Consider the following 288,358-nt stretch of genomic DNA (forward strand, 5'->3'; position numbering starts at 1 on the left):
AGTATTCCTCCCTTTGTCCTCTTGTCTCCCATTTCCTTGCTGATATGCTCCCCTGCTCTTACTGCCCTCCCATCTTTCCTCTGCTGTCTCTTTCCTCCTCTTCTCACCATTCCCCTTTTCTCTCTTCTCCATACCCTGTCCCCCTACCTGCACCCTCAGAGGGTGTCTCAGACCCTTCATTCCTTTTCCACATCTCCTAGAGTTACCATGTGTGGGGAGCATCAAATACTTGGATTTCATTTGCAGCCCGTCACCCCAAGCATCTGATGCCAAAGCAAACGTCTGGTTAAAGAGCTGGGCTAGCTTTGGAGTGGTGAGTGCTAACAGACTACACCATGGGTTAAGAGCTGCTGAATGTTTGATTTCGGCTTGTCAGCAGCATCTAGGACACCTCTGCCCTCCCCAGTCCACCATGCCTTCCCCCTTTATTACTTAAGCCACATGGAGAGGGCAGGTTCTTACCTTCCAGCCTGGGGACAGGGAGAGCTGCCAGCTTCTCTTCCTGTGGTCTGGGCTTTTACAGGGTACCTTTGATTAATTGTTTGATAAAAAGCTATTTTGTCCAGATATTGTTGCCAATGTTTTTCTGATTCTTTTTCCTGCTTAGTAGAAAAACTGGTCAGAAGGGAAAATAACATTTTACATACATTCTTCACTCCTTTTGTCAGGCATACTCAGTTTTTCAGACCACTTCTATTATCAAGATTATTACCGAAAATAGATGAATTATCTGATAATCACAGCAGGGTTTCTAGGATTTTTAACTATACAAAACATCTCTCAATTTCCCCCTACAGTACTATTTCACAGGCTGATCAGAAAGCAGGGTCTGGTCTTCAGACTGTTTTTTCTTAATTAGCCTGAGATTCAGACAAATAAAATCAATGAGCTGAAGTCTGACACACTGATTTATTTTCAGGAGCAAGGTCTCACTTTGTAATATTGTTTGAGGAGACTGTGTAGTCCTCCTCAGTTTTATTTGCTGAGTTCCAGACAGAGGTCATATAAAAATAGTCACATGTACAAAAAGATGTATTTTCTTCACCCCGTTATTCTTCATTACACACATCCTTGAACCATCCTTTTTCTCCTTTATATTTACACCAGTCTACTGTTTGTGTATTTTTATCAACTCTCCTAATAGTTTTGTAGCCCTGCTCCCATGACTAACTCCCCTGATCTTTGTGGCAGGGAGGAGTGGTAGAGATTGCAAGTGTGTGTCCACTGGCAGCCTGACAGATGAAACAATCCCCACGCAAGACTCCACTTTCAGCTGGCTCCTCGCATTACCTGGCAGCAAACTGGCCAGCTCTGAGAGGTTGCTCAGCATATGAGAAACTCTGCCGTGGCAGCCCCAAATGGTCTCAGGCGGGATTCATCTGCCCCCACCTTCCCTCCTGCTCCCAGTTCAGCTGTTTTACAGCTAACTAATTTTACAACTGTCTTGCACTGATTGCATGGATGCAATTGCATACTGACTGTCAGGGAGCTCATCTGGCTGAAAACTAATGTGAAAAAAGGACACTGGTGCAAAGGTGAGGGAGAAAGGCAAAGTGCCCGGCAGCATAAGCTGGGGAAGAATGTGTGCTGGCCAGAGGGCCTTGGCGTCTGCTTAAAGCCACATGATGGCAGGGTGCCCTCCTTTTGTGAGAAAAGTTCCAGTACCAGCCCATGTCGATGGGACATTTTTCCCCATTTACTGACTTCTGAAGTGAAAGGAGAATGGCACTTTCCACAGTAGGATATGTAATTACTCTTTAGTTTCATGATAGGCGTAGGTCAAGTAAACACTGACTGCTCACGCTACAGGAACAGATCTTTGAGACGAGGTCCACACAGAGGCTGCACAGCTGTTTTTTCCTTGGAGCAACTGTTCTGCATTGATCTTGGTCTATAGAAGCAGCTATCTACCTGTTTAGAGAGAGGATTTTAGGACTTTCCATTCACTTGTAGCAGGACAACCCTAGCAACAGTGCATCTGACCTGCATGTTCCTATCAAAAAAATTGTCTTGGACAAAATACGGCACCACTGCTCTCCACGTCTCAATAGAAGGGGGACTTTCTTCAAACAGTGAATGAGATCTGTCTCAGTTTTGGCAGAATGGTCTGTTGTGGCTAAGGAAAGAGGTCAGGCCGCCGAAAGTCCCCATTTCTGCAGCTTATATAACAACTACTAAAAACACTAGTTTAATTTCTAATGGCTCACTTTGAGCACATATCGAGCCCATTAATAATACAAGGATGTCCAAGAAAAACTGGGAGAAAAGCATTAGGAAAAAAACCCCTACAACCTCCCAAGGAATCTAATCATGATAGGGTGAGAAAAGAATGTGGCTGTGGATTGATGGATGATGTGCAGATATTTTTTTGTTAGAGACTTATGAAACAAGTAGAAAGTCCAGATGTTTCAGAGACACTAAATAGTTCAATATTTCTGAAATGGGTGTTGTCAAGGGAGAGTTAACACTGAGATGCCCAAATAGGATGTCTTCCACTTGGCTTTTTTAGTTGGTCTAGCTGAGTTTTCTTCTGTAAAGAAAAGCATTTTGAGCTTCAGTAGAACAACTCTCTTCAGTTTACTTCAACTAACCACATGAGGTTGCCAGTTGTTACAGAATTAAATCTGAGTGTAGGACCTGATTGCTGTGCCATATGACTGGGGGAGCAGTGCAAACAGGGTGATTGTGGGCTGGCGTAACCTTCAGTCCAGTTTTATCTGAACTGCACAAACCTGGAGACTGGACATTTCACTCAAAGGCATTGAAATTGCTCTATACTCACACATTTCTAACTGAAAAGATCACTATATTTTTTTTTTTTCCTCAGCTTTTTCGAGATTTGCACCTAGTCAATTCAGCTTGGAAACTAGATGTTGTTCTGCACTTTTACCATCCCCATCTTCTGTTTTCCATTGTCAATAGCTTTGTTGCTCTTTCTATTGTTACACAACTTCAGCCTAGAAGAAGCTCTAGAAGATCACTCCCCCAGCGTCTGCTTTAAGTACCTTAGTGAGCAGCTTAAAAGACAAGCTAAAAAAAAATTCCTTTAATTTGTGATTGTTCTCTGCTAATACTTAAATCAATAACAGTTCTTGAACACTGTCACAACATCTAAGTCAGCCACAGCTTTGCAATAGATTTGCCCTGATATTTTATTTTGGTGAATTTTCAAAGGAAGATCAAATCTTTTTTCCAGGCTTTGCTCCAGTCAACCCAGTGGCTTCCCTAGTAGCAGCACACCTGGCAGAGTCTTCTGTAGTCTGCAGAAAGTTTTCTCCACCACTGCTGGGGCTTGGCTGCTGGTTCACTGTTCCTCTCGGCAGGCTCTCCTTGAGCGATGGTCTTACCTCTTGGCGCCAGGATTTTCATCTGCAGTCTCTGGGCTGTCCTTCCGCCAGCTCTGCAGGGAAGGAGGAACAACTCTGCCTTCCAAAAAGTACTCTGTGTCCTTCACAGATGTTCATAAGGATCTTTTTAAAACTTTCTACCACCTAATCTCTGGTAACTTCTTTTGTTCTTGATCTGATGGGTATTGGGTATTTTCACCTTTTGTCCTTTCTGGAAGAAATTATTACAATTTTTACAAACTTAAAATATAGGAAAAAATAAAATAAAATATTACAATTATTACAAACTTTCATAACCTTCCATCATCACTGCACTAGTGAAAGCTCTCCCAATGGCTTGGAAGATGCATATATATGTTCCTTCCCTTGAAAAAAGAAGTGAGCTATTCTCTGTTCCTTCTTCCATCACTTTGCAGGCTTTCTGCTCTTGCGGCTGGTGCTTTACCAGCACCCACCTCTAGAGGCTGTTCCCTCAGTTTACTACAGCATTTTCCCTACCCACGTTCACATCCCAAGCAATCACAATTGCTTAAGGTAAAGACATTGTATACCGCAAGTCTGATGAGCCAACACTTTCCCCCTAGTAACTGCCTTTCTCCAAAGAATCTTAAGTCATTTATGAACACAAAGCAACCCATTTTCACCCCAGCTGAGGTAGACATGGCAGGTTTTGTTGCTTCTTGTCCTCTCTACAGGGAAAATATGCTCAGGAATAGAATTTAATTTAAATTTAGGATTTCTACCTATTTTACAAAATCTTACAATATTTTCTGATGGCAATTCTGAAAAAAAAAAAATTCTATCGTATATAACATTTTCCTTGGACCTGAGGGGCAGTGTATGCATGTGTATAGGTGCATGTGCATAAAGACAGACACACGCCTCTTTCTTTGTATACAGAAAATGTTATTCCTCAGCACCTGAGAGCACCCAGAGCATTAGTAATATAGAGAGTAGAACAAAGAAAAATACGTAGTCTCTAAGTGTGACCAGTGTATGCAAGATGTAATCATTGTTGGGACCACTAAAATTGCATGACCAGCAATGATTTATTAGTAGTGGAGAATCCAGGGAAATACTCCCCTCTACGTTATTGTTTCTCTGGCTCTAAGCATTCAATAAATTCCCAGCTTAAGCCAGGGAATTTATTTTCTCGTCTTCTCTATATTTGTCTGTGGTTTGCATTATCATTCACTGTATTTGGACATAGCATTACTTTTCTTGATCTGCAGATTTGAAAGCTTTTGTGACTCCCCCTTTGACCCCCCTCCCTTTTAGGCATTTCACAGATAAATCAGTAACTAGCACCTACATAATGAATTGCACTCTTTTTTGGTCTTATGTAATAGTTATATACTTTTTAAATAAGAAGGGCAGAGTAACACAAATGATCTAACAACTTATTGTGTTGAAAGGCTTGAAACGTGTCATTTTCATGTTTACGCTGCACAATTTCTCCCTTTCTTTTAGAAAATATGTAAAAGTATAATGGAAAATTTACCATTGTGGTAGCTTAATGGTAGATCAGAAAAATATCTTAAAAAAGAAATCTCTATTATTTCTTCTGAAAAACTACCACACTCCTGCCACCAGTTAGTCTTGGCTGTGAATTTGCTGAAGATATTACCAAATGCAGTGACAGTTGGGGAATCTGCTGATTGCCACTGTAAGAAGAAAAGGGGCCAGATTCAGCTTTCAGAGACTCCATCCACACAGGTAACCACTGGTGTTTCAAGGTGACCCTTTGCGGAGTTCCTGCTACTCGAGAGAAAAAGAGATGTGCCCCACTATCGCTGTAACACCAATTAAGGAAAAGAAACAGCACACAAAGTGAAATTTCCAAAACTCAGTAAATTTGTGTTTCACTGCTAAAGACAAAAAATAAAGACATCCCAGTGTATGCTGCGTCTAGAGATAGGTAGTTTTTGCTACCAAAGGAGGAAGAAGCAGAAAAGTTCTCCCAGACCATGGGTCTGGGATGGGCCACCTAAAATATCAGACAAAGATATATCATTTGAGCCAAGAAATCATTAATTGGGCCTTCTGGTTTTGTTTTTAATTTTCAGCCACGCTGGTCTGGGCATTCTTGGCTTTGTAGCCATGACAAGGCTGGTGCTTGACTCTTACTCTTTTTTTTGCTAAGACGCTAGACAAGTTCATCTTTTGAAAATTAGCACATGTGACTAAATACACAATGATAAAAGCACTTATATTATTTCCATAAATTCCCCAGACAGACATTTGAATGCAAATTGAGCAGAAAGAAGCCCTGTTTAAATGAATTAACAAGGAAAGGCAGCAGGGGGATGTGGGGCAGAAACAGGACTGAATACAGACAGAGTAGATACAACCTCTTAAAAATAGTGTTGGTTCGTATTCAATATAACTGAAGAAAGCATTTTTAACACCATTATTTAGGGTCAGAGCCCTCTTCAGTTTGTTTATCCAGCCTGAGTGCACTGATATAGTTAAGATAGTGAAACATGCTTCATCTATTTCAATACTGCAAACCAGGGACTGCCTGTTATGTGTTGGCTTTCTTTCCTTTTGTCTCCATGAACAAAAGGAACAGCAATCTCTTAATTGAAATGATAACAGCATAAAATTGAAATGATACAGCACAAAAATTGTGTAATATGTTTAGAATCTACAGCAAATATATCTCCTTTCGATGACACTCTGTGATTGCTGCTCCAGTGTGTGCACGCTGTAGAAGATAGAAGATTTACAATAAAGCTACACTTATTCAGTCAACCAGTTTATTTTAGCTTGAAAACTGCGAGATAAGATAAAAGTTTATAAAACTTCAGTGAGGTAGATTATTTAGATTAGGTTTCTCTGAGAAACGGATACACTGTTTAATGCAAACATTACTTCTCAGTACTGTTCCTCTACATTGCTGTAGTGGAAACTGAGGCTATGGCACTGGTGCTAATTCCAGGGTCTGAAGATGAAGAGCAAGGGAAGAGGGTAGGGCATAAATACACTTCTTGCCATAAACCCACTACTAAAGAAACCAGATGGAGCCTGCAGCTTCGCCTGGGTATATTAGAATCATAGATTCTTCTATAGCAAGAAGTGTATTTCATAGAATCATAGTTCTATGAAATACACTTCTTGCCATAAACCCACTACTAAAGAAACCAGATGGAGTCTGCAGGTTCACCTGGCTATATTAGTCATCCCAAAGCACCGCATTGGAAAGGATTAGGACAGGAAAATAACGTGGATGCAAATTAATCTTGTATGAAGTAGTATGGATAAAACAACTCCAGAAGGAAACCAGAAAGAAACTAGGCATATCCTCTCACCACATGTTCCTAAATCAAGCATCTGCTGCAATATATCTGTATGCAGTCCTTTCAGATCATGAAGACCAGTAGGTAGATACAGACCTAATGAAAAACCAAGTACGGGTTGCAAGAAGTGGCACTGGTGATTCACTGTGTGGTATTACCAGTGCTCAATTGCTATTCAGCTCTGGTGAGTCAGGGATAACTGTACAGATGGATCTATCATATCCAGAAGAGATATAAAATTATGGCACATCTTATTTGTAAATATTTTTCCATTTAAAAATAAGTTACTTAATCTTAAATAACTTACTTTTAAAGAAAATTTTAATCCCTGACACTATTTTTCCACTAAAACTGTAAATAAATTTAACATAGTTCAAAATACTTGAGGCTGAAATAGACACATGAACCCTTTTGATTTAAACAGAATCAGTTTGAACTTTGAGAACCACAGTACACAGTTCCGTAACTTAGCTTATATGAAAATCTGAACTTCATATTGCCTGAAAATTAGAAACTAATTGATTTGAATTAAAGAAATTAATAATACATTTAAATAACAACATGAACTGTCCATAAACCTGAGATAGTTGGTAGTATAATTTAATCCAATAGCGAGGGTTTGAAATACATAATAGAACAGAATCTAAATTGTGAACAGATATCTTTTCTTTGTGGCTGACTGGGTTTGAGTTCACATTGTTCAAAAGATACATATGAATGTTTAGCTACAGCTGAAAGAAATGAACTATATCCAATACATCCTTTCTTGTATAGAACACATCAAAAAGACAAAGCCAAAATCTATGAACTGCTTAGACAAAAGACTCTTCAAAATTAGTCTTTCATGAAAGCCATCATTCAATCATCTTCTTAATATGAGCCAAGATGTAAGTATACAATTCCTGTATCAGGTGAAATTACACTATTGTACAAACATTGCCTCCATAAAACCATAGTACTGTAATGCAAAACTTAGCTTTTATCCTAAAGGACTCTGACAAAACTAAAAGCCAAGCCATGCTGGGACACCACCTTGTCTCCTCTGAAACAGCTGCAGAAGATAGTTCTAACTGTTCGCAAGGTACAACATGACTACATGCCAGTTGTGATTAATGAAATCAAGCCCCTTGTTACCAGATAAATTTGGTTGGTTTACCAAAGAGAAATTGCCTTGGGAAGCTTAACATGAAAGGATTACAACCTTGCTTTGCTGGTCTCATCTTTGGAAGGCCTTAGCTGCATAGGGAAAGCACTACTGTGAGAGCCTACGTTCACACACCAGCTCTGCTTCAGAGTTCAGAGTTCAGATGATCTTCAAGTCAAAATCACTCTGCATTTGATCTCCCTTTCTGCAAAATGGAAGGAAAGAAGTCCTCATTTTTCTAGAGGACGTTGTGAGGCTTAATTCTGTGAGCTTGTAAAGCTATTTGGATAACAAAGGAGAAGAGCCATAGGAGAATAATGATGATAAGTCAGGATATTCCAACACCACGAAACTATGGTATTGATTAAATATTGATGTGAGGAGGAGAAGTAATAGAAATACATTAAATACCATTACATTGCACAAAACATCTTCCCTAGAGAGCTAACAGCTAGTACTGCCCAGACAGACATTCAAGGGCACTCCATAAAACCTAGATAAAAATGGGGAAATATTGACACAGCTTCATCTGTTTTAGCTGTTGTTCTGTCTGGATGGCAAGATCATTTTGCTACAGGTCATGTAGCAGCCATCCTCTAAGAACATGCATACTTCAAACTGTTATATATACCTGTAAACAATTGTTCATGTGATGATGGCTTGAACGCCAGCAGCATGACTGGTCTTGGCTCCTATCAGACAGGCAGTGGAGATTCTGTGGAAGGCTCCAGACATAACTGGCTGCCTTGAAAGTCAACACTACTTCCTTAATATTCTCAACACTAAGTTGTATGTTGAATTCTAAAAACTCCCCTTTTTCCCAGAAAGATTTCAATTGCTTAAGGGGAGACAGAATCTGAGATAAATAGACAATTAAGAAAATATTTCCCAGAATTATTTGGAGATGTTGCCTGGCAATGGTCTGATCAGAGCTACTGGCATTATGCCATGTTGTTAAAGCAGCTAAACTGTGATGTTATCCAGCCTTTGTGCTGAACTGTGCCACAGATGCCACCTTCTACTAAGAAGATGCTGCCTGCAGCCACCCAGAAGTCACTGTTCAAGGCATTCCCGGGCCTCATAGCTACTAGGGCTGTACAAAAAGGAGGTATGGTCCTTTGGATGTTAGGGCCTTTTTTAGGGTCTTGAAGATCAAGAAATGAAGCAGAAAATTAATGGAAGTTTACTGGGTTTCTATGTTTTTAGCTGAATAGGTAAGATGAGGATCAATGTCCTGAACTAGTCAAAGTTTCTCGGTAGGCACTAGACCTCAGAGAACTGCATGATGGCCTTGAGATGAAAAAAAAAGTAAACCTACCTGCCCTGGGCAAAGGAGGCAAGCAGAGTGATCTGGCCAGCCAGAGAGAAGAAATTCACCTCTTCTACCTGAGTTCAAGACCCAAGCCCAGCACACCATGACCAAGGTTCAGGGGGTCGTTTTGCAAGTGCTGGAACAAGATACTAATTCTCTGTTTCTGAAATAAGTTTGTCCTAAGTGAGGGAAGGTGATACCCATCATCCCCTCTAGTCAGTTTGCATAGATTTGCCAAGTTCACCCTGCACTCAGTCACTGCTGTGGAAATGCTCCCTTACTCCAAATCTTTCTGCTCTGTCTTTTCATCCATTGAAGACTTTTCTCCCCTGGAGACTCATTCCGTGGTGTGTAATGCTGCAGACATGAAAGGAATTCACAGATGGAGGGGAAAAGATATAATCCCGATGTTTTGTGAGACCACCAGCCCCATGGTCCCTATAGCTCTGAAAAACAAGAGCTGTAAATCCCCATAAAATGGTTGATCAACTGCTTTAGCATGAAGGTGGGCCAGTTATGCCCTAATTTTGACATTGGGGATAACTGCAGGAGGACAGGGAATTTCACTGAGAATGAAATCCAGGTCATGTGTTGTTTGGAAAGATATGTTACAAAGGCAGATAAAGAAATGAGGATAGATGACAAAGTTTCAAAATAAAGTTAATTATAAGTAAGTATATCTGACACTAAAGTAATTCTGATAACAGGAGCTCACATTTACATCCTCTGAAACATCAATGTAATATTTTTTATTGTTTTCCAACACACCATTTTCTTTGAGTGCAATTTTGAGTATGCACATCAATTTTCCCCACGGCACTCTTCAGTCAAGTTACTTGGGTAATATTTTTCTCTGTGAATTTCCTACACCTTTTAGTTCAAGAAACTGAATCTGATATACTGTGGCGTTAATGTAACTACAGAATAGAGACATGCAGATCAGACACTGCTCAGGAAGAGCAGGTAATTTCCACAGATGAAGAAAAACCCCAGAAATTCTAAAGGAGAAATAAATATTGTAACATTTTATGTATTCCAGCTATAACGTCCCATAAATGAAAGAGCTACTTTATAAAATGCATGTAGAGAAGATTTTTCCTTTGTTCTGTAACTGTAGATAAGGCGAAACCTTCCTCATAGGAAACTATAAAATGGGGAAAAAATGATGGTGTTTACCTTAGCATATGGAGGCCTACATATCTCAGCACAGTGGTGGTATCCAACATGCTTATCTGCGCTCCCACTTGACTCTACATCTGTCTAGCTACCCAGGAGAACGATGCATCTGGAAAGGTTGAATTGGCCAAGGGAGTTTACATGTATTTTGCAATGTTATTGAGAAAACTTACTGGAGAGAGCTCAACATGGTTTTTTTCTTGTATCTCTTTGCATTAAATAAAAACATATTTTATGTTATTTGAACACCCTGAGATCTGTGTTTTTTTCACTAAGAACATAGAAACATATTTGGAAGTGTTTGCTTTTGAGAACCTTGTATGCAAGGTGAATGCTTGAGAGGACTTAACGTGAGCGTTAGTACTGAGCAACAGATGTAGACGAAAAGAAAAAACAGGTTACTGATGGAACAGATTAGAGCAGAAAATGCTTTTTGAACAAGTTCGTACAGTTGCAATCCAAAAATTAGCATCTTTGCTATTTATGGGAGTAATCTGTGGTATCCTGTGACAGAATGCATAGGAATGGTTCAAAGCTGCATTTGGGAAGGTTCAGACTGGATACTAGGAAACATTTCTTTACCAAGAGGGTGGTCAAACACTGGAACAGGCTTCCTAGAGAGGTGGTCGATGCCCCAAGCCTGTCAACGTTTAAGAGGCATTTGGACAATGTCCTTAATAACATGCTTTAGCTTTTGGTCAGCCCTGAGGTGGTTAGGCAGTTGGACTAGATGATCATTGTACATGCCTTCCAACTGAACTATACTATTCTATTCCATATATGAAAAAAATCCTTATCAGGGCAAAATTAGCAATGAATAAAGCAAGTAAAAATTTTTAAAATATTGGTTTAAAAGAAGAGAAAAGTATTTCTGTATTCTTTAAAGATCAAATACTCTAAGGAAAAATAGTCACAAACATCACAATTTCAGAAGCCTGAGCTATTTTCTTTATTATTAGGTAACTAACACATGCAGTGATCAGAAGTAAAGGTTTGATTATTTGTTTTAAAAATCAGCAAAAATATGGCATTACAGAAATTTGATTACTTGCATTGTGACTAAGGCAAGTCAGTGATGTCCTCCAAATCTTAATACCTCTAGTTTAATAACTGTGAGAACTGAATAGATCTTTGTAAATCAATGAGTCCACCAGGATTTCTAGAGCAGGATGTTTTACCTGCCAAGTGTTTTCTCTTCATTGCCTGGAAGAGGAGAGTTAGCTTTCCTGCCTCATTATCCTTTCAATTGTTTTCTCAAATTTAAATAGCATAGTGCAAAAAAGGAAATTATTTCTTCTGTGGCTATGGAGGAAGATACCCAAGTAAAAAGCTGGTAATCCTGTACCTGAATGCCCAGATGGTAAGTTCTGTATCATTGATTTAACTGTGGAAGTAAATGATTATTTCTGGATCAATCTTGAACCATGACTGAAAGGCAGAACAGTTGTCATGGTTAAGTAGATACTCAGCAACAGCCATGACTCTGGTAGCTCATACTCTAACCAGTTATTCTTTTACAGTTAAAACAGGTCTGATATTGAAACACAGAGAACTCTTCAGAATAGTTAAGGAGATGATCCGACATGACCTGCATGCTCTAATTTAGGATGTCTGCTACACTTGTTACTGTTAAAGACTTTTAAAGTGTAATGTGTACCTTCAAGCAGTCAGGCTTTTGCCAGTTTAACTTCAATGAACAATACAACATACCTTTATCATTTTTGATATCCCAGAGATGTAAATGTTAAGTCAGGAAAGCAACTTGGTTCTCACCCTATAATATAGCTGAAAATGCTGACCCATGAAGATATGCCACTTCAGAATATTCTTCCACTTATAAAAACAACTGTAAAACCATTTTTTTTTCTTAAAAAAGGGAAACAGACTGCATTTTTTTCCATCTATATGAATTCAGAGCATCTCATTCAGCACCAAATGACATTAAATAAAGTACAACAGCATCCTTCCGTATTTAAACAGTGTGTTCCAGGGCCGTGTCAGTGAGGACAACCTAATGATCCAAAGGTTCATTTGCAAGTAATGTATTTTGCAGATACACTATTAAGCTACTAGTGATATCAGAAAAATTAATTTACACAACAATTACTCACGACCAGGCTTGCTGGGCTGAAAGTAGTCTAAACCTAATAAAGAGGTCAGTTTTCAGCATTTAAACCAGATCATAAACTTTCCTAAACTTGATTGCTCGAAGAGGCAAAACTTCTAGTTTCCATAATAACCAGCAGTTTCTCTTTTAAAAAGGCAGCTGTGGAATACCCAAACTACTTAGAAGCTTCTCTCTACATCTCTGGGTGGAAGGCGGCCAGCACAAAGGTTATAGGCTATATCTTTACATGCCAGTAAAGGCATGAGCCCCATAGCCACCAGAAAATCCCACATTCTGGTGTACTCGAGCACTTCACAGAAGGTAATGCAACCCCAAAGCCCTGTATCTATGTCGAAAGCAGCAGCAAAACAGCATCATATCCATGGAGAAGCTCAGAGAGTCAAGGAAGCGAGGTCCAGAGATAGGACTAAAGTTAATTCGTTGTTCCCATCCGTGATTCCCCCCTTTACCAACGCTCACTCTTGAAGTCAAAGGGCTGTATTGCTTCAGGATGCTGGTGAGCATGGACTTCCCAGGAATTGTAATGCTGTAGGTGACAACGTGTGCGCGCTGAGCCTATCGTCATGTCCCGGGAAGGGGCCTTGTGCTCATGGTTTCTTCACGTCACTGGTCTTCACGGGGACACACCTTATTTAGCAGTGACTTGGGGCATGAAACTCAGTCCCGGGGAAAAAAAATCAATAAATTTCCTAAGTATTTGATAGCATTTTTGTGAGCGGGAAACACCCTCCACCTGTCCCTAGAAACACAAGGGGAACCTTGTGTAAAGAAACAACTGCGGTGGGAAACTGGGACGTTGCAAATGGCTTCCCATGCCCCAAAGCCAACTCTGTCGCCAGTCGAACAGGCTGTGAAACCTACTGCCCGCCCTGCCTTGCTCTTCTGAACTACGGAGATCTGCAGTGGCGACCTGACGCCCTTCCCGGGATGCGACGCGCGGCGCGGCCCCGCTGCAGCCCCTCGGGAGGCCAGGTCGCCAGCTCCAAGGGGGTCACCGCCGTGCTCAGACAGGGAGGTGCGCGGGCTCCTGAGGCCCGCTGGTACGCCCCGCAGCACAGGGCGTTACGCGGGGGCACCTCTCCGAGAGAAGCGGTGGGGAGGTCGGAGCGGCGGCGGGGGAAAGGCCTTGCCCGGGGGAGGGGAGGCCTTCCACATGTCTCCTCCGGCCGACGGAGGCCCGGGCTTTGATCTGCCCGGGATGACAGTGCGCCAAACTGTCTCTCATTCAAATGAATCTGCCAGACAGTTGGGAGACATTCCTCAAAGGGTCACCAGCAAAGGGCTGCAAAGGAGGGTGGCTCCGGCCCATGCTCCTTTGTAATGTCTCCTCACCGCCTCATCTGTCTGCCGAGCAGGCCTGCTGTGATTTCCCCCCTCACCCAGGCTCAATTTGTATGCAAATCCTCCCTCATTTGTTCTTGCTCCCTTCAGAAAGGACAAATTTAGTATAATAACTGTAATTGCTTTAATAACATGAAAAAACCGACACCTTTATGGGACCAACAATCAAAGACTGAAATTGTAACACAGCATGACAGGTGTGGAGGCATGCCACCATTACCGATTTTCCCATTTCAGTATTTCTTTCACCGTCTTGAAAAGTGCTTATCTCAGTAAGGCAGGCATGGGTGGCTTGGGGCTGCTGGGCTCCACACAGTCCCTAACTAGCTAGGCAGGGCTCCCACGGTAGAGGGACGTCGCACGTGAGCAGGGGGCTCTGCCGGGACAGCGGCTGCTGGGCATTTGAACCCCTCTCCGCAGGAAGATGTGTGTCGGCACGACCTGGCGAGGTAGAGCAGCTATCAATATCCCCTCAAACTGGTGTCTCCCCTCAGTTTTGTGGCAGACATATTAAAATATCTTCTGGTCTGCAGGTCATAGGTTCAGATAGATGGCTATCCCTGCTTCCCGTCAGAGGGACGGAGGTCTCAGTGCCATTTGCAATGGTGGCCCGTATCTCCAAGTACGCTGGGCTAACCTTCTGCACCCCTCTTGCTGAACTGGTCAATGTCTGCTCTTGGCAGCTTTTTCTGGTTTAATTCCGAGACTAGCAAATGAGAATCCAGTTTCAGCATCAGTCAGCTGGACCAGGACAGGCTTGATCTTGGCTTTTAGTTATACTCAAACCCATTGACTAACAGTTACATGTTCTAGCTACTATTTGCATTGTAACCTGTCATTTTAATCATAAAACAGAACCTCAGAGCTAGTCCTCCTGTAACAGCCCCCACTTTACTAAAAGATAAACCCATCATCAAAGATCAGTTATTGCATGAACCAGAGTTTCCATCCAAAATATGCAAATATGGAAATGCAAAAGATGGTGAGAAATGGGTCTTCACACACACTCCGGTGGAGAGAGGCCACAATGCTGTGTCTCATCTGGACATTACTGGGAATGAACTGATCCTTTTGAGTGCAAGGAGACCTCCAGACCTGCCTCAACAACCACCCCGAGGGCACACTTGCATGATGCAGGAGAGAGATGTGTAAACAGGTGTGAACACTGAGGGTTTTTTTTTAAAACTTACATGCAGGCAGGAATTAAAAGCATCAGATCAGTAACTGGAAATACTGATTAGTAGCGACCACCTCCTTGAGGCCTTAATCAGGTTAGATGTGAAGTGGCTCTCACAGATGAAGTGCTTGAGAACATGCTAATCACCAGTATCCAGGTAGTATAAAATGCCAAACTTGAAAGAAGAAACAGTTTCTCTTCCATTTGATTTCATCCAAACCTAAATGCAAAACTGCCTGCTGAATCTCTCACACGCAACCAGAACAAGATTCACCATCCCAAAGCAGTTTTATGGAAGGTTTCTCCTCAGCATTGAGAATGAAAAAAAAAAAAACAAGTAAGAGATTTTTTGTCTACAAACACTGTATGCGTTTTCTTTAATGTCTAGGTCACCAATACATTTACATATGAAACCACCACACAATATTTGACCTTGATATTAAAATTCTTCAGAGATCAAAAGCACTAAAAATAGGCAAGATATTTATATAGCCTGTAATAGTAGACTCCTGTATTACTGGCACCTCTCAGTGGAGACAGGCCTGAAACGAAACCTCAGGTCTGCACATCATACCAAGAAAAGAAAACAAATAAACAAAAAGCTAAAGTTCTGTCTCAGATCTCAGAGGGTTACCAGGAATGTTCCTGGTTCTGCTAAAGACTTTGGTGCTTGAGTGTTTGGTACTCTTCTTGCTACAGAAAAAAAGAAAAGAAAAAAAGCCCTCTTTAGTCTGGAAGTGAGCACTAAAGTCAGCTTGCCATGTGAATGAAATGAGAGAATCCTGAGGAACAAAATCTCAGCAACATACTGCTATCTTTGGGTAAACATTTGTTTGCAATATCTTTTTAAAATAATACTGTCGACTTCAGTGATTGACGATTTCACCCCATTTATCACTGACAACTAGAATTATTTTTTCAGCTGTGGATCATGTTAATTGTGGAAGCTAATAGGGAGGAATGTGAGGTAAATGGTCTCAATACCTTTAGTATATGTGATGACTTTACCAGACTTGCAGTACTGTATTTACTGTAACCAAAAGGTCATGCTCTATATTTTAAAGGTAAACAGTGAACTCTTCTGCATCAGTCACACTCCTGCAAATCATGCACAAAAATATTTTTAGAAAAGGCAATTAGCATTTTTTTTTTTTAAATTAACCTTAGTTTCAGATACTTGAAGAAAAGTTTTCAACTTTAACTGACACACACGTGTAAACCAGAGAGGATTACAACCATCTCATTGGCAAAGCAATTTAGTAAAGATGGACTAAGGCTGTTATAATTTGTGTTATTGACAATGAGCCCTCATTTCTTTCCTGTAGCAAGGTAAATATTGAGGTAATGATGAGATTGCATTGTTCATTCCACTATTAAATAAAAAAATAAATTTCCCAGATACTGCAGTTTAGCTGGTGTTAATTTTAAATGGTGCAACCCCATTCACCTCTTGAATCTCTAGGTCTTACAAAGACACTGCACATGGGAACGCTGTAATAAAATAACTCTGATGTAGTTGTGCAAATAGACATTGTTGTTATAAGCATTAAAAATACACAATTTTGATACTGGCAGAAATGGGGTCTTCGAAAGGTATACAATAATACTGTAATTTGGGTGCATAAGCTTCTCTGAGGATATGCTACTGAACATGGTAGCACACAAAGCCTACTATGAGATGTACATGAAGCTTTTGTTTCAAAAAAACAGCAAGATGTGTATTAGTGGAAAATGGGTATATGCTTTCAAGTAAATGAGATAAGGTGACACAGGACAGAAAATGCTGTTTTAGCATGTGCTAACAGAACGCAGAATGGATTCATTTATATAGAAGAAATTTTTAGAGTGCCAAGCTTAACACACAGCAGGAATTGTTGCTTTAAAGGGACTGTGTCAAAGCTGACAGGCCCAAAATGTAACCTACCATAAAATTAAACTTTTTACGAAATGCCCTTTTGATCTTGAAATATCTATCAACCTTCAAATCCATGACTGTCACATTGTTAAAATACCAAATACTTTGCAGCGTGATTGGCCATTAAACTTGGTTTGGTTTTGCAACATGTATATGCAAATCATGATTGTGCTCTCTCCTCCACACTATCTTTGGGACTATGCATTTAAACAGTACCAGATCTTTTGTTTGGGATTTCCATGATTTAGCATTTCAGTTAGCAGTAATTTATAACGAAGCTATAATATAAGGCTTCTGTACTCTAATGGTAAATGTCTCCTTAGAAAGGGGGCAGTTCTTCTTACATGGAAGTTGCCAAACCACAAAAGGATTTATTTTTGTCTTGTTTTACTTAATAAATGCAAATACTTTCCAGTGCACACTGTAATGCAATAAATTATAGTTACATGGCATAGTAATAAAAATGAACAACAGCATTTCGTTATTTCAAGGTGACAGGTAAAAAGGAAGTACTGTGATTGCTGCTTTTATTTTTTGTCAGTTTTAGCTCACAATCTAATAGTGAGAATTGAGAAAATTAATTATGAATGGCTTTCCTTATATTGCACAAGCATAATAGGTACAATTCATGCCTCTTACTTATTAGCATGTAGGCAGGTTCTCAAATACATGTATAGATTTTTCATGTGTGAGGAAACGTTTCTGTGCTTAGAAACTAACTATACAACAGCTTTTCATTACAAATATGGTCTTTTCCAAAACCAGGCTATTTTCAGGCAATGAGTCCCTCGATTCCTATAATAGTAGTATGGCTGGACATGGATTATGTCATTCCTCCTCTTCACACCCTCAATGCTTTATTTTCCGTAATCATCCCAAACCAGCACAGGACCTTTTGCTAAACACTTTTGTTGGGTTTACTGTAAGCCTGACAACCAGATGATTAAAATACCTCTCTTCTGTTCTCCCCACCTTATTGCCACAGATAACTGCAGCTGCACAGACTACTGTTAGGACCAATATTCACACTTGAATATTGGCCTTTTCTAGACAGTTTCCATGATTAAAAAATTAAGGCATATTTAAGACATCATAAATGAAAGTGCTGATGAACACACCTGATGCGCAAACATACACTCAACGAACAAGGCTGTCCTGAATATATTCCATCAAAACCTACCAGAATACCACATATTACATTTTCCTATGAAATATGGTGAATGAGCAAGCAATATATACAGCATACTTTGGCTTCTCTAAATATAGCTGTGATAAAAGCTAAAGTACATTATAAGCAGCTAGCATTAAGCATGAAAGTCTCAGAACTAGTTAAATTAGACCTGATCTTCAGTCCAACCCACACAACGAAGTTAGTTCACTCATGAGGGCTGAGGATTGAGAAGGGTAACGACCTTTTTCAGTCTCTTCACCTAACAGAATTCAGCAGCCCTACTTGATTTCAGGGGTCCTTTTCAACTGCAGATACTGAAAAAGGTATGGTTTTGTTTTCACGTAGGATATGGGACTCTCTCTCATCCTTGTGTTAACCTAGGCCCTGGATGACTAACCCTACAGCTGACAAACAGATGTTTTTATTTGTTTGAACTATTAGGTCAAAGGGCTAATGAGCTAATGAAAATTCTTTCAAGAGCTATCAAATGAGGCATGATTAGCAGATTTTCAGTTCCTATTTATATGAAAAAAAAGAATTAAAAAAATATTCTGAGTTTACAAATCTTTCATTTCCATCCTAGTCTTGGTAATGGACAGGCTTAAAAATAGTAAACTGAAAAAAGCATACCTCAGTAGCTGAATCAGCAACTCCCGTCTGGCTCAGCAGAGCTGTACTTCCACCAGCTGTTACAACTTGTGTTGTGAGAGTCTCTTCTACTCAAACGGTGTTTGATAGGATAACATTGAGTTGTCTCAGCAAGCTTTTGTTTTTTCCAAAGCCTCTTCCTTTGCTCAACTTCTGTAGCTTTTTTTTGCTATATGTACTTTGCCATGTCACTTTATTTAAAAATAATTTCTCGTCATATAAACATGTCCCTCAGTTTAACGTTATGGAATAATTGTATAAAGATTATTCCAGCCTCTGTTCCACCAATAACCTTGCAATATCTTTCGGATATATTTCCAGAGTAAAAACATCTTGCTGTGGAAATAAATCAGCCAATTTTTGGAAGTTTCTATTTTATAGATATATGTGTGTCAATGTGTAGCTATGTATAATTTAGCGATGATTATACAGTAATACTGGTTTTCATCTAGGAGTCAATAATTTATCTTGAAGATTCCAAATCAAGGTAATACGCCATACTCCCAAACTGGCTACTACTCAAGAAATCCAAACTTAGCAACTCAACTCTATACAGTGTTTATTTTCTTCTTTTTTTTTTTTTTTTGATAGTGGAAATCATGTATAAATCACAAACAGTACAAGTTCCTCATGTCAGCAGTTGTCCACTTGAATGGGTCAACTTCTGTGTATAGACACTGCATTTTTAGTATAAAGTCAAGATAATATGGCAGTTAACTAATACTTTCAACTACAGTAAAGATACAAACTTTTGTAATATAAATTAATTGCCATTACAAAAAGGCAACTGTATTAACTAATATGGTACAAAAATCTGCAACTTCTATAAATATAATGAAATGCAAGAAGTTAAATGAAATAATACATCACAGATTTTTGTACAGCGCATTTGAAGAGGCAAGCTAAGATACACATGGAGCATTATACAGCAAGAAAGAATATCAAAACCCACTAAGATTTAACTTTTTTCCATACAAATGCTAGAAGTACAAGTACAGGACACAACATGGAAGCAGTAAGATTAGCAGCTCAGAGCTGGTAGACAAAGAGGTCTTACTGACAAGTTGTAAAGCACTGGGCAGCAGACAGAAGCTTGTCAAAACCAGCTGTTGTTGGATACTGATTGATAATGTTTTCATTCTGACGGTTGAGACACTGCAGACAGCCACAGGTCTGCGAAGAAGCCCAATATGGGCACATACACATACGCACACATACACACGCAAAGTAATTTAACAGATGGCTAAAGAACATTAAAGCACAGTATCTTTTTTAAAAAGACAATGTTCACTCCTTAATGAACTTGCATGTAAAATACTACCTAGTGCCCAAGTCTATTTCACCTAAATGATGAACACATGTGAAAAGATTTAAAAAAAAAAAAAGAAATGATTGAGATTGGTCATCTGAGTAAAAACCGCATGGTGCTTACATATTCTACCATAGACAGAGCACTCAACACTTTAGACAAGGAAGTGAGATGTGAGCTGCTATGAACATGTTTAATTCCGCCATAAAAAGGTGAAGGTGTTTATAGACATTAAAAAGGTACACATCCATCAAGTCCATCCACCACACAAAACCACAGAAGAACTACATTCGAAGTAAAGTTAAGCGTTGGTCTTAGCCTTAAGCAGTTACGAGGTATTGTTTCAACCTGTAGTGAGGAATGATCACTGTACTAGTAAGAAAAAGCATATTCAAAATCATTCTGAAAAAAAAAAATCACTGCTCCTCTGCAGTTGGTATTTTCCTAAACAGAAAGCATTATGCATCAAAAGGTCCTAGTCTAAGTGGCCACTGGCATATGCCAAAGCCATGTTCTCATCGAGTACTTGGGCCTCTTGCATGTTAGTCATGTAGCACCTTCCAACAGTGCATAGCTCGGACATCATGACCAAAATGTAACTTGGAAACTCTAAAGGTTTTGGACCAGACTCACTGATGGTACAAATAAGTATGGTTTTAAGAATGCAATACAGTTGGGCTTATTTTCATTTGCTGTACCTTGCAAATGGGGAAAAACAGTAAAAAAAAAATTTCTCTCATCTTCTAACTAATGGTCAATGAAAAAGCAGTAAAAGCTTTGAATCCCTCTTTTTGCCTCCCCAAACTGCCTGCCTTCTCTGGGAAATACTTCTCACTCCTCCCCACCACTTCTTATTTGTCATTGCCCCAAAACAGGACAGAAATCTGGGGACCTTGTGGAAATCTGGGGACTCTGTAGCCTCTAAGCTCACGTCAGCTAAGAGAGAGTTTGGAACCGTAAATCCACTTCCTCTTTAAATCCAGGGAAAGCAGCCTCCTTAACCCACACAAGAGAAACTGATGGGCAGCTGGGTCCTGTCTAGAACTGAACCAACTTAGTGCTCCTCTCTGTGTTTTAAAATGAACAGTTCCAGTTCTTGGGTATTTCCAAGAGTATTAAGCATGAGGTGATTGACCTGGCAGGAAAGAGAATAAAAACAAAGCAAGAAGAGATGCCCTTCAGGCTTTCTGCCTATTCTATCACAAAATTAAACAAGGAGCTTACCAGTTTTCCCAGCTTCTTTCTGGTAATAGGAAGCAAGTTAAAACAGTGATCATCAGACCATGCATTTGGGCAGAAATAACTCTGAGGGAGCAATGCAAGACATCCATGGAAATTGAAAAGTAAACAAAAAACCTATTAAAAACATTTTGTTTAACAAAGAGTATATTTGCAAGTAATAAAGAAATGGCTTTTATAAGCCTTTAAAAGCTGATCCTTGCTATTTTCTTATTCCCAAATAAACTAGTGAAAAACTACAATAAACTTCAAACTTAAAAAATAAATGCTCAGAGTGGAAAGGTACGCTGCTTAAAGCCCTGAAAAAAGGAGTTACAAGTTTCAAAACACAAGCAGAATCGATGAGGAACCACTGACACGTCACTACAGTTTGTATTTGCAGACACTCATGCACAAGGGTAGCTGAATGCACAAGGCACAACATTCAAGGTGTGCACCAGTGCTGTGACTGATCTGCACATACCCAGTTGTGACTGACTTAATGGTGAACCAGTGACCTGGCATGTTTCTTTAACGGACAAATCGGTTTATAAGGTTTAAAAAAAAAAAAATCAACAAAAGGCAGCCAAAAAACTGCAGACCTGCAATGGGGAAAACTTGGAAAAAGAAAATATGCACTGTGTTACTGGAACCAAATGGGATTTTTCCAAATGTATTACAAATGTTGTTTCCAATGAATACTTTTTTGTCTTCTAAGTAACATCTAGCCCAGAGGAAGTTTGCAAGAACAAGTTATAGTCTCTTGAAAAGAGAAGCTTATAGTACAAACACTGGAAGGCCCTTAATTATGGTATAGATGCCTTGGCAATGTTATGATAACAGTAGTACTCTATGAGTGATTGATAAAGGAAGCAATCCTTATTTAAAATCAGTCACACTTCTAACTAGTAATAAAGCCTCCACAGCTGCATTAACAGACATTTGCTTTGCTTCTCTCACGGAAAACTACTTTCAATGAAAATTATTACTTTATCCAACTTTTGTATATTTTCTAAAAATACTGTTACTTAGACCACCTGTTTATGTCTCCTATTTTTCCTAAATACTGTTATCCGCACACATCTGTTTGCCAATTTACCTTTCAGGAAACTTCCAGCAAAATAACGGTTCTGCCTTTGACAAGGTTATGCTGTGACTTCAGAAGAGGAATCAACTAACTTGTCGTCCACTTAGTAAAACTTCACGACTAACCTTTGCATTAACATGAAACCGCTTGCCTTTAAGGTATCCTATTAAGGTTCTCAGTGGCTCTGCTTTCCATACTGCGGGGTCAGTAAACAAGCTAATACAAATTAGTCTCTCAAATCCTTAAGACATTAGTAATTTTTTAAAAACCAAGGTAGCAGGTAGAATTCGTCCTTTACAGACATGTTATTTTTGTGCGTGTAAAACTGCCCATCAAGGATGACTGCAACACAAGAAAGCAACATGCAGTGTGCAGAAATAGTGGTAAACAAAGAGGAACTCCTATTTCAGTAGTGTAGACAACTTTACTGGAAATAGTTGTGTACCTGATTCACAGAATATTTATTTCAACAAAAGGACATTCTGCACTAACTGTGTATGAACAACATATCACAGCACAGTCTTGATATCACATCATAATTAAGCTGTGAGCAGAATGCGCAGGTACAATGATGCCTGGAGAACCACTCTTCCCTCTTGTGTTTCACATTCTTGAAGGGTCGAAGTCTCTCTCTTCTAGCAAGTTTATTAGAAGGGAGAAGCTGTCTTTTACTGCCTCCATATCATCCAAAGAGCAGGGCTTAAGAATCCAGCGCTTTCCACGTGCAAGTGGCTCAAGTTCAAAATATTTTTTTATCTATTAAGAAAAAAGAAAGGAGACCAATGCATTAATAATATAATGACAACTCTCTGCCTCTCATCTAAAAAACCAAACCAAAAAACCCATGTACAAAGATCAGGATACTCATTTTTAGAATCTTACCCACAGCTGTTCTTATAATACAGGTTATATGATGTGACCTGAAAGTGTTTTCTTTAGGGGTGAGTGACCTGCTTGGAAGCTACCATTCTACCCATATATTTAACAGCATGGGAGGTCTGGGGAAGAATTATACGGACTTAAGGCAAAGAGCAAAGCACACAAAACAAGCGTTCAAAAACATAGCCAAAACAGGAAAAGTAACTAAGAAATTTTAGGTTATGTTTGTATTTTAATGTTAAAATGGTATGTTTCACTCTTATTGGTAAACACTTAAGATGTAGAATTTGTCACCAAACTACTCTTAACTACACAACTGTCAAAAATGTACAAATCCTAAACATTCTAAACAATGGTGAGCTATAGCAGAGGATTTCTTAATGACCTTCAGAACACTAGAAAAATAAAAATTCTTCCAAAACCAGCTAGATTTTCTAAAATCAAACATAGAAGACTAGCACACTAATGTGATTAGGACAGTAGTAAGTATTATGCGTAAGACATGATGGTTTTCTACAATCATCTTAGTTCAAAATCCAGCACATTCCAGCAGACTTCAGCTGCTTACTAACAATAATAATGCCTATAAAGAAGGAAACCTTTTAATTAAACTAATTCCATTTTACTTCTGCAGCAACAAGGCATAAGAACACAATGTAATACAGAATTGCAAGTTTTAAGGTGATTATAAGCCTTGACAAAAAAACTGAGGAAGATGCAGTTTCTTGGAAAGACCAATCATCAGTGATGCTAATTACACCGTCAAGGCAGAACCACAGACCCACAGAAAGACTGAGAAAGAAAAGATTATAATTTAGTAGTATACTCCAATCACTTTTTGAAATAGCAAGTACAATATCAAAACATTTTTTAAGCCTCTTAGGAGAAGACAGCAGTCAGCAGGTTATTTTGGTCCACCGATTATTGTTTTCATCAAAATTTTAGTCTTTGATAGTATTTGATCCAATACTATTTCACCCAAAAGTCTACTCAGGCTTGACTTGTCAAAATAGCCACTTAGTTTTTAAATCCAAAATTATATCCATCAGTACTTGCTATTGTCAACATACCAACAGAAATATTTAGTCCTGACTTAGTTTGCACAATCTTGTTCCTTGCAATTATTGCCAAATACTCTTAATTTTCTTTTATCACAGACTGCACCACAAATATGCACAACAACAGGAACAGTTACTTGTATTGTGGTAGGCAGTAGAGACCCTAGACAGGCAACTGGAGCCACACCGTGTAAGGCTCCATGTACAGAGGGAATAAGAAAAGAAAGAAAGAAAGAAAGAAAAAAAAAGGCTTCCAAAGCTCAAACAAGCTGCAACATCTCTATGCAGCTCTTGTGGTGTTTATACAACAGTTTTGTTTATCTAATAATGTATTCTAATAGAAGAAACATAGTTGTATCAACTCGCATAAATCAGAATTCAACTGTGACAATGTGGCAGGAAAGTTTTCTTATTTTTTAGAAAGGAATTTTAAGCAGAGTGTTTAGTAACAAATATCAGAAAAAAATGGTGGTTTTGACATTGGAACTTCTGTTTCCCTAGCTCAGATACAGGTGAAAACTTTTAAAAATCTATTTCCAATGAAGCAGAATTGTATCAATAACAACCTGCAAACATTTGAAAATGAGCACTGTACTTGACATTCACTTCCCCTCAAACAAATTTCAGAAAACGTACAAGCTGAAATAAACAGGACTTCAATAACCAGCATTTTAATATCAGCGTACCTACTTTTTAGCATTGCTATCTCAGTGCCATATTAGTATCTGGTATGTTAGCATGGTTATATGTGATCAGAACCTAAATACTAATCTCTGTAAGGGATATTTTGTAATGCCTCCGGTAGCTGAAGTGACACCAAATTGAATTTACCCCCATTAACATACTAAATTAATGGCACCGATCATAGTACTTGGAGAAGCAGGGTGAGAAAGCTCTCTTGCCTGTTTCAGCAACAGCCTCCTTGACTGCTAAATAAGGGGAGGAACTAAAAGCTGCACAGAGGCATAACAAAGCAAGGTGTCAGTGCAGCTAGCTGATAGAGCAGACTGCTGGTGTTAAGCTGACAAATATGGCTGAGGAATTTGAGATGTTTCAGACCCACAAGCCAGAGGATGTCCACCACACCCCCTCTACTGGAAGACTATTGCCATCAGCCCCTTGAGCTCACTGAAGTCTGTCTGCAATCTTATTTACATAGCCTCTTGAATTAAGGCTATACCACATGAAGAAATGATTAGGAAAAGGTCATTACATTGTAAGGAGAGTACTTGGGTTTAAAAGCAGTAAATATCTAGAAACACATACATAAGGAAATGATGTCAGTAAGCAGACTAGCACTGAGTCTTGTGCGTTTGTGGGCAAATACGACATTGCTTACCAAGGTAGCCTCTAGCGAAGAAAAACACAATGACTTTAAGCTATATTTCAGTGACTGCAGATACCAAGATAGAATTTCTATTTCAGTAGTAAAACAGCATGAACTGATTTACTGAAACAAATTTTGCAGATAAATTATTTATTTGGATGCCCAACATTGATTAAAATTTATTTTTCCTATTTCTAGGTGTGTAATCAAAATGTAACAAAATTCAGCAATGTGCTGTCATCATTTTCCACAGCTAAGGAACGGTTCAGAGTATCTGTGTTAGTAGGCCCTAGATGAATGCTGAAATTTAAGTGATAGTTAAGCAGTGGCTTTTGAAATGGGAAGTTCTGATAACAGCATGAAAGCACAACTGCTTATATTCACATAAGTAACAGATATTTTGTTCGTAGCTATAGAGAAAATAAAATTTGCTAGATGATTTGTCTCTAATCCAAATACAGAAAAATAATACTAACTGGCTTACAAATAATAAATAACTAAACCAGAAGTAGCACAGAGTGATTTTCCATAACTCAAGGGATACTCTGTGGTATGTTACTATATTTCCTTGTTCAAACTTCACACCACAACAGAGTTCGGTAAAGCCCAGAGCTTTGCAAGTGGGCTCTACAACTTTGAAACTTCCAGAAAGAAGTTTGCAAACACAAATATTTTCCAATTTACTGTAACTTCTCCCTCCTTTAACTCAGAAGATGTCATTCAGTTCTAAAAATAGGGTTTTTTAGACTTAAAAAGGAACCCTTTTTTATATGCAAGAGATGAAACAACTACATGAAAATAGACCGACACAACCAGATGCCCAACACTGTGTATACAGTTGAGTTTTCCACTGGAATGCTCTCAGCTCTCCATTTGCTTTCATTTCTCTTGTTGCTTTCTGCCCCGATGACCATCATTCACACTTGTTCCCTACCCAATTTCCTAAGAGGATGCACACTTATGACCAAAATACCCAAAGGAAGCTGAAATTCTCTGAATACTTACTCACCTAGGTAGTTCTTGCATAATCAGACGATCAGCTTTAACTATTTTACAGCTCCCTTCAATCACACTAGCACAAAAGGGGTGAGTTCCTAAGAGAAGCTCTTTTTGTTGTCCCCTCTTGCATAAATGGTGAAAAGCTTTCTGCCTGTTCATGGATGCCAAAGCAACATATAAAGAATCAAACATGCTTCAGAAGCCTGACACTTTAGATGTGCATTTACATACTGACTTTGCATTTTGACATGCTTACTTTGGGATTGCCACATTTTAAAGATATAACCTTAGAAGAAAATACAATCAATTAAATCCACATAATTTTAAGACTTATTTGCTACTATTTTACAGGATCGCACTGTGAGTCTTGACTCCACATGGGGGGCTTGTTTTATAGAGAAACTGACATTGTATTTATGCCACATTCTGAAGTCAATAAAATCTAACAATACACGTTTGAAATTATTCCCACTCTTCCCACACTCTACCTTCTAACTCCTATTCTACTAGCACAATACACTAAGCATATGGTTATCAAATGTTGCTTAACCTATGTGCTAGAAAAGCCAAGACACAATAAAAGGACTGGTGCCCAGAACCTCAGCTGGTGTAAATTAGCATAGCAGCATGGAACTGATATTACTAAATTGATATACATAAGCTGAGTAACCAGGCCCTGCTGAAAGCTTTTATATGTTCTATTACTGAACCTCATCTAGCCAGTTCACAACATGAACATAAGACGTACAGGAAAACTTAGACACTGTATACATGAATACAGAGTCATTTCTATTACTCAACATGAAAAAAAGCTGATTGAAAGTATTATTTTTCATTTGAATTCAAAATTTTAATACCAAATTTCACCAACACGAAAAGGCTTCCAACCCACTGGGATTAATCTGTTGTAAATAAATACAAAATTAATGTAGTCACTTACATTACCAGTCTGTATTTGGAGAATTTATTGAGAAAATATTTTTTCATCCATTGCTGTTTTACTGAACAATTGTATGGGGAAAAAAAATTGTAACAGCACATATATATTATATCTAAGCAAAGGCTGCACAGTCATGTCAGTGTCCCTACTAGCCTAAATTTTTCAAAGACTTTTACAGGAGCACGTACTACTGCAAGAGGGTGACTGGTGGAGGTATGAATTAAACTAAAATTACCTAATTTGCTGAATCCATGTATTAACCACAAGAAATAGTTTATTCATCTATTCCAAATCTGCATGGACAAGAAATGCAGTAATAATAGGACCCTGGGGTTCCCCATATTGACATTGGGAAAGTTTCACTGAGCTGTGATGCTGAGTTTACCTTTTCAGAAATCACAAAAATTTGCTTTTTGGAGCAACTGTTTAAAAGATGCAGGAGAGAGAGGCAGTTTTGATTGTCAAGCCCATGAACAACAGACAAGCTGCCTGTAACAGTGACCAAAGCATGTGCAAATTCAGTATCTTTGGAGAAGAGAAAAAGCCAAAAGTCCATCACATAGCATTAAGTTTTAAAAAGGGAAACTACATAAAATGAGTAACTTAAAGAAAATTAACTGTGCAGCTAAAAAGGTAAAATGCCTGCAGGTGGCATAGGACAAAAACACCATAATTATAGGCTCAGAGTATATTTATACTGCTACAGAAGACTTGAAAAGAAACTTGAAAAGAAACAAAAAAAAACTTTCAACAGTTGCAATAAGGAGAAGGATGGTATTAGAGGCAAAAGAAGTCATGTCTAAAAAAGGAAAACAGGAAACAGAAGAAAGGAAATTCTAGCAAATTAAATAAAACCACAAATGTTGACCTACTAACCATGGAGAGGAACCCATTGCTTAAATCACCACTGATGCTAAAAAGTAAATTGAAATCCACTCTAGTTTATGTTGGTGTGCTGGACTGCAAATTGCACAGCCTCCTGAGCTGCTACACATGCTTTTCTGCTGGTCCTGTTCTGAGTATAGTGATTTATAAGAGTGGGTGGAATGGATCAGTAGCCACTTCATCTTAAATCAACTAGCTCAATCCGCTGTTGTACAGGAGTTAACACTTTCATGCTTTTCCCTAAAAATCTGCTAGAAACCTCTTTATCTGACGCCCCACTCAGCTAAAAAGGACCTCTTGTCTGACCAGAACAGCTGCTCTAACGTGCAAAACTGTCAGCAGAAGTTTCATAACATTTATTCTTCTGACAGAGCCACTTCATATCCCCCTGAAAAGATACTTTACGTGTGCCTGCTCATATGCTTCTTCATAACAGTGACCTCATCCATGCCTAGAGGGATCCTTGTAATGGATAAGCACTCCTCCTAAAACACCTATACCTCATATTTATTGAGTCCATATGGAATAACTGTTATGCAACAGGGAGGGGAATGAAAGTGCCTCAGCTGATGGGAAGGGACGGTGATACGCTGTGGTCTGGAGCAACCTATGCACAGGGCTATTCCCAGGAATGCCAGCTGGGGTTAAACAACACCATTAGCCATAGAAATGCTCTTAAATTCTAGTTCTTTGAGGCTAGATGTTTCACTGCCAGCTGACTTTAATGTGCCACCGAATCCAAAGTCTGTATGTACAACATTAAAAATTTGCAATGAATCAATTAAGTACATACTATGATAATCAGAATTATGTAACTGAGCTGCTTTTTTTTTTTTTAAATACTACCAGCTGAAGTAAAACCAAAAGAAAACCCTAGACTGTCTTCTTCAGCATTTCTGTGTGATGGCAGGGTAGGCAATTTCTCTAGACAAGATTTCAAAACCATCAGAAGCCTTTTTGTACAACTCCTTACAGGTAGTGGTGAATGCTTTACAAATTAGTATTTCTACTTTGTACAGCTTTCCAATCTTTTTCTTTTTTTTTTTTTTAAATTGTGCTTTTTACAAAAGATTACCGGAAACACTTCCCGCTGAGCTTTGTACTTAGCTTTGTAGTAGACCTGGCCAATATTTTTGGCTCATAAGTCTTTACAAAGAGGAATACAGTCACTTATGCACATATTCCACAAAATAATTTACACAGTGCTTTGTGGAATGGATACACTTTTCCATCCGTTACCTGCAGTGGCCACAAGACACTACACTTTTCAGATTGCAAGTGATTGCTGAAATAAATGTATTTTAAAGAAGATACCTAACTGTTCTGAATGAAGAAATAGGATGCTTGGCAAAGCAGCATAGACACACCATTCCAAACAGAGAGCACACAGTACTGCCAAATGCAAGTGTGAGACAAGAAAAAGCGGAGTGAGCTAGAGAGCTGGAAGATGAATACAGAGGGGTGGTACTGTAAAATATAAAATATTGCATCATCTACCAGGATGGAGAGAGTGGAAGATTTTTTAAATGGATAAGTACTTTTTTTATACAGCTACACAGGGTCATGGTATAATGGGTCTGGGACAAGTAAGACAGATGAGAGTGAGACAGAAAACTGCTGAGGGTGCAAAAGTACTACTGAGATTTGCATGTATGTGGATGGAAGCAAAGACAAGCTTTGAGGAGCTACTAGCATCTATCAGCTCTTTTCATGCAAGTCTTTACCACACAACAATGTATGACAGCGTATTAGATTTCTTTGGTTACATTCTGTTAATTTGTTCAAAAGAAATAGTAAGAATCGGGTAGCTGCCAAAAATATACACCTGTACTTTGCCCTCCGTATCTCATTCACCCGGCATATTCTGTAAGCATGTGCTTTTCCTACAGCTGGAAGACAGAGAGATAACATGAGAACAGCAGCAGCATATCTATATAGAGAAAACCAGACTTCCAGATGAAAATTTATACAACCAGTGCTGGGCTAGACAAATAAGACAAGGGCTCACAATATCCAACCCCAGTGTGAGCAAAACAGCATCCCTTCTTGAGTGACAAATGAAACAACAAGAACAGAGAAGAAAGCATTGTACAAAAATGTGTGCAATGAAAGCACTGTAAAACATTTTCCTTTAATATCTATAGCTTTAATTTTTTGATTTATTCCCAATAATTAACCAGAAGTGGAAATGAGACATCAGATTTAATACAATACGACTACAACTAACCCTTTAAGTTACGGCTCCTATTGCTTCCTCCCTTACTCACTGTGTTTTCTGAAGTATGTTGGGTTGCAACAGATACTGTTGGACAGCTACATACTTAAAGTGTTAGAATATAAAATCCTAAAGAGTAATGCTGAAAATTAGCTGTGGTTAAAGCCAGCTATTTGGAGGACATCTAAAAATCAGTGTTTTTTTCCCCCACATACTACATAGACACAAAAATGCCAATTTACTGCACATAAGGACAATTTTCTATATAAGTGTATTCTTTGCATATCCAAAGATATTCTTAAGATATACCAAAAATAACTGATTAAATTTAAGATCAATTTAAACTTAGGCTAATTTGTTTAAATTACTATTATTGCCCTAATCTGTTAAAAAAAAAAAAAGGAGCATATCCAAAGATAATATTGCAAGAAACCTACTAAAAGTTTTTACTATACTCATCTCCTCTCTACCTTCTCTCACTCAGGTTTGCTTTTTTGTTACATCTTCAGTTAAATAACTTAAGGAATACAAATAACTAGCAGAAACTCAACACTCAAGACCTTTAAGCAGATATCTTTCATAGCCTTGCAGAATTTTCATAGCATTTTTTTTTTTTTAAATAGACTGCAGATACTCATGGTTTACTTCAGAATACAATACTAACAACAGAGTACGTGATTTCAGCAGCAAAATATGCTAGCTTTAACTACAGATTGTGGTTTCAACTAGTAACAAAACCTGAGACACAGGTATACAAGTGCTGAGTTTTTACCTGCCCACCCCCCCCAAGTTTACCTGTGATGTTGAATGTCAAAATAACCTTTAGAATAATGAGAAGTCCAAAGATCAATCCTTATTATGACATCCCTTCTGCAAATGGCATGTTTTCCGTTCGGCTAACAGTTAAACAGTATTTTCTGGAGAGGTGCATATGTGATGATTCATCTGCATTTGCCTGAACATGTGTATAAATCTAGCACTTGAATGAATAACATCTGTATACCGTGCCCATGTCTGCAAAGCACCAAAACACTGTATAGACATGTATTCTTGTATCAACAGCAAAGAACAGGACTGCTAAGGGCTTTGTGGTTGGTTCCCCACATTTGCACTGCTGAAACCATTCCAAGCCAACAGCCAGTATGAACCCAAATCAAAAACCATTCATTCAGCAGTAGCTGCGGTTCTGTGAGATGCATGCTCTCATGCACAGAAGATCAGACAGCAGTCGTGCCTATTTCACTTGTTCCGTACCAGATACAGAGCAGAGTGTATAAATGTAGGATGGTTTCAATCTCCCCTCGGGTCCTTTGCTGATGGGAGTATTATTAGTTATGTAAGTCCACACAGAGGCAATGGAACCTAGAACTAACTGCAGTTAACCATTTCAGGTTCAAAAGCAGAAACTGTGAAATAAATCAATTCTGGAAAAAGTTAACATACAATATTTCTGAAGCAAAAAGTGTTCTCAAAGACCCTGCCTCTGCCAGCTTCAGTTACTAGCTGCCATGGGCTCTGTGACCTCCTCCAGTTCCTCCCGCACCAGGGATTTCTCTGGGAGCTGTTTCTGAGGATTTCCTCCTTGCCCTACGGTTAGGGAAGGCAAATCTGTGCTTTGGGTTTTCTAGGTCCAGGCCTCTGGAAGCACCAATGCTTCCAAACTCACAGCAAGCCACCGCTTTACACTAGTATTCCAGACAGCTCAGAATCACATCCATTTATTGACATTTAATAACTTTCCACCCCTTCATAGTCTGTGACTAGGACCTTGCTTGAGTAAGGCCCCTCACAGCTTCCAGATTCCTTCATAAAGCACAAGAATACCAAGAGGAAAATTACACAGCTCTGTGGAGACACAGTCTGTACAGACACAGCCCTGTACACAGGGGTATAGAGAACACCCATGTGCAAAACCAGGTTGCCACTAACTCTAAAATGATAGGAAATGCATGAACAATCATAGATACAGAAAAAAGGGAGCACTTTACACTGAGAGAGGGTGTTTAAAACAGGTAATTGAACTATTTCCAATATTGGTAAGCACTATTAGTGAACTAATGCAAAGGTTGCCAGCAATGATGCTGGAAAAGCCAGGGATGACCAGCAGGATTTTGAGAAGATGGGTGAATACAATGAGATGCTGAAGGACTGTATGGTCCATTTGACTCTTGAACTTAAAGGTAATAGGCTAGAATCTCTCTTTTTCCAAGCTCCAGCATTATTCCTTCCATCACCGTAGATTGCAGCAGGAAGTTCTACCTGTCTGAAAAGTCTTTGAGTAAAAAGGTACCATGGGAAGGGACAAGCAAAACAGTAATGAATATTCCTCACTTACCACATCAAGATACCACTTGCCCTACATTATCCTGACCCACACTTCAAGGAAAAACATGAAATAATAGGCAGTATATCAGGAGTTGCATATACATAAAAGAAGAAAGATCCACTGATATCTCAGGCAGGTTATCAACCTTTACATAAAAAACCCCATACTCAAAGAAACCACACTCCTCTCCAAAGAACGCCTGAATTCTAGGGCAGACAGACAGCATCTACAAAATTTATGGCCTCCTTGAAGGAGGGCTACTGATAATAATACTGAAGATGCTTAAAACAGGATCTGTAATAAAGCTGTTGTTACTTTGATGAAGTGAATTAAGGCTTGCCTTTGTACACCTACGACTGTGGAGTGCCTTTACAATGTCACTGAAAAGCCAGATTATTTCTGAAGAAAAGCACCTGAAGGCAGGAGGATTATGTCCTGGTGATGCCCCAGTTCTCATGATTGTACCAATGAAAAACAACGCATTTGTCATGTGATTCCAGCAGAAAGGGAGACTGTCTTCTGCAAGCTGACAGGCAGCTCCTTCCCTCTAACTGAATCTGACTCGCAGGTTCACCAACAGGTCCTAAAGTTACACCTGGGGTAAGCTTCTCACTGGAAAGGAAATTGTATATAGGAATATATAGCTGACATTATTTTTTTAAGAGGATGAGAAGATTAATATCAGTTGACTAAAATATCTTAATGCAACAGATTTTTCTAAGCACTCTCCACTCACAGAGTAACCTACCTATTCAAAATTGTGGTCTAATGAAGGTATAATTGTCTCTTGAAATTTTGGGGTTCTGGTGCTCAACCTGAGTCTTAATTCTGCACATTGAGTTTTCTTTGCATTAGAAATCACCATATGATCAGTTTGGTGACCACTAGTGACAAGCTGAAAGGCTATAATAGTGTCTATCACTACCTTTTGAGAACATAGTTGAAATTTGCACCATTTTACCATTTCTTGATAATGAACTATTAAATTTGACTACAGCTAAAAAGACATTAACTAAGTACTCCATACCAGGCCAGGAAAGGTTCTGTATATTGAAGTTAACGAGTCTAAGTCCCAAACTCACATGTAAGAAAGAACCAATTATCCTGTCTGAAACACAGGCTTGTAAAACTCTCAATTACTTGTAAAACGGTCTGCTACACACGAGTAAGATGTTGTTTAAATGACTTGTTTGACTAGATGCATTCACCATGAAATTGATTCTTTTAAAGCACTATTTTTAAACTTGATAAAAGTTAACTGCATGAACTGAAAATGGGTAAAAAACCTGGCATTATAAAGCGTAGGTTTCAGTATGAGTTTAGTATTTTATGAGGTCGAGGGTTACTTAAATGAGAAACTCATCAAGAACAAACAGTCATTTGTAGGGCAGTAATTGAAAGGTTTAATACGATTAAACTGTTCTGCCATTTCTACGCAAAGATGTATGGTATAGGACCTAGTATTATTCCTGCACAGTCTGTGCAGCTGCAAAGTAGTACAAAGATAATAAAACAATAAACAGAACATCTTTTAACCCTAAGCACCGAAAATAAATGAGTTGCTATTTTCCTATAGTCTGAAAGTAGCACTATATTGGGGTTTTACACCTGACACTTCCAATTAGATTTAGTATCATTATTTTGTTCTGCCTTTTAGGCAGCAGGTGGCATGAGAAGGGGTTAACTAGGCAGAGGGTACTGCATGTTCCTCATTCTCCAGCTTAGGGACTCAGTTTTCAACTTTACAGTGGTCCAGATTTCAAAGAAAAAGAAGAAACAATTGCAAGGAGGTCATGGAGTTGAATATATATAAAAAAGCCCAAAGCTAACAGTACTTCTTCAATAACATTTTAGATTTGAATGTTTAGCATGTTCCTATAAATACGGACAGATAGACCATGCCAGGGTTACTGAACAGACTAGAATTTGCAATGTAATGTTTTATGTTTGCTTCCATAACTAGAAATGGTTCTATTGGTTTATAATGAATCAGTGTACTAATGGTACGTTGCTAATAATTCCCAGATGCTTTACTGACTTCAACCAAAAATAGTCTAATTGGTAACAGCTAAAATTTGAAATCTTACTAATGGAACATTTCCAATTGTCCTCTCAAAAAAGAAATTACCTTATTACAAAAAACAATAGGGTTTTTTTTAAAATCAATACAACAAATAAAGTGTTTTATACATTGATCCAGAAAAGCTGGAAAAGATACTGTGCTGCCTACTGCAAAACTGTTTTGGGGAAGAATCAAGTTCTCAGACTTCGAATAAAGAAGTATTTGCACATTGTACAGCAGTTTACTCAACATCCAGTGAAGAGTGCCACCAGCCACGCTGTTTTATAAGCCCAGCTGTAGACAGATTAATAGAAAGGACAGTGTCGTCATCATGTCAGTCAGACCACAGGCAGTGCAGCAGGAATTGGAGAGGGGAAGTAGAGAGAGGTGTGAAGAGATCAACCACATAAAATGGCTTTAGATGACTTACAAGCAATAAAACAGCCTGCTTCTAAAGATGTCTAATCCATCACAGCAGAAATGACATCATATTAAAAGAAAAAAATTCCAGCCCAGCTGGTAGTGTATCAGCTTGATGTCTGCCAACTAGAAAGCACAAATCTGCAAATGGACTTGACGGTGCTTGAAGCAGAGTATACTGAAAAGCGGACAATGCTCAGAAAAATCAAGATGAAACAGTGACATTTGTCTCAGGAAACAAAAAATGGTTCATTTGTCCCTTGATAAGAGTTAAAATGTATTAACAGGATCTATCATTAAAAGTAAGGTATAAATGCAATGAACTGGGTTTAGATTAAAGACAAATGCAAACAATACCACTAGATCCTATAAAAAAATCCACTGGCTGGTGGTCTGATTGGATCTTCAGCTACTCTTGGGGAGGGGAGAGAGCAGTTCTGCTTATTTTATACAAAACACATGCAACACCGTAATGATTCTAGGAGGATTTGTATATTCCATTTTTTTATTAAAGGTTAACATATGTGAATTTTATGAATTTTACTGTGTTAGTTAAAACACCAAGTTGCTTCCCTTTTAGCCTTGTTTGTATTTATGGATACAGTATATGTATCCAAAAAACCAATGAAACTATATTTGAAGTTATATTGTTCTACTAATATAGCCTGTACACTCACAAGTCATTTATAAACCAATTCTTATTTCTGTGAACACACTCAGCCATTTACTTGGCACAATGAATTTTCTAACCTGAAGGGTAAACATAAACAGTTCGATTATTTGCTTTTCAGTATGCACAGTGTATGATTGATCAGCTAAGTCATTTGGTTTTCCTTCTTCACTGGATGACATTTTAATGCATGGCAGTAACAGATAACCCAATAAACACCACTTGTGTTAGTGCACAAATACCCTGGATGACATGCAACTTCTTATTCTCTATCTTCCTTTCATTACTAACAGAGATGACAGTAAGTTTATTATCAGTTATGTAATTTACTCATGCTTGATACAACAGTATAAGAAAGATACAGGACTGCACTTTAGCTATCAACTACATATTAGTCTACATGCAAGAACATCTCAATTCGTATCATATAAAAAAGTAAAGTGACATTATCATTAAAACAGCTGCACAAAAATGCCCAGCTGAAGCAAGAGGAGCAATACAATGTCTTGTTAATGTCATATCCAATACTGTTTTGCCTCATTAAGCACTCCCAACATCTTGATGGGCTATAGAGAAGTAAAAACACTTGGTCAAGTAGGTTTTTTTCATGAACAGTTCATCTACCTATTACCAGTCCCAATCTGTGGAGATACATACACATCCAGTGCAACAGAAACCCATTTTACAGAAAGAAAAAAAAAAAAAAAAAAGATCTATGGTCTTATACTTTGATATTGGCACATACTTATGGACTGTACATTTTTACCACTGCAAGTTAGACTTAAGTTCATTTGTAGTCACACACCTGTGCAAACTGAACAATATATACAAGTGAATGATTGACTGCATGGAAAAGTGAGGAGAAGGGAGAGAAAGCAAAACAGGATTTTTCTGTTGGAAATAACAACATAACAGGCACAATTCAAAAAGCTTTTAGATTCCTTTTTGTAAGTATTCTTTGTGAGGGAATAGTACTATTTAATTTAATTACTCATTGCCCATTCAAACATATTTTAAAGCTATTTCTTTATACTGGTAGAAACAGCTACTGTTCAGACCTCTCCATAGTGCACTGAGCTTGGCTGCATGCTACTAACCTCACAACAGGTGCCCTTCCAAATCAGAGGGGAGAGTAGAGGGCAACAACACCTCTCCCAGCTAATAGCGGTTTGTGGGATTTATTTATTTTATTTTATTTATTTATTTTAAAAACACTACAGATTGCAAGACGGCGTGATACCACAGTGATGTAGACCATGCCTCTGTCTGATACAGGTAAATCTGGAACATTTCGAATCCTAGTTTGTACTTAAAGCTGAGGATATTCAGAAGCAGAAAACTGTGAGGAGAAAAAATCAGTAGAGGGACATCAAACAGAAGGAAAAAAAAAATCCCTTTCTGTACAATTGCTATCATTAATATATTTTAGGACCATGATCTAGGCCACCTTCCTGCAGAAGAAAGTTTGTGCAAAGAAGTGGAGGTCAAACCTACAGTGACACAGTTCACTGAATGACCAAATAGAGGTCCACATTTCCTTTATGGCTGCTGGCACTGGTTTTGGCCTAGAAGCCTCTAATGAACAGAGCGCTCTGATCCCTTCTGGAGTCATTCATATGTGATTAAGATCCAACTATACACACTTTGATCCACTGAGCTACAGAAGGATTGGATGTTTCCTGAAGGAGTCATTTCAGGTGAAAGGGGAGGAGAAGAAAAGAAGGAGGGCATTTTTCCTGATCAGGTCAATCTTACTGAGACAGCACTCTTCTCACATCTGATGTGCACTGTACTCTCTTAAGAATTTTGAAGCTTTGGAAAGATGACAGATGACTGAGGTATGGAAAAGAGGAGTGAACTGTGGTATCAGTGTCTCAAGTACAAAGAATCAATTTATCTTTTTGAAGATGGAATAAGATTCATTTTCAAGGGAAGGAAATTGAATTAGCTGTTGCAAGCCATATTGCAACAAAGAAGGACATACAAGCGGATAATCATTACAGCAAATTGGATAGCATCCTTCATAGATATGCTTGAAGAGCTTGCAGTACCATAGTCAAAAAATACATGCTTCCTCACTCTGATGTAGCTGAAAACAGCAGGAGATGTATGGGTAGGTATATAAAAAAAAAATCTCAGAGAATGAACACCTGGTTCCTTGAAAGTAATCTTTCTATCTTGACACCAATATACTTCACATAACCCAAGAGAATTAAAGGCCTGTTTGAAGTTAGAAGAGCATGTACATGACACACCATTTGGAGGAGTATTTACTTTTTTCAACAGACATAAGTATTAAGCGCAGGTGATGGATTCAGATCTGCAGGAATGAACGGAGGCTGGAATGTCTAGACGACCAGGAAAGCATAACACAGGTGTGACAACTCTGCTCGACTATCACATTCCAACGTTTTCAGTATAAACTAAGTAACTTCCATCATCTGTTGATATAAAAGCAGAAGAGGGAAAACATATTTGGCTTTGTCTACTACAAATGTCTACTAATAATTTACTTTGGAAGCTAACTCCCCTTTTCATATTTGGGTTGGATGCTTCCAAGTCCACCTGGGGATGGCTCAGCTCTCTCACTACCCAGTACCACAGTTTTCAGTTCAGAAAACACTTTAAAATCTCTGTCACTGGTTTAGCCAGATTGCTCATACTTGAATGCTTTTTATGTGGCTGTCCTACCAGACAGCAGGTGATTTTTTGCTCAAGAGAAAATCTTTGTATTTGACATTTAGACTGTAACTTCTTGAATCCCTTGCCAATGTATGTGTACTATGATTCCTCATGTGCAAATCAAGCAAAACACACTACCTTTCCTCAGATGATTTGAACAACAACGTAGAGCTGCACTGACAGCCAACTACCAACAGCAGGAAAGTCAAGGTGAAAGCAAAGGGAATCAATAAGGTGGTAACCACAAAACTAAAATCTATTGTATTTGCAGTAAAAGGGGGGTTGCAACCATTCTTGTACCATAAAAGATACTACCACCCTCTATAAACTACTCATTTTTATAATGCTATAATGTCAGATGTATATTAAATAGATCTTGAACTACTGTGTTTCTGTACACAAGTAAGGCAATTAAAAGCTATCTACTCCTTAAAGCAGTACCGCAGAAAAAATACATGGAACAAGCACTTTGCATCTGTGTTAATTCACTGTCGATAAGGAGGTTTCCTCCAATTCTAAAAACCACAGTTCACAGGAAAAAGCTTTGGAAAGCTCACCTGCAGCTTACGCTTAAGGACTATATGGCACATGATTTCGGTACAGTTTACCTGTTTGAAGTTAAAGTTACTGAAAGGGAAGTTTTATTTTCCCTGTCACGTATCTGCAGTGTAAAATGTTCAGCAGACAGCTTATCAGTAAAATCGTCTTCAATAATTAATATTTGATTATTCCTGTCCTAATTTCATCTGCTTCGCAAAATATAATTCATCAACTAAAAAGGTATTAGAGCACATTTGCTATTACAAATCCATGAAATGGAGACAAGTTAACGAATCCATTAGACTAGTACAAATACAATTTTTGGAACTATAGAACTGTAGACGAGAAATCGGTCCCTTTGGAAAACTAACAGTGGGTCAGTCCCCAGGACTCTCCCATGACATTTACAAAGTTGCAGTTCATTAATATTACTGCTAAGAGCAGAACCTGGTCTGACAGACCAAAACAACTTATTAACCCTATTTACAATTAATGAGAAAGGCATAGGTTTTAATGGCAAGTAAGCAGTTAGGCCAGCTGCTGGTTACTGCCACCCTGCAACTGGATGTGGTGACACCTGTGCTTTTTAAACTCGCCCTACAGCCATATACAGCTGAGATGTTTGACAGCACTAGTGTGACTGCTCTTCTTCACCTTTAGGAGTGCTCCACTTTCCAGAGTTGTCTGTACTGCAAGAGTGCCCCACATGTAATTGTGTGATAATTAATTTTCAATTATTTTGTTATATTCTGGGTGTTGGAAAGTCTGCTTTGTTCTGTTCCAGTGACCAAGAAACTGATTTTTTGACATTAGCTTTCTAATAAAAAATTGCAATATCTCAAAGGTTGTTGCTACAGATTATGATAATTAAATTGTATGCAGAGTATTGGTGTATTGCAGCTGTACAGTTATGCCCAGCTTCTTGATCAGGCTTTCCCAGAAAGCCCTGTCACTTCCTTCCTCATTTAAGTACAAAGTCAAAATCATAGCAAACTTTTGACTGAGCTTGTCTAAAATACATGTGCAGGGTAGAGCTTTTACTTGGGTAGCTGCCAGCCCACCTTTGGCTCCCAGTAACAACGAAATATCCAGCTGCAGCTAGGACGAAGAATGAGAATTTGGCATATCTGTAACAGTCAAACAGGAAAAAGTTTACTCCAGGCTCCAAGGGTAAAGGATCGCCGCCTTTGCGTTGACTGGCCAGCTGGAAAAAGGGGGGCAAATTTTCTTTGTGTTCACTGGCCATGAGCTCAGTCTGCTTCATTTGCTATTCAAACTTCACTGTAGCAGTAGAATTGTCCATGTGAGTCACGGACAAAGGCAAATGCTGCAGGACTGAAGCCCTCCACAAATGCATGGTGACTAGAGCTCCAGCTGTGGGCATACATTGAAATTAAGTCAAGTTTGGCCAGCAGAAATGGAAGTAAAAAGAGCTAAGGGGACTACACAGTTAGGGTTTTTTTTAATATTTTCTCTCTTCCCTAATTCAGCTCAAAAGAGTGCCCAGGAAGGTAGGAACAGGTGAAAAAATGGTGAAGGAGAGAGGCAACAGGCAGCAAAAGAAAGACATGCTCCATTAGGAATGTGTCAAGACAGAGGGAAAGACGCAGAACTCCAAGCAGAAAGTTCAGATTGTGATTATTTTCAGATTAGTTTTGTTTACTGGAAACTGCAAGAGGCTGATACAAGGCATTATTGTATGAGAACTCCACTTTCCATTACAGCTACTTGTTTATTTCCAGTGTTTCCCATTCTTTTCAGAAGTCAGCTGAAAGCTCCCATTTCATAAAGCCCATATTTTGTAACACAATCCAGAGGTTAAAGCAAAATTGTATCTTGCAAATGGTACTGAGGTGTTAATACCATACTACTCCCTGTCTTTCAGACCCACCTTAATCTGAAAAAGCTTCAACATGAGCAGAGCTTGTATGATTCATGCTCATTCAAGAACGCCACTACCAACTGCAAATCACTTTATTATTCATGCTAGTTCAACAGTACCACTACCAACTGCAAATCATCATCACGACATCCCCTGAAATCATGGCTAATAAAACAATATGGTAACATTTACCATCCTCATACCCAGTTACAGGATCTACTATTCAGCTAACAGAATACCTAGAATTAGAGAGAAGGAAAAACATTCAAAACATGTCTTCAATAAAATTAAAATCTTGGAATTTGTTTCTTTTTTGTAACCACATAACCCATGAGCATTATGAGTTCAGCAAATTTGGTTTATTTACTGCTATATTGCTTTCTTTCATTTTAAGGCCATGTCTACTTAGGACATTACTTACGCAGGTATAAATAAGCTCTAGATTGATACATATTATGATAGGGACACCAGTTCTCTTTCTCAAAAAGAACTGTTGGATTCTAGGTGGCTTTTGTGCAAGAATAGCATCTGATGTTAGAGATATTAATGAAGGAAATGCCATATATCCCTGTGAGCTAAGTTATTATTATTTTCCCAGTTTTACAGATGGAAAGCTGGAAGTCAAGATTAAAATCCTCAAACTGGCAAGTTATTTCATCAAGTGTTTGATTACCAGTTGTGAGCAGTCCCACTCAGGTGAGTAAATACTTCACTTGTGACTTGCAAGCAATTTTTTCCAATTCTTCCCACCCACCCCCATCCCAAGTATGTTGGAATAAGTTCAGCCAGGTAATGGCTAGCCAGAAGAAAAACAACACTTCTTTTTAGGAACTGACACCAGCTCAGACTTGTTCTTTTCTGAGTCTGTGCCTTGGAGAAGTTCAGGAAACTTGTCATTTCTACACAGAAACTGTCTGTGCACTTACAAATAGGCTCTGGCAGCACCTGGATCTGGCACATCTTGTGACCCCCAGAAAGGGAATGAGACAGGTGAGCTGGTGAGGAGCTGTGACATGTCTCTGGGTTTTCTTAGGTCCTTGCCCTTTTGGAAAACATGGGGAATTATTAGTGCTTATCATCTAGCTATTCGGTAAATTCCTTATAAAGGAGCAAATACATCCAGGCGCTCAGTCAGTTAACTAGCCAAAAGGTAAGGCAGGTAAAAGCCAGGCAGGTAAAAAGAGAAAAAGGTGTAGAAGGCTGGTTTGCCCTGAAGACAAAGATAACTGGCTTTCTTCAGATCAAATATTGGGAAGCAGTAAATTACAATAATTTGGAATTATGGAAAATTTAGAATTTTTTGACTAATCTCATTCCCAGTATATATTAGTATAATGAATTATACACTGTAAATACAGTAATCTTTCTTATCCACATCTCTCAATTTTTTCACATCACTGTGATATGACCATATAAAGTGCTAATTTTCCCTTCCAGATAGGTTTGAATATGCAAATTCAAGGCGTTTAAAACAGAGTAAGACCATGACCAAGTAAGACCAAAACAATGACGTTTTGTTGGCAAATATATCTCTTATTCTTATGGGTAAATTTACATATAAAGAACTGCAGTATGTTGAACAAATTTTGTCCCATTGCCCCACATTTACAGCTGTAATAAGAGTCCCAGTGCTATGTATTTGCCACACATACAGCTGTTCAAAAGACAGCTGAGAATTCTGCTTGGCATGGAGCCAAGAAGACAAGATACTAAAGCCTATTAACAGTGCATCATGACTTTGAATTGAAGAATCCTGTGGAACCATAAACTGTCTAGAAAGAAAATGAGAAAAATAATAAAATTTGATCAGAGGGTTAATATATTTTTATTAGTGCCTGGCAGCAGACTAGTAATAGACCATTTAAACGTGTGCAGCAATATAACTGACTTGTGTCGGATGCATAGTGGTGAAAAAGTCTGCAGACAGTAGAGTATTTATAGCTAATAAAAAAAAAAAAAAGAACCTGACTAGACTTAGCATAGATTTTATCTGTATTTCTCAAGCTGATATTCTCTGGAATGTGGAGATTCTCTAAAGGAATCAAAACATTACAGAATGCTTCCAGGCTATCAGTGACAGTAATTACATAGCAAGCACTGCTGGGAAACTAGAATTCCCACTTTAAAATCCCAAACTATCTAAAAAGCTCAAAACGCAACTCTCCCCCCACCAAACTCTGTTTAAACAAGGTAAAAGTAGCTGTTCCATGCACAGAAAACTTGCCCAGTCCAGAATACGAATGCTGCAAGCTAGAGCTATGTCTCTGTCAGTGGCTGCAAAAAGTAGTATTTCGAAGTATGTCTGGCCCATTAGTCAAGAATTTTATAGCAAGTCTCAAGGAATAAAATTACTACTTTTTTCACAATAGATTATAAAATGAGTATAAAGTATTTTGTAAGGTAGATTTTATATTTCCTCAAACACTTAAGTCCTGAGAAGCCAGATTTTATGGTTGTAGAAAGTCTCGTATTTAAATACCAAAAAGACTTTCTTTAAAAATCCAAGGACATTTAAGAAGTTCCAGGCTCTTTTTCTGGCTTTACCATTTGTTTTCTGTGACACTACAAAGCTAATATTAACTCATTTTAGCTACTAACACATTTGAGAAGTTTGTGGATGAAGAGTTTACGAACACAACTGAAGATTCTCCAAGTAATACAAACAGAAAGTCAGAAAATTAGCTGAGTATGGAAATGGTAGGTTTTTGTTGTCCTCCTCCCCTGCCAAAATGGTCTTGCTGTTTACTTGTTAAGATATTTATACATATTTATACAGAATTTAAAGATAGAAAGGAAAAACATCAAAGAAAAAGGAAAAAATAAACATGGCCTGTTTATCCCTCTTCATTCCTTCCCCTCTCCCCCTCAATCAAGTGTCTTTCCTGTGCTTACCTTGTTCTGATCTTTCAAATCCACCCAACTGGACAAGAACCATCTGCTGCAGCACCACAGCCCACAAGGCCAGGAATAGCATGGAGAACCATAGCATCACTTAGCCCACAGCCTGTTTTCTCACGACTGCTGGAAACGTGTCCAAGAGCCAGGTCATACTGCCTTCCATCTCCCACAGAACAGATTGCAGTGACTCAGGATCCTTCTGGGTCAGAAGAAGTCCTCTGGGCCAACCTGACGCTGCTGTACACAGAACTAATTCACCCCTCTTAGGGCCACTCTGCTAAGCCTATTTTCAAATCATTTAAATGTGTTCTGGCAGCAGTTATCACAAATAAGTGCCTTTTAGCAGCAGACTGAAGTGAAACTTTGGGACATTCAATGAGAACAGATGTGCAATTCAGTTTAACACTGGACAACTCATTTTTGTTAACATGTTTTTTTTAAATGATGCTTCATCAAACTACACCAAATGCTATAGCGCTATCACGTAAACACATTTTCTTTGCATTTCTTGAGGACCTCTTAGAAGAAAACCTGGAGTCCTAACACCTAGCTGTGCTAAAGCAATGGTTGTTTTAGTGATTTGATTAATCTGTTCTAGGTCAGTAAAGCATGCACACATTTATGTGAGTTGATTTCACAAACAGACTATAAAAACGATACAGAGAAGGAGTGAGGTTATTGCCAGAGAGAGAACATCTTTCAATAATAAAAATTAATAAACTCCACAGCAGAAGAACTCAGATGGAATTACAACCTATGCTTTCTTTTTGTTTCCTGCTTACTATGTAGTAGAACTTATTTTGACAATTAAACCATAGAATCACAGAATCACAGAATGCTTTGGGTTGGAAGGGACCTTTAGAGGTCATCCAGCCCAACCCCCCTGCAGTGAGCAGGGACAGCTTTAACCAGATCAGGGTGCTCAGAGCCCCGTCCAACCTGACCTGGAATGTTGCCAGGGATGGGGCCCCCACTGCCTCTCTGGGCAACCTGTTCCAGTGCTTCACCACCCTCAGCGTAAAAAATTTCTTCCTTATATTCAGTCTAAATCTATTCTTCTTTAGTTTAAATCCATTATTCCTTGTCCTGTCACAACAGGCCTTGCTAAAAAGATTGTCCCCATCCTTCCTGTAGGCCCCCTTTGAGTACTGGAAGGCCACAATAAGGTCTCCCTGCAGCCTTCTCCCTTCTCTTCTCCAGGCTGAACAACCCCAACTCTCTCAGCCTGGCCTCACAGGAGAGGTGCTCCAGCCCTCGGATCATTTTTGTGGCCCTCTTCTGGACCCACTCCAACAGGTCCATGTCCTCTTGTGCTGAAGGCCCCAGAGCTGGACGCAGTGCTCCAGGTGGGGTCTCACCAGAGCAGAGTAGAGGGGCAGAATCACCTCCCTCGACCTGCTGGCCACGCTGCTTTTGATGCAGCCCAGGATACGGTTGGCTTTCTGGGCTGTGAGCACACATTGCTGTCTCATGTCCAGCTTTTCATCCACCAGTACCCCCAAGTCCTTCTCTGCAGGGCTGCTCTCAATCCCCTCATCCCCCAGCCTGTATTGATACTGGTGGTTGCCCCGTCCCAGGTGCAGGACCTTGCACTCAGCCTTGTTGAACCTTGTGGCCCCACTTCTCAAGTCTGTCCAGGTCCCTTTGGATGACATCTCGTCCTTCTGGCATGTCAACTGCACCACTCAGCTTGGTGTCGTCTGCAAACTTGCTGCACTCAATCCCACTGTCTCTGTCATTGATGAAGATGTTAAACAGTACTGGTCGCAGTATGGACCCCTGAGGGACAGCACTCATCACTGATCTCCATCTGGACATTGAGCCATTGACCACAACCCTCTGGATGTGACCATCCAGCCAATTCCTTATCCCCCGAACAGTCCACCCATCAAATCCATATCTCCCCAATTTAGAGAGAAGGATGTTGTGCCGGGACCGTGTCGAAGGCTTTACAGAAGTCCAGATAGATGACATCCATTGCTTTTCCTTTGTCCACTGATGCAGTTACTCCTTCATAGAAAGCCACTAGGTTGGTCAGGCAGGACTTGCCCTTGGTGAATCCGTGCTGGCTGTCTCGAATCCCCTCCCTGTCTTCCATGTGCTTGAGTACAGCTTCTAGGAGGATCTGTTCCATGATCTTCCCAGGCACAGAGGTGAGGCTGACAGGTCGGTAGTTCCTAGGGTCCTCCTTTCTTCCCTTTTTAAAAATGGGCACAACATTCCCCTTCTTCCAGCCACCAGGGACTTCACCTGACTGCCACAACTTTTCAAACATTATGGAGAGTGGCTTGGCAACTACATCAGCCAATTCCCTCAGGACTCTGGGATGCATCTCATCAGGTCCCACAGACTTATGTATGTTCAGGTTCCTCAGGTGGTCACGAACCTGAACTTCTCTTAGAGTTGGAGGGACTTTGCTCCCCGAGTCCCCACCTTGCGGTCCATCCGTTCAAGAGGTGTGGGAAGAGAGGCTGCCAGTGAAGACAGAGGCAAAGAAATTGTTGAGTACCTCAGCCTTCTCCTCATCCACTGTTGCCAGTTTGCCAGTCATGTTAATCAGGGGGTACACTTTCTTTGACCTTCCTTTTCCTGTGGATGTACCTGTAGAAGCCCTTCTATTATTCCTTACGTCCCTTGCCAAGTTCAGCTCCAGCTTCGCCTTGGCCTTCCTGACCCCCTCCCTACACAATTGGGCAGTGTCCCTGTACTCTTCCCAGGACACCTGTCCCTGCTTCCACTGCCTGTGCAAGTTCCCTCTTACTCTTTAGTTTGACCAGCATGTCTTGACTCAGCCATGCTGGTCTCTTCCCTTCCTTGCCTGATTTCTTACACTTGGGGACCAAGAGCTCTTGCGCTGTATGGAAGGTGTCCTTAAAGGTCTGCCAGCTTTATTCCGTTCCCCTGTCCCTGAGGACCATTTCCCAGGGGGTCCTTCTGACTAACTCCTTGACGAGCTGGAAGTTTGCTTTTCTAAAATTTTGGGTCCTGACTGTAGTCCTCGCTTTTCCATGTCCCATCATAGTAAGAAAGATGTTTATATACTGAGCTTCCCTTATATTCTCCTCATCCTCTTCCAACACACACACACAAGATGACAGAAATCAACCAAACTGCAAAAAAGCCCAAACAATTCCTCAAATATTTTCAAAGTCATTTTCCTGAAAAAGATCCAGGTACCACCTGAAGTCAACAGTGGGACTTTCCTACTGGTATTTTATAGAGAAGCAACTGAGATATGAAATCTTCATACATAAAGACAGCTATAGTAAGGAAGTTAAATAGCATTGCCTTTCTTTGGTGTTACTCTTCATGTTCTTTACATATTAAGTATGTATCTTAATATGCATTAAGAGCATCTGATATAAGGCAATACCATGACTACCTAATTAGTATAAAAAAACATTGCCTTTTTTTCCAACTAATAATATGACCAATAGTTCTGTTAAAACTTTTGTACTATACTAAACCAAGTTGGAGATACATGATCTGAAATACAAGAACAGTGAAATGCCTTGTTTCGCTACTTTAAAAAAGTATTTTAAAAGCCAGTATAAAATTCTGGAACATCACAGCAAGGCAGCACAACCAAGTTTATTTCAATACAATATCACCATTAACGATAACTCAAGAATCAGAAAAAGGAGACAAGGGAAAAACTAAGGAAACTATTTCCCCGAGCATTTGTGATGTCTGCTAAAGGACAGAAGGAAGGTGACTGGTAGCATCAATATAAGCAATAAATAAGAGTCTGGGAAGTCACTGTGCTCTGTATACCTCCATTGCAAACTGTAAATTACTTTCAGTGGTGCTTTTTTACTCTTGAAAGGGGTTCCAGCAGTTCCAAACACAGAAGTACTTACAAAAACCACTCACAGCTTTGCTGGCTGCTAGTCAGAGTTTTTTGCTGTTGACAGGTGTTTCCTTAATAGCTATAAGCAATATAGCAAAGTTGATTTGTAGACTAAAAAAAGATGAAGACTTGAAGCATTACTAGCTGACCTGAACACAAATGTCAGGAAATAAGGGAAAAGCTCTTCATTTGGGACAAGTGAGGCGAAAAGCATAGTGGAGGTCATACGTCAGACAACAATGCTCTTTTTCCAGCCCAGAGATCTGTGGTCCTTTAACAGTACAAGGTACCTGGCTCTTTAATGACAGTAGCCTTCTCGTTTCAAAGGTAAAAATGGCACTAATGACAACAGAAGTTTAATGTCTGTGCTTACAAACCAACTACATACCATGGGTCACAAAGTAAGAAACTCAGGCAATGGGCTACAAGCCAGAAGGAAGTGCTACTGATCTGTGTGCTGCAGCTGGTGGCTATTCCTGCTTCCCCTACTGGAGAATCAGGATGAGACCTTGTCTGTAACAGGACTACTAATGGGTGCAGAAAAGGAGAGCGCAGCACAGGCAGCAGACTGAAAACAGACAGCTACTGTGCTACCCAACCAATTATTTCTGTGTATTGGCTTTCTGTATCTATAGCCACGTATGTCAAGCTCAGAGGAGCTTATTTTCTGTTTTGAAGGCCCTGATGCTCCAAAGCAAAGACTCTGAAAATGACTGCTGAGTCTCAGTAACTACCATAAATTCTGTGGCAATGAAGGAAGAATTGTTCATACAGACCATGTCCTCCCCTGCTCCCTCTGAGGGCAACTACAAGTTCAACTGCAACCATTCACATGGGAAGCTCTGCCAGGTTATGCTTGCTTACAAACTGCTCATGCAACAGCAATATGACTGAGTGCAAAAGCTCCCAACTGAGAATAAAGAGCTCTTAGATGAAGAGACAGAAATGTCAACCTGAAGGGACTGGGCTTTTTCTGATGGGAATATCCCCATGGAAAGTCTCCCAAATCTCATATGTAAGACCACATCTTTTTTAACTAAGAGTTCAGGAGGCTCATGTAAATTATTTGCACAGAAAAAACACAGATAAACATCCATAGAAACTGCATGAAAAGAGTATCAGTTGCGAATGAACAAATCAACTATCTTAAAAAACTGAGCTACAGAAATAAAGGCCAACATTCTTTACTTATACCAAACTCTAGACATTCATTTTCTCATTTGTCAAAGTTCTTAGCATTTTATAGCACTTTCCAGATGCAAACAAAGTGCCTACTGATTCTTTGATTGACAATATTTAACACAGAAAAGTTTTCTCAAGTTGGGTATTGAGAAAAGAGAATTGGGAGAACACACAATAAGGAACCACTCAAAAATGCTAGGTTTCACTGATTATTGGGCAGTAGACAAAAATTCTGTAACAAAGGCACTCAGATAGAGAAGCATTCAATTACTTCAACCATATACTTCTTTGTGCATTGCCTTGCACATCCTCCCAAACCGATCCTATTCCTTTCCCCAAGGATCACCAGCAGAGACCACGATTAAGTAAAATACTAAGTAAAATTCCCATATTCATAAGGTTTTTAAGCACATGCTGAACTTCAAGTTTTTAAACTGTCCCAGTAGTAGTAGAGACATTCAAGAGCTTTAAGGACCAGAGATGGGACGCTTATCATCTCTAAAAAGTCCTTGTTCAAGAGCTTTGCTGAATCAAGGCTTAAACACTGAGAAGTATTACTAACAGCTGATCCCCAAAAGAATACTTGCTGAATCTTCCTCTTTCCCCTTACCACAGAAGTATCTGTATGTACTTCAGCTGCCTGATGGCCCATTTTTGGCTCTCCACACTTGGTACTAAGCTCTGTGAAGAACATCTTTCACAAAGAAACTGCAGAGGAAGCTACAGAAGAAAGGTGACGTCCGGGAATGTCAAGAGCACAATATCACATGACTGATATTAATATTTCACCAATATGGAATGCCAAAAATAATCAGGGATTAATTTAGATCCCTAACGCAGATTTGAATGCTGACCTGAGCACTGGCCAGTTTTCAGAGGTGTTGAGAACTTGCAAAGCTCAAGGTTTCAGAACTTCAACATCACTGAAACATTAAGCCATTTGTTGAAGTACCTAAACATAAATTATGTAACATAATTTTAGGCTGGACCGACTTGCTTTAAAGTGTTGCTGGTGAGAAAATTAAAACTAGTCACTACTTTATCCCAATGAAATGACCAGTGGAAGCACCCAAAACTATGTGGTGACTTTCTGTTTTATAGCAGTACGCAGGCCCAGCATTGTAGCTACCTGAAACCAGATTTCAGTAGCTAGAAAGCCACTGTCAAAAAGTATTCTCTACAGCTAGTTTTCAGCATGGGAAGAGGAAAAAAAAGTACTGTGATTCTTTGTTGTACACAATTTTGAATCATTTTTTCCTCTCTCAATTGAGGTTTTTTGGGAATATGATTGTAAATCATTCAGGCAAAGAAAACACTTCCATAGATGGCCAAATTACCCCACAGCTGAAATGCATCCACACAAAAACTAAAAATAAAACAGAATTATGCATCCAACTAACGTGTTATCTATTACAAAGAGCAAAAAGAATGCAGCTCACACTGAACACAAACCATAGCGTGCTTAAAAGGGAGACCACACCATCCTACATGCTACCAACTGATAATGTAAGAACAACAATTACAACTGAAAAAAATGATTATACAAAACCCGCTTAGACACAGGTCCATGCAGGACTTGAGTGTAACTGGTCACCGCCATTTGCTGTTGATGCAAAAGATTAGCAGAGAAACAGACACCTACAGAGAGAAATGTGCCTGAAGCATAAGCCTCTCTCCCACATACAACTAAGATCCTATCTCACATATTCCTGGAAGCCATGCACACAGGGCAGAACCTTAGTACAGGTTCTAAAACGGCAAATGAACTCTTTCTCAAAATAATTCATTGAACAATCAGAAGCCAGAGAAGTCATTTCTATGGAAGAGAAAAACTATTCTCAATGTGGCAGTAGTGACCACTGAAAACCATCCACCAACAATCATCTATGCCTGACACAGTATCAGGATGATTCTGTCATCAGATGAAATTGCAGCAGGATGAAAGGGTATACAGAGGTGAGAATATTTCCCCCTTAAAACCAATATTAATGTAGCTACTGTATGCATGTTCTCAGATATTTTTCCATACTTTTATCTATATATTAAAAAACCCAACCCTATCACTTTAGGAAGGAGAGCATTTTTCTTCTTCATACACAAATGCACATCTACATAAAAACAGCTTCTCATGGAGCTAAGAGGGAAAATTCTCTCCCTCTTACAATTCCCTTTTTCACCCCCAAATGTCACACTATCCATAATACCAACTTACACGTATGTACAGAGGAATAAATGACTTCATATACTGTTGTATCAGAAGACACCTGGAATGTTTGTAATATTCCTAATAAATTGCCCGTTTTAGGATAGCCCACATACTTGAACATTTGCTTCACTTCCATCTGCCAAAAAATGTAATACGATGAGTGTTTGGTGCCTAACATTATTTCTTGATTCTTATTTGGAACTGGAATTACTAAACAGTTTATTAGGAGAAAATGCAGTTTAAAACATAACTTATGGAGAGAAGCAACTAATTCAGTGTTTTTCACCACATCTGTTTGCTCTTACACAAGCCATACACAATATGTCACAAATGGACAAAGCTCACTGAAGGAAAATTAGACATCTAAAACCAAATATGACCATATCAGACTGATCTAGTTAAATGAGAGTGCAAGTTGTAAGTTTTCTTCCCCGGCTAATATTCTCAGTGTCTACGTTTCCCTCAGTGAAACTATCTACCTACTCATGAATATGGGTCCTTTAAAGGGAGTGTATTTCCCCCCCACAAAGTACAACCAAACTCTGAAACTCACTGCCACAGAATGCTACAGATGCCAGAAGTATAAATACATTCACCAATTAATTTAGAAATTCATTGAAGAAGCATTCTTTTAGGTGGAAATGTGTGAATGCAACCTGCACAGTTAAGGAATCCCTCAAGAGCACTGGAAACTGGGAGAGGATAATGGGTGAAGCATCACTGTATACCTCACATGTTCCTACATGGGTACAGTGGGAGTCCGAGCCAGCCATGGTCAGAAAGGGGAAAAATGAGCCTTTGGCGTGACCCAGTGCAGCAGCTCTTACACTATTCATGTGAGCAGTCTTTCTAGTCTTGCAGTTCCAAATTAAAGCTTTTATCTGAAACACAATCTACTTTATGCCATTTTAACTTGTGCATCATACATATATCATATATGTCAACTGAAACGTAATGCTAATCAGAGCGACTGAACTGACAGAACTGTCTAGTGAAGCCAATGTACAGATGACTACATGAACCTCACTGTGACTCTGTATAGTCATGCTTCACCACTAGCAACTCCGTACACCTGTGTTGCTCACCTATGGACAATACCTATATTAACATAGTGTAGGAATACAAATAAGGTGTGGGGAAAATGAAATAAGGATTAATGCAAATTAGTAAGAATGGCACAAAACTAAGAAAGTTGCTCTCAATTTTGATTGATAAAAAAGACTTAAAATATACCTCCCAATTAAATGTAAAACACATTACATTGTCTTGCAAATCAAACCACCCATATTGTACATATATTCATAAAATGTGTTAATCACCTTCAAAACAATTATTTAGAATAATTTTAAAAATCCTTTCAATAATCAGAAGTCATCTTTGCCACAATGCAAGTCCATGATAAGATGCTTCTATAAATACACCTCCCCCTGCCCCGCCCCCCACTTTCTGAATACAGGAAGTGATGATGAAGTATCCGAGAAGATCATAGGAAGTCTTTGGATGTGGCAACACACAAAAACTCTCAGTCCAAGAGCAAAACACCCTGGAATATGGGCAATTCCTGTTAGTCTACTGCATCAGACAACAGCTCCCATAAACAAGAAAATACAACTAAAACTTCCTATGTAGTATTGGAATATAAATTAAGAACAACCCTTATAAAATAAAATCAGATTCAAAAACCCCAATTATTTCTGAACAAGATTATGCTAGATGGTAGGAGGGGAGTACAGTTTTGATTAACAATGTAATTCTTTTAAAAGAGCAAAAACTTAACCAAACCAACACCACACAGCAAATGCTTCTGCAGGGCTAAACTCCTCTCATGCTCTAACGTAAGAAAGGACAAACATCAGTATATCAAACCAGAGCTGAGAATAAAATTTGTGACTTCGGTTTTCAAAATTTTAAGAGGACAAATAAGGTAAAACCTGAAAGAATGGAATGGCACTAAAGGTCTGTTGTCTTCTTTTTAAACAAGGGAGTAAGCCAGCTACATGATGTCATGAAATAAAAACTAAAGAGAGATTAAAAATCATTAGTGAAAGTATTAATCCATGGAAGCCAACTACAGATTTCTACCAACACAAATTCAGTATAAAAATTCCAAAAGCACTGGGAGGCTAAAAGATCAAGAAGTATAAAAATCACTATGCCTCAGGGGAAGACTGCAAGGTTGAGCCAAAAGAAGTGATACTGTGATAGGGTGCAGTTCATTTATGTGTGCTTTTCCAGGGAAGGAGGAAACATTCCTCAGGTATAAAACACTAGTAATTTGGCTGCTACATGATTAGCGTGGCAGCTTCTAGGTTTCTATCACATACCATTCTGCCTTGTATTATTAACATTACTTTGGTTAAAAACAATAGTACTATGTGCTTTAACCTTGTACTCTGGATAGCTGCCTGTTGGACTTGACTTTCAGAGGCTTTCCGAGTGCAGGATATTCAGCATAGTGTGAAAGGCCATAAATAGTTTAAACATCAAAGCTACCAAAAGATATCCACAGCTGAGCTACAAACCAAAGTGGAGGAACTCATGCACGCAACACAGCCTTGGCAGCCAGCAAAGTTCAGACCTCCCAAACTTCCTGGTTGTTTTTCCTCTTGCTTTGGGTATATAAAAAATGGAAAACAAAATAAATGTTTCAAATTTACAGACTGCTATTAGGTTTCTTAGCACTCAGCCCTGAGTCAGTAATACGAAGATTATTTTCACATGATGGATAACAGAAGTAAACTGAATTTATGTAAAGCATTATGTAAGAATCCAGACTAAATCTTATCTTGTTTTCACCAACAAGCTTGGGAATCAACCAGATTATAAACATTAAGGTATATATAAAAAAAAGCCATGTGATTTTACTTAGGAACTCAGGAAGGAGTAAGTGTGGGCCAAAAGGCTCTCTTTGCAGGAGGTATCATCACAAGACCGAAGCACAGCATTGCTCATCATGTTCCTTGACCATATGTCCCCTGGGTTCTAGTTTTTTTCTACTTTTGGTTGGTGCATAGACGTAAAAACTTAAGGAGACTAAAAATCTGTGGCTGATAGAAATGTTCAGGGTTAGTGAGGGTGGCACAGGGGCAAGTATTGATGGATCTCTGATATTACTGAATTTTTTGTACATTAATCGTATGCACTGACATAAGGAAACAAAAAGTCCCATTACATTCCAAAAGTAAGAGCAACCAGGAATGTGTGTCCTTTCTCTTGCACAGAAGTGTTTCTATTTTGGGATGACTTAAAACAGAATACGCATTGACCAAAATATTAGCTCCAGTAGACTAAGTGGCTGAACAAAACTCCTGTTCTTATCATACAGTCTTAAAATGCTGTTAAGAATCCATATCTTTTCCCTCACATGTTTCCATCTTTTTAACCTATCCCCATGATTTCCATGTGGCTTTTTCAGCACAGCTTCACATCACAGATTTTGTGAATTACAAGCATTTTTTCCCTCCAGAATGACTTTTCGGAATCACACCATGAACTGATACCTGCACACAGCCAGATCCTATTATACTACAAAATACATCTTTTAATTAAAAAAACTCAGTTAGGAGTAATTAGAAATTATTACTGTGACTTTTGAGGAGCACCCTTCAGGACACAGAATTAGTGAGCACTCCATATTTTAGAAGACTGGTTATTAGTTCTGTTCTAAGCTTTGCTGTGCCACTGTGAAGTGTTTTGGATGAGTTAATTTTGCTTGGTTATCCTATTCCCACCAAAGGCAAATAGAAACTGTATTTCCCTGTCTGTAACATGTAGGTAACACCTGTTCCTACCTTTCAGAAGTAGGAATTACTTACATTCATCAAATTATTTGAAAACTCAAAGCCTTATAAACAAACTTGTTATTAGAACTTGTGAAGAACACACCTTTGCCAAAAATGGTATGGTATAATAAAAACCTAAATGTATAATCTTCAGCTAAACAGAATAGCTTTTCACATACTGGAAGGACACAGTGGCAGGTTTCAGCAATGTTCTTTCTAAAGCCTTTGTATCACCATGAAGCATATGGCTAAGAACCAATGCAATGAGATCAGACTGAAGTTCATTGAGTTACACAGTGATCTCATTTATCTTTGTTTTTGGAAGGCAAGGTTAGGTAGGCTATATTTTCACATTAACATCTGCAGAGCGTTCAAAAATCCTGGCATGGGCAATGACATGTAAGTTCCAGGTCCTGGTCCTGTGATTTATCCTCCTCCAGTACACATAAATTAGTGTGTGTAGATGGAATCCTTTCACTTCAACTAAAGTATAAAATGTAAAATAATTTTAGCTGACAGATATTTTTTCTTCACCTGTTTTTTAAAATTAATTTACAAGTAATGGTGATTTTATTCAGCATTAAACCCATACATATATATATCCATAGACATACTCCACTCATCTATTTGGCAGAAATTAAGACAGGAAACAGCTGAATAGGAACTATAGTGCATTTGCTTATTACATCTCTGTGTTCAACAGGCAAACCTATACCTAATAATAAATACTGAATGAGAATAGAATGAGTGCATGTGTAGATGGTGGGTTTGATCACAAAGCACATAGGCTTTACTGAAGCTCACAGTTATGTGCTTTCATTCCTCAGTTCCTTCTATATATGGGTAGGATCTGACCTTTTCTTCAGACTGGCTAGCACTGTTCAAGTTTGCCTGGTCAAATAATTTCACTGCAGCCTTTTGAACAGATGAAACTATAGTGGAAACTATTCATAAGTATACATAACTTGCAATGACTTTTGTTCAATTATATTCTTAATGCAATGGGCTTAATATTCAAACTGGGAAGAATAAAAGTTTGAAAGAACACATTTGTCAAAAACTGAACTTTACCATGGTGTTCCATGCAATCCAGGGAAATAAGAGACAGCATATTATTCCACCGTATTTCCCAGCAGAGTTAAACATCAAAATACCTTCCCTGCAGTTTATACAAAGGCCAGACACAGAGGCAAATGCACAAAGTATGACATTAGCCATAGCTATTAATGGAATAAATGCAGCAGTCAAAGACCCTCTGAAGATAAAAGCATCACTCTCTCCCATCTCTGGAACTTTGCCCAAATCACAGTCATATTTTTGTATTTGTCAGCTTTTTTCCCCTGTAATCAAAGGGTTTCCTTCATAACAGTAAATAAAAATTAAGTTTTCCTTCTGTGCTTCAAAGTAAAACAGTTTCAGTAACGATGCACACAGTACTGTGTGCATCTTTCTAAGGAAAGATTTACTGCTGCAATTTCAATTTAAAAATTTGTATTGCTTCAGGGTTAAAAACACTGGGACATGTAATCATGCAGAAATCAATTTCTTACAAGCAAATTGGTTGCTTTTTCTAGTATCTAGCTGTATGTTTGAGAAGGGTCATATCTACTAATTAATACTTAAAGAGGTTTTATAATGTAAACATATGTGGAGTAAATATAAGTCTTGCATAATCGACAGCAAGTTAAAAACTTCAACTTAGAATGCTAACTAGACTTGGCCTTAAAATCCTTTCTGCAGGAGAAGTAACTGAGCTAGAACGGACAGTTATGTCAATCACTGATTTGACAGAATGACAGTTACATCAGTTATGACAATTTCTGGTCTTACAGACAATCCACAGAGTGTCTGTACAAATCTCAGCTATTATTGTTTGAACTAGAACCAAGCTTTAAGCAAGATATCTGGTCTAGTTTTAACAATTGCAGAAGCTTCGACATAGGAACAAGTCACTGCAGAACAAAGAGTTTCTATACATCAGAGCATCATGCTGACCATTTGTGCATTTACCCTGGCCCATGACAAATTCAAGATAGTTTACATCCTCTGAGAACTAAGCTCATTCAAATTACTTCGTGTTTGCTGAAGTCTAAGAGGGCATGGACTATGACCATGAATAAGCTGACGTGTAGCAAGTTCATATTCCATTGCAACTGTTCTTTTTTTTTCTCCCCAAGCACTTACTGGAGTATGGGAAACTGTTTCTGTATTTAAATCCCTCATCATCACATTGAAGATCCCCTTCTATTCAAAATCTTCCATGTATTTACTTACAGATGACAGTAATTTCTGAATGTTTTATTTCATTAAGTAAGAGACATAGCTTCTTATCTTAACTAATAGCAAGTGATTTTGCTGTATCTCAAATCAGATACTCTAACACTTGACTCTGAAAAGCTGGCTCAAGATCTATTAGCAAGTATTTGGACCTATGAAGACAATGCTTTCTTTAGCTGAATTAGGAATGGCAGTTACAGTCTTTGGTATTCAAAGTAAGCCTTGCTGTCATCATTGCCCAAGGAAGTCTGCTGTCTTAAGGCAAAGCTGAAGCACCAGAAAGAAGACAGAAATGCCAATGTTACAAACCTCATCTCATTTTGTCTGTGCCACATTTCATCTTACTGTGACTGCACATCAAGTGAAATAATATGCTTAAGTGGTATTCTTCATTTTCTAACTAACCTCTCTGTTAAAAGAAAAAAGGGGGAAAAAAAGTGTTGCTGGCATATAGTAGACCTTCAAATTTCTTTTGGATTCCTTTTCCACATACTGCAACAGTGAGCTATTTTCCATCCTCCCACTCTCACCCAGAAGCAATGTCTGCTTGTCACTTAGATAGCTGCTCATGAGAGATATAAGTAGTAACAAGTTGTTGATTTCAATATTTTATTTATTGCCAAGAGTAGAAGCAATAAGCAAAATCCTATTTGAGTATGTGCAGTCAGCAGATTAAATACCACCACAAATAAGCCTGTACCCTTTAAGCATAACTTAACCACACCTTACAGCTCTTCTGCTTTATGCTGCAAGCCTTTACGTAATGAATAGCTAACGAAGCTACAATTTCTCTACACTGGCCTGGATATCTAGATCACTTGACATAATACAGTTGAACTGTTTCTTGTTTGCTACATCTACAATTCTTTTTATAATTAGCAAATTTGGAGTATACTTGGTGATACACTGACTGAGGCTATTCAAGTCAGCACACAGGCATGCTTTTCTCTAGCACACACCTTTTTTGGGACCTGCAGTCTGACTCCCAGCTACAAGGGTGAAAGCACTTGGAGATCTCAGAAGACTTGCAGAACATACCCAGGTGTGTGTATACAGGACTTGGAGGACACGTATTATGGATTCTGAAAGGACTTACCCACTGTTACACACCTCTTTCAATGCCAGAGCTCCTGTGAGGGAAGTGCAATGTCAACTATCCTCCTAAGCTGGGCCTATTTACAGCTACAAGTAATTATTTCTTTATAATTTCTTTCCAAGTCCTAAGTGTGTTTCACCTCTAACACAGCAAAAGATTACATTTTTAAACTTCTAGTTTTTTCATGTTTTCCAAAAGTTGTATCAGGTAATACATGTTATTTTTGATCTGAACTCAAGTGACTTTTATTCGAATGTTCAAACACTTCTTCTTAGGTGTGTATTCCCATACTAATTGTACATTTTAGTAACAAGCATGAACCTCCTGAGCCAAGGTTCCATTCAACCACAGTGCTCTCCCTGCAGTTCACAACAATGCATTAAATAAAAACTGTTTTTACAGCTACCTGGACTAAAGCTAAGATCTTTATTTGCAAAATAAATATATGAGAAACCATGAATATGAGTAAATATGTATAAAAAGTTTTCAATCTATAGAAATTTTCTGCTGATCCAGTATGAAGGCAGATTCTGCATTGCTAATGGCATACAACTCTCAGTGTGGTTGTAGGAAAGAACCCCTGAAGTCCACAAAATCTCTACAAGCTCTTCTAATTCCAGGCATAAACTCAGTAAGATAAAAATAGGGGCAATGAGAAAACTGAAGTGCAATATTGATGGAACCGTGGCAGTTACTGCTCTCCTTTAAATGGAGATCTTTTTTTTTGAGCTCACCAGTTGCTCACTGCTAGAATAAACTGCCTAGACAAGTTCCAGGCCTTCAGGTGTTCCACAGGCCAAAGTCAGTATTTTAAATACCACTCCAAGAACACCACCACCATTATTAACTTATGATTTTATCATGAGTCTCACGATATTTGTTGATTTTTTTTTTCACACCCCAGTTTCCAGAGTCATGCAATGACAAGAAAAGCTCACCTGTTTTATTAAATGAAAAGGGTTGTTGGAGATAGAGCCACGTAAATAAGCAGGCTACCATGTTCCTTACCAGTTTTGGGTTATGAAGGCAGGTTAAAATACAGTTCAGTACAATGCATGTTGCAAATATCTAATCACAAGCAGACAAAAGAAGCCTGCACTAAACACTGCTCTACTCTCAGTCTCCTACAAAAATACAGATGGAAAAATGTTTTTTGGCCATTGATGCTACTTGATCATTGCCAACAGCTAGGAATCTAGCAGGATTCATAACTTATGAATACTTCACCAAATTTCCTGGTAGTTTTACTTAAACTAGAACCAGTATTTTCTTTCTTTTCTTTTGATTGAGCTTCTGCCAGCCAACTTACTTTTGTGCATCAACCAGTTCTCCAAAATACAGTGACAGACTGTTCAGACCATCTTCAAAGAAAAAAGCTTGTGTTGATAGGATTATGACAGCAACAAGCCTGTAGCTCTCTATTCCTGTTGGATTTTGATGCCAGGAGAGTTCCCCTAAGAGAAAAGAACTTCTTCAAACTTCCTGGGGGAATGTTTTGCAGGAAGGGAACATTTGAAATTAGGTTTGTCCACTGAATCAACAGTACTAGAAGTCTGTTTGAATGCTGTAACAAACACATGAAGTACAGCACAGCCAAGTAACTCTACTTTATAAATCATATCGTTTTCATTTCCTGAATTCATAACCACAGTGATGCAATAATGGAAAAACTTTTGTGTGTTTATAAGTTAGATGACCCACAATTGTTCCCTACAGTAAGCACTAGTAATTTCTGACTATTAAAATAATTGTTATATTCTATTGGTATGGTTTGCTTAACATTGTAAGCCAGTTTTCTATTTAACAAACCATATTACATTGGCAACAAGATTTCTTACCTTAGCCAACGGTATTGGATGTGATTAATTTCTAACATTCTTTTTGGAAGTCAAAATAAACATCCACTCAATTTTCTTTGTTTGCCATCTCAACGTCCTAAGCAGGCTGGCCTTCTCACAAATTCATGTTGGTTGTCCCTAATTAACTGTTTTCTTTTTAAAATGTTTGAATTACATCCAGTTAGATTCTTTCCCTTTAAACTCCCTTTCATCGAACATTAATCTCAATTGTTATATTTCATTTAAATGACAATCCCACATTATATTTTAAAATAAACTTTCAATTAAAGTAGACTGTTCAGACTTACAACAAAAGTCATTGATGTGGCAAATAATGACAGGAAAAATGAAGATACCCTTTACAAAACTTTATATACAAAGTACTGTATGATAGGATCAGATTTTAAGACACTGCCACATCTGATCAAGAAAGCTAGTATGTAAGGTTCTAGAATATTTAGAGGGATTGCTTTAGGATATTACTTGGTAATCCCTCACTGCTTCTTAAGTTACTCTCATCTCAGCATTCTTGTGCTGGGTAAAGGTAGAAAATAATTTGCTCTCTCAGCTTCTGCCATAGATGCCTCACCTATGTAATTAGCAAAACTGCTGAAAAGATACCTTGCAGATTTTCTCAAAGACAGTTCCTCTGAAGGAAAACAAACCTGTGCTTTTGTAGAATAATACACGAAGTAGCTGTGCAAGGTTGGATTCTACTCTGCACATTGCTAATATTCACGCATATGCTTCACACCTTCAACGTAGTAGCTGCTTTCCAGACACTTGAGACGGGCAGCCTGTTATCTTTCAGCTGGCAGATCAAACTAGATGTGCCATTTGAGCAAAATAACCACCGAATAGCTTGCTGGAAGTAACAACCACACTATGAGGCTCAGAGGACGAGACGCAATGAAGAAATTCTGTCTATACAATCTGCTTCACCCATTTCTTTTCATAATTAACTTTAATCTTTGCATCCTATGTCTCATACTTAATTTGCTTAATTGGCTGAAGTCTAGAATGGCCTCCAGCTGTCTAGACCATTGAACTAAGAATGCAATCCTGCACTAGCTCAAAGTACACTGCCCCAGTTTTGGCTCCCGGAGATTTATGTGAGCAGTTATTCACACTGCTTTCTAGTTTGTCTTTGTAACATACTTCCTGTTCTACTTGTTTTAATTGCCTACCTTTTATTCTATCCAAGAATTACCTGACTACCAGTGTATTTACCATAAATATACATCTGTTTTGCCAACAATTAAGGTATTTCTTGGTGTGAATCTTCCACCATTCTGTTATTTTATTCACTTATAAGGTATATTTTATGTCTTTCCATGCTATTAATTACATTATTATGTACATTTGCTCCAGTACAATGAAATATCTACAACTTTCTTTCTCTCTTCCTCTCCTGCATCGTGTTTTTTCTTTATTATGGGTGCATGACCCCATGGCATAAGAGTAGAAAACTTCTGCATGTTTCATCTTAACTTTCCCATTCACAATCTCTGCTGTAAATTTTACAACATGTTAAGTTTATTTTCTTGAGTCCGTTCTCTGTAGCACTTTAGTGAATAATCATTTAACCTCGATGTCTAAGAACCTGGTGATTTCATAATACTCACAGTCATAGATTTTGATTTTCTCAACCAAAATACAACTTATCACAGCTCCTAAATAGTTTCATGCATTCTCCTACTTTCCAACATAGAAGATACACTTGGGCTATGTACCTGTGGCTTGGTGTGTATAAGCCAACATTCTCACGGCTTCATTTCACAATTTACATCAACCAATAGTTACTTTGAAATGCCAGTCCCCAAACACTTAAAAAAGGTTCTGTGATAAGGATCTAAAGCAAATCAGTTGTCTCCCTCTCTCTCTCTTTTTCCAGCAGAAAAGAGACTTGATGCACTAAGAGACTTCATCTGTCTGACTCTATCCCTCTAGTAATTTGGCAGAGGAGATGTGCCTCCAGTATATTAAACCTCCAAGTTTCAGGAAAATGAACAAGTGTGCAGAGGACTGTAATCCCATTAATGGACCCACTCTCTAAAAGAATGCAGCCCAGATCCAAACCTCATTAGAAATTGGAGAATCCACAGAGAGATGTAACAGCATACACACTTTAACTACAGAAAAGCCCCAGATAATCCTCAGATCAACTGTAAGACTCAAGTCCATTAGAAGTCTGTACCTTATGGAACATTTCCTTCCAGGGTTTTTCTCATCTTCTCATTTTTAATGTAGCATCTACAGACTGCTCATCTGCCTTTTTGTTTCCAACTTTTTTGTCTGCTTATCTATATTGTTTAATAATTTGGAAGATTATTTTCTTGGATTTGTATATCCATGAAGTAAGTCACCTTTCTGTTTGTATCCCTTCCATTATTAAGCAGAAAAACGTCAATCAAGTTTTTAGTAAGTTTTCCTTCCGCTTGTTTTTTTCCTTTTGATGATGTCTGCCAGATCTCTTTATATCCCTTTTCCCCCAACTCCCCACAAGTTAGGACTTCTGTTATATCTACATTTTCATATTTCCCGATTATATTTACCAGATTTAAAATCTATCTTTACATGTCCCAGAAAGCCCATCATATTTTCTTCCAGATTATTCTTTCTATTCAATCCTTCCCACTCTTCCATTATCTTCATATACTGTCAACATCTTTTGGACAGCCTGTAAAGGGATTACTCACTTTCATGACACTGTTATTTCTACTTACTTAAAAGTACAAGCTTACCACATGTTAATTGTGCAATCCTCCCCCCTTCAGTTTTAGTCATCTCTTTCTTCTTTCTTGGGCCTCTGCACAGACTTATTTCCTCTTCATATTTTACATGTTCTCTTGACTAATTTTTTTCAGCTAAAAAATTCAGACATTACCAGTAAATAAAACTAACAAGACATGTCTCATGTCTGTTCAGGAAAAAAACGTTCAGCCTTAGTCCAATACCATATCCAGATATAAATTATTCTAGTGAGGTAAACAGGGTGGAGAGACTATTCTTAAAAGAAATAGTACTGCAAACACCCTGGCCCAAATAATGGAGACAAAGGTGTAAATCTAAGCACAGTTCAACTAAAATGCATAAGAAAACCCAGATAATTTATACTTGATCATTAATAACATCTGAGCATCTGTAGGAAAACTTCCAGAAGTTTTCCACTTACTTTCAGAGTGTCAGTCTTTACAAATCAGTCTTTTTACAAATCAGTTTGTAAAAAAAGTAAATAAAAATAATATAAATTAAAAAAGCAAAATCCCTACAACTGACAAAAAGACAACAGGGGACAAAGTAGTGGCATCCAAAAATCTAACCTTTGTATACAAACATCACACTTGTTCAGATTTTAGAAAAATGAAAAGGTATTTGAACTGTAAAGAATCTGAGGAGAAGAAAAACTGGGGAAAAGTTCGAAGTCTGACCATGCCAGTATTGGTAAAGTAGTCAACAAAATACAGACTACAAAACTCAACATAATTTGTTACTATGTTTTTGTGACAATTAGGAATACTGAAATAGAAGTGAAAGTAGCAGTCAGCCATGATATTTATCTCAGACTATAATGAATTATCATTTAAATTAAAACATTGCAAGAAAGAAGATACACCACTGTATCATATTAAAAAACGAATCATATATTCAATAGCGATTCTGGTATTTCATGTGCTCATTAAATACATCTGTAATAGCACAGTTCTTCCCAAGACTACTATCTTGCAAAGGAAGAGTAGGGTTTTTAAAGCTGAAGTTTCAAAGTGAACCTATAATAGTACTCCTAATTCATATCTAAACATTAAGCCATTTAATACATGGCAAATACAAAATTTGTTGCTCAATTCTAGGGAAAAAAAACCAGTGGTGGCATAGATTTATCTGGAGATTACTTAAGTGAGCAAGAAGTACAAAATGTAAGATCTGTAGTCTGCAACCCTACTACAGCACTTAAGCAATAATGGAGAAAGGAGATCTGCATTTTAAGAACACAGTTGGTGATGAGGTATGGATTTCCCAAGGTTTGAAGGGAATCAACTGGGAACAGAGAAAAGGAAGATGGAAAAACTAAAGTCAGCATACGCAAGAGGGCTCACATACTGAAAGGGCTTGCCTGCCTGTAATATCAAATCAAAAGCAGTTTCAGGACATAAAACATCACTGGCATACAAGTCCTTATAGCTCTGAATATTACTACCACACTTTGAATTTCCTTGGAATTAGGGGCTGACCCCCAGTGGCTGCTTTTCAAGATTCAAAGCTTTATTTAGTTTAGATAATTTTCATGTACTTTTTAAGGCATCCCCATCCTGTGAAAAAATTGCCAAGTATACTACTATCATCTGCGCTCTCTACCATATGGCAATACGGATCAAATCTAAACGGATAGCTGACTTTCTCCAGACACTTTTGGAGTCAGTCCTGAATGGTAACTAACTATTCCTGATTATGATGTTGAATAGAATCATAGAATCATAGAATTGTTTAGGTTGGAAAAGACCTTTAAGATCATCCAGTCCAACCATTAACCTACACTACCAAGTCCACTCTAAACCAATCAAGGGTAGACTAGACTAAACCATTTCCCGAAGTGCTACATCTGCCTGTTTTTTGAACACTTCCAGGGATGGGGACTCCACCACCTCTCTGGGCAGCCTGTTCATATTCTTGACCACCCTTTCCGTGAAGAAATTTTTCCTAATTTCCAACCTAAACCTCCCCTGGTGCAGCTTAAGCCCATTTCCTCTCGTCCTATCGCTAAGTACATGGGAGAAGAGACCAACACCCACCTCACTACAACCTCCTTTCAGGGAGTTGTAGAGAGCGATAAGGTCACCACCCCTCAGCCTCCTCTTCTCCAGGCTAAACAATCCCAGTAAGTAAATCAGAAAGAGCAAAACCTTATACCACCAAGCCTAGCATTAATAGAAAAGACAAATAGTTCAGAACTGTGCATATTCTCAGGAGCTGCAGAGTACTACATACCGGTATTTTTTTTGCCATTCAATGGGTATTTTCCAATTTAACAACCTGGCAATTACTTTAGACCTTTGTAGGCTTTACGTAAGCTGCTACTACTTGGACTCAACACAGTACCCATGTCTCTTTCTCCTGAAGCCAATTTCTATTCAAAGCAACAGTATAAACCAGAAAACAGTTCCAAATATCAAATTGGAAGAACATGATATGCATTAATTATTAGTAGAATTACTTTAGTGCCATTCAAGATAATTAATTGCTATCAGTTTGGGTTGTTTTTGAAGAGCTGAAAGTAGCGAGAAAAACAGTATGATGCATTTATTATGAACAGAAAGAACATAATCACTGCTCTCCAGTCTTTACAGGGGACTGTTTTGCCAAGTCTCTTTCTATGGCTATGAAGTGGACATGAAAAGTAGAGAATAACCCTTTAACTGCTAATACCATATCTTGATTGAAAAATATGCACATCAAAATAACTCAGGGTGGTGGGTGTAGATTTTTTTCTACAGGCAGATAATGCCTATGGCCATCATGAGAAGCTGGCATTTATATCTAAATCCTAAATTCTATGACATATGTTTTTATTTTGAGTTTTTCCCCTCCCTGATTCAAAGCACTGGCAACAGAAATTGCATCAACAGATTTTTGGCAGAGCCATAACAGATCCCACATTACAATGAAAAAAAATCCCCCCAAAACTATGTATGACATTTTCTCTTTGAAACCATTGAAAGTCCAGTGTATCAAAACACGACATATCAGACTTTCAGTATTACTGAACTGAATACACAAAAACCTTAAAATGTTGAAATGCTGACTAAGACTGCAGTCCATGGATTTAAGATTCAGAGAGATCATTAGATCACCTGATTTGACAATGTGCATTACACACACGAGGCATTTCACACGGCATTTCATGGAATCACTAGAATGACTTGTAACTCTTATCTCATGGACCCCATTCACTGAGGATTCAAAGAACTGGAGCTGAAGGACACGTGCAACACTCCTGTTTCTCAGAGGTACAATCAGATAATATCCAAAAGTAAGTGTTAGGCATAGGAAGGCTGGAAGAGACACTGCAAGGAGGATGGAAGCAAAGTAATTTAACATACTTTTGCTAACGTTAGCATCTCAAGTCACCTTATAGTACCAACACACACACAAGCCATATTTTAGGTTGCCACAGTAACAAGCACCAGATCAGAAAATTTTCACCAGATTTAGTTTTTTGTTTGAAAGAAAAAAATAATCATGTCTGTCACTAATTCCCTGGTGTATTCTCTACAGCACATAAACAGAAAGCCAGGTCAGAAAACACATTTAAAGTATTTGCTGTGTATATGGATAACCCGTACGTTTATCCCAAAGTACTTTGCCTGACCCATAAAAATGAGCTGTTTAGTTTCACAAACAAACTGCTGTTGTGTCACAAGCATAGAAAAGGGAGAGATGAGCATGTAGGGGGTCTCTTTCAGTGCACACACATCAACTAGAAAAATTTCTCAGAGCTGTAAGAAAAGCAGACTAGGACAAAAGATATATCTGAGAAAAGTGTTCTACATGTAGATGGCTCTTTCCATTAGCTGAAATGATGGCTTTGATCAGCAGCAAACTGCTGACTGAGCATCTCACTAAAAGAAAAAAAGAAAAGGTACTAGGGCCGGTGTCCACTGTTGAGCATACAATTGCTTCACTGCTGCATTTCTCAAGCTTGGTGGGAGTGTGAGGCTTTTTAGCCCATCTGATCATACGAACGCCCCAGGAGTCAAATACTAGGTACATTTCCAGGGTCACAACACTAAAAACAGAAAGATGTGAAGAACAGCATTTGTCACAGCACCTCAACTTACAGATTTACAATGCCAAGAAAAAAAACAGTCATCCTGGTTAAGTTTTAGCTTTTTTAGAATATCACAAAATTCTTAAGCCTTTCTAACACTCTCCATGCAATTTTGAACCTTTTTGTGATCCCATCAGGAGCTGTGACATCGCCTAAGCATGTTTGCACTGCGCCAAGCTGATGTGTCAATGGTGACAGAATCTAAAACGGTTCAGAAATTTTTCTTTGTGAAAAAAATACCCAAAAGCCTCTAATTCATCTATCTTTGCCTTTTTTATTCACATAAAAAAATTCAAAATTCTTGGAAGATCCCATTTCCTAATCAGCATTCAAAATAGCAATGTTGATACTCATGCAGTATTTTAACCCCAAGATTTAAGCTTGGAGCTTATCAAAATGCTGTAATAAGACTTTTGTCAGTTGTCCAGCTTGAAAATCTTCATGTCTCTGTCAGCTCTGGACATGTTTTTGTCTTCTTTCATATAGTTTAAAAAGGAAGCACTACCATACAAGGACAGATAAAAGAAGTAAAAGTTGCAAAAGAAACAGAGGTTGACTGGAGAACAGGTAATCATATTTACAAATAACACTGATAATTAGATTTTAAGAGTGCTGACTAACACATAGTTAGATACCGCTCATTTATTTGCATGTTTCAGTGCTACTTTACATCTAGTAAAGGTAAGAAACTTAAGTAGGCACAAGTTAAGTAGATACACAACACAAGTTAAGTAGATACACAAATGAGTATTGGCACTATGGCAAGATCAGTTCAGGGGTGTAAGAAGTAGGTGATCAAGCATAATTATATTTTCAGCATGCCTAATGAAGCATCTATCATGATAAAAGGATACAAAAAACCCTTACGTTGACAAAATGAATCCTGCAAAATTATAATTAGTAATAAAAACCTCTTCTGAGCAACTTTACACTTAAGGCAAAAGGATAACTGTGAAAACTTGCTTTCAATACTACATTCTTAAACCTTTAAAAAAACCTAGCAATTATGTAATATAAGCAATACTTGTACCAGTTGTATCTGAAAGTACTTTCCTGATGTAGAAAGTAATTCTCGAAATAGCTAGGTGGGTCCTTCTTCCTATACCATGCTCTCTAGATCAGATTTACTCCACTTGCAATCATGGGCTTTAATTCCAAGAATTAATTTTCTGTGCTCTCTCATGAAATACTAGCCCACTGAAGCTAAAACTTCAATCTGAGCATTACTATCAAAGGAACTGGGATAACTTAAATTCTAAAAGGTAAAAGAGGAGACATGAAGTTTAAGGTACCAGTAACTCAAACTCAGGCTGGAATTTGACAGCTTAAGTATGATCTTTTCTCGCTGTCCACCCATCAGAGAAGTTCTACCTAAGATCCTTTGCAAACTGCGTCCAGTGACTGACCTTTGGTAGCACAAATGTCAAAACGCAAGCCAGTTTTGTGTTGATACTGTAGAGTTAACAGGAAAAGCAATTGAAGAAAAAATATTTATTTTGTTACAAGGGTAAGCAGATGCAACACTAAGTACATACAAGGAATAGATCTATTGAGTAGGGTGACATTTTTACATAGTGACTTTTAAAAGTAGAACTACATTTTAAGGGCTTTTGCATATGCTTTACCTAGAGACCTCTGTGATGAAGTGCCAATATCAACTTCCCTTTCTCTTTAGTTGCCAGTTTTATTTCATTTCTTTCTTCAAATATGTGCCAACCAGTTTCAACTTGTTTAACGACATTTTTTTAAAATCAGCTGCCTTGCTGGAATGTTGACTGATGCATGTGTGGGTGTGTTTATAATACATGCAAAAAATACATTAAAGTAATATAAAGGGTCTGGTTTAAGCCTATAAAAGCAAAGAAATTAAGCATTAAGGCAAAATACTGGGGCAGACACCTCTTTACATATCATAATACCTTACAAAAACAACTACCTAACTTGCATAGAAAGTGTTAAGTGGAAGTACTCTGTTCATTTAATACAGCTGTGGTTTATATTGTTGAACTGCAAAACTACTGGAATATCGCAAGCCATATTATTCTTTAATGGAAGGAGTTATATTTGCAAAATATTTCATACCATATCAAATATCATAACATGTAATAAAATTATGCAATGCAATATATTTGATGATTATATATATTTGATTGTGTACTGAAGTGACATTCCTTCCAGCCAAATTGTTTAATGAAATGTTGATGACATAACCATAATCAAGCAAAACAATAAGATCAGGATGTCAGATTTGGATATACTATTCAAGGAACCAAAGCAGCATCCTAATCTGGAGAAGCATTAAGGTTTCCTAATGAAGTTAGCTTCAGGCACAAAAGCTTGCCTGTTTCAGGCCCAGACCTCTAAGTTGTCATAAGCAGTGATTAGAAATACCTTAAAAAATTTCAGTTGTGTTATCTGACCTTTATGTTACATTGTGACTAAAAAAAAAAATAGGATGAGAATACACCCTCACATAAACCTAATGATAGAGACAGTTCCCCAACAGCACACACCTCCACCTAACAGTAGTGACCACACTAACTGTAAATCCCTGTATTTACGATATACACTACTTTGTAGCTCCCACAGGGACAAACCATGGAGTTTGATAAAACATTAAACAACAAATATTATGGTGTTCCTTCTGAAAGCCTTTTCTGCTTAATTGGATTTATTTTTTGACAACTGATAAAAAACCAAATTCCTGTTGTTGTTATCAGGAAGAGAGTGAGAGAGAAGAGTTAATGGGAAGGTTTTGGGAAAACTTCTAAGATTTTACAGCTCTAACAGTCACTTTAGGATAACTGGATGATCAGCATCACTTTGATAAAGAGCAGCTATTTGTGTAAGTCCTGTCTTGTGTTTGGATGTGAATTCTAGTCTGCTAGCACAGTAACAAGCTGGTTTGCAAAAATAAGTGGAAACACACAAAGGTGTTTTTTTTCCCCCCTCATATAAAAAGAACTGTTCAGAAGAAACTTATTCTTCTCTTCCAGGTCTCTCTGTGCACATCTCTGCCATCTGAATATTTTCACTACCTCTGAAGCATGGTCAGATGCTTGTGATCGTCTCTAATGCCTCTGATTTTTACGCTTTTCTCCAATATTTCTTCTGCAGCAGCTGTCTGAAAGAATCAATGCAAATTCTTTTGTTGCTTTAAGCGTATTGCCCTAGCTTTCACAGGAAAAAACAAAAAAGCCACCCACAGCACCTGCCTGGTTTTGACTTTTGGACAGTCACCACTGATTTCACCTGCCTGAACTGTTTAATGATTTTCTGAGGGTGAGGAGAGCAGGAAGGTCCTGCTTTTTCTAATCATTGCTTGACTTTTCCATTATGTGAAAGGAATTAATTTGTTTAAATTAAACGTGGTAAGTAGAAAGTATCTTGCATCAAAGACATTTTAAGAGTCTCCAACTCAGTAATTCTGCTTGCCTCTGCCTGCCTCACTAAAAGAGTGAATTTGAGGGGAAATAAACGATGTTTAAGCTTGTCTAAACCTGACTGAAGACACATGGACAAAAGAAAATGGTAGTCTGTGGAATTTTTTTTTTTACTTTTCTCTTTTTGGCATTGTTTGCCTTTTCCTGTCAGTCACTCAACAGTGGATCCAAGAAGCAGTAACTTGAGATTTTACTCATGCAGTACTTCAGCAGAAGTTCCTGCCACATGGAGTTCACAGGAAGGTCTCAGGGGATGTAAACCAACTAGTAGTTGGCCCAGATTGGTCCTTCGTGTTTACATACCTTCCTTTTTGTAAAAAATAGCAAGTTCCCTCAAACAGTCTTACTGATTGCAGACACTGACATAGCAAGTTGAAAAGATAATGTGCCAACAAATGAAGTGTTAGTCATAAAAAATTGTCTACGCTTATCTGTTAGAGTAGTAACGCTCTATGGATTATTAAACACCTGAATACTCAAAAAGTCACAGCATAGCTTAAAAATAAGAGGAATTCCTACAATATTATACACCCATTCAGATTCCATGCATTCTTTGATGTCGCTTGTCTTTATCAATCCAGGGTTGATTTTTATGGGCAAACTTTGGCAGTATTTGATGACTGTGGCTGCATAAGTCTCTGCTTTGGCACAGTGGATCTTGTACCCACCCGCAGGAACAACCAACTCATCACGCACTTGCCCACAAGTACGCTCCCCAGAGAGGGATTCGCAGGTGCCCATTAACCACTGAACAAACACCAGGCCCCCAAGTTCAGCTTTGTACTCTGATGGTAGCTAACTCTTGCCCTGACTTTTGCTTGATATTTGAAATTTTCATGCTGATTTGACTACTTGAATCGCAGTTACTTGAGCGCAATGCTTTCTGCATCCTTCCAGCATGCAAGGGCACATACCCATCAGATCTAAAAGCACTCAAACAAAGCACCTTGTCATCACAGTTATAATTTAATTTGAATCAATTGCAAAGCTCCACAGAGAAACCCACCCTCTTCCAACAAAGACAGCAGACTGAAATGGTTTTAGTTCAGTCAGACATATTGCCACAGGTGTTAGAGGATAACACTGCCATTTCACAAAACAATCCTTCTTTGTTAGTTTATTGTAATTTGACAAAAATTACTTCACCATCCCAACTTAAGAATTAGTCCACTGATAATTATGTTTCTTTGACCACCAATGTGACCACTCACCAGTGCTAAGAGTAACTGAAGCCATGCTCAACCTCTGTTCTTTTGAAATACAATGTCACGTGCAGCCTGTTGTGCGTTTCTCCCAATATCAATATCTAATCCTCATCCAAATAAATACTTAGTTATGACTATTTTACTAACACTACTGTAAAGAACACAGCTATGACAAAAAAGAGATCCCAGATGCAAGAATTAAAAAGTGCATTTGATATAACAGGGAGGAAGGTTCAACATACATTCCACTCCTGATAATGTCAAGAGTTAAATTTATGTCAGAGCTATCGATATGTGAAGGTGTTAATCAAAAACAACTTTTGGTTTTTGTGTTTTAGTGCAATGAATTGAAATGAATGAATAGACATTTAAATGGTCAGCTTAGGTTTTTTAACTACAGATTTCTTCTCAAATTTACCTTTTTTGTTTGCAATAGTGTGAAATACTTATGTCAATCTCTGCTTAATACTATGTCACATAAAAATATACCTATTTAAATGATAGAATTGAAAAGGAGGGAAATAAAAATCTCAAATGATTTCACGCCATGCAGACCACTTACTTTTTCCAATTTATATGTCTGCCTTCAAAATATGTAGCTCATGTCCTAAGTCAAACAAGCAAAGCTAGATGCATTAAGACCTTATTTTACATTTAGTTCTGTGGAACTCAGAAATGAGTTCAGGGATCAGCAACTTGCCTTTTCTTGATGAATACACACCACTTCCCACTTTCTTCCATGGACATCTTATTTTGATTCTTGAAAACCAAAACCACTTTCACCTTCAGCAGAAGATATTAGGCACTCAGAATGTATTGGTTAGGTGTCTAAAGCAGTATACTTATTTTTTAATACTTTAGTCGTTGTTATTCAAACATCTTTTATCCAAGTGGCAGATACACTGAACAACACACTGGATTCTTCAGGGTCACGCAAAAAAAGAGCTGCACAATGTATCTGCTAAAAAAGGAAATATTTGGGAGGGTTGAAGGGGAAGAACCTCCAGAAAGAATAGGAGTCAACAACAGATGGTAGATAAAGGAGGAAATAATCCATAAAACCTATCTGCATAAACAAAATAAGACATACTTTTCAATGCAGAAACTTATAGCACTCTTCCTACTAGACAAAACATTGGCGTTTTAGCTGTGGTGGAAAATTAACAAAACTAAACCAAACAGAACCAGCCTGAGATCAAGGCGCTAAGCACAGCCTGGATTCAGAGCCTGGCCTGCAAGCAGCACATATTTAAAAGACAGAGCCTACTTTCTGCTGAACAACAGTATCTTGGAAACACATCCTTAGAGTCAAAATGATGAAATCTTATTAGAAAGCCTTTACCCATCTCCTTATGAAAGTGACCGATAACTCAAAAAGTTGTGGAAATATTCATGTCAGGTGATTACAAATGAAACAAGCAGAAACAAAGATGGTGTGTCTGGGGACACCTGGACCTGATGAGCCCTTTGCTGTCCTGCAGATCTGAGTAATAAGAAAAAGAAGTTCGCTAAACTCTCCTCACAGATACTACTAGTTACCTCTCTATGCTATTTCAATTCAAGAAATGAAAATAAATGATTGAACACCTAATATTTGATAATTTAGTAAATAAAAGTTTCACGATCGTCCTAAATGCAGTCTGAAAGTCCTACTCCTATTTTTCACTGACAGCGTAGCAAAGTATAAAGCTATATATTTTTAATTAAAGAAATATTCTTTGGTTTTCAAAGACAGACAATTTATTTTTGGGAAGGCTAAAAACCTAGCTCCAAATGATCAGTCCTTTATATTTTAGGTAGTGGATTAAAATAGCATCCACATAATGATATGAGTGCTTCCTTTTTAAGGAAAGTCCATTGGCTGCGGCAAAGACAGGCAACAAAATACAGGTTAGGAGGAGGAGCGTGGGAGAGAGGGTGCGTTGCAGCCTGCCTGGCTGCCGCCACAGAGACCCCCCCGGGGCCACTGCAGAGCCCCCCGGGGAAGGCAGGGGCACATGGGAAATATTACCCTTGTTGAGGTGGAAGACCAGGACATCTAGGGTAAAGCCATTACAAAAAAGAAATAAAACCGGTAAGTAACAATTATGTAGGATAACCAGCGAGCGGCAGAGTTCTCTCAACTTCCCCAGGACCAATGCAGGGTATATGCTGAACTGAAAAGGGGAAGATAAACATAGTTCAAAAGAAAAATGCATCTCTCCTCTGTTCAGCTTTCAGTTGAAGCTTGGAGGCAGGTATAGCTGGGTAACTGGGCTTGCAAGGATGGAAATGTCAGTGGCTTGCTGGTCATGCTGGTCACAATAGAGAATCATGCTCATGATATCAACTAACACATCCTGAAATAAATTACAAAACAACTAAAATACCTCTTTGAAATCAAAAGAGCCAAAGAATAGCTGATATGGTCACTAACATCAGGCAAGCATCCACACTTTCAACGACATCATACAGGAAGACCGGGAAGAGCTATCATACAAAATCTATATAAAAACAGGGCCAGATCTGGCTTGTACACCTGTATGAGAACTAAATCTGTCATCTCACAACTCCCCATCAAAACATCCAGCCTGAACTAAGACAAAGTCATGCAAGAATCAGTTTAAAAAGAACAGTCTTTCACAACTTGGAACAGAAACAAATTAAACCCACGTCACATAAGAAACAAGTGGTTCCGTAAGCAGCTCAACAAGTAGAACTTGGTCTTCTGTACACAGATTTGTGTCCTGTACTGATTCTTTGGTATCTAGCATGCGGTGAACTTGTTTTTCAGGTGCATGCTCAGAGATGTTGAAGTTGGACAAGAGTCAAAAGTTACTGCTAGTAGGGCACACAGGCAGGCACACACATGCACAAAGCACCATCACATAAGCTTTGTTTTCTTAGGAAACCATGTTTAAAAACAATTCCTCAAAGGATATTTATTTTAAAGCAAAACCTCACCTGTGACATGACAGTAATAAAGAAGGAAATACTATGTATTTTAATAATGAGAGTTCTCACCACATTCCTGTGACAAAAATCTGAAAGTCTGTTTTAGGGATCAGGAAATTTGAAGTAAAAAAACCTTGCTGTGATTTTCTAAGGCCTGAAGAATTCAACAACAGGAATAGAGGAACCATAGAATCATAGAATCATAGAATCGTTTAGGTTGGAAAAGACCTTTAAGATCATCCAGTCCAACCATTAACCTACACTACCAAGTCCACTCTAAACCAATCAAGGGTAGACTAGACTAAACCATATCCCAAAGTGCCACATCTACTTGTTTTTTGAACACTTCCAGGGATGGTGACTCCACCACCTCTCTGGGCAGCCTGTTCCAATGCTTGACTACCCTTTCCGTGAAGAAATTTTTCCTAATTTCCAGCCTAAACCTCCCCTGGCGCAGCTTGAGGCCATTTCCTCTTGTCCTATTGCTAACTACATGGGAGAAGAGCCCGACACCCACCTCACTACAACCTCCTTTCAGGTAGTTGTAGAGAGCGATAAGGTCTCCCCTCAGCCTCCTCTTCTCCAGGCTAAACAACCCCAGTTCCCTCAGCCGCTCCTCATAAGACTTGTTCTCCAGACCCTTCACCAGCTTCGTTGCCCTTCTCTGGACACGCTCCAGCACCTCAATGTCCTTCTTGTAGTGAGGGGCCCAAAACTGGACACAGTATTTGAGGTGTGGCCTCACCAGCGCCGAGTACAGGGGGACAATCACCTCCCTGCTCCTGCTGGCCACAGCATTCCTGATAGAAGCCAGGATGCTGTTGGCCTTCTTGGCCACCTGGGCACACTGCAACTGAACCGTTGAAATTCTTAACTGTTTTGGTACCCCAGAACCCAACTCTCTTAAATTAACTTATCTGAAACTCATAATCTCCTCCCTGTACTAAGTTAAAAAGGACCATACACGGGGGAAAAAAGACCCTAACAATAAATGGCTCTTCTGTACTCTCAATTGATCAATTGATTGCAATGAGCTTCTGTACAGAACCTGAGAACTTCATTATCATACTTCCTGTAATTAAATCTTTAGTCACATTGGGACATTTGGGTTCAGAGAGGAAAGCAAAATTGTATCTATGACTGAATATATTTTACTCCATAATGATCATGTCTTATTTAGTGCACAACCATAGGAAAATCAAAAACCTCACAACAGTATTGTCAGAAGCTAGAATTTCTACTTCTTTGGGTTTTTTTGTTAGTTCCAAAATTTGGAAATTTTGTTACAGGTAATTAAAAAACTGACATTGTGGGAGTCTTGGCTACAAAATTACCATTCTCAGCTGGTTTGAAAAAGTTGCTAGTTTTAGGTTTTTAGGTTTCAAAATGTAACATTTCAACTATTATTTGAATACCTTTGTTTCACCTTCAATATTAGTTTTCTGCAGAGAACATGAAAGCAATCTTTTTAATATAAACTAAAACAAAATACTGAGCTTTTCAATATCTCTACCATTAAAACTGACAGGTTCCCACAACATAGTTCAGTTTCAACACAAGTTTGTTTTTTTTTTTTTCTTTTTTAAACAAAGAACTGTTTCAACATAATAATTTGGGCGACTTTTTCAACTTTATCAAAGACCAAAGCAACCAAGTCAAGTTTCTTGACTAACCCAAGTTTCTTGACTACTATACCCCAGTATAGCAGACAAGATGGAAGAAGAAATAGTATGTAGTAGGTGCGATGTCCTAACCAAAAAGACATCTGCCAGTAGCATGTTTACAGCCACAATTAATCCAGAAGCTGCAGGCACACTATTCTTGGAGCACACAGTGACATGGTTAGGCAAGGTTCACTAGTTGTCCAATTAATCTACTAAAAAGCCTCATCAAGAAAACAGTTGACAGCAGAAAGTATTATGTTAAGACCGGTAAAATATAGATTGCCATTTATTTTAATTATTAATAATCTGAGAGATATTTGATATTGTTTAAGTTTTAGTCCATTTCTTTCTAGGTCATAAGAATCAAAAGAAGTTTGTACTAGAAACATAGATTTATTACTTTTTCATCTTAAAAATCAACCAAATGCTATCGGCAAAGATAATAGCCATTAGCCAAGAGGATGTGCCTACATAAACATAGGCAAGCTCAAGACCCTACTGTAGCAATAAGAAACTCCAATATACAGAAACAAAGATAAGGAACTATCCAGTAGTTACAATCTGAAGAGTTTGCAGGGGTAAGGAAAACAAAGACCTATACTGATTCTTAGACAGCATCACCATCCTCCTAACAGAAGGGGAGACAATCACTCATTAACAAGAGCTATAGTAACACCAACAATTTTGGTGCAGGTTTGACCATGTGGTTGTAGCTTCATTTTTTCCTGCTCCTCATGGCAAGTGTCGTTATACCAGCAATTTCTTGCAGAATGTGCTTCATACCTACAATCCGTAGAACTGAAGGCCACACCGCGAAAATGCGAGAATTCAGGTTCCTTATAAGATGCCACAATAAATGTACCACCTCAAGTATTCAGTATCTTGACCAATGCTCACCTAGCATTATTGTTCTTCTGCACTGGAAATGAGTTTCAATTATATGTTAAGAAAAGTTTATGGGCTGATTTTCTAAAGCAAGCAGCTTGCAACTTGAGACACAGCTCAGAAATGTATACTCAAGACAAAAAGGCTTAATAAAGGCCAAAGATTCAGATAAATTCCGCACTTTTGGCATAAGCATTAGGTGTATTAGAAAGTATTCACAAGGACTTCAGTCACTTTTATGCTCAAGTAAGATCAATTTGTAGTATTAAACACATCTGTCCTAGTATCTTCAGTAACTATGTTTACATAACAAGCATGCTCTGTCTGTCACAGAATATTATAAAACTACTATTACTTACTCAAGGATCTGAATTCCCCAGGAAATTATATGGGGCCAAACAGTATTATACAGTTTTTCATAAGCGTTTATGGCAGAACTTCAACTACTTTTCTGCTAATGAAGTGTCCAGATTTTTTTCTTTCCATGTTTATCTTAGAAACATTAATTTTCAGAAATTAGAAACATGTGACAATAGTAACTTCTGCATACTGCCAGAAGCTAAATGAAGTCTTCATAATGAGAAAGATTAATATTAACTTATGTCCCAGTAAATCAGCTAGATTCACAAAACAAGAAAGTTTCCACAATCAGAGTTGCAAATGCTAAAGCCTTTATCAAATAGTCATTCACAGCCCTAAGGGCCAGAGAATATCTATTCTATAAAACATTCAACACAGCATTTTTTTTGAGTGCAAAGTCTGATCAAATAGCAAGTGCTCGCTTTCTTACAAACAGGTCAATGCTACGACCTCTTCAGCTTAACCGAATAGTTTACCCACTGCAGGATGTTGGGCCCTAAGGATTTTCATACTTTGAAACACCACCAAGGTAAGGCTATTTTTGAAGAATACCATAAATAACAGTTAAGCCTTAATCCCCACATGAATAGCACTAAATAAAATTTTATTAGACCTCCTAAATTCACAGAGTAGTCACTGGCATAATTTAGGGTGTCTAGATTGACAAAGAGATTCACATTTTCACTGCATGCAAAACCCATTATATATTACATTTTAGAAACACACACCCACTATATCAGATCCACACATAATTCTACATACACGCAAATAGTGTCATGAGGATATCTGTAAGTAACGTTTTAGCAGAAGTAATAACATTCACTGTGTTCAGGCCTGCTGACTGCGCTCATCTCAGACTCCCCAGCAATGCGAAAAACTCCCCCCAAAACAGCTTTTCTGTCAGAAAATCACCTTTTCTTTCATGTCTCCAACACGAAAGAAACACAAACTACACACACACACACACAAAATTCAATGTGCAGCACGTTTAAAATCTGGTATATAGGACACCTCAGAGAACATGGGCACTACAGAGTCATCTGCATGGTTCTGAAACTCACTCCCAAGTTTTGCTGAGTCGCCTACAGACAATGCAAAAGCAAGCGTGTGTGATTACTTGTAGACAAGGGAGGCGAGGGAAAGGATTCACTACAGTTTGCCAGATTTTCTTCTGTAGAAGTTTTTTTGTTTGTTTTTTGGAGATTTGTTTATTTGGTTTTGTTTTTGAGGCCAGTGCACAGGTGCCAACTCTTTAAACATTTCTGAAAGACAATGGTCAGAAACTGGAAGCTGCTGAACTTCCAAGCGTGGCAGACTGCTGTTGAACACGGCAGTGCGCAGCTACAGAGCATCCTCCCCAGCTGGTGAGCATGCTGTGGGGCTGGGGGGCCACAGAAGGCAGCCTGGTGCTGTGCGCGGGGCAGCGACCACGCTGCCCGCAGCTGAGCTCCGTGTGAAGTTGACTGATTCCTTAACCCAGCTGTGATCACGCATCAGCTCCTTCCCCCAGCATGCCAGAGGCTTTCTCTCCCCACAATCTGCTGGCGTAACTGCTCAAGTAATTGTTTGCTTACTTATTGTTCAGTTAGAATGATCTGGGCTAGCTTCAACATCAGTAGTATCCTTTTTAAATTTTTTTAAGTCTGCAGATGGAATGGGAGTGATCCACACAGGTTATGCCACAGGTGCTAACGTGCAGCAGGGGCAGTGGTGGGGAAGTTTGGGGCAGGGAGGCAAGCAGGGTGAGCAGAGGGAGCTGGGGGTGTGGGACAAGCTCCCCCTGGGCAGCTGCAGCAGAGAGGGCCAGCAGCCAGAGACAAGGAGGAGGAGGAGGGAAGGGAAAGGCTGAAGCCCACTGGCATGTACCCACAGTGACCCAGCACCAGCAGCGCGGCTCAGGGTCTTCAGAGTTGGGCCAGGCACAGGACTGGGGTCCTCAGCAGGGCTGCCAGCGGCCAGTGGAGCAGCACCATGTCCTACAGCTGCAAGCCAGCCCCGAGCTTGCTGAATGCCGGAGCAGTCTGTGGCTGGTAACATCAAAGTACCGTTACTGTGTTAGTCCCCATCTCCAGGAGGAACCAGCAGCTAATGTCCATCATCGAGCACAAAACCACGCAATTAGCGCCTCTGTTGAGAGACACCTGGGCAGCTCAAGTGACAAACACTTTCCTGATCACTGGCTATCATACTTAATAGAGCAGTTTAAAAGTATGATCTAATATACTGTGAGATTTGGGACATAGTGTTACTATGGTTATAACCTCCTTTGCTTTCTTCCAATTGCAGGCAACAAATGAAAAATAGAGCAAGAGATCATACTGTTCACGGATATTAACTGGTCCAACTCTGGAATTCTCTTAACATAATTCTCTTTCTCCATAGTCAATGAAGGTTTATTAAAGGTTAGAAGAACATAAATGGTCCTGAGCAGACAGGCTGGGGGATAAGCTTATTTTTGCTAATTGAGATGGAAAACTTTTGAGGCCCAATTCCCACCTTAGGCTGCTTACTAGGTAACTTACCAATCTTTAAAGCTGTTACAACTAGATTTATACTACCTTGCCAGATAAAATACACAAGGAATTAACTGGAATGATCACAAATGCATTCTTCTTTTTTTTTTTTTTTTTTTTTTTTTTCAAAAAAAGCCACTTACACAGTTGCCAGAACTTTATTTAAAATAGAAAATCTACCAAGAGCTTTATATGGCCCCCATAATTGCTGTGCACCTATCTGAAACCAATCAAAACAAGTAGAAGTATATTTAGGAGTATGGTTGGGAGATATTTTAATCCATAAATAATATATCAAACTGCCTAGGGAGGATTTTAAAAGGGGGGTTGTTGACATGGGTAAGAAATTTTGCACTAGTGAATAGAAATAGTTGAAAACAATGCAATCTTCTTTGGATAATAGATCATTTTATTGTCCAGTGTAAGTATTGTAAAGAAAACCAAAGAGACTGAAATTATTGGCTCAGTTTAGAAATTATAACATTGAACAAATCAAAGTCAAAAAATAAAAGCCCAAAACAATACTGGGAGATGAGAGGTCTGGTCAGGTTTTAGACAGACTATCCAAACAGCTGGAAAAGATGTTGATTCTCTGAGGGAAATTTGTAATGTATTTGACTCATGTTTTTGTGGAGCTGCGGATTATCCTGAGGGGTTTGAAAGAAGGAACATATGCCTAGAAGTTAAGAACATTATCTGGAAAATGATAGTATTTTAGTAGTTTTCCAATATAGCCAGCAATAGAATCTAAATTTTAAAAAAAATGAAAGAAAAAGTAAAGCAAGAACTGGTGTGGTGGTCAAAATGAGAGATGACCTATTGATGAAGGCAGTTCTTCTGCTTTGTTTTCACAAAATACAAGTAGGCTTATGTTTTCAAAAACTAGGTTTTCTTTTCAAAAAATGTTTTCAGCATTAAATTAAATTTTAAAAAAGATTATCAATTCCTTCCTAATTGTCACAATTTTACATCCTTTAAAATGACAGAACAGAAATAAAATTCATCATTAATACAGCTCTTACTGGCTTGTTTCTTCAAATCACATATGTACTACACATTGTAAGTGACAGACTACCCTTAACATGTGTAATACTGTCTTCACAAGTAAATCTGGTTTATAATGATTATGACTTTACAAACTATTTATTTTTAGAGATTTGCAATATGCTTCCTCTCACCATTTTCAAGTACTTTATGAAACTGGTATTACAGAGATACTTGGTGTCTCTCTGCAATTACATCTTCTTGTCTTTGAAGCCAGCTTCATGTAATTAAAGATGGAACTGGAATGGCTCACAATGTCACTTTTCCAGACAAAGGTTGTTGTCTTCCCTTAACAAACGAAGGTGGCTGAAATTCATGAGGTGTCAAACCAAGATGACTAGTGTGCATCATCTTACTAATTACTAATTATTTACTAATTACTGAATTAGTAATAAAGGTAAATAGTCAGAAACTAGTCCAAGATACTGCTTCTTGTCCCGTTGATAAGGTTTGTGGGTTTTTACTTCTATTTCAGTGATCCAGCATTTAATATTTTTGGGGAAAAAAGTATACCAGCTACTTGCGGAAGGATCATGCAGAATTTGCAAACACCTCTTCATTGACAGGAGCCAGCGACAGACAAGCCTCTGTGAGAGGGGATGTGCCTGGTGTACCTGACCGACCGTGACGCGAGGAGGGATACGATGGGTGCTTGGGGCTCGGCGTGGGGCACCGTGCCCCAGCAGGGTCCCCAAGCACAGGGCCCTGGGGGTCACACACACCTCCGCCAGCTGTGAGGGTATCACAGCCTCGCACACCAGCGTGGCTGACAAGGAAATGAAACCATCGCCCAGACAACCATGGCTAGCCTGGCAGGAACTAGAGACAACAAGTGAGACTGTGACGTTGAGACAGCAAGCAGCACCAAGATCAAATGCATTAGGCATTATTGATATGCAAGGACTCACAATTTCACAATTCTCAGAGCGAGAAACTTGACAAATCTCAGTATGCTGGAGCAGGATGCACATTATTTCTGAGTCCGGCAAGTAATGAGTGTTCATCAAGTCACCGATCAAGCTGAAGCCAGCTTTGTACACAAGAAATTTTGATCCCTTTCTAGGGATCATGGGAAGCCTCCAGCTGCACCTCCCGAGCTGGGCTGCCAGGGGGAGGTCTGCGCCACTGCACCAGGGGCTCCTGGCACAGCTGGGATCCTCACAGGTAGATGGCAAAATCTGCTCTTCACTGGTAGAACAATACTGGTGGACTAACCAGCCATGTGGCTCAAAGACCAAAGCATCATTGCAAATACAACGGCAATACCAATTCTCAGGCAATTTTGGAAATCTGAGCATTGAACAAGGCTGTAAGAGCCCAATCCTGTTCCCAGAAAAATTTAAAAGCGTTTTTGCCATTAATTTTGTTTGGAGGACAGAGCTCTGCAGAAGAGTAATCAAGTTCAAATTGTTTGCAAGCTTAACAGTTTTAAGGCTAAATGATGAACACATTCAAACCTTCGGGGAAAAATTCTGCTTGCTCTTTTAGTCCAAAAATGACAATTAGAGTTTAAGCAGCACAGTTGAGCAGATCCAAACATCAGTTTAAAATTCAGTCCAGAATCCAGAACATAGCAGCCAACTGAGAAATATCTGGGGACATCCAGGTCAGTCCAAAGAATTTATAACACAAAACCAGCATTTACTTAATAATCATAATAAAAGTACAAAAGCATGTTAATACAAAGGCTAAAAAAGTCATCGTATTTACCAGGATATGAAATTCTGAACAAATTTTACAGCAAACCAGTCAAATTTGAGAAAGTCTGGAATTGGGTTTTCACTTCACCTTGAAAAATTACCAGTTGAGCAGCAGAATTTTAATTTTGAGTAGAAATTGAATAACAAACATGTAATGAGACACTTCTGTTAGAGTGGAAGTCCTCAATCTATTTGAAAGTCACAGTTTTCTTTTTTTCCCAACACCAAAATAAAGGAATGCAGGTTGACAAACAAAATCTTTAAAACTGAATCATTTTTCCTATGTTCTTAATTTAAATTGTATCTCAATTTTGGATCTGTTACAGAAGCAGAGCCAGTCTTTTTAAGATGGGTTTAAACTCTTATGCACAAATATTTCTCCATTTCAGTAATCAGATGGGTCTGTTTTAAGACAATAAGACGTGACAGGTAGCACATTTGCAGGAGATCAGTGAGTCCCTTGGTTGCTCTGCAAGATGCAGGTCTAAAGGCAGAGTGACATCAACCATCCGAGAAGTGCAGTAATCTGCTGGGACTAGCTGTCATGTCTCATTGTCGTTATAAAAGAAAAATGGTAAACAAGGAAGCCAGTCTGCAATTATGAATTTATGGATGTTTGTTAATGAGTATCTCAGACCTAGTCAGACAGCTCCTTTTGGAATATTTTTCAAATTTCACAGGCTGTTTCAGAATGGTCCTTCAAAACTGATTAAAAATGCCACCATCATTAGATTATATGAGAAAAAACACATTAATATGTTAACACAAATACACTCTGAAAGCCTGGGGAACACACACCCCCTGTAAGTTTCAGACATCAGCTCTTTCCAGTGGACAAGTAATCCAGGGATGAAAAAAAAGAGGAGAGGGAGAAGGGGATTTAATTCATAAAGGCACAAAAAAGAATGACCCAAGAGGACTCTAAGGACCAAATTTAATATATTTGTGGTTTAAGCCACACAGACAAAAATGAGGTATCAGAAATCATACATTGTGATTTATGCTAAAGGAATCCTTCAGAAAAATCCCCAGACAATCACACAAAAAGATAATGAGGATAAGATGATACAATTTAAATGCAGATCACCCAGACAAACACCCTCTCAGTCATTTAGTAAGTCCAGACAGATGGTTCTTGCAGCAGTTCTCTTACCCTGACTATCCTTAAGATCAGGGTAATCACTTGGACGAGCATAACATAAAGGCAAAACCCAGCAAAAAAAAAGTCTTTTTTAAAAACCTTTTTCTTAATATTAATTTAATGCTTATTAAAAAAAAAAATAGAATGCAACTAGAGCAGGAAGATATTAAGAGAAAGAGAGAAACACTGATGATTTATAATGAGCACTGGTACCAGACAAGGGGGTAGGGTTGGGATGGCAGTGGATAAGCAGTTCATAAAAGTGTCTTGGGCTACAGGTCATATACAATATAACACAATATCTTTTTTATGGGAGAGATTTACTTGCATGTCTGTTTAATCCTTTGCTGCATGCCTTGGTATACATACAATCCTTAAGAGAGACAGTACAGTGCTTTTTCATACATGGTGTTTAACAGTATCCAAGCACCACTAGTCCACAGTTGGAGTTTTATAGTTGATCAGAACGTATTTCCCCCAAATAAAACTAATTTTTCCATGATTTTTTGAACAACAAAGGCAAACATCCACTGAGCAACCTGACAAAGCCTTAAGAGCAGGCTGTCCTTCAAACAGAGGAGCAGGTCACAGAACAGCACTTACCACCATCAGCTAAGACCCAACTAAGTAAACAAGTTTTACCTGAAACCGCATTTTGTTTGAGTTATGGGGAAACCCGTTACTACTTGCCCGTTCGATACGTTTGCCTCCTTGCAGATTAACCCAGGTGCTGCACGGTGCATGATTCAAACCAATTTCAGAGCAGCATGCCAGTGAGCTCGTAGACATAAAGCCATTCTGGTCTAAGGGCACGAGAGAGGCGCAGTTTCCTCCTCTCTGTTCACTATTTCATTTTGAAAAGTCCTAAGAGGGAGGGAGAGCACGACTTTGCAGCTGCAATATATTTCTAGTCACTGGCGAACCCCCTCCCTGGGACAGCATCTCTGCTGACCCTCTATCTAACAGACCCCCTCACAGTACTCGTGCATCCACAAGCTGAGCAGAGCTCAACTGGAGAGCTGCTGTCCTGGCGCAAGCAATTGAAGTGACTCTCACAGAGCCAAAGAAGCACCGAGTGAAAATGAGTGACTGAAATTCACATAGCAGTGTTGCAAGTCTCCGCTAGGCATTATTTTACATGTTCAGGTCACCAAAGCAACCATCACTCCAGCTCAGAGTGTCGCAAAACCTTGCCACTGCCCACTGAGGAAGCAGTACTGCCCATACAGTTCAAAGACATGGGGCACAGTGTTGTTCCACATCTACTCACATTTTGACAGTTCTATGGCAACATGAAAATACTCTGATGCAAATATAAATATTTCTATGCAGTACTAATGTAAGTGACCCAAAGAGGAGACTGATTAAGTTTCAAAAATCATTTTAGTTATATAGTCACTGCAAACCCTAGTGCACAGCAAGAAAAAAATATACATATTTGGAGGATTTCATGTGTAATTGCATGAATTACGATGAAAACATATGAAGGAATGCAAACATACTAAAAATAGTGATAACATTCTTTTTAGAATTAAAAAAATAAAATTACTATGAATGATCCAAAACAGGACCAGGGATCTTATATTTATTTGTACAAGTGATTTTATTTTATCTAGATCCAAGATATCACAGCAAAATTAACAAAACGTTTGAAGGACACAAGGTTATAGTGCTTGAATGTGGCATATCCCAACTCTTACACAGCACTTGATGTAGGTGCAAGTGCCTTCCTTTTTCAAATCTCAGATATAAATGGATCCAAGTGGAATCAGATATCTTCTTGCCTAACAGCTGTAGCAGTGTATAAAGTTACCGTGGTACAGATGTTTCTACTGTCATTCCACACATACACACTCACTTGAGCAAGATAAAGCAGTTAATTGTATAAGCTCCAGTGCATTTCACTTCAAAGAAAAGGTTAGTTTAAACTGTCTTCATCAGTAGATTACACCAGTGCATTTTACTTTGCTCAGAAAATGAGGAGAAGGACCCACACTGCTGGATATGTCATTGCAGTTCAGGGCCAGTAATCAATGTTTTGTGGGGTAACTTCTGAAACAGCTTGTGGCTGTTCCACACAAAATCTGACCTGGCTCCTTTTTCATTTCGGTTGTTGCAATTATATTTTCAGGTTGAAGACAGTAAGAAAGATGGCCCGTTTTTGCTACAACAAACCCACTTTCTTCTCTTCGTACCAGGAAAGAAAGCTATGAAGATATATCTGTTATTGTCAGAAATTTAACATTTAAAGGAAAATTAATAGTACTATTCCTAAAGGAAATTATAATCATCATCCATATCAGGAGTCCTATGAGTCCAGGATTTTAGAAAAATTAAGTTAAGAGTCTGCAGTGGCTAAAGCAAAAACTTTGTTTCACAAGACATTAATATTTCTCCATTTTCTCTAGTACAGAATTATATTTTCTTGAAGTGCTGGTATATACTTTATTATAAACTTCCAGAGATATCTGCCAAGAATCATTCATATTGTGTGGGGTTTTTTGGAGAGGGGGATTGGGTTTTTTTGTGGGGGTTTGTGGGTTTTTTTAGATAGTCATCATAAATCAGGCTCTACAATAGTAAATGTATACCTAGTGGACACACTTAAGTCCTACTGGCTTGAGAAATAATATAGTTAAAGAGTTTCCAGCACTGGCGTTTTTTCCCCTTAGAACAGGCAAAATTACTGTGAATGGTTGGAGCTGTGAACTGTCTGATCTTCCTATTTAAATCAAAACCTTTATTCCTAACTTCAAGAATGATGAACAACTTGCCAAAGGCATATGACTACGGACTCGAGACAAACCTTATAGGGAAAACCTGCCTCTGCGGTCGTTGATCACTTTGACTTAATCAAGCTACAGAGAATGTTCTTGTCAGAGATGAGCATGGTCTTTGCAGACACAGAGCATCATAAGAAACAAAAGCAGAGTTACCGAATGGAAACTGTCTAGACAGTCAGCAGAAACTTGAGCATTAGCAGGAGGCATGCCTCTGAGCCATGACAAGAGAGGATTTTGCTCTTCCCCTAGAGAGACTCCTTTCTTGAGCAGAGTTCCCACCTGTGAACAAAATGCATAATCACTCCACAGCTTTCTAAGCGCTCTTGTCAGGTTGTACCTACTGTGTGAGCTCAGGCCTCGTGAGCAAGCAATCAAATCCCCATTTTGAGGACGCAGCCACAGCATTTAACTACTCATGCCACATAGCTTGGCTGCTGCTACAGCAGCGTGCACAGAGTAAAAGAGAGGGAAGCAGAGGGCTCTAGTTTCACATCCCACCTTTGCTCTTGTTTGGAATAAGGGGATGATAGCATAATGATTCCTGAATGTCCTAAAGAAGGAAATCTAACAGTGTCCTAAATTTCTCAATAACTCATTCATGCATCAGATTACTTCAACTCTAATTGTCATTTTTGTTTTATAACAAACCCGTAACTTAATAGCAGTGGAACTGCATGGAAAATAAACTAAGAATGTTGATCTTTAAAATCTTTAAGCAAGTAAGTACAATTTGATTCTGGTTTTATTTTTGTTTCTCTTTTTTTTTTTTTGTTTTATTTTTTAAAAAGGCCAGGTAGGTTTCCATGAGTATATTTCTTTTGCAAAAATTGATTCTACAGATGTTTATGAATTTAGAAAAGCGAAGCAATAGTGTTGCAAACCAGGCTTGGGAAAAATCATCATAGACTGTTTTCACCCACTACATCACAGAAACATTTTAATATTGACCCTTCACCAACTATAAACTGTAGGAAGTATCGAGTGAATTAGCTATTTCCTGCTGGTACCTGAAGTTTAAACATTTGTGCACAGAACAAGTAACCTGACAGTCAGCTGAGTCTACAAAAAATGGTTTGGGGTAGATCACTTTGGTTACAGGAACATTATTCAATCTATTAGTGTTTATGTACATTAGCTTAATATTTAAATATATTCAAGCTGGTTTCCTTTTAATCTGAAAAACTCAGCAGCTCATTACCACTGGCAGTTAAAATGATGCTAGACTCAGTGGCAGCATGCCTAACCTCAAAATCATTGAGGTTCATTGCAGCAAGCAAGCCTCTAAATCTCCACGGTGTCCAGTGGGGACAATCAGAATTGTGCTGATTGAGACAAAACTACAACAAGGATACAAAAGGGTCACCACACCTAAATAAACATTGTGGCTGAAGGCAATTTCAAACTTTCTATGTTTTGTAAACTACAGAGACTTCTTTTTCCAAGGAAAAGCAAAATGAGATTCAAGTCTTTCCATTTATTTTCTCTTCAATCATCTGGTTTTCTAGTATTTATTCTCTATGCTCTGCCAAGCAATATTATAATTTACAGAAGTTTTTGCTGATAGAAAAAAACCTGGAAGCCCTCTCCAATGCCAAGCGACAGCAGTTTAGAGAGTTTAACTGGTGAGTAATGCACTGATGAAATACCGCAATGCAAATTTTTTTCAAAATATTTAGGACTTAGAGATTACTTGCGGAAATGGTAATGTTTCCTAACAAATCAAGTGTTTCAAGAACAGACCACCCAAATGTATTATCATAAAAAGATGTCAGTTACTTAATTACATGATAGAACAACACATTTCTACTTTACTTCTCTCTCTTTTTTTTTCTTTTCTTTTCTTTTTTTTTTTCTTTTAAAGCCAAAATGTATCCTCTCTAGAGAGCAAAAGGTTTACAGCAGGAGGCGGGTTGAATTAACTTTGCTAGTAACCAACTTCCTCATGTTCCAATTATTTTGGAAATAGTTTAACTTGAACCATGATAATGTACATATAACACAAGGGAATGAAAACACTACCCCTTTTCCGCATCGGAAATGGCTTTACTGAGACCACCTACAGTGACTTAAACTGTATGTACTTCCAACTAAATTTAAAAATACTTGTATTCATTCAACGTATTTTATATGATTTCAACTTCCCCATACAGATTGGTCAAGAACTACTGTATTTCTGCAGTCTGTGCAGAAAGTGAGACATTTCTTGGGCTACTTCAAAGATTTTACAACAGACTGTGTAAATACCAGATTTCTCAGATTCTCAACCAGTCTACTTCGAGAAAACATACAACTGAACATTATTTAACCAGTAAAATGTGAACTAGAAATAATTTATGTAAAAATTAATCTGCATGATGATGTGCTATCCTTTATTTAAACCAGTCTGCTAACTCCCAGTAGTCAGCCAATCAGACCAGGTCTCCTACCTTCTAACGCAAATAAACACAGTTCTTACTAAGATTTCATAAGGCCTTCACAAATACTGCCTTAATTTACACATGTATTACTAAACCTCTCCCCATATCTTAATTGTCTTTTAAAATGAGTAAAAATATTTTTCCAAAATGTATGCAGTAATAATATATCTGAATGTTCAGAAAGGTATCTACCAGCAATATGCCTTAAACACCAGGATAGCCTAGTGAATATTAAACAGACACAGACTGTATTTTCTATTTGAGAGCAAAGTGCTGAAACAACTACTTTGTACTTCACTACCTACAAGCCATATTGTGTGTTCATCGCTGATTTACAGAATAGTAAAGTCTACTAAAGGGACTATCAGCATCTGATGAGAAAGCAATATGTATTGGCAATCCATTAGAAAAGGGTAACAAAAGGACAAAGTATTTAAACAATTGAATTTCACAGCAGATAACTTTAGTGGGTGTCATAAAATGTGCTATATCTGTAAAATCATGAACATACTGAAGGGGAACATGGAATAAAACTGGATCAGAGGTGCTCTGGCAAAGAAAGCAGGAAAAGAATAGGGATTTTGTAAAAGAATTCAGCCCTGGTCCTTCTCCTTTTCTGGGCAATTACCCTACATTTCCTTCTGGGGCTGTGACAGGATCTTTTTTTTTTCCCCCCTTTCTTTTCTTTTTGTGCTGCAGGCCTATCATTTATTTTCACATATTCAGTGGATGACTATGCACTTTTCTTGGGTGGCTGTCCCATTGGTGTACTTTTTATGTGAACCTGAATTTGAGGGGATCCTATACCTCATCTGAAACTAATCTACTGTGCAAAGAAACTTCTACTTATCTCCTCGCTGCATTAAAACTGTTTAAACGAGATGTGTCAAAGTTATTCTGTAAAAAGGGGGTGAATTCCATGTTTAATTATGCCCCATGGAGCAGGTCATAAACCTCGTGCTATCACTGACAAACTGTTTTTGATCCCTCTTGAAGAAAAGCTGCTTTGGCCCAATGACTAAACACAGAAAACAGACCTATACTAACGAAAAAAATGTTTTAGCCTTGCTTTGTAAACACCGAAAATAATCGAAGGGGAAAATGTTATTAGACGTTAATGTAGTATTGACTGGCAAACAGTTGGGTAGTATAATGGGATAGAAAACAGCTAGCAATGTGGAAGCAGAACTAGCTCAAGTTTTCACTTCTTGGGAGGTATCCCACTTGCCAGTTTCTGCAACAGAGTGACTGACTGGAAGAAGTTCCCACCCTTCCTGCGTGACAGCCCAGTGTGGCTGCACTGTAAAACGGATCATGGAGTCACCCTAGAACAAACATCTCTCTCCAAAAAGAGAGGAGGGTGCATCAAAGGATGCAGAATATCAGTTTGATTCCGTTTACAGCAAAGACATCTTCATCTTTTGCCTCCAACAGCAGTGTTAGTACAGCTATCAGGAATGCAGATTTGCAGCTTGGGAATGAGGAAAAAGTGGCCAAGGACAGAGCTGGGGAAAAAATGAAAATAATAATAAAAAAAGAACAAAATCAAGGTAGCTTATTAAATCCATTATGTAACTGAAACTTTCTCCATCAACCTTTTCAACCCAAGCATCACTGGAATTGTTTGAGAATTTTTCATACCTCACTGTAGTACATAGCTCCCAGTTGATCAGCACTGCTTCATACCTTATTTGCTGTTGACAGCCTCCCCTAAAATGTGCTTATTAAATTACTGGCTGGTTCACAAAAAAAAGTTTTGTGCAGTGAATACGACCACTTATTATCTATACTACAGTACCACATGAACATACGAACAAAAGACAGTCAGTAAGGTTGAATAAATTGGACTAAGCCTACATTTTTAAGATAACAAAGTTTAGTAACTCAAATACTGCCTATTCTGGTCATGAGGTCTACCTGCAACACATCTTCAGGTAACAATTCCACTCAACTCATATTAAAGACTTCAAATTGACGTACGTAGAAGCAGAGCTAGCATGTAGCATTAGATTTAACAGCATCCGTTCACGAGATGTTAGTCTCTAAAATCAGGCGTCTTAAAGAACAAGAATTAAGAGGAGGAAAGATGGCAGTCCAAATGCGATTATTAAAGCTTGTAGGCCAACATCTCTTTGCAGGAACTGTTTCATATTATAAAACAGACAGAGACCAAGGTCACTATATCAGTCCTTTTTCTACAAGTTGCTTGGGAGAATGTCATTGTTTTTGCTAACACTGGTGATTTGCAAGACCTTGGATCTTAAAATACTGCTTTTTGAACATTTTCTACAACAAATCCTGTGACTTGGGCTGGTACAATTTAAACACCTCCTAGGTTTTGAAGACTTTCTATAGACTTTTCAGAGGTAACAATAGCTAACACCTAATTAGGCATTTAAAAGACCTTTGCTTTTCACCTATGAGGACACAGTCATGCTGTCCCATTTTCTCTCTAGTTTCAGTGTTTTACCCACAAGTTATCCCCTGAGACATTCTGCTAATGGCAAAAAGTTATATGCTACAACACTGAGACAGAAAGACTATATGAAAAGAATAGAGAAAGAAGCGCAAAGTATTGCCAAGGGTTACCCTAAGATCTCATGCAAGCGCTACTGCCCCATGTACATCTGTGGAACAGATGGAACTTTTCACCCAAACTCAGGAGGACCTTTAACCTGAACTCAAATTGATAGCTTCAGCTAGGCTTCCCTCAGGTGGCATACCCCTTGGCCTGCAATTTGTGACAGCTAAACTGTACCACTCATGTATCTGCTATATACTACAGCGAGGCATGTAAAATCCTCAATTTAAGTGATGCATAGGTTGAAAAGGTGGAGGGAGAAAGTTTCAGTTCCGTAATGGCTTTTTACCAGGGCTCGAACCTGTGGCCTGGCAGAGCACCTGCCTTGAGCAGAAAATTTTGCCTATAATTCACTGGTAGGAATCACAGATCCCACCCAGGTTCTGCTCACGGGCATCAGGGAACCCCAAAAGGAAACAGGACCTCTGGAGCTCACTTAACACAACTTCAGGCAGGAGCCTGGAATAACACCATCACCAGGCAGGCCAGCGGTGGCTTCATCTCCGTAAATCTTGAAAACCTCCAAAGAGAGACTCCACAATCCCCCTGTCCCAGTGCAGCCATGCTCTCCTGGGGGAGATTTCCTCCCTGATGTCCAGCCTGAGCCACTCAAGCCACAACTTTTGGCTATTACTTCTTACATCATGCCACCTGACTCTACTGAGAAGAATTTGACTTCATTATCTTTCTAACTGCTTCTCAAGTAAGCAGTGATTCTGATTGTGTTTTAGCCTTTTCTTTGCCAGACTAGAGAAGCCCAGCTCCTTTGTAGCCTCTATTGGTAAGAAGGTAGCTCCTGGCTACCCAGGCAGCTTGCCACTGGACCCTCCCCACTTCCTCCACACCCCTGCTGACCTGGGGACCCCCACAACTGAAGCACAGTATCCACAGAGGAAGAGGAAGGGCACAGCAACTCTTGTGTGGCTCTGAAGAGCTGCTGCTAACACCCAGAACAAAATTTGGACAACCCGCTCATGCTGCTAATCGCTTGTGTGCAATCTGTGCACTGAAAATGTAACCAGAAAGAGAGATCCAGATGGTAGTGGCTAGAACTGAAATGTAATTAGTTCAGTCAATACAGTAGTGTATTTTTAGATCTTCCACTAGTCAAAACAAGAGATGTTGCTCAAGCAAATTTAACATTGCTTAAAAAAAAAAAAAAGAAAGAAAAAGAGAAGATTGCAAAAACTGTATGCATGTTAATTCTATAGAGACTTTTTTCTGACAACTTAGGCAAGAGCTGGAAAGTATATTTTAATTCATACAATGACTAAAAGTAAGAGCACTGCCAGAAAATATGATTTGGAACAATTCTTGGAATACAGAGGTTCATCTGTTTTGCAAAAGAAAGAATCAGAAGCACATAAGTATAAGCAGTTATTTTAAACTTGCCTATTAAGCAAGGACACCAATAGCTAACAGATGCGGTTATCTGCAAGTGATTTCAGCAAAACATACATACTACACATGACAAGACCTCCCCCCGCTTAAACCCTGATTGAAACCTGTGTCCTGGTAGAGGCATGACAATAATACAAACTGGCCTATAAAATTCAGTATTTGTCTGAGGAGTATTACACTACATATTTAATTAGTGCTGTGATAACAGTATCTTTCAGATGATTTCACAGCAAAGTTGGAATGTAAAAAAATTAATCTAGATTGCCACTTCCCAGAACTACGTAAACCACTCAGTAGAAAACTTGCTTTTGTTGGTATTTTTCAGTCTGGAATAAGAAAAACTATTCAGATACTGAAGGACCTCTTTCCTAAAAACAGACCTAAGTGTTTCCAAATACACCTCAGAATACTTGGGAAACCCAAACCTTTGCAAAGCAGTTTAAGCACCATGGCTTTGATTATCATTGACACATAACACCCATTGCAATGTTTGGGTCTGTTTTGATAAGTGCTACACAAACATATTAAGAGTGAAAACACAACAGGAAAACATCATCTGGGAGGCAAGAGAGGAAGGAGACACCAGCCAAGTAACAAATGGCCACTTCGTGTCTCTAGCTGCGTAACTGGCAAATTTCAAGAAGCTGCAGACAGGGAGCAGGGTATGAACTTCCAGAAGAAGGGCAACTAAACTGAACATTCCAATGCGCAAGACATCACAAGGAAAAGGTACTGTGAGAGGCAGTAAGGCTCATACAGGAGAGCATGCAACCTGGTGAAAAGCTAGGCGAGTGCTTTCTAATTATAAAACAATACAGTTCTTAAGTTTAAAATAAAGACCTTGACATTTCTAGTTAACAAAAAAGTGCTTTTTTTTTGGGGGGGGGGTGTTTTGTTTTTTATTTTGCTATATTTAGTGTGCCACAGGATCAACACCAGGAGAAAAAAAAACACCAAAAAAACAAACAAAAAACTCACCCCATGGCCCTAGAAAATCAGAGAAGGCAGTGAGGAACTGGGTTCTCCATTTCAAGACGTGTGTAGGGTAAGCTATGGATGTTTGGTTAGGTTTTGTGTTATGTTGCATTTCAGTGGTTAGAAAACTTCAGTGGAGTGGTGAAGAGTCCCACTGGTTCAATGCAGAATAGCAATGGTAGCCAAGATAACAGTGATAAACCGCTTTAAAATGTCTGGTGCACCACAGGAGAGTTGTGTTTCAATGACATCAAACATACATGGCAAACCAACCATTAAAATCATTAATTCAAAACACATTTGACAGTTTCCATGGGGCCAGTCTTAAGATCATATATTTTTATTTATTTAAGCATTTTTGAGACGTTACAAGCCCTTTTGTACACAGGCTGAACTATGATTGCTTTCTAAATTACTGCAAACACATTTCAACTTTTGTTTTGTTTTTTCCCCCACCTTTTGCTTTCGCTTTTTGCCTAAGCAATTTTATGAAACATTCTTCGTTTCTGCCACCTTCTACCCATATTGAGCAATCTAGGATTGTAAACCAGGGCTGAGTTTTCAGGCTGAACACAGCATATTCTCCACTCCCCTAATCCTGCAGAACCTCCTCCGCCTCACATCTGCAGGGCTGGAGCACTGCCAGTGGCAGGTCTGTTCTTCACAGCACCATTCCTTCAATGCCTGTAGGGATTTCACTGCAGAAGATAATTCTGACCATATCTTACTAAAAGTTGATGCCATTTGATGATAGTTTGATAGCCTGTGCAAATTTAATCAAGGGTCTTGCTTAATTTCTGGAAGAGCTGGCGTTCTCAGTAATAAAGAAACAAAACCCCTGATTCACACTACCATGATTACTAGCAATTTTGGTAGCTTTGCAGTTCAGACCTAAGGCTGAAGTGGCACAGGAGTAAAACCACTGTTTGCCCCCTCCTGCAAACTGGCTTTTGAAGTCACGGCTGTAACACACTGGGCAGCCAGCTTCTGAGCATAACCACAGGACAGTTTTTAGGACTAACCACCATGCACTCTCCACAGACTCTAAACTAAGTTTAAAATAATATTTGCATCAAGAGAAACTATAGCTGTAAAGAGAGCTAATTTTATGCTGGTATGGTTGGAATATTGTACCTGAACTTGCTCAGAAAGTCTGTACTTTCCTTTAATACAAAATTAGCTTTGGGTGTAACTATTATTTGTTTTTCAGCAGAACCTACAAACTATTTCTATTTGCTCGTACCTAAATGTAACAAAAAGATGTCCTCCACACCCATGAAGTTTAATTTTAGGAGCCCGAGGCTCCTGAAAAACCCAGGTGAGCCAACAGCTGGCTCCCATCTTCCTCCAACCACAAATGGAAAGGCAGTAAGTCCTAAAGAAGGAACAGCCCTAATCCTGTTACTTCTTCTCTGCATCTCTTTTCCCTTTCTTCCAGTCCACACCAAGCAACCACCTCAAACCCAGTTACATTCACTGTCTCCCTCTCAAGGGATTAGTGGCTCTTTCCTTGTTGCTGTGAGAAGGTAGTCTTCATCATCAGGAAACTTCCTTCACCGTAGCTAGTGTCAGATCTGTCTGAGATTAGTGATTTTTTGCTTGTTTGTTTTTGCAGAACTATACAAGAAGAAAGCCTATATTTTAAAACTTAAAATTCACTTGCTAAATACTGTTCGTGGTATTCATTTCTTCTGCAAGATTATCATATTCCAGGCTTTCACTGCTGCTCCATTTCTACCAGATGCTGCAAATCACTAGGGAATATTCTGATTAATATTTTTTGTCATATGACTAAGAGAAACAAACTTATTTCTTAAAAACAGTTCCCATACTTCACCTTTGCTTTTCACTTTTTGTAAATTAAATTTGGAGTATTTTTCTCAATTTGAACATTTCCTCTATTTGAAATGAAGAGTTAATGGTTCTGTAGGTATTAAAACAAAAATTTTGGCTGAACTGCTAACAACTGAATAACTGAGTGTGTATGTACACATATATATGCACAAAAAGACAACACCCTGAGGCTAAATTATCTTTTCAAGAAGATTCTCCTTTATTATTTTTATCATGGTAGAATTTACAAACCCCACTAGAGACAGGGGCCCCACTGTATGATATGCTGTACAGACATCTATTACAAGTCAGCTCCAGCCCAAGAGAGTTCACAAATCTGTATTTCTCCTATGATGTGCATAAATACAGTGTGGCTGTTCCGTTCTTCAAAACTAGCCTGGATAACACCCTTGAGAGCACAGACCATCAAGCAATGACTATACTTTGAGTTTGACTATTCACTATTCATTATTTTTTAAAAGACTAGGTAGCACTTCAGCTTAAGAACATTTTGAGGAGCACCGTATTAAAAGATGAAAGTCAAATGGACTTTGACACTTTATAAAAGCAAGCCCAACTAAAAATCAAGCAAGTTTCTAGCTGCTGAAGCAGTCAAAAGCAGTGGTTTTGCAGTGGCAAACTTTTTTCCATATGGGAAGAGGTGGGGTAAATGTTTCAGTCCAGCTTTAAATCAAAGAAATAAAACTGGCCTCTCATATTATCAAGAACAATGCCAAATAAAATAACTTGGTGGGTCTTCTCTATTTCACTCATCCCATGATGTTTCTCAGTGCTGCACATTCACAATGACAGTGGCTCATTTGACACACACACACACTCATTCATTATTTTGTTTTATTGCATTGCCTGATGTGCAGCTGTTGACTTGTACCCATCGCAATAGAAGCTGCACATAAAAAACAGCAGCTCAGCCCCAGAGCTTACAATGCATGTGTAGCAACACAAACAACAGATGGATACAGACAGTATCTAAAAAGGAGATAAAGCTGGTCAGAATATTCTCAGCACACTGGCAGATGACTGGGCTTTTCATATATATATATATATATGTAAATATATATATATATATTAAAAAAAAACAAAAAAAACCCCAACCAAACCCCCAAAACCCCAAAATATATACATGGCAAGTTTCTTTGGAGTGTAGAGGCATACACAGAGGATGAATATGCTTGTTTAAATATTAGGCGAGCAATGGAATTTATCATCATAAACGGAGTTAGATGAATACTACACTTCACATAGGCCTGCAAAGGTTCCTATTTAAACATTTCTTTTCATGAGAAGTGGAGTCATGAATAAAGAGCTCGCTTTCTTTCTTAGTATGCAATTTGATTTCACTAGGAATGCCCAAACAATCATTCCTCTTTTTTCCAAAGCGTAAAAAAATCCAAAAAACCCAATGCATCAATAGCATTTATCAATCAAATGGGTGCCATGTACTTCTAAATATTGCAGTGGCAGTGACAGGAATATAAAAAAAATAATTTTAGGAGCATATGAATAAAAAGATTCACCACAGTCCTATCGTGATGATTGTTTCCAGTGAAGTTACTCACAGATTCCCTCTGACCTGATTTCAGACTTGTATCAGTAAGCTACTGAGTAGGTAACCCTTTAAGTATGAATCCTTAAGGTAAACTGGGAACAGTATCTAATGTAAACGCAACACAACTGTTCTCAAACTACCAGTTGAACCAATGTTCACATTCTTGCCATTTCCCAACCAGAAGTGGCACGTCCTGTTAAGCCACTAAGTGCTACAGTCCAATTATTTTGGACTGTAGCCAAGTTCATGGCATCAGGGATACTAAACCATAAAATGTTTAGCATCAAAGAATGTAGATATTAAAATGATTAAACAAATTAGGGGATCAAGGCCACTGGGATCAGGGAGGAAAGGTCTGCCACCTTGCTTTTTCATCGTTATACTTCCCTCTCCCTTCTCTTTTTCACTCATCTCACTTCTCTTCCACCATCTCTCCAGAACTCAACAGGAGATCAAAGGATGCTCCACCCATTGTAAATCAAGCCAGAGGCTGCCAGCCAGGGCATGACTGCAGGGAAAGCGAACACAACTGCACTTGCATCAGCAACAGAGATTAATAATTTTTCAGAGGTACAAGTCACACGTTCACTGGTTTCACAATTACAGAAATGGCGTTGGTGGTTTAGTCACCAACAACAAGAAGGTTAAAACATATCTAACCATTCACTTTTTTTTTTTTTTAAACTTAAAGCCCGTTTTCATTGTTCTAGCAAATTACTATTTTTGAAACCCGTTAGTTCTTTTTAAATGCCTAAGTTTATATTCAGCATAATTCAGTCTAATTTCTATTAACATGTCTGCAAGTGTAACAATATCCTTATCCTTTTCAAGCTGTTTGAATGTGGGATTTTTTTTCAATGTTTTCTTTAAAAGTTTAGCTGGCTGTTTTATAATTTGTCACCTTTTGTCTTCTTTCAGCAGTATGTCATTAAGTCTTTAATTTGGCGTTTCCTGTTGTCTGCAGAGGGATATATGCTGTTTTAAATCCAAAGGACTGCAGACATAGATGGTGGGTAAAATCTGTGAACCATAAGTAAATTCTTATAAGGAACATACAAAAAAGATTGTTCTTCAGTCAGACTTAAGCCATTACTTTCTTCAAAAGAAGAAAAGACACAAGTTAAGAAAAAGGCACCGCCAAAGACCTTCTGCCCAAATGTGCATCTCCATGAAGTTTCCTGCTGAGTGCATATGAATGCACTTCGATCTGGGAAAAGGATCCAAATAGGATTTCAAACATCCAAAAATTTTAACTCAAACATTTAGGTATTTCACCATGCTGCTATTCATTCATTCACTGATTTTTTTTGTCTTAGTTTAAAGAGATGCTAAACAAAAGAAGAGCTCTACATGTATTTACATTCCAAAACTAAGCTCCCCTTACCACCCCCCTAGTCTGTCATCCCTTCATAGCTAAACAAACCGTAAAGTCTAGCCCTATGTTCTTGAAGCAAAGTCACAAACACAGTAAGAAAAAACTTTGGTCTTTCAAGAAGAAAAAGACGAAAAGCAGTTTTAATCTATTATAGCTGCCCATGTTGTTTTGACTATGAACGGCATCGCATTCAGATAATACATGCAGACTAAACTGGCGGAGGAGTGAGATCAATTTCTTTACTATTTTGGCTCTACTAAGCTTTGCTCTTTGACAATTTCCCAGTCATTAATAGCCTTGCCTCTCCTACCACTAAGACTGGATCTTATATACAAGTGATACATTTCGCAGAACTATTTTGCAAACAAAACTGGAGGATAAATATTTTACCATGTAAAAAGTAGGCAAGAACAACTGTTGGCTCTCCACAGCAGAGGGGTTTCCACAGGGGGAAGCCTGACAGACTCTGCTGCCTGCATCGCATTCGGCACGCTGCAGGGCCCTCTCGGGAGCTGCTGTGTGCTTTGGCCAGGGCAGGTCACACGCTGCAAACACCAAAAACCTGCAGGTTTTCTCCATTTCTAACGCATCAGTATTTTTCACACAGTACACAACATACAGGCTAGCGTCCATACCTTTCATAAGGAGCTGAGAATCTAACTAACACTAAAAAGCCACATGGTCCCACTGGGAAACCCTACAATGCTTTCTGTTTGTGATGAACGTTTACTGGCACATGAGTTATCTGTTGTAGAAAAGGTAGAAATACCCCATTTGAAGCAATAAAAAGCATGAGACCAGCATGGGAATGCACTACTGGATTAACAAGGAAGTTCTTTCACACAGAGAAGAATGCATTTAACCCACTTTTTTACAAGGATTCATAATGAATTATGCTATCTTCTGTCTGTGAATCATATTTTAAACCTTAGTACGGTACGTACAGTTGAAAGCTTTTAAACATTGGAGTTTTACTATAAAGCAATTTAATCTTACTGTGAACATGCAAAATTATACACTAGAATAACATATATACCTAACAAGGCCTCTTTGATGAGAGAGTGGTAAACATAACTTTTGAACCACTTACAAAAATACATTTTTTAATATTAGAAGGACCTGCTAAGATCATAGTGACACGGATGATAAATGGAATTGCATCCTGTTCACAGTTTCAGTTCTCCTGGTGAGAGACACTGCTGAGTACCACCTTCTTTTTGAGTATTAAACATGCAATAGCACTTTTCTTAGGCTGGTGCTAAATTAGACTACTGTTTCTGACCATGTTCACGACATGCATTTTGCTTTGTTACTCAGATTCAGCCTTAAAAGGCTGAAGGATCCCAGAACCTGGCTTTCCACCTGGCTTATTTGAAAAAGTTTTGGCCTCCTCTGTGCCAAAAATGCAGGAGTTTTGTAATCTTGAAAGTTGTACAGGTTGAATTGATTTCTCTGTATTCTGCTATCAAGTATGAAGTAGAAATTTATAATCAATGTTTGTATAGCATATTTAACTGGTCATGCCCAGCAGTAAGTTACATTGATATAATTTTTGAGAGCCTTCATTTGTCTCTTTATTACTTCATAAATACAGTTAAAAGGTTTTTGGAAGCTGTCATAAACTCAAAAGGAAAATTCTCCTAGAAATGGTCCAAACTGTTGCAGAGGCTTGTCTATTGTGGAAGGGATTGTGAAAATGTGGAAGTACTACAACTATTCCATCCAAACTCCCCTATGGACACTCTTACTAAAAGCTTTTCTGTGGTTTAGCTTAATCCATTTTCAAAGTGGACTAAAAAAGGCACTCTTAACATGGTCTCAGAGAGCTACTGTAGAAGAGCTATTCCTTTATAGATATTTTGGGTTATTTCTCCATGTAGACAAGCCTTAAGTGATACCTTTCTTGGCATACTTCCTAATGTTACATCATGCACCACAATGCTTCAGTCTTTTGGAAACAACTTTGTGGGTAGATCCAGGTATTCTGCATTCCAAGTCCTCTAAACTCTTCTATATGTCTCATCTACAGAAGGCCTGGTCTATATAAACAGGTTCTCATGAAGCATGTCTACATAAAATGTGAAGTCTGTCCTATTCTGAAGGTTTTCACTATTACCTTTCCTTCGTACAAGGGAATTTTCTGTCCAAATTAAAAAGAAAGTTCCCCAGCTTTTTGTGTATTTTTTGAAACAACAAACATTAAGAAACTTGCTATTTCAATCTAGGAAATGATGTGTTTAGAATCCAGAAACACTTACATAAACTTTAGGTCTTGACATTGTTCTTTTTCCTCACCTTCATAAGAGGAAATTACTGATTCTGATATAGTAGTTACATTGCTAATCCAAAACTTAACACTGTGCATTAAATCTGTTCTATGATAAGAAAACGTGCAACTGTGCAGATACATCCATCAGGAGAGAGGCATCCAATAATTTTAAGATAGAAACCAGCAAACTCCGGACTCCCAGGGGAAAACAAAACAAAACAAAATGTAATTTCACACTTTATCAAATGAAGAACTAGAGAATAGGTAAGCAAGATCTCTCCCTTTTCAAAAGCAGAAGAAATTCTGCCAGGCAGCCAATTCCAGCCAAAGTAATAGAACATATCACTAAATAACCCTCATTTGTCATGTAATACCCTGTCTTATCCTTATCTGCCAGCATTATCAACATTACATAAAAATGAGTTTATTTCCCTTAATTACAAATTTGAAACTCTTAACATGGAATTGTAATGTTTACTTGTGTTTCAAATCTATCATTGAATATATTGCCACATACATGTCAAAAAGCAACACAATCAGTGTTTCCCTTTCTCAGTAAACAAATTCAAGAGACATTGGCACGGCATTGTTATTTTGGCACATCCTAACCTAAGTTTGAGCACACAAAAAGCAGGTCTGCTGGAAATCAATTATTCAGTCTCAGAGGATGGTAACGCTAAAAAACGTAAAATCATTTATTAGAAAAATGTTCCCAACATGACAACAAATGGGGCACTGCAGAAAACAAAAACGTTCTGGACATCATCACAAGTGTTTCCATGACCTGGCTGGAGAAGATGGTCAAAGGCATGAGGAGGGGAGTCATACTCAATGACAAAATGATTGTTTTTCTGGCCTGCTGCAGTCTCCATGATTTCCGTCTGCTGTTTATTCATTCTCTCCACTTTCATCCACTCATCTACATTTTGTGAGAAGTAGACACATTTCATGCCTAGCTGTTTTACAATCTAGTTTCAGTCTCTAGCTTCCCTCATTCCACCCTGAACTCTTGAAGGCTTCTAAATTTTTCTAATGGCTGTTTTCTACACAATACGATCTGGTTGCTAAAGTGCAGTAGACTACTATAGCAGTCCTAACTCTCAGACCTGATCATTGAAGCTTTCTCTTCTGAAGGAGATATGTCAAGCATCCAGCCTGCCAGCCACATGTATTCCACCAAACCATTTCATCTGGCTTATAGGATTTTCATGAATTTGTAGATGTAAGAAAACATAAGGAACAATGCAAGAATGCAAACCCAAACTAGCCAACTGGCATGCGCTCTGTGAATGAATGAACCCATACCATACATTCATACCACCGGAAAGCCATGTCCTCTGCACTCGCCAGAACCTAGACAGAGCTCCCACGAAAACATGCAGCCACCCAGCTCTCAGGCTGCAGGGTGTGCCAGAGCCCTTCACTGGTAACGGATGGCAGTAGTGAGAACAACTGTGTGAAGTGTGACCAAGCGGATGATCTGCTCGGCCTGATGGCAGACTATGAGAGGAAGTAGAAAGGTTAAGGAGCTTCAGGGAGTCTGAGAAAGATAGACTGGTGGAACCATGCTCTGCCCTCCTGAGACAGAAACAGGAAACAGCCACCAGAAAAAACCCAAAATTGAGGGGATTGTGTACCCTTCCCCCATCAGGCTGAAGGCAGTAGCTTAAAGAAAAGAAGTGAATGGAGGCAAATTTATCCTTGGGGCGGCAGATGAACCCCCTCCTTGCCCACCCTGCCTTCCCAGGTGCCTCTGTGCAACAGGTACAAGGCTCTGGATGTGGAAGGCCAGTCAACAGATGATGTGGATGATGGCCCATCTACACCAGAGGTGTCGCCAAGGTCAGAAGGGTCCACCCCTGTATCTCCATAAGGAAGAAAAGATGGGGTTATGGTTGTAGGTGACTCCCTTCTAAGGGGAACAGAAGGTCCAATATGCTGGACCGACCTTCCTCTTAGGGAAGTCTGCTGCCTCCCTGGGGCCTGGGTTAAGGACTAGGAAACTTCCTAGCCTGGTACAGCCCTTGGACTATTACCCATTACTGCTCTTCCATGTGGGTGGTGATGAAGCTGCAACGTGTAGTCCAGGGGCTATGAAAAGAGACTTCAGGGCCTTGGGACAACTGGTAAGGGAATCTGGACCACAGGTTATTTTTTCCTCCAGTTGTGGCCAGCGACACTGGAAGAAACAGATGGGCCCAGTCTATTAATACATGGCTCCATGGCTGGTGTCACCACCACAGTTTTGGGTTTTTTGATAATGGGAGGGCCTACACGGCACCAGGCTTGCTGGCGTCAGATGGGATTGCCCTTTCTCAAAGGGGGAAGAGGGTCTTTGCTCACAAGCTAGCAGGGCTCACTGACAGAGCTTTAAACTACACTCGAAGGGGAAGGGGGATAGTATCAGCCTTGCCCATGACAAGCTGTGGGATGACACACCAAGGTTAGAGGGATGTGGTGCTAACAAGGGCCCTCAGCCTGTTGCTCTCAGGTGTGCTGGGTACACTGCAGCACACTTTAAGTCTTATGGAGGAGGGGCTCCTGAGGTAATAGGAGCCAACACAGAAACACCAGTGAAATACCTCAAAGGAATTAAGAGGTGTTCCTCTAAGGTGACATGGCTGACAGCCCAGCTGAAGTGCCTCTACACCAATGCATGGGCAACAAACAGGAGGAGCTGGAAGCCACCATACCATTACTGAAATTTAGTGGGACGAATCCCATGACTGGAGCATGGTTTATCAATGGCTACAGGCTTTTCAGAAGGGACAGGCATGGAGGGAGGGGCAGAGGAGTTGCCCTCTACATCAAGAAATGGATAGAACATGAAGAACTGTCTCTGAAGAATAGTCATGAGCAGGTTGAAAGCTTATGGGTAAGAACCAGAGACCAAGACAACAAAGGGAACCTTGTGGTTGGTGTCTACTAGAGGCTGCCCAATCAAGGGGAGCCTATCAACAAAGCCTTCTTAGTCCACCTACAGGAGGCATCACGTTCACAGGCTCTCATCCTGCTGGGGGACTTCAACCACCCCGACATCTGCTGGAAAAGTAGCACAGTGAGCTGTAGGCAATCCAGGAGACTCCTGGAGAGCATTGAGCATAACTTCTTAAACCAGGTAATAAACAGCCCTACCAGAGGGAATGTGACATTGGACCTGTTGGTCACCAACACAAGTGAGCTACTCGGGTGACATCAAGATTGGAGGCTGCCTGGACTGCAGTCTGGATCAGACTGACTGATCATGCACTGGTGGAGTTCGCAGTCCTGAGGGATAGGGGTCAGGCAAAGAGTAAAGTCAGGACCCTGAATTTTAGGAAGGCAAACTTCCAGCTCGTCAAGGAGTTAGTCAGAAGGACCCCCTGGGAAATGGTCCTCAGGGACAGGGGAACGGAATAAAGCTGGCAGACCTTTAAGGACACCTTCCATACAGCGCAAGAGCTCTTGGTCCCCAAGTGTAAGAAATCAGGCAAGGAAGGGAAGAGACCAGCATGGCTGAGTCAAGACATGCTGGTCAAACTAAAGAGTAAGAGGGAACTTGCACAGGCAGTGGAAGCAGGGACAGGTGTCCTGGGAAGAGTACAGGGACACTGCCCAATTGTGTAGGGAGGGGGTCAGGAAGGCCAAGGCGAAGCTGGAGCTGAACTTGGCAAGGGACGTAAGGAATAATAGAAGGGCTTCTACAGGTACATCCACAGGAAAAGGAAGGTCAAAGAAAGTGTACCCCCTGATTAACATGACTGGCAAACTGGCAACAGCGGATGAGGAGAAGGCTGAGGTACTCAACAACTTCTTTGCCTCTGTCTTCACTGGCAGCCTCTCTTCCCACACCTCTTGAACGGATGGACTGCAAGGTGGGGACTCGGGGAGCAAAGTCCCTCCAACTCTAAGAGAAGTTCAGGTTCGTGACCACCTGAGGAACCTGAACATACATAAGTCTGTGGGACCTGATGAGATGCATCCCAGAGTCCTGAGGGAATTGGCTGATGTAGTTGCCAAGCCACTCTCCATAATGTTTGAAAAGTTGTGGCAGTCAGGTGAAGTCCCTGGTGGCTGGAAGAAGGGGAATGTTGTGCCCATTTTTAAAAAGGGAAGAAAGGAGGACCCTAGGAACTACCGACCTGTCAGCCTCACCTCTGTGCCTGGGAAGATCATGGAACAGATCCTCCTACTCAAGCACACGGAAGACAGGGAGGGGATTCGAGACAGCCAGCACGGATTCACCAAGGGCAAGTCCTGCCTGACCAACCTAGTGGCCTTGTGTGACAGAGTGACTGCATCAGTGGACAAGGGAAAAGCAATGGATGTCATCTATCTGGACTTCTGTAAAGCCTTCGACACAGTCCCGGCACAACATCCTTCTCTCTAAATTGGGGAGATATGGATTTGATGGGTGGACTGTTCGGGGGATAAGGAATTGGCTGGATGGTCACATCCAGAGGGTTGTGGTCAATGGCTCAATGTCCAGATGGAGATCAGTGATGAGTGCTGTCCCTCAGGGGTCCATACTGCGACCAGTACTGTTTAACATCTTCATCAATGACAGAGACAGTGGGATTGAGTGCAGCAAGTTTGCAGACGACACCAAGCTGAGTGGTGCAGTTGACATGCCAGAAGGACGAGATGTCATCCAAAGGGACCTGGACAGACTTGAGAAGTGGGGCCACAAGGTTCAACAAGGCTGAGTGCAAGGTCCTGCACCTGGGACGGGGCAACCACCAGTATCAATACAGGCTGGGGGATGAGGGGATTGAGAACAGCCCTGCAGAGAAGGACTTGGGGGTACTGGTGGATGAAAAGCTGGACATGAGACAGCAATGTGCGCTCACAGCCCAGAAAGCCAACCGTATCCTGGGCTGCATCAAAAGCAGCGTGGCCAGCAGGTTGAGGGAGGTGATTCTGCCCCTCTACTCTGCTCTGGTGAGACCCCACCTGGAGCACTGCGTCCAGCTCTGGGACCCTCAGCACAAGAGGACATGGACCTGTTGGAGTGGGTCCAGAGGAGGGCCACAAAAATGATCCGAGGGCTGGAGCACCTCTCCTGTGAGGCCAGGCTGAGAGAGTTGGGGTTGTTCAGCCTGGAGAAGAGAAGGGAGAAGGCTGCGGGGAGACCTTATTGCAGCCTTTCAGTACTTAAAGGGGGCCTACAGGAAAGATGGGGACAATCTTTTTAGCAAGGCCTGTTGTGACAGGACAAGGAATAATGGATTTAAACTAAAGAAGAATAGATTTAGACTGAATATAAGGAAGAAATTTTTTACGCTGAGGGTGGTGAAGCAGTGGAACAGGTTGCCCAGAGAGGCAGTGGAGGCCCCATCCCTGGCAACATTCCAGGTCAGGTTGGACGGGGCTGTGAGCACCCTGATCTGGTTAAAGCTGTCCCTGCTCACTGCAGGGCGGGTTGGGCTAGATGACCTCTAAAGGTCCCTTCCAGCCCACAGCATTCTATGATTCTGTGATATCAGAGTCAGAAGTGGCACTGACAGGCTTATTCTTCCTCTAGCCTAAAAAACCTTTCCATGAGCCCATTGCTGCTTCTGGTCCAAGCTGGCTTGAACATTACTCCTTTGCTTTCCATATCTATTGATTGTGCATCAAACCAGCTGCCAGAATCTTGAATCTGTCTTACCATCTGAAACAAATGTAAAGCTGTTTCTCTAAAAGCAAGTCCACAGCCATTAGCAGTGAAGTCCCTTCATATGTTAACCTGACAGCTCCACACCTATTATCACTCTCTGCTCCTGAAATTTCAATAAGGTTGTAAAAGCAAGCACTCAGAAGTGAGGGAAATGTGAGGTAAGGCTGCTTACGCAGTCTGCATTTTGCCCTTTTAATTGCCATTAAGATACCAAAATAATTACACACATCAAATCCTATTTTCTGTAAAGATGCCTCATTGATTCCATGCAAGCGGGCAGCCTCTAGAGAATGAGTTCTCCATCTCTATGTGCAGGTTAGACCAAATGATTAATTTTCCTATTTTTTTTCCTATTTCCTAATTTTCCTACACTGAAATCCACAATAACCAAAAGGCAGTTGATTTCACGGGGAGCAATGCATGGTGCAACACAGGGTGAGAAACCCCTGTTTTGGGGCTTTATTCCTGGTTTAAGAGCCAGGCTTCAAAAGGCATCTTCAGAAGAAGGAGGATGCTGGAGAGGATTCACAGCACAGTAGCCTTGGGTAGGTCAGAATTCCTTCCTCAGTAACGAACAATTATGAAAGCACAGATTATTAACATCAGTCAGCAGACATGACACCTGATCTCATGCTTTTCTGATTACCTGCCCCAGGACACCTTTGTCTGGGCCAAAGGGTATTTAGAGGGAGGAAAGCAGCTGCAGCCGTAGCCACCACTATTTTATCTGCGTCCTGTCTGGAGTTTAAATTGTGTGTGTCATACTGACGCAAGACACTAAGATGGTTCAAGTGTTGTGCTAATAACGCTTAGTGATTTTGGCAGGAATCCAGGAACACATTGTACAAAGGAAAAGCTAGACAGACTATGACAATTTTCAACGGCTTGTAACTTGCTCAAGTCTCCAAAACTTGTCAAGGAGCTAGCAAAAGACTCCCTCCTACTTTCTACCTTTCTTTTGCAGGAAGGGAAGTAAATAGAAGTAGGTTGAAGAAAGTAAGTGCTTTTCAAACCAGGAAGCATTAATATTGAAAGAACTACCAAAAGTACAGCAACTTTTCACTTCCTCTGAAAAAGTCAGACATAATCTCCATGGAAAAACAACAGCAAAACTCCCTTATAATAGTCAGTTCATCAGCCTGCAAAACCCTTCTGAGTCTTCATCTTGTAAAATCTCAGGTCTACAGTTCTGATAAGACATTTGTAAAAATGCCAGAAGTTGTTTAAACATGAAGGACTTCTAATGTGAACTTGTTTTAGTGGTAGTAAATCTATCTATCAAGATAACAACTTGAACAACTAACTGTATAGAGCTCCTCATAACTCAGAAACATCATGTACAGTACTAGACATAAACAGGGCTCACCTGAGTCTTCAGGAAACTATCACTATCTCACCTTATACCATAGAGCTCTTAATTACATAAACTTTCATTACTTACCACATATACTTTTGCTAGGTATTTTAATTCAGAGACAGGAAAAAAAATCAATTTAGTTACAGAACCAATCAGCTTAATGACAGGAAATTCATTATTGCATGACAGTTTGGAACTGTTGACCAAGCCAGCAGAAAGCTAAGATTTTAAAAAAAGTGTTTTCTCTGTATAAGCTTTGAATTGACCTAGTTAGAACCTTAAACAGACCTGGAATCCTTCTGTAAACTTTTAAAGGTCTTGCCTGCAGGAATACATTTGCACAACTGATATCATCATCCCAGAGTTGTGTCTAGTCCAAGCTATAACACTGACAAACACGGGGAGTTAAGTGTTCCCAGAAAAGAAATTTGTTTAGAAGTTTCAAATGTAGGTACTTTAATGCCTGGTGAGTGAGCTTAAGCAGTTTCAGAACTCAATTCTCAAGTTGAAACTGTGACAAAGACAAAAGTTGTTCTATACTGTGCAGAAATGGGTTGTGAGAAAGGAAGCGTCAAGATAATTCAAGCTTTGGACTGATCTCCAACAGAGTCCACCAGACTATTGATCTACTGGGCTTCGACAGCTCTCCAACTTTGATATACAAAAATCCCAGGACAGAGATTGTATACAGCACAAAGCAAAAATGCAGCAGTTAATCTTAATAACAAATACTTCAAAATCTGTGTTGAGCATTTAGTTTCAGATAAGACAAAAATTTCCTCTCATGTTTCCAATTTGGCAGGACATTAAGCACAGGTAATACTCTTAACACCTGTCGTACATAACTCAGTTCTTAAAGTGGGCTCTGTTACGCACAGCAGCAGGTAAATTAGTTTGTCCTTTTTCCTTTTTTCTCCTAAGATGACCATGACTCACTCTCTCCCTAAATAAAAGGCAAAATGAAACACAGAATAGAAGCCTTAAGCATTTTCACATCTTTTCTCTATTAATTTTTCTATACAGAAACAGATGATGAAAGAAGCAGAGACCTATCCTGTGGAAAAATAGATAGTAAACAAATAATCCGGGGGGAAGAGCCTATAGTATCAAAGTTCTTCTCTGGGAGATAAATAGACCATAATATGACCACTGAATAAAGCCCATGAATTTTCAGCCACCTAAGCAGACTAAGCTTTAACTGTGTTCTTCTAATTAATCTATTTCCCAACATCCTGAATTGTACATCAACTCTTTGTATTCATTTAAAATCTGACAATTTTATTTAAAAAAAAAAAGTGTTTATAAAACATATCGTGCCTTGAAAATGAGACTCCAGCACAATAGATCTGTCTTCAGTCTCTGAATTATTCACAGACAATATCCTGTTCATCTCAATACAATTTTATTCTTACAAAAAGCAAACAATACAACTGGTTCGGGGAGGGAGAGAGGGAGCTGCATCCCATCTTGTCCTAACCAGTCCGAAGCAATTCTACATGGGAAGATTCCTCTGGATATTACTTAGACTTCCTTAATGAAATTCAGGTGTAATCCCTAAGGCTCTATAGGAAAGAGTATCTTTAGCTCAACTACAGAATATGGTATTTGCCAAAAGGGGATTAATTATGTTTAGATGTGTCTACTATGAATACCAAGAAGTCTAGAGCCACTACTTAAATACATTTCAAAATTCAGTCAACTTAAAATTCAGTAAGAAACAAAACATAAACAGTTTATAAAATGCACTGGGAAATACTCTTTAAGATTAGAAAGACTTAATTTTCATTAGTTTTAATTGTATTAAGGTCAATTATAATATGAACTCCTGCTCTTGCCCTCTTCCAACATTAATGTAACAATAGTTTTCTAAAATGACCTATAGCAAATGCCAAGCATAAACCTGTATCATCAACTCAGGAACACCAAAACAGATTCTAAAATTAAATAGCAAAATGCTTTTGTGGACCATAGAAAATACTTATGGGGAGCAAAATGTTCAATTCTACTCCCAGATTGCCACAACGCAGTCTGTGGCTTGATCCACAGAGGTTCCCCACTGGCACACAATGGGGCCCCACAAACATTCATTTGTCTCTTAATTTGCTCTCTCCCACATGCTTTTCCTGAAAAGAAAGCTTTATCCACCGATACTATTTTGGTAGGTTTTATGTTTCTTCAATAGTTCTCATGCAGTCTAAATTAGCTGCAAAGCAGAGATACAATCAAGCCCTACCTCTCTTTTCAGCAAACATGTTTCCCAGCAGCTTCAGTCTTCTGATTTTTTTTTTTTATTATTTTATTTTTTTTAATACTTTCAGCCTGTCAATCCATTCTCTCCCACCTGGGACCATAATGTACTCAGTACTCGGAGCATTCCAGTAGTCCACGGGGTCTGAGAATGCTATTTGTTGCCAGACAGAGCATGTGTGGAAGAAAAGTAAAAATATTGACTAAAGCAAAACAGATGAATAGCTCTAAATGTAAAACTGTGAATGGACATCATCCTAAAGAGCAGCCCTTACCTTCTTTTGTTTCAGGAAGATAAGGAAGATATTATATCTGTGCTGCACACTTTAGACAAATATCCTCAAAACCAGCTGATATTTCACTTTCAGATTTCTGAAATCCTGAAAATATTGAGGTATTGCAATTTGGAAGTATAACAGTCATTCTTCAGAGTGAAAGTTATCAAGCCACTGACAAAAAGTACAAATAAGACATCTATAGAATTAGTTAACACGTGTTTTTGCCATGAAAAAAGGTACATCATCTCTAAATACCAGCAATCTAGAGCTTTTCCAAGGTCACTAAATCAACTTGCTGTTTTCTTACACAGGCTCTGTAAAAGCTAACGCAAGTGTCCAAGGCCAATAACCAGCGATACACTGCCTGAGATGCTAACACTGACTGTAGTCCCATGCTGTATCCCTATCTATATCCAGATTTCAAAAGGTTTAAAATCATAGGGGACCCCCCCCCAAAGAATCAGTGCCAACAGTCCTTGATTATCTTAGCATAAACTATAAATTCTTAAACTCTTAATCTACTGACAAAATGAAAGTCTTCACTTCCTTCATCACCTTAGTACATTTATTATTCTTTTGTAAACACTTCAGATTCGATCCTCTTACCTGATTGTATGATGCATCCCCATGAATGGGGTTGGTGGTGGGAGGGCTCTCTTAAACTAATAGAGCAGAAAAAGCCTCAAATGAATAGAGCAGATCAAATACTTGCCTAGACATAGAAAATCAAATTTAACATTGAAATGTAATTTAAGCTAGCTCTGGACACAGATCCTTCAGGTAAAGCTAAACTACAAGTTATATGTTGTAATACATATTACATGTATTCAAGTCCATATTTTGAATATTTTCTGTTACACAGGCTGCTAATGTAGGGAAGTCTGACTGAAGTGGTAGTTGCTGCATGTTAAAATTTACAGTATTGTTAACATGGAGAAAAGCCTCTGTATTCCTGGGCCACCTAATTCTTCAGCTTTAACACTTGATCTTTCACCATAAACTTTTCCTTGCTATAGACCTTTGTGAAGACACATAATGACCTGTACTAATAATGGCTTTTGTGTATAATGGAGCAGCTGATCAGTTCAGAACTGAATTTGATATTAAAAACAAGGGTGATAATACAATTCAGGTTCTTTCACTTAATTAACAGGATAACATATTCCCAGGCACCCTATGATACAAACCCACACAAAAGCAAATAGGTAAGTAGTCAGTACGAAAACAAGAAAAATACAGTAGTAGCTATAACCTATGGAATTCTCTTGCCTCTCACTTATATATATTAATATACAAACTGCATTCTGTTAACAGCAGTATTTTTCCCAGCTCCTGTGTTAATTTTATAACCTAACTGTCAAGTTCTAGGAGCAGAGGCTTAATATAGATCAAAAAGCAAGACCTTGCTCAGTGTTTACCCAAACTGGAAAAAGAACTGCAAGGATGAGCAAAATGGTAGGACTTCTGTTTCAGCACCGCAACTACAGGGAGAGGCACCTGTAATGACCAATGAGGTGACCTGGTGAAGAAAATAAACCCATCCCTGCCCTCCTCCAACTAAAGGTCCAGAAATAGTTAACCTAATTCATGCACATTTGAATGTCAAATTCTTCAGGCTAACATAACACAAAAAATATATATATGTTATTCTAATTACCAAATCCTTTTAGAACTTACAAATTGGTAATAAATCAAATTGTCAAAAGTCTATTAGAACATACCACTTTTCATTTTTAAGTACGCACAGAGGAAGCTTCTGTCACCCAATTTGTGTATAAAATATGCTTTAATTTTGCATTTATTCTCACTCTGACAGCTATAGAATGTCCCAGCTTGCTGTAAAACCACCCTCAAACACTGTAGCAAAAAGGGATGGATGTATTTCCGAATTGGAAGTGTGAGACACCAACTAACTAACCCAGTCCAAGCAGTACAGCCAGTAAAAGTAATTACACAACAATGTGTAAGCATATTAAATATATTTAATAATATATACACATATAAATAATGTGTAATATATTAAATCCAAAATCAACTAGTTTTCACCGGATGACCTTCAAACTTCTAAAAGCAACCTGCCAAAGAAGAAACCTTGTACACAGAGTCTTATAGAAAGACTAAAAGAGTAAAAACATTTTTAAATTTCATTACTCCCTTACTATTATTACTCCTTATTTATTTAAAGGAGTAATGTCCTTACTCCATTACTATTTATACTGCAAGACTGGGAAGTTTTTATAGACTCTTTACATACTTTATCCAGTTCATTTTAATTACAGTATTTAAGTTTTCATTTTTGTTTTTGCTGAAGAAACCTCCCCATATTTGCCAGGACTAAACTTGGATTTTCACAAGGTGTTTTTGATGCAGGCTTGTACAGCAATAAACAAGGAGTATTTGGGATGAATTCCTGTAGCATGCCACAGTTTATTAAAACTGTGAGGAAATCAACAGGAGCAAGAGACTTGTGAAAAAGCCAGGCAAACCCGAAAATAAGAGAGATTGATGAAACCGGGCAGCTGATCTGCCCTCCCCTTGCCCAAATGGGGCATCTGGGGAATGCGGTGTCCTCCTCCTGTTATGGAGACTGTCACCTTGTCTTCTTTCCTACCTCCCCCTAGGACCCAGTACCTCATGGGCTGCATCTGGAAACACAAGCAGTGAGTAATAAAAGGTTAATGAAAAAAATCCTCCTCTTACTAAGTTTCAAAGCATCCTTTTGCCAAGGTCAATAAGAGCAACAGTCCAGGCTTTAAAAGGGACTACCCTGTTTTTCACGTTTTTAACTAAAAGCCCAGGGCAAATGTGTTTGATGGGAGAATAAAGGCAGGAAAACAAGCTGGAACAAGGTACCTCTTAGGGGATGACTGGGGGGGAAAGAAGAAAAGTTTCAAACCATCCTTAACCAAACATGTCAATAGGATATATTTGTGCAAGTTACTTAAGGGAAAAAAAAAAACAGAACAAAACAACCAAACAAACAAAAAAAAACCAACCCAAGCTGTTCTACTTGAACTTACAAGGCAAGCCTCCCACGTGCAGAGTGAGGCTTTCCAAACAGCTCTGACCACTGGCATCTCATGCTGCACCCCTCTCCTTGTCAAGGGCACCTGTGGGATTGACTCTTCTCTAACCAGCTGCCTATTACCACAACATGTACAGGAAGTTGTCTCTGATATACTGACATCAGGATCTTCAGCATAAACCGGCCAAACAATTTTAAAAGTCAGTTTCGAATAAAAGCTCGAACTAACCACAGGTAAGAGGGATGTATGTTCACAAGTGATTGTGCCCCATGGCGACAGTAGCCTGTGCATGGACTGCACAAACCTCTCGTCAATCCATTTTCTCTTACCTGGACAACTACAGCATTGTACTGTCTTTATCTGCCCATCCTGACACTACACAGTCTTCTTGTGCAGAGAACCTGCAGCCAAAATCCTACTCCTGACCAAACAAAGGCATAAAATCTAAGATCTGTCCTCTCCAGTTTTCTACAATTTTGCCCCTTATCAATTTGCAGTTATCTTCAAATAGACACAATTCTTGGCAGTAAAGATGCTGGCTGACATCTAGCATACCTTCCACAAAAAGAAAACGAAAAAAAGGGGGGGCAGGGAGGGCTGCATGTTCTGCCGGTAGTTTTTCCTGTAAGGATGATTGAAAATGATAGAGAAGAATTGTAGTTCCCCCTGGAAACACCAGACATGATCCCAGAATACTGCTGCTGGGTATTTCTGTGGAAGATCTAAAAACCTAAATGTCATCATGGTTATAGTTCCTTAAAAGCTACTGTTTCTCTGCATATTCAGAAAGGCCTGGCTGCCACTGTGCCATGTGCGGGGCAGGGCAGAGCTGTAACGTGTAGTGCCCCAGACAGGCTGTCACACATTTGGCTCTGCATACATAAAAAGAAAAAAACCACACTAGGACAACACAACAGGAAGAAAGTGAAATCCTCTAAACTGGTAATGAAAAGCAGTGAAATAATCCACTGTGACAGACCTTTCAGTACAGTTCAGGAAGTTGTATTTTAACAGCATCCAGAAACAACACATATACTGTGAAGACACATCTTTAGATGCACTGAAAGTTCTCTTTACAAGCAGTATGGGACAGAAATACAGTTATTTGACTGTGTTTTGCAGACACCTTGTAGAGATTCTCAAGATACTGTGAACATGTCATATGGTCAATTATTCTCCCTAAGTGTGATTACTACAAAACACAGATTCAGGAGTAAATATACTCTCCAGCTTGGGACATTGAAATCTATAAACTCCAGCATTTCATATAAGAGCTACTCTGGGGGAGCGGCTGTATGGACTTTTAAACTGAAATGCTCTGTTCTCAGAAGGATTGAGTCCTGAACATGGACTGTTCTAGTTCAGTTTGTCCTGGAATTTATTTAAATCAGCATGTTCTTATTCAAAGCTTTTTTTGATTTTTTTTTCTACTGACAATTTTGCTAAAGTGTGCAGGACTCTCCATTTTACACTAAGCGTTTTTAAAAGACACTTTACAACATATTTTTAAAATGCACTTTACAGTTTTTATAATGTATACAAATATATCTTAATAACTGAAATTGAGAACTGAGACCTCACCTCAATGCTGCAAAAGAAATAGTTTCAGTCACTATATAGGTTGTTCTGTTTCTGGATGCTGAAACAGACTGATCACTAAATTCCCAAAACAACAGCTGAATGCATTCATCATAATTTTAAAAGGCCTCCACCCTCATAATTATGCCAAGTGAAAAATACTTTCAAGTTGCCTGTAAAATGGGGGGGAGGCTTGAGATTATTCTAGCAGATTCTGCGTAAGCTGAGGAACTTCCCAGATGTTATATCATACTATTATATAGTATAAATTTATTTTTTTGTAATAACCCTAAAACTGCTTTTCTTATTTAAATGGTAGCCTAAACCAGTAAATATGTTGGAAAAAAGGTCAGTAACTGAGATGTTATCTTAGCAACTCTGTTGATGCCCTGGTTTCTCAGCCTAAAACAGGACAGATACTGGAACAAACTTACATACATCTAAAAGAGTATCACCATTTGTGAGGAAACAAGGGTATTAAACCAGGTATCCATACAACTTGTAGATGTACTTTTCTTGTTTGGAAAGACACTGGACTATCCAACCTACTTCATAGAGCTTGGCATAACCTAAATATACCATAACACTATGTGCCTATTTATTTAGCCATTACAAAACCTGTCTGTCTTCTCTTTGCTTTCCTGTTTCAAGCAGAACCGACTGTAGCTCAGTGACACCTTGATAATCTCTAGTAAGAAACACGTCATTTGATACAGAAGAATTTATTAATCTTTGCTTCAAGCTAAACCTCGAAGTCTGGATTTTTTAGCACGAAGTTACATTCAAAATGCTGACTTCATTTAAAGGACAGAATAATGATGTAAAGTAGAAAAAAAGCATTAGCCTGGACACATCACCGGCATCTTAAAAACTGTATGTTAAATGATTATGAAGGACAGTGCTTGACAAAGCTAATAGCTAGACTGATGTAATTTGTTTCACTGCAAGTTCATGCTGATGGCCTTAGAACTATGATTTTTAAAAAAATAATTTATATACATATGACAAATATACAACCTCATTAGAAAATCTGGTTAAATAGAAATAATAAATACATAGAAAGGAGTAATTTCTAAATAGGTATTAGGAAACTAGCATTCTCAGACACTGGAGAAGAAACTGTTATTCAGTACAATGTTTACTTCTTTAAGTTGTGGTCAAACAACTCAAAAATATTCTCCCAGTTCATCAGACAGCATGAGATGCAAAAGTGAAACAAAAAAGGATGGTTCAACTCTGACAGGGTAAGGAAGCCATCCTCTTGTTTCTCTTCTTTCCAGAGAGCTGAGGTGTCAGAGAAAACACTAGCATGACTGGAAGATATAACCCGTTCTTTTTACAGCTTAAAAACATTAAACATATGATAGCAGATCAGAGTCACATCAGCTTGCTGCAAAATATCTTCTCAGCCACAGTGACAGAATTTAGCAACCTTTGTAAAACTATCAGAATGGTACAACAAGTGTCTGCCATTAACAAAACAGAGAACAGCAGACAGTGAAATCTTTACTGCATTTCAAATTAATATGAGATTAAAGTAAAAACATGGAACTCTGACTTGGATACATTTAAAAAGTACAATCCCTTGGGAAAAATCACAATGAGATTTATTCACATTGACTAAAGTTTTTTGATTATATGGGATATCTGGCTATCATACTTAAGAGAGAAATTATGACAAAAAGGTGATGACCAAGTTTTATCATTTAATAGTAATTACTTGTAACAATTGATGAGGAAGAATTGGAGAACAGGGATATCTCTTAATATTCCCTGCAACTAATTGTTCCCAGCAACTAAGGAGAAAATTTAAACTTCCACACAAAAGACAGTTCCAACTGCCTTTTTTCCTAACCATTTTGATTGATGGAAATCTGAGTACATACTAAGACAACCAACAAATATATTCCAAAACTAAAGTACAGGGATTAACTTGTTAATTCAGAGAAAAAACATTTAGACATACATTCTATGGTACTCAGCACACCCCTTGTCATAAAGTAACATTCTCCTCTCTGTCATAATTTTGAAAGACTTCAAAATGCACACTCCAGGACTTCCCTCATTATAAAAGTTGTAGTTTTATATAATATCACAGTTACAACTGAAAAGTGTTTGGTGGAGATGCTGATAGGCATATTTATCTATTTAGCTATTTTTGTTCAAGCAAGATTTTCTGCAGATTTTCCTTTTGCTCTAGTTTTAACACTCTTTCCCCAAACAATGAATTTGGTCAGTCCAGTTCAAAATATTCTGTTAGAAAAAACCCAACAAAACCCAGACACTATCTGCCTGAAGAATGCAGAGCCAAAAATCTACTTTTAAAGAAAATATTCTCATTGGTGATGATAAGGTTTTCTGGTAACAATAAAAAGCAAGCACTTTAGGGTGGTGGAATAAACTATTGTAATTACGTATTTACCTCGCTATATTGCTCTTAATGAAAGCAGCAGAAGTTTTTCTAGTGTGATTTTACCACAGCTGCCTGGGACTGGGGAGCTGTGGCACTGAGTAGAATGCCAGCTTCAGCCAGCAGTTACCATAGATCCTCAACAACTTTTCTTTAGGAAGGCCTGTTAAGTTCGTCATGACACCTCTTCTTCCCCTTATCCCAGCCAGCTTCTTGGCTTTCCACCCCAGTTTGAAGGGAAGAGTTTTCAGTTCCCCCGCAGACCTACTGGTATTAATTTCTATCTGTACACTGAAGAAAAGGCAATAAAAATGTATTCAAACAGCTGTAGCATCATATCTTGAAAAATATGGGGTTTTGTGTCACCTTCCCAATACAAGACAACTTCTTACAATAAGATTCTAGTACTTGTCCTGCTCTAATTTCAAAGGTTGTAATTCTTGAGCTTTATACCATTTCTCTTCCACTGCCTTCAGTATCATTTGAGAGAAGAATCCCACAAAATAATGGTAGTATTCCATACCCAAGTTTCTTCCCATTGTTTAATGTCATCAATACTAATTTCAATCACTACACATATCAGAACAATCCCCTCCCTTCCTCAATATGCTTCACTAATTTATAGACAGCTGTTTCCTTCTTAGTGTACATGTACCTAAGCTGTATATATTAAGCCTTGCTACTCAATTCCTCATAAATCAGTCCCAGCATCCTCTCTAATGTGGTATCAATTTGTATGTAAGAATGCAGGCAGCTACTGTCCTGGCACTGAGAATTTTGAAAGCATCTGGGCAAGATATGCAAGGTGATCTTGAATACTGTTGCATACGATCATACTTCATTCTTGGGTAAGTCAGAGATTTTTCACTTCCTGAGTGAGATTTACTGGCAGCTATTACCAGGATTTTTTTAATCCTTTCTGAAGGCTTCAATTACATATCCCTTGTGCTAATACCTCCCAGGTTTTTTAGAATTTGCTATGGATATGTTCCCAGAAGTTCATTAGCCATTCGCTCATTCATTAGCAGCAGCAGCACTATATTTAAAAGAACCTGTTAATAAACTGCGTATCTCCTACTTACAAATTTAGAACTAAAAAACCCTGACTCTTTTGGAGAAACACACAATGACACAGGTGATGTCTACATATTTTCATATGCTATTATAAACAAGCCTTTTTCCAATACTGGATACTTCCAGGAATTTTATTCAAAACTCAAGACAACTGTTGCCATATATTAAAAGCCACAGGTATTACTAAAATACACGTTTTTAACAGGGTGAAGTGCACTTCTGTCAGTCAGATGATAACCAACTCCATGGCTGATTACTAAAACATTTCATCAGCATTTAACCCTTTAAGTCTTTGATAATTGCCAATTTTGGAAGCATTTTGTTCTTGGGAGCCAGTATTTTCACGAAGAATGAACCAATACATAGAAGCAAGCTGCAAGTAGTACAAATGACCCTGAAGTACATATGCTGTTCCTCACTCCTATATCCTCCATAAGCTGGTCATTTTCTTCCCTTGTCAGTTTATACTTCTTCCTCTCCTGGACAGCTTTCAACTATGTGACAATGAAGAAATCAAACACCAAAATAGCAGCAGCTACACATCCTCTGCATGCCAGTGTAATTTCTTCTGCCTTAAGGCAGTGTCTAGCACTGAAATCATAGCCTGTTTACTTCTAACTGGTGCTGTATTACACCAAAGACTTAACTCTTGCTTATATACCACTTGACTTGCACAAAGACCAATTTACTCACAATGGTCCCATTTAGAGTTTAGAGTCCAAGCCAGCGTTCCTTTTACAGCCAAGCCAGTGACAGTAGTTGGACAGAACCCTAGCTCTCCTGCAAAAGTACAGAGGAGCTCAAGCCTTACTGCTACTTGTATTCCTATAAATGAGAAACGTCTACGCACATTCACTCTTTTTGGTTTAGAAGCTGGTTAGAATGTTCACAAGTTTAATATTTTAAAAGAAATTCTCTTCAAGAGTTTTTAAAATTTTGTTTTTGTATCTAAAGCCTAATGTATTTGAAGCAGATCTTTCATAAGTTAATTAAAAAGTAAGTATTTGTATGAAGGGGTCTCAGAAATCGATTATTTTTATGCTCATCTGAATTGGGATGCAGGAATTCTGATAACTGTATGAGAACCAAAAGGGGAAAACTTGGACTAAAATGAGCAAATGAAAATGTAGCAATAGGTACTGTGACTTCCAAAAGAGGAAGAAAATAAAATTATTAGCTACATATATTTTATAAGACAGAATCAGGGAGTTGCGAAGACAGCAGCATTCATGCAAGAGTCATGTTGGTTAGAAGAGCAGTGCTCTATATGCACTGCTGCCTCTATAATTCAGTACACACGAGCAGTTTCACACATGCCCAGGGAGCTGTCTGTCATATAACCAAAGTTGCTAGTGACTACCAGTTGGTTCACTGTTACCAAGCATGGAAGTTTTTTAGCCAAAACAGTTCCTTTACAATAAACTTTTCAGATATATCCGTAACAGTAAGTTAAACATGTCCATGAGAATGTTCCAGGGAACTGAGGCCAAGTGGTACAAAATGACATATGTCTAGGGTGGTAAACTCCCCTAGTCTGCAAAACAGAGTGGCCTCACAGAAACTGCCTTTTGGGAATGATCCCTGGAACACCGACTACCAAACAGCGTCCAGGAATTAGCTCACTGGTTTTGGCTTTGAGTTAATCAGGATATTTTTCTGTAAAACTTTGAGTTTGGACATAGCTAAGGAAATTCAAAATGTTCCCAGGTCCACTCTGCATCTACACAGAGAGAAACTGCAACTCATCAAACCAACTTCAGCTGGCACAGGGGAAATAGTTCAATGTCATGTGAAATAAAACCAGGCAAAATTGGAGCCCAAAGCTGAGGAAACACATACTACTTTGTTACTGCAGTGAGAAGGCAGGTAAGGAATGGCAGATTAAAAACCGTTTGTATTTCTGAAGAGAGGGTCTGGTTAAAAACTTAGTTTTCCATCCACACAATGCAGAGAGGCAAAGAAATGACCCTATCCCTTTGTTCATAACCTACGTGATTATTCTACTTAACATGGTTACTGTACTCTCCCACATCACATGACATTGTTACCCGATTTTGGGGGAGTTGTCCTATCCAACCCTGTTTCCTCAGCCTTGCAAACAGGTCTCAGGAACAAGATGGGGACAAATGATGCCCGAGTCATCAGCCAGGAACACTTAGGAAATAATCATGACCTTCACACCGCAAGCTCCTAGATCTGATGAAGCCACAGCCTCAGTGAAGGGTGCATCTCACATCATGGAACAAAAAGAAACTCTCACAGCCACAGCTGACTCACATGAAGTATGTATTTCACAGAAACGCATTTTTGCTGGCTGCATTTCTCTGTCCTTCTGTGTACAGTTCAGGTATGTAACTTGGGCCATATTCCATGCCATTCCTTAAGGCTGCACTATTTTCATATATAATACAGTTTGTGACTGGGCAGAATAAAGCAGGAGTTTCCACACCTCTGCACTGTACAAGATTGTCCACTATAGTAGCAAATCCCACAGCTCCATTTTGGCAGATCTTTGTTTTGTCATTCATTATAATCTACCCCACGCAAACTAACTTCATTAACTTATATAAACTCAGTTTTCTTTAGCAAATTTTGCATGCTTGGAAGGCAAACTTCTCTAGCATTTTTCAACATCTAAAAATCTCCTACAGGGATGTCCTTTATCTGTCATAATTGATAGAAATTATAAATAGTGCACAAAAAATCATTCTAATTACCAACATTGTCTACAATTGTCCTATGCAAGTGTTTTGCTATTCCTAGCCACCTCACTGAACACTGCCTCCTAGTATTAATCAACACAAAAATATATTTTTTACAGATTACAATAAAGATTATTTTTATATAGGAATTCTGAAAATAAAACCCTAGTCTTCTATAGGTGGAAGATGAATAAACAACTTCTGTGTATTGAAGTTATCTTGAAGCAAGCACTGATTTTATGGCATATTTCCAATTCCCAGACTAAGAAAATATGCAATTCATCTTTTATTATACCTGAAAATTAGGACCAATTCCATAGCTAGAAATTGGTTCCTTTAACCTACCTTCTATCAATGAGTGTTGAGAACTTAGGTTCAAAGGTCATTTCTACACAGCAATACAATTTCCTAAATTACATCATGACATTACTCTAAATAGATTTAAAAATAAATGCTTTCAAAAATCAGAGTCCATTAAAATTGTTCTTACTCCCTAACTCTTCTGGAACAACTTTTTCCTTTGACATCTGCAGTGAATATAAAATCATGAAAAAAAGGTGAAACTCCAAGAATATCTCACGTGGCCATCCCTAATGTAACAGTGAAAGAATTCAACAAGCCTGATCAGACAGCCACTATCAAAAAGTGTTTAACTTCAGAGCTGCAAGCCTAATCTTTTGGTGTCTAGCATGCACCAATTAAGCCCCTATAAAGAAGATACAACTAGATTCACAAAAAATTTCCGTTTCAAATTACCAGGTCACAGAGAGCAAACACCACATATCATCAGGAGTTTCCAGTAAAGTTGACATACAATCTTTCCTTTTCATATTATAACACTCGGCCTTTCTCACCCTTATTAGTTTATAAGTCTTGGAAATATCTAAACCCTTTAAATTCATCAAAGCCTATAAATGTTTTCCAACACTATGTCTATTTGGGATTGAGAGTGTTGCAGTTTTCATTATAGTCTTCCTGGTCATTGAAATCTGACACCTGAAGAACAGTTTAGAGCAATTTTTTAACATTACGTTACTCATTTATAAAACTTGGAATATGTATTTTTATAGAATAAACAAATTATACAGTATAAAAAAATAACAATTAACTGAGACCTTACTTTACAAAGTATTAAACCCTACACCTAGAAGGTTAGGCTGATAAAATGGAAATATGATCAGTCTACTGATGTTGTTAGAGATTAATCTCAAATTTCATGGTGGGGAGGGGGGAAGTCAAGGGCTTTTCCAGTAACAAAGATTAACTTCCATGTTCAAAAAATGCTATTTTAATATAAATACATTATTCTAAGATTTTAATTTTTCTTTATATTAGAAAAGCTAATTTCTATATTTAAACTGTGTCCCAAGCTAATACAGGGGTGCCATTCCTCAGGTTTTGGTCTAATTATTTTAAGTTCTGTGCTGCAGTACAGCAGTAGTGAAACAGGGGTGGTGATATAATTCACACAAATTGTAAAATACCACAACAGCAGAAGTTCCTATATTAAGACCACCTTATCAGTGAGTCTTCCTTTTGCTGGGTCACAGGACTCAGTAATTAACATCAAGGCCCTGACACTGAGTAAAGCCTCAGCTTTCATCTACTTCAGATGATCCCTTCAAAGCTTCATTAGAAGATTTACTTGCACTAATTAACAGAGATCAGAGTCAATTAGCTATTTGCAGGGTGCCCATCACATCACAAGGCACCTATGTTTGCAGTGATACTGCATGACAGCAAACTAGATCAATTAATGTAACACAACACTCGTTTTCTTCCCTAAATATGCATCTCCAGATTTTGGTCACCTCTGTGCAAATATTGTCAAGGCTGCTGTCAAATCCAGCACAAGCCCAGTAACATTAAAACTCTTTACAAATAGGAATTACTGCTTTTTCTAACTGTAATGACAACTTCCAAAAAGCACCAAGAAAAATATTAATTTAAAAAAAAAACCAAACCAACTTATCAGTGTTCTTTTAACATTCCAAAACAAAGGATCAAGCTTCCTGCACAGCTACTTTTTTAACTCCAGAAGGCATTTAGGAGAAGTAAATAATAAAATAATTAATGTTTTCACACTGCAGTCAGTCTGCAATCTGTCTGTAAAATGCATCTTCATCTTGAAGCTAGGCTGGACAGCAGCAGCAAGCATGGTACCAAGCCCTGCAACCAGACCACAGAGGAGTCCCACTTCAGAATTGACCACTCTGAGTGCTGAGGCAGCATTGCCATTCACCTGCCAGTTCTGTACTTCGCAGAGCATTTGTTTCTTTGAATCCAGTGTAATCTTCTGTTCATTATTAATTCTAGGCTCAGTGACCAGTAGTAGCAAAAGTCTACACAGTGTGTATAAAGCTAATGACATTAATACGTACAGTGGCTCCATCTTTCAGTTGAGCCAGGACAGGCCTAAATTAATGTGATCTTAATTCTGCTCCATGAGACTATGCACAGAAATATAATCCCAAATTATAATATGTATTTTGTGCTAGTACATCACAATAACCATTATATAGGTATCTCCAAAATCCGGTAGACCGGAGCTTCCTTTGCCTGGACTTCAACCACACAGAGCTAAGCCATGACTTCAGACCAAGAGGAGAGTACCTGCAGTGGTGTGCTGAGTGCCAGGACATCCCAAGCTCAGAGCCACACTAACACAACTGTGTGACTCCTGGTCTGCTCAGAGTATGGTCACAGTCTTCCTGCAGCTGCCTGGAAAATACTCTGTAGACATACTTTTCATCTTTAGCTGATTCTACACATTATTTCTTATTTGATCTTATAAGATATCTATCTATCTTGATAACTTTTCTTTGGCAGGATACTGAAAACTGGTTACTGCATGAGTCTTTCAAGTGCTTTTTATTTTCTTAGCTTTACATCATATGGAAATGAAGCTAACTCACATTCTGCATTTTAAATGCCATCTTCAGTGGAGTACACTGAAATTTTCAAACACCAGAGATGTCACAAAACCACTGCTTTAACCAATGAGACTGAGTTTACAAAACTATTACTCAACATGTCATGGACATGAAAATCCCTTGTATATTTTTTTAATCAATAAAGTAAATTTAAAATTATTTTCCTGTTGATATTAATGTACATGCATATCTGAATAATTATGATAAATATTAATACTGCATTAATATAGGTACACTTACATATAAAAAATTACAAGGGAAGCAATATTGATCGTGATGCAGATTGAGTAAGGTATCAAAGGGATCTAGTCAAAGCAAATGAAGGACTACATGAGGTGGGATGCTTCCAGTCACAATAATTGCACGTAATTACTTCTGATAGGAGTAAGGTGAATTACACATACACCTTACCAAGCTCTAAACTGCCCACCACCTTCACAACTAGGGAAGGGGCAGATGACTATGTGGAGCCTGCCAGGCTGACCAAGTGCATTCCCCCTCTCCTGCAGGCAATGGCAATCCCTGTTCCAGCTCGGACAACTGATGAAACTGCATGTTTAAAAGCAGTTTGCTCTCTTGACCTGATTATGATTGTAGGTTTATTAGTCCAAAACACTTGGAAAACATTACATTCATATACAAACATTCCCATTTTTGCCTTACTAACCAAGTCTTGTTCCAGGGCTGGATCACATGTTTTTTCTCACTAATCCAGAACTGACAGTAATGCAGATCATGCCTAAACCTCTGTCCCTCCATTTCTTAGAATTAAGCTCAAAACAGGTGGACATCTCAATGAAGATTTCTGTCCTAGGAAGCAAGATTAAAGATATCCTAACTGAGAGAGATGAATAAATTAGAGGTAAATGTATTTTTAAAAGAAAAAAGATTGAGGCTAAGAAGATCAAAACTATCTTAAAAATGGAGATTTTTTTTTAAATCTAAATCCAGAAAAATAAAACTTTTCCACCCTTCAGTTTATTAAGGATTTAAAAAAAACTTAAAATATCCTATTAATTGCCTCTAAACCTGGTCGGGTCCTTCAGAAAAATGAAATCTCAAAACCCACCTTGCACAGAAGATTTTGGGCTAGGGACTATTTCTTAAATATTTGTATTTGGGTTACCTGTTTGGCTTGGTCATGCATGCACTTGTGCACCATCTCCCTTCTCATGTCTACAGAAAAGCCAAGAACCCAAGAAATCAACCCTTAAACAAGCCCAGGCTGTGTGAAGACCACCATGGTGTGGCAGAGAGGACAGTCAAAATACTTCTATTTCCAAGGCTTTGCAACTCTCCTGGATAGCAAACAGCTACATTGCTTTGTCTTGCACTTTATATTTTAATAAACACCTTCACATTTAGCTTTAAGTATATTTTATCCTATTTAATGGAAGTAACCATGATGCCACATATTGGCTATAAAACTAGACTACTTAATACTCTCAGTAAAGGTTAGTAACTTTCAGTAGTGTTTTCTTCACTGACCTTACTTCACATGTAGCTTTTACACCTTACTTTCCACAGTGATACAGATGAATCAAGAAAATGCCAATTACAAACACTTGCTTTTTACAATACTGAAGATAAAGCATTAGGTTTGCAAAGTTCTTTAGAAATCTGAAGAATTTGTAAAACATTCTCTGAATGATTCTGTGTTTAGAGTCCAACAAGTCCCTTCTCTGTACATCAGAAACATCTGCTCACTCCCTGCTTTGACACACTGCATCTCCACAAAATCAGCCAAAGCAGCAGCACTGTAGCAGGCTCATACAAAGAAAACAGCCAGAAGAAAATAGCCCAGCAACTAAGTGGAACTTCTGCTTGGGAAAGTGGTACTACTTTGGTGTTGATACTGACCTTCATTGAGCGCAAGGTATTCTTCTGCAAACAAAGACTATTCAGTAAAAATCAATGACATTAGAGTATGATAAAAAGGATGAGGGAGACCAGAAAGGACACAGGAACCCAAGTAAAGAACCACAGGATCAGAAACACCACCAGAAAAATCCTGCCTCCTGTCTTATTTACCGTCACACATATAAAACCAAATGAAAGTCAGAAGAACAGAAACAAACTATTTTAAAAGTTGGGTTTTACTGATTTCCTCTCCCTCCCAGTTCAGCTGCACTTTGAAATAAGTCAAAGAAAATACAGCAATTAAGCTAACTATAGTTTCTTGAAACATTTACTCTCGGCTTCGATCACTGGACTCAAATCCCTCAGTACGGTTCTGCAACCCATCCTTATTCTTGAAAGGGAACCTAAGCAGAGATGTTTTCTCACACCCAGACAGGTGCTGCTTCTCTTACCTTTGTTGGAGCTGGGCAGAGTAGAGGAGCCAAGCAGCTGCAGAACTGCAACAAATGCAATTGACTGACCCCTTCAGAAAACTTTTTTCCCCATCATTTTATAAAACCTGAGCCAAAGACTTGTGTATTTTTCTTCATTTGCAGAATCCTTAAAAATGGTCCTGAGAGCCTTTCTTAGAAGAGCAGATTTCCTTTATAAGTAATGTTAAGAGAAGCTAATACTATTGAAATTCAGGGGAAATTCATACTGAAAAATATATTTAATCCTACTCTAAAAACTTCTTGAATGGAACAGATTATCTTCACAAGTCTGGAACTCAATATTCAGCTTCCACCATTCATGTCTGTCATTTCTGCCTTAGTGCAGTATCTTGCTCAATTTGCCCAAACAAAGTCTGCAGTACACTACATTTTACTGAGAGGAGGATGACTCTGAGGTTTTGGGGTTAGAGAGATGGAAGAATAGGAAGCCTGTTAACTGGTCTTTCTTTTCCTGGATATTTTGATAACATTAATTTCTTCTAGGTGATCAAAGGGAAATGGGTAGTGGAATATTTTTTTTACTGTATTAAAAAAAATTACTATAGATTGCCAAATCATTAGAAATCATAGAAGCATAGAATGCTTTGGGTTGGAAGGGACCTTTAGAGGTCATCCAGCCCAACCCCCCTGCAGTGAGCAGGGACAGCTTTAACCAGATCAGGGTGCTCAGAGCCCCGTCCAACCTGACCTGGAATGTTGCCAGGGATGGGGCCTCCACTGCCTCTCTGGGCAACCTGTTCCAGTGCCTCACCACCCTCAGCATAAAAAATTTCTTCCTTATATTCAGTCTAAATCTGTTCTTCTTTAGTTTAAATCCATTATTCCTTGTCCTGTCGCAACAGGCCTTGCTAAAAAGATTCTCCCCATCCTTCCTGTAGGCCCCCTTTAAGTACTGAAAGGCTGCAATAAGGTCTCCCCGCAGCCTTCCCTTCTCCAGGCTGAACAATCCCAACTCTCTCAGCCTGGCCTCATAGGAGAGGTGCTCCAGCCCTTGGATCATTTTTGTGGCCCTCCTCTGGACCCACTCCAACAGGTCCATGTCCTTCTTGTGCTGAGGGTCCCAGAGCTGGACGCAGTGCTCCAGGTGGGGTCTCACCAGAGCAGAGTAGAGGGGCAGAATCACCTCCCTCGACCTGCTGGCCACGCTGCTTTTGATGCAGCCCAGGATACGGTTGGCTTTCTGGGCTGTGAGTGCACATTGTTGTTTCATGTCCAGCTTTTCATCCACCAGTACCCCCAAGTCCTTCTCCGCAGGGCTGTTCTCAATCCCTTCATCCCCAGCCTGTATTGATATTGGGGTTGCCCCGTCCCAGGTGCAGGACCTTGCACTTGGCCTTGTTGAACCTCATGAGGTTCACACAGGCCCAGCTCTCCAGCTTGTCCAGGTTTCTTTGGAAGACATCTCGTCCTTCTGGTGTGTCAACTCAGCTTGGTGTCGTCTGCAAACTCTCTGAGAGGAGACAGACAAATAGTTTTGCCCTTAACTGCAATTGCTATAGATCAGTACTCCTGCTCAATCTCCTTCTCCTGTTTTCCCCTTTATATTACCCAGGATGAGTAGATTAGGTGATCAGTCCTCAAGCATTCTCTTAATTCTCTAAAATTTGCTGTGCTTCTCAAGTTCCTCTCTCCTTTCCTAGCTGTCCTGTCCTCCCCTCTATGTTAAGCTGGAAAGAAGTTTCCTTCAGGATGCCATAATGTTAAACAGTCATTACTGGCATGGCAATGCGATTTCTCCTGTCATTAGCTGAGTTTCCAGTGGCTTCAAAAAATTAAAAGCAAACAAACCCCCCACAACTAACCTCCCCAAAGCACCCAAAACAACAACAACAATAACAACAAAAAACCACAAGAAACTTTCTGGCAGCATTAAGAGGATACTGCTTGGTTGAAAGCAATAGGATTTGAAAATATTGGGAAAATTAAGATTGTTAAATCTACTGTAAGCAATAACCACTGCAAATAATTAAAAAAAAAAAAATCCCAACCAAAACCAAAACACTGATTCTCAGAGATAAATAGGTCTGGGATTTCTCTGATGACTTCTGAGCTATACCCTCCTTAGTGACCCTCCCTCGCTCAGAGAAGAAAGGAGAGAAGATTAAAAACAAGATGAATCACACAGCTAGACTGAAGTGAATCTGCCCCAAAAGTTTTTGGCTCAACTATGCAACCCTGCACTGCAACCCATTAAATGCTTGGCCTGTATGCAAGAAAGAAGCACGAACTTACGATTTCTTCTCAGAGTAAATTTGTGCCCAACCACTTAAAGCATGTCTGTGTGTCACTCACTTCCTGCCACATCTTGAATAGGACGAAGATCAAGGTCTCCATATATTAAACCTCAGATTTCTTGTGTAAAGTGAGAATTCCCTAAGACCAGTATAAAGACAGACCTGAAGGCTAACACGAACGTGCACATCACAGTGAGTCAACTCATTCTTTATAAAAGCACAGATCTTTTTGGCACATGAAAATTCATGCTGGACCTACCAATCTTAGGCCTCTATTATAATCTCAATCTCCTTTACCCCTAGGTATACGAGGCCAGATTTTTCATGCGATGTTATTTGTGTATATTTCAATCCTCCATTTTTTTACTTCTCTAGAAGATGTTATTATCCAAACATCTGGATCTGTTCTTTTCTTTATAATCTAATGAGCAATATTTTATGGGCTGTATATTCATCTAGAAATATTGTATATGTCTGCAGCTACATACACTGTACTGAAGGTAAAGAGAGAAAAGGATACTGCTTATGCTCTTTATACCGATTGTGTTTTATTTTTCTCATGATGAAGAACAGGACCAGCAAAGTCTACACACATTGTAAAGGCCTGTTTAAAACTACTCACCTCATGATCTAAATGACTTGCAATAACAGATTATCTGATTAAAGGCTCCTCTAACATAAGTAGATAAATTTATCTTGCCTGCAGGCATAAATGAGAGTGCATCTGCAAAGTTACAATAATGTTTATCTATGGGCCTCTTTCACAGCTCAATAACATACACTAACGAAGCTTTTTAATAAATTCATCTGCCTTTTGTACTTCAGGGGAGGTGGGGAGAGAAGGAGAAAACACAGACATCTCCAGTTTTCGTGTAAGCCAACAATTTAAAAGGGGTCTATTGCAGTACACTTGGCTGCTGACGGAACTACTCGAGAAGCTGTCATATGGCATGCCAAGTTCTTTTAAACTCTCTGAACAGGTTTATTATTACTGCTCTACAAAGTCTGCAACAAGTCTTGGCAGACCTACCACTCAACAAGAGGAACACTAGAGCAGATGTGTTTAGCATCCAAAAGCACAGTTGCCGTTCTCCATGTACAAGTCACCTTTAATCTTTTCAACTAACCTTTCCAACTATAGTCAATCCAGGGTCTTGTCTACTTTAGCAAGATAGATAGATGGAAATGTAGTGAGAGATTTCAGTTGTCAGGCTAGCTCTCCGTTGGCCAAAACAGCTTTTCTAGTACGTTAGTTAGTCTTTTGGTAAATGTAACTGAAGACAAACTAAAATGACTAAATGCTGCTGGGCTGTAAAAGTACACTGCACAGATACACAATATTTCAGTTGATGTTCACTGTAGCACTGTCTGGAGTGTGTATATAAGCATACATGCACATATCCAGGTTAATTTTGAATGATCTTTCCTCTCCTCTCCACTCTGCCTTTTCATCTGCCTACCAGAAAACATCTGGAATGACAAAACTATCATGTTAGAAGCCGCCAAGATGTCACTGATACTGACTAAATGATCAGTGACGAGAATTTCAAAATGCCACGATCATTAATTTTCAGATGGTTTTGTAATATAATAATGTAGTAACATTTATTAAACTCTACTTTTTTTAAAAAAAGAGTTTCTGGCTCCCAGAACTGAGACAGAAACAGTTTAAGAAAGAAAATTAAAAACTAAGATTCTGAAGCAGAATTCTGCAGCAAACAATGACAGCTCTAGCAAATTCAGAACATAAGTAATCAGAGCAAAAAAGTTTTATTCATAAAAGCCATGCATGCCAGTGGCTTGTGGAGGCTGAAGGCTTCCCAGAGGTTTATAAAACTAGCTAAGATATTAGCAATGGAAAATATCGCAGTATTTCACTAAGTGCAAGCATCAATAACATATTTTAAGATTTACAGTAGCATTTTTTAAAGAGAAAAGATGTACTTTCTACCTGGAATTCTTTACAAAGATACTGTTCTCTTAGGAACTGAAGCAATCAAATAACAAAGAGTACATTTTAGTAAATTATTATAAAGCTGAGGTAAAGTACTATGCTGCATGCAGATTAATAAAGGAGTGAATTAATCCCTGAAATACCTTGCCTGAAGGAATATCACAGATGACAATGGTTTTTGGTGATGTGTGTGGTTTTGTTTAAATAAGGGGGTGAAAAAGAATTCACACCCATTAATTTACTAGGGATTAGAACAAAGAGCAAAACACCAAGTCAGTGCGAAAAAATGCGCTGAAAATTCTAAGATCATTCCTAAGTATCTAAATTTCCAGAAATTTTGATTTACATTATTGAAGAAAACTTACATTACAAGGAATAATTGTTGAAATAAGTTTGGGTTTCCTTTGAGGGAACAGAATGCATGGTGCAAATTTCTTGTCGGTTACAGAATACTGAGATTCCACAGTGCTTCCCAAGTGCAAGAAGCTGCACCTTCATCAAGAACAAAGATAGTGTCTTCAGAAAATGTGCTTCCCTGTATTTTACATGCTGTTACTTTTTCATTAGACAAGTAAACATTAAGTAACTTAAAAAATTAGGCAAGAATTCAATACTTTAGGAAGCAGCTCAATATGATGATGAGTTCCCAGAAGCAGCCAAGAACACACCAGAGACCTTTGATTTTGGTGTTTGGTTTGTTTGTTTTGAAAGGGCAGGGATCCTAGTAGAATAGCTGTAGCATGGTTTACTGAACACAGAAGTTCAAGTAGCATGGATCAATGTTAATCCATGACCAACAAGCATTTTTAACTAAGACCTTAGCAATTTCAGAAGATTTTGAACTGTTCACCAACACCCAACAAACTTCCCTGAAGAAGCCTCCCAACCCTCCCGTTTACCATCAGCATTTGCATGAGGGTACTCTGCCATACCATATCCCCATGGCCTGTATCTTTGATAACTACAGCAGTGTAACATCTCAAAACACTGAATTAGTATCTCCATTTAGATCACACGAGTTGGTCACAGAGAAAAGTTGAGATCTTATAATTTAAATAGCAAAGTTTACAAACTAGGAGCATGCTCCTACAAACCAGGGAGCATCTTTTGACCATTTCAGCAAAGATGATTTCTAACAGGATGGTAGCAAGAACTGTTTGCCACATTACTGTGTCTAGCATGGTAACCCAATTTCAGGACATAGTATAGGCATTCTACTTCTTCCCTTATACAAACCAAGATGAGTTGCTCAAATCTGGATGACTTTATGGAAATAAGCAACATACAGTTGGTGCTCTCAACAGCTTATGTACACCAATTCTCATCTTAATGATGAAGATCAGCAATTGGAAAGGTCATGACTGAGACCTCCCAGGATGATGAAGAGCTGCTAATTATGCCACAAGTTATGCAACTGCTGGGGGGGGGGAGTTCAAAAACCAAAGCAGACTGCTACAAAGACAGGCCTATGTACAACAGATAGGTATCTATATAACTGTAGGGATAAATACTTACCTGTATGCACAGGAACATCAGACAGAGCCAAGCACCCTTCTCCTCAGGGGAAACTCAGAACCATGAGACACTATGTGCATTTTGCTCTACATGACCACCACACACGTTCCTATATACCTTCAAGGTGAACACTGGGATCTGACTCAGATTGATGAGAGCCACATTATCCATGTTAATATTCTGGTAACATGGTGTCAATGGGGTGAAAGGATAAGCATACAGGAAAAAAAGCGGGAATGCTTCTATGGATCAGTGCTTCCTTTGCAAACAAAATTTTGGGATAGCACACTCCTTGGTCAGAAACTCTTTTTGTATAGGAATTTTTCCATTCAGGTCATGTAATAGTACTAATCAATAAATAACTTTCTGAGGACAGCTGAAGAACAAACACCCAGTGCAAAACATGCCATACAATGGGAGTTGTTTCTTCCAATGATGTGATGAAATATTCCAAAAGACACAAATGTCCTCCTACAACTCTTTCTGAACTTAATGCCAGGACATGTTTGGTTACTGCTTGTCAAGTTAAGTTCATCTTCTCCTTTCAACAAGCACCTCATACAAAAAAAATCCTTATTAATTAATGTTATTATTCCATAGCAACTTCCTTTACACTACCACAACAAAGATCTGTCCCATCATAACGAGATTACGTAAAATATGCATCCTCCTTAGTTGTATAACACCACCTAAAATGGTCTTTACATAAGCTTCTTTTACCAATGAATTTTTTCTGAATATGCATGCCTTTTGGACAAACAAAAATCTGAAGTTGCTTTCTTCAGTTTAAGAAAGCTGTTTTTATGGTCTTGCTGCTCCTTAACTCCTTAAAGGACTTATTAGCATTATTCAAAAGGATAGTTGATAAAGAACATTTAACTGTTTAACAATACTCAACAGACAGTTGATTATAGAAAGACATGTCAGTGCACATATGGCAGGCGGATAAATTATGCACATCTGGATTACTTTTGGCAAGAAACACAGCTAAGTGTCTAACGCCAAGTTCAGCAATCTGTCACTATCAATATGTGCATTTATTTAAAAGATGTCAAGGATTCAAAGTCATATTTTCTATTTCTTCATAAATGTTCCAGCGCTCCATGAGACGGCAAAGCAGGTGACAAAACACATTGCTTAAATTGCCAAAGGCTGTATAAACAGGGATAATTTTGAACTCGCCATGTATATAGGACTAGCCAAATTTTCGAGTCAACTCTATTCTTCATTAGTTTATACTAGTATCTAGTATATAGAGTAGGCATATAATCAAGTTCTGAATAGCCACCCTCAAAACTTAGCTGAAAATGGTTAAAACAATTTGTTAAGTTCAAAGAAAATAAAACAAAATGCAATTATCAGAAAAGTTGCAATTACAATCTCATTTGTAACAGTAATTGCTTAATTTTAGTGTTAGTTCAATGAGAAAATATGCCACCCCATATCTAACTTTCTTGGCCAAAACAAAGTAACAGATTAGTGGTAGAGAGAGGTTACACGATTTTGAAAGTCAAGCATAAAACTGAAGGCTGTGAAGTCATGCTTGCTCTTATTTTAAATTTAATACAAGTAAACAAAACAGAAAGTCCAATAGATACAGATTAGTATTTGCCACAGACACCAACAGTTATATAAAAACAAATCAGGTGATTAAAAAGCCAGAGCTATTTTTCTCAAAAAAAGAAGCGTATGACCGACAAGGCCTTTATAAATCCAGAAGTATTTAAAAAAAAAAAGAAAATCAAAATCAGATTTTGTGGCAAAAAGCCTACTTGCTTTCTTAGGCATTAAAATCATTCAACTCACACTAAACAGCGGGTGAAAGGAAAGAAGGGGAACAGTATTAACATTGCCTATCATTTTTCAGGTAAAAAAAGCTACAAAAACATGTTGCAATAATCCCAAGACTGCCCATTGCTTAAGAGAAGGTGAAAACCCCTTTGGCTGATGGTGCTGTTTCTATGCTATGAGAAATTCCATTCAGCTTTATCTGAATGATCATATTAGACTCATCCACAGTCGTCTTATGATTTGTATTTCCGAGGGGAACAAAACCTCATTCTGTCTCATTTACACTGGCTAGATGTACAGAGAGACAACATTAAGCCTGCCTAAGTAAATTTAACTCTTATATTCAAATGTTTGACTTCATTAAAAAAAAAGTTAGTTTTTGTGTGTTTTGTATGCAACAGAGTAACTCATTTTCATACTCTTACAGTATTTCAGTACATGAACTATAGAAATGTTTTGACTAACAGTTTTAAGAGAGCCTTAATTATATTCATAAGAAATGAAAATTACTTGAGATATATAATAATATATATTCCAAGTACTTAATCAAAGTTACGTTAATATTTGCCATACCAAAACAAAACAGTCTTGGAATATATTTCAGAACCTAAAACCTTAGCATGTTTTCTATAAAAGTAGTCACTATATACATTTTATTTCACACACCCACCCCGATACACACACAGAGGTAAATAACCAGCCACAACACTTTACATTTTAAAATAAGGAATTGATTCACCATCTTGCTGAACACTAGATCTGAAGCTAAGAGCAAGTTTTAACCTAGCCAAACATGAAAAAGCTGGAAGAAACCAGCAAATAGACTGCGGAATTATTTCCCTCCCTGATGGGCAATCTCTCCACTGGTAGAGGAAAAAGTATCACACTGTTGGGGCTGCTGGGAAAACAGATTTTATACCAGTCTCAGGACAAACACACTAAGCACCAGGAATTCACGTGGGTCTTCGAGAGATTCACTTAAGATGGCTTTTTGTTTGTTTGTTTTTTTCGTTCGTATTTTCCTGCTGGTTCACTTCTTAGTGGATCACAGTACCATGTTTCTCACCATTAAAAATCTACTTCTCTTGTCTCCAGTACCCCTAAAATTCTCATTCCTCTTCATGAATACTCAAAGTAAACATGTAAAATTTGGTACAAGCGTTGCCCACTACAGAAGAAGGACTTGCGAAATTCTCCTGACAGGCATGCATACAACAATATTTTAAGCAGATTATTAATTAAATTGAATTGAAAATCTCTTAAAAAGGGTAAATGCAAAGGGTTGCTTACCAGGACAAAATTCTTAAACAGCTCTGAAACGGGTAAACAAGAAGCTGAACAAAGCCACAGGTTAGGTATAATACAAATTGACAATACAGTGTACACTCTCCATTGGGCACTTGACATGAATTACTTATGTGCCAGCTAAAATGAACAGACAGGGAACTTGACAACTTTAGTTGTACTGTATTTCACTTTAAAATGCTTTCAGTGATTTGCAATCATTTATACTGTGTAACAGTGGCTTTTTTACTGTGTAAATGTGTCGACTCAATCGACTTCACCTTAGTGTCTAGATACACTACAGTGTCTTGAACATTGAACTCTCTACCAGCAGAGGGGGACCTCTAATGTGCTTTCTTTCTTTCAATGCACTCCAAAGGCAGTCTTCTAAATCTATTCTTTAGCTTCTAATGCATTCTTTATATAAACCTCATATACAGTACTAGGCAAATACTCCTACTTCCCATGGGCATTCAAGTTAGAAAACTTAAATTGGCTGATGATTCTTTTGCTTTGATCACACCATGAGACAGCATTTCTAAAGCTACTTCTAAAATTTCAACATATACCATCATGACTGTATGTTCAGGGAACTGTATACACTCAGATTTTTCTTGACCCATGTTGTAAATGACCTCTCATCGGTTTATGTAACTGATTTCACCATCACCATCGTTGGAGCTTTGCTCTTCTATCACAGAAATCAACATTTCTTCCACCTGTATTTGGGTCTCCAAGTTTTTCAAAACTACTGATTGTCATTATCATCCTAGGGCATAGACTTTTCTATATGGACATAAGCTGGAGTGCAGAAATAAGGTACTTCCACAACGTCAACTGTAGACTTGTGCAGCAAGTCCACAGCAAGGACAAGAAATGAACGTGTATTTCCCAACATCTCAATAACTGTAATGACTTCTCCCACTTCAAGTAACAGCTATTTCTCATCTTAATTTCTCTCCCCCAAAAGCTCCCCTTGGATTAAAGCAAACTGTATGTGTTATCAAATGACACAACTGGTAATTACCTTGTATGATGAAACAGAATTTTATTATGGTATATTAATTGTCACAAATACAACCTCTTTCTGCCAATAGCAACTGAAAAATTGGACAGCGGGCATTCAATGATTTTGTTGGAGAGTGATCAAGTTGGAAACTTTATATATAGACACATCTGAAAATATTTTAAATATACACAGTTTTGATTTCATTTACATTGTGAGATGTCACCCACAAAAGATGCTCTAGATTGGAGTTTATCATGAAATAGCAGCAGATACAAAAGAAGAAACACAGATCTAATGTAATTCAAGAAAAATATTGTAAACAGATTCTTCCACCTTTTTTTTTTTTTTTTAATGGAGCTATGATTAAAAGTAGCCTTAAAAACCCACCCCAGGTAAAGCTCTTTTTCAAAGGGTAAACATTTTAAGGGGTAAAACACTTTTCTCACTACAGGATGAGTGCCACGTTAAAAAAAAAAAAAAGACAGACCCAAATCCCTGGCTAACTTTGCCAAAATCTAATCTGAGTGCTTAACTGTGCCATTACATTGTGCTCAAACAAAACTTTGATCATAAATTCCTTTTCAGAGACTAAAATGAATGACAATAGGAAAGCAGGTTTCTATGGTAGGGCAGCTCTGTTAAAGCCTTCAATAACCATGTCAGCTCCCAGGGGCTTTAATTTGCTTCTGTGGTGGCCTTTGTTTTTATCTTTAAAGAATTCAGTAACTACATGACACACACATACCTAATGTTTTTCAGTATTCTTTGGTAAAATTTTAATTGCTCTCAAACACACATTTGTGAGGGGCAATGGTCACCAGAGCAGATTTGCTGAGCACCAGACAGGTGAGGCTCTGAGCTTCTGACAAGGAGTCCCAAATGCTGACCCAAATGCTGACAATTTCAATTCTTTTGGGGAGGCAAACAGGCAAGCACAGCTCTCACTTTCTGCTTTTTAGCACTCTTCCCACTCAATGCTTGGTGACATTAGCTGGCACACCCTGTCTGTAAATATTCTTTTCTCTACAGAACTCATTTCATGGGGGAAAAAAAAAGAAAGAAAAGGAATTTTCTGGGACTCTAGTTTGCTTTTCTCCTCTTCATCTCTTCTCCTGTGTTGTTTGCCTGTTAAATTTAAGATGAAATACTCATGTCTGCAAAGACAAGCAGGAGATTATTACTGCATGACAAAAACAAACCTTGTCTCTTCTAACGATAGCCTGCCAGCCCCAGAGACAGGCTACAAGAGACATGTGGCTTGGCCCTTCGAAGGCAAAACTTCAGATACTGTGTGTAAATAATAATGTATCTCCAGTGCTATGAAACACGAAAAAGCTGGTATGGCCCTGAAATATAGTACCACAGCACAGTAAAACTTTGCAGGATCCAGTACTCGGCACACAATTTAAAGGAGAAGTAGTATAGGGTTGTTGGAAGGTTTTTGCTATTGATCCATGCTTGGCATAGAAAATTATGATGATGATGAAGTTTTATTTTGGAAATTATCCTCAATGCCTCAAAGCTCATGAACAGAAAGGTTATGAAAGTGGTATCCACAACTCTTCCTCTGTAGGAACAGCAAGTATGCTACTACAAGGGTAAATATATAGAAATCCAATCTAAAATCGGAGAGGTTTTAAATAGTAAAGTGACAAACACAAACTCTTTCGGAAACACAACTATATTCAATAGCCATGAAGTAGAAATTTGCTCAACAAGAACAGACTTCAATTTTCCTCTTATCACCAGAAATTAAGACTTTCAGAGCGCTTTCAAGTAAGATAACTATAAACATCACAGTGATGAGTAATTGTTCACATCTGTCCCAGCAACAAAAGCTGCAGATAAGAAAACATTTCTCTATTTCTGAGCGCTGCACAAAGCAGCCATCTAAGCAAAGTCTGAAGATACAACAGAGAAAACTTTGACAGAGGTTGTGAGACTGATGGTCCTGATTAGATCTATTGCTGTTGTAGAGGGAGGGCAGTTGTCCAGAGTGCAGTCAGTTGAAAAATGCTAAATTTGTGGAATCCTGTGGTGTTTTGCAGGATTTCTGGCAGAGTTTTCCTGTATTTCTATAGAACTACATCAGTTTCTTGCTGAGTCTTTTGTGGAGCTCAAGCTGCAAATTCCTTTAATAGGTAGAGGATTGCCACACTTTTCAGCAGTAATACTTTATACCAATCTTCACAAAACTCCCATAAACTTGACTCCTGAAGAACCTCATCAGTCTAAATTAAGAACAAAGTAACTGATGAAGCAACAATTAAGGTCCAAAAAAGAGAACTGGGAATGGGATTTAAAGCTTTCTTTTTCATCGCTGGAAAAATCAGAATTTTATCAAAGCTTGCAACAACTCCGCTACACAAACTAGCTGAGACTACTTTTTGCCTATTAATACAAAATTAAAGAGTCATTATCTACTAGCACTTACATTCTGTATATTAACACTTATATTCTGAATATTAGCACCTACATGCTGGCTTATTAGTTCTGAAATACTTGTAAAATAGGAACAATTTTTTTTGCCCACAAGATGAACTAAAACTCTATTAAGAACATACAGTCAAGCAAAAGAAATGGAAACAACTGAAATAATCTAAACAGTAACAGAGAATTTTAATAAGAAAGTAGTGAAAGTGACTGTACATACTGAAATGAATGAAGTATGCAGAATAATTTCTTTGTATCAGATAACTAATTAGGAGATACTGTATATTATCTGTATCTTGGGTAACTCAGGAATGCCATTTCAGAACTTGACAGTGCTGTATTTATATATTTCCATTTATTACAATAAAAGAGAATCCAGACTGATATCAAATAAATCAAAACCTTTTACAAAGGGTCAAAAAAGGTTTTGAATGGCACAATGCTCAAGTGTCAGAGCAACATCACTATGTCTTTCAATTAATTTGCAGCTATTGCTGTCAAACAGGTTACAAACTCATAGGTTATGTAAGTACACTAAAAATTGTATTTTGAATATAAACACAAAGTTTAAATCCAATCTTAATTAAAAAAAAAAAATTCAGTCACACAACCTTATGAGCTTTGACACATTTTTCCAGCTTTCAACATATTTTAGTCAAATGACTAACATAGTGAGTCCCTGACTGATAATCCTAAGCAGGGCAAATCAACTTTTCCTTCACTGCATAATCACAATACCCAGACAATACATACTGTATTCTCAAGCATTTTCAGTTACTCGTTGCAGGTTCTCAGTATACTTAAGACTGTACTTTTCAGAACATGGAAGTTTAAATAGTTGTAAAGCCCGAGGACCAGAAAACTGTCCTACTAGTTTATTGCTAAACAATTTGCATAATTTCTCCAGTCAGAGAAGACAATACCATGACCCTAACAGTAACATATGTACAGTGCAGGACTCTTTATGACTGCAGTTCTTACAACTGATACCACAGTTCTCTAATTTGTGTATATCAGGGTTTATGCATATAGAAACACTGTGATGTTGGCTGAATCAGAGCTGTCTCGGAAAAGAAGAATGGAAATATTCAATTATTAGAGCGATAGCACCAGTTGGGACACCATAGTCTTATTTTCTGTTCTGTTTGTCCAAACTTTTGCATTAAGCTCTTAATTCCTGCTTCAGATTCAAACTCTCATTGGAATCACCAATAATTAGATGGCCATTAGCTCTGTGGTTGCAGCTGACAGTCTACCAGTGCTTAAACTTCTGTAAAATAAATAGCAGACTGTTTTCTTACCTCAAAGATGATAAGCAAATACATTAAGACTAACACGTTCCAATACACTACTATTTTAGTTAAAGACCTAAGTACAGAGGACAAGATGCATGAAAAGATCCAGACAGCCTTCTGCCTAAACACCATCAAGGAAGGGGCAGTGCAGTCCCAGATGTAACTCCAATTGTCCCTGTTAAGATAATTAATAACTGAGGTCTCTCTTTAATTCAGTTTTTGTGTGTCTGAGAACAAAATGGAGTGGAAAGAACAGAAATAAATTATAAATCTAAACTATGAACCATCCTGAGAAGGACAGTTTTGCAAAATATTTTGCATCCAAGCAGCTATTTCTAATCTCCCCGCAGCCATGGTTCTACCTAGGACATTAGTTAAGCTCTTTCTCTTTCATTATATCTGTTTTCTCCCTTCAATTCCTCTCTGTCTGAACTGACTTCTACAACAGTGTTGTAGGGCACAGTCTTTAGCTATGAGGTCTCCTCCCCAGCAGTGTTGGTTATGGCTGCAGACCCTAAATGACATTTTTATCAAGTGATACTTAAAATACACTACTTTTTTCGTCTTCAAATGCCTTATGTAGATTCAGACCCATGCACATCCTCATTGATAGTACACGGAAGAGTATTCAAATGACAGACCATGACTGAATCTGACTAACACAAGGAGGCTCCACGTGCCCCACTGCCAGACACAGTAGATTTTTAAATTATCTCTCAGCCAGGTTCTACCAAAAATGGAGATGTCGCTTTGCTGACCTACCCTTTGAACACACCTCACTTCCGAAGCATCCATCCCCCGGCACAGGGGTCAGGGACCTGATGATCTGCTGCCTTCTACGTGCACAAAAAACATCAGGCAAATCCTGGGGCTTACTACCCACAGGAGCAGACCCTTTAAGCTTTGACCCAATTTGGCCACTAACAGCCACCTTCCTAACTCAACCATGCTGTCAAGTACATGTCAACAAACTAACATGTAACAAAACAAAAACTTAATTCAATGTTCCTCATTTCAAAACAGGCAGTTCTTCAGTCCATAAACATTCCTTCTACACTACAAATAAGTGGAAGGTGACTAACAGGCAAAAGACTTTTTAAATGCCTGGAGAGTTTGGAGAGGGTTTGGAAGAAACTGCTGCCAGAAACTGCTGGCAAGCACACTGCCTACAACAGCCGGCAATGGGATATCCAAGCATGCATTTTTGCTTCCTTTCCCAGACCACAGTATTACCACCCCCATCTTCTTATTTATGCAGGGGAAGGGTGGCATTATTGAATTAATTTTCTTAGTTAAGCAAGATTTTTTCCTATTGCACAGAAGGAATGAATTCCAAAAGCAGAGGTAGCCAAATACATTTAAGGAGCATTTTAAGCCCATTTTACAGTTACTAAAATCTGAGCTGTCAGAGCCCATTGGCATAGCATAACACTTCATTTTTCTGCAACATATTAGGTACTGCATTCCCAGTTTAGAATATTTTTAGAGGTATATTTCTCAAACATAGCCCGGAGACACAAATAATGACTTTAAAAAAATGTTAAGAAGGCACACCCATTTTCTTTAGTAAAAGAGCACCTGCAACTACTTTTATATAATTTCGTTTTTCCTATTTTGCTAAACCTTAGTGGTTGCATCCCATCTATGACATGGACTATATCATAACCACTTCACACCATTAAGGATTTTACAGTGGATAACCTGCAGGAACTGTAGCTTAACCTACAGGAAGGTATAACGTTTTGCTGCACGTTATATATCGCAACATATAGATAAGCAGAAAAAATTTCTACATTGCTTTTTAGTACCTATATCAAAAGTTAACACCTCTGTCTTACAAGAAATGCTTTCTTAAAAGGCAATTATGAACCGGAAGGAAAAATTTCCAATAGCCTGCATTTGGCCATATCCCCACTTCTTTTGTGAGCAGTCTTCCTGAACCAAGCAACAATATTACCATCAAGAAAGATCTTAATCTTTTCTTATAATACCTGGCAAGTTTATGTAAAAACAATTTCCATGATGGCAAACTTTTTGTGGTTTTTAAAAGAATTTCCAGACATCAAGCTGCACAAACTATTCACGTCTTTAAGAAAGCCAACAAGAATATATGAAAATTTACTGTTTTCTTCAGATGGGTAAGTAGTATTTACTCTTCCACTGCCTGCAACTGGCAGTATCAGTACATTAATCTACTCTTGGATTGACTGTTGTTTATAAGCCACATTTGAAATACTGCTCCAGTGTCTTGATTCCTAAACACACACCCTCAAAAATTAGTTCAGCAAGATTACTTTAGTCTCTTCTCACTGACCAAATGCTTTGTAATAAGCAGATTGGCAGAGATGACTTAATTCAGACACTCTGAGTAACTGAATAATTAAATCAAATACAAGAGCTAATAAAGAGTGCATAGACACTGCACAGACAATGCTATTTAGGGAATGGAGAATGTCAATGAAAAGAGAATAGTAGTAAAGCTTAAGTGTGTTTTGATTCAGTATTCTGATCTGTTAAACATTTTCCCATCATTTATGCCCTAATAAGTTTCCATTGACTAACATGACCTAAAGCTACAGAGAAAGCTAGTCAAGTGCAGAGTTTGCCAGAATGTATCTCCACCAAGTTACTGCAACTAAAAATCAGTTAAAATAATCAAGAAAATGGAAATGCACCCTGGTAAAACTCTTTGAGTCTAGTAACCACTGAGCTACTTTGGACACCACACTGTTTCAAAATAAATTAATTCTATATCAAAATTCTAATAATAAGTGAATTTTACAATGTGGTAAAGACAGGAGTGATGTACTGGGAAAATCATTGAGAAATACAACACTGTATATAGAAAATGTACTTTGTTTCCGGTGTTCAGCTGTCACGTAAAATTCAGTTTATCAGGAGGTAAAACTATACCATACATTCACTGCAAACAAAAGAGGATCAAGAAAAACCAAAAATAATCTGGCACCACATATAATACATATTCCAGTACAAGTAAAAACCAGAAGTTAATGTTCAACATGATTAGCCTGACATCCTATTATCTTCTCCTCCTTTTAACCAAGAAGAGATACTCCCTTAACGTCAATGAAATTATTTGAATGATCAAGGGGAGTATAGTTCCTGAAGTCAGCTAAGAAAAGTTCTCTTAATTACGGTCAGCTGTTCTCAGACGTTTAATTTTGTATATTTACTAGTCATAATGACACATATGAAGATCAAGACAACAAACTCTGCCCACATAGTACAATCTAAAAGTTAACACAGTTGTATGCCAGTTGTGGAAAACTGATTTTTGACAGCCAGCAGGAGTAAGAATCAATTAGTGAAACTTCTGGTAGCAGACAGAAAAAAGTACCTTACCCCTAAGACCACCCATTTGTTTTATTACCTACTGCTTCAATGCACAATGATAATATAGCTAAAAGGCTGCACTTCGATTTTTACTAAACCAAGCCAGATCAGAAATAACAATGACAAGAGTTTGCTATGAGTTAAAGACAACCAATGCAACAGCTTAAAAGGATATTCTGCATGGCAGTTGTACTCTTCAAATCACGGAGGTTCAGGCCACTGCCAAATAAGTGAATGAAACAAAAGAGGAAATGTAAATTCAGAAATAGCTAGCTCCAACTTTTTCTTTTTGCAACTGCGAAGCAGCAATAAAAAATTTGCAAATATTAACCAAAGACAACAAAATATATTAGCCTGTCCCAAAGACAGGCTGTCAAGTCCAATTTAAGTGTTAGGAAGCAACATTCCTAATAGGAAATATAATTCTTCAGAACATAAAACTAATGTGGTTTTTGGTCTCCGCATTTGTAAATGTAAATTTAAGATAAATCTGTGTTCATTTCATGACTGATACCATGAAGATTAGTGATCAATGTTCACTCCAAGAGAAACAAGAAAGGATATGAGAAAAAAAAAATCATAATATCCTGCAGAAGACTCAAAATCTACATTCCTGGGCAAACGGTGCTAGAATTTTATTTTTGCATATATATGCATATGTGCATATATATGTGTGTGTGTGTTTAGTAAATACAAATAAAAATTATATATTATACAAACACACGCACACATACACTCTACAGATCTCAAAATAAGCAGCACGGGCACATAATTAAGGGGTCCCCAGGGCTCATAAAGAAAGTGCAACGACCTTGTTAGTGTTTGGCCTTTCTTTCGCACCCAGTCTCATTGTAAAACAGTCAACCATGAAAGTACTTTAAAAAGCCGGTTTTCTTTTTATATTTACAGCATGATTTTATAATGTACCTTTCATGTTTTAGAGAAGCTGGTACTTCTGTGTATCTTCTTGGCAAATTCAACATGAACCACAAACTTCCTAATTTACAACTTTCAGAAATCTGAATGCTTTTGAATACCAGGATTTTCAACTTTGCAATTTAATGACAACCCTGCCTTTGGCCTTTCCTGACCTGTTGTGAAGTAAATCAGGCACACTAATGTGGGCTAACAAGTCTTTTTCACACTGTTCGATCACCCTGCATCTTTTTTCTCCACAGACACCGCCTCTCTCCCACTCTCTGTCTAGCCATCCTCCCTCAAAGCAAACAAAATGGTCACTGTAACCCTGCATTACTGCTCATTAGATCACAGGTTAGTCAAGTGGAACTGCCCGAGGTTCCCAAAGGAGAGCTATACTTCAAAAATCTGTCCATGTCAAATGAAGAAAAAACCCCTGAGCGTGGGGTCACCCAGATCAATGATCAAAAGAGACTGAGAATAGTGGAGGGAAAAAAGAAAAAAAAAGCCCTTTTTTGTTAAAAAACAGCCTTCTGTATAATAAATCAGAATACAAAGATACTAAGCTTTTTCTTCCCTTTAACAACATTCCATTTTGGATTTAAAATGGAATACCTTGTTTTCAGAAGATTTTCTAAGAGTAAGATTATTTTTTAAGTGCTACGAGTGAGATTTCAATAAATCTCAAAATTACTTTAATAAAATTAGCAAGAGAAATAGTAATGGAAAATATTGGCGATTTTCTCTCCATCACATAAATATTTAACTATTCAAAAACATAGTTAAAATCAATTTTCATTCAATTATGACTTTAATTTAAACAAATGATGCATTCAAACTTCATGAGAAATGATACAGGTAGTATGTCCACAGAAGTAGCAGTCAGCCAAAATTACATAGTTTGAACTCTTCTGGTACATGACAGATGTGCAGGTACGCGCAACACTTGAACGTGCAGTACCATTTCTGTAGCCTCTGTTCATCTTTTAAGAACATATAGAAACTTATTGAAGACAACTAAGAAAACCACAGAAAAGTTCAAAAGAAAAAAATATTTAAAAATAAAATAACAACTTTATCTGTAAGTAATTAATTTTGATACACAGAACTGACCAAATTACTCAGTGAAGAGTACTGGCTGTTTAACAAAGTTCTGTGCACACATGTGCTTTTGAAAGTAACATTAGATAGTTTCTACTTACCCAGAATGAATGAAGTATGACAAGATTAACCCACATAATACATTTTAAAAATAACATAGATAACTCTGCTTATTCAAAATGAGTTACGTAATTTTAAAACAACAAACATACATCGTGCCACCAATGAAGACACTGCTGCAGCTAAAGGGACCCCAATGTTTCCTGCAACATTGGTGACAGCAGTTTTTCATTTACAACTCTGAAGAGCTTTATTTTTCTGCCCTAAAGAGTAACTCAAATGTCACTCTCTTACTTCCTTTATCCTCAGCCACAAGTAAAGGCATAATTAAGAAACAGTAACAAAGGTATCTAAACTGGAACAGAATATTTGGTAGTAGATTTGTAGTTAATATATGGTCTGTTGCAAAGGCATTACTGCAACAGAACAAAGCTGTAGGAAATCAAAGGAAAGAAATCCTTAAAATACTCAAATGTTTCACACAATTTCAGTAAATACTTTCTTAGTGTTTACTACCACAGTAACATAAAAAACAAAATGGTGTGATAATACATTATGAAAAAATATTTGAAAAAGTTTACAGAACAAACCTGTATTGACAGAGACACAGATGGGACAACTTAATTTTAAACAAATAATGCAACTGTAGCAAATATATAACAATATATGTAGAAATTCCAATTATCCTTCTCTATACATATGTGTGAATGAGATAACAGTTACTGTTTCATGTCAGGCTACTGTAATAGATCTTCTAAACATTTAAATTATTTTGAGAAAACATTTACGCTTATAAAAATTCCAGCATGACTAACGATATGCTGCAGTATCAACAAATCATCATTAGAATAATGTCATTATATTCAAAACTCTGCTTCTAGTCTTATGAAGATGATTGTTCCCAGATGCTAGAGAGTGGATAATTCATGTTTCTTCAGGGGTATGTCTGCATCTGCTGCTGAATCACTGCAAGAAGGAGATGGGAGAATGGTCTCCTCTTTTTGAGCCAAATGTCATTATGCACTGGACAGAAGAGGTTTCTGAAGCAATGGACACTGTTCTCAGCATACATCCCTGCAGAAGGTGGCCTCCAATGGACTGCTTTAAGAAAAAACTCAGCAGTACTCCATCCTCATCCTCCCTGAACTGTGGGGCCCTTCACCACTTCTGAACTTGCTGAATGCCTTTCCATTCTTCATTTCTGTTTCAACCCCAGATTGCTCTCTAGTCATCTCTTCTGCTTTACTGCCAGTAAAGTCTCGGGAAGGGGCAGGGAAAGAGGAGCATGAGATTTGTCACCAGTCCCCTACCATTCCTCCTGTTACTCCTTATCTCCGGATTATCCCATTTTCGAAAACTACAATGTCCTGTCCAACACTCACGCTCATAAACTGGGAATGATCTTTGATTTTTGGCTTCCCTCACACCTGCACAGCATCCGAGACTTTTCCAGAAGTATAATGGCTTGAAGGAATCCCAGGGGAAAAAAAAAAACCAAAACCTTCAGAACTGAGAATGTGTAGGAAAGGATTTAACCTCACCTTGTACTAGTAGGTCTTTCCTTCTTGGTCTTTGACAACTGCAGTGCTGTCCCAGTAACATGCACCCAGAATGCTGATGCAAAGATGATCCTTTCCCTACCCTGTCACTTGGAAACACATCATTGTTTTGTGAAGTCTCACATGTATGCCATCATCTCCACGTTCAGAGCTGCATGGCTTGTTCCCTCTCACAGGAATTTTATGCTCACCCATCTAAAGCAGTTTCAGCCTCTGATGGGCCAATGATGTTATCAATTTTCAGTTTTGCTTTCCCTCATGCTACAGCTCATACTTAAGAGAAATTCCTCTCAAGCATCTTCAGAAATGCTGAGTTTGAAAATGCACCAAAAGCATCCCATACACAAGGTGAAATCTGAGTACCTTCTACGTGATACAGGTTTAAAGAAATTCTGCATACACATGCTCCCCACAAGCTCTTTGAGATGTTGGGAATTACAGACAATATGAATCGCTGTTACTTGACAGTGTAGGTAGTGCTGATGCAGCTGAAAATTTTCTACTTTTGAGGCACATAATTGAATTCCAACTTTAAATACCTATATGAATATGAAATGGACAGATTTTCTCCTGTTCAGTTATTCTTGAACCTCCCTGGCATGACCAGTAAAGATGCTCATCATGAGCTCCCATGCAGTGTGCGTATCTAATTTGCACAGAATGGACTCAGACCACAAATTCATTTCATACACTGCATGCCTACTCTAATGTAATGAAGACTATGTGATCATAATAAACTTGAAAAACAATTTTTTTTAAATTTACTTCCATTAATATTGAGTACCAAATATAAATGATATAGAAAGAAGTTCAACAATGCAAAATTATCAGAGAGCCTCTTTCTTGGTAAATAGAAGGTTCACAATATAGTTAACTTCCTCTCAATCAATAAACTTATTTTAGCACTAAAGACATTCTGATACTTTCTCTTTGGAGGGGAAAAACAAACAAAAAAAGCATATGTCTTCATCTTTTAAAAAGCAGCACTCAAGAATTCATTCTGATAAACATAAGACAGACGTCTGAAAGGAAAACACATCCCAAATCACTTTACAATAGCAGTTCTCACAAACTTGATCCAATGCATTACTAAATACTTTTCTGTTCTTTTTCATCTGATCTTGAGACCTTTTTTATAAAAATTCTAGAGCAATTTGAAAAGCAGTTATATAGCTACTATTTTGTTCCATTTGAAATAGGTATTTATTCTGAAAGAAATACATCTTCTCCTGCTCATGCAAAATGTCTCAAATAGTAATTAAATTTTTTGAGCACTCAGGAATTCCTCCGAACAGCAGTGTCACAGACATAGCAGCCCAAAAGGATCATGATGATCTCGTAGTCAGGTTTGTATCCAACAGGCCTCAAGATTTCATTTAATTCTCCACTAAAGCCCAGCAGCTTTTGACCAAGCACAAAAGGTTTCAAAAAGAACTCCAAAACCTGTGCTCTTCTCAGCTCCACCAGTCTTTAATGAATACTGTATCAGCATTCGTAAGTATAGAAATATATATCAAAAACATTTACTAAAATACAAATACAGATTTTTGCAACAGTAACAGGGAAAAATGATTTCGCAGAATTTCCTGTCTAACCTTCCTCTACTGAGGTTCACTGTAGTTGGATAAGCAAAAAAAAGTGAGTGAGAAAGGTGGCAGGGAAAAAGGTCAAAGTCTCACTGGGTTTTAGAGTTCCACGCCACCATTCTTCTGCACCACTACCACTTCCACTCTCACCTTCCTCCCACCTCTTGTTTGTGCCTGTATCCTAACTTATCCAATTGTCTTGGTGAGCTGAGTCTGTTTGAAAATAAGACCAGGAGGGAGGAGGGGAGTAGTTAAGTCATTCTTATGCCCAAACCAGTTCATTACATGGTCACACAAACAGTCAGACTGTCACATCTGAAGGATGGGACAGGCAGGGAGGCCAGCATGCAAGCCAATACTGCTGATAAAAGAAACACTCCCAGTACACCCATCTATATACATAAAAAACCAACCATTTGCAGACACGAAAAGTGCTTTTAAAATCAAGTTGCTGATGTTGAAACTATACACAGCTATACCCTTCAAGATCTACTCCAAAACCTGCAGCTTTTTTGCAGACCTGTACTTGGCACCATGAGCTGCAAGAGCCATTCAACAGATTTACTTCTCTAAGGACAGTCTGATGTCATGAAACTGGTGTATGCAGACAGTACTTCCACTTCTGTATCTTAGCTACTCTTATTCAGCTCCCTGTACATTGTGCAACATGTGCACATTCGCAGGTGTGCTCAAGCATTTTTGTCTGTATCTTCAGGACAGTCATTCCAATTCAAAATTTCCAGGGGCACTCTTTCAACTCAGTTTGTTGCAGACTTACTTCTTTGTCAAGAGCAGGACTAGGAATTTACTACTCAGAGATATACTTTTCTTTGTTAAATGGGCCATGTACATTGGTAGACCACAGTTATTTGTAAGCTGTATTATTCACCTAAAAATTATCAACAACTCCAATTCATCGTTTGATCTAATGAAAATATATTGGGGATTTTATCTGCCATGTCTTTGTTTATTGTAAAACATAGGTGAAACAGAAATCTGAAACAGAAATCCACACAAAGAAAAAGTATGCTTACTGTTTGGATTCATGTGACCTTTTTATAAAGGGATTTTCACAAAAAGTAGAGCCATTCCAGATAGATTTATTTACAAATCCTTAAAAAGACTTTACAATTCCTTTTCAGATCATCTGAATTTCTTCTTTGCTCACCATTATTTCCTCCCATGCCAGTGACTCAAAGAGAACAAATACACCTTCTTCCAAGACCTTCAATTTCTCATTTTAATTTCTTCATATGGTCACTTGCATTTTGCAGTAACAAATATTTACTACCCAACTTGCTATTAGTATGATCATTCTAACTATGCAATGATGAAAGGAAACACTACCTGCTAAATATTTACATTGAACACAGTCTTGCAAAGGTATGAAATTGTTTTGCTCTTCACATCTAGCTAGGATGTGGATCTGCTCACAGATTATTTTTATTTAAATTGTTTATCATTTTATATTGTATTTTATTTACATTATTTTATTTTAAGATCTTTTTATATCTAAATCATCTTCCTAACAGGCCTGAAGAAATTCTTTAATCAGAACAGTAGTTCATATGAGACATATAAATAAGAACTATTTCTGCATTGTTCTAAACATGGCAAAACTAGTATTTCCTAAACATCAGTTTAATAATGTCTGCCCCTCCTGCAAATGTGTTCATAACTGAAGTCTGACAAATAACTCCTCATTCCTGCAACGGCCACAGTTGTGAAGGAAGCAGCCAATACTCAAAATAGCGGAGTCCAGCTCCAAAACAATCTACAAATATCAGGGGATACACCTTGGACGAGAAGAAGTATTTGCAGTGAGGGGATTGCAAATATTAAGGTCATTAAGGTCACTATGATCTCAAACCAGGGTAGGAATCCATATTTTGGTTATTTGCTGCAGTAATCTGAAGATAAATCATTTCAGAAACAGTTTCTTAAGGAACCAAAAATCTGCCCCCGATTTAACTTTGCTGTGGATGTTCCTCTCAAAGTACACAGATTTGCCACAGCTGGTCTTTAACAATTCAGATAGGTGAACGAATTTGACAGGCTTGACCAGCATGAGGAGGGGACAGACTGCAGAGAGCACTTCCATTTTCACTCTTGGTTCTGGGCTGGTTTTGTAGTACCTGTTGCTCGAGGCATTATCTGCTCTAAACTGTTAGCTGAGATACTGCACAGTCTCTGAAGCTAAACCTCCCCACATGCCACTGTTCAACAGAGTTTTTCAGACTGTTGGTAATGATGTCTATTACTGGTACATTGAGAGGGTTTCCCAAAAGAAACCATTTTCCCCTAACTAGCAGAAACTACAAAAGGCATGAACTATGGCAAAACTGTACGAAGACTCCAAAATAAAAGCAGTAATTACATCCTGGAATTAAGCCTGTCATATGCAGCCAACTCAGACCATAAAGCGTGAGCCAGCCCAGAAAGCACAGTTTTAGGGCACTCCAGCTCCCCAGCACCAGTAAGAGCCTCCACAGATGCTGACGAACCTGGACATTCTCCTGCAATGGTTATTTAGCTTTAAGGCACTTAAGGCATCAAGAAGACTTTGTTTATCTACAAAATTATTTCCAGACATAAACAACAGAAAAGAAACTGGCAGAGTAACAGATATTAGCCCTCACATGCCTAAGGTGGCTCTTTTCACAAGGACAGTCACCCTCTACTTTTCTGCTAGCAGAAAACCAAATTAAACACTGTCTGCGATCCAAAGCCCAAATGCCATAAAATATTCTGATATAGGTAAATACACCACAATCTGTGTAAACATGGGATCAACCTTTCACACTTGATTTTGAAAATATTGTTTGCAATTCAAAGATATTTTTAATCTTGCTCTATGGAAGAAAAAAGGAAAACGGGAAAGACTCCTCAGAGTTTCACATGCCCATCAGTACCACAATTTTAAAGTAAGATCTTGTATACAAGAGCAAAAAAACCCTTGTGATTGGCGCACTGCAATACCTTTTCACCTTTTTTTTTTTCTGACAATATTTAAAAAGATGTATCTTTTTAATATATAATCTTAAAATAGACTGAGAAGACTTTTGATTCACTGTCTACTAGTAAATCTATATTAAAAAAGTTCTAGCATTTTTTTAAAACAGGAATTTAGAACCTATGTTCAACGATTTTCCCTGGTACTACTGGTCAGCAATTTATATATATGAAAGAAATGTATTAATTGCCTGCACTTTTGGAAAACTAAAAGAAAATCCACCAAAACATTACATTCTATGACTCTTCATGTATATGAACTTAGAATAGAATAGTTCAGTTGGAAGGGACCTACAATGATCATTTAGTTCAACTGCAATCTTGAAAACAGCCTTAAATATACAAAAGAAAGAAATTCCCCAAAACCAACATGCTGCCAAGCATGTAGCTGCTTCACCACTGAACTGGCAAAGCTTCATGGTTCAACTGGGTTACCCTTTGGCCAGTCCTACACAGCTTCCAGAAGTCCTCAACAGATTCAGATGAGTGTTTGCTCAGCATAGCCTGTTCCTAAAATACACTGGCTATGGACAGCTTCCAATGCACCCTATCTGCAACTCCAAAATAATGGTCTGACCTGGGAGGAAAGCGACTCTCAGTTTGCATAGTGGTTTATATCACAGGAATCCACTGCAATACCAGCTTCCAATATTATTACACGAAGTAGCATACATTCCAAAATAAAAATCAACACGTTGGTAATCACAGTAACACTGCTGTTCCCTTGCAAAGCAATTTATAGTGTTTTTATCACCATAAATCTCCTGCAATATTTTAAACCTGTAACAGAAATCTGACTAACCAAAAACACTTGTTAACATCAAAAGCACTTTTGTGATGGAAAACCAAAAGCACACTCCAACCAAAAGCAAGATATTTGTTTAAAAAAAAATATAATTAGGTACACTGTTTTAGAAATGCACCCTGTATTTTGGAAACAGTGGCCAAACTGATATGCCACCATCTTCCCATCTGCTGAGTAACTAAATTTGTCACTTGTAACTGTTTTTATTTACTAATTCAGGAGGTTTCCAAAATGGCAGTCAGAACTGACTTGCATATGATTAATTCTTCATTATTATGTTTTTAATCTAAAATAAGATTATTTTGCAGCATACCTATTGACTCAAATACAATGTCTGAATTTCACAGCCTGGTTAATATACACAGTCTTCATTTCAGCATGGCTCAGCTGAAAACACTTAGCAGCTATCTGAAAACACTTAAAACGAGCGACTGTCACACAAACAACTTACAAATATCTTTGACATGGGAACGTGGAATAAACACTGTAGAAGTTGACACAAGAGAAATAACAGGCACAATATTTAAAATGAGATCTTTATCTATAGTTTCTAGAATGAAGTGACAAATTTACTTTCTTGATTTCATTTTAAAAAATTTAGGAAACAGCCAACTGACCACAGGAAAGAAGGATTACATTTACTGATTAGTATTTCAACTGAGCTTCTCCTGTAATTTTTCCTGATCGCTTCAGTAATATGATGTATATTCTCCAATCATGCCTGCAAAATGAATTAGGTTAAATTACATTTCATAAATTAAAGAAGTTATTTGGATATTCTTACAAACAGACATAGTTTTGAATTGAACTATTCATGACATTGCTTAATACTTACAGCATGCAGCTTCTACAGTATCATCTCTACCTAAGCAATGCATGGAGAAAACAAATTCAAATACAAAATTTTAAAAAAGTGAAGCAAATGCACTTCCCAACAATAAATATAACGAACATCTGTTGCAAAAACTGCTTGGCACTTGTACAGTTTTGTGAAGGATTTTTGTTGTACATAAATATTTTTCTACAATTCCTATTACGCACCACTCAACTCAGACATTTTCTTTAATTATACTCCAAGGGGTCCTTTCATATCCATTAAAGAAGGCAATTCTTGCCTAAAAATACATACATACATCTAAATTTCAAATGTGATTCATCTGTCTTCTGACACATAAAAAAGCAAGGAAATACCTATAATTAATGGACTTATTAGTTCTGAAAAAATGTCTAATAAAACTCTCAATGCTCAACGTATTATTTTTGTTAAATCCTTAAATATGCTTTTTTTTGAAATAAGGAATGGTCTTATGATTCAGCATTTTACTTTCATTTCACATCTCAATAATGAGGACAACAGCACAGCAAAGCCTTTAGGAAAGCAAGAAACTTCCATTTTAACATCGGCAAAACTGACTGAATAAGGCTCCCACTTGGCATCACAGAAAGCACAGGACATCACTTCTTCAAGGACAAAGTAACAACTTTGTGATATTCTCCTTAATTTTTTTTTGTTTTCCACTATTCTTAAGTAAAGCATTTCAAAGACATGCACCGAGTTCTTGATACAGGGCTTTTTTTCCTGAAGATATGCATAAGCTGTGCACATTTAACAAAATTCTTGTATTCAGCATTTCATACAGACTCAAAGTAGCAATCAAGACTTGTTCACTATGACAATACACTGAAAGACTTTTTTTTAAAGAGTATGCAGTAGAAACATACTTAAATGTTATTGTAAGCAGATAAAGACCTACTCCTCTACTGAGATATCAAGCAATTGGGAATGATGTATGAGGAGAAAATGAGGGTACTGCCAATAAAAGAGAGGAAATGCTAACTCTAAATACACAACAGATTCAGTTCAGGCCCAAAAGTCTACCCACATAGGCTCAACTGTAAAATGGACAGTTACACATACAATTTGCTGTAAAGCAAACTAACTGGTATGGTATTCAGTATTCTTATGAAATCAGACAAGGAACATTTCTTAAATGATATTTATAATCAAAATCCTCAATTAACTTTACACCAAATTTGGCCATTTTAAAAAGGAAAAAAGTAGTAAAATAAAAAATACTTAAATCATGTGAAAAAAGCACTTCTGTTGATAGAAATTATAATCTGTATTGCTCTATGAAAAATTAAAAATTACTAAAATGAAACCAGTTGTGTCTCAGGATATTGTAATTTTTAAGTGGAAGGTTTAGGAATACATGCTTTCCTTTTACATTGGACAATAAACTAGAAGAAATTAATAAATTGATATATAAAAATTGATATTACATTTCCTTTAAATATTCATTACTTCTTCTAAATCTGTTTTTAGATGAACAAGACCTAGAACTTGTAGATTATACCCCTGCATCATTTCAGTTTACCTTTTTATGTATCTTGATATACTAAATCCAAAATCCTCCCCACCCACCCCTGCTTAAGCATGGGTTCTTGGAGGAAAGGACCAACAATTTAATAAAGAGTTTTACAGTGCGTGTAACTTCCACAGTTCTCACTCATTCTCCTCCTCTCATACTAAAAACATCACCATACCCCAGTCACATTTACACTTCTCCTTAACACATAGTAACCTTAACTTTTTATCCTCTATTTCTTTTGGCTAAGAAAGGAGGCATAAACAGCAATAAAGCAGTACAGAAAGCACATACAACTATACTGTATGAATAGCAGTTATCCTACAGATCAGTAAGTTTTGAATTGAATTGAATTGGCATTCTTCAGAAAGATCATATTTTAGACAAAGAAGTGCATCTAAGAAAGCAACAAGTTTAAATACAAAGCAGGAACACAGTAAGGTGATGAAACAGTTTTCCTTCTGCTGTAATAAAAAACACCACTCATGGAACAAACAGGAGATTTCATATACAATCTTTAATAGGAAGAGTCCTTTAAATGACTTTTATGAACAGAATGACACAACCAAATTTTAACTTCTTCCTACAACTTCAGAAGATGATGCTTCTCATGAAGCATCAGTAACTTTCAGCACTTCCTCAAAGGTATGTGACATGGAAGGAATTTTTCAGAAACTGAAGAGCAAAAGGTACACTGAATAGAACAATTATGTAATTTACTATGTGATAGCTACAAATTAGACAAAGACATTACTCCTTAAAAGAAGAAAATCAGAACAAGTTAAGGAATTCAGAACAGGAATTGCAACTCTACTCTCACATCACTACATAGCAGTTCAGAAAAAAAGCTTTTACATAAAAGACAACCTATGGCTGCAATTTACTGCTTTAAGCAGTCGCAAAGAATGCAGTATGGGGTAGTGCAAGATTAAAACTAATAGCAAATAAAAAACCAAGCTAAACAAAAAAATCTCTGTCCCAGCAGCTTTTGATAAGAGTAGTTTAAAAACATCTTTTTTCCCTTAAGCAAAATATGGTGAAAGCAGGAGAACTGTTTGTATCCAAGTATTACTTGTCTGTTTTCCAGAACAACTAAGCCCGTATAGAGTGCACTGGACTAAGTTCTTAGGGGCTGGGACTGTTCTTGGTCTGCATACTTACAGCGAAGAGTAACTGAGGTCAGCCCTTAACTAGGATGTCAGGCTAGTAAGTAATACTGAGTCAGTGGTGTGCACACAGTAAATACAAATAAGCAAGATACTGCCATGTTAACATACCTCTTGTACGGAGCGAGCTGCTGGTTTGTCTTGATGATTGGCCAGTATTAAAAACGGCAAAGTACATAACTGTGGGTGCTGGAGAGCAGAATGCAGTTCATTCCTAGCAGTTTCTAGATCATCTTCAGAGGAGGCACTGTCTAATACAAATATTACCCCTTGGGATCCTTGGTAGTAACGACTCCAGTATTTCCTGATATTGTCAGCCCCTTTCAAGACAATAATAAGAACTAATTAAAATAAGAATAATTGAACAGATTTAACACTTGTATCTGAAAATAACCCTTCTACTTAGAACAATCAAAGCACTGGACTAAATTTTCTCTCCTAAATAATCATCACTGAAAGAATAAAAAGAAAAAAGCAACTGTAAATCCAACACACACACAAATGTCAAATTAACATTGTTTAAACATGGAAGGAATTTGACCCAATGCAGTTTCCATCCCCGAAAGTTTCTGCCCCATTACAGAGTACTGGCAGAACTACCATGCTTCCAGTGCCACATAGTCTAATCCTATACCTTCTCACTGAACTATCTGGGTACTAATATGTGAACCTTTGCTCATTCTTCTTTACTTAGCCCTGCAGCTCCTTGCCATAACCCATAGCTTCTGTCATGGCAGTTGCTCATTTCTGAGCATGATAAGGTCTTTCAGTTCATCTCCAAACCATCAGGCAAACACTTCATAACTGGGGAAAAAAGGTGTCAGGAAAGCCTATTAAAGTAATTAGATACTTAATGACGGGAATGGTGATACAATAGTGAGTTGAACAATGAATGAGGAGCTATAGTGAAAACATGCAAAGACATTCATTACAACTACTTTTGCTGTGTCAATGACACTAAGGATTCTGGAAGAGCCCAACAGTAGACATGAGTGACCGTACAGGCTTATGTGCCACAGTAATTTTTAGGACACAGTTCAGCAGCACTCAGCCATCTCAACAGAAGCCAAGCAATAAGGTTATCTACAGAAAGCTTTTGTCTCCCTGGAAAGCAGCATATGTTGTAACACTGGGGTAGGAAAGAAAAATTGTATTTGACAGCTGTCAAACTATCTAAACTATGATTTGGATATGGGCTATTCTTTGTATGTCTGAATCTGGCACTACACTCATGGGCACTAACGCTAGGAAGTGAACCACAGCAGCAATACTCTAGCAGAAAATTTGACATGTCTGCAAGACAGTGATTTGCAGAAATGTGCTGAAGGTATCCTTTACAGACACTTTTCTTACTTTGAGACAGGGAGAATTGAACTTTAATGTAGACACAGATACCAAGTGCTGATAATAATAAAACTCCATTTTTTAGTGAAACAAAACTACACAAAAGTTATGAGCAACATGTAGGCATAAAATGAGAATTTAGTGCAACATAATTACTATAACATTGATATGATACTTAAAATAGTCACTTAATTTATACATTGTGCAACAGAAAAGACAGCCACTAAACACAGGCGAAGAAAGAAATACCTAAAAAGGAATTTACGCCATATACTTTAGGCATCCAACTCAGAGTATTCAAATCTCACCCCAAGGAGTTAGTCTTTTCTGTACCGGCCACACTGGAACCTTAAGCACTCCATTTCTGTATTCTGCACCTAGCACAACTTCGATGGCTAACGAACGTTGTGAAGGCACACTTTTTCCTACACAAAATACTGAAGTCATACCTGAACAGGTTTTTTTCTGCAAGAGACCTAAAGAGTTAATTACTTAAAGGTAAACAGTCATAGGATTTAGTCAAGACCTTGCTTAATTTCTCTATTAATTTAACCAGACTCTAAGTAACAATGCACAAATAGGACAGGTGTTTCATTTATTTTATCATCAACTTCTGAAGATCAACATTACTTATGCAGAAGAGGGATTGCATTGAAAGCTAATTCTATGTTTCTGTGCTACTGGAATATCTACCAACTGTACGTGTAAAGAGTTTTATAGCATCTGTTAGATGTCCCAGTCTTTCCAAACAGCTGCCTATGTCAGAACCAAGTACAGCAGGTTGCCAGAGGGACCCTCTTTACACAGCCACACACAGCAGTGTCACAGGCATCTGAAGTACCACGTTACTTTAAAAACTGGTAGAGAATCATTTTCAATGAACTGAAAGGCCAACAGTATGATCAGTTTTTTGAAGGTCTTTTTTTTTTCCTCGCAACATAACATCTATCTTATTTATCACATGTCGCTGCCAGACCCCGAGTTTTATCTTTGTAAGCGTACTATTTCTAAAGAGAAAAATTGTGTGGTGAACTGCAGAGCATTTGACATCTTGTATCTAGGCACATGGAAGAAAGCAGCTCATGGATCCCTACATGATACACTGGAGCCAGAAAAGCAGTACGCTCATTTGCTGACCTTACGGTCCTGTCTTTTGTTTCAGGTTCTTCAGCTGCTCAAAGGAGCAGCTAACAAACGTTTGTCCACATCAACTGTCCCAAAAGAAACACCACCAAAGTGTAGTAGACCTCTTCTGTCCAGCCATGGCCAGTCATCATGGCACAGTTATAAGAACCAATGAATAATGTCCAGCAAAACTAGGTATTTCCTTCAGGACCTGCCATTAGAATAATGACCTGCTCTGAACTTGCTTACACTTTCAATTCTGGGGAAATCACAGCCCACGGTTTCAGACTAAAAAAATTTGCACTAAGCAGACAAGAAAAAAGACTGAGAAAGTCTGTACCTTGGGGTGCCATTTTAACTCATTTTTCTGGCAAATGCACTTGAAAAATCATTCTTGGCATCAATAAGCTATCAGCAACTGGAAATCACAATTTCTACATGACAAATAAGCTTATATTCTTTTGCCTTAACTTTTTGTATGCAGGGAGCATAACCTGCTCTCAGCTTCTTTCTCCAGAGCATTACGTAGTATGTTGTGGAGTTATCCTGGGCAGGAAACGCTGGCCTGTGAACAGTGATCCAGCTATCACACTTTACGGCATGACAAATTCAGTCTTGAAGATCAAGCAGTTGTTTTTAAAGGTGCAGTTTAGCGCAGACTACCTTATGAATTAATCTTTTAAATCTGTTCCAAAGGTTTCTAAGACAGGGAAATTCAAAGTCTGAGTTCTTCAGCAATCCCAAATTTAATGTGCATCCATTAAATACCCTCAGGCTCTCAGAGATGGCTGAGATAAAACCAGAAACTTAACTAGTACCCAAAATGTCCTATCAAACAGTAGTAACACAAGCATTTAGGTTTGTCAGCCCATTATCATGTGTTTCTCTACCAGCTTTGCAGGCACTTGGCTGTTTCATCAACCACTGCATGCCTAAACTAAGACAGAAAATAAAAAGAAACAGAAGTAACTCGGGTAAAAGTCTCCAAAACATCAGAAAAACGTAACAACAATTAACATTAGACCTAGGGAACACGCTATCTGGAAAGTTCACTAAAATGTGACATTCAGTGTAGCATTTTCTTCAGACACAGGCAAGAACCACAACTCATGCCTAGGCATACGATTTGTTTCCCTCAGCAATGAAACCACAGGAGTGGGTTGAGTCCTGTGATGTGACTAAAACATCCCATTTACAAATAAATTGCAGGGGGGACCCCACACTACAACACAAACACACTATTTGTTAGAAAAGATAGTATTCAGTAAAACATAGGCTTGAATTACTTTATAAAAGGAAAAGAAAAATACCGTCCTTTCAGAGAAACGACTGGGTGCTGTAATTAAAACCCCCAATCATTCAGCATTACTACAGGGCAGGTTTATTCAACTAATTGTTCAAAATTTTAGAAAGTTTTCATTTGTAATTTTTCAAATATCAAATAAATAAATTCCTTTTTATTATCAGCCAAAGGTATAGTGTCCGTATTAACACCATTTGGTGGCTCAGAGGCTGGTGCCATCAGTGGAACTTTGGATTTTTCGATCATGGGGAGGTTTACACGGCACCAGGCCTGCTGGCAGCTGATGGAGATCGGCTATCTCCAAAGGGCAAAAGGATTCTTGCCCATGAGTTGGCGGGACTCATTGAGAGGGCTTTAAACTAGGGCGGAAGGGGGGGGGGGGGGGGGGGGGGGATATAAACGGGCCCGCTAGTGAGGAGCCCAGGGGCAGCATGGCAACATTGGGGGTGAAATCGATAGCCCAGCTCAAGTGCATCTACACCAATACATGTAGCATGGGTAACAAACAGGAGGAGCTGGAAGCCCTTGTGCAGCAGGATGGCTATGACATAGTCACCATCACAGAAACGTGGTGGGATGACTCTCATGACTGGAGTGCTGCACTGGATGGCTATAAGCTCTTCAGAAGGGATAGGAAAGGAAGGAGAGGCGGTGGGGTGGCTCCGTATGTTAGGGAGTGTTTTGACTGTATAGAGCTCAACAGTGGTGATGACAAGGTCGAGTGCTTATGGGTAAGGATGAGGGGGAAGGCCAGCAAGGCGGATGTCCTGTTGGGAGTCTGCTATAGACCACCCAGCCAGGATGTAGAGGTAGATGAGGCGTTCTATAAGCGGCTGGCAGAAGTCTCGCAATCGCTAGCCCTTGTTCTCATGGGCGACTTCAACTTGCCAGACATCTGCTGGAAATACCATACAGCAGAGAGGCAGCAGTCTCAAAAGTTCCTAGAGCATGTCGGGGATAACTTTCTGATGCAGCTGGTAAGTGAGCCTACCAGGGGAGGTGCCTTACTTGACCTGCTGTTTACAAACAGAGAAGGGCTTGTGGGAAATGTCGAGGTCGGAGGCCGTCTCGGGCTTAGCGACCACGATATGATAAAGTTCTCAATTCTGGGTGATGCCAAGTGGAGGGGCAGCAAAACTGTTAGGACGGACTTCTGGAGGGCAGACTTTGGCCTCTTCAGGACCCTGATTGGGAAAATCCCTTGGGAGGCAGTCCTGAAAGGCAAAGGGGTCCAGGAAGGTTGGGCCTTCTTCAAGAAGGAAGACTTAAGAGCGCAAGAGCAGGCTGTCCCCGCGTGCCGTAAGACCAACCGGCGGGGAAGACAACTGGCCTGGCTGAATAGGGAGCTTCTGCGGGCACTCAGGGAAAAAAGGAGAGTCTACCGCCTTTGGAAGAAGGGGCGAGCAACTCAGGAGAAGTACAGGGATCTTGTTAGGTCCTGCAAGGAGGAAATTAGAAAGGCAAAAGCCCAGCTAGAACTCAATCTGGCCAATGTTGTAAAAGATAATAAAAAATGTTTTTACAAGTACATTAGCAATAAAAGGAGAGCCAAGGAGGATCTCCATCCTTTGCTGGATGTGGGGGGGAACATTGTCACCAAGGATGAGGAAAAGGCTGAGGTACTTAATGCCTTCTTTGCCTCTGTGTTTAACAGCCAGACCGGTCATCCCCAGTGTACTCAGGCCCCTGAGCTAGAGGATAGGGATGGGGACCAGAAAGGAGCCCTCATAGTCCAGGAGGAAGCAGTTAATAACCTGCTGTGCCACCTGGATGCTCACAAGTGTATGGGGCCAGATGGGATCCACCTGAGAGTACTGAGGGAGCTGGCAGAGGAGCTTGCCAAGCCACTTTCCATCATCTATCAGCAGTCCTGGTTAACAGGGGAGGTCCCTGATGACTGCAGGCTTGCCAATGTGATGCCCATCTAAAAGAAGGGCCAGAAGGAGGACCCAGGGAACTACAGGCCTTTCAGCCTGACCTCAGTGCCGGGAAAGATTATGGAGCGGTTCATCTTGAGTGAACTCAACAGGCAAGTGCAGGTCAACCACGGGATCAGGTCCAGCCAGCATGGGTTCATGAAAGGCAGGTCCTGCTTGACCAACCTGATCTCCTTTTATGACCTGGTGATCCGCCTGGGAGATGATGGAAAGGCTGTGGATGTCATTTACCTGGACTTCAGCAAAGCTTTTCACACAGTCTCCCACAATATTCTCCTTGGGAAGCTGGCAGCTCATGGCTTGGACGGGCGTAGTCTTCACTGGGTAAAAAACTGGTTGGGTGGCTGAGCCCAGAGAGTAGCTGTAAATGGAGTTAAGTCCAGTTGGCAGCCGGTCACGAGCGGTGTTCCCAGGGCTCTGTTTTGGGGCCAGTCTTTTTTAATATCTTTATCGATGATCTGGATGAGGGGATTGAGTGCACCCTCAGTAAGTGTGCAGATGACACCAAACTGGGTGGGAGTGTCGATCTGCTCGAGGGTAGGATGGCCCTGCAGAGGGACCTGGACAGGCTGGACCGATGGGCCAAGGCCAACTGGATGAGGTTTAACAAGGCCAAGTGCCAGGCCCTGCACTTGGGTCACAACAACCCCATGCAACGCTACAGGCTTGGGGAAGAGTGGCTGGAAAGCTGCCTGGCCGAAAAGGACTGGGATGGTGTTGGTAGATAGCCGGCTGAACATGAGCCAGCAGTGTGCCCAGGTGGCCAAGAAGGCCAACAGAATCCTGGCTTCTATCAGGAATAGTGTGGCCAGCAGGAGCAGGGAGGTGATTGTTCCCCTGTACTCGGCGCTGGTGAGGCCACACCTCGAATACTGTGTCCAGTTTTGGGCCCCTCACTACAAGAAAGACATTGAGGTGCTGGAGCGTGTTCAGAAAAGGGCAACAAGGCTGGTGAAGGGTCTGGAGCACAGGCCTTGTGAGGAGCGGCTGAGGGAACCTGTATTGTTTAGTCTGGAGAAGAGGAGGCTGAGGGGAGACCTTATCGCTCTCTACAACTCCCTGAAAGGAGGTTGTAGTGAGGTGGGTGTTGGTCTCTTCTCCCATGTACTTAGCGATAGGACGAGAGGAAATGGGCTTAAGCTGCACCAGGGGAGGTTTAGGTTGGAAATTAGGAAAAATTTCTTCACGGAAAGGGTGGTCAAGCATTGGAACAGGCTGCCCAGAGAGGTGGTGGAGTCACCATCCCTGGAAGTGTTCAAAAAACAGGTAGATGTAGCACTTCGGGACATGGTTTAGTCTAGTCTACCCTTGATTGGTTTAGAGTGAACTTGGTAGTGTAGGTTAATGGTTGGACTGGATGATCTTAAAGGTCTTTTCCAACCTAAACGATTCTATGATTCTATGATTTATTATTTGTATCAGTGCCAATAGTACCCTCTCATATGCCCCTTGGAAGCTGGGGGGAAGAGTTTGAGAGTTACCTGCAGTTTAATACACATCCAAACCACGTTGTACAATGATGCACTCCTGTAAATATTACACAAAATGCAGAACTGCAAATCTTCCTTTCAATTATGAATACTTCTGTTTACATCTTCATTCACAGCAGTTTGAGGCTACCTTCAATTCCCTCCTTTTCAGTACTTTCCAGAGAACAGAACATAGCATTACAGAAAAAAATCACTGAAAGCAATTTAAAGATGTCAATTTTGTTACTCGTCAAACTTGCAGAAGTCTCCATCGACAGCACAATGAATGTCACACAGCCCTTGCTTCAAGACAGTCTAGTCCGCACATGAAAGCTCGTTCACTTCAAAATACATCATAGCTCCGGAGAAGTTAGTCTCAAATCCAGAGAAGAACTTTCCACCAAAAGTAGTTAACCTGAGGCCATGAAAGAATGCAGGCTGCCACCAGTTTTTCTACCACTTCAAATACAACATCCGCTCACCTGAAATAAAGACACCTACCTATTTTGAAGGTTTTATAGTTGATTAAAAAATTATATAGATAATTCTTCTACTGATATTAAACAGATTGTTTCTAATTAGTAAAAAGGTGAAAGGATGCCAAGGAATATGTCAACTGCACCACAAAATCTTTTTGCATGGAAGACTGGCACATGGGTGGGGGAGTAAGAAGGAAGGAAAGGGAAAAATAAATCTCTTGTCCATTCTTGTAAAATCTTTAAATATCCCCTACCCTCCTGCCCCAAGAAAACTTCATGAAAAGAAGTTTGAAATAACTGTTTCTAAATCTACATAGGGTTCATAACTTCACTTCCCAGCACTTCTGCACAAGGAAATGTGACATGTTTTCTTAGGTAATCAGGGAGATGCCAGAAATCTTAGAAATATTAACACATTTTTAAGAGATATGGCTGCTCCTTATCTATCTTGGGCATACTCTGTTTAGATCTCCCAGCACTTAAAGAAATACAGCACAGAGATTTTTTGTTTGTTTTATTTAACACTACCTATTTTTCAACCTGTTAGCTCCTTTTTATTATAAATACGGTTATAAACCCTTTCTAAGATACCCACTTTGTACGTACATGCAATTTGTCCACACTGACAGACACATCCACACACAGATGATACAGAAGTTTCCCGTGGGTGTAATGTCAGTCACCATTCGATGCCTATTTTGTACTGCTACTGCTTATTGCTAAGCAGCAATACCAATGCTGAACAAAAACCTTCCACAAGGTTCAAAAGTCCCAGGACTTTTGCTTCCTAGGGCTTAAGACCAAGTGATTACAGCCTGCTTTCCCTAGCCTTTCAGGCAGTGCACTCCCACAATCATATATAAACCACCGCAGCAGGAAATTGGCAGGTTTTTTTCCTGAAAGAGGAATGTTTTGAGATTGCTAGATCAGCTATATTCACTGCAACAATTCAACACCAATCTGAACAAGCAGCATAAAAGAAAAAAAACCCAAAAATGTCAAGGAACAGATTTTCTGCCTTTATTTTAAATATATACAAAAATCAGAAATATATGTAAGTTTATTGTGCTTATTTTTATTTTTCTTTTCAAACTGAGGTTTACAGAAACCATCTCTGTCATCTCTGGTCTGCCTTCCAGGCTTCCCCAGTGAGATTACACTTGAAGTCAAGCCTTCAGTATTTTCCCCATTAGCTAACTTAGGTGCCATCTCCAACTTTGAATCTCCACCTACTCTGATATTTAAAACTGTTAGAACAACGTTCATGTTGCAAGCACTTGGAAGTTTTAAAAACACCGTATTTACACTGGCTTGGAGAAAGTCAGTTTGATCTACTTAGGCATGTGTATTTTACTAGCATCTTAAAATGTATTTGAAACAAAAATCTCCTGTACTGTCAGGAAAATAAAGTTCATTTTAAAAGTTCATAAAAAAAATCTTAACAACTATTTCAAAAGGAAGATAAGAAAATATGTGCCCTGAAATATGCACTAACATTTATTTAGGCCTGAACTCTGAAGCTTTAATAGTTTGCAGCAGGTGGCATACCACACTAAACTGGACTTCACCTATGACAGCCATTCTCAAAATCACCCCTGTTTCTTTTTTTTTAATTTTTTTTTTTTTTTTAAAGGCACAAACACACAGTAAGTCCTCTAGGGTTAGCCAAGAACGGTTGGCAAGAAGAAGATCATCTGCCAGTCTCCTCTCTACCCATTACCCCACCTCTGCCACAGGACTCTGTAACAGCCGGGATCTCAGAACCAGCAGCAGCACAACTCCCCAGGCTGACGACTGCTGCCAGCATCTAGCAAGGCTCAGATTTACCCTCCTCTGAACACCAGTCACACCTTTGGTAACAGTGCAGGTAATCTCAAATAAAGCTCAAAACACATCTTTCTCTATGGCACTTAAGACTAGTAGGCATATAAAGAAAGCAGCAAGTCTACCACAGCTGTGTATTTCTGTCTGTCAGGCCTTCTGCTGACTGGCTCACAAAAGTCTGAATCCACTTTATCCTTTGAAAGGATCAAGGCCTTTTCTGTCTAGAATCTAAAATAAAAACTTTTTTTTTTTTTTGTTTGGGGAGTAGTTCATAAAATGTAGGTATCATTTCTGATGCTAAACTAGGCTGTTATACCCTACCCTTTGATTCAGCCTGAAGAAAATGGAGCTGCAAGTCCAACAGGAGACAGCGGCTTTTTAGCAAACCAAAGGTCCTTCTTTTCTTTCCACAAAACATCCCATCAATAAAAGCAACCATCTCCCTGCCCCACAAAAAATGTAACTAGGAAATTTTGTGTTTTGCTTATCATACTGTACATAGCTTTGATAGGCATTGCTTGCATGGCTCCTACTTGTTTTGAATAAGATAGGCAGCGGGTTGTCTACTCAGACTGTAAAAAGCTAATTGTAGAAAAAGAACAATAAAGAACAGTGGAAAGATCACTAATGCTGAATCCCTACCACAGCTTCCTCAGGACTCATGTTAAAGAGATCCGTAAGCAGGTGTAAATGATCTCTCTTATCTATGAAATGAGGAAACTGTATGACAGAGCCTGGACTTAGGCACCATTTGAACAGCAGGCTGAGCATGATTGATAGCAAACAGATCTAACTTTAATGCTTTCGGAAGCTGAATGTCTCTGTGCAACTCACAGCTTGGACAGCTCATCAGGGTCATCTAAAAATTTCATCTGCTAAGACGTTCTGTAAACTGTTAGATGCAGCTATGTCGCATATGGCACCGCATGCACTCCACAACCAGATTTTGTAGAGGTGTCAACTGTCAACTCCATATAACAGTACGGAGTTTTTATTGCTTTGTGTTAGTTTGTCCCTGTGAAGATGACTTAGATGGGCATTTACTTCAGGGATCATTTTTTTGATGACTAACTAGATGAAATTTTAGCTGTTCTACCCAGATGTTGCTAAAAGGGTGTTCAGTACTCCCCTCTACCTCCACAGAGTGAAGGAGGAGAGTGGTTTCCCATAACTATTCAAATTTTGTATTTTAATTAATAGCTCAATATTATTTTCTCCCTCCTCCCCCATTTTTTCACAAGGCAGACACTACCTGACAACTGTTGCCATCTTCCCCAGGGGTTCATATTTTCTCTTCAACTTGGACTGCATGACAGTGTGACTCCTCCACTTACTCTCTCTTCTGCTCTTTACTTCCAAATTAAGGCAAAATACACATTTTGTTTAACCAAACCTATTTAAAGTTATTTGTTCTCAAGCCCTCACCTAGACAATTAATTTAGCTGGCCTAAGTGTGTGAATTTATGACTTTAGTCATGAAGCTTAGGAAGGAACAGCAGTGGGGAGGACATTTCTCATCTGTCCTTTCCTGGGCATGCTTAACCAACTGAAGGCTTGAACATCCCTGGTATTAACCACTCCACTCTTGCTAAGCACTTAACGTGTTTTTCTCTTAAATGAAGTTTCAAAGATGACTACACAACATGTTGATTCTCTGTGCTTGTGAAAAAGGCCTTTGGGTGGATTACAAAAACGTAACACAGGCATATGATAATATATTTTAGTACAGAAAACGGAGAATGTTACTAAACCCTGTAACATGTTGTTAGAAATTTTTAAGCTTTGTAAGAAGAAAAAGAGCTGTTCACATCCAGAACCATTCTTTCAGATTTGACCAGCCTTGGTATTTGGCACCTCACTAGTAGTTTCTAAGCCTGCATTTACAAGATAGCAAACTAAATTATAAAATAGACTTACTCTAAAAAACCAACGTTTTTTTCTGGAGTTGACCTCCAGAATGGGCCTATAATCTTGATTTAGCCCTGAATAAGTATCTACATCACAACACATACCACGACTTCACATTCTGTTTTGACAGCGTTACAACAGCAAATGACTGAATAAACACACCAAATATATGGTGGTTTCAGGCACTGTGTCTCCAGGCTGGAATTTGTTAGAACCAAAGAAAAAGCTTCCCATTGCCTTTGCACCTTCATTATCTGCTTTGAGAATAAACCTCAGTGTTCAGCATCCCAAACTTCCTTCAGCAAAACAGTTAGAACTTTCTAAACAGCAAATGTTATCATCTGCCTTTTTTTCCCAGTCTTTTCCCTCTCTCCTGTATATTCATCATACACAATTTCATCCTTACTTCCCACCAGAGATTGCTGCACCATAACAGGAAATTATCAAATCTGTAATTTCTTGCTAGAACATTACTCAGCTGAGTTGCATAAAACAGAGGGGTATTTCCAGTTATCCTGGTAAGAGTACGTTCCGAAAGAATGTGGACTGAGGCACAGTAATAATCTAAATCACAATAATCTAAATTACACACTCTATTTTATGGACTAAATTTTTTGAAAGAAAATGGTAATTTTTTTTTAATTTCTGAGGGAGCAGGAAGGTATTATTGGTATATCAAAATTGAAACTTGGAGAACAGGCAGTTCAACTTGGTCAGTAAATAAAGCAAGATCTCCTTTTCAAGTAGTTCAAGCAGGCCTATGTTTGATTTGAAAGCTATATATATTTGGGATCATATTCAAAGTTTTTAAACAAAACTTTTTACATTTATGAAATTGGATAAAAACATTGTTTTCTGGTAGGAAGGCAGCCTGGCTTAGGAAAGAAACACAAAAAAAATTACTCCAGAAATATGATTTTTTTTAAAATATTCTAGCACCATATACTTCAAAAAAAAAAAATTCTGCAAAAAGAGCACAGCAAACTTTGCTCCACGTCCCTAATCCTAAAGGCTGATGAAGAGATAATAAGACCAGGAAGAGACAAAAGAAGAGCGGCTGTTTTCTGTACACTTTGCCTAAAAATTTACAATCCCTACAGAAACGAAGAAACAAAATCTGGCTACATTAGTAGCAGAAGGCAACTAGCACAATAAAATCTAGCACCATCTTCAACCTCAAGGAAGGATACTGCTTCAACCAAACAAAGATACTACACAGACAGCATCTGTTTCACGTAACTGCTTGGCTGCTGAATATTGGAACCTTAAACAGTTTGTCTTCTGCTGTAACTTTTTAAAATATTGTCTGTTAATATGTTGCTCTATGAAGCTTTCCGTTACCCAACCCTAAAAGACAATTTTAAAACAGAGTATCAAAAATTAAAACTATCTAGAACTTCACCCTTTGAATAACACACAACAACAGACACTGACTGTTAAAAACAGATGCCTTTCTACCTTCCTCCAAGTTTCCAAGACCAAACGTCTGGACAAGACCTTCATACTACAGTAAAGAGAACTTAGATAACAGTACCGTAACAACTGAAGTAAAAAAACAGGAATAAGAACAAAAACATAGGCTTTTCTTCAACACCAGAAGCAGAAATTCCAAAACAAAATCTAGCAGTGGTTAAAAATGTAAGATGCTTTGTTTTATTTTTATACAGCAGCAAGAGAGAAATCATGCATAGTCCAGAAAGCTCAGGCTTTACTTTAATCAAACAGGAACACATCTCTCAACTAGAAGATTAAATGCTGACCACCAACTTTTGGAAGAAAAACAAACTTTTGGAAGCTTGCCTTAGCTCCCTTACCTAGGCAATGAAAAGCTATCAGAATTAGCATTTTTCTCCCATCTCTCATAGAAAAAACAGACGATATTGTTTCTAAGTACAGACCCATAGTTAGCACCCATAGTTAAAGGGAAAAGAAATAAAAAGGTGGAGTAAAAAATTCTGACAATCCTTCTGTCTTTAGGAAGAGATAAATGGGTGAAAAGAACAAATCAAATATTCTGATTACTTCAGGACATCCTGTCATGACACATCAAAGAACTCCACTGAGATAAAGTTCCTCATAACACACATACCTGCATAAAATAATAGTCATATGCTCAGAAAAGGTTAAGGAAAAGACTTGAATGAGGATATGCTATAGAATACTCAGATTCAATTCTTGATGCAAAAACTGTATTTACCTCTGCAAATTATATATTTGATAGAGATTAGGCAGCAGAATGTATAAACTGGGCTGCAAATGATTCATCCTATCTAAAAAAAAAATTCAAAAAGTGACCTAAGTGCATATTATGCAGATAACACACTCAAGCAGAACCAACACTAGCCCTGTAGAGTGGTCCCTTTACCAAAGAAAACTTCTGTGTCTTTTACAGGATATGTGCTCAAATAATAACATGTATGTTTAAATCCATGGACCAATGGTAGTAAAGAGGAAATACTATCCTTTTAATACGTGCTTATCTCAGAGCCTTCTTGAAACAGTTTCAGATAAGACAACCATCATGAAACTTGATTTGTTCAAGAACCAAGTTAACTTCTACCCCACAGCATTTGAGAGGTTTCAACCTTGCTGAAAATCTAATGACCATCCTCAAGATTCATTCTACTATATTTACATAGGTAATAAAGATGATCTCAGAAATCCCAGAATATAAAGAAGATTTATGTGCTTTTTTAATTAGAAGAACATTAGATGAAATTAGGCTCCACAAGCACTCTCATTACAAGAGTGTTTTCTTCCTTTTAACGGAGCTACCTCTTGATCACTTAAGACTCAGGGGCAGAACTGGGCAGCCAAATAGCTTACCTGTATACAGACAATTAAAAAAACCACAACTACAAAACAACCATCCCTCCAAAACTCAACAATTCCAACCACAGAATATATCTCAAACAATATAACTCATTGGAAGTGGGCTGCCTTTGCCACACTTTCAGTGGTGCAGCAAATACATTGGTTTTGCCAAATGTTCACATAGTTACCTGAGCCAGTGCTTGTAAGTAAAAGCTTACACGTACAACAGACACAAGGAACACACTTCCTTGAGCTGCCACGTGAGCCGTACTACAATTACAGTCCGGTTTGTATTTCTGTATAACTTAATCACTGCAATCCAAGAAATTGCATTAAGGAGATTCACCTTACTTATCACCTCCCGCTCCTCTTGCTTTTTACTTTTTGTTCTTTGTAGCCAGCATTTGTACAATTTTTCTCAACTTTTATCTGCTGTGGTGAAACACAGGTTTTAAATTCCAGCCACACTGATTTATCATTTTTAAACTTAAAACAACTAACAGTTTGGTATGATAAAATTTAGACAAAGCATGTTTTTATAATCAAATGAATGAATGCTATACCTCCAAGTTCTTTTACGTTCAAGATGGCATTCTGGAATGGCACCGCTTTTATACTAAAACCTAAGAACAGAAATGAAGAGTATTAGTAAGTTATTTGTTAAAGAGGTCATTTGTAATCAATTGCATACATTCAGAAAAGACTACTTTTTTTCATCCAGAACCAGGATTTTGCATGTGAAATTCTGTTTCAATATGATGTTTTAAAAATATCAGTTATAAGGGGAGCTGAATAAATCAGTATGAGCAATGAAATTTGCAATGATACTATTAAATAGCTGGCACACATAAAATTCAGCACAAAACTTCCATCCATGCCATCTACCATTTCATAAGGAGTTAGTACGGAATATACCTTTATAAAATGACCTTTTAATGCATCTGGAACTAAAGTTTAGATTTCAGACTACCAGTAATATGAAGTGATCCTTCTGCAATTTTTAGGAGACGTGGAAGACAACATGCAATTCAAATCACTGTTTTCTTACATTTAAACTTCACCAGTTTTGGTTACACCTAGAGTATTAATCCTGTCTATAAATGTTATTAAAGGAAAAGATCCTTTTACAGACCTAAATTGTATGTATTAAAACGGTTACAAGCACTAGGAGCATCTATGAATCCCATATTACTAAAAGACTTTCAAAAAGTGCGAAGTTTTCCCTTAAGTAAAAATTCAGACAACGAAGAGAAAGGGAATGTGAAAGGCTTCTAGTGAACAATCATTACACTATATACTAAATTCTGCATGTTTAGTGCATGCATACATGTAAGTGTATGTAATACTTTATATAGGAAAAATTATGTTTGCTCTTTCAGCATAAAATGTCCAGATAGACATTAAATTTATTTCTGTCTTGCACAAGCAGTTTCAACATAATTATATACCTGTGAACTGAGTAAAGTTTTGAAAAAACATGTTTCACTCCAAGTTTATTAGCTATCATTTAACAGGAACAAGAAATTTTTTCTCCCATATCAGACCAGTAAGATATTCCAGTACTCCAGCCACGGTAACTGCTAGATGCAGTACAGGAAAGTGCAAGAAAATGTGAAGGGAATAGTTATGAAATATTATTGTTGCTGTTGTCTTAAATCCTTAAACCCTTCCAAGAAAGGAGGGAAAACTGGAATGGACCTGAGTGGCATTTATGAGAAAAGCAAAAACACAGGTTACAGTCTGAAAACTGAGTGGAGAAGTTGTCATACTGTATTCTTGGATTCTCAACAATATTTTCTGATATAGCACAGATATGGCACATACGGGTAGATTTATTATAAGCCAAATAGCCTTAATATGCATTATTTTGGTTTGGATGCTGCCTAGTTTTCTCCAGAGTCCGTTTTCATTCCTCAAGCTGCCTAACTAAATAATAGTATTTTGTTGCAACTATCTAGAAACATGCAAGGAATTTAATTTTAAAGTTAATAATATTTTCATTAAATCCTTTGATAGCTCTATACTGCTATTTACATTGCCATTACTATTTCTTTCAGTGTCTAAAGTGTTAAAGAATAATTTGCACTAATTCCAGGTGAACTCTAAAGATAAAGCTCAGGAGAGAGGAAAAAAAGAAAAAAAAGAGAAAAAAAAAAGGCTGAATTACTCTACAATTTCCTTCTAACTTTTTGAGTCAGGCATTGACACCTTCTCCACATAATGAAGTGTCAGATCTCTTTAACATTCCCAATAACACCACTGTGAAGGCAATGGGTTAGTTATTTATCACAGAAAAAACCCAGTATTTTCTTATACCTGTTTTACTTCGTTTACTTACAGTTGTATTAAATAACCTTATGTCCTTGTAATTTAAACAAAGATGTACTGAAAACCAGTTAGGGTTGTTAAGGGAAAATCATAAAATTCAAGCCCATGAACCACAGCTACAATATAAAGCCATGTAACTATAAACACAAGTTACACAACACTCACTATCTGTTCCCTCAGCAAATCAACCTTTGTAAATTGTTGCAGCCACAGAAACAGATTTCTTCCATCTCTGTAACCTAATCTATCCTCTTTCTGAACTCTGCAGCCAGGTATTCCTTTTTCTCACTCCACATGTTTGTTTCTGCTTTTTCTGGTGCTGTTTTGGGATCTTTTTTTGGTTTTTCTTTTTTTTTTAATCAAAGTACTCTTTTCAGTATTAGGCATTCTGGTTCATCTGTATCAGCATGCATATTCCAATTTTTTGGTCTTAAGATACCTTTTAGCTGTGGTTGTTGTGTCTGGTTTTATGTATCTTCCCAATGCCACTAAAACTTTTTGTAAATTGATTCTCTCATCTCAATCTGTCCTTACTACATAAACAAGTCTCTTTGCTGATCTAAAAAGAAAGGATTATCATCAGAAGTAAACATTTCCATTACATTTATTCTTTTGGTTGCTAGCATATGCCACAAGGCAGTACTGACCAAGTATGAGAAGAAATAAATCCCAACTTAAGCTTCAGAGCACCACTGTCCCATTCTATTTCATAGCACATTCTCCTCTTTTCTGTCCATATAACAAGACTGCTTAAAAATCAAAAGTAAAAAGAGAAGAAAGAAACCTTCTACTGTGTCTACACTACATTGCTACTGTATGTTTCCAGTGGTTCTACTTCATTACACCACAATGTATGTTTTGACTTTCAACATATTCCAAATTGTATATTTTCATGGATATTCCCCAATGTATGACCAAACGCTGAAAAAGTAAGCAGTGGCAGCTTCAAACCAATCCATTAGGTACTTTCAAAACCAAGGTAACTAAGCTGACGTTCTCTACCACCTTTGCTATATGTTTCAAAAGTTAGCTTTGGGCAACATTACAGCACACCATGGAATAAAGGCAGCATCCTACCTGTGGTAGACACTATATTCTCTGGGCTTTCACTGCAAAGCTGTGACAGAAGACTTGTCTTCCCAGAACCAGTGAGGCCTATGCAAACCAAGTCATATTCAGGTCGTGGTGGTGGTGGTCCTTTGCAGCAAAGTGCTCTAAAACACTGCCAGGGTAGGGAAAAACAAACAAAACAAAAGCAAAAGGAAGAAGTTACATTTTTGCAAACGTTTATCCAACAAGGTTCTAAAAATAAGAGTTTATAAATTTAAAGGCATTGGAGAGAAGCGAATTATTCTTCCAGCTTACTATTTTGACAAAATCAATAATTAATAGACAGAGACTACCTCAACTAAAACAGCTTTACAAGAAAACATAAATACACGTGTTAGCTTTTCACCTAAACCTCATAAAGCTGGACTGAGGAAAGTGACATCCATTTCCTGAATAGCATGCATATACAGCAAGATAGGAACATGCCCTACTTAAGTCTGCAGTTGGGTATGCATGAGTTTGCTTTCTGTGCTAATTCCATGCAATACCTGGTATGAACATCAGAGCAGCTGCTGAGCAGTTGCTGGCCAGGCTCTACCTGTTGTCACAGGAAAGAATCAGAGAACTTTGCTCCACTGATGTGCTTCCTGGGCTTCCTTTGCAATGTGTTTTACCTTATAATATCAGCTGTTGAAGAGTACAGCTTGTAAAGAAATAAATTTTGCTGGACATACCTCTAGTCATAAATATGTAAATCTCTCACTTTCCCTGGAGAAGTATAAATTAATCACAATATAAAGGAAAAAAAATTTCTTACACAAAGTCTACTTTAGAGTTCTGCTTGCATCTCTTAAACAGTATTGCCAAAGTAGGTCAAGCTCACCCAAAAGGTCCTTTAAGCCCTTAGTAAGGTTCACCAGACCTTTCTTTAAATGTAATATGGAAAATTTTTATGTAAAAATCTAAAAACGTACCATTCTGGGAAAGCTAAGAAGTTTATATTTAAAGTATGGGTTATAATTACCTGCTGATGCCCAAGACAGATCTCCACCACCCCAATACATATAAATACCTTTTTCCCCAGTATCTGCCACCATCATATCAGAGAAATACATCTGCTATAACAAGGAAGGAAAAAGGTGTTTGTGCAATCACTCCTTTCTCATACACTCTCTCTTTACATAGTCCCAGTTCTTTTCTTCTATCTTAACCACAAGCCAATCACCGCATTGGGTAAAGAAATCCAGTCTTTACAACCTTCACTTAGTTCGCCTACATAACTACCCAGGATCTCTCATTGAGGACTACTGGAGAAGCAGAGAAACTGAACAGATGTCAGTAAGGCACTGTTGCAAATAGTGGGGTCTAGTTCTGTGAGCAAGTCATCCAAAGAAAACGTGATTATAATAAGACAGCTCACTGAATGCAGAACTTCTATTGGATTCTTTCCATATAGATGGAAAGTTATTATACGTGCTGCTGAAACAGTCTTCATTGGTTTAAAGAAGCAAAAGATAAGTTTAGGGAAAGCTATGAAATTCCTTCAACACCTTTTAAAAATGTGAAAGGAAATATTTTAGCAGTAAAAACATTTACAGTAGTAGTTAGGCTGAACAAAGGCAAAAGGTTGTAAAAATAAAAGCTTTGCCTCTACTAAAATTTGACTCAAAAATTATTTTTTTCAGGAAGGTTTGCCTTTATGTATGTGTCTGTAGCTAAACGGAGTAAACATGCCTTCTAGCTTTATTCACTGACGTCAGTTTATACTTATCTCACAGATTCTACAAAGCCACAGCAAATATTCTACTCTGGTACTTAAGTGAGAAAGGCCAATTGAGTTCACTGCACAACATAAGCTCATTCAAACAGAGTTTCCACCTAATGGATATCAGGCTGAAGGCCACATAAAATTCTTCAAAGCTCGCCAGAGCTCCCGAGGCTGTGTGTCAGGCCCTTTGCAGCCAGACTTTAAAACGGATTCAGTTTGTCCCCGTCAGTATGGCAGTTTTGGGACAACTTCTTGATGTCATATTGCAAAACATAAAGGAACAGATGAGCTGATGAAAGTCTGTGCTTCTCTCTGTCCAGACACTGTGCCAGTTCTTATGCAACCAGACACGACTCTTGTGGCCCTGATAACATGTAATAACCTGCAGTTCTGTCAAGGATAATTATTGCTCTTTGTAGAACACATATGGGGGCTCTGTGGGTGATAAAGGGGCTCCGCAGGCTGGTTTTGTGAAGTTCATTATCTCTTTAGTGCAGATTCCTTAAGTCTAGCTTAGTCTGGACAATCTTTACATGCTGTTGATTAAACATACAAGCAAAAATCCAGGTGAAATTGCATGTCCAAAGCAGAGTATGTAGACCCACCACCCACCATCCTTCACCAGTATGCAGAGTCAGGTATGAAAGTTCCTGAGATATAGCAGACACAGAACCGCAGAAGATGGGGAAATGGCTCCCTCCAGACCACTCTTGTATTTTATTTGGTATAATTCCCCTATCTTTGTTATGTTTATGGCTTTTTCCTTCTGCAAGGCTAATTTCCTTCAATAGATATTTTTGTTTGGTTGGAATGAAAACAGACTCTAAATATTCTAGCTTCAAAAAGCTGCTGAAATTCAAACTGCTGTGTATAGCACTTACCACCAGCTGACATGAGAAATTCTACAGCACGTTTTAGGGGATACTTGTAATAATGTATTTAAATTTTATAAACTTGTTTCACAATCCTCCTTACTCAAGCTCAATGAACACGTCTTCCAATGGAAATATCACTATACAAACAGTCTAATCACTGTCTTCCTGTTCTCTCAGCAACTTAAAGTTACTTGGCCCCTAACAGAGTCAGGGCTATTTAAGCATCCATGATAAGAGACTAAACCTCTATTGTCACAACTTTGGCAGCTGTATCTAGTAGCTGCACAAGATCTGTGGAGAGTAGAAAATTAAGAGGTCATTGACCATGCAAATAACATTACATCCTATATTCTGCTTTTGATTACGGACAGGAAATGCATCCTGAAATATTTTATGAAGCATGGACTAGAGCTACACCATTATTTAAGATGTTACCATGTATTACAGTGCAGTCTGAAATGCACAGAACTGCAAGAAATGTGTATTAGTAACTAAAAAAGCCATTCCTGAAATCCAAACCACAAATAGATCAAAAACGTTGAGAGAGTTGTTCAATTCACAACTAGGGCTCAGCCCTTTCCAAAACCAGCATACTTTCCACTCCATTTGGACAACCCAAAGGGCATAAGAGAAATGTGAATTAACAGCCTGGTCTTGAAACAGTTGTCAGATATGGACCTGGAAGTCTCTTTTCATTGATTCCCAAACCTGATTTGATGTATGAGCAACTGTCCAATAAAAGGCTGCCTTTTAGGTATTGTAAAACAAACTCCGAACCCAAATGAGGGCACTCAGAGGGAGCGCTGGAGAGGACAGAAAGAAAACATTTGACTACTGCAAATATAGGGTCAAGCAAAGCTCGCTGGCATAGTCCCTGAATGTTGTTTGGGGTATGTTCATGCATTTCAGCCCCACTACTAGCAACAGAAAAGGAACAACATTTTTGGGAGCCCTTTCATCCTATCAGGGTAAGACTGACCTTACTTTAAAGGGAGAGCTATGTCAAACAAAGTGTCAGTTTTCATGATTTTTAAGAACATCACACTCAAAACTCTTTATAGCCATTGGACAGGGAGAAGAAGCAGGCAAAGAGAGGCAGGCAGGGAGTCAGGAGTTAGTATTTTTTTTTTTTTTTTCCCCCCAAACCAACAAGCAGATTTTAAAGTACTTAATACAGTATCTGGAAAAAATGTATTCATTTAGCCAGTTTTGAAAAAAGGATGTATTTATCCAGGAAACTGGGAGTAATTAGTGCTGTAGTCTGCAGAAAACTGTACAATATTCAGCACCACTGTTACTTTCATTTTACTTGTATGTGTGCATGCATGCTGCATGTGTACATACAATCATATGCAAGAGCTAAAACAAGAAGTTAGCCAGTCCTACTCCTGCTTATGGATTTCTATCCCAACCAGATGATTCCAGTTTTAGGTGGATCAGCATTGGACCTGACAGTTCTAGACAGTGTCCCTTGAAAGCCCTAGGGAGATTTCTTCCAGGCAAAGCATTAAACATTGTGTCTGTAGCAGGGGTGACCAAACACTTCTGATATATGTGCCCCCCAGAGATCACAAATTGAAGCTCCAGGCAGCAAACGCCCCTGAATTACTACTCTTCCCAACACATTACACTGCCTCCAGCCATTGAGTCTGTCTTTGCCTACTCATTGTACTTCTCATTTCACTCTCCTTTTTGGGGTGAAATACTCCATTATTTCTGCTTTGTTCTGGACCCATCTCCTGTCTGTTTCTTTTGTTGCCACTATTTAATAGGGACAAACAGAAGCAAGGGATTTCATGCTTAGTTGATTAAACACACACACTCTCATGCAAAAATACACTGTTAGTGCAACTTTAATGCTAACAAACCAAGCATTCAGAGCTCTTGAAATCCGGAATTAAGGCTGAAAGCTCAACCATAACTCTGCTCCGCTCCCCCTCTTGCTTATACTTATAGATACGGTCTCCCTTTACATTTTATTTTTCAATTAAAGTATCTTTAAACTAACAGACTTCCAGTATGCAGCACACACTTGTATCTGGAGGACTGGTTAATCATCTGAAGCTGCTGATGAAAACTCAAGGAGATTATTAAAAAAAGTCAAATTTACACACAGCAGGCTCCATAGCTCTGATGTTGTATGAGATCACACGAGCACAAAGAAATCTCAAACCTTGAAGAGATAATGTAGAAGATGGGGGAAAAAAACAAGGTAGACATAACACTAAGGATAGGAAACAACTGGGAGCAGCAGCAGAATAACTGAATGCAAATAATAAACTTCTTAAGGCACCTGAATGAAATTACATACTAGGAGAGAGGGGAAAAAAGGAATATATAAATAAACTAAATTTTAACTGTATGAATACCTTAATGTTAAATTAGTACGACAGAATCTATACATTTGACTGTGTGAGCTAAAGCTGCAGACTATTCAGTTTCCATACTGCTGCACAGGTGGTTTTACCACTACAAAAAAAGGGACGAAGAGTAAAAAATACCGATTTTAAGACACAACCAGTGACATGGCTTTCATGTTTTCAAAACATCAGACTGATAAGGTTCATCTTCACCTGTATGACAACAGCAATAAGGACAAAACCTAACAGATTGCTGTTCATTTTGTGGGTACCAACAGAGATGAAGGAATACTCACATAGCCACTGCCATCCTGAAGCAATGTTCAGCACAGATGAAAATACTAAAATCATGACCAGCCACCTTCTTTGACAGCCCACAATCTCATTAAACAGTGACCACTATACTCAAGCTCCTCTGTTGCAATACAGACTAAGGATCCAGACTCCAGCAGAGGGGCCCCAGCTCCAGGCCTGCTAACCTACTGCACCACTCCCCCCCACAGGGTGAAGTAATCCTCTTGTTTAACCTGGCTAATCTTCATGAGTGCATGGTCAGCCCACTGGTTGAACCCAAAAGCACTCTTCCTCTACATGCACCTACACATCTTCAACTTTGTATCAGCCTGTGCTGCAGGAAGACAGACAAGTATATGGCAATAAAAACAGGATAATATAAAACAGGACAGAGGAAAACAAATTCTCAATTAAGTCAGGCAGTTTTGCAGAGCGGAGTCCTGGTGATGTCCTAACTTATAGGAATGTTACAGGACACTAAAACAGCAACATATTGTTTGGAGCAGGAATCTCAAATTCTTCCTTCAGACCACTAAGAAAAGAAATACATTTGGATTCATTGGTTGAAATTATTCACCAACCCCCGCCAAAAACTTCTCAGTATTTCAGAGGAGCCACACTTCTGGAGTCTCAAAAGGAGCAATCACATCTCAAATGACTTTCAACATCCCTATGTAGTCACCAGCTGAACAAGACATAAGACACAGGCTCAAGTACCAAAACCAGACAAATGACACAGCCCTATTCATTCTTGAACATATTTGACAACTTTGCTACCAGCGGAGAAGGCTTGGAGGAAACAAGGTCAAGAAGAAATAACCAGCTGACTTCTGACAAGCCAGATATGACACTGCTGTTCAGAGCATATCACTTCAAAAGACCTCAGAGTCAGGATGCATTCTTCCTTTGAGTGACAATAAAACAATCACAATGGGTTGAATCCTGTCCAAAATCCAGAACAACTTTTGGATTTCTCAAGAAAATAAAGTCTTCACTATCTCAAGGACAAAATAAAGGTTTCAACTCAGTTTTTGATGGTCAAGCTGCTGGCTGCCACATTGCACAAGGATGAAGGACAGTATCTTCGTACAGCAATTGAAGAGAAGAGATAATTTGTTTTATCTGATATCAGAGGGACTGCTCTAGGGTGAAAGCTTCACCCAGAAGTTCACGGCTTTAGGAACTGCAAAAAATTTGATAAATGCAGTCAAAAACATAACTTCCCTGGAAAAAGCTGTAAGGCAACAGAAGTCCTTTCCCTGCTATCAGCCAAAACAAAATCACAAAACCACGTATCCAAAATGGAAAATAAGCCTCTCTGACCTTAATCTCTTGCACACTCCCTGTAAATGAAGGAAGAGCAAAACCACATTATTACTCTCCACTCCATTCACACTGTGCTTGAAGGGAGCACGAAGAAAAACAGTATCAAGTTCTGGATGTACTCAAATACTCAGTGCAGTAGTATGATTTAAAAGCCTACATAAAATAAAACAGCACATGGCTATGATAAACCAATGCTGAGTAAGCAAAACAGTTAAACATATGCACAGGTGTGACTCTGAACAGAGGAAGACAATCACTCACTTCACTGCAGTGTCAAATCAAGCTCCAAGGGGGTTGTTGGACACCTCTCGGTTTCATCAAGTGTAGAATTATTGCTCAAGTTGTTTCCTTTCTGACAGTTTGCTTTCCATTTGTTTTGCTGCACAAGAGTAACTCATCTCTTTCAACCCACCAGTCCATTCACATTTAACAGCAAGAGACAAAGGCAACAAAAAAGATGAACGAAAGCCTTTGCAGTTTGTTTCACAACATAATGCAACACAACTGTACTAAAAAAGCCCAAAGAATCACTGAAAATACCAGCAAAAAAGGCAGTAGCAGCACCAGTGTGCAAAAGTTAAGGATGTGGCACATTCCGTCACTTCTAATTTCTAGTAAGGATGAAAGAGAGTGAGATATATTTATAAAAAAAAAAGCTACTGCTACTGTCCTACTCTGAAATTGCTAGGCAAATTCAAAGCACACTAGGAGAGTAAAACCCATCACCAAGGGTGAAGTGAGATTTCTGCAAGTTGCTGTAGGATTTATGTAGCAAAAATGGTTGCAAAAAAATTCAGTTAAGTTAAAACAAACACAAACAAACTGATTTGAAACATAGTTGGAAAAAGCACAAGGAATCTCAAGTACAACAAACAAGAGAAGTGTGCCCTCATGCAGATAGTCAGAAGATCTCAAGGGGGATTCCAGTGACACCAGTTGATACATCCCTGAGAAAAGTAACAAGATCTGAACTGTTCCACCCACTGTATCAGTACCATTACAGAAACAGACAAACTCCTGAAAATTTTTTCCACCCAGCTTCAGCCCACACTCTCAGAGTTGTTGGGCATCATAATCGTAACTAAAAGAAAACAGCTCCCGGGCTGTGTGCATCTCTCTGAGTATCAAAAAGCAAAGGAACCTAGAGAAACTCCAAGTGTGTTTTGAGGGAAAAAGAAGTAATATCTAATGCTTACTTAAGGCAATGTTTCCTCTGAGATTAAGCCCCAGGATATGTCTTGTTCTTTCTTATGAAAGATTTCAAAACAAACATTTACCATAAAATCTGAGGGAAAAAGAGGAGAAATCTCTAAGGACAGCAGACCAGACTATTTTCTATAAAGCCCGGTCTTACTGAACATGTCCGTAGCTGAGTAGAATAGTAAGTACAAAGAGATTGTCGGTATCAGTCAAAGTAAGAAAATCTGTACAAAAAATAGAACAGAAGGACCCATTGACAAAGGAAAAACCTAAAAGAGTTTTAGAATTATTTTGCAAAATACCATAGAGCAAAATTAAACAAAATTATGATAGTGTGATGGTACATTAAAAAGGAAAGTACAGTTTCAACTGTCACTTTTAAACCTACCTGCTCAGGGGTCCCAGCTAATAATTCTCTCTTTGCTGACAGAGTACAAGAAGCATACCACAGCAAATTTAGGTATTACCCAACCGAGAAGTTAGCAAACCAATGAACGTTTGGTTGCTCTAAAATTATCAGTAGGCAAGGGAAAGAAGACACCAGTAAAGACTGATACAAAGAAAGTTACTAAAATAGAAACAGTCTATGTAGTTAACATTTAAAATTAAGGGTAAAAAGCATTACTAGTGTACATGCTGTCTAACAAGAAGTAATGGGAGGATTTAGGTAAAAGGAGGAAATGGACAGAAGCACGAGGATAGCCAGGTTCTGCAGGCAGTGCAAGTGTTCTGGCCAAAGAATTTTTCTGCTTGGAACACTGAAGACTAGACTACCCTCTAACACTAGAAAATGGAGTAAGAATTACACCAGCATTGGCAGAGACACAAATGGGAGATCTAACAGGTGTACCTGTCCATGGTGTTATCAATCTTCAGTGCTGAATGTGAAGAATTAGATAGTTGCAAGCTATGGGCATTTCTTATTCATTAGGCTCCCTATGAACGATTTCGCTCTTACGTGCCCTTACCATTTTACTTTCCCTGTATGCTATATTTACAAAAATAAGAACCTCTAAGAGGATATCTATTTTGATCAAAAGACCTAGGGAATATGAAATATTTAGTAACATATACAGGAAGCTCTCTTCCCCTCTTATATAGCATAAGAGTTTTACTTTGCTAGCACAGCACATTACTACTGTGGGAGGAAACAGAAGACTGACCCACACAAAAACATTAATCCAAAATATACAATTAGGGGAAGGCATATGAATCTCAAGTACCATTAAAAATTCTTCAAATTTTAATCAATGAGAGCCTCTTTGAATGTGAAACAGTTTTTGCCTCAATCAAACTCTTAGTGAGTTAGGTTTGAGAAACTTCAGCCATTGAAAACATCTCATGCTCCAACACAGGCATTTTGCATTTCTCCTCTCTCCCATTGCAAGTTTGGCTTTTTTATTTTCCTGGCTATATATCTACATCTACCACTGAGTTTCTCAGCTGTCACCAATCTGTTTGCTGATGAAGACTCTATTGGCTATTTTGTTCATCTAGCACTGTAAAATCAGAACTGTCAAATTCGTCACTGCTAAGCACGCATGGATCAAGGACTACACAGCCTTTAAAATGTCTCGAAGAGAAACCCAGCAGGTGCTCTGCTTCAATGTTTGGGGAACACAACTCAATTTGAGATGGGGATTCTCAGCTGACAAGGAAGGGAATGGATCATACAGAGCAACGGGTCAACTACAGATATATATAAGTTTTTTTCATATGTTTGCACTGTTAAAAAAGCCAACAGAAACAAACAAACAAAATAAAACATAAAACCCCACATAACAACCACACTAATCTGTTCAAACAAGATTTTTTTTTTTTAATAAATATTGACCAATACCTATTCATCTGTTTGAGTTAGGTGAGGGGAAAAAAAAGGAGAAAAGGTAAAGAACACTTTGTAGATAAATTCTGGACACTCTTAGAGTTTAAGCTGGCTTTGAAAAGCCACAGCTGAATTTTAACTTTCAGGGGGGGAAATAGGAGCTGGCAAGAACCAGCGCTTTTTTTTTTTTTGTGAAAACACAAATTATTGTGGCCTTGCTCACAAAACAGCCTGCCATACATCTATGCCTACTCACACGTATGTCAGCATGCCGTCTTTGTGGTGCAGACAGCCCAAACCGAAAGTTTCCCCTGGTGAAACTACAACCATTTTTATCAGTTAAGGGGCATGAAATACTTCAAACCACAGGAAGGTATCACTGTGCCAGAATTTTTTTTGTGGGAAAGATCCGCTTTTAGTCTCAGAGCTGATGAAAACCTTTTTTCTGCTTTGCATAGGTGCAGCACCCAGGCAGCTCTAGCAAATGCACGCTTTTAAAGGGAGTAAAAGCCCTCAGCCCAAAACCTTCCTGTGCCACCCCTTTCTCAATGCTACTGCTTTCACTGACAGTGTGCTGGGTGTCTGTTTTTTCAGGTAATTATTACACAATAGTTCCATAAAAATTCTCTTAAGTTAAAAAAGCAACAGGTTGTTAGTTAAGAATATAGCTTATGTTGATGAAATATGATCATAAATCCAAGCAGAAATAAACTCAACATGCTATTCAGATAACTGCGCACAGCTCTGGGGTGCCCAGTCCCTCACGTGCTTTAATGCTCAGCTGAGAGATTTAGTACTTGTTCTAAGGAGGCTGCAGACACCTCAGTAAGAACTGACTCGCTGCTTCTTACTGGAACAAAAATGTTACCATTTATTCCAGATCAGCATAAATCTTGCCAAGCTGGGAAACTCCTCCTTTTGCTGGCTAGAGAGAAAACTTCACTGAGGACCACAGAGAATTGCTGTAATGATGAGAGTCTATCAGAGAAACATAAGCAATCTGGAGCTGGTGGCATAATTCAGAATGAGACAACGAATAAAAACAGGCTTAAGAAATAGAAGATAGCTGTCTTTCAGAGACTAAGACATATGATTAGTTGTAAAAGCAGAACACTGGCTTTAACTCAACCTTTTTGTTTAAAGTATTTTTAATTTTTTACATTCACTTCCCTAAGGACTGACAGATTATTAAAGAATTGTAATAAAGAACTGGAAGCTAGGATTTTGTAATATAAAGGTATGACAAGGAAACAACTTTTACAGTGAAACTTCAGTAACTGCCAATTACCTACATATCATTAGATCAGTATTTCTGAAGCACAAGCAATATATGGAGCATGAGAAGAAACGCATACAGTTTTTCTCATGCCACAGAGATTTTTTTCACTGAAGAGGAAGCATTCACAGCTCAAAAGTATTTCCCCATAGCAATTTATAGCAATGAAAAGATACAAGGTGGCACAGGATTTATCTACCATTTTATACAAGGATTAAGAAGTGCAGCACAGTTTGATTATGTTACTGGGTAGTAAAATTACGAGGTGTAGGATTTAAGAAGAAACTACCTGACTAAAACACGTCAAATAAAGATCACAGCAACTGAAAAAGCACCAGAAGTATTTTACTTTCCTAAGTAATAATAATACAGTCTTCTTTATTTGAAGAAATGTGTAAATGATCATGTTTCCTCACCCTTGCAAGAAATTCTTTAGGTCATCTTATCAAGTTTATTGCTACAAAAGCGTACAATCACAAATAATGCCTTAAAGAGATCAGTGCTTAATCGGGAAGAAATGGCAATCTATAAAAGCAGGGGAAGAGAGACATTTGAAGAAAAGAAGTATTTCAGAACAAATGTCTTATCATAAACATTCATAAAATTAACAGACATTAAACCTTGGTTTCCTAGTGGGCTGCACAAGATCCTTATCTCATGCCCAGGTGGAATCATCACGCACGCAGATGAACCTTCACTTGGTACATTTGCAGAGCAGAGCCAAGAACAAGGTGCTGGTGTGCTACTATGAATCAAAACACTACCTCTGCAGAGCAGCAGGAAGCAAAAACTCTGCCCCAAATCCCGCAGCCCAACAGAGTAAGAGCTGATCGTGGAGCATCAGCTCTACATACAACCTCCTTGGACTTGCACAGGTGAGGAAAAAGTAGAGGGGACCTCCTGGATAGATACTGAACCAAAGGAAATAAAAAGAAGAGGAGAACCTCCAAGATTCCAGTCACTTCCAGCTCTGCAGGTTGAGAGCAGAAAGATTAGAATCTGAAGAACGTTTTCTGCTCACATTTTCATACAAGCAGTTTATAAAGCCTATATAAATGAGAAAAATATGCTGTTTGCAGTTCTCTGGCAAGAGGCAAAATTTCTGGTGCCCAGTGCTCAAGTATGAGCCCCTATGTCTCCTGCAACAGAGGAGCTGAAGCACCTGCAAATTGTGTCAGGTCACAGTCCCCAACTGATGAATGCCAAGGAAACCAAACTAAAAAATATGGAGCAACACATAAAAAAAAGCATAAGCCTGACCATTCCTCAAGACTCTTCCAGTTAGGCAGAACGATGAAGCAGAAATTCTGCCACTATGAACCACACTGCTCAAATCTGAAAATTTGTTAACAGCTACCATTTTCCTATTGAATTTTCCAAGTTCCTTACCACAGGAAACAAAATAACCTCAGATCTTTTAAGCAATTAAATGCACTCTCTAAGCCTGGAGATACTTCAATAGAAAAGAACAGAATACCCACGCAGACAGTTCAAGATGAAAGAAAACATAAGAAATACTAGTGAACATATGCTGTCTCAAGTTCACAAATCTAAATGCATTTTTGTAAAAAACAGTGAAAGGCTTTTGATGATCATGAGGCAAACTGTGGTTTCCAAAACCACTATGCCATTGCCTAAATTTTTAAACTGACAAACTAGCAGCAAGTTGGGTTATTTTTTAACTTTATTCTTAGAAACAAACCAGAAAATTTTATTGAACCTATTTTTAAGTGTACCTAACTTCACAAAGTTGAGGATAATGTCAGCCTGAAGAGTAAAATTCAGCCAAAGAGCTGAAAAAAAAGACCTAAGAATACTAGCAGGAAAGGGAAAATCTATATTGTTATTAGCGTATTACTTCTAGTGAAATACCACTTAACTCCAATGCGATCCAAACCACAGTGCAGTGTGTAAAGCAGCAAAGACTGTAAATTTCTTACACTAAAGAGAAGTAATAATTATATGGCTTTTTTTTATTATTTTGTTCAGACTTGGAATTTGGATTTGGGACTTATTCAACCTATATGTAGTTCAAAAGAAAAGAGTCCTTCAGCATAGAAACATGGTCTAAAACAATGACTAGACGCAAATTTCAGTACTAGTTTTCTTCCTAAAGGCAACAAAAAATATGAGAATATGATTGCGATGTCCATCTAGTACAAGGAAACTAGCGTAATTTAAAGCTGTTTATTGTAAGAGGACACAACTGAGCTTAGAAGTCCCATTGTTTGACTCTTGTCCAGAAACAGAAATCAAAATGAACTATTAAGCTGTAGTCTAAACGTTTGAAGATTTTTCAGCTGGGAACATTATGCAGCCTTAAATGGTAAAAACAGTTAAGTCCTATCCCAATAAAAATCCTAGTAAAAATAATATTCTAGAAATAAGATGAAGTTCCAACAGACCATAAATTGATTTGGAAATGTTCACATTAGAAAAATCACATTGACAGCAATAAGCATAGTGTTGAATAGTATGAAACCAGGTAAATATTTTTGCACTAAGTGTACATATGAAGTCCATTGTAAAAACATTAAAACCTACTTGGACTTCCAGGCACACTGAAGTATTTCAATGACAAATGTATCACAATTCTTCTTCCTGCTGTCTACTGCTTTTCTCTCCTGCTAAGCCTTACATTCCAGCCTAATAGCAACATATTTTCTACTCCAATCAACCATACTTCTCAGTGGTATTTCCTAGAAAAATTTTTCTTCTGTGTCAAATAAACAGAGAAGAAAATCCTTCAGGGACAGCTTGATATACCACAGATTCCAGTTGAAATAATACTGAAGCAAGAAATTAAGAATTTCCTTAGTGAGCCTACCAGCACAGAAAATGGGGTAAAAGCATAGACATTTTAGCAAAATTTAACTGTATCAAGCATGTGACTTGGACTCGACTCTATAATTTTAAAGCTATGTGGATTCAGAAGGATCAGAAAAGTCAAGCTGTGTGAAAGATCAACTGCAGTAAAAATAAACTGAAAAGGTCTACACAAGCAGCATTATGGTATTGCACTATTACATGATCATGCATGTTTCATTTGGAAAAGAAAAGCAGCTCATATGTGGAATTTTAGAAGAGTGAAGTTGTTTTCATAATTTTCTGGTTAAAAATAATTTGGTGGTACCTGAATAGACAAAAAAAGTGACAAAAAAAATTACCTTGCAGGTGCCACACAGAATCTCATTAAGGATAAACAAAAACATATTCTTTCCTTGAGGAACTGCTGAACTTCTATCAACAATTAAATACTCCATTAAATCAAACTGCACATAACAAAGAACTGCGTGAATTTCCAGTGCAACTCATTTATCAGTGTTCTCATACAATTCTGTGCTGCCCACATTTTCAGGAATTAGACCTGCAAGTTTCCCCATTTTTACACATATTCAAAGAATTTAACATTATTAGACTGTCATAAATGACTTAAGATTTTTGGCAGGCCATCTGCTGTAATAGCTTTGAATTTCCCTTAAGTGCTTATTGTGGATGACTTATTTTAACAAGAATTAACACTACCTTGTGGCTCAGACGAAATCTAAACTCGTAACTCCTTTGCATCACTAACATGCCAAGTGAAGGACAATGTTATATATGTGGTATTTGCTTAAGCTAAATTAAGATGCATGACGTGTTACATATATTGGACATTCTTTTGATCTTAATTTGAAACTACTAATCCTTCTAAAGCAGAGTAAGACAGTCTCCATATGCTTGGTCTGTGTACTTTGTATCTCTGGTCAGTAGAGTAAGAACTCCCAAAAATTTAAAAAGAAATACTTTGCCAGTCACAGTAGGTTTAAAAACCAAGCAAGATCGCTAACGCTTACCATTCCACAAATTCCAACTATATTTGAAAAGTCATACCAGTCCTACTCTGCATTCCGAATTTCTGCAATATTCATTAGTTTCAGCGTAAGAACAACCATCATAAGTGGAAGACCGATTGGCTCGTAATGTTTCCTGTGTTGGTTGCACTCTAGATCTACTTTGTTACCGTAGTACATAGAAGAATTTAATCAATCTTCCGAGAAAGAATCTCAGCAACTAGAGCTATTTCAGTGGCTTATTAGCTCCTTATTAAAAACAGACTTCATCACTGATATCTTAGGACAGTGAAAACAAAAACCAGATTGCATGGATTTGTTTTTAAAGAATCTGATGTCACCATTTTTGCTGTTATAAATTGATACTGAAAACAAACATTGGCAAAGAAAGCATATGTCCTATATTTTCTTGATTCCTCTATTGCCCATGCATAGGAAAAAATACTGCTCTAACTAACACTGCAGAATCCTCCCCTTCCAATACAGACAAGAGATGAGAAGATTTCAAAAATGAATGAACAAAATCTTTTATTTTCTGCTCTGTCACAGGGAGCAATCTATTTACACTTTTCAAACCATGTTTTCCCCTCAGAAAACTCTGACATACTGATCCTTCAGTTTTCAACCATTTTACACTGTTTATCACGTGGCAGAAATGTCAGCCATACCCTTTAGCATTTCGTACTCATTGACTTGGGTATTCTCCACGTCGTGAGTGAACAGGCACACAGCTTTGCCTATTCTCAACACATGGAACTTGGGACATGCAGCAGGGTGGAAAAGTTTCACTCAGAAACCTGACCACCTACAAGTTTTAGAGATGTTCAACACCGTGATGGTCAAGTCTCCTGTAGTATTTCTGTGGCTTTTCACACATGATCTAGCAATTATACTTTTCTCTTTATCAGCTGAACCAATATTCAAGTAATTTCTTATTACAGAATTTTTAATTCATTAGTCTGTAGGAACAGATTTTAGAACACTGCAGCAACTTCCAATTGTTTTTTCTGTAGTTTTATATAGCCTAATAACACAGGAAATTGTGCCTTGTTCACTTCAGTCAATGCTTCCATCCAAACACCCAAAGAAAAGTGTTTCAATACTGAAAAGCTGCTATTCCCCTGTTGTGCTTATCCTACAGTCACATCATGCCACATTAAGCCATACTGCGTGGTAAAGGCCAAGTTTTCATTTTGAGTGTCAACACATGCTACATTTACATGGGGCCCATCAAAACCAACGTATGAAGAAGAAGAGAACCTTACCTATGGTGTAGCCTCATTCCTTCAGCAAGGTTTGCTTGTTTGTTGTTTGGGGGGAAATAAGATATTTTTAATTTTGCAATTGCCAATTGTAGACACTGGTAGGCTATGGCTTCCAAATCAGACTACTGAAAGGACTGCCACACCCTGAAAAGCGGAGGAGGGATTTGGTTTGTTTGTTTATTGGGAACTATTTGTAGTACTCCTGGATGTTTACATAGTAACAGTAGTTAAAAACTCTTGCCATCTTTGGCTGTCCAGGAGACTGCACCCCTTCTCCAGGAATGTGGATTCAAGCATAGTTATCCATGTATTCATCACCCCTAGGCTGAGTATCACCAAGCACTACACCCCAGGGATGAGGTGTTTCAACTAAATCAACAGGCAGCCTGCCCTGCGAGGCGGCATGTGGAGATTGCTCACCCGCATTGGGCTGCCTGCTGGTCTGTTACCAGATTCTTTCCAAGATCTGGTGCTTGATTTCATGCTAATGAGTGGGAGTGGATCCATTTCCCCATGAATTTCTGTGATGATGGCAGTCAAGAGATCATCAGCATGGGCCAGATCAGGGGAGGGAGGCTCATTTCCACAGCAGCTGACTTCAGCAGCTAAATACTTGTGTTGGTGTCTCAACCGCAAAACAATTATTAGTTCAGCAAAATTTCCTTTGCGATAGCATTGTGATTATAGGAATAGTTTCAATGCCTACAAAGAGAAAAATGGAAAGCACCATCTCAGAGCACTATATGGAGTTTCAGCAGGCACTCGTATCGCATTACCATGTATTTTGAGCATGTATGCCTGCAACATTTTTGTCTGAACAAAAAATGGCATTTAAGAAGTTGCATGGAAAGCTTATAAAAAATGCAACAAGTGCTGCTTTACATAGAAGTAAGAGCAGGGAGAGGCCAAAAAAACCATGACAGATTTCTTTTACCCATTCTGTTGTTTGCCGGTTGGAAAGTAGTTAATACAACAGAAGTAAAATAAGTAAGTAGATAAATCAAGGCAGAGACCACTCTACAGTTTAGATTCCCCATGTCTTTCCTGTTTCAGCTACTCCTAGTTTTCTGCTCTATTGAAGAGGCTACTCGCTTCAGTGAACAGTACTTTTTGTTAGTCAAGTCTTGTATTAAAAAATATTTTGTGGCCTTGATGCTACATTTTTAATACTGGCTATTCATATGCAGTTCTGCACATCAAGAATGCTATTGTCTCTCTGCAAAGAGATAACTACCTAAGGCACAGGCTTTAGAAAGCAATCATTGTAGATCCTGTGCAATACAGCAAAAGCTCCAGTGCATCCAGACCAGGCAGAGGAAGAGAACGTAACATTGTCCCTTTTCAAAACTGGGGTTTTACTGATTTAAAAATAAAACAAGTAATATACCTTACACAGCCACAGTAGGCCCTAGACAGCTCGAGTGACAGTGTGGAGCAACACACACACAAGTGATACTTAAGCCCTTCTAGATAATGCATAAAAAGAAAGCAAATGTGAATTAAGAAGTGGATTCTTATTACTCCAGTACATTACATATATGCATGATGCAAGTTAGCCTAACTTAACTCAGTGAATCTTCACACACAGATTAGCGCTTACTTACCTAAACTGTTTTAAAATCAATTTTAATTAAGCTGCAACTTGTGCATAGAGTAGACTGTAGCTCAGAATATACTTACCATCAAAAAGCCATAAGGAAACAAAAGAGAAATGTATGAACAGAGCTTGAAAACACCACTTACCTACTTGAAAGTCATTAAAGAAAAATCTACCTGGAGAGCAAAAAGAATTAAGACACCTGTTTTCATACACCTGATTGTTTTAACATGAATTTCAGGCTGCCCTGCTATGTGAAAATAGTAGCATATTAACATGTTGCTGTCTTCTGATTCTGTTGGCTTTCCAGTGATTCTGTTGATGCCCTAAGCTTCCTATGTGAATTTAAGATCAGTCTCTCAACTCCAAGCCCTAAATGCAAGAGCATATTAAAAAAAAAAAAAAATCCATTTCCCTTTGTTACTTACAAAGCCACTCTGATTTCCCGCTTTCAGAACAGGCATTTGTTAATGCAAATGCATCAGGCATCACATTTTTTCCGTATGTTTCAGACGACAATATTGCCAAAAGTACAAATTTCTGTTTGTTCAAATTTATTTTGTACTTATACTGCATGTGGTATACCGAATGTGCCAACTCTCAAAAATCACACTGCAGTCTGAGTTGCACCCTCTGCTAAAAGAAATTGAACTTATAAAATCTAACAAGACCACAGCAGTACAAACACAGAATAATCTTCAAGACAATCAAAAGCAATTAAGATATCCAGATAAATGTCCTGTGAACTTTCTGAAGGGATACTTGTAGCTGTAAATGGAGTGACGACAAGAAACAATGGACAAATTGAAGCCCAAGAAGTTTAGACTGGATGTAAGAAAATACTTCTTCCCCACAGGAACAGTCCAGCAGTGCCCAGACTGGCTCTGTAGTCCATATCTTTGATGGTTTCTTCCACTTGGTTTTCAAGAGCAGAACTAAGCTGAATAAAGCCTTGAGCAACCTCGTCAGACCTCAGTCTGACCCTGCTTTGACCACAAGGTTGGAATACAGACCTTCCGAGATCCCTTCCAACCTCAACTGTCCTGTGAAAGCAACACAAAGTTTACAGAGCTCTTCTCTGATCTTTCATCCACACAGGTCTTAGGTGACAACATTTTCCAACAAATACAGTTTGTAAGTTGACAGTGCCCTTAGAAAGCTACCATCACTGGGGAGGGCCCTCAAAAAAGCTTGAACAGCTTATTAATTTTAATAGACTTCTGCAGACTGCTCACTCCAATGCACGCATGTTAATTCACTGCCAGTTTTGCCCAGGTGCTCAAACCCAAGCACCCACATCAGCTTAGTCACAGGGTGAGCAGCCAGCCACTTCCCAAGTTACTCACTCTTTACCCGTGAAAACACCTCTAGAGGTGTATCACAACAGGGTTGGGTTTTTTGGGGTTTTTTTCTCTGTTTTTATGATAAGGGGGGGAAGAGAACCGTCTCCCATGTTAACTGGAAAGGAATCGTCAAGCACCTCCTGCGCTTCTGGGAATGCTGTGGGACAGCTCTGAAGGGCTGCCAGAGCTATTCAGTATCCTCATTTGCACGGTCGGCAGGTTGCCAGACTGAGTTAAAACAATACCTGAGGTCTAGTTTATATTCCCAGCTGGGCCAGCCAGCTGGGATTTAAAACACTGGTTTGGGTGTGAGGGCGGTGTGCGTTCAACAAGGGAGTTAGGCCATGGCTGTAAAGGACTTCTTTTCTGATGCAAGGTCAGCTCAAGCAGCTCCACTCCCCCCCTCACCCTGTTTTCCTGGAGGTCTGAAAGGGTGCAGGCAGCGAGAGGCAGGAACTTGAGGCTGCACTGCAGCTGGGGTGTGGGTGATGGACGTGGTGGCCCAGCCAGCACCCAGCGGGCGCAGTGTCCCGGCTCCGCTGTCATGGCAGGCAAGCTGCAGGTACCACTAACACCTCTGGGCTGACAGGGACAGGCTGATGTCAATTTATTCTTAAAAAACAGGCCCCTCTCTCAGCTGCTCACTTGCTTTTCACCACTTACGCCACTCCTCTGCCCCCATGCCTCGCACACCAGTTGCCACAGCCTGTTACCTCCCTGCTCCCACCTCTCCCTCCTCATTTTCAGAGGAAAGGGGAGATGGCAGCACCTTCTTTCCTGGTTAATCACCTGTCAACAAAATCTCCTTCGAAAAAATAAAATGACAGTGACTTCCCCAAGTGCAAGCCCAACAAAAAGTCCTAAGTGTCGCTGCTTGCGCATCTCCAGAGTTAGGTAACACCAGTGGGCCAGCTCTTTCCAGAGGGACATTATGGGAGGGAGCACCTCTGGCCAGTCCGACGGCAGTACCCAGCATTGCCAACCAGCAGCTCCTAAGCTTTCCTTCTCTACTCCAGCCGCGTGCTCATGGAGCAGACTTGTCTTCCTCTATGGCACCAGGGGTCTTTGCCTCTCAGAGTTGACAGTGTATGTTTGTAATACACCAACCACCGGCACCCATGTGAGTTCAGGCAACACAACACATCATCCTGCTGCTTAGGAGGTTGTAGTGAGGTGGGTGTTGGTCTCTTCTCCCAAGTAGCTAGCGATAGGACGAGAGGAAATGGGCTCAAGCTGCACCAGGGGAGGTTTAGGCTGCAAATTAGGAAAAATTTCTTCACGGAAAGGGTGGTCAAGCTTTGGAACAGGCTGCCCAGAGAGGTGGTGGAGTCACCATCCCTGGAGGTGTTCAAAAAACAGGTAGATGGGGCACTTCAGGACATGGTTTAGTCTAGTCTACCCTTGATTGGCTTAGAGTGGACTTGGTAGTGTAGGTTAATGGTTGGACTGGATGATCTTAAAGGTCTTTTCCAACCTAGACGATTCTATGATTCTATGATAACCTGGCCAGGTCCAATATTTTGTTATTAGTCCCTCTGTTACTTTTTGTAAGTTCAGGCTGCCCCAAAAGTGGGACTTTGGGGGTGGGAGGGAACCAAAACATGAAAAAAAAAAATACAGTGTGCACCTTTTAGCCCATCTCTGATAAATTCACTTCCAATAAGCAACAAAGTTATGTTCAAATCAGTAAGCCACATTCATTAAAGTGAGCAATGCTTATACAAATACTCTATTGTCTTGCTGTAGAGGTAATGATTCTTGAAAATTTAAACTGTACATGTAAAAATCTTTTAGTTGATTGAGACAAGTTAAGACAATGTGAAGTAAGATTTCATCCCAAGTTGTCACCATATCAAAATAAAACCAGAAGTACTTTTAAAGAAAAATCTCAATTCTTAAACTTCAAAGAAAAATATCCCATCTAAAGCCTCCAAGGCTGGGTAAGATTTTCTAATGCACCATGAGCAAGGAATAAAAAGTAACCAAGCATAACTTCAGAATCGGGGCGGGGGGGGAAACCACCTGTATTTATTGTATGCAGCTACATGTTTCACCATCCAGTTAAAACCACAATAAAACAATAGTGAAGTTAAAATGCTGACTCAATTGTTTAAATGCTGTATTAGTATTCGTTAATTTTAAGTTAATATTGAAAATTAACTGGTTAATTAAAATATCTCAATGCAACATATGCTTATTTTGATAGAATTGAGCACAGAAAAAAAAAATCAAAACCAGGAATGTTTCTCTTGTTCTACTTAAAGACAATTAGAAAATGATGTTGCCACTGAGACATGGAAAGATACAACATGGAGACAAAGTTCAACAAACTATTAATCCCAGTAGCCATAGATAATAACCCTAAGAAAGAAAGAAAGAAAAAAAAAAAAAAGGAAAAAAAAGAAAATAGAACAGCTCTATGCCTTCCCTGCATAAAGGAAAAGAATTGTTACTCTGCTGTTAAAGATTTGTTTCTGATATCTTATATTCTTTTCACTAAAGAACTCGCACAGAGGAAAGTTGTGTAACAGTCAAACACGTTCAGAACACATAAAACACAGAAATCTACCCAATAAACAAAGATTACACCATCACAATCTCTGACCATGGATTTGAGAAGAATAAACTAGCTGCTTTTTCCAAGATTCAGTGGTACACTGCTGCTGTGTAGCAGGGAGGTTGTCAGCCCCCAAAACAGCGCACAGGGAGCACACGCATATTTTGCGGGAATAGTGAACTGCCTGCTGGAGAACCAGCTCTGATTTCCTGGAGCTGATTCTTGACAATTAGTATTTACGTATTTACTTTTTTGTTGTTGTTACATATTTACCAGATATATTTACTTTCTTCCAATGTCACAAAGCTCCTTCAAGCAAGAAAAATAGCAAGAGCAGATGATAAAGCTGTCTATAAAATGGCTTTGTATTTAATCCAATTCTTGTTCTTATTCATGATCAGTAATAATTATTCCTAGCAAACAGAGGAGAGACTTTCCAAGGCACACACCACAGACAGCCTTGCAAATTAATTCAAGTATTTTGTAAAATTGTTTCATCGTTAAATGGTAGCATTCCCCAAATATACAGTTTACTATAACATCTGGATCCTTTCATCATCCCATTACTCCCTTTGCTATTCTTGAAATATCCTTTTAACAGGAAAACATTTTCAAAACATGCTCTGGCATGTTCAAGCCCAAAGCTCGCCACTGCAATTCAGCTATTTGAAATTTACACCACCTCTTGTTTCCACCATCAAATGTATCAGCATGTCCAGCTTAATTTAAAATTTCCCCAACAGTCCTGCTTAGCATTCCCACTGCAACACAAATTACTGATGTCCTAAAAAAAAATAAATAAATAAACCCCCCCCCCCCCCAACAAAAAACTGAAAAGATACCTCAAACCCCACGACATTTGGCTTATTTTAAACATGCTCTCCTCAAAATCGTCTCTCCCCTGGTCCACTGTCAGTGGTTCTTACATTGCATAGTAGCTATGACCCCTACATTTGAGGTGGCACGATCAAAGGAGCCCTGGCCAGACTTGGAAAAACATTTCCACTGAGAATGGACATACTGCCTGTCAAAAGGTTATTCCCACTGCGTACAGGGAGCAGCTCATATTACTCCAGTGTAACATGAAAGTGCAAAATCTAGCCGTAGTAATCCACATACATGTTTTTCTTTCCAAAAAGGGCATATGGGAGACACTGACTGGAACAGAACATCCGTATTATCATTTGAAGGGAGGGGATGGACGGGTGAGGGAAAGCTTCCCTCATCAATCCAGCTGTAGGAATCAGCCTCTTAAAAAAACTACTCTTAAAAATTCTGCCTCTTACCATAGCAGTAACTTCTCTTCAGTTGCTTTCCTCCCCGTTAGTTAAAAATTTATATATGCAAATATACATCTACATGTAGATAATTGCACACATACACACGATCAGACTTTACACTCTGCGGAAGACAAAATAACTTTGGAGGCGTAAATCTTAATGTCAATGACAGGAAGGCTTTGGAGAACCATTACCATAAATCTGACAAACGCTAATTTGATGGGTGGCTGTATCTGTCTGCTGCAAGACCAGTCTAGACAGTCTATTGAGAAATCCTAAAACACAACTGTTTGTTCCCTGTAACACCATCTGGATATGGCAATAAGAGCCGACCCAGTGCCATTCACACATGGATCAAAGCACATGCTAATGCCATCATGAAGTCATACACATAAAAAATTCAATCTGAGAACTCTATGCAATTTTCCTAAGTCCTCACTGAAGAAACCTCAGACTTAGCACAACTCAAGCTAAGTGCATGAAGAGGCGGAGAGGGTGGAAAAAAAGAAGAGAATATTTAATGAGCTTGGCCTTCCCGAGGAATGTTAGGCCACCCATTGTATTGGAAAAGGCTCATGTCACACTTCAGTCATGGCACCCATCAGGGTGCCCCTTTACAAAAATTGATCCGGAGGTTTTTGTAATTACCTGTTTGAAACAGAAAGAGTGCCCAGCAATACAAGAAGGTTTCTGAGGTGTAAATCTTGCATTTTCTTATTTAAGACAGAGCTGGCAGAATTTGTAATATTGCAGACAATATTGAAAACCCCTCTCTCATTAAACTGCACCATGGCACTAGATCAAAGCACCAAGGGCCCCCTATTGAACTTCTCTAAATATTACAAACATAAGAGCAAGTCTGGCTATGCAGAAACTAAAAGTAAAGACAATTTTTTTTCTGCCTCCAAAAAACAAAACATGGCTTCCCATGGTACAGCTTAAAAAGGTAGAAAAAGTACTATATAGCCATACTGCAAACTTTAAATTGACACAGCTTCATCCACTCAAAAAAAAAAAAAAAAAGGAAAAAAAACACCTCTCAAAGATTACTGGGGGTTTTTTTCTGCACAGCTCACTTCCAACAGTTTCTGGGTTGCTTTTTAAACTAGTGCCCTTCAAGAGGTCTTGTAATTTTTATTTAATGTAATAATGCATTATGTAACAAATTCAACAATCTTCGTAAGACATTTAGCTTTTTCAAAATCCACCAATTTTTTTTCTGTGACATATCTGCTAATACTAAGCTTCCAACAATTATATTGTTCCCAGCCTTTTGACCATTGAGACTGTATTTCCCATTTAACTCTGTTTTCTTTTTATGATGTAAAAGTTTACAAGCAGTCTTTAGTCTTTCCAGAAAAACTATAGTGTGAAGCCAGTTTGCTGGTACTGAAGATGTATGAAGACAGAAAGCAAAGGCAGGTTTTAACATCCATTTTGATACAAGCTCCATCTTCTAAAATTGACATCCTATCACTTAAGTCTTTTTCTCTAATCTTTTGAAAGCAATCTAAATACTCATACAGAGGTATTTCATATAGAAAACATTTGTGCGAGACTACAGTGCTAGCTGCTTAAATATTTTTCTTTGTAAATTAAGCAGTGACAAGTGGCAAAACTTACTTCTGCCATCATGAGCAGTTCAATGCAAGTTAAATAACCACTAAAACTGCATTTTGAACTTTTATAATCTGATGCTAGCAATTTCCTGATTCCCGAAAAACAGAACTAGCATGTTAACAATAATGGCCTGTCATAAAATACTGCATCCCTAATATAATGTTTCATAAAATTACTGTAGAAAAATAAACCCCTTAGTTCCTTTACAGAACCTGCAAAATCCTGTAAATCTGCACACAAACACACAAAAATCACTGGAACTAAGCTTCCAAACACAAATAATTTAATAAAACTCTCAGTCTAACTTGAAAAAATATATACTTGTGAAAGTACAGTTAGGAAGTTACAACAGCAATACTGTGGGGCATCACTGAAATACAACTGTAAAAAAAAAAAGTACTCTCTACACTCGTTATGATCTTCTAATTCAGTACTTCCATGGAGATTTACAATTGTCTTAAAATTTAAATATCTAAGTTCTGTATATGTTTTTTAATAAAAACTTCAGAAGAGAAACAAGTTCAGACCATTATGGAGATGAAATATTCTGAGGAACTTTCTGCTAACATGCCATCAGAAGGGCCACTTCTAATAACATTTTTTTTTTAGTGATATAGATTAAATACAATTACATCTTTTTTTCTAGAAGATTAACATTCTAACCAAAAAAAAAAAAGGGGGGGAGGGGGGACGGACAACAGGACAGACGACAGAGAAAACTTATTTTTGCAATCAGATGACTCCTTAGGACAAGAAAAAGTGATCAAGTAGTCCTTCTGTTCAAAGTGTGCTCATGGATAAACAGAAAAAAAATCTCCACAAAGATTTCCGGTACTAGAAAAGCCACGAGAGATTGGCCCTGACTGAAGACTCAAAAGACTGATAAACTATGAGTCATCAAGTTTTCAAGCTGCAGAGATGTTTCATTACGGGGAAGTGGGAGATTTACAGGAATGAACTGTGCATCACGAACCAACAGTTGTTTCTGAGGAAAGTAATTCTCCTTGAGGAAAAAAGTTAGGAGCATACATATCGCAGTGACTTCTCATTACATTTGCAATGGCACTAATGGCGTCATACTAGCATTAGGCTCTTTTATGTCTGAATCACGTACAAAATAGATAACCGAAGAATACATATGCACTTAGTATCTATTTATAAATAAATACCCACAACCTCCTGTCCCCTCCAAATTTGTACATGGATAATTGCCTTCAGAGAGCTAACCTAACTCTAGACAGAACAATATTTAACCTAACTATTAATATTTCAGCAGCAGACATGTAGTGAAGGACATGTTAGGCAGGATTTAAAATTTCTGATAATGCCCCTTCAAGTACTGGAGCAGGGCAGCACTGCCATCTACTGTTCACTGCCCCAGCAGAAGCCTTTCACACACCTCTGAAAAGTCTCCTCTTGGCTTAAAACTCACCACCTTCTCCTAAGCACCAGACAGAGCAGAATCAAAGACTGAACCGTGAGAAGCCATTCTCAAGGAAGACACCTGCAGCAGTAAACTCCTCCAGTAATTCTACAGTTCTACATAATATAAAATAAAAGGCCTTTTTTTTTTTTTTAATTAAATGTCTAAGAAGCACAGAAGTGCAACGCAAAGCATTGCACACTGCCGGTGCTCCCCGCAGCGGCACTGGCGCTCAGGTCACTGGGCAGCTGTGCAGTGCCCTCTTCTGCTCTCCCACCAATGCAGCTGTACCCCCTCGTGAACGCTGACACAGCCCCTTCGCCATTTTTCAGTCCTTTTCAGAGTATGGACATAAATAAATCTGTTTGCATCCTGAGAAGCTATCAATTTTCACACAAACATCACAAGGCTACACAAATTATATTCCCAGCGTTGTAAGCACATCAATCACTAATTTTTCAAATTTTAGCATAGCAAATTTAATTCTACCAAATGCTATAAACTCAAATCATACCTCCATTTAAAACAAAGCTTGCAGATAAACCATGCACTAGCTAATAAAAAAGTATTTCATTCAGCTGCTTAAAAGAGTTGCCAGGAAGTTACTGACATGTCCAATTCGTTTCAATCACAATCTTGATACGATGAAGAATTTACTAAAAAACATGCACAAGGATTTATTTGTGCCACTGACTTTCTCACCAAAAGAAAATAAGTTTGTCTAGTAAGTTTTAAGGGTTATACCTGAGAATTCCACACCAAAAGTTTTCTTCCAATTAACAAATTTGGATCCCCTAGAAACTGAAACACGTAATTAAAAGAAAAGAGATGATGGATTTTGTTAATGGAACATGTCTCATACTGTATAATCATAATGATGAAACTACTGAAACTTAATCTGTAAATATGCTGAAGATAAATTGAATCATTCCATTATGAAAAACAAAAAAGTAATGTTTTGCAGGGTACAAATAGCCATGTAACCAATCATAAGGCAAGTGCCATGTAATTAAAGTACGTAGTTATTCATGCCTCACAGATTACATGGCAGTAAAAGCAGGTTACCTGTTACCATATTGAGTAATTCGGAGTTGATGGTGACAGTTGGCAGATGTCGAAGATAACTTTAAAAAGGTGAGAATAATTGTGAATTCTGTAATTACAATATTGTGAAGTTACACAGAGGGTTTTGGTTTGCTGATGCTTTGTGGTGTCTTGGGGTTTTGGTTTTGCTAGACAGATTCTATCAAAATGTCAATGACATTTCAGAAACCACAGATGCAGTCTGCCCCTATAGATCTGCAGAGATGTTACAGGTATGGTGGTCCTGGAACTTCTTAAACAAAACAATCCATTATCCAAACATAACCAAGACATCAACATTTAATTTTGCATTGTTTCACAGAGCCAAAGATCACCTGAAGATTTTGCCCTCTAGCCTTAATCTATTTTTGCTGTGTAGCTTCTCTTGCATATTTCTCTTTCAGTGATACCTTTAAGATCTAAAAAACTCTCCCAAAAGACCTCTGCAGTCACTCTATCCCTCTTTCTTGTTAAACAGTTCTTCAGAGAATGTTGAAATACACTTGTTCTGCAGAACCCACAAAAGCAAGTCACAGCCTTCTCTCTCTTTTCTATACCTGGTAGACAAAAACAAATACAGATTAACTGGAAAGCTAAAAAGAGTCAATTTTCATACCGTTCTGATCAGAAAATACTGACCACATTGATCATCCTCTCTGTCCAACAGATCTGGGAGCAGATTTTAACCTGCAAGCTGCTAGACTATCAAATTCAACCTGGAGGATCCACTGGGAACACAAAGAAATTAATTTTCAGATGTCAGATGTGATATATACAAATGATTACCTTTTTCTTACAGGCTACACTCTCTTTTTTACTCAAAGTCACCAGTCAGCAAGAGACAAAGGCAAACTCTATCTGTAAAGAGATACTTTTTAAACCTTGATTTTAGAAAAGCAAAAATTGTGAACTGAAATCTAGATGATGCTTCTCTTGGTACTTCCCCCTTTTTATATCTGAAGAAAGATGATCGGCTTTGCACCTACCCTAAGCCACCTAAGAATCAGAAACCTAAGAATGAATTACTTCTCAGCCAGTAAAAAGAAACAGGCACATCCAAAAGCAAGACTCTTCCCACTCTAAAATAAACATCCATGGTCACAGGTCTACTTCTTCTATGTTTAGATTTAGGAAGAATAAATCCCACCTGTAGTAAAGAAATAGGTATCAACAGGATGCTCATATTGAAAATTAGTTAGGCTATTTCATTTTTCTTAGGCAAAATATATTAATTAATCTGTAGCAACCCAATTAAAATCTTCTCTCTTCATTAACAGGGTATCAGTTGTCCCCTCAACACAAGATGATTTCTGACTGGGAATTAGTACTGAAAAAAAATTATATAAGTTGCAAAAGAACAGAAGGAGAAATGAGTAACTAGAATTGTTAAACAGTTTTTAAAGTGTCCTCTTCTGGTGAAAAAAAAATTCCAATATTAGATGGAAATTGTAGGATTGCTAACAGTACCAAAGAAAAGCAAAAGTTTAATACATACACCTGTCTGAGAAAAAGCAAACAACATTCTTATGATGATGATGAAATAGTTTCCATTCCAACAGTAATTCAAGATGATGTTAAAACAGCAGCTATTAATTGGACACTTCTACATCAGCAAAGCTGGATAACTTGGATACAAGTGTGCTGAAAGAGATGGCATAGGTACTGGCTGGACTGGTAATGCTGGTCATTATTGTCATTAAGGTTTGAAAAACTGGAACTGGAGAAGTTCACAAGAACAGAAAGAAGTGTTATGTCAATATTTACAAAAGATGTATTGGATGCCCTAAATAATTATAGACCTGTCAGCCTGAAGTAGATTTTGTGAAGAAAAGTAATTTTTATGGAGTGAAATAGCTGATAAGAGATTTGATTATGAACAATTAAATCACACAATGTATGCCAATCAACAGGTCTACAGACAATAGACTTACTGAGTTTAAACTGAGTTTAAAAAAGTATGTCTTTATGTAATATTCTTAGTCTTCTGAAATACACTCAGTTTGGCACTGTAGGACATTTTGCTTAATCCATTAGAACAATCCAGTATCAACAAAGCACTTTTAAAACTGTGTAAGTTTATTTCATTTATGGGCTCCAGGATATACCTGTAAACATGGAGCTGTCATCGAGTGATGCATTTCTAGTGCGATACCATGGGACCTGCCCACACTGTCTGACATTTAACAGTACCCATCCCAAAGTTGCCCAAGATCATCAACAACAGAGAAAGAATACTGATAAATAATGAAAAAGACAGCTTGCCGATATATTACTAGGTGTCTAGTAGCACAGCAATATAATTTGGAATAGACGTTCCTTGAACAAATCTACAGAAGATAATCCTGTTTCAAGTTACTGGATGTGCATTGGGTTGCTTGGAGGGAAGGTTGCAGAAAGCGAATCACAGGCCATGTTGACTATTCTGAGCACAGGAAATGGGTAACAAGAAACCCTAGGGTGCACACATTTCCATCTAGAAACAAAAAAGACGATGGTATTTTCTGCCCTGGAAAATAATGCCTCTGAAAATGCTTCTGGGCATGGTAGCTAGATTTTTACAGGGCATCTGTAAGGATCAGTTATAGCCTCAAAGGACTGATGTCTGTTTTGGAGATTAGGGAATTACCAAGTTGGAAAAGAAAGGTTTTATGATGTCTGTAGTTGACACAAGAGTAACTCCCATTGCACTGCTGTTATCTGTCCTGACGTCCCCAAAGAAGAGTGTTCAAACACATGGAAAAACAGAATCAAAGAGGTCAGGGAAGAGTCATTAGAATGAGTGAAAGATTAGAAAAAATTCTCTGATAAATCAGAGCTTGAGGAACTTGTAATATTTGCCTTATGAAAAAAAAAGCAAAGAAAATCTTTCTTAAAACATGCAAAAGAGGATCAAAAATGCAGCAGGCATTCATTAAAGGAGAGGCAGTTAAACACTAGAACATCTTACCCAGACTGTGGTGGATTTTCTACTACTGCAAATATTCAATTCATAATTAGATACTTTGACCCTCACTCCAAAAAGGTGTTTTAGTTTAGAGGATATCTATACCCTTTATTATGAATAAAGACAAGGTAATCACAACAATAACTTCTGGCTTTACATCTACTCATTTATACTGCATAACCAACCGTGGCTTTACTAAAACAGGGAGAAGGCAGTGCATGTCCTCACAATGAGTATTTCTGTGCTTGGTTTCACAAGTGCCATTGTGTGCTGTGCAACGTGTTGCAGTGCTGGCAGAAGCCTGTATTATGCTGAAGCATCCCAGACATAGAGATCAACTCACACTCAGAAGTAACTCTGACAGGGAAATACAGAGTTCACTAAGTTAAAACTGCTATAGGCTGAATTTGGCTTATTGCATTTAAGGCAGTTCAGACAGAGCAAACTGCACAAAGTAAACATAATTCCCCATTTATAGCATAGCAGCCCAGTATTTTCAACAGAGAGAAATATCTCTTTCAGGACATGGATGTATGTCATGCCCAAGAGGAAAGGCAAACCTTTCCGTGGAGGTGATGGGATCTCCTGTGGAACCAAGCAGCAGAAAAAGCTTCCTGCTTACCTAGCCTGTCACAGGGACTGCAAAACATGCAGAAGCAGAAATCACTTCTGCAAGAGAAAGAAGAAAAGAAAAGAGGCAGAGGCGGAACAGGAACACCCGTCTGTCATTTTCTCTTTCCCTCCCTGCTCCAGCCATGAAGCCAGCAGCAGGGGCTGGTTAAGGAAAGGCAGGAGACCTGCAGGTATTTAAGTGAGATGGTTGCTATTCCTGCTACCACTTAGAAGGCCACAGCACATTCCTTTGTTCCTGCAGCTGAACACAAGCAAGGAAGCATTTTGGTCATCCACTCCCATGTGCCAAATGGAGTAAACGTGATGAACAGAAAATTACTGCCTACCAAGAGATAGACCATACTGGCTTCAGTGTACTTCATCTGGCTGTCCACTTCAGAAAGCTTTTTAGAAACATTAAATTCTTGTTCCATGTTTGGTGCATCTCACCGCATTCCATAGAAAACGCATCCAGATTTCTGTGGAAGAGATTCAGCTTTGCTTGCAGGCATCACTCCAGAGAACCTCAGACCCAAGACCTAAGACGTGCTGTTCACCTCTCTTACACCAAATAGCAAAAAGCTCTCCAGGCTAACTTATGCTGCTGGTCACATCTGTAATCCCTATGATTTTTAAGAGATGTGCCCAACTCTGACTGGAGTTCAGTGAACGGTTCTGCGAGTGCCCAGAAAGGCACAGAACCTCAACAGTATTTTAGTCAATGAAGCAAACAGAACCAGCTCCTAACACACAGGGAGCAGACAGTTTGTCTTAAACAGTAGTAACTTTTATCTACTCCATTTGGAGAAGTAATAAACTGTAATTTTTTCATTTAGATGCAAAACCAGTCTATGTGTGCAGGCAAAAAGGTCTGCAAAGTCTGCACTAACTCAAGAACTGAAATGGTGTCTGTAGATGACCATTACCGGGTAGCAGATTAGACAGCTTTTATTTAAACCAATGCAGTAGAAAGAATTCACCTTAAGCGCGGTAAGCTTGAAAGGAAGGACAGTCACCAAATTGTCATTCAGAAACAAGATCAGTTCCTGCTGAAACCACACTTCCTTTTCCCAGCTGGGAACTTATTATAGGGAAACCTCACAATGAAGAAAACATTTCAGAGAAGAGTGTGTATACACACCCATACTGGCACAGATTACCAATTGTTAGGCTAGTGAAGGCAAGCATATTTCTCTAAAGCAATCCCTTCTCCTCTCAGGAGATAAATCTTATGCAAACAATACTTGCTAGTAATGAAAACATAACTTGTCAACAGCTTTCTAGTTTGTTATGCTATTTAATACCAAGTTTGTACCAAGCATGGTGTGGGAATCAAAGGAAAAAATACTAAAAAATGCACAAAGTCATTTGTAAAGTTATTCAGGTCAAACTCAGAACAGTTGAGTTAGAAAAGCTTGGAATGATTCTGAACTACAGGAGGCTGTAAGACTCTTGGAGATGTTCTCATGAGCAAAAGAGGCATAAACAAAAGAGGGTCTGAAATATGAGATAAATCTGAGGTTAAACTGAGCCAACGTAGATAAAAACAAAACAAAATAAAAAACTAAAAACATACTCTACCAGGCACGAAGGTCTCAGCAAGCCACAACACCAATGTTGTCAGCCCTCTCCATGTAGCAAAATGAAAAAGATGGGGCTAAATGGACAATACATTATTCTAAGAAAATTCCCCCTGAAAATTCAGTTTACATTTAATAACTTGCATATAAAAATTGTATAAACCGTTGTTTTTCCATAACAAAGCTTAAATGAACACATAAATGAAGCAATTTATCATCAAGTTGAAATTAAGTTGTTATATTTGAGATGGCAGTTTGCAGACAGAAGACATATGCTCCTACCTTGCACAGTTTCATTTCACTATTTAGGGATTATTTAACACACATTAACACCACAGAAAGTTCTTCGGTTCTCATGTGTAGCAAACAATTCCTATCTGGAGTATGGCATTCATCACTTACTAATCTGAAAAGACCAAGACTGATTCATGATCTGGAAGAACCCAAATAGTAATGTCCAGCAGTATGATAAAGGACATCTGAGAACAAAAACATTTTCCTTACAAAATTTGTGCCTTGACAACTGATAATATAGGTCTCCTAGACACAACCGTCCAGTTCAAGACAAGGCTTCTCCTTTGAGTGTGAAACCAAAATGACAGAAAAAAAAGCTTATGAAAATTTCTCAGCAATTTATACTGAACCAGGTGATGCAAAGTTGGCACTGGAATGCTGCCTTGGTTAACATCCTGATATGGTCCAGATGCTTCTAGGTCTAACATCAACAGTGCATCAACTTCACATGAACAAGGAAAAAGCCTTTAACATGCAGACAAGACTTATTTGGAAAACACCAGAAGTACAAGAGCATTCATGGAAGCCTCATGAAGACTGACCCACTTTCATACAAGAGTAATAGTACAGTTTTAACAGAATCTTCTGAATATTGAGTATTGTATGAGGAAAAGGCTTCTGTTGTTATGAGTTATAGCAGTTAAATAAAGGTTATGAGAAAAACGCAGGGCCAGGATGGATAAAGAAGAGATTACTCAGTCAGCCAACAAGGCATGAAAGAACAGCAAGATCTGAAACATCACGAACTTGTAAGAGAAGCAAAACCAACGCTTCCCCTTTTGCTAGCAGCATAGCTTACATAAGCAATACAGGAATCATGTGAGCAGAAAGGTAACTCTATTAACAAAAGTGATTGGTTTTCTGGACTTAAATCTTTAGATCAGTTTAGCTCTAGCATCAAAATTTCACTGAGTTACAGTATTACACCTTCAACATTTTACTTTTCCTCTGGTTTTGGGACAATCAGCAACCAAAAGGAGCTAGAAAAAACAGATGATAAAGCAACAGGTGGGAACAACCCAGAAGATCAAGAAGGTACAAAGGAATAAGGCTTGTGGAAATGCAACTTGATGTTGGTAAGTCAAGCCTTCACTCAGCAGCTGAATGAATTCTTTAGGCCTCCACTGGAGGTAATTTTATAATCTCTCTGAATAAGTCTCCAGACTTCACTATTCCCTTTCATAGAAACTGACAGATTTGTATTAATAAACATTTTTTCAGTACATTGTCCATTTGGAGCAGAACAAATATGAACAGAACACCCTTGATCACCTTCCTTTGTATTAGCTGTTCTTTTACTACTTTCTACAAAAACCTGAAAACTAGCTTTACCATGCATTACCTTCTATAAATCTGGAGAACAATACTGCTGTCAAAAGGGTAGGGTCACCCATTTCTGTGTCCCTTCCCAGCTGCATATTCTTGCCCCTTACATGCCACCAGCCCTTGGTGCTAACCGGACCCCTCAAATGAGACCATTCAGTTCACTGAACTCTCAGAAAACTAACGTAAGGGTGAAAAAAATAAGCCAGTTTGCTAAACTGGCAGAAAACTAAACAGGTCCAGGAGACTACAACCGCCATGACACACTTTATTCCCCATGCCAAAGCAAGGGGAGAAGGGGGTCATAAATCTCGGCGCAAGGCTCCCTTTTCAGCAGCCAACTGGTTCTTGCAGCTCAGCTGTCCCATGAAGCCTCATTCTAACCATTCCTTCATTTTACAGGTTTGAACATTTATCTAGAAAAGAATTTGAAAATATCATGTGACAGCTATCCATAACATTATGAAATAGGTAGGTGTTTCAGTGAACCAACAAGGTCTCCAGGCTCTATCTCAGAACTGCCCAGATACTTCTTCTAATTCTCACTCCCTCGAGTCTGAAAACTTACTGTTGAACAATGAAGTATTAACTAAAGAGTTAAGTACTCTTGTTTTTCATTTGCATTTTGTTTTTTCAGATAAAACCCATTCTCTTTCTCATTTGGAGCCACTGCTGGATTTCAGTGCTGGCCTAACTTGTTTGTTTGCATCCTGAGGTTTCCTCTAGGCTCTGTTTGTTCTCAACTATATCTGGAATCTTTCTTCTGTGTAGTCCTTGGCACTTATCAGCACTACGTCTTCATAAGCTTTGCAATACAAGAACTAAGGTGAGACAATTCAGAATCTGCCCCCCCCCCAACACCCCCCAAGGACACAAGTCTAACCAGAAGGGATTTACATTGTTTTTTTCAAACCAGACAAATCTATCTTCCTGGCGTGTCTTTTTCCAGCGTGCCTAATAGCTTAGTCAAGATAATGGAAATGGCAGAAAGGCAAACTGAAGAGTAAAGGTGTCATAGCCAAATTCTCCTCGCCTCAAAAATCCTGCACCTATTTCAAAGAACTAGCTATGTAAAAGCAACCCTGCCTTGAAAAGTCACAGTGACAACTTGATCTTTCTCTTCTGTAAGTACTCTAGAACTGGACGACAAAAGAGGGATAAGGTTCCTTCTCCAAGGAAAACTGTACAATGGATTCAGCAATGAAGCAGTTGTGAAAACAGTAAGAAGCATCAATTACTTCAGTAAGCTAAAAAAGTGTCGTCTTTAAAACAAAACAAAGGTTTTTCCCCACAAACACAAATATAATTAGCCAGCAAAAACAGTCATAAGATACTACAGAAGCCGGTAACTGACAGGAATCAAAGAGGTTCTAGCCATTCACACAGCAGCAAGCACACTCAGAGAGCTGCAACGCTAGGAATAAAACAGACAGATTCTAAGAAAAACAAAACGTTTAAAACCAACATTTAACCATTAGGCATTGCATAAAATCCTCATAAACATGCAGATTATTCCACATGCTCACTATGGGAGATTTTATGTTTTTACTGAATGTTGGAGACAATGCTCCCAGCTGGATCACAGGTACAAAGTTTGACAGTTTTTATGTTCTTCCATACAAATGCTACAGGGAGTAAAAGCTCTACTATGCATTACTGAAATGCCACAGGCTGTTTGCTTCTATAAAAATCAAATTAAAAAGAAAACAAACATGACAAAACTAAGGCAAACCATATAGAGCCTAACAGCTATACAGATTTGCAAGGGAACAGGAAACAGACCACTGCAGACCCTCCCTAGTATTTGTCTTCCTCTCTTTTCTCCCCAGTTTAGGCAAGGGTGAAGATTGCTGTGGGTTGTCACCCTCCCAACAGAGCAGCAGCACTGCAGCAGCTGCCTCTCCCTTGGCTTCCCACAGGACAGGAGCCTAGCAATGTTGTGGGCCGCAGGCAGAATGGTTGCTACCGCCACGTCTCTCAGATGCCAGGCTGAGGCACCCACACCCCCAAAACTTCCACTGCACAGAAAGTGCCTAGTTTCCATGAAGTGCTACACTGAACCACTTCACATGCCTCAAGTGAACTGCTCCAAGCTAGCTCTCACTTTCTGCAACGTTGACTGCCACCACTGAGCTACCCTCAGCCTCGCAGGCTCTCTGTACTCTTCTACACAGTTTCTGGCCATCCCTGTTCTCCTTCACTTACAGGTGCTCTTGCTTCCTGTCCTGGTTTCAGCTGGGATAGAGTTCATTTTCTTCCTAGTAGCTGGCATAGTGCTATGTTTTGGATTTAGGATGAGAATAATGCTGATAACACACTGATGTTTTTAGTTGTTGCTAAGCGGCGTTTATGCTAATCAAGGACTTTTCAGCTTCCCATGCTCTGCCAGGTGCACAAGAAGCTGGAAGGGGTCACAGCCACAACAGCTGACCCAAACTGGCCAAAGGGCTATTCCATACCATATGGCATCATGCTCAGTATATAAACTGGGGGGAGTGGGCTTGGGGGCAGCAATCGCTGCTTGGGAACTGGCTGGGTATCGGTCAGCAGGTGGTGAGCAATTGCATTGTGCATCACTTGTTTTGCATATTCTTGTATCATTACTGTTATAATTTTCTCTTCCTCTGCTGTCCTATTAAACTGCCTTTATCTCAACGCACGAGTTTTACTTTTTTTCCAGATTCTCTCCCCCATCCCACTGGGGCAGGGGGAGGGTGAGCAATCGGCTGTGTGGTGCTTAGTTGCCCACTGGGGTTAAACCACGACACTTTCAAGCTTTATTCCCTGCTCCCTCCAGCTTCCTGTACCTCAGACCACACCGTCTCCCTGCAGTTGCTCTAGATGCTCACAAGTCACTTGGCTATCAGGTTGCCCTGTATTGTACTGAAGGCATAAGAACACTAGGGAAAAGTGGGAAGAAAACCCAAACAACCAAAAGCAGCTGTCTGTCCTCTATCTGCCCCAGCTTCAAAGTTCACCTTCCTAAACTTGTCCCGGTCTTCTCTGCACACTAGAACTTCTTCGTCATGCCCTCCCCACCAGTAGGGATCTAAAATCTGTTCACCCCCAGTAGGAACGAGGGATCCACGTCTTACACTACAGCTTGAAATTAAGTTTGCAAGCAGTGTTTTCGTAACAACGTGGCATGCCAGGTGTTCACTGCAAGACCAACCCTCCTCTAACTACAACTCCGAACGCTCTCCAGCAGCAGGCTAGCCGCACCTGGGCTACAGACACGTAACCCCGTGTTTTACAGGAACAGAAAGCAGCCTTATGGTAAAGTAAGAAACAGCGACAACGTGAAGGCGCTGAGCAAGAGGGTGAATTGTATTCATGAGGTAAGGAACAGCGGGCTTCTCCTCCCCGCGCTCTTTCGCCGGGCCGGCGCGGCGCTGCAGACAGCGCGCGGGCAGGCAGGCAGCGCCGCGAGGCCCGCGGGCGCCCCCCTGCGGAGCGCTGCGGAACGGCGCCGCCGCCAGCCGCGGGCAGGGCCCGGGGGCGGCACCGCGCCCGCCACGCGCTCCGGGGGGGCCGGCAGCGCTCCCAGCGCACCCCCCCCCCCCCCCGCACGGCCCCCGCGCACCGCCGCGCCCCCCGCCGAAAAGGCCGGGGGCTGAACGGGGCAGCCGCACGTACTCTCGTCCTTCTGCCTCGTCTCTCGGGCTCCCCCCTGCAGTGCCGGAGCAGGCTGAGAAGCCCCGGCCGAGCTGCCAAAAGAACGCGGCGAAGTGGTTACTCGCAGCAAAGACAGAGTAAGAGGATGGATTTGGGAGAGATCAGGCGGGGGGGGCGCCACACACCACAGGAATTCAGGTTCAGAAGAAAAATCCTTTGCTTGTGTTTGAAGGGGTTTTGGTTGCGTTTTTGGTTGGGTTTGGGGTTTTGTTGTTGTTGTTCTTGTTGTTTTTTGTTGTTGTTTTTGTGGTTTTGGTTTTTTTAAAAAATAGACTTTAAAAAAAAATCCCTGGAAATACATTAACTTGGTAAGACTTGTGAACTGCAATCTCAGTGGTCCGCTACCAAAATGCAACCGACTTGCTGGAAGACTGAGAGCTGGTGTTTAGACAAAAGCTGCTTAGGAGACTCACCTGCTGCATTCTCTCTACACCTCTGCTGGAGTGCGTTTGCCAGCATAGAACTTTTTAATCTGCAAAATAACAGTTTGCTAAGTAGGTTCTTAAGTAATTTTCTAATGGTGTCGTCTCCTAGCTATTCCTAACAGAACAGATCTGTAACTCAAAGCCACATCCGTAACACAGGGAACACTGAAGTCAACTGCAGAAATTCAGTTTAACCCAGTGGGGTGTTCAGGAGATTCAAGACAATCATACAAACCTATACACTATACATACCAGAGGAAGCACTTTGCACTCTATTAACACAGAAGGGAAGTGCGCAAGTTTTACTAACATCTTCTAAAAATTCTTACCTGGTCTCTTGGGTCTAACCTGTCACCATCACAAACCAGCAAAATTAAAGACGCAAACTAAAGATTTCCTCCCAAGAAGTGAAAGAAGTCTGAATGATCCACTAACAACCTTGGCTTTCACTTACTTAAACCCAACAATGAGGTATCGTAAGTATCTGAACCAGCTGCACACCTTAGTCACGTTCAGGTATGTTCTTTAAATTTATAGCAGTACTGAGGGAATATAAGAAGTGTTCAGAAAATAAAACAAAAACGTGGGTGTTTTAGAAGACCTTACTTTAAGTTTGCCTCTTTGCTGTGCTTTAGCTTCTTCTGCCGAGTTACAACTTTAAGATGCTTAATCCCTTTCCCCTTCAGAAAAACTGCTGTCCTCACTACTGCGCCAAAAAGATCACCCACAGACTGTCCATGAGAAGAATTTCCAGCAGTGTGTGAGAACAGAGTCAGGGACTATGTGAGAGGCCGTTACCCACAGAAGGGCTGCTCCCAAAGATGGTGCTGGCGGATCTCAATGGTGACCAAGATGGAGGAGGTCCCAAACAAGTGCAAAAATGCCAATGTCATGCCATCTTCAAAAAAAAAGCCAGAACTGTCCAGGGAACTACAGGCTGATCAGTCTTATTTTGGTCCCTGGGAAAATCACAGAGAGGAAAAACATTACAGTCTGCTTAGATGGACAACTTGGATGGGTAAAAATTGGTTGGATGATTGGCTTAGAGGTAGCAGTTAATGGCTCGTACTCTACCTGGACCGCAGTAACAAAGTAGAGAACCACAGGGGCCCAACCTGTGACCTGTCCTGCTTCACAAGTTTATCAGTGACCTGGGAGGAGTCACTCTTGTCAAGTTTGCAGATTACACCAAACTGGGGGGAAACAGCCGATGCGCTGGAGAGTGGGGCTGCCATCCAGAGGGACCTGTGCAGGGTGGAGGAAAAGGGCCTTGCACAGTTCAGCACAGAGGAATGCCAAGCCCTCCCCCTGGGAAGTCAGAGCCTCAGGCAGTGGTCCAAGCTAGACACTGCTTGCCAGGGCAGCAGCTCTGCAGGAAAAGTCCTTGGGGCCCTGGGGGACAGCAAGCTGCACAGGAGCCACCCCGGGGAGCTGGCAGCAGCAAAGGCCAGCAGCATCCAGCGCTATAGTAGCACAGGCACAACCAGGAGATGTAGTGAAGTGATGATCCCCCTTGACTCAGCACTCCTTAGACCACACCTACATAAGATACCAAGTCCTCTGGTTTGGGCTCCCCAGCTCAGGACACTGCCAAACTGGAGTGAGCCCAGCAGAGGCCCAGCAGGATGCCCAGGTGCTGTAGCTCCGGCCCAGCAAGGGGATGGGACTGCTTCAGCCTGGAGAAGGGAAGGCTTTGGGGGCACCTCAAAGCAGCCTTCTCCTGCCTACAGGCAGGTCACTGACAAGACAGGGCCAGGCTCTGTCATGGTGGCTGGATGAGAGACAACGGCCACAAGCTGAAACAAGGCACATTCAGACTGGAGATAAAGGGAAACCTTAAAGGGAAACCTTTCTCCCTATGGGGACAGTGGTGCAGGGTGCCCAGAAGCGCTGTGCGGTGTCTGTTCTTGGAGGTTTTCAAGACAGACTATATAAAGCCCTGAGCCACACAGTCTGACCTCCTCGCTGACTCTGCTTTGAGCAGGAAATCAGACTAGAAACCACCAAGATTTCCTCAAACCTTAACTGACACTGTCCAAGTGCTGTCAAGCTTCAATGCAAAACTGAAAGTCTAATGAGCTCTTTAACCTTTCATTTACATTAATCTTACCTGTTAATTTAATAGGTGACCAGAATCCTACAACAAATCCAATCTGTAAGCTGGCAGCATCTTTGCAAAGCCACTGACATGGAAGAAAAACACAGAAAAGTTTGAAAAACCTACTAATTTGGATCCACAGCCTGCATGGTATCATCTTACACTCTTTTGGAGACTGGGGAGGAGGGGCCTTCGTAGGTACCATCACACTACCTGTTACATACGCTCATCAGAAGTTCAAAGAGAATTGCATGACCCTTCAAGCAGGTAATACAGTAACAACAAAACAAAGTCACATGTGCCAGAGCTCAGTGCTGCTCCACCTGTAGTCAGTAAGAAACACAAATTCAAGAAAATCAGTACTGGACACAAAACATACAGGTTTTTTTGGACCTAAGCCTAAATTCATTCTTTTAAATACATGGCCAAAAAAAACCCCAAACAGTTCCATAGATCACAGAACTTACCACAGGCAGAGTATAAATGAGAAGACCTGCATTCACCTATATCAAAGAAAACAGGAAGCAGATGTGCTGCTGACATGCAGAGTGATTAACAGAGCCCCTGTGTTAGCAAACAAAATTGCCAATGCAGCGGCAAGAGGTATATCACAACTCTTAAAAAACAACGCAGGACATGTGAGAGCTTCCTCAAACTACCCAACTCATTAGCAGAATCCCAATGTTTGCTTTTAAAAAGGTCTGCTGTGTGTAGTCCTCATGCCAGGGATTACTGAACTTCAGCAACAGAGGACTTGATTCTTGTATAAGTAAACTTGTTAAAACTTGGTAGGGTGTACAAAGTTCTTTGGATGAGAAGTGGCGTATGAAACAGCTGTTAATCCTCCAATCTCCTTAGGAGGGAGGAAAGGTTCAGAGAGAGTGCAGTGAGCTAACAAGGATGCTCTACAGCAGTCAGACAAGGGGATGTGAGAAACAGTTAATAGTTTCTGAGATCGCTGTAAGTTTCAGGATTCTCGTATTTTAAAGAACAAGTGGAAGGGACTGCATAAATACCAACCCTTAAGAGTAACTCTTAAAACCCCAACCTAACATTTCAATAACAGGCAAATCCTCAACACTTTGAGGAAGGCTCACAAAGAGGAATGACTACCACACAACCAGTTTAATTACTGATAACTAAAAGAAGCTTTTTTAGGTTTACCAGTTATTGGGCATTATATTCCCAACCCACACTAGAAACTGTTATACAGATTCCCAATGTTTGGAACAGTCACTGTCTCGTCTGGTCATTGACCTCAAGACTGCAGTGCCCAACGTCCAGAAGCAAGACAACAGTAACTGATCGGCCCCACTTGCGACTCATCATCTTGAGCTCCATCCACACTAAGGTACAGTATCTAACCCACATCTACCACAGCCTGGGCAAAAACAGATGTTACTTGGAAAATGAGAACTACTAGGGGAGGAAACGACAAAGAAAATTTAGCATTTGACCTTCCTGTTCTTCACTTAGACAGACTCTATCTACACATGAATTTAAAATTCTGCTCAACTAAATTAGTAACTACATATAAATACATTGCAAGAAGGCAACATGTTAAGACCCAGCAGAAAGGCTATCTTCTTCCGTAGTTGCACAAAGTGTACACACTTTTCTGTTTTTCCTGTTGTACTATCAGCTATATGGCCTATACTAAAAGATCCTAAAAGCTACCCTCTGTAGAAAGTTTTCTTTTGCCAATGGAAAAATTGTCACAGATATGCAAGCAACTGGAAGAAGCGGCGGGGGGGGGGCGGGGAGGGGGGAGAGATTTGTACAAATATGTACACACATGTACATGATCATTCCTACAAATCAGTCTATTACATATGCTTTCTAGATCTACTTATCTATTTTTCCCTTCCCTTACTCTATTTTTCTTCCTTTTCTGTCTTCTTTGCTAGTTACAGTAAGTCTTCAGGCACTCAAACGAAGAACTCCATCTGTGCATGTGGTAAAACAGCTTTACATATGGCAATACTGGAACATTACAAGTCTTAAGGTACTCCACATTGTTAATAAAAATCCTAAAAATCTTTTTACATTCCCCCTGGGGAAATGCCAAGATGAACAGAAGCATGAGAGGATGGCTACTGGTTGAAGGAAACCTCCATTTCTGCTCTTCCTTCCTCCTACCCATTCCCTTTCCCTCATTCTGTGCCTCCTCCCTCCTGCAGCACAGAAGCAGTAGATCAGACAACTATCTACTGTATTTTATTATCTACTGACAATTATATATTCTATGTTCAGTCTTAATTTACCACTCTCCTGCAGCTGCAAGATTGTATCAGGCAGAAACCTTTTGACTGGCTGGGCTACCACAACCTTTAGGGCACACCCCAGCATGTGCTGGCTACCAACACATGCTGGGGACTGTGAGACCTCATTTCAGGATGTCAGGTCATGGTGATCAAATCCAGTTCTACTCTGGAAATGAGTAAAAATCCATGTGTATAACCCGCCTCTTTCCAAGCCCAGCTTTTCCACTACACTAAGACAGTGGGAAAATGAGAATCTTCCATGCTCTTTCCTGTTACACATTCTATTTTACTTTCTGTTCCCCAGAAATTTCACCATAATGGATTTTTTTTAATTCTCTCAGAAGATGGATATGTGTATTTCAAAATGCAAAATCACAAATCACTTACACAGCACCAACATTTGCACACAAATCCTGGGCTGAGTAAATGAGCACAGTCAGTGAATAAGATTTAAAAATGGTTTGCTGTCACACCACTGCATTTTAGCAATATGTCATTATTTGGATCAATGTGTGCATTTCTGGCCTTTGCTGAACTCTCTGCACACCACACTATGCCGGATGGTGCCAGAGGACTAGCTGGTGTCATAAACACTAACTTCAGATTTGAAGTGACAATGATAATGATAATTTGTAATGATAACTTGTCCTTCATAAGTCTTTTGACAGTGAAGACAATGGCAGTGCAACAATCCTTGACTCACACAGGACAAATCGCAGCAAATTCGTCTGTCATGCAAATCTGTGGACTCTGCAACATCATTTGTTGCAGAAATTTGAACAGGGCAAGGGATTTTTTCATTAGAAGCAGAAGACTACCTGCTTGGTAAACATAATTCTACCACTGCTTCTGCCACAGAGTGGCTCTGTTAGAACACTTACACGTCTCAGACAGATGCTATTTTAGATACCCAAGATGAGACACTGGAGTGTGATTTAGAGAAGAACTAGTGACTGCTACAGTCAACATTATAGATGGCATGTTCTACGAGGCTGAGAATTCTGAAAAAAAAATGAATTCTGTAGGAAACAAATTAGTATGAGTCTGAAACTGGACATTAAGTTATTACACAGTTTAGACTCCAGCTACTCTATGCTTTGTTACATAACTGAAGAAATTCTACAACCTCACAGACATATGATTAAATAAACTTCAGCATTTATGAAGTACCCAGACATAGTAGCCATGACTGCCACAGAAAAATCCATAAAAACATAGTCAAGGTGGATTTGCAGAAAGCTTTCTACAAAACTCTTCAAACACTTACAAAAACCAAGTTGTCATGAGAGAAAAAGAAAAGCCTTGTACGGACAAGTAACTATTGGTTAAATAGCAGGAAACAGAGGGTAAGAGTAGATGATCAATTCCTGCAATGGAGGGAGGACACTTGCAAAATTTCTCAAGGATCTATGATGAATCTGCTGTGGCAAAGGTGAGCAGTGAGCAACATCCAGTTATTCAAAACAGTACAGAGTAAAGATTCATGGAGGAGACTGTGAGGCTGAATGGATAGCAGAATGGCAGGCAACATTCAACAAATAAAGTTATCTACATGGAGGGTGAAAAAAATGCAGTCCTAATAAGCTGATGGGGTCTAAGCTGATCATTATATTACTCAGGAATGAGATTTGGGGTTATGATAGCAGCAGTTTGGTCCTTGATAGTTCTCAAAAAAAGGAAAAAAGAATGAAGTGTTAGAAGTAAGGACAGGAACACCATCAAGCCATTGTATAAATCTATGTTTCAATCTAACCATGTTTACCTAACACTGTATTTTTTTATTCCCCTTATCTCAAAAAGGGTAACAGAACTGGAAAAGGTTCCTAAAAGGACAGAAAGGATGATCAAAATATGGAATAGCTTTTCCTTTAAGAAGCAGTCTAAAGCAATCTTAGGTTTTCCATTCTGGAAAAGAGAATTTTGGAGAGGTCCAACAAATTTATCAAGTTTTAAGTAGGTTCTAGAAGGTGATGGTACCAAGTAACTGCACTCTGTCTCTTCCAGTACAAAGATTAAAAGCCACTGAGTTAAGCTCATTGGAGATAGTTTCAAAAGGACAAGAGGTGGTTTGTCATGTAACCGGTAGTTCACCTGAAGAACCACCAGCTCATTGAGTGCTATAGATTCTGCCTGACTTCACGAAGAAACTGGACATATTCAGAGATTAAAATCTATTGATGTTAATAAGGACATAAACCACAACTAACTACGAAATAGCCTGCGCTTAAAAGAGTTGGAAACTTGTAAGATATCAGGTAACAGTAGTACATACACTTTTCCTGTTCTTACTCCTCCACAGGCATTTGTTTATGGCTATTGTAAAACATGTTGCTGGTCAAGAGACGTGTCTGGACTAACCCGATATGGTCATTTGTGTGTTCTAATTCTACCTTCACAAAATTGTTCAAATAGCAGAAAAGAACATGAGGCAACAACACCTAACTTTGTTTTTCTCCACAATTGTTAACAGCAGCTAATTAAATTACCACCACCCATCCTGTGCAATGAATGACTCATGGGTCCTATGGGGAAAGGAAGAGGGAAAACAAAGCAATGTAAGTAATTAAAGACTACACCAAAACATACATGAAACACAGAAGACAAATTAGGCAGCATTAACTTGCTTGTACATTTCCCAATCTATGATAGATTGGCTTTGCCACCAGACAGTTTTAACATCTCCTGTGTACGGCTCCCGTTTCTAAAACGGCATAGGTAAGTTTCCAATGGTCTGAAAGAGTTTGATATAAGGGTCTTCCGATGGACAATGCCACTCACAGGTCAGAATAATGGAATGGAATATGTGAAGAATCTTATCTACTTCCCTGGAAAGAGACAACTGCATAAACTATCAAAGACAGTGCTTTAAGCTAAACCAGCTGACCTTGTACTCCAGCAGATATGGGAGCACTCAAACTATATTCTAGCAGCTGAGCACCCATACCTCTGTCTATCCATTCCAGGCAGATCAAAGTTGCATATGACTACAGCTACAGATATTATTGAACAAGAAGAAACCTGATGTCAGCACATTGACATGGAAGTGTCCCGGTACCGATGACAGAACATCACACACACCTCTGCCAGTTACAAAGATACTGCTGTAAAAGTTACTCTGTATTTTCTGCACTGGATCACAACCAGAAAGTGATGGCCGATTCGGTGTTAAAACTGGGCTGAGTTTACTAATAGATGCATCTGTCAAAGGCAAGATTATTATTTTTTTTAATCCCGGGTTGTTTCCTAAGACAGAACCTTCAGAACAGAGCAGAAAATGCTAAACAGGGCTGACTAAGTATACATAACTACAACTTCACAAGAGCTGATTGTTTTTAGGGACAGACATTTAGGGATTCTGTTTTAGGAGGAAGAGCAAAACACCGATTTCCATGTAAGTTTCTATGCCTCATGGTGGCTGCTAAGAGAAGATGTACACAGGAGAGTTGAAGTATATATGTACAGACTATGAAATAACGTTTGTAGGCTATATTGTGAAAACCTGAGGTTTATGTCTTCTCTAAAAATGTCTGCTGTTCAGTGCAAATATGATTTAAATACCCATATATATGTTTAATCCTTCAAATACTATGAAATTCTTAACTCCAGAACCATCTTGTAGCATAATGTTCCACTACATACTACGAAAAAATGTGCAACATTTATTAAAAGGAAAAAAAAAAAAACCTGAAATGTAATGTCTCCCTGTTTTTTGAAAAAGATAATCCAGGAGCATCTGATTTATCACCTCCACAAAAATTATTCATTTTCCTCTTTAATGTCACTATTCTAAGAAAAGAGTCCCAAATTCTGCAGTGGCCTCTGAAATCAGATATTCAGAGAGATTTAATAATAGTCAGGATTTTGTATTTAAAGACAGTTGGAGGTATTTTATTTCCACAGCATTTTTAGAGGAGAGATGGGAAAAGACCTCTGTCATGCTTTAGGTAAAGGAACAACAGTTATTTATCGAACTGCATCACTACCACATTTTTGGCATCCATGTTTGCTTTTTGCTAAGAAAAGAATGGGCTAGTAAGCTTTACCCAGTGTCAGCAGTCTGCTTTCCTGAATTATCATAATTTTGTCACTTCTCAGTTTGCATGTCAAGCTAAATTCCTTGAAATACTTTGCTGAGTTACACACAAAGACATACGCACACACACAACCCCATAGTTCTGGCTTTCACATGTAGTTATTTCATTCAGTGTGCATTCATGCTGCACCAGTCATTTATTTCAAATTTACTAAACCACAAAGCATTTAATTTCTGAGTGGGTACAGATTTCTCCTTAGCTAATCAGTTTGCTTTTTAACTGTAACATACCCAATTTCTGGGTTTCATTAAACTTTCTGCATTGAACTGGTATCCAGGAAATCTCTTTGTGTACAGTTTACACAACTAAATTGATTTACAACTAAATTGGTTTACATACCAAGACTATGTCAGACCATGGTTTTATAATGCTCAATGTCATCTACAAGAGCCCACTTCCTGTACTGAATTACAGCTTTCAAATACCATATTGATATCATAACTTATGCCAGTCTGTTCAACTTCTGTGTACCTACTCATTTAGTATCTGATGAAAGACAAAATAGCATTTTAATATTAATTTTTATGCCCAGAGTCTGTCAGTCAACAGATTCAACAATATCAAGCAAGATTTAAAACACACATAATTCATAATAGCTACTGAAGTACTTATATTATCCAGGGAACAATTATCTACCTTGCTGGCAACAGCTCAGCCACTTCAGGACAAGGGAGTGAACTTTTACACCTACACCCAGAAATTGCAGCTATTTCTTATTCTCCTGACCCAGAAGAAACAAGCTGCTACTGACTGTTAAAGGTAAGCTAACTAACCATTGGTAATGTAAGCTGTCACTACACAGTGCTGGGGAACAGAGAGGACTATTTGAAGACAGACACATACAAAAGACCAATTGAGTCTGCAATTTTTTTTTATTTTTTTTTTTAGAAACACCAGTGTAAGTTTTAGGAGAACAAGTAATCTTTGCTTCTTTTAAATTGTCCATGAATTTCTGGAAAAGGCTTGGAGACATTAGGAAAAAGAAACTAACAACACATTTAATAGCTGAACGTCCACTTGACAACTAAGGGCAGAGAAGGACCACACATTCTCCCAGTATCCAAACCCACATTCCTGGAAGGGAGAAGGCAATCGACCATTTCTCACACAGGAAATCAGTAGTTTATAATCACTCTCCCAAATTTAGCAGGACTTTTCTGAGTAATTTTACATGAAACCACACACACTGTCAGTGGCAATCTCTTCTGAGTTTTAATAGGCAAAGACTACTTTGCAACCGTAACGTGCCAAGCCATCAGTCAACATCTGCATGGTACAGAAGCATGCAATCTGCATAGAATAGCTCTGTAGGATTGGGGTTTGTGACCAGTCACGCAGCACACACAGTGAGCAGCAAGACAACCGAAGCAGACAGTGATTTAACAATACATGGTATGAAACAGTCAAATTAGCAACACACCAGCATTAGCCAAAATAATGACCGGAGCTCAGGCAGAAAAACGGATCATGTTCAGCTGAGTAATTTGCTTACAACAAGTATCATCACTGCTTCTGGTACTAATTTTCCAAACAAAGTGCAATTATGCCACAGCTAAAAGATGGAAATGATCACCAGAGTATTCAATGCATTAACCTGTATGGCACTAATTTTACTCAAATATTACTATAAAACTGAGACTTCAACAGCACTAAATTACCTCAGCCTTCAGCAGACTCGATCAAATGCCACAAACTGAGAATGCCAGCATGAGGGCATCATCAATGCCCAAACTCCGCATTTAGGGCATGGACAGGTAAAATACACTGCCTAGTGGGCAAACCGCCTCCCAACATACTGGAAATGAAAGAAGCAATACACCCTGGACAGTGTGACCTCAGAAGAAACATCTTCTTGATCTCAGATCTACCAGTCCAGTTGACTCCAGTCATGTGAACCAGAGACCAGGCAAGCATCTAAGAACATTGAGACCACTGTCCACCATTCCCCAAGTTCCTTCCAATGCTTCAGAAAAGGCTACAATAAAGCTAACCAATTGCGCAGCACAAGAATAAGCATCTTCCCCAAATCCCACAAATGACTGGATAAACTGCTGAAACACAACCCCCCCCCTTTTTTTTTAAATATAAAGCTACAATCATCAGATTTCATGGAAATTTTCTCTGAGGGTACATGTTACCAGCTTCTGAGAACCACAACACTTAATTTAGGGAAAGTTTTTACTCACTATAAATTGAAGAAAACCTAACAACAGTGCACATTTGACAAGCTGTGAATAAGGGCTTACAGAAACTTCAGAAAGGGGCATGAGAGGTATTCAGCACAATTTAAGTATTAGGTAGAAAACACCTTTGGTAAACACAAGATTAAGCATTGTGCTGACTCTTCCCACTTTCAGTGGGAACACAGTACTAGATAGGATCACTGTTGAGTCACTAATTTCCATCTTCCACAAGAGCAGACATCCACATAAAGATCTGAGATGGACTATCTCAAACAGTCTCGAACATTCGCTTTGTCCTGTTCTCCCATTCCCTGCACACACCATGAGCTGCAAGTCACCCCCCAGCTCCCCACAGTTGATTCAAGATTGCCAGTATAAAAATTCTGAAGCCAGAAAACCAACATTTCTCCAGAAAATAAAAAGAAGAAATTGCCAATGTTTTAAGCTTGCCAACACCAGAACATGTCTCTGAGGAACAACTTCCTTCTCAGTCAGGAAATGTGGTAGAAAAAAAACCAGATAATAGCTAAAAAAGCCACAGAGAACTTATAGCAGTCAGTAGCTTACAGAAGAGAGGCCTCATAACTCAGGGCTTAGACAAGCAACTGGCATAAAAGGAGGACAATTTAAAAAAGAAAAGAAAAAAAAAGGGGGGGGGGGGAACAGAAGGAACCTTCATATCAATTGCTAACATATTGCAGACCCTGTACTTGAGGCAGTAAACATTACATTTGTAACAATTAAAGAAAAAGAAACCACCATAGACAAGGCAAAGGAAGGAGGAGTGCACATCGCATGCATACACCTCTTGGGTCTCAGACCCACCCCCACAAAATCCCCTGTATATACACAATAGAGGTGCAGCAAATGCAGAATGATTTTGATCCACAGACAAAAACAGCTTACCTGGAGTGTCACAAAAGACCTTCCATTTAGACACCGTTCAAGAAATAGAAGGCTGAAACATATTATGTCATCAAAGCAAGAGACTTGAGTGAAGCAGAAGCTGACTTGCAAAAAGAAACACATAAATCACTAACACCAAGCAATGCAAAGTAGAAGGCAAAGCACAAAGCCCTCACCCGCACTGACAGAAAAGGTGATCCTGGCTCCCCTCAACAATTCAGATATTCATTTGAAAGAGGTAGGCGTTATAAACTAGTCCTGACTAGATGGAGAAACTACTTCTGCTGAGACAAGATGGTCCATGGGAGAAGGAATTAGACAGGAAATTAGCAAACCTATATGGTTAGCCAAGCATAGTATTGCTGTGAGAACAATCTCAAATTTAACCAGGAAAGGCAAATGGGTGGAAAAAGAAACATTTCAGAGAAAAGCTAGCTAACTTTACAGAGTAAGAGACTACAAAGCTGATGGAAGAATACAAAACAATAAACATATACAAAGCCTGTTGTGTGGTAACACCACTCAGAGTGAGAAACAACTTGACACAAACTGTTCTGACCAAAAAAACCCCAAACAAACAAAAATCCCAAGCGCAAATTCACACCCAGTGTGTTTTAAGTCTGAAGACACTCCAGTGATTCAAAACTAGCCTGTCTGAACAAGAGGTAATAACATACTATCAACAAGATTGACAAGCATTTCTTTCCTGCCTTCATACAAAGGTATTTCCCAACTCCCCTATGGCAGCCAATCTCAGGTTTTACTATTTCGTTCAGGCTTCATCAATCATGATTTACCCTCAAGGTAGGACAGACTCTCCAAGATAAAGATTAAACAGAGTCAAGCATATAGGCAGAATTAGAACTGGTTTCACATTCTGCCACTGCCCTTAAATCTGTTTATGGTACCTTCAAAAAGCATTTCCCTGTTGCTATGTAGAATGTGCATGTCAGCAAGAGAGATTGGCTATATGGAACTGACCACAGGAAAGCTACGGAGCAGGTACATTTAAACAAAACAAATAGTTTTAAAGTGATAAAGTGGTATTTCTTACAATAGATGGGCATGCAATTTTGTGGGGACAATGTTCAGTAGACTTGTGTTCACCTGCAGAACAGGAATGCTCTAAAAACACAGTTGTTTTATTAACATGGTATGTACAAGAAGTCTCTACTCTAGTACTTGATTACCTTCTTGCTCAACCGTTCTGAATATTTTGTGAAGACTTAAGAAAAATCTTAACAGGTTGTTTTTTGGGTTTTGGTTTTTTTTTTTAAATGGTATGAGTTAATCTTAAGCACTGTCCGGAAACTAATGAAAAAACTCTTTCTAAAAGGAAACTACACTTCTCAACATACAAGAAGCTGTGTGTGAGAAAGCTCCACCAAAATAAGTTTGTATTGAATTATTATTTATATCTACATCCTGTTTAGCCATTTAGGAAAAAAAAAGTTTAGTTCATGTTTTGTAGACCCCTTTGTGTAAAGCTTTAAAAAGGCTTCTGCTAAAAGAGGGAGGGCCCCGGTACTTATATCCTCCAATTCACACTGTGTAGCAACTCAGAACCTTCAACCTGGATTTCCCCAACAAAAATAAAGCCATCCTTATCGTTTCCTTATGAAGCAGTTGGTTTTAAGCTTTAAACAAAGAAATATAAGGGGGATGTTGAACTATAGAAAAAAATAGTCATGTTACTGTTTATAGGTCCACGTAACTTCATCAAAATATTTTCACTGAAACAAAAACAAGCTTTGCCAGAGAAGGCTATGTTCGTCAAGCGATAGCTCCGCACAATTGATTTCCTACAGCTTTCCATGTGTTCATAAGATTCATAAACTTTGAAAGAGGTAGTACTGTGCACAGAGACTAAGGACCCTTTTCTGGCTTAATTACAGGAGCACTGCACTGAAATATAATTGAGGTTTGCTTGCACTTTGGACACCTACTTGAAGTGGCAGGCTACCTCAAGAAGTTATTGCTTACATTGAGGTGCTCTTCATCTTCAAACTAGTTATGCAAGGACGGCACACACTCTTCACACTATCTTACAAGGATGTTCCAGCATACACATGCATGGTGTCTCACAACCATGTATTAGTCTTTTAGAGCCTGAAGCAAACTTAATTACCTAAGTTAGTCTTCAGTGAAAATACATGCTTCCCCTTTACATGTACATTTCTGAAAGCAAGTGCAGTTGGGTTCCTGTCAAAGACAAAATAGAGAAAGTCCAGCCAAAGCAGAGCAGGAGATGAAAAGTACAAGTGCAATGCCCTCATGGTGCAGAATGAGCACAGAAGACAACAGCCAGCATTTAAATAAGTTAACCAGCACTGAAGTTAACCAGCACTGAAGTTAACCAGCACTGAAGTTAACCAGCACTGAAGTTAACCAGCACTGAAGTTAACCAGCAGTAGTGCAGATTTACTCTTATTTCCTGAAACTTGAGGACATAAACTATTAAAGCTGACCACTTATTTCATACCACATTCTCAGAACCCCAGATAAAGAGCCAAAATGAGTCCGAAGCATTTTTACGGCAGAGAAGGTACTCCAGATACAGTCATCAAATACAAACTAGCATAGGACCTCTCTGGCCCCATACATAATTGCTTTCTATTTCATTTACTAGTATTGTCTGACCAAGTAGAAGGTCATACGCTAGAATAATCCTATATTTCACCACAAGAAATACGATTTGAAGTACAACTCATACACTATATTTCTGTAAGAGAAGACCAAAACAAGCCTTACCTACCAGAGCAGAGGGAAGAAAAAAAAAAGTGCCAGTTCTGAAAAACACACCAAGCCCAACCAACCCTCAGAAATACTGAATAACAACTGTTAAGTCCTCATCACGCAGAGAATGTTTCTTTCTATTATCTCAATGTCATGATCATTGTAAAGTGTATTTTATTTTATTAAACCACCATTCTGAAGTACGCATTCTGCTTTCAGGCTTTTGAAAAAAACTTGCGTATGAGGCCGAGTTCTAAAACTATAACGTTTTCTTTCACATTTACAGAGGTACTTTAAGAAAAAAACTGCCTATAGCCATCTGCTCAAATTATTAGATAATTGCCTCATGTGACATCACACAAAAGCAGCAGACTCTTGCATACTTGGGCTTTATTTTAAGTAAAGATGCCAGTCAAAGTTAAATACTATACTAATATATACTAATAAATATATAACAATACAATCTTTCTCTGTTTTAATTCTACAGTACAGGAAGTAGCCCAAACCCAAATTATTTACCAGTGTTGCTCAAAAAAATGCCAATAGAAATTTATTGTTTGGAAATTACTTTCCATTCATGTGGTTTGCATTTTTCTGGGTTTGGTTTCACCCTATTTCAAGCATTCATTCCACACTTCCACTGAGGGTAGGAGGGGGAAGCATTTTTTTCTTCTCCCTAAACAAACTTGCTGCTTCTCCTCTTTGCTCTTGAACTTCATTCCACTTCTGGTTGTTTGTTGGGATCTGTTTTAAACAAGGGAATTAACATTAACTTTCCTGCAAAATGCAGCACTCAAACATTAATTTCACCACATAAAACAGTTTGGAACTGCTGCTCAGAGACTGTATACAGGCATTTCAAAGTCAGGAGATTCTAAAATCAGCTGCACAGTCTCTTCTCTTAAACATACTGAACCAGCTGAATTTGACATAGCTCAGCTTTGCCATTTTGACAGTGGCAGCACCAAAAATCACATTCTTTGATAAGTATTGCTATTTGCTCCTTCAGCTCACAGAGGCAATCCAAAATTGGTGAGGGAGATCAAGAAACTGTCCTCCAAGAAAAATTACTAAACTTCTAATAGATTTTTACATTTGTTATTCAAATGCAGTTGATAAGTAGAACCACATCATTAAACTACAAATTAAGAGAAAACCTAGAAAACTGATAACAATTTTGTAATCTAATGTTACAGTAACATAACATTATGTTATGAAAGATAGCAAGAACTGCCTGAAGATCAAGTAAGATCTGGAGCATGACCTCTAAAGTTAATGCAAGATTTTTCATTAGAAAACCATTTATTTTTGCATATACCCATGATACGTAGCTGAAAATTTTCCTATCAAAGTCAGAATCTGCATATGACATCAACTTCATAGTTTCCACCAAGATCAACAAAAAGATGCTTAACTTCTAAGTATCCCAGAGCTACCTGCTTCACACATGTTAAAATACCCATTTTATTCGCTGGTTTATTTAACTCACTGGTTTACCTAACAACCTTTTTGACTGCCACCCCTCAACTTTATATTAGAGAACACTGTTACTGAAAGCTGAAGCCAAGCATAATTTGGAATTTTGAGGGCGATCTAACTCAACTTATCCTTCAAAATATGCAGCTACTTGTTCTTCAAGAAAAATCTGTCTTTTGGAAATACTCATGTTTTCACAATATTTTTGGCATTCTGATGGTGGTATCTGTTCCTTAGTGCACATTCTATAGTTTCTGAAGGCATATGAAAATTTAAAGTAGCCACTATAGTTCATTTATTACACGACCATGAATCAGACAGAGAAGATACAGAATTTATTATTAATTATGTACCTAGATTAATATAAACATTTTTTTTTCCCCAACTGGAATGTGGATTTCTAAAAGCTACGAGAAACTACTGAAGCAAGTGCCTTTTGGATAAACTCCAAAGCAAACAAACGTGACAGAAGAGAAACTTTCTAGACTGCACATTAGTCTAAACAGAAACTTGCAAATAACAATCAGGAGAAACGTGGCCACCTTAATCAGTTTGAAATCTGTACTTTGTTTACTCCTTCAAATGCAGTAAGGCAATAAACCATTTAATTCATTTTATATCAAGTAAGAACATCTGAACAAACACCCATCATTTAGATTTACAGTTTAATCACACATTAATGCTTATACATAAAGAGTTAATTAACCTCACCCTCTCTAATTTAAGCAGCAAAACATACTCTCACTGAAAGCCCTACAGGTCTCACCTCTTTCTAAAATTTTAACCAAACAGGAATCAGTCCTACTAGACTATAAATCGAACCAGATAGATTGTCCTGAATCAATTGACAAGAGCCCTAGTGCTAACAGCCACTTGCTGGCCTTTGGTGGCATGCAAGCAGAACATGAACCAAACATACAATTTGTTCAAATTTACCAGGTTTTAGCTGTAGACAGAAACAGCATTACATTCCATAAAAATCGCATATATTGACTTAACCCTATAAACAGATTTCCAGGTTTTAAATAGCAACTTCCTTACTCTTAAATCAGAAATTGAATGACCTCTCTCTAAAAAATCATAGCAAACAGCTGCCCTGAAGTTAATTGGTCTGTAAGCAATACAAGAAGTTAAGGCCTGAAGTCTAATTCCATAGCAATTCAAGTTCCCTGTTAACCAAGTACCATCCAACAATGGAAGCACTTGCAATGCTTTTTCATTCAAAGTATACTATCCTTCAGGGGAGAGAATCTTGTCACTATAAAAATTGCATCTTCCGAACCGCTATAGAAGAGGTGCTGAGGCACAACTGCTAAGTCTCTTAAGAAAGAGGAAAGAAAAAAATGTTGAATCTGTTTCATGGTTTCACCCACTCTTCTAGGAACATCCAGGTATATTTCTGTTGTTTCTGTTGTCCAGTAAAATCAAGTGCTAACATTGTGAAGCATATCTTCTAAGAGTCTTTCAGGTATCATTGACAGAAGAGTGCCTACCCAGTAAATGATCCTCATCAAGCAATTTAGTATGGTCAGCAGGAAAACAATAAGCTACTTCTGACCCCTGTTTTATTTAAGTACATAAGGCAAAAGAACAAAGGGGAGCTACATAGCAGCACCTCTGAATTGTAACCTGCCACACAAACAACTCCTCGCTCTGCTTGTAACTTCAGGGTTCTGTACACAACGACCCACCTGTTAACTTACAGAAAGCTGAAAAAGTATGTGACAACCAATTTTCAAACAAGAAAGGAAGAGACCTTTCTCCCTGTTTACTATGTGGAAGATAAAGAAGAGCTTAAACCGTAGCAAGAGAGATTAACAGGAGATTTAGGTTAGATGTTAGAAAAAGTGTGTAGAAGAGTATGGCTAGTTGAGCTCAGGAAGAGACTGCTAGAGGAAATTACAGAATCTGGTGGGGTTTTTTAAAGAACCAGTCTGGTTTGGCCATAGCTCATCCAGCTTCTGAGCCAGGGATCACTTAGATGACTCTCACTCCTTTCAGCCCTATTTGTTATGATTCCATCATGTGAACCTGAAAAACAGAATCATTTGAGCATCAAGGCAGACTGTTTCTGAGGCTTCTTATACTTTACCAATCCATGCCATGAAATCTTGCATCAGCAACACATTAATCCATTAATTCATCTGTCTATAAAGCACTTCTCTCAATTAAGCCCCTCTTCAGAAAGGAGGCATTTCAGCCCTGACAAACCCAAAACAGCCATTGAAAAGACTTTTACAGAAAGACCTTCTTCAGTATCCCAAATAACTCTTGCAAAGCTCCACCAAGAATCAAAGCTTGCCCTTCAAATAAGGAATCTTTTCAGTACAAAACACAGACATAACCGTCAGAAAGTAACTGAAGTCAGTTTAAGAGCTAAGGAATACAGCAGTGCCCAGTGCCTAAACACCACCACATAGGCCTGCAATAGCTCAACATAGCAAGCATATAATAGTAAAAATTTATATATGACTTTTATAAATAAATAAAAGTTTTGGCACCACATTTGCTCTGCACTCTCTCTTTTCAGTTCTCCACTGAATACTTTTTCCTTATTAAGAGCAGAAGACCTTCCTTGCAGCAGTTACTACAGTAAACAGCCAATACACCCACTGAAATATAACACAAGTTTTTTTAACAAAAATATTCTAGCAATGAGGGGAACAGGAAATCAAAAATAGGAAATCCTGAGCCCTGGTCACATACAATATCACAGTTAGCATCTATGGAAAAAAATTGTTACTTAATTAGAACCGGATGCCAAGAGAAAAAAAGATGTCAGCTTACCTGGTGCACCTATCTCACCTCAAGAAACCTTGAAAAGAAAGCTTGAAAGAGGTCAGAAAGGGGACAAGAGTAGTGACAACATGAAACCAAATGTTATTCTTTGCAATATTATTCAAGAAAAAGAGCAAATTGCCAACATCTTCCTTCCTCAGGAAAGAGCTTCCTATACTACAGAATTTTAAAAGGGAAAATCCCTAACTCATACAAAACAAGCCTGTCTCTTCTCAATCCCAGGCTAAAATTCACAAATTTGCAATCGCAATGTATTTTTTCTAATTATGTTCTAATTTCAACAGTAAAAGAGCAGAAAACTAATGTCAGAATTCAAATGCCCAGACATCAATCACACAGGCACCGTGATTCGAAACTACAAGTTCTTGTCTAGAGCTTGCTGTGGAATATCAGTAAATTGTTTGCGTATCAGTAAATTGTTTGCATTTTACACCTCAGTTTACCCTGCAGGACAAAAAAATTAGGTTGTGTCTCATCAGGAAGTTTGAAAGTTGAGCCACTAGCTGCAAGATTCGGGAATACAAGCAGGTAGAATAACAAAGGCATCATGAAGAAGAGTTCCACAGGCATTTCCAAATACATTCAGATTTCATGCTTACTAAGAGCTTTATTCATATTCTCCATCTGAAGCTGATTTACCATCCACTAGATTATTATTAGAGGGGTGATAGCTTATATAAGATTAATGCACATTACATTACAGGCTCAGCAGAACACACCTAAAACCTCAGTTTCTTTTATTGTGGTTTTCTTGCTCATTATCCAATAGTCCTAGAGTCTCCCATTTCCACTGGATCAACATAGCTCATTCCACAGCAACTTTGTTTTAATATACATTTTGACCTTCTTATTCATGGGATACTTGGATTTAGAACTCCCTTTTATGACCCCCATGTCATTCTTGCCTGCAAGGCTGAGGTCCGGAATTTGGATTTCTCATGCTACTATAGCCTCTGCTTTTTAATCTGGTATGCCAAAGTGTGTCTTTCCACACTTGAGCCCTTTCAGAGTTACCTTCTTGTTCAAAGTCAAGTGAGATGTTACAGTGAAAAGCATTTTAGAACCCTTGAAACCAAGAGTTAATTCCCTCTAACGTCCAACATCACCCAATCTGCTCTTGTGAGCTTCTCTCAGTAGATTCATTGTCTTCCATAGCCAGTAAATTCAAGCAGAGAAAAAACAACATACAATTCTTATAAGGAGCAAGGCACAAGCATCTGAAACACAAACCTTTATGTCAATAATCAAAAGTCTTTGTCAAGATTTACTCTACAGGCTTGTTCCACTTTCCTGTCATCATTCCGGGATCTTCTGTCTATAAGGATTCAGCTTCACAACAAATTCCACCTTGTTCTGCACAGGTAGACAAAGAAGTGCACGTGGCACAGAACTTGCATGGTTTTCACACACACTGCTGTGTTTGATACATTCTCTATCTGCCTGTAGTCTGCTTGTCACAGTGGAGACTACGGTAGGAATCGAACAGAGTATCAGCCTCTGTTGGGCCTCTAGGTACAACCCTATACAGAGGGGTTACTACTTAGGAGTATACAATCCAGAGAAATGCACTGGAATGTCTTCCATGTAATCCAAGATGACAACAAAATTAAGTAAGCAGATCTTCAAGAGAACACTAACACAAAGCAGGCCTGGCTAAGAAACAAAATCTCCCATGTTTTGGATATGCATGCAGTTTTAGAACCAGGGAACAAATAATCATCTTCCGTAAGTTGAAGTGAATGTTCTCTGACTAGACTACAGTGTGAACAATGGTTAAAAACCTTGTTATTAATGGAATTTGAGGGAAAGAGATTTTACCGTACAATTTACCTCAAAATGTTTCATCTGCACATACACCTTTCCACCACTACTCACCCCAAAAAACAACTGGAGAATTTAGAACACTGTGCTAAAACTGAGGAAATTAATAAAGCAACACTAAGAAGTCTGAGGTACGAGGAAAGTGAGTTGTACAGACCAAAAGGATTGTTTTTGTCAGTGGCAAGAACTCTGATCTAACAGAGAAGGCCAGGATGAAGTAGAATGACATCAGAGAGGTGAAAAAAACCAGAAACATGACGCATAAGGGACCATTGAACAGGATGGGGGTGTAGAAAATAGATAAAATAATGAATAAATGAACTGTGGGATGCAAGAGAAAAGACAGTGACAAACATCAGCAGATTACACTGAGGTAAATCCATTAAAAAAAACTTAAACGTGCAGAACCACACCCCCGGCTGACGTTCATGAGTTTTGAGGAGGCGAAGAATGAGTTACACGTTTCCCAAACCAGGCAACCAACACAATGCCACAGAATGGTCAGAGATTAATAAGAGTATTTGGCTTCAACCTCGTGCTAGCTGGAACTGCTGCAAATGAAGCAGAAGAGCTGCAAGACTGCACAGAGGTGATTTCATTTGTAACTCACTGTACAAAGTAGAGGATGCAATTGCACACATGCACATAGAGCAGTGCATGCAACTTTTAGCATAATCATAGGGCAATCTTTCACCACAATTTAGAATTGCCCAGCCAGACTTCAGGAATCCTTGCAAATTAACTTGCTTTTTTTGCAAACCTCATGGCTATGCACAGTCCCAACCTCTGGACTACAGAATGTGCAAGAAAAAATTCAGTTTCACTGAAGAGCCATTTCCAGTCTATTTGCCCCCTCAATAATTCAAGTGATACAGCTAACTGCTGGATTTGTACACTTGTCACTTAGTAATTCAACATGCCCCACTGCTACCTTTCTGAGTCCACAGTCACAGGGCAGCTCAAATTTCAAGCATGTGATATTTTTCATAGGAGACTGTCAGGCAGGATTTTAAATACCTTTGCTTTGCAATGTACTGACAACTTACAATCTATTACTCATTTAAAATAATTAATTTTTATTTTTATAACTAAAGAGGCTACTCTGCAAACTGTATGAAAAAAGGATGCTCAGCAGATGCCATCAGGAAAATTCCATGCTCACACAATCACCCCTTGCATCACCTGAACTTACAGGAGTAGTTTATCTTTCATGTGGACCAGCCACTGAAGGTAAAACTTGACATTTTGCCAGTACACTACACAACTGTTTTCTGGAAAGACAGCAACATTGAAGATCAGGAATCCTGACTTTCAAAGAGAAGATGCAAAACAGTGTTTATGTACAGGACAACTAACCACACAGGTTTGATGAATACAAACTGAACAGCAAGTTGGCTGAACAGAAAAGATTTGAGACTCTTGTAATGAGGATCTGGGCTTTTTTCCTAGTCCTCCCTAAAGTTAATGATCTGTGGAACAGCACTGCTGTTCTCTAGAACAGGAATCAGCCATGGACAGCAGAAACTAGTCAGAAGGAACACAACCCAAGTTCATAATGTCCCCACTTCAGGACAAAGCTCTATTCCAGCCTGCAAGTTTGTCAAACAGACATTTCATTCTGACAAAAATTAACAGGCCAATTTGGCAAACCATACCTTTCCCAGTGAAATCAATTACTACTTGTCAGAGGTTGTCGAAGAGCTGTAAGTACAGTGTACATCAGTTCATAACTCAGGGAAGCAATGCAGTCACAGCAACACTGGTCAGACCAAGCTGCTGAGCTCTTTGATTAGGTAATGTGAGCTCTGGCCACAAGGAGAGGCTGCTCAGCAATTCAGGTACAGTTTTATGAACTCCGTGGACAGAAAAGGTAGTAAATTGTATTCTGATCGTCACTCCTGGCGCAGCTTTGATGATTTCCCACTTCACCTGCCTTTACTTTCCCCAATTGGGGGGAAACAAAAAAAAAGTCACAATTCTTTATTTCAGAAAACTAGAAGGGAATGTCTCATAGCTCACAGCAAAAAAAATCCACAGTATATCTAACATTCACATGCACAGAACACAGGCACCAGAACATTCTGCCTCTCTTTCTCCTGTTTAGGTTGGTAGCAATGCACAGCACAGCCAGCATAGTTCAAGCAGCTTGACTACAGATTTGCAACAACAAAGTGGACATACTCCCAAACACAAGTCACTGTCAAGACTCTGGTGATAGCAAGCACCTTTTATTTAAGGCTAGAAGTTGAAAATATTTATACCTTTCCTTTCCAGCAGTCTACCCACAGAATATCAAGAGTGTGAATGGCATTGTCCACATTTCCCAAAGGGTAGCACATAAAAGGATTTTTTCCTGCCGTCCTTTTGTGTCTTTGTTTTGCTGCTCATGTCAAGGACACGACATGGGAAAGGGAGGAGTAGACAGGATATGCTATATGAGCTCTGTTATTACTTTAACGTTGCATTTTCCAATGGGAAACCACGTTGGGGAGGGGAAGAGTCTCACAGGAAGCTTTCCGTACTGTAAGTCACAGGCTGACTCCTGAATCTTTCCAAACATGCTCCCATGATTACCTCCTATTCCATGACTACCTTTAGTTACCACCTCAGTTGGTTTCTCTTAAGAGCTTCCCCTCTACCACTTCATGAATAAATGCTTTTTCTGCTTTGTTCTAATGTCAGAAAAATTCCTTAGCACACCAGCTGTTTCCAGTCAAACCATTTCAGGACATGAATTTATCATTATAAACAAAGACAAACGTAAGTTAATCCAAAGTAAACCAGAGAACTAAAAGCACATTTGCATGATTTACTATACTTACCATATATAAACTATAGTAAGCACCACTGTATAAATGCATCATTTATTTCCACATCTCACTGCACAAATTCAAGCCAAGAGGCTACTAATACCAAAATATCCAGTAGTCATCATTTTCATGAAGAAGATGCCAACATTGATGCAATGCTGCTGGAGTCCATCACTTTTGCCATACGCAGCATCTAAGAAGCAGAAAGTTCTACAGAGGGCTGTTATCCTTATTGTTTTGTTTTTAAATGAGTGTTTTCTAATTGTTTCTCTGTTGATGCCATATTCTGCAACCAAGGAAAACAGTTACCTTCTAGTTCCCTGAAAAGGGAAAATGAACATTTTCCAGTATTTTTCCTTCTAATGCAGACCAGCAAAGGACCACGCTTCCACTAAGTCTCCTCAGTTTTTCTACATGGTTCTTACCACTGCAGAGGCTTCTGTCCTTGTTTTGTTACCCAAACCAACAAGCAATAGGAAAATTACTTTTTGTTTATTCCTGGAGTCACATTTAGGGGGTAGGAACAGGAAAGAACACCTTACCACCCCTGTTCAAAAAAGCTTACATTTATATACAAACAGTAGAGAACAAAAAAAAGTCTCAAAGCCAAGTACAGAGTATCAGAGAACCTTCCAGAGAAGATCTGTAGGCATACAATCATGCACACTGTTTCTGAGGTGGAGTCCTAAATATCTATAAAGGCAGCAAACATCCCGTCATAAAAACTGTCTTACGAGACAACAAATTTTGCATTATTTTTCCTCTGAAGGTCATGTAGGTTGAACTCTCCATCATTACTTTATTAGGATTTTTACCTGGTTAAGAAAATTAAATCAGAAGCAGAAAGGAAGTTAACAATAATATAATGATAAGCTTTGCTAGAAGCTGTCATATGCTTACAATCTCCATAGTTATGCAGATTCAAGAAGTCATTTATCAGCCTGTTCCCACACTTCCAACTGACATATCTGTCTCAGACACTGGTATGATGGAAGAAACAGAAACATGCATCCGAGAAGACTGGTACTTCTGCCAGAAGGTACTAGCTGTGTAAAACACACAGGGGAAATGGAGTTTTATTTTGGTTGGCTGATGGGTTTTTTTAATGCCAAAACTTTTCATTAAGTTTATGATAATGTTTTCATTTTAGGATACACATCTTTCAGCTTCAGATCCTTACAAATATCTATACAGTTTTTACATTAACCACCTATGCTTTTCTATTCCCCCCTTCAAGGGTGTATATACTTCTAAATAATCTCATCTGGTTTAATCCCCCAAAATGGGCATCACACCTCCTTCTGCAGTCTTGTAAAGAACTATGTTTTTTTCCTAGCTCAAGACAATGATGCTTTATCCTCTTAGTCATGGTAGCTGAAGGCAGCACAGACTCTTTTGCCATGGATAACTATATAAACCCTTCTTCCATCTCATAATCTGTACAGGCCTGAAAAACAGGAAGCTTATTTAATGGAACGTCATGGTTTAACCTCAGCTGGCAACTAAGCACCACACAGCCGCTCACTCACTCCCCCTTCCCCTGTGGGATGGGGGAGAGAATCAGAAGGGTAAAAGTGAGAAAACTCATGGGTTGAGACAAGAACAGTTTAACAGGTAAAGCAAAAGTCACGCATGCAAGCTAAGCAAAACAAGGAATTCATTCACTACTTCCCACCGGCAGGCAGGTGTTCAGCCATCTCCAGGACAACAGGGCTCCATTACCTGTAACGGTTACTCGAGAAGACAAATGCCGTAACTTGGAACGTCCCCCCCCTTCCTTGTTCTTCCCCCAGCTGTATACGCTGAACATGACATCATATGGTGTGGGATACCCCTTTGATCAGCTGGGGTCAGCTGTTCCAGCTGTGTCCCCTCCCAACTTCTTGTGCACCCCCAGCCTACTTGCTGGTGGGGTGGGGTGAGAGGCAGAAAAGGCCTTGACTCTGTGTAAGCACTGCTCAGCAATAATGAAAACATCCCTGCATTATCATCACTGTTTCCAGCACAAATCCAAACCATAGCCCCACACTAGCTACTGTGAAGATAATTAACTCTATCCCAGCCAAAACCAGCACATGGAGTAGCACAACTGAAATAATGGGTGCTCAATGGCCTTAAAGATAAGCAGCTCGATAACAGACTAACAATTGAGATGTTTGAAGCCCAAAGGACTAAGAACTTTTGCAAGATACTTGCAGCCCTGTACAAGGACGTGCAGAACATGGAGTGTCCAAGTAGTACAGTACAAACTGAATACATGGTGCTGGTAAGGACTGGTATTTAAGGGACTGCTTAGCTTTTGGATAAAAATACATCAGTTAACAAAAAAAAACCCTATTAAATCTGCAAAAACAGCATGCAGTAGAAAGCACACTATACAAGATATAAGGAATTAATTAAATGGGAAATATGAATTGGAGTTTTGTGTTTTGCTTCTTGACATTAGTAGGGAGCACCATACTTGCTAGCTGCCAGACTGCTCACATACTGGAGCAACAAATCCCGCGACCAAGTTTAATGACTGAACATGAGCAGAGCACAGTGCAGAGGGAGGAACTATCACACTGCATTTCTGCATAGCTCTCACTTGAGCAGGCCTCTCCCTTTATTCTGATACCAAAGCTGTCCAAACCCATTCTGCAGTCAGATCACCTGAAACTCACCTTTCCAATGACAGGCATTTCCATACAAGACAGTACTCTCAGCATCTGGCATTCTCCTAAAGGAACTATCTTAGCCTTCAAATGCACTTTACACAGGATGCATGTCCTCCTGCTACACTGTGGCCACAACAGCGCATCTCTGGATGCTCTGAAGCCTACTCATCATCCTCCTCACCTTCCTCCCTTAAGTACCAGCAGTCATGAAGCCAGTTCCTCTCAGCTTTTCATAAGTGAAGCTAGCTCTTTATAGATTGTAATTTAAAATATTTGATGAAATTAGATACTATGCTGCCCAAGAGGTCTCAATGAGGTATCAATTATCCAACTATAATTGCTGCTACCACAACTTAGCAGTGCACTGAAGTATACACACCACACTTACCTATTTTAAACTAAAACAGAACCAGTTAACTGTCAGGGGGTGTATTTTGCTACACATTACACCTGCCTACACCTGATTCTGCAACACACACACATTTATACTTGCACATCCTCTCAAATTAATTTGGACAGCTTACTATAGCCTGCTAAAGAGCTGGCAGATGGTTCGCATACCTTGCAGCCATTAAAACCTCATACTGTAACCCTCTCTGATCCTTCAAGATAAGCATACTCTTATAGCATCGGAATTTGGAGAGAGAAAGTCTTCCTAAGGAACTTAAATACCACAGGAAAATATGCCTTTGACTTTGCAAGTAGCAATTTCCTCCAGGAGGATTTTGTCCATATTGCGCAAATCTGTTATTTTCTACCATTTAGAAAACAGTCTTTTAGATGTTGAAAACAGAACGCAGGCAAATGTCATGGGAAAAAACCTCAAGCAGATATTAAATCCCACCTGGAACCAAATTCTAAGAATAAAAGCTAATGTTAAGCTTTGCAATTCTGTCCTCAAGTAAGACTTGCTGGTGGTACACAGTCCTCATCACAGTTGTTCAAAAGTCACCTACACTTTTGACTGTACAGCCTAATAAAATGGGAAGTGGTATGTGCCAGGCTTCCTCCTGGAAAGTACTAACAGTAGGAGCAGCACTCCCACTCCAAAAGCTCCAGGATTTGAAGCACGATTTGAGCAACAACGTCTTACACATTGTGTATAAGCAGACATAAGCTGACGTAACGTGTATAAGTTTACACAATGAATTTTTACAAAACACCCCATTCATCTAATGGTTCTCATCAATAATTGGAACAACTGGGAGCAGGAAGAAAAAAAAAAACAACTTAGCATATTTGGACATATGTTTGAAGTAAACCTCCTATTTCTTTTTTATATAACTTAATTAAGGTCTGGGAAGTTTAACTTAACAGCATTTGGAAAATATTAAGGCACTCCAGACAAAGCTTACAACAATGTGTGCATTTAGCTAACATGTTTTAATATATGACATTACTCAAACATCATGGATATTTAAAAGCAAATGTATACAAACCCTTCAGCAATAACAGTAGGCCAGAATTCTCAGCAACTGATACACACAAATTCCAAATTTTCTTACACCTGAAGAGGCTGGCTGAATCTGTCTTTACCTTTTTAATAAAAGTGGAGAATACTTTTTCTGTCCTGGTATTAGTAAATCTTTGACAGGATAAAACCATGCTGTAGTCTGTTTATGTAAACTAGTATGACAAACCCCTTTTGCTAACTGCATTACTTAATCCTGATCCCAAAAAACTATGGCATTAACACTAACAAAAATTATTTAGTTAGTTAGAACATTGCCTTACCGTGTAAATGCCAATTCTACAAACAGCAAATGAGAGCTGGATACATTCAGACATAGTCTAAAGAAATTAAAATAAAGACATTACCAAGAATGCTATTTCTTAAGAATTCATTTTCTTCCCGTCTCTCCCCTCTCCCTTGAAAGAAACACCTGATGGCGTATTACTTTATGTTTCTCTTGTAAGGCTGTATTAAACAAGCTGAGAAAAATGCCATATAAATTCAAATTATGGGGATACTTACTACCTTTCATACAGAAGCAGCTGCCAACACCACCGCACTTACTAGTTCAGTATTTCATTACAGGCCTCAAATTACCTAATGCTCCCCAAAATGCCTGTATGTATGCAACATTAACGTTTTGCATGCAAGCTTTCATTTATTTTTATCTACTCTGGTTTAAAAACAACCTGCAAGAGACATTTTAATAAAGTGCTTTTTGGCTTCTTAGTGGATATAAAGAACGTCCATGTTTAAATATTATAGTTCTTCTCTCCCTGTAGCATCCTTCAAATCCTCTATATACCAAAATAATGCACACAACTTTATGCACCCACATTTCTGAAGTCATACTCCTTTAGTTTTCTGACATTTTCATGTTCAAAATAGAACTCTCTACTGCCTTGAGTATTTTATTTAATCTGCTCTTACAGCTGTGAATATCATATTAAAAGTCTTTACCCTCAACTCGCTCAACTTCCAATCTGTTGTGATGTCACAATTCTATGTCTTCTGCAGTCACCCAGAAAGGCAGAGGATGGACTATGAATTTCTGATGAAACAGATGAAAAACACCTTCTTTAAATAGCATAAAGAAGCCAGAAAATAAATGCAACTCCCCACCACCAATATAAAACTCAGTTTAAGTTTGCAATTTTTTATATACAGTCAGGTACAATAAACCAGGCTTACAATGATTTATTCAGAAGAGTAACTGAAAAATTACTTTAAATAAGGTATTTGAGAAGTCACTGTAGGCAAAAATTAAAGCAATCAAGTGGAACATTTTTACTATATGTTTAACAAGTTCACACATACCTGCATGTATTTTAAGATGTTGAAGGTGAAGTGCTGGATGCTACAGACTTCAAACAGTGAAAACTTTTTTTTTTTTTGGGGGGGGGGGGGGGGGGCCTTTGTCTTCTACCCCCCACCCGCACCCAAAAAAACCAAAACTGGAATTTAATTATCCATTTAAATAGAATTGTGATTTAAAAAATTAAAAGAGCAACTCTTACAAATTATGAGTAAGTAAAAATGTGTAGCAACTGTTTTCTTGCTATAACTGTTAAATTTCTATTTTAATCAAACAATATTTCACTGAACTGTCTGAAAGTCAAAAAGCGCAGCACAAAAACCTGAAAGCAAACCTCAGCAGCATGGCTGATTTTCTTTTCTTACTGGAGGCAATCTAGAATATTATTGCTGACAAGGAAATGCTGCTTGAAAGCACCATTTAAATTGCCAGGATATTTTTTTTCTTTCTTTTTTTTCAGCTTTCAGAACAAACATCCAATTCTATGACTTGTGCTCTGAATTTCCCACAGAAAAGTCACAGAAAAATAGGAATAAAACTGACTTTGAGAAATCCTATTTACACAAAGTGGTGGGGTGGGGTTATAAACTGTACCCATACCCCTCCTGACAGTATTTGCAGACCTTGTTCCAAAGGTTCCAGGGATGGATCACTTCCCCAAGCAATCTAGCCCAGTGCTTCATTACCCTCTCTACTAGAAAGTTGCCTGATGTTTAACCTGAGTCTCCTGCCATTTAAGCCCATACTCAGACACCAGGTGATAGAGTGATTTGTATTTTCAGTATCGTGACAGCTTCTGTGTTGATGGCAGACCCAACTTTGTATATGGAGTAAAAGATTATTTTAGGTTGCAAGGGAAGTAAACATGCAGCAGCAGCAAACCATTACAGTTTCTCAATGTATATAGTTTGCTTTTATTCTAGACAACCGCAGCATTATAAATTGTTTTCCTTTTTAAATTTTTGTTAGGCTCTACATTCATGGGAGAACTAAGCTGCAGGTCAAATTCCCCAGCGAGTGCCTGTGGACCCTTGATTCAGTAAAATAAAGCAAGCTACATCTGTGTTACCTTACTCATCTGTTGCTGGGTTTGCTACTGTTAATGTCCTGAAATCAACAACCTCTTACAAGGCATGAATCCTAAAATTATCTCCCCTCCCTACTATCACATACAGTACCAGTGAATGTTTCCCCTATGCATTTCCCAATGAAATATTAAGGTAATCCCTTCCTCAAGTCTCCAATATGATGCTTATGTCTATATATAGTGTTAAAAAATCTGATTAGTTCCAACCCTGTTATTAGCTTCTGTCTTATATATATATATAATAGTGTGGCCAGCAGGAGCAGGGAGGTGATTGTCCCCCTGTACTTGGCACTGGTGAGGCCGCACCTGGAATACTGTGTCCAGTTTTGGGCCCCTCAGTACAAGAAGGACATTGAGGTGCTGGAGTGTGTCCAGAGAAGGGCAATGAAGCTGGTGAAGGGTCTGGAGCACAGGCCTTATGAGGAGCGGCTGAGGGAACTGGGGTTGTTTAGCCTGGAGAAGAGGAGGCTGAGGGGAGACCTTATCGCTCTCTACAACTACCTGAAAGGAGGCTGTAGTGAAGTGGGTGTTGGTCTCTTCTCCCAAGTAGCTAGTGATAGGACGAGAGGAAATGGCCTCAAGTTGCGTCAGGGGGAGTTTAGATTGGATATTAGGAAAAATTTCTTCACCGAAAGGGTTGTCAAGCATTGGAACAGGCTGCCCAGGGAAGTAGTTGAGTCCCCATCCCTGGAGGTATTTAAAAAACATGTCGATGTGGTGCTTAGGGACATGGTTTAGTGGTGGACTTGGCAGTGCCAGTAACAGTTGGACCTGATAATCTTAAAGGTCTTTTCTAACCTAAATGATTCTATGATACTATATTCCCCCCTCCCTCCCCCCCAAAAAATTTACATTCCATCAGTATTATTTCAGCTTAATCACTGAAAAGGTGTCAGGAAATTATTTAAATAATTAGTTGTTTAGTTATACTATCCTACAGACTATCACTCTGATCACTGAATATGTGATAATTTGCTGCTACAATGGAGAATTTGTTCTTGATACTTGTAGCCTGTCATTACTTTGGTTTTGCAACAACTCATTTTGCACCATACAATTAGGCAACAAAACAATTGTTGGAGAATTTGCACTTAATTTACTTACAGTTCATTGTTGCCTTCTGAAAGGATTTTACATGGTAAGCATGAAAGTAGAAGAAAAAAAATCATGTAAAAATACACCTAAAAATATTACAAAAGAAAGACACCTTGTTTGATACAATTCTACAAAGACTTATTCTTAACATAAGTCACTTAACATGTCTAAAGTGAGAAACGGAGTCGTCAGGTCAAATATGTCAAACAACATAAGCATGCATCTCTGCCAATACGCACCCTTCTGCTTAGGCAAAGGGTCACCTCACAGACATTAAATAATTTCTCCAGCTGGAAACTAAACTCATGGCTAGCATACTTATTTGCCCAAAAATTTGTTATTTTAATCATATGTCGTAAAAACATGACTGTTCATAATGACTTAGAAAGACGTCTGCCTTGCAGCTGTGCAACCTTTCATTCACAACAAGCATTTGTTCTGTCCATTCTTTCAAGCATTCAGCTATCAGTACAAATATCAGTACAAAATAATTTCAGTATTTGTTGTTTAAAACAAAAAAAAATTGGTACCGCTCTGATACAGGCACACATTAGTCTGCAACCACAGAAATTCACTGTTTTAATCTGTATCCTCAGCAAATACTAAATGAAATTCCTACCCATAATATTTACAAGAGAGCAAATTTTGAAGAGATTAATAGAGCGTGTTCTGCAACTGATCAGTTAAAGTTGAAATCACCAAGTTGAAAGCACTAGTCTCAAGAATTTTGGTGGGTAAAAGGAGGGATGGGATCCTAATCAGCTTCTCAGAAAAGACACAAAAGGCTCGACACCTGCCAGACTGCAGGAGCTGGTATCCCCAATTCTGCCAACCAACAGAAATACTCACCTTGACCTCAGCTTGCTTTGCCATAATCTTAAATAAATTACGGCACTAAGTATAGTTCCAAGACCACCAAACCAGAAAGCAATATGAGAAAAGGAAGTTGTTGGGTTTTTTTCTGGTGATACATTTCTTTAGTAAAATAAAGATTAAGATGCGCTCCTGCTCATTTATAAAGAAGTGGTCCATCCCAGTAATCACTTGGAATTACTGGACCTTCCAGGCAAAAAGCTTTTCCACCTCTATTCTTATCTGTATCTTTTTCAGTGCATAAGAAATGGGAAAATTAGCAATACAAGTGTAAACAATATGCAGATTTTAAGGGACCTATATATATGGAGCCTGAAAGAAATTATCAGTGCTTATGTGTTTTAAAGAATGTGTAGGTAACCAAAAGCACACACAACTACACTACAGCACAGGTGGCAGGAACTTTGACCAGAACTTCTGTTTGCTAAGCTTGTGTACTGACCTCCAAGTAGTAACTCGAAAGCGTCTGTTTCTGCACAAGATGTCATAGCCCTCTAGTACATTCCACTAATAACATTTCTAATTTAAACTCTCCAAATTCTTTTTTAATACAGTTCTCAGAGATAAAAGACACACAAAATATTTTCATAGTCTCCTTTAATGCTGAATAATTAGATTTTTAAAATTTTAAAATACTGACCTTCTTGTACATAAATCTGAGTTTAGAGACTAGAAGAAACCTGATGCTGATGGGAAGGCAATGAACAGGAAACAGGATTGGATCCAAGAACTCTCTTGTCATCCTAAAAAGTAATCAAGTGGATGCACCAGAGAACAATGCTCTCTCCTCTTTTAGGCAATATTCTCACTAGAACAGTTTTCCATGACTGTTTCCAGGACTGCAACCGTTCAAACAAAGATGCAGATTAGCCAACACAAAATTAACAGCTGCAAGAACAGCACAGACATTTCTCAAGAATTCTGGACCTTTTCTCCAGTCTTGCTGAAACCTGAAAGTATGCAAGTTTCTAGGGAAGAATAAAGTACCGAGAGACGATATCACTCACTGTAGAGTGCATCATCACTCTACGCAGGCTGTCAATTCAGTTTGGTGTTCACTCAGTGTTGTGGGCCTTACATATAGAGTCATGGTTAGGATACAAATGTTGGAACTCCAACAGCCTTTGTTCCTATGTCAAGGGAGCATCTCCAAGCAGAAGAAACCCTTTAGCTACATGTCCCTGGAGCAGACCGAGTATCTTCATAAATCCCTCTGAATTAGAAAGTCTCACCTCCTGTACAGTCAATGCAATTCTCCTTACACGGGGGACTGCTCCTGGACACTATCCAGAATAGCTCCATTTTCTAACTGCAATTTCCCATTCTGGAACCAGATCTAGCTCCTCTTCAATGAGGAGGAATGGAGGTGTTCAAGCACACAGCATAAGCACCAGGACATACAGGGAATCATCTCTCATGGACACATCCTCAGGTTCCAGCAATCACAGCTTCAGGATCTCCACAAGCCTAGCATCACATCTGAACTTCATGTTTAATATCCCCCATGGGCCTGTCTTCCAAGAGACTGTACAAATTCATAGCCTTCTCAGTTTGGCCTCCCTAAAGTTATCACACAAGTGAGACACAGAATTAAACTACATTCATGGGAAAAAGCAGTTCCTGGATTATAACTGTCATCAAGTTCTTCTACTGAGAGAAACGACATTGCCTATTTACCCTCTCTGATTTAAAAAATGTCTATAATATTGCCTCCCCACACCATTCAGCTGTCTCTTCTTCAGACTGAAGGACTCTAACTATTTAATCCCTCCTTGTATGGAAGCAATTGTTTTCTTTCAATTACTGTGTCATCCTTCTCTGGATCTTCTTTGGTTTTACAGTACTCTGAGATGATGCAACCAGAAATGTAGCACTTAAGGTAACAGCAAACCTTGCACTTAAGCAGTGTAAAAATGAGATTTTTTCCTTCTTTTTCCTTCTTAATACTCTAAACTTGTTGACAGATGTCTGGGTTGAGATGACATTTTAAAGAAAGATCCTCTTTCCCTCTCCTGAGCACTGATGGTATTTTAGGGCCTATCCATGCATCTGTACTATCACGTGACTTCTACTCTAAATATATGTTACTTTGCATTTATCAACATTGAATTTCATCTGCCATTTTATTACCAATATCAAAAGGGGTACTATGATTTTTTTCCCCAGTTCAGTATGCACTCTTCATATTTGCCTCTGCATCAGCCCATCCGAAGCATATGCAGTTTATTCAACTAAACACAAACATGAAATTCTCTGCATTCTCTTCTCCCTCTTATTCACTGCCAGAGCAGCGCTGTCAATGCTCATTTATGAAACTTGCTATTGACAGTTTACAGAATGATTACTTCATTTTTAATTGCCTCAAAGTTTTTCATCTCTATTAGAGGGAAAATCATATAGAGGAAGACTAGGCAGTAGTTGCTGTAAAAGCTAAAAAAAAGGCAGAAAACAGATGTTTCTTCCATCCAAAATCTCCAAGTCATAACAAGAAAAAAACCAGATCTGCAAACTCACTTCCCCCATATCAACAGCTTCTACCAGCTCTTGGATGCCATCTTGCTTCCCCAAACGCCAAAAGCTGATGTGGTCAACAACTTTTTCTTCTACTGCTCCACCAAAACATACACCATAAAACCAAAGCATTGTTCAAAGATTCATGTTCTTCCTGCTGTTTGTCCTTATAAGTAACAAAGGTGTAAGAGAGGACTGCATCTAAACATGAGACAACTTGTGATCTAGACTTCCTGCTTTGTGTCTCTTCCTCAGAAAGCAGGAAGCTACTCACATCCTCGTGTGGGCAATTAATATAGTCACCTTACCAGGCTGCCAGTAAGACAAAAGAAGAGTACTCTTCAGAGTACTCTGAAGAGCTCCAGCATGAGATGAGCCAATCTCTTATTCAATTGCAAATACCCTATTTATGTCCCCAAGGACTTTTATACTGTCAGACAGTTTGCACTTCAAAAATTTCTGCTGCACACACACAGTGAAAAAAAGCAAAACCAACATAGTCCAGAGTATTATGAGCCAAAACCCAAACAATCACAAGATTTTAAGTACTGCATATGGTTTTTTCCTTATGGCTTTACAGCTGTTTGAGCTCATATTTGTGCTTTTAAGTTTGAAACTCAGAATGCTTCTTTTGTTAATAGAAAGCTGATATCCTCACAATTCCACAAAACTTCAGAACTCAGGCTTGAGAGAATAAACATCACAAGCTGGCAGTATTAAAAAACATGAGCTGATGATACTGACGACAAGCCAAAAATAGTAATCAGCATGGAGTATTAGGAGGAATATTCTGTTCTTACTAAATGCAGATTTTCTCACTTGTTAAAAGCCTGCATTTCTAACCTTTTGTGAAATTCATCACTGTGTTCCCTTAGGCTTGGAGCTCTGAAAGAATGCAGGAGCAGCACACTGCAGAGCAACATGGGGCCCAGCACATACTGAACTTGGGAGTAATTCACAAGGACACTATAGGGCTATTTGTAACAAACACAGACTAGCACGTTTTCAGAAATGGGGACACATGTTTTGATGTAATAACATCTACCACTCTAATGCAATCCTCATCACAGAAAAGGCAAAATGGTAATTTGATTTTAAATGTGCTAATTCACTTGTTTCTTCAGTGTGTATCTGAAGAGAATGAAATTTCTAGCATTGCAATACTCCTGTGACTTCACAGAATCTTGTGCTGGAAATTATAATCACATTAAGGCATTCTTTTGTGTTCCCAAGGAAGCTGTATCAAGTTCCACTGTTTGTAACAGCCACCTTTGAATCAAAAGTTTACCTGGGGAATTCAATAATGCTTCCTATTGCAGGAGGAGCAAATACAGCATTTGACTTTTACCTTCTGCAAAGGAATTCTACACTTCTGCTCACTGATCTATCTTCAGCCAGGTAATTTCCAGTGAGTTATGTCACCAATCATTTATTGCCCTTTCTGTATGGCTGATTACACCTTTCATTCAGCAAAAACGGTTTGCCATACTGGCTAGGTAGATTCTACCAAGAAGAAAGATTTGTTTTCCAGAGCACCTCTCTTCCAGATCTTCAGCCAGATCAGGTTCTTGAACTCCCAAACTTACTTAAATCAGAAGCATGTTCATTCAGGGGAGGCTGTCTCTCAGAATTGATTCCACTTGCCATTCCCAGTTGATTTAGATTTGAATATTATCCTTCACAGAGATGAAATACTAACAGGAACGTAGCCACAACAACTTCCTTGGGTGAAGGTCTCAAAAATTCGTTTTGCATTGCTTCCTACATTGTGATGCTGATGCAGAAAGCAATAGGAAGCAGCAGTACTCTCACTTCCAGATTAAGTGACCTTGGCTATGTATGTAACGGCAAGTAGTGCAGCATAGCAAGAGCCTGAGCTGACGCCAAGTATTCATACTGGGTACTTCAGGCATTTTACTTCAGACTAGTTCTGAGCTGGTCCTGTGGACTGAGAACCATTAGTTGAATGCATCTTCCAATCTGGTTTCAACTGAAAAATACCAAGTTCATGTGATCTGTGATCACTCTGAAATGCAAACCTATATACAGTAAGTAGTGGTGACCAAGATTCACTTCAAAAATTCACATCTGATCCAAATACTAATACAGTTGTACGCACCCTGTGTAGTACTTGATCTTACACCTGTTAGTTGCCTTCTTTCCTGTGTTCAGCTATATCTTTATCTTGAAACACCTGTCAGACCCCTCATCCTTGTGCCTAATCAGCTTCCCAAACTGAAGGAGGGATAGTATCTTAAGATATAAGCCATTGTGCTCTACAGAGGGTGTAAAATGTCAAGCATGTTATAGCTGACAGATAAGTCAACAGACAGCCCCAATAATCCTTATAGTTACATGACAAAAGATAAAATTCATATGATGAGAGGGACGTTTAGCAAATGGTAAGAGGGCAAGGCTACACAGACCTTTGCTGCTCATGTTGCAGGTGATACATCAAACATCTGTACACACCTCAGAGGAAAAATCCAGGGTTCCTAGTATGGACCTTCCCCCATCTTTCCTTATTCAAAGGACAGCAGCTATTGGTTTACGAAGTTCCAGTGAAGTAAGACTCTTAACCTTCAACAGATTCCTCCATAATGCCATTTGTAGTATAAGAAAGAATGTTTCTTATGGCCTGCAGATACCAAACAATGTAACAGAAACAGCAATGGAAAGACAGGATCTGAAGTAGATCAGAACCATTAAGTGATCTATCCTGTATTACCACTTTCCAAATCAAACCTGTCCAATTAAATTAAAGGGTCCAACTAAATAAAAGGGAAGGTCTTAAAGGCAAGCTGTCCAAGAAAGAAAAGTTGCTCAGAAACATTTTTTTTTCTTTTAATAGCACCTAGTTTTTTAAAGAATACCACAGCTTGGTATGTGCAGCTTTCCCCATTCAAGAAAGACTTTGCCTGAATGTTACAGAACTTGAGGTCAAGACCATTCAAAAACCACGAAACTCAGAAGTCACTTCAAGGCCTATTCGTCTAAAATTTGAAAATTTAGTTCAATTTACTCAAAACCTACCCAAATTTTAGCTTCTGTGTGCATGCATACAGAAGTAAGATAGCTCATAACAGCTAACAAATGTACAAAGAACTGAAAAAATCCAAACCTATTATAGTCAAAAAACCAATCCCGAACAAAGCAACAAGGATTCTACCACCCTAAGGCTGTACACTCTCTTGAGTTTGCAATACTCATGTTCATGCTTAACCTTTAAGGAAGAAAAAAAAAAACCCAAAAAATCCACACCAGGAAAAAAACACTAAAGCCTCTTGGTTGTTCACGCAAGAAGTATTATCTTCCATTTCAGGTTGGAATATACTCTTCATTACCTGCCCAAGAAACATTCTTACATGCAAATAAGACAATACATAGTATAGGATATAATTTAAGGATAAGCTGTCATATTAAAAATGCTAAATACACAAAATTAAACAGGTTAACAAATTTATCTTACCAACTCGCAGGGCCATATAAGATATCTTCTTTTTTCTGTGGTCGATTCACACTGATTCAAATTTCTACATCACCCTCTGAGGTAGCTTTTAAAAGCTTTACACAGATCAGACCAATACATGGAACTGTTCAGTGTAAGATCTTAATCTAGTGCAGATGATGCCACTGAAGAAGTATATTGTGAAAGTCTACTCAGCAGCTTAAAATTTGCACTGCAAGTATCACATATGAAAAATTGAAGCATTGCTGTTGTTTCCCCACAAGTTCTCCAAGCAAAAATTGTAAGATTGGTCACATGCCATGCTTTTCACAAGATGCATCATGCCGTAATTTCTTAATTTAAAGCATAAACTAAGCCAGCCAACACAAGTCTATGTATGCACTATAATCCTTCCAGACACAACACAACAAGAACGAAGAAGGATGCAGATACACCACAGGTTTATGTAGTCAGAAAAACCTACAAATTTGCATTGATGCAGCTGTGTTTGCATTGTATGTTTTAAAGGAGTTAACTTCAATACAAGGAGAATAAACTGTATGAGTAAAAGGTGCCTCTAAATGAGTGAAGATGGATTCTTTTCTAGAGGTTGAATCTGGTTTAGCTATGCTGATTTAAAAAAAAAAAAAAAAAAACACCCCACAAAAACCCACACCACTCCTAACACTGTAATTATATCAATACAAATATAAAAAAGGCACCAGGCTCAAGACCCTCTTCTAGCTATCAAAGATACAGGTGCTACTCTTCTGTTACGATGCAAAACCAGGCCACTGCACCACGGAAGATACTCTTCTAATACCAATGCTGGTGGCATTAGTCATAAATCAAGGATCACACTGCAAGTAAGAGAGGTCCTACACAGGTTCTGGGTATCCACCCATACAACCTTCAGGACCACAGTCCAAGCTGGCTCCAATTGACCTGGCTTTGAGCAGGTTTTGAACATTTTCAATAACCTGCTGATACTAGCAGGTGCTGCAGATGTTCAGTATTTCTTAGGATCAGCCTCCTTAAAGGATAAAAAAAGTCTCCATCAATGTAGGCCCTATCCAGGAAAAATCAGGAAAAGAACCTTCCTATGCAAGTCTAGGAAGAGCTAGCTCAGGGTAGACTCCTTGTCAAGAGAGAATGACTTCAGAGTCCATGCTGCAGCAAACCCAACCTCAGTTATCCTAGCCTCCTTCCACTAAACTCTCTCATTGAGCCCCACTGCTAACCAAAACTTTGTCTAATGCTCTGTCAAGGGACTACTGCAGCCAGAAACAACTGCATCCTTTGCCCTGCCGTCTGCTTCACACTAAAGGCAGAGAGGAAAACCTCACTGCCTGCAGGCTGGAACACAGGTGCCCAATGTGAGGAACCAGCAAAGTGACCTTCTGCTTAATTTTTGAAGCCCACACAGGTGCAAGATCCCAACGTAAATGCACAAAACACAGAATTCCTTAACATGTACAGCTTCTTCCTACTGCTGTTACGAAAATGAGGTGGTTGTTCTACATCTATATAGGTTAACGTCCATACTATAACTGCAAGTCTTGCATAAATAAAGAGTAGGCCCATCTTTATGCTAGGGCAGAAAGTGGGTTATAGGCAACTAGTTGCCTAACTCACCATCATCAATTCTTTTTGCCAGAGCACACTGTCTAAGGTGCTTGAACCCACTGTTCATTACCAAGAAGAGAAGTTCCATTTACCACCGTGAATAGAGACAGGCAAAAGAGGGGCAATCTCCTGCATTTGGTGAAGATGACGACTGGAAGGAGTAGTCCACTGCACAAATGCACGAGAAAATATTTGAACTGCCAAACAGAATTTGCCTTCTTTCCAAGTTATACACAGATGCAAAAAATTAAAAACTTTCCTATTGTCTTCTCCTTTGGCTTAAAAGAGTTGATGCCAGTAGTCGCAATAATTATTCCGAAGATCAAGGGACTCCTACTGTATAAGAAGTATGGAAACCCCAGCAACAAATTCTGGTCGGTGATAGATAAAGGCACCCCAGAGCGTCAGTGGACCAGGACCCTGTTTAAACTATTATCCCCAACCCCTGGCTTTCACCATCTGTAAAAAATAAGTTGGCTGATCTGTAACAACTTCTACATCAAAAGAATCCTTTATGTTTCATATAGCACTATAACATGCACTGTAAGATTGATGAGACCTTGAGAAAGTCTGTCTTCAGAGATACTCCCTGATACAACAGAAACATTAAGTAAAAATTGCATGAATGCTCGAGATATCATTATCCTGAAGATTCCCTTTTTTTAGAGATGGCACCAAAGAAGACCAAACAACAGAAAAGAGGAAAAGGATCAACTGGAGAGAAAGAGTAATGGGGGGAAGAGCGGGGGGGGTGGGGGGGTGGGGGGGGGGGTGGGGTGGAATGTAGAGCTATTTAATCCCCTCCCCCCTTTAGTTAATACAAAAACATGCTCTCACTTTCCAAGACTTATTAAATTTATTGTTCTCAGAGTGGCTGGCTTTCCACACAACAGCCTGTAGCAGTCACAAAGGTTAATGCAAGCATTTCAGAAAGTACAAGATGGCCAGTTTCATCTGGATGTAAGTTTATAAAGGAAAAAATTCAAGAAACAGCTCCAGGCTCTCAAGGAGCTACAAGGCTGCACTTGGCACATAGCAAGTTTATTATCAGTATTTCATTAACTTGGTTCTTAAATACAAGTCTACCTGCCATTTCTGCCACACAAGACTTATTTTCTCTTCTCTCCCTGTTATTTGAATTCAGGAAGGAAAGCCTAAAACTTTTTTTTTTTTTTTGGTATAACACTGAAAATTCCCAAATAAATCTAAGCTACATAGACACAATAATAATATTTAAGTAAATATTGAATATATTTCTGACTTAGTTAATTTCATCATCAGACAAGGAAAAGTCAGCCACCGCATGCAGCTCACATCTCAATACGGCAAATCTTCAAATCGATTCGCTAAAAAGAGAATCTCCTGAGATTTTGTTGACTAGTTGATGAACCTCTCTTGAAAGCCTACACCCATGTGCATCTCATGTGAAGATAGCAGACAGGCCGAGTCAACTTTCTGACTCCAAATACTTCCTGGCTGGTGACACCAGCAGCAAACAGGGGTGGCCAGAAGAGCCCTACTCCTTATTGCCCCAGCTGACTCTCCACAGCACTTCACAGCAAAGGAGGGGGCCCAGTTTATAGGCTAGCTAGCACTCGAAGCAACAAAACTTGAGCAATGGGATGGGCACATCACGCTCTCCTGCTGCTAGGTTGAAAAGACCAGGTAGGCAGGTACCATACTAAAATAAAGTCATAAGCCGACTACCTAGCCGTGCCACAGGGTTTACCTGCCGAGTGTACATCGGTGAGTCTGAACACCAGCCACGACCCCAGCCTAAAGCGTGCACCTGCGATACGATCTCTCGCCAGCAAATAAGCCAATATTCATTAAAGAGCAATAAACGTTACCCCTGAATACCAGCTGCCTGGGCGCACGGCTGATCCCGCCCAGGGTGACAATTTAGTTCATTCAAGCGTACCCTAAGCTCATACATTTAGGAAAAAAACAGCGACCCGGGTCACGGCTTTAGCAACCTAATAGCGGCCAAATGAGCGGGGCCGCCGCACGCCTCAGCGGAACCCTGCCGGTTATCGCCCTCCAGCAGCCCGGCGGGCCGGGGCAAGGCGGCGCGGCCGGCCCCCGGCTGCCCACCGCCCCACCTGCCGCCTCCACGCCCGCTCCCCGCCGGGGACGCCGCCGCCGCCGCGGCGCGCCCGGTAAGATGTCCGACGGGCCGGCGGCGGGGGGCGGCGCGGCGGGGGGGTGCCCCGCTCCCACCGGGAGACCTACCAGGTAATCCATGTACCGGGTGGCGCCGGGCGCCGCGTTGCCGAGGGGGTCTGCGGGGCCGCGGGCGCCTGCCCGGCCGACAGCGGCGCTGGGCCACCGGGAGCCCCGCCGTCAGGGGGAGCGGCGCTTCCTGCCGCCGCCTCGGCGGCGCGGGGGACTCGGCCGCCGCCGCAAGGTGCAGGGCTCGGGAGGCTCGGCCGCCGCCGCCGCCGCCCCGAGGGCCAGCGGAGGGTCCGGGGCGCCAGCGCTGCCCCGGCGGCGCTGTCAGAGCCGCCGCCGCCGCCCGCTCCGCTCCGCTCCGCTCCGCGCCTCCCCTCGCCTCGCCTCACCGCGCCGCAGCGCCCTGCGCGCGCGGGGGGGAGGGGAGGGGCGGGGGGCGGAGGGGCGGGGCGCGCGGCGGGGGCGGGGCGGGGCGCGCGGCGGGCGGGCGGCCGCGGCACAGCCAACCCCAGCCCGGCGCCCGCCGGCGCCCGAGCGCTCGCCAGCGGCGCGAGCCCCGGCCCCGCCCCGCCCCGCGCGGCCACGCTATCAGCTGATCGCAGACGTGGGGCGCGAGGAGGACGCTCTTAAAGGCGTACGCGCCCGCGAGGGCCTACGGGAACTCCGCGGCGGCGCGGGTGGGGGCCGCCGGCGCCCCGCTCGCCGGCGCCGTTCGCCCGCCCTGGGCAGGCGAGTGGGGCTTCACCCTGGGCGGTTCCGTTGCCTGGGCGGGGGAGCCGCTGCCGTGGGGAGTGAGGTGAGGGCCGCAGCCGGCCCCGCCGCGGGAGGAGGAGCGGGGCGAACCCGCCGGCTCCAGCGGCCGGGCGGGCGGGAGGTGCTGCCGCGCTTCGCGCCGAGCCCCGGCCTGTGGGGGCACGGGGGGGGAGGCCACCGGGCCGGCGGGAGAGGGGCTGGCGCCCCGCCGGCTGGAGCGCCCCACGCCTGGGCTGAGGCCTCCTCACCCGCGCCGCGGGCAAAACCCGGCCGCGGCGCCCTGGGGGCTGGCGTCCCCGCTCCCGCCCTGCGCCCCGGCGCTGGGCCGGTGTGGGCTTGGCGGGGGCCCCCGGGACCGGGGGGGTTCCCCGCGATCCGGTCTGCAGACAGGGGCGCGTTCCTGGTGGGTGGGGGCGGGAGCTGCGTGACTTAACCTCAGCTCTTCTCGGAGGGACCGAAGTAGCTAAACCGCATTCAGCAGAACCTCTCGGTGAACTTATTTCTGAGAAATTTGGTGTAGGCAGGTTACCCTCTTTATCCCTTAGCGTAATTCCCCCAGCCACCTGTGAAAGCAACACTCGTGTCTTGCACTGCAAGCTGACATCTCACCCGTAGGCTTTTCCACAAATTTGCAACGTTAGCAATAACGCCTGTCCTGCTGAAGGAATAGAAGGAAACTTCTCAACGTGCTGAAATCTAGAAAGACAGTATCAAGTGAGATAATTTAAAAAAAAAATCCCACAGTGTAATAAAAAGCATTGCAAAAGTAGGAAAGGAGCAAAGAGGAAAGGAGTAGTAAATGAGGACTCAGGAGCACAGGAATGTGTATTTGTAAGGATATTAGCAAGCAGTTGGCCTAGATCTGGTAAACTGGGGTGTGGGAAGCATAATTGCAATTGCTGCTCTGATTTTTGTAATGAATTAAAGCCTGTTGCAAGCCGGCTCAGTTACAACATCTGGTCAGTGTCAAGAGACTGTTGATAAGGTGTTCCCCCTGTCTGCCCAAAAGGCAGATAGTTCTAATCAATGGATAATTCATTTTCCTCATGTGTGTAGTCTAGAAAAGTTACTTCCTTAGACCCTCCTCACTTTATTTTGGGAATCAATGTCAAATACAGCTGCATAGCAGATTAGATTCAATTTAGATGAGTACAAATTAATTTGTTTGAATCATTAAGGAATTTGCTAATTTTAGTATTTTAATAGCTAAGGGGTGGAATGAGGGCTACAGGTTTGGCCCTTCCTGCTATTCAGTATTAGGACTGTTTTCCATATAGTCACAACCATTGCTGGCAGCTTTCTGCTGATCACACGATGCCCTTTTGACAGTGGGAACTACAGGGTGAACAGAGGTGGCTAAGGTATGCCTCTCAGTAATGTAACAAATGAGCTGCAAGAAACTCGTATTTCATTGTTCTTCTTCTGTAATTGCCATTTTAACATTTTACAGCGCTTTCCCCTTAACCTTTAAAACCCTTTATTTCTTCTTTTTAGCAGCAGTAATAATACATCACTCTTGAGACTTGCTGCCTTTAGACACTTCTCTAAATGAAGGGTGACTGAAAAATAATCTAAAGGAGAGCATCAAGAATGAGCAGAGGTTTCAGAAGTGTTTCCCATGAGAGTAATGGGAAAGGACTGGGAATTATTTCTTCTAGAGCTGATTGAGGGGAAAATAGAATCCATATGTAGAGAGTTGCTGCAGAGAGGATGTTGTGATGGGAAGAGAAGTGATTTGCTTGCATTGCAGCAAGGGAGGTTTAGGTCAGACACTGGAAAACACTTTAATGGGAAGGATAATCAAGCACGGACAGACATCAAGACCAAAAGTAGTAGAATTTCTGACAGTGGTTATGAGATACACAAACATTTCTCAGGTGTGGTTTAGTTAGCACTGATTTAGATCTGGAGAAAATGAACTAGAAGACCCTTCTGTTTTATATGAATCTCATAGATCTGATTATGAAGATGCAATGTGTTTATACATGCAAAGAAAAATACTTATTCCCAAATGACTATTTTATACATGCAATTTTTTTTCTAGCGTGTAAACAAGTCTTCATGAGCTGAACACAACATCAGTTTAAAAAATCAGAAAAATTCTAATGTATACACTGCAAATCCCACAAACTTGGTTGAGAGAGAAACCAAGCTTAAGCTAGATATTAGTCATTCTGTTCACTATAAATACACAAGTCATTTGGCCATTGTGTAGCCTTATGGTGCATTTTATGACATAAAGTGAAGATTAACATTGAACAATAGCAGAACGAAAGCAGAATACAAGTCCTACAACACATGCCTTCTAGCCTACATAGCAGTTGTGTGCTGAGATTTTTCTAGCAAGTCCTGTAGGATTTCTTTAATCTAAAAATATCAGGTTTATATTGGAATATATACCTAATGCTGCGTTAGCTATCTTCATGAAGAAGCCTATCAACAGGAATTACCATGTCAAGATAGAAGGGAAAAGACCAAAGTATTTTAATGGGGCAAAACTTCATGTGGTTGCTATTAGATAATAACTCTAATTCCAAAAAGCAAGTGAGCTTCTTCACAGAAGCATAAGTGTATCTTCAGTTAAATCCTGTTGCAAAAATTATTTCTGTAAAAATTGTATGGAAAATAATCAATCTTGGACTCAGGCTCTGACCCTGAGAACTGCTGAGCACATTTAATCATCTATTGTTTCTGTGAGTGCAATTTAATGAGTTTGAACATTTTAACCTGTGATTGCCACCTGCCAAATTCAAGGTTTTACGGCACTAGCAGTCAACAAACTCTGAAGGTGGAATTGACATAAAATTTATTTGTTCATTAGTAGCTATTAGAAAAATGGGAATTTAAAATGTCAATACCAATGAATATGCCTATTTCCAAACATATCTGAATGGAATTAGTAGGGTTTTTTTTAGAATTGTGTAGTCAGCTGTATAGATACAAGTTGTCCAGCAAGTGTTATCTTGGAAAGCAACTTGAGGGACAGGCATACTTTAGTATACCTTTTAGTCATACCACTTTAATTTCTGGTCTCATTAGTTAAATAGATTCTGGCAAAGATAATACTTGTATAGAAGTCCTGCAGAAAGCAGTGCTATTCATTCAGTACCAGTACATAGGAACAGTGTGGCCAGTGTTCCCCCATCATCGTTTGAGTGACCTCAACACTGAACATTTTATAAAAGGTGCCCTAAAGCAAAGAGACCTAGCACTCTGATATACCTATCAGTATATCAGTCTGCACTGATACACTTAGCAGTGATTGAGACAATCTAAACCACTTTGCCACAACAGAATAATTTCATTAATTGAGAGAATGAAGTGCATGGTGGGTTTGTTCTGCCCTTACTCCCCCTATCCTGCCCAATTGCCTTGCTTTTTAATAAACTTAGGTGAAAGGCAACTGACTTTTGCTTATTAGCAAGAAAGTAGTTGTACTAATTTTCCATTTTTACTGATATAAGGTGCCTGGATAGCTCTGTTTAAGAAGCTTAATTAAAGGGGGGGGGGGGGGGGAAGTTACCCTTCTAATTAAATTTAGCAAATGGAGATAAAGCATTCAATATCTCTGAAAGTACTGAAAGAGACTACCTTACTCACACTGTGTTATGTTTCAACATTCAGTTTTCCATGGTAGAAGTCTGTTACAGAGGGCATACACAAACTCTCATCTTGGCAAGTCACAGGATAGTTAGCAGCAGGAAAGCAAAACATTATAACATGTAGCTTCATGTTAATGCCATATCCTTACTCTGGAATAATAAAATCTGTAGAGAAAAGCCTCACATAGAAATATGGACCACTTTGACTTGGGACACTCATACAGTAATGTAAATGCTTCCAAATGCTACAAAATCCCTTTATTGAGCATGGCTAGAAACTTAGAATTGGATGCCTTAAAACATACAAATTGTGGTTAGTTCAAAAAGACAAATGATGCATAAAACAGTGTCTGACTTCACTGGCAGAACAGACAAGAAGCTGGAGATAAGAAGTAAGACTAGTTTGAGGAGTTCTGAGGTTCAGTAGCTGGAAAACTGTTGGAGAAAAGTATTTCAATTGTCTAATGGTAATAGATTTCTAAGTATAAGTTTTAACAGAAAATGGCCAATAGTCACCAGAAGTATTTCCTAGAAAGATCCAGAAGGGCATAAAAATGGAAAAAGAACTGGGCATAGAAATCAAAGAATGGGGTTCTTCATAGGGAGAGTTTGAGTATTAAATAGAGGCCAAGAGCAGTTGGCAGTCGTAGTTGCAGCTCTAATTTCAGTAAGTGACTTGGAGCCTTCTGTTAAACAAATTCATGTAACTGTTACCAGCAAAAGGGAGAAGCTGCTCTGAGTGAATAAAACTTGAAGCGATTTGCAGCTCTCTGTGATATAGTGACAAATGTCAACATGCAGAGGTGCACAGACAAAGGTGAATGAGCGCTATGGGAGAAGCGAGAACCTCTCAGTCAAAAATCTTCTCTTCCTCTTTCTCTGTGCTCTAATGCTTTGCTACCTTCTGACATTACAGTTGCCATGTGTGCTATGGTTAGGTATTTTTCCTACAAAAGAACATGTGGATATGAAAGCAAGCAAGCAGATTTTGAAAAGGATTTTTCACCTGTTCTCCTCCCTTTTCTTGTTTCCTGAAGTATTTGTCCTTTAGGTAACCTTACTGGCAAAATAACAACAAACAGAAAAGCAAAGATTAATGGTAAAAAAAGGTCAAAAGTAGACATCAGTTTCTGACTGTAGTTACACAGATGTAAATTCAGTATCATTTTAATGAATAATTAATTTAAACCTATGGGATATGAATAAAGTAATTGTAATATTACAGTTGATTTTGTATATGTTATTTACCCTTCCCCATGCACCAAAAATGTTACTGCTGGTAAAGTAATGCAAGAAAATTTGCATGAAGAAATTTGAATAGATTAGTCAATAGATTATATTGCTGAGCAGACTGGAAATTACATATGATATTTTTTCATTTCTATGTAGTGCTGTGAACTCATTTTTCACTTCATAGCTGTTCAATAGAAGGTCATGAAACAATCCCACAGCAATAAAAACAATAGTTAAGAGTCCTAGTCCTAAACGGGCAGCATTGTTTGAATTATTAGCAGAGTTTGAGGACTAAGTGATCACAGATAGGAATCTCCCTTGGTAGCAGGGGTTCTGTGTTTAACAGACTGTAGAATTTGGAAGCGCTAGATTTAGGGCTTTAGGGTTTCTTCTCATACACACTTAAAGCATTTGACTTTTCTTTGCTTGGTTTCTTTTTTGTGAAATGTAGAAAATAGTGTTTTCCTATGGCAAGGTGTTGTGAAGATTTAAAAAAAAAAAAAATCACAGTTGCAATTTGGTTTAACCCTCTACTGCTTGGATCACTGTGGAAATACCTTCAAGACATGGATTAGAAGTTTTAACTTCATGTCCCTGCTGAGAATCAATGAGGAGGCAAACACTAAGAAATCTAGTCCCGTTTCATGTAACGTCTAGCTTTCTGGGATGAGCCGAAGCTGTGGATTTTTGTGACTTCAGTGTGGTACATTTTATAAGGATTATAGTTCCCGTTAAAGTTTGTAATACACTTGTTTCTATTATGAATATTGTTTACAGAGTATTCAAATATGTTTTAATAATGTTCAGATTGTTTTGCCTTTTTACTGAATAAATAGAAGCAATACAGTTCTACTGTGGTCTTTGCTCTAGTGTTAACATGCTAATACATGTTTTCACCTGTAGCCTTTTACTTTGTTTTTGACCATGTGATGAGAACTCTGTTAGGCCAGAATTAGACTTGTGTTCCAGATTTACCCCTAATTAGAGGGACATGTGGTCAATGGACCGCAAGATGGGGACCAGGGGGGTAAAGCTCTTCCCACTTTAAGGGAAGATTGGGTTCCAGACTATCTGGGGAACCTCAATGTACACAAGTCTATGGGACCTGATGAGAGGCATCCCAGAGTCCTGAGGGAATTGGCTGATGTAGTTGCCAAGCCACTCTCTGTGATATTTGAAAAGTCATGGCAGTCAGGTGAAGTCCCTGGTGGCTGGAAGAAGGGAAACATTGTGCCCATTTTTAAAAAGGGAAGAAAGGAGGACCCTGGGAACTACCAACCTGTCAGCCTCACCTCTGTGCCTGGGAAGATCATGGCACAGATCCTCCTAGAAGCTGTGCTCAAGCACATGGAGGACAGGGATGGGATTGAGACAGCCAGCACGGATTCACCAAGGGCAAGTCCTGCCTGACCAACCTAGTGGCCTTCTGTGACAGAGTGACTGCATCAGTGGACAAGGGAAAAGCAATGGATGTCATCTATCTGGACTTCTGTAAAGCCTTCGACACAGTCCCGGCACAACATCCTCTCTCTAAATTGGGGAGATAAGGATTTGATGGGTGGACTGTTCGGGGGATATGGAATTGGCTGGATGGTCACATCCAGAGGGTTGTGGTCAACGGCTCAATGTCCAAATGGAGACTGCTGACAAGTGGAGTCCCTCAGGGGTCCATACTGGGACCAGTGCTGTTTAACATCTTCATCAATGACAGAGACAGTGGGATGGAGTGCACCCTCAGCAAGTCTGCAGATGACACCAAGCTGAGTGGTGCGGTTGACACACCAGGAGGACGAGATGTCATCCAGAGGGACCTGGACAAGCTGGAGAGGTGGGCCTGTGTGAACCTCATGAGGTTCAGCAAGGCCAAGTGCAAGGTCCTGCACCTGGGACGGGGCAACCCTCGATATCAATACAGCCTAGAGGATGAAGGGATTGAGAGCAGCCCTGCGGAGAAGGACCTGGGGGTATTGGTGGATGAAAAGCTGGACATGAAACAACAATGTGTGCTCACAGCCCAGAAAGCCAACCGTATCCTGGGCTGCATCAAAAGCAGCGTGGCCAGCAGGTCGAGGGAGGTGATTCTGCCCCTCTACTCTGCTCTGGTGAGACCCCACCTGGAGCACTGTGTCCAGCTCTGGAGCCCTCAGCACATGAAGGACATGGACCTGTTGGAGTGGGTCCAGAGGAGGGCCACAAAAATGATCCAAGGGCTGGAGCACCTCTCCTACGAGGCCAGGCTGAGAGAGTTGGGGTTGTTCAGCCTGGAGAAGAGAAGGCTGCAGGGAGACCTTAGTGCAGCCTTTCAGTACTTAAAGGGGGCCTATAGGAAGGATGGGGAGAATCTTTTTAGCAAGGCCTGTTGTGACAGGACAAGGAGTAATGGATTTAAACTAAAGAAGAATAGATTTAGACTATATATAAGGAAGAAATTTTTTACGATGAGGATGGTGAAGCACTGGCACAGGTTGCCCAGAGAGGCAGTGGAGGCCCCATCCCTGGCAACATTCCAGGTCAGGTTGGACGGGGCTCTGAGCACCCTGATGTGGTTAAAGCTGTCCCTGCTCATGGCAGAGGGGTTGGGCTGGATGACCTCTAAAGGTCCCTTCCAACCCAAAGCATTCTATGAATCTATGAATTGGGGAGAAGAAATATGAAGTCTCAAAGCAAATGAAAGAAAAAATAATTCTGAAACAAAAGAAATTGCATTTTGCTTTTTTTTCACATGTACATTTACATTCAACATGTTAACCCATCCTATATACTTCAGCTTTGTGTCTTCCTTAACAGTCACGTCTTCCCAAGAAGTCAGTATGAGTAGAAACCTGTACAGCTAAACTTTGCCTGTAGTCTAGATATAGCATATATTAAGAATATGCTCAGCAAAGCGTTGCATCTATCAGTGGAAATGACCATTTCATCTCTTGCTGGAAATAATGAACACCAGATACAAGTCTCAGTGGTTGAAATTTTTCTACAGTTTAACTTACTTTGTTTCTGAATCTTAAATGAAAAGCAAAATGCCTTTTAGCAAAAAGGGTAAAATAACGCTCAAAATTAGTAAGAAATAATTTGTTGGTATGGATATACCTTTACAGCAGAAATGAAGCCAGGTTTTAGCCTCATCTAGGCAGTACATTAAGAAGACAAAGGACAAAGTAGTAACACATGCCTTAGAGTTTGAACTCCAGTTACCAGTTCACACAAAAGTAACTCCTTTATTCATGTTAGCCAATTTAAGTTATGCAGGCATGTGAACACAAGTTATAATTAAACCTGCATTTTGCTATATAGCATATCTTGGGAACTCTTTCTTTCTTTAAAGCACGTCCTAAAGTCCTGCTGACTAAAGTGTGCTTAAATGCTTTGCTGCATGTTCCTGATGAATTAAAATATGTAACTAATGATAAGGCACACATAACAACATAGAGCTGAAATAGGATGAAAAAACTGTATCAGAGCATAGGAGTCTGGAAGCAAAATCTGAGGTATAGATATCAATGCCTCAAAAAATTATAACAAGCCTTGAACAATACCAGTCCAGAAGGAGAATCCTGTATCAATCAGATGCATTTAGCAAAAGGATTGTGGTTCAGCCACTTTTTGAAGACAAGGGATAGGGAAAAGGTTATATCAACAATTTTAAAGGATTCCCATGTAGTTGAAAAGCAGGAAATACGGGCCAATGTACTAATTCTAAAATAGATGTAGTAAGTAAGGAGAAAAATAGATGTGGTGAGTAAGGAGATACTGTGAATTGAAACCAACAAGGTAGTCTTAGTAGACTTGGGAAGTCTTAGAAACAAATCGTATCTCTCCAAAGGGTTTGTTTCAATTTTAACTGTTCCTGGGGTATTTTGTGATGTTTCTGTAGGTACAGTTCTATACATCTGAGGTAATAAAAGTTTGAAGTAATGATACGCCAAAAGAATCCAGATAAATCAACTTCATGCTCCTCCGCTAGGACAGCAGATGTATTTTTAAGCTGGAAACTTAAGAAAATAGCTGGAAATTAAGAAAATACACTGGCAAATACGTCTGGAAGAAGGAAAGCAAATGTGTGTAACGAAGTGTTTCTTTTTCAGATCCACTAATCTCTCTGTACTGGGGCTATTAAGTAAATAACTTGCATTTTTAAATCACTCAAGTGTCTCTTTGGTTTCCAAAAGCAACTCATATACACAAATCTGAAGGCAATCTGTACTCTAGGAACAACATGAACTGAAGGTAATCCAAATGTTTTTGAAGCGCCATACCTTCTAGGTTTGGGAGCTTCCACTTAAATATCTGTATAAACACCTCCACCTTTGCATGAACTGCTCTCGGAAGGTTAACACATGGAATAGAACAGTGGAGATACTCACGACTGGTTATATTGCTTTCTCCATAAAGTGGATTGGTTGACTGCTGGCTAATCTACAAATGCTGTAATTCATACAAAATTATTTCAGTACTGGGCCTGCTTACCTGGGAAAGGTAGGATAGTTTATGTTGAAACAAGTTTACCTATTGTTTTTTCTAAGGTTATGATCAGTAACTAAAGTTGAACGCAGGAGGCTCTTAAACATACCACCTTATAAAGGTTTATTCAACAGATGCTTAAGTATGTGCTTCAATTACCAGTAAGTTCAAAAGACCTTAGTTCAAATGTCTGTAGAAGCAGAATATTAAGTAGGTTGTTCTTAGTTTTAAGTTTTCTCTTAATTCAACTTCCTCTTGGAAATCCTTGGGTCAAATTCTCACTATTTATTGTATATCACAGATTTTTAAGAAACTGTTCTGATAGTGTGAGTGGAAATGAGAAAGTATACCCATGCAAAATTGATGATCTTCATAATGAGAATGGTTGCCCATTCTGAAATCACATGCAGAAAGCTACTTAAAAATATAAACAGTATTTGCTTCCAGCATTTGCATCTTCAGCATAATCTTTATGTATTATAGCAATAATGAGAATATCTTCTCTTTGGAAGACTGGACTCTCTGTCTCAGGAAAAGCAGAAAAGCCTATATCCTCTTTACAAAGATCCAGGAACTTGATTTGAAGACCCAATTCGTGTTTCCAATAAAAAACACTGCTTTCAATAGGAGCAAGACACTGGCTACTTGACCTTTGTGTAAAGGGTTTTGTTCAGATATTTTCCTGGTAATTGAACTGGATTTTCCATAGGCCTTATGCACTCATTTTTACCACTAGGCAGACTTGAAAGAAAAACATGGTTCTTGAATTCCTGCCTCTCCAGAATTCATATACTCTTGAGTGCTCTGTGTCATGTGTGTGCACTCTGGTAGTGCATAACCCATCCATGGCCAAGAGGGAAATGTAAAGCAAACAAGTGAAGTAGCTTAGATGCGTTGATCCAAACAAAACTAAACTGCAAAAGGAAATGCGGTGATGTAATTGCGTGCCACATAGCTAGCGCATCGATCAAAAGATGCATTTTGCACTCTGAAGCTGACCTGTGTATTTCTGGAATACATGTTTTGTCTTTGAACTTAGGCTAAATTAGCACGACCAGACCTGACACTGGTACTCTCTGCATGGAAGATTTTTTAATGAGTGACAAACAAAACACCATCTGCTGGGAGACAGGCAGCTGACCCTGAAATGCCATCACTCTGACAGGTCTCTCTACTGTATCTTGTTCCCTGCCCAGAAGATCTTTCCAGTAATACTGTGTCAGAATGACTGGAAGCCACTGTCCAAGAGTGAGAACAGGTTATAACAGCACACAGTGGGGCCTCTGTCACCTTTTAACATAGGAAAATGGCAACAGAAAGGTATTGGGATTAAGCGTGATATAACATACTGGGATTCTGCTTGTTTAAATCCATTGACTTATAGAATGCTGTAGGAGGAATACAGTTAATATTTTAGCTCTCAGCCAGACTAGACACCTGCAGGGAGTCAGAGAGAGGATTTTATGAAGTCTCAGAAGCTCAAGATTGATCAGTAAGAAATTGAAAAAATCAGTATCAGGTTCTGCTGTGGTGAAGAAGTAGCAGGGCTTAGAAAGTGTATTTCAGGGTTTTGTTCCTTAGAAATGATTGAAAGCAGAGAAATAGGAACTGGGAGTGAGTTTAGGGTGTTTCAATGGGAAAGATGGCTGGAAAAAATCACATGTGTGGAAAGGAGTGGGATTATAGAAAAAGGAAAGAGAATGATGAGGGAAGTTCTGGGGCTTTGGGGAGTCTCTCCACACACTCACTAGCCCTCACGCCTTCAGATGACAGGATACAGAACACGTCCTTCTGCCTCCCCCACTTCCCAGTAGCCTCTCCTCCTTCCACAGTCCACTCCCATCTTAAAACCTACAGGCCTCTCCTTCCTTCCTCTTCCTCCCATTGAATGGCTGTCAGCTCCCACACTCCCCAGAGGAAGCATTCACCTGACTCTGCACGGACAGGGCAGGGAAGGGACGGCCAAAAATAAGCAGTCAGGTTGTTGCCCTAACTAACAGCCCACGCTTCACACACTCCAGCTTCACCCCCAGCAAGATCTTGCAAAACAGGTAGCAAGGTCACATACTGTTGTTTACTTTGGCTGTGCCTGGAAGTTAAACTTGTCTATTGCCACTGGTATTGGTGAGAAAAACTTCCACAGATTGCAGCTGATTTCCATGAGTAAAAATTGAATGGTTTGTTAGCAAGCCCCTTTTTTTCCTTTGTTCTTTATTGCTCCCTGCAGAATAAAACTTTTGAGAAATTTTTCTTCCCCTCCCAAACAACGCAAAATAATAGTTAGGGTAGAATGCATATAATCTTTTGGGGAAAAAATACGGTGTAGCAAGAGTTAAGTACATTATTGACTGAAGCAGCTGTACGGCATTATGCTATTTAAGCAATTTAATTCTGCTTATGTGCACTATATAAAATTAGGTGTAGAAAACAGCTAGAGGCAAAGACGGTTGTAACTCCCTAGTATGTTAACTACGACATTTAGACTGTTTAAGGGTGTGAAACATATATAATGATTTGTTCATACAAAAGCATGGACTAAGGCTTATTGCCATTTAACAAAGGAACAATTGCTTCTTTGCCCTGGAGAACAGAAGATGGTCACTGGCAGGGAAGGATTCAGTCTGGAAAGAACAGTGTGCTCTGCTCATTGGCTTGTTTTTACTGGGAAGATATACCAAATTAATAGAGATGTTCATTGACAATTATATTAAATGTGAACTTGCCCTTTCTATGGCCAAGGGCAGATCTGTGTTAACTGCTTTCATCTGAGATAATCACAATTAGTCACTGTATTTAAAAACACAGTGTATCACTACATTAAAAAGTTAATTTAGTATTTTCTGACCAAAGGGATTCAAACGGACAATGGAGGTGCCATTGGCTAAAATCAGCCAAATAGCTGATTTTAGATATCAGCAAGGAACCCTAACAAAGATGTTTTGTTAGTGGGCATAAGCAAGTTGTCTTGAACCAGGGCATCTCTCAGTATTCTTCAGCACTGCCTCTCACTTTTCAGGCTCTATTACCCTGCTTTGGGACTCAGGATGGGGAAATGTGTGACTGGATTTCTGTCATGACAAGAGTCCCTCCTGACAGATTTCTGCAGTAGGTCTGCACCATTAAATACGTATTAAAACTTGCAGAGACTCATGAGAGAGACCAATTCCATACACTTTATAGTAAAATGTAATTAATTACAAACTAAGAATAGGCAGAATGCTCATTTCTTTTATAGTCTCCTTATTTTACACAAACCATAAATGACTAGCTACTATTCCACATTATTATTTACAGGAAATTGCAAGCATACAGTTGAGAGAGAAAATCACGGGGTTTATGCCAACTATGCTCACGGTAATCCTGGATAAAGCACTTATCTTTGTTGTACAGTTTTCAGATTGTGGTCACACTCTGTCTTAGCTGAATTTCCCTGTAAACCAGATACTACTTAAGTTGTTGTAGTTAATTATACACACTCAGCTGTCCTTCTGTTTTTCAATTAAAGACCAAAATGAAGAAAGCCTTTTGCTAACACTTGTTCTCAATGCTATTTTACTGTATCAAGACTTGCCCTTAAATATAAACATCTAAAGTTTTCATAAAGACAATTAAAATCATAGATCTATATTTTTAACAAAGTTGTTATCTTTGCCAGGTCTGGTATCACATAATGCAACTTTCTTTAGGTGATGGTGAGGAGCGTGAAAATCTCTGTCTAGGAGTTAATGCTGTAAGTGCCCTCATTGCCTGCTGAAGTGCACTATAGGAGTTTTGACTTCAGTGACTGTGAAAATTGTGTATTCCCAGTCAGCTCTTCTGATTCCCTTGCATGTTATCCAGAAAAACATCAGGACAACATGAAAAGTTACAAGAAGGAACAAGGAAACTGGGTTTTATGCATAGTTTTTGGAGAGATTGAGATCTGAAAAGGTAGTGAATTTTTGACCATTTGATCCAAGGACATAAACAGACTCCTATTGACTTTAACTTTGAATTAAGTCCTGAAGTCCTGTAACTTCCTATTGGCTAATGAGGTGGCGTTAGGCATTTTCTACTACCTACAGTCTGCTTTATGAATAGGAGCCTGCGTAAACCAAGAGAGAATCTATGCTTCGAACCACAGTTTTCAAGAACTCATAAATGAATGATCTTTTAAAGATCTTCTTCTTTCCAGATTCGATTTAAAACATAAAAACAAACAAAAACCCAAAAATACCCCACTAGCAAGGGAATTCTTACAGTTATCAAGGATGTTTTGGGAGATAAACAAGGCTTCCAAACATCTCCCACTTTCAGTGCAATGGAAACAACTAGAGTAGAACAGGAAATATCTCCTGTGACAGAAAATCAGCCAACAAAGCATAGACTTAAGAAGAAGGCAAAAATTGGAATGTAAAGAAAAAGTGATGTAAGATCTGGTCAGTGAAATACTAACACTGGGGTTTGTTTGGTCAGGATTGCTTACCTGAAATCCATCTTATGTGGGCTTTTGTCAGAAACTACAACCAAAGCTCTTTTTTTATTACTTGAGTGGTAATCCTCACATTCACAGTAATATCTGGGCACACTTCATACAAATAGCTTTGAATTTTCTTTCAGTCTGTACTCAGAAAGTCTCATGTCTGGGATTTACTTTTTAAATCTTGTCTATCTTACTAGCATCTACCATGGAAGTGTGAGTTATAGTATCTATAGAGTGAGCAGCAGATATACATATATATATAATATGCACTGTAAGAGATTTCATTGCTTCTGACAGTATTTACTGTACCTCAACCACACAGGGTAGCAGAGGACTATACCTAACATCTGACAGTCTAAGACAGTTTAAAGAAAATTTAACTCCATCAAAAATTTAACTCCATCAAAAATTTACTGCTGTGCTTTTGTGCTTGCAGTTATCCGTAAACACTTGCAACATTTTTCATATATGAAGTTTAGCACATTAGCACATTACAGCCACTTATCTCACTTATTATCACTGCAACATTTTTTCATATTCATGTCCAACAAGTCTCTGAGGCTTTTTTTTTACTCTTTCTACAGTACAGGTATTATAAAAATATATATTTAATCCTTTTATCCCTTTGCTCCTTTTCAGTCCTTACATGTGGAAAATTCAATATGAACTTTGCCCAAAAGAGGTCTGAAAGGTGAGCCTACAATTGTTAATTTTAAATTGAACTGAAGGAATTTCATCCCGTAAAAGCTCCTTGTAGACAAAATCCATTAGTAGTACTATAGTGTGATAAGCTTAGAATAGGCACTCTTTTGTCTTTTCTTTGCAAACTAAGATCTACTGGCGAATAAAACAAAAGCAAGATCATCAGCCATACAAATAGGACAGCAATGCAATTACATTTACTTTACCAACAGCAGCAAAAGGTCAATCTGCTGAAAACATCTTTATTTCTGTTGAATACGCATCCATTTGACAAACTTTGATTACTACATGCTTTCTTATTCTCTGTACACTCGCCCTCCACTTGCTGTACCCTGTATTTTCAGTTGCATTATAATGATGCCCCAGCCTGTAGCATTGGATGCAGCCATCCACTGCTGTGCTATCATGTCCTATGAAGCAAATAACACACTTGGTGCCATAATAGAGGAGCAGGCAGGTCCTATCCTTCCAGTAAGTCCACCTCTGATACCTGTGTCAGCAAGCTGTTCTTTGGTTTCATAAGGAACATTAAAGGTATATTCACATTGAACTCAATTTTGTCTTTGTCACTAGTGATACATGTTCGTACTCATAATTCTTGTTTGCTCTGTTGTTTTCCTCTGAAGGCCTCATATGCTATCTTGTCTCTGTGTAAGAGTTTCCCCATATACGCATTAGAACATACTGTCTCTCGTGAAAAGCTCAATAACATAAACAGGGCTAGGATCCTGATATGTCTTCTCCCACTCTTTGAAAGTGGAACAGAAAGACTGGTTTGTATTTCTTACCTCCCAAGTCAGTGCCCTAACCACAAGTCCAGCCATCCTTTCTTGCTAATGTCTTGGCGGCTGGATTATAAATCCATCTTGTGAATAATAAAACCAGTTAGTGATGATTGTCTGAACAGCACAAACCCAGTAACACTGCAGACGGGCTAGGGAGCAGACTTATGCAGCTGAGAAGCTCAGCTGCATTACAGTCAAGGGTTTAGGAATAAATACGACAGAGGGCATGCACACTTGGAAATGCATTTCCACTGGGGCAATTTACTGTGTGGGTGGGAACTTTACACTAGCACTGTCCCCTTTTTCCCACTGTTCCTATGTGTTTTGGGGATAAGGGTCTAAACACAGCATGTGAATTCAGCCACTTCAGTGCATTTCTTTCATCTATCTTACACGCAATTACAGCTCCAAAGGTGGCAGAAAGCAAGACAAGGGTATGACTATTCTGAGTCCATCCTGAAGAATTCTTGGTTAGGAGTAAACTGCATTTGTCCTTTGAGCATCCTCCACATAGTCTTGAGGATGGGAAGAACCGGCAAGTAGCTGGCTCATGGGGGAATGAAGGGGATCACAATTTAAAAGACATTGGCAGACCTATCAGACCAGGAAAATAGGTCACAAAAGTCAGTTTTCTTAAACGCTCATTAAGGGTTAGGTATTCTATGTGGTAACTATAGATTTCAGCTATAGGAGCATGTCCAAAGCATACTTTACAGGGCCTTTGACTCTCACTAAAGTGTTTTTCTTTTTTCCATTGAGGGAGAGGCCGGCAGCAAAAGTATAGGCTCTTGTCTTTAGCCCATCTGAAGAATATGTGAGGAGGAATAGCTGTTCTATTTTATTTCTGTTTTATCAGTATGAAGGATAGATAGATTTGGATCATATCTGATTTTTGTAGTCCTGGCTAAATAATAAACTAAAGCTTTCTGTATAACTAACATGAAATTTGATCAGTTGCTTCTACATGGAGGGTTTAAGAAGACAAGGAAAGTGAGTCTGTTAATTCATTAACATGTAACTCTGTTAATACTTACTGAGGGAATTAAGGCTAAAGTTTAATGTTACTCTGAACACATGAAAAATCATAAGCAGTGGTACTAAAATAACCAGAGATGGGAGGATCTTTCAATTAAAGCTGTATACATTGTGAGCGAAAAGCACAGTACATTTGTGTTCAAAGCAAATGATCCTCATTAGTATTGATCCCTAATTCTTCATTTTCACCCTGTTCAGCAGTTCAGCATGCATATTAATGCACTGTCTCAGAACTGAACGAGCCTTGGGCAAAAATAATGTTTTCCACATGATCGCTGTTTGATATCTAGCTTTCAGAGGTCTAAGACATATTACTGCATACAAACAGATACTGGTAAAATTCCCAATAATTTCAGTGGGATACAAATGGAAACTTCCAATAGAGGCATTTTAACCTAGATCCTACAAGTCCTGCCTACCTTTCCTGATATCATTCCTGCTGCAGATGGGGAAGTTCTGGTTTATCTCCTCTAGGACAGTGGGCAGAACATACCCGGTGGATTCAGCCTCCAGACAGGGAACTGCCAAGAGGTTTCAATTTGCCATATCAGCTGACTCATAATTCTCATGGAGGAGGAGTCGTCGATGGGAATCACGGTGTGGTCAGCTCTAACTTCATCTAAAACTTTACATTACTATCTGAATTATTTTCCAAATGTGATTCTATCTTTCTACATATCCCACATCTTCACAGAGAATTATGTATTCTGCTGAAAAGCAAGGAGAGGAATAGAAACCTAACAATTGTGGCTATAGTACAGTAAATGTTCAAAACACAACATTAAAACCACCATTGAAATTAGGCACTTAGGAAGAAAATGCTAGATTTCAGATTTCCTGTGCAGCTTTAATTCAGACTGCTTATGCCTGACTATTATGACATGCTGTCCAATTATATAACTCTACCGTATATTTTCCACTTGACTGCTATCTTAGTCAGCATTCAATTTTCCTTTTTCTTTACTGTTATTATTGCTGTGTGTGGCCCCACGTAGTATTTACTCACCACATGTCAAATCCTGTCTGAGGACAGAATTATTCATTGCTTTGGCACGTGTTATGATACTATCTAAGTGCTTCACAGATATTAATTAGTTCATTTTCACAACAATCCTTTAAGAACAGAGAATATTATTACTGCTTTCTTTCAGAAGCAGGAATGAGGCACACAAAGTTAAAGGTCAAAGTATCTATTGATTTTGGGTACCTAATAGAAGACAGACAGGATTCTGCGATATTTAGTATCAAGCAGCATCCCAGCCAAACTGCTTTTAATATTTTCTGGAAGTACAGCTCTGAGTGCCTAACACTGCTGCAGACCAGGTCTTGACATTCCAGCTCAGACCTGCTGTAGTCAAGCAAAGTGTGGGCTAATGGAACCAGGTATTTCTGCTGGCCTTTCTCCCCACATCTGGAGGCAGTAACTGCAGGGGGTTGTATGTGGTAACACAATGGATCAGTCCAGTCATTCTGTAAATGCAGGCAATTAACTCCATATTAGTTTGTACAAAAGGCATAGCTGGCATGTAGCAGTGTCCTATGGCAGCCAATTTAGAGGCAGAAAGATACCCCTTAATGAACTTACCCACACCTATGCGATGTGGACGTTAAGGGAAACAAGCTCTTAACAACTGACTGTAGCAGCTGCATTTTGGAAACCCCTAATGCCTTTTGCATGTTCAAATGAGACTGAATTTTGCAAGTGGTCATGCACCTGGTGTGTAATTGGCACAGAGCAAACATCTTTTATAACCACATTACCTAGCTATCTAAATGCTTACTTCACACTTGGATATGGATAAAAATAAGCCTAAAATGTGTGACAAAAATGCTGGACATTTTAGATTAGGAAATTGAAATTATTATCAGAGCATGCAAAGTGACTTCAAAGACCTAAGAAATTGAACATCTACTGAGAAGAAATATTAACTTCGAGTTTTTACATAATCAGAGTGTAGAACTGCAGCAGTACAATAACTGAAAAAACACTTTCCCATCTTGCAGAATAGTCTGGTGTCTTTTTATAGTATTGTCAGGATGCATTGTTGACTCTGGGAACAAGTAAAATAAGAACAACAGGAAACTGAATTTGATCTTTCAAAATAGTAGAGTGCTCTTGTACTATTTAAGTACCTAACCTTAGAGGATGCTGCTTTTCTATGGTGCTAGACAGGATTACATAATTACCAGTTGTTTCTGTGTTGTTCCCAAATCTCTACTGCTATGCAGGCTGTGCACATTAAGCCCTCCCAGAATTACAGTTCATACGGTTCATTACTATTGTTTGCTCACTGCTGCTCTCTATGGCTCCCTATACCCAAGAAGAATGAAGCATGGCTTGGCAACGGAGGCCCTAATTCTTGTTCATGAGCAGAAAAGGGACCTCTCTCCAAATTACACAGATTGAGATGGGAGAACTAAATCACAAACAACATAAAAACTGTATCAAGGTAGGGAGGAACTAGAAAGCATCCCCTCCTCAGCTGGGTCATGTGCTTAATCCTAAAATGTTGCACATAAAAAAAGCAAAACCATTGCCAAAAAAAATCTAACATTGCACCAGTGGAAAAAAGTCTCATAGGCTGTAAACCACTGGTATGTGATTTAATAGTCTGTCATTGTCCTTAATCCTGTTATTGTTTTCTTTGCTATTTGTTTCCACAGCAAAATTCCAGCAGTGATAGAAAATTAATAGCAGTGAGACACCGTGGAGTCCATCTGAAACTGTCTGGTGGTTCTCTCTCTCCTAGATTGTTGCTAGAATGAGCTTTAATCCTGCAACCTTTCTTTCTCTGATATCCCCACTGAATGCTATGGGAATAGCAATATGAGTAGGGAGTCGGCAAACTGGACAGACAATCACTCGTTATTCAACATCCATCTGCCTTTGGCTACTATCACTACATATATTTTGCTGAATGAGAGCTTTTTTTTGTACCCTAGTGATCAAGTTTCCTTGGTTTTCAAACATTTCTCTTTATCCATGTTGTTTTTCACTCTCATTCTCTGCTTCTAACTTCTTTATCCATCATTTGGAGTCATTCTCCGTATAACTGAACATATTTTGAATTAATACGAAATGCCAACAGCACTAACTCCTTTGACTGCATGTCAAATCACCCTCTGTGGTTTGTGGTTCTGCTTATGGTTAATTCTTCTGAATTACCTTCCTGTGGCTTTGCTCATCCCTAGCACAAAGCTCCACCTCACTTTATAAATAACAGAGTCCATACTCTTTGGCTGTCTGTAACTAGCTTTGACTGGCCCCAAAGAACACTACAATCTATACGGAATAGCTAACACACTTAAAATGCCTGGTAAATATCTGAATTATTTTTTGAAGCTTCTTTCCAACAATAGGCAATCACTTTGAAGTCCAGTATTACAAATACAACTACAGAACTATCCTATTAGCCTGCACAGACCTTATTTAACTCCTTGGTACAGCAAAGATTAATATGGAAAAAAGAGCTTCTGCTGTGAAAATAAACAGTTTCTATAACATGGGAGTTAAATCTGCCTTTATAAACGTTATTGCTCTCTCATGATCTCACTACAAGTATTTTATTTCTTGCACAACATGCTATCTAAAGATAAATCTTAGCACAATAAAGTTTAATTAAGGATCTTCTGACCTTCAGTAGAACAATGTGCCAGCAACAGATTTTGCACAGCAATTCTGCTCTATATTATTATAAAAATAGCTGTATTGATAAATATTTGTTGGGAGGAAAGTATTGTAGTAATGGAAAGAAAGTGCTACCTTACCTACTAACCAGGTTATTTATGTTATAAATATATTTATGTTTATATATTTATATTTTATTTTATATATTTTTATATATTTTACTTATATTTATATTTTATTTTATATATTTATATTTATGTTATAAATATTTGCACGTACAGAGATCATTGCTTAGAGGGTATGGTAAAGACTGAGTGAGATTCTGCCAGTATGTTATATGATACCATGACTTTTTTAAGAATAAAAGCAAGTCTCCCGTTATTTTTTTCCAACCTATGTGGCATGGAGTCTTTGCATATAGGCAAGTGTACAAAGCAGGCCCGAAAACATGTTTTCAGATTTTTCAAATACTAACATGTATGAACAGAAGATAAGAGAGGAGAAGTCAGAGAAGTAAGAGAGAGGAGAAAAAAGTTTTAAACTCCCAGCCTAACACTTTATTAAAGCATTCACTAGTCATGTCTGTGGAATATCATAACTGTCCAAGTCTTGTAAATCAAGATTCACAGTAAACTTAACCTGTAATCTTAAAGAAAAGTCTGGCCAAGTGCTGTCTTCTGAGCTGGACCCTTTACTATGAACGAACATGTAGTTTCAGAACTAGCATGGATGACAATGTTAAAATTAAGGATGTAAATTCTGCACTGATACACACTATTTTACAAGCTCTGCAGCCTTCCTGGCATTGCCAAAGTCAGGAAATTAAGACAATATGAGAATATTGTTCTAACTCCAAAACTGAGGAAAATAACAATTCTCACACAGGAGCCAGATTTTGGTTGGCTTTCACCACATGGACAGGCAAAGGGAGGCAGTATTTTTGCCAAAGAATTATTGCCTTTCCTTCTAAGACTGGAAACCAGGGGAGAGGCTGGCTTTGTGATACAAATAGGTGGCCCATAGAATGGACATGTGGCTACCAACAAATTTCCCATTATCCACTAAGTCAGCATATGAAGACAGTAGCATTGGGTCACCATCAATGCCCTATCAGTCACTCTAAACTTGAGATTTTGGGGCAAGCCTTCCACTCTCATTACTGACCCACCGAGTTAAAGATGTCAGTTAAAGATGCTCATATAGAAGTTAATTCCCAAGGTACATTGCCATTGAACAGAGCATTTATGTCACTCCAGAAAGGAATTGTTCAATAACCATAGCAAACTCTTCCTGTAAATCCTTCACATATCACAGCAGATGCTCTTTAAGGGCTTCCTGGATGAGGTGCTTCTACCCTGGAACTGGTAGCTGGCCACCCTCCAGACCAATGTGTTGACTTTCAGCCTCAAGGAGTTTTGGGCTGAGTCATCAGGGATTCTTTGCTTGGCCCTAGGGAACTTAGCCACCTTGATGATGCATGGTGGTGGGTGACTTTTATGTTCTTTGGATAAATTTTCATGGATTCTTGATGTTAAAGAAGAATCTCACTGATTCCAGTTGTGCCTACAAGACACAGTTACAAAGGATGCACGATGCAGTAAAGCAGGATGCCTTAAATCAGTGGCTTCATTTAGCATCCAGTGCCAAAGTCGCAGACTTTAGCTAAAGCCACAAGCCACCTTCATATCAAGGGCCATTCAGCTGATATCTCATTGCTAGCAAATACTCAGAAAGTACTGCTCACAGCTCTAAAATTTCCTAAGTACACAGAAACATGTATTCTATTATGTAGTTTTGACTCTAGCACTCAAGTCATAATACAATATTTTCATGGTTGCTGAGCAACGAAGTGTGGTCAGTTATACCTTTAGTCCCTTCCAACACTTCAAAATTTTAAATCCCAAAATTAATTTAGTAAGTTCAATTACGTTTGGCAAGTAATTATTTTGACAAACATATCCAGAGCATCAGTACAACATAGGTCTTCAATTCATTCTAGCTATTTAACTTCAGTCTTAACTTTGTTCTTAGAAAAAAACAAAAGAAAATGTTATCACAGGTTTTTTGTGCTAATTACAGGTTAGCATGTTTTATGTGTAATTTAAGTCCTAGATTTTCCAGCCCTTACCTCTAGAAGCCTTAGGGAGTAGACAATTTTAAACAGCAGAAATATTCCTACTCCCAGAACTTTGTAGGTGAGATTTGCAGTACTTTTATTCTTTTTACTAAAGTAGTCAACCTCAAAACATGCAAACCTGAATATCTGATCCAAGGAATAGGAGTTTCACAACCTAAATAAGCAAGAGAACACTTGCTATGAAGTTTAAACAGATCCAAAATAAATACACTAGTCTTACTGTACTCAACTGCCTTGAATTATTCCTATCAAGTCTTAAGACAAGACTTCAGTGAGGCAGAGGAGGAGGAAACCTGAAAACTGGCATTCTTCTTGGAACACTAGTTAATTTTTAACTGGTGAAAAATAAGACTGTTTCTACAGCAAGAGTGCATTAGATCCTGCCTTTCAGTGGCAAAACAGAGCTTCCAAGCCCTTAGGCATGTTATTATTCTTAAATTGTTCATTTCCTCTGTACTGTTCTGTGTGCAAGAAGTGAACAGATTATTATCACTCTAAATAAAATGCTACCGTTTGCTTTCTATAGGAGTTTCTCAAAAATTTGAGGCACAGATGCATTTGCCTGTAACAGACATAAAAATGTTTAGAAAACAAGCCATGTGAATTACAAAGAAAATACTTATAAAGAGTTCCATGACATCACTTTAAAGTAACTTTTATAGTAACATGAATTTTTAAAATCATAATTATACAAGTTGCACTTCTTTTCCTTCACTCTTTTGTAAGGATGTTGCTCCAACAGCAGTTGCTGTGGTCCTGTCATCCCTCATCTTCATCCTTCACCTGTCCTTCTATCATCTCAACATGTCAATAAAAAGCCTTGTAATAGTGGATGTAACATGTCAAAATGATAGTCCTTTCCATGCTTACTTATCTTTCTTATACTGCTTCCTCATTTGTTAATGAGCAAACCCTGATTCTTAGTGCAAAAACTGAGATTAGTTTTTCACTTCTTAAGAGGCCCCTTAAAATTAGGATATTGTGTTTGCAGTTACAAGTGAGCATCAGTGCCCTGGAGAGATTTTCCAAGAGGTTGGGCAGATCCAGCCTTTTCCAGGTTTTGAAGGACATGACCCACAGACTGAAGCCTTCCTTCAGTTAAGCTGGCTATGCAACAACACAGCCTTTACAACAGCAAGAAGTCTGGCTGCAGAAAGAGTTATGTTGTAATTCACTACCAATACAAATACCATCTGATTGGAAGGAGACCTTAATAAAAAAAGAATCCCTCAATATTTCTTGAAAACAGAATACCTGGTATCTGCTGGTTAGACACTTTCAGTAGTTGTGATTACACTTTTGATTCCTTCAGAGCTTACATATAGCCAGATCTAACAATCCAGCTAAAAGGACAACTCATAGCTCTGAGAAGTAATGGACTCAAAGCGACACAAGTAGGAGACAATAATTTTCTCACTCTACAAAAATATATTAAATACCATGTGAGAAATAGCTTTTTACTTTCCCGTTTCCATAAGTGTCACCCCACATTCCATTCTCACATACATTTTACTTTACTATCTAGCTCTTTGGTATCACCTCAGAGATTAAACTTCCATATTTGGTATAACAGAGCCAGCACCGGTAAAACCCACCAAGTGCTACTCTCCCTTATGTTTCTTATGTATTGCCAAGTCTGAAGTGACAGCATCTCTTCTGAATGACATGTGAAGTAGATCATGACTGGCATCCTTGGGTGCTTTGGTAAAAGTAATTGCAGTGCTCTGCCTAAATTCATTTGGATAATTACATGGCTCTCATTTGAATTTAGCCTGTTAGCTTTTGCTAGAAGAGTTCTTGTTCACTTCATCCTGCCAGCCTTTTCACTTTTTTCCCCTTTCAGTAGTTACTGAGTTTCAATGGCAGCTAAAATACATACTTCTCTTTAGGGAATCAAGCATGCAGAGAATTGCAACAAGGCAATCTATTATTTTAAAGTTGTGTCAAGCAGGATGCACCTGTATTTCTTCAAGATATGCATAAAAAATGTGTTGTTGTCATGAGTTTATTGCCTGCTTTCTATGTTTTCCATGAGTTCAACATGAATCAGATATTTCTTCCCCCTACTCCAAAGAAAGAAGCTTATTTTAGCTTGAAAATAGCCTGTTGTAAGTTAAACTCTCGCGGTTTTCTTCCTTTGATTTGTCTTTCCATAGCAGTATTTCACAGACTGGTAGTAATACCTGGTATTAGCAGGCAGCTTGTGATTTTCTTTTCGCTGTTATTTTCTCGTCTCACCACAAGATGTCGGTGTGACCCATTTATACTGGCACCGAGTTTCTCCCGGCCATCTGTTGCAAAGTGCCAAAGGATCCTATTCCTTCCCTTTAAAAATCCCCAAAAGATATTGAGACCATAAATATATGCGATCAGCAAAAGAGAGCATGGACTGACAAGTGCAAGGCCACGATAACTATTTGCCTCACTTCAGTTTTGCAAAGAAGAGCTCTGCAATACTTCCCACACCAGTCAGTGGTTTCTCACCTGCTGTGCAGCACGGGGCGAGGCCTTCGTGTGCACAGAAAAACAGGGAAAAAAAACACCAAGGCACCGAGCTGGCAATTAAGGACATTGATCCTGCTCCTGCTGGATCTGCTCAGAATGTTTAAAATGACCTTGGTAATCAACTGGTTTTAAAATGCATTGCTCAACTGAAGTGTGCTATAGGTAATTGAAGAGTATAGCAGCATAAGTGTCAAAAGTTCCTCAGTATTGCCGCACCACATCCATATTTAAATTTGAAAGCCTGAAAATATATTCTAAATTGCTGGGATGTTTGCATTTCAAGGGTGTTTTCTTTTCCCAGTTGACATATTCTCCATGTTAGCACAAAGAGATAAGAAAGATGGTGCTAATTCCGGAATCTTTTGGTGGCAAACAGAGACAAGAGGGGACCGAGGAGAGAGCAGGATGGGAGAGCAGAAAGACACTACATGGCTTCATTACCAAAATGTTTCCAAATCCTTGTGCTACAGAGTAGAAATGGATGCTATAAACTTCTGTAGAGCTTTGCACATGACATGAATTTAAAGGGTATTCAAAGCATTTTTCGTGCTAATTAGACCGGACAGACAGTTCCAAGTATGCTTAACACAGACATCTGAAAGACTGCTGCAACTATTTCTGGGAATAGATATAGCTGTCCCACAGTGAGCTGCACTGAGGTGGTGGTTTCTGTTTTCATTTAAAGTTTAAGTATAGGCAAGTTTACCTTTTTTCCAGAGAAGATGGGAATAATTGAAATAAAATAAAAAATAAAGGAACGCGGTGTTCCTGCACAGTACATTTACTATGAAGTGCAAAATTCAAGTACAATAAGTCAGGCTATCATCACAGAATTCAGCAGGGACAGCAGTAACTTTCAACAATCTCTAAAAGCATAATATCACAACCAGCCAGGCATACTGCTTCACTTCAGGGTTAAAGTTTCCTGATCAAGTGAATCATTGGCTAACAAAACAAAAAACAGCTGCTGAACCGATAATGGGCAATGCTCCAGGTTATTTTTATCACTATTTTAGCAAGACCTACATATGGAATTGCATTTTTAAATGATTTCTGGAGGACAGTTTGACAGGAGAAGAGCCGATAGTTAAATAAAGTAGCATAACTCTCCTTTCCCACAATACTCAATTAAATGATTGGCCATTAATGTCTTGAACCTTTGATCTACCTTCAAAAATTTCCTTACCTTGCGATGCAGCCTCCATGAGTCTAAAATAAAATAGCAACCTTAGAACTTTAATTATAGATATATTTGGTAATCCTGCTCTGCTATCGACTCAATACAGAAGTTCATTTCTGATAGCTATTGAAATTCAAATGCCTCTTTCGTTGTGAGTCCATTAGCAACCAAAGATCCCATAGAAAGTGGCTTCCTATTTTCATGGTAATGGAAGATGTAAGGACAAGAGAGGGACAGAGCTCTGAATAACAATAGGCAAACAAGAGGGAATAAAACTAACTTGTCTGATTATTTCTAGCATCAGTGCAACTAAGGGAAATAAACAGTTTTCACCATCAGTTGCCATAGTACGTTCTGCTTTACATAACTAAGCCCAGCTGGAGGGATATGCCAGCAAACATATTAAAATTTGCAAATGTTTTTCCCTTTTCACTGCACCTTCCTCTTTGGTCTTGTTAACGAAACTGTCAACACTTGTGGGCATTATTTGCCCTGAGATCACAGAGTAGCAAGAAGATTATACCACACAGAGCCTTTGAGGTCATGAGCCCTGCTCCCCAGACACATGTGGTAGATGGGATCATAGATTCAAGCTGTTAAGCCCCAGAAGATGAAGGTTACTGGGACAATGTGATAGCATTAAGGATTTGGAGTTGTCTTTATTATTCTGCTGGGGAAAAACAACTCTGCCCTCTCCTGGAAGCTGTGAAACATGAGCTTTCACTGTAATTCTCCCTGCACTCGAGTCTGACTCCCTGACATATTGGAGAAGGCTCTGCTGTGTTTGTAGGTCACTAAGATTGCAGACTCAGCCCTTCAGGCACCCCCTCTTTAGGCAGAGATGGTTATGGTTCCCCCCTCCCACCAACAACATGGTTAACCATGCCTGTATTTCACCTGTGCACAACTTCTGCAGCAATGTCCAATGCACTTGATAATTTTATAGTTTACCTAACCTGAAATCTGCTCCATTCCTACCGTCAACCTAACTAAATCCCTTTCCTCAGTAACTTTGTATTTCAGTTAAAATAAATACAGAGTTTGTATCTATTGCCACGTATCCCTTGGAAAAACAGAATTATTAAACTTCCATTTAAATCAAAGAACCTTTCACATTATTTGTCTGCTCAATATTCATACCGACAAACAGCACAATATTGCAATAATCAGAGGTGCATTCAAATTTTGCTTTTATTACTTATGCATGAAAGCTGTGCACATGTTGAAGCCACTCAAGACCCCAGCACTATAAATAGTGCTCTATTGTTACTGGATAAATGATGAAACAAGTCTCCCAGCACTGGAGCACAGCACGCCCTATTAAATGTTAAGCTCTGCCTGTGCTAAAAGTGAAAGGCGACATCAACCGATAAACTAGTCTGCGGGTAAGGCATATGACCAGGACGAGTTTGCTCTGACTCTGCAACTTCCCCAACGCGACCCAGGAGCAGCAACTTATCTTTCCACCTCAGCAATGGCAGAAGCTGTTATAAGACACTGGGTGGAAACTCCGGTACGCTATCAAGAGCAGTTTGCTGTCCACGAGCTGGAAGCCCACAAACTGGACCACTCTTTATATGCTTTGCCGGGCCCTTCTACAGCTGCACTGAGCAACAGAAGGTGTATGGCGGAAAGTACAGCTGGGGCCGGGAAGAGCAGCCAGGAGGAGGAAAACACACACTTTCAGGTCTTGCTGGACGTTGTACAGTTCCGCCCCGAAGATATCATTATTCAGACTTTCGAAGGCTGGCTCCTGATCAAAGCTCAGCATGGACCCAGGATGGACGAACACGGTTTCGTATCCAGAAGCTTTACCAGACAATACAAATTACCTAATGGAGTGGAGAACAAAGACTTGTCTGCGCTTTTCTGCCACGACGGCATTTTGGTTGTTGAAATGAAGAACTCAGTGGGAAAGAATTAGAGTCTTGTCCATAGTTTATTGGTGAGATAAAATAATTCTTAATATACCAAAACAATATCATTCAGGCAATGCTGTAGAGTGTGCTAAGCATGTGGCTGTATTTATATTACAGTAAAGGAAAATCTTCGTATATGTTTTTCAGTATGCTGAGTTTACTGTTTGATGTGAAATGTTAGACTGCTTGCCTCCAGCTACATATGTGTTGGAAAGCCAGGCTTTTTGAACAGTAGAAACTTTAGGTTAGTCACAGCAAGAGAAAATAAATCTATTTGATAATATATTATTATGAGTTCAGTAGGAGTTGTATTTCTAAGGAATAAGCATCTGTCATACATAGTCATAATCATTAAAGAAGCAATAGACAGGTTGTGAGTCTTATGGAAATTTAATTTATGTACCAAAAATTCTGTTTTCTAATTTTTGAGATTAAATTCTTCTTCCTTAGGCTCTGGAAAAGCACACAAATGGAAGGATACTATCAAGAAAAAAAAAATCCACAGTTCAAGCTTGTATGCAAAAAAAAGCCCTTGAGAGATTACTTTTTAGAAGTGTGTTGCGTGTCTGAAACTGTAAGAAAAAAGAATAATCACTGACTATATTTGCTTGAAAACACAGTAAGTAGAAATGACACTTTCTGTCAAAGGCAAATTAATTTGAAAGAAAACTCTCAAAGACATTTAGAAAATTGGTTTTATGTAACATATTCTGCTATCTATTAGCAACTGAAGAAAAACGTGTCGCTTACAGATACTTAAAAGGATCAAATTCTTTTCTTGTGAAGCCCCAGTAATAAAAAGGCATTACTCTAGCACAGATGCCTTTATTCTTATGCATTAAGGTAGTCTTGTTTTTCAATCAGATGAATATTTTATTCTTCATGTTGCTTTGTGTCAGTTTGTGTCTTCAAGAGCAATTTTTTCTTCCTATGTATAGTCCCACTCTCCCTGTACCAACATGGGCTCTATATGAATCTAATTTTAAGTGTGGGGGTTCCTTACTGCAGACACAAGTTTAATTTCTGTCCCAGTTTCTCTCAATTCATGAGAGTCGTAGAGATGAAAAAAAAAATTCACCCACTATATCTGGTATCTGGTCTTCTCAACATTAAAAAAATTAATGCTGTAAGTTTGTAAATACTCAAACATTTGAGGACATCTGCAGCTGCAAGTCGAACTGCCTCCTTTTATGTGTACTGGAGATGAGCATGACTGCTGTGCTATGAATAGTAAAGGAATGTGGAATGGAAAGTGCCAAGTTAAATACAGACTCTTTATGATAGCCATCTGCTGTTTGGACAAATCAAAAACATATTCAAATGAAACTGAATACAAATACAATTTTAAGAATATGAGAAAAATCTGATGAACAAAACCCAGACTCTCGCTAGCTGAAGCCAGAGAGTTCCTTTAGTTTAAAATTAAAGCCCTAAGCTTGTACTTCTGCACATGTCCATTCATTAGAAAGATTTGTGTCATGGTTGTTGAGACTGGAAAATATTTAAAGCAACTGACTTTAGAAAAGTGGGTAGTCCAATTCTTGCATTTTGTTTATTATTTGTGCTAAAACTCAAAAGGAATTTGTACAAGAAATGCAGAATAAGATCTGAATTGTAAAGTTCCCTCATGTGCTATTACTTTATTTTTTGAATAGAGCAGAAGTCAAGAACATAATGTTTTCTAACAAACCAAACCAAGTATCAAATATATGTCCCTACATTTCCACTCAACTCACACTTCTCCCTCGTATTGTCTGAGTTTAGTTTGTGTATTTGTTTACAATAATAAACGATCAAACTAGAAAATCAGATCTAGATTTTCAACACTTTTAGGTCAAGAAGTTTCCTCAGCCAGGAATCTGATGGAAGATGTAACATGGATTTAAAAAAATGAATTCTAGATACGGGTCTGGATTTAAACTTTACACGCCAACTTTATAAATGCTCACAGGTTTAGACCCATGGTTACACATCACCTTATGCCACAACTGCTGGGATAGAGTTCAGGATCACCAGTTAGTGACCTGCTTTGGTGATTTTTGTTTACAGAGGATTTTGTAAATTTGATCACTTAAAATTACAAGTCATTATAAAAATGATTCTAGCTATGATTGCAGTGATGGTATTCATAGCCCTAGAGATGAAAAAGCAGTTCTAAAAAAACAAAACTGATTTCATTATTTGAAATTAGACCATGATTAAACTACTGGAAACTTGGCAAGAAATTAGACCAGACAGACGAAATCATATCATCTGTTCTATATGCATTAATACCATGGTTACACACAGCCCTGCTTATGTACACAGGTCTGCCCCACAAATCTGGATGGAGAATTTGGCATTTGGCTGTTGTATATTGTAGGTCTCTTCACTCCATGCCCAGGTCTGTACTTGCTGATGACATCATCAGTTAAAAACCACTGGAACATACTGAGCCAAACGCGGCAAGGAGGTACCCAGGCGGATTTTACCTTCTGTAGTACCCAGAGCTTTACAAAAGCCTAACGCATGCTCCTTGGTGAACGGGAACTTGCCCTGGTCCAGCACAAAAGTGCTTGTGTAACTGGGACCACGCTGGAGTACGGACCTGCTGCTGGCTTCCAGCCTCTTAGCACCAGGAACAACGCAGAGGAAAGTGCTTCTCTCCTTTTTTTAGTGGCAGTTTATCAAAAGTTCTTGGATGAATGATTTTTATGTGTTTACCAGAATAGCCTCAAAGCACTTGGCAGAGCATTTCCAAATTTTCTGGAAAGAGCTGTTTTCACATATTGTATGTGATGTTTTACTTTTATAATCTGATTAGAACTGAATGTGAAAGTCACAGAGAAAGCTGCTAATATTGCTCATGGACAGTAGAATGAGAAATTTATCAACAGCAAAAGATTTCTGAACAGCTACAGCTCAAGACAGGTTTAAGACATGCTGACGTGGTTGAATTAAGAACCCTGATATTGGCTGCCTGCAAAACCCTGGCCCAGAATAAGCAATAAATGCTGCTGCAAGCATTGCAGAGCAAGTGTTACGGAGCTCCCATGACTGAAGAGCTACCTTTGCAATTGATCAGACTTCTCCTCTGAATGGATAAAGATGATTTCATGCATGAATCCAAGCACTGTGAAAAATGCTTTCATAGAAGAAGAAAAGGTCTCAGCATCAACACTAGTTTCCAAAAGCAGGGTAACAAACATATGTTTCCATGTGATCCCTGCGGGCAGAAAGCCCACAGATGCCTTGGACTTGTTGCCTTTTTATAGTTTCTGCTGCATCCAGGGCATTCGAGATGTCTCTACACAATCTGATACTTGTGGTGCAGTGAACCGAGGCTGACACCCATCAGTCATTCAGTAACCGCTTGGCTACAGCCCTGGGCATTGGAAAAGAGAAAAGGAAACCCCTGGGGTATCATGGTGGCAACATTCCCTCTAAGAGGGGTAGGTCTTGTGTTATTTACTAAGTTCATAGCCAGGAATCAAAATGTGCTTTTTCATCTGAGTAACAATACAAGGTTTGGCTTTTAATGGGCGTCATGGTTTAACCCCAGCCAGCAACTAAGCACCATACAGCTGCTTGCTCATTCCTCTCACAGTGGGATGGGGGAAGAAAATCAGAACATTAAAAGTGAAAAAACTCATGGGCTGAGATAAGAAGGGTTTGATAACTGAAATATTTTTAAAAATTATTATTACTATTATTTTTATTATTGAAAAGGAAAATAACAAAAAGAGAAAGAAATAAAACCCAAGAAAGACAAATGATGTAAATGAAAGCAATTGCTCACCACCCACTGACCGATGCCCAGCCTGTCCCTGAGTGGCAGCCCCCTGCCCAGCTTTCCCCCTAGCTTTATACGCTGAGCCTGACGTCATATGGCATGGAATAGCCCTTTGGTCAGTTGGGGTCAGCTGTCCCAGCTGTGTCCCCTCCCAACTTCTTGTGCACCCCCAGCCTGCTCGCTGGTGGGGCGGGGTGAGGAGCAGAAGAGGCCTTGACTCTGTGTAAGCACTGCTCAGCAGTAACCAAAACATCCCTGTGTTATCAGTACTGTTTCCACCACAAATCCAACATAGCCCCATACCAGCTACTACAAAGAAAATTAACTCTATCCCAGCCAAAACCAGCACAACGGGAGCAGGAATATTTCTGAAAATACTGGGTGCACCTTCTCTTATATGAAAGAGACGCTGACCTCTGTCTTGCTGACTGCCAGAGACAGCATCTGGCCCCCGGTGTCCAGAGGACAGCATCTCAGTGGCCCTACGCTGAACGCAGGGAGCAAGTCTAACGCAACATGGAACGCAGGGAGCAAGTCTAACGCAACATGGGAGACAGCTGAGCTGGCCCCGCTTGTGCTGACTCTGGGGCCAGAAGTACTGTCTGGACCTGTGTGCCAGCTCGGCTCCAGAAATCCTGGACTCTCCACTGCTGTGCTCAGGCTAAAAATCAGCCCTTATTAAAAGCACTTTCACAGACGGAGAGACAGGACAAACATGGCGCTACAGCTCAGGGCTCCCCAGCCAGGTTAGCGCGAGCGTGGGGGTCTTGGCTCTCCGCACCACCGTGGGCTGTAGCCGCACCACAAATCCCATATATTGTCTTAAAAGGACACACTCCAGCCACACAGGGATACTGGTGATGCCAGCATGTCCTGGTTTCAGCTGGGATAGAGTTAATTTTCTTCCCAGTAGCAGGCATAGTGCTGTGTTTTGGATTTAGTAGGAGGAGAATGTTGATAACACACCGATGGGTTAGTTGTTGCTGAGTACTGCTTATGCTAGTCAAGGACTTTTCAGCTTCCCATGCTCTGCCAGGTGCACAAGAAACTGGGAGGGGGCACAGCCAGAATAGTTGATCCAAGCTGGCCAAAGGGCTATTCCATACCATATGTTGTCATGCTCAGTATATAAACTGGGGGGGTTGGCCGCGGAGCAGTGATCGTTGCTCGGGAACTGTCTGGGTATCGGTCGTCGGGTGGTGAGCAATTGCATTGTGCATCACTTGCTTTGTATATTATTATTACCATTATTATTATATTGTTATTATTATTATTTTACTTTATTTTATTTCAATTATTAAACTGTTCTTATGTCAACCCAGGAGTGTTTCTCACTCTTACTCCTCCGATTCTCTCCCCCATCCCACCGGGGTAGGGGGAGTGAGCGAGTGGCTGCGTGGTGCTTAGTCGCTGGCTGGGGCTAAACCACGACACAGCATTTTTAGGGGGAAGTGTGTCTAGTAGCCGCTTGTACAAGTAGAACTGATGCAGGCAGAGAACCATTTACAGTTCCTCTCGTGCTCCACAGTGTGTTTACTGTGCTTTGGGCTGGCCCTGACCCCAGCGAGTACCCCTCTTCTGCTGACAAAGCATGCCGCTCCCAAGTGCTGCGAGCTAGTACGGAAGCAGCAGTGGGCAGGTCTGTGCACAGAGAGGATACAGAAGACTGTAGGACCAGGATGGGCCTTGGCACATAGCCAGCAAGGAAGCCCACCAGAGGTGTCTCAAGCAAGGGTGGGCAGCAGGAAAAACACTCCAAGTGGTTCAGAGGAAAAAAAAAAAAAAAAATTTATATTTATATTTTTGTATATTTATTATTTTATATATAAAAATATATTATATATATTAAAAATACTTTAAGGTATAATATTTAAACCTCCTATGAGAAATATTTGACTTTTTGATAAAAAGAGCATTTTTAAGGTCTGAGAAAGACATTTCAAAATTACTTTAAAAAAAGTAGGCTGTTAACAGAAAAAGAATACAATACATGGACTAAACCTTTGGTGTGCTAGGATGAAAGAATTAGTCACTTACTATCTTCAGCTATGTTTCTTTCCAATGGCACATCCCTTCAACTTTCCTATCCATTAACTGTACATTCCCATCATGTAAGCAGAGATACCACGGCAGAATCTCCGTAAGTTTCACTCGCTGTTAGCAGAGTTGGATGAGATGGGGGCTAAAGTGTGAGTGCCCTATCTGAACTAGCCACCCCAAAATTTCTGCAGTCAAGTCCTCATCGCCTCAAGCTGGTTTACTGATTCACTGTAAACTAGTCACATGTGCCGTCGTCCCTCCCGTTGGCTCTGCACGGAGTTGCTTTGATCCAGCGAGACTTCCGCACCCAGGTGCCAGCGTGCAGCCCCCGGGGCCGACTGGCGTCTCGCTCTCTCCCACCGCAGCACCCACGCAGCGCAGGGCTCAGCTGGCTGCTCCCGCAGCTGATTCCGATGTCCAAACAGTACAATGTGAGTGATTCCCTGCCTGTGTGTGACTCCACACAAGAGGTAAGACGGGATCAGAAGACGTTTTGGGTTCCAGTGGCAATAATTCCTTTATTATTAGTGCCACTCCTCATTTTCCGGGATATCCCACTCTCCTCGGAGCCTGGACACTGGAGTGAGCTGTTCCACAGATGCTGCAGCAGTGCAGTGGTGTACGCATTAGGAGCAGGCGTAGCTTTTGTCTGTGAATGAGCTGATTTTGAGTTTGGATCTTGGGTTTAAATAAGACCAAGTCTTAACCGAACGTGATAGCATCACATGAAAGCTATAATGAAAAATTAACAAATGAAATTATTTTCAGAGCGTGGTTTGACAAATAAAAACATAATTCTTGTACTCTGTCTTACAAGGCAGACAGAAACTCATGAGCTACCTGCGGTAGTGACAGCTGTATGCATTTTAGTAGTATTTCAAGTGTATTTTTTTGTAACTTTACCACAGTTATCCACATCCCGGTGTCACGATCAGTATATACCATAAAAGATGCACCATACAGTCTCTGCCTTAATGTATCTCTGCCTTAATGTATCTATGAAGCCCTAGGGCTTGATCCTGGAATGAAACTCATAGGGAATCAATGCAGATTAGGAGACTCCGAGGCAAATACATGCAGAAATATGAACTCTCAGATTCATTCTATCATACTACCC

The 288,358-nt window shown here is 39.1% G+C and overlaps 2 protein-coding genes across 2 annotated transcripts; one reads left to right on the forward strand and one right to left on the reverse strand.

Moving 5' to 3' along the window:
• Positions 1-22,875: 22,875 nt before the first annotated feature.
• ARL15 (ARF like GTPase 15) lies at positions 22,876-239,238 on the reverse strand. Its single transcript, XM_075726908.1, has 5 exons — positions 239,185-239,238; positions 173,856-174,000; positions 171,014-171,073; positions 156,359-156,567; positions 22,876-23,028 (listed from the first exon to the last, which is right to left on the reverse strand). Exons 1-5 carry the CDS (start codon positions 239,236-239,238, stop codon positions 22,876-22,878), a joined length of 621 nt encoding a protein of 206 aa, XP_075583023.1.
• A 41,596-nt stretch (positions 239,239-280,834) lies between these two features.
• HSPB3 (heat shock protein family B (small) member 3) lies at positions 280,835-281,434 on the forward strand. The gene is given in 1 exon segment (XM_075727068.1): positions 280,835-281,434. A coding segment is annotated over 1 exon segment (600 nt).
• Positions 281,435-288,358: the final 6,924 nt, after the last annotated feature.

The sequence above is a fragment of the Pelecanus crispus genome, chromosome Z (assembly GCF_030463565.1).
Source record: "Pelecanus crispus isolate bPelCri1 chromosome Z, bPelCri1.pri, whole genome shotgun sequence".
In the NCBI taxonomy this organism is placed as follows: Eukaryota; Metazoa; Chordata; class Aves; order Pelecaniformes; family Pelecanidae; genus Pelecanus; species Pelecanus crispus.

Excerpts from the sequence above, each read along its gene's own strand:
- ARL15 (XM_075726908.1), bottom strand. The coding sequence starts at position 239,238 with ATGTCTGAATGTATCCAGCTCTCATTTGCTGTTTGTAGAATTGGCATT. Across the intron at positions 174,001-239,184 it reads GTAGAATTGGCATTTACACG|TGTTTTAGAGCACTTTGCTG; the intron begins GTAAGGCAATGT and ends CTACCCTGGCAG. Across the intron at positions 171,074-173,855 it reads GAATATAGTGTCTACCACAG|GTTTTAGTATAAAAGCGGTG; the intron begins GTAGGATGCTGC and ends TTCTGTTCTTAG.